The sequence below is a fragment of the Pseudophryne corroboree genome, chromosome 5 (genome assembly GCF_028390025.1).
Source record: "Pseudophryne corroboree isolate aPseCor3 chromosome 5, aPseCor3.hap2, whole genome shotgun sequence".
NCBI lineage: Eukaryota > Metazoa > Chordata > Amphibia > Anura > Myobatrachidae > Pseudophryne > Pseudophryne corroboree.
The window spans coordinates 364968542-365256899 of NC_086448.1; positions in this window are offsets into that span (position 1 = coordinate 364968542).

A 288358-nucleotide genomic window follows, 5' to 3' on the forward strand; every position below is an offset into this window, starting at 1 on the left:
GCATTGCATGGATTGTGATTGCATAATGTTGCATTGCATGGATTGTGATTGCATAATTTTGCATTACATGTTGCATTGCATGGATTGTGATGTCATAATTTTGCATTAAATGGTGCATTGCATGGATTGTGATGTCATAATTTTGCATTACATGTTGCATTACATATATTGTGATGTCATAATTTTGCATTAAATGTTGCATTGCATGGATTGTGATGTCATAATTTTGCATTAAATATTGCATTGCATGGATTGTGATGTCATAATATTGCATTAAATTTTGAATTGCATGGATTGTGATTGCATAATTTTTCATTAAATGTTGCATTGCATGGATTGTGAGGTCATAATTTTGCATTAAATTTTGCATTGCATGTATTGTGATTGCATAATGTTGCATTAAATGTTGCATTGCATGGATTGCAATTGCATAATTTTGTATTAAATGTTGCATTGCATGGATTGTGATGTCATAATTTTGCATTAAATATTGCATTGCATGGATTGTGATGTCATAATTTTGCATTACATGTTGCATTACATGTATTGTGATGTCATAATGTTGCATTAAATGTTGCATTGCATGGATTGTAATTGCATAATGTTGCATTTATTTTTGCATTGCATTTATTGTGATGTCGTAATTTTAAATAAAATTTTGCATTGCATGGATTGTGATATCATAATTTTGCATTAAATGTTGAATTGCAACGATTGTGTTTGCATAATTTTGCATTAAATGTTGCATTGCATGGATTGTGATGTCATAATGTTGCATTAAATGTTGCATTGCATGGATTGTGATGTAATAATTTTACCGTAAATGTTGCATTGCATGGATAGTTTTGTCATAATTTTGCATTAAATGTTGCATTGCATGGATTGTGATGTCATATTTTATCATTACATGTTGCATTGCATGGATTGTGATTGCATAATTATGCATTAATTGTTGCATTGCATGGGTTGTGATGTCATAATTTTGCATTACATGTTGCATTACATGGATTGTGATTGCATAATTTTGCATTACATGTATTGTGATGTCATAATGTTGCATTAAATGTTGCATTGCATGGATTGTGATGTCATAATTTTGAATTAAATGTTGAATTGCATGGATTTTGTTTGCATAATTTTGCATTAAATGTTGCATTGCATGGATTGTGATGTCATAATTTTGCATTACATGTTGAATTACATGTATTGTGATGTCATAATGTTGCATTAAATGTTGCATAGCATGGATTGTGTTGTCATAATTTTGCATTAAATGTTGCATTGCATGGATTGTGATGTCATAATTTTGCATTAAATGTTGCATTGCATGGATTGTGATGTCATATTTTATCATTATATATTGCATTGCATGGATTGTGATGTCATAATTTTGCATTACATGTATTGTGATGTCATAATTTTGCATTAAATGTTGCATTGCATGGATTGTGATGTCATAATTTTGCATTAAATGTTGCATTGCATGGATTGTGATGTCATAATTTTGCATTACATGTTGCATTACATATATTGTGATGTCATAATTTTGCATTAAATGTTGCATTGCATGGATTGTGATTGCATAATTTTGCATTACATGTTGCATTGCATGGATTGTGATGTCATATTTTTTCATTATATGTTGCATTGCATGGATTGTGATTGCATAATTATGCATTAATTGTTGCATTGCATGGATTGTGATGTCTTAATTTTGCATTAAATGTTGCATTGCATGGATTGTGATGTCATAATTTTGCATTACATGTATTGTGATGTCATAATTTTGCATTAAATGTTGCATTGCATGGATTGTGATTGCATAATGTTGCATTGATTTTTGCATTACATTTATTGTGATGTCAATTTTACATTGCATGGATTGTGATGTCATAATTTTGCATTAACTGTTGCATTGCATGTATTGTGATGTCATAATTTTGCATTAAATGTTGCATTGCATGGATTGTGATTGCATAATGTTGCATTGAATTTTGCATTGCATTTATTGTGATGTCATAATTTTGCATTAAATGTTGCATTGCATGGATTGTGATGTCATAATTTTTCATTAAATGTTGAATTGCATGGATTGTGTTTGCATAATTTTGCATTAAATGTTGCATTACATGTATTGTGATGTCATAATGTTGCATTAAATGTTGCATTGCATGGATTGTTATGTAATAATTTTGCATTAAATGTTGCATTGCATGGAATGTGATGTCATAATTTTGCATTAAATGTTGCATTGCATGGATTGTGATGTCATCATTTTGCATTAAATGGTGCATTGCATGGATTGTGGTGTCATAATTTTGCATTACATGTTGCATTACATGTATTGTGATGTCATAATTTTTCATTAAATGTTGCATTGCATGGATTGTGATGTCATAATTTTGCATTAAATGTTGAATTGCATGGATTATGTTTGCATAATGTTGCATTAAATGTTGCATTGCATGGATTGTGATTGCATAATTTTGCATTACATGTTGCATTGCATGGATTGTGATGTCATATTTTTTCATTATATGTTGCATTGCATGGATTGTGATGTCATAATTTTGCATTACATGTATTGTGATGTCATAATTTTGCATTAAATGTTGCATTGCATGGATTGTGATGTCATAATTTTGCATTAAATGTTGAATTGCATGGATTGTGTTTGCATAATTTTGCATTAAATGTTGCATTACATGTATTGTGATGTCATAATGTTGCATTAAATGTTGCATTGCATGGATTGTTATGTAATAATTTTGCATTAAATGTTGCATTGCATGGAATGTGATGTCATAATTTTGCATTAAATGTTGTATTGCATGGATTGTGATGTCATATTTTTTCATTATATGTTGCATTGCATGGATTGTGATTGCATAATTATGCATTAATTGTTGCATTGCATGTATTGTGATGTTATAATTTTGCATTAAATGTTGCATTGCATGGATTGTGATGTCATAATTTTGCATTAAATGTTGAATTGCATGGATTGTGTTTGCATAATTTTGCATTAAATGTTGCATTGCATGGATTGTGATTGCATAATGTTGCATTGAATTTTGCATTGCATTTATTGTGATGTCATAATTTTGCATTAAATGTTGCATTGCATGGATTGTGATGTCATAATTTTGCATTAAATGTTGCATTGCATGGATTGTGATTGCATAATATTGCATTAAATGTTTCATTGCATGGATTGTGATTGCATAATTTTGCATTACATGTTGCATTGCATGGATTGTGATGTCATAATTTTGCATTAAATGGTGCATTGCATGGATTGTGATGTCATAATTTTGCATTACATGTTGCATTACATATATTGTGATGTCATAATTTTGCATTAAATGTTGCATTGCATGGATTGTGATTGCATAATTTTGCATTACATGTTGCATTGCATGGATTGTGATGTCATATTTTTTTCATTATATGTTGCATTGCATGGATTGTGCTTGCATAATTATGCATTAATTGTTGCATTGCATGGATTGTGATGTCATAATTTTGCATTAAATGTTGCATTGCATGGATTGTGATGTCATAATTTTGCATTACATGTATTGTGATGTCATAATTTTGCATTAAATGTTGCATTGCATGGATTGTGATTGCATAATGTTGCATTAAATGTTGCATTGCATGGATTGTGATTGCATAATGTTGCATTGAATTTTGCATTGCATTTATTGTGATGTCATAATTTTGCATTAAATGTTGCATTGCATGGATTGTGATGTCATAATTTTGCATTAAATGTTGAATTGCATGGATTGTGTTTGCATAATTTTGCATTAAATGTTGCATTACATGTATTGTGATGTCATAATGTTGCATTAAATGTTGCATTGCATGGATTGTTATGTAATAATTTTGCATTAAATGTTGCATTGCATGGAATGTGATGTCATAATTTTGCATTAAATGTTGCATTGCATGGATTGTGATGTCATCATTTTGCATTAAATGGTGCATTGCATGGATTGTGGTGTCATAATTTTGCATTACATGTTGCATTACATGTATTGTGATGTCATAATTTTTCATTAAATGTTGCATTGCATGGATTGTGATGTCATAATTTTGCATTAAATGTTGAATTGCATGGATTATGTTTGCATAATGTTGCATTGATTTTTGCATTACATTTATTGTGATGTCAATTTTACATTGCATGGATTGTGATGTCATAATTTTGCATTAACTGTTGCATTGCATGTATTGTGATGTCATAATTTTGCATTAAATGTTGCATTGCATGGATTGTGATTGCATAATGTTGCATTGAATTTTGCATTGCATTTATTGTGATGTCATAATTTTGCATTAAATGTTGCATTGCATGGATTGTGATGTCATAATTTTGCATTAAATGTTGAATTGCATGGATTGTGTTTGCATAATTTTGCATTAAATGTTGCATTACATGTATTGTGATGTCATAATGTTGCATTAAATGTTGCATTGCATGGATTGTTATGTAATAATTTTGCATTAAATGTTGCATTGCATGGAATGTGATGTCATAATTTTGCATTAAATGTTGCATTGCATGGATTGTGATGTCATCATTTTGCATTAAATGGTGCATTGCATGGATTGTGGTGTCATAATTTTGCATTACATGTTGCATTACATGTATTGTGATGTCATAATTTTTCATTAAATGTTGCATTGCATGGATTGTGATGTCATAATTTTGCATTAAATGTTGAATTGCATGGATTATGTTTGCATAATGTTGCATTAAATGTTGCATTGCATGGATTGTGATGTCATAATTTTGCAGTAAATGTTGCATTGCATGGATTGTGATTGCATAATGTTGCATTGCATGGATTGTGATTGCATAATTTTGCATTACATGTTGCATTGCATGGATTGTGATGTCATAATTTTGCATTAAATGGTGCATTGCATGGATTGTGATGTCATAATTTTGCATTAAATGTTGCATTGCATGGATTGTGATTGCATAATGTTGCATTGCATGGATTGTGAATGCATAATTTTGCATTACATGTTGCATTGCATGGATTGTGATGTCATAATTTTGCATTAAATGGTGCATTGCATGGATTGTGATGTCATAATTTTGCATTACATGTTGCATTACATATATTGTGATGTCATAATTTTGCATTAAATGTTGCATTGCATGGATTGTGATGTCATAATTTTGCATTAAATATTGCATTGCATGGATTGTGATGTCATAATATTGCATTAAATTTTGAATTGCATAATTTTTCATTAAATGTTGCATTGCATGGATTGTGTGGTCATAATTTTGCATTACATTTTGCATTGCATGTATTGTGATTGCATAATGTTGCATTAAATGTTGCATTGCATGGATTGCAATTGCATAATTTTGTATTAAATGTTGCATTGCATTGATTTTATGTCATAATTTTGCATTAAATGTTGCATTGCATGGATTGTGATGTCATAATTTTGCATTACATGTATTGTGATGTCATAATGTTGCATTAAATGTTGCATTGCATGGATTGTAATTGCATAATGTTGCATTTATTTTTGAATTGCATTTATTGTGATGTCATAATTTTAAATAAAATTTTGCATTGCATGGATTGTGATGTCATAATTTTGCATTAAATGTTGAATTGCATGGATTGTGTTTGCATAATTTTGCATTAAATGTTGCATTGCATGGATTGTGATTGCATAATGTTGCATTGAATTTTGCATTGCATTTATTGTGATGTCATAATTTTGCATTAAATGTTGCATTGCATGGATTGTGATGTCATAATTTTGCATTAAATGTTGCATTGCATGGATTGTGATTGCATAATGTTGCATTGCATGGATTGTGATTGCATAATTTTGCATTACATGTTGCATTGCATGGATTGTGATGTCATAATTTTGCATTAAATGGTGCATTGCATGGATTGTGATGTCATAATTTTGCATTACATGTTGCATTACATATATTGTGATGTCATAATTTTGCATTAAATGTTGCATTGCATGGATTGTTATGTAATAATTTTGCATTAAATGTTGCATTGCATGGAATGTGATGTCATAATTTTGCATTAAATGTATTGCATGGATTGTGATGTCATATTTTTTCATTATATGTTGCATTGCATGGATTGTGATTGCATAATTATGCATTAATTGTTGCATTGCATGTATTGTGATGTTATAATTTTGCATTAAATGTTGCATTGCATGGATTGTGATGTCATAATTTTGCATTAAATGTTGAATTGCATGGATTGTGTTTGCATAATTTTGCATTAAATGTTGCATTGCATGGATTGTGATTGCATAATGTTGCATTGAATTTTGCATTACATGTATTGTGATGTCATAATTTTGCATTAAATGTTGCATTGCATGGATTGTGATGTCATAATTTTGCATTAAATGTTGAATTGCATGGATTGTGTTTGCATAATTTTGCATTAAATGTTGCATTACATGTATTGTGATGTCATAATGTTGCATTAAATGTTGCATTGCATGGATTGTTATGTAATAATTTTGCATTAAATGTTGCATTGCATGGAATGTGATGTCATAATTTTGCATTAAATGTTGTATTGCATGGATTGTGATGTCATATTTTTTCATTATATGTTGCATTGCATGGATTGTGATTGCATAATTATGCATTAATTGTTGCATTGCATGTATTGTGATGTTATAATTTTGCATTAAATGTTGCATTGCATGGATTGTGATGTCATAATTTTGCATTAAATGTTGAATTGCATGGATTGTGTTTGCATAATTTTGCATTAAATGTTGCATTGCATGGATTGTGATTGCATAATGTTGCATTGAATTTTGCATTGCATTTATTGTGATGTCATAATTTTGCATTAAATGTTGCATTGCATGGATTGTGATGTCATAATTTTGCATTAAATGTTGCATTGCATGGATTGTGATTGCATAATGTTGCATTAAATGTTTCATTGCATGGATTGTGATTGCATAATTTTGCATTACATGTTGCATTGCATGGATTGTGATGTCATAATTTTGCATTAAATGGTGCATTGCATGGATTGTGATGTCATAATTTTGCATTACATGTTGCATTACATATATTGTGATGTCATAATTTTGCATTAAATGTTGCATTGCATGGATTGTGATTGCATAATTTTGCATTACATGTTGCATTGCATGGATTGTGATGTCATATTTTTTTTCATTATATGTTGCATTGCATGGATTGTGCTTGCATAATTATGCATTAATTGTTGCATTGCATGGATTGTGATGTCATAATTTTGCATTAAATGTTGCATTGCATGGATTGTGATGTCATAATTTTGCATTACATGTATTGTGATGTCATAATTTTGCATTAAATGTTGCATTGCATGGATTGTGATTGCATAATGTTGCATTGATTTTTGCATTACATTTATTGTGATGTCAATTTTACATTGCATGGATTGTGATGTCATAATTTTGCATTAACTGTTGCATTGCATGTATTGTGATGTCATAATTTTGCATTAAATGTTGCATTGCATGGATTGTGATTGCATAATGTTGCATTGAATTTTGCATTGCATTTATTGTGATGTCATAATTTTGCATTAAATGTTGCATTGCATGGATTGTGATGTCATAATTTTGCATTAAATGTTGAATTGCATGGATTGTGTTTGCATAATTTTGCATTAAATGTTGCATTACATGTATTGTGATGTCATAATGTTGCATTAAATGTTGCATTGCATGGATTGTTATGTAATAATTTTGCATTAAATGTTGCATTGCATGGAATGTGATGTCATAATTTTGCATTAAATGTTGCATTGCATGGATTGTGATGTCATCATTTTGCATTAAATGGTGCATTGCATGGATTGTGGTGTCATAATTTTGCATTACATGTTGCATTACATGTATTGTGATGTCATAATGTTGCATTAAATGTTGCATTGCATGGATTGTGATGTCATAATTTTGCAGTAAATGTTGCATTGCATGGATTGTGATTGCATAATGTTGCATTGCATGGATTGTGATTGCATAATTTTGCATTACATGTTGCATTGCATGGATTGTGATGTCATAATTTTGCATTAAATGGTGCATTGCATGGATTGTGATGTCATAATTTTGCATTAAATGTTGCATTGCATGGATTGTGATTGCATAATGTTGCATTGCATGGATTGTGATTGCATAATTTTGCATTACATGTTGCATTGCATGGATTGTGATGTCATAATTTTGCATTAAATGGTGCATTGCATGGATTGTGATGTCATAATTTTGCATTACATGTTGCATTACATATATTGTGATGTCATAATTTTGCATTAAATGTTGCATTGCATGGATTGTGATGTCATAATTTTGCATTAAATATTGCATTGCATGGATTGTGATGTCATAATATTGCATTAAATTTTGAATTGCATAATTTTTCATTAAATGTTGCATTGCATGGATTGTGTGGTCATAATTTTGCATTACATTTTGCATTGCATGTATTGTGATTGCATAATGTTGCATTAAATGTTGCATTGCATGGATTGCAATTGCATAATTTTGTATTAAATGTTGCATTGCATTGATTTTATGTCATAATTTTGCATTAAATGTTGCATTGCATGGATTGTGATGTCATAATTTTGCATTACATGTATTGTGATGTCATAATGTTGCATTAAATGTTGCATTGCATGGATTGTAATTGCATAATGTTGCATTTATTTTTGAATTGCATTTATTGTGATGTCATAATTTTAAATAAAATTTTGCATTGCATGGATTGTGATGTCATAATTTTGCATTAAATGTTGAATTGCATGGATTGTGTTTGCATAATTTTGCATTAAATGTTGCATTGCATGGATTGTGATTGCATAATGTTGCATTGAATTTTGCATTGCATTTATTGTGATGTCATAATTTTGCATTAAATGTTGCATTGCATGGATTGTGATGTCATAATTTTGCATTAAATGTTGCATTGCATGGATTGTGATTGCATAATGTTGCATTGCATGGATTGTGATTGCATAATTTTGCATTACATGTTGCATTGCATGGATTGTGATGTCATAATTTTGCATTAAATGGTGCATTGCATGGATTGTGATGTCATAATTTTGCATTACATGTTGCATTACATATATTGTGATGTCATAATTTTGCATTAAATGTTGCATTGCATGGATTGTTATGTAATAATTTTGCATTAAATGTTGCATTGCATGGAATGTGATGTCATAATTTTGCATTAAATGTTGTATTGCATGGATTGTGATGTCATATTTTTTCATTATATGTTGCATTGCATGGATTGTGATTGCATAATTATGCATTAATTGTTGCATTGCATGTATTGTGATGTTATAATTTTGCATTAAATGTTGCATTGCATGGATTGTGATGTCATAATTTTGCATTAAATGTTGAATTGCATGGATTGTGTTTGCATAATTTTGCATTAAATGTTGCATTGCATGGATTGTGATTGCATAATGTTGCATTGAATTTTGCATTGCATTTATTGTGATGTCATAATTTTGCATTAAATGTTGCATTGCATGGATTGTGATGTCATAATTTTGCATTAAATGTTGCATTGCATGGATTGTGATTGCATAATGTTGCATTAAATGTTGCATTGCATGGATTGTGATTGCATAATTTTGCATTAAATGTTGCATTGCATGGATTGTGATGTCATAATTTTGCATTAAATGGTGCATTGCATGGATTGTGATGTCATAATTTTGCATTACATGTTGCATTACATATATTGTGAAGTCATAATTTTGCATTAAATGTTGCATTGCATGGATTGTGATTGCATAATTTTGCATTACATGTTGCATTGCATGGATTGTGATGTCATATTTTTTCATTATATGTTGCATTGCATGGATTGTGATTGCATAATTATGCATTAATTGTTGCATTGCATGGATTGTGATGTCATAATTTTGCATTAAATGTTGCATTGCATGGATTGTGATGTCATAATTTTGCATTACATGTATTGTGATGTCATAATTTTGCATTAAATGTTGCATTGCATGGATTGTGATTGCATAATGTTGCATTGATTTTTGCATTACATTTATTGTGATGTCAATTTTACATTGCATGGATTGTGATGTCATAATTTTGCATTAACTGTTGCATTGCATGTATTGTGATGTCATAATTTTGCATTAAATGTTGCATTGCATGGATTGTGATTGCATAATGTTGCATTGAATTTTGCATTGCATTTATTGTGATGTCATAATTTTGCATTAAATGTTGCATTGCATGGATTGTGATGTCATAATTTTGCATTAAATGTTGAATTGCATGGATTGTGTTTGCATAATTTTGCATTAAATGTTGCATTACATGTATTGTGATGTCATAATGTTGCATTAAATGTTGCATTGCATGGATTGTTATGTAATAATTTTGCATTAAATGTTGCATTGCATGGAATGTGATGTCATAATTTTGCATTAAATGTTGCATTGCATGGATTGTGATGTCATCATTTTGCATTAAATGGTGCATTGCATGGATTGTGGTGTCATAATTTTGCATTACATGTTGCATTACATGTATTGTGATGTCATAATTTTTCATTAAATGTTGCATTGCATGGATTGTGATGTCATAATTTTGCATTAAATGTTGAATTGCATGGATTATGTTTGCATAATGTTGCATTAAATGTTGCATTGCATGGATTGTGATTGCATAATTTTGCATTACATGTTGCATTGCATGGATTGTGATGTCATAATTTTGCATTAAATGGTGCATTGCATGGATTGTGATGTCATAATTTTGCATTAAATGTTGCATTGCATGGATTGTGATTGCATAATGTTGCATTGCATGGATTGTGATTGCATAATTTTGCATTACATGTTGCATTGCATGGATTGTGATGTCATAATTTTGCATTAAATGGTGCATTGCATGGATTGTGATGTCATAATTTTGCATTACATGTTGCATTACATATATTGTGATGTCATAATTTTGCATTAAATGTTGCATTGCATGGATTGTGATGTCATAATTTTGCATTACATGTATTGTGATGTCATAATTTTGCATTAAATGTTGCATTGCATGGATTGTGATTGCATAATGTTGCATTGATTTTTGCATTACATTTATTGTGATGTCAATTTTACATTGCATGGATTGTGATGTCATAATTTTGCATTTACTGTTGCATTGCATGTATTGTGATGTCATAATTTTGCATTAAATGTTGCATTGCATGGATTGTGATTGCATAATGTTGCATTGAATTTTGCATTGCATTTATTGTGATGTCATAATTTTGCATTAAATGTTGCATTGCATGGATTGTGATGTCATAATTTTGCATTAAATGTTGAATTGCATGGATTGTGTTTGCATAATTTTGCATTAAATGTTGCATTACATGTATTGTGATGTCATAATGTTGCATTAAATGTTGCATTGCATGGATTGTTATGTAATAATTTTGCATTAAATGTTGCATTGCATGGAATGTGATGTCATAATTTTGCATTAAATGTTGCATTGCATGGATTGTGATGTCATCATTTTGCATTAAATGGTGCATTGCATGGATTGTGGTGTCATAATTTTGCATTACATGTTGCATTACATGTATTGTGATGTCATAATTTTTCATTAAATGTTGCATTGCATGGATTGTGATGTCATAATTTTGCATTAAATGTTGAATTGCATGGATTATGTTTGCATAATGTTGCATTAAATGTTGCATTGCATGGATTGTGATGTCATAATTTTGCAGTAAATGTTGCATTGCATGGATTGTGATTGCATAATGTTGCATTGCATGGATTGTGATTGCATAATTTTGCATTACATGTTGCATTGCATGGATTGTGATGTCATAATTTTGCATTAAATGGTGCATTGCATGGATTGTGATGTCATAATTTTGCATTAAATGTTGCATTGCATGGATTGTGATTGCATAATGTTGCATTGCATGGATTGTGATTGCATAATTTTGCATTACATGTTGCATTGCATGGATTGTGATGTCATAATTTTGCATTAAATGGTGCATTGCATGGATTGTGATGTCATAATTTTGCATTACATGTTGCATTACATATATTGTGATGTCATAATTTTGCATTAAATGTTGCATTGCATGGATTGTGATGTCATAATTTTGCATTAAATATTGCATTGCATGGATTGTGATGTCATAATATTGCATTAAATTTTGAATTGCATAATTTTTCATTAAATGTTGCATTGCATGGATTGTGTGGTCATAATTTTGCATTACATTTTGCATTGCATGTATTGTGATTGCATAATGTTGCATTAAATGTTGCATTGCATGGATTGCAATTGCATAATTTTGTATTAAATGTTGCATTGCATGGATTTTATGTCATAATGTTGCATTAAATGTTGCATTGCATGGATTGTAATTGCATAATGTTGCATTTATTTTTGAATTGCATTTATTGTGATGTCATAATTTTAAATAAAATTTTGCATTGCATGGATTGTGATGTCATAATTTTGCATTAAATGTTGAATTGCATGGATTGTGTTTGCATAATTTTGCATTAAATGTTGCATTGCATGGATTGTGATTGCATAATGTTGCATTGAATTTTGCATTGCATTTATTGTGATGTCATAATTTTGCATTAAATGTTGCATTGCATGGATTGTGATGTCATAATTTTGCATTAAATGTTGCATTGCATGGATTGTGATTGCATAATGTTGCATTGCATGGATTGTGATTGCATAATTTTGCATTACATGTTGCATTGCATGGATTGTGATGTCATAATTTTGCATTAAATGGTGCATTGCATGGATTGTGATGTCATAATTTTGCATTACATGTTGCATTACATATATTGTGATGTCATAATTTTGCATTAAATGTTGCATTGCATGGATTGTTATGTAATAATTTTGCATTAAATGTTGCATTGCATGGAATGTGATGTCATAATTTTGCATTAAATGTTGTATTGCATGGATTGTGATGTCATATTTTTTCATTATATGTTGCATTGCATGGATTGTGATTGCATAATTATGCATTAATTGTTGCATTGCATGTATTGTGATGTTATAATTTTGCATTAAATGTTGCATTGCATGGATTGTGATGTCATAATTTTGCATTAAATGTTGAATTGCATGGATTGTGTTTGCATAATTTTGCATTAAATGTTGCATTGCATGGATTGTGATTGCATAATGTTGCATTGAATTTTGCATTGCATTTATTGTGATGTCATAATTTTGCATTAAATGTTGCATTGCATGGATTGTGATGTCATAATTTTGCATTAAATGTTGCATTGCATGGATTGTGATTGCATAATGTTGCATTAAATGTTGCATTGCATGGATTGTGATTGCATAATTTTGCATTAAATGTTGCATTGCATGGATTGTGATGTCATAATTTTGCATTAAATGGTGCATTGCATGGATTGTGATGTCATAATTTTGCATTACATGTTGCATTACATATATTGTGAAGTCATAATTTTGCATTAAATGTTGCATTGCATGGATTGTGATTGCATAATTTTGCATTACATGTTGCATTGCATGGATTGTGATGTCATATTTTTTCATTATATGTTGCATTGCATGGATTGTGATTGCATAATTATGCATTAATTGTTGCATTGCATGGATTGTGATGTCATAATTTTGCATTAAATGTTGCATTGCATGGATTGTGATGTCATAATTTTGCATTACATGTATTGTGATGTCATAATTTTGCATTAAATGTTGCATTGCATGGATTGTGATTGCATAATGTTGCATTGATTTTTGCATTACATTTATTGTGATGTCAATTTTACATTGCATGGATTGTGATGTCATAATTTTGCATTAACTGTTGCATTGCATGTATTGTGATGTCATAATTTTGCATTAAATGTTGCATTGCATGGATTGTGATTGCATAATGTTGCATTGAATTTTGCATTGCATTTATTGTGATGTCATAATTTTGCATTAAATGTTGCATTGCATGGATTGTGATGTCATAATTTTGCATTAAATGTTGAATTGCATGGATTGTGTTTGCATAATTTTGCATTAAATGTTGCATTACATGTATTGTGATGTCATAATGTTGCATTAAATGTTGCATTGCATGGATTGTTATGTAATAATTTTGCATTAAATGTTGCATTGCATGGAATGTGATGTCATAATTTTGCATTAAATGTTGCATTGCATGGATTGTGATGTCATCATTTTGCATTAAATGGTGCATTGCATGGATTGTGGTGTCATAATTTTGCATTACATGTTGCATTACATGTATTGTGATGTCATAATTTTTCATTAAATGTTGCATTGCATGGATTGTGATGTCATAATTTTGCATTAAATGTTGAATTGCATGGATTATGTTTGCATAATGTTGCATTAAATGTTGCATTGCATGGATTGTGATTGCATAATTTTGCATTACATGTTGCATTGCATGGATTGTGATGTCATATTTTTTCATTATATGTTGCATTGCATGGATTGTGATGTCATAATTTTGCATTACATGTATTGTGATGTCATAATTTTGCATTAAATGTTGCATTGCATGGATTGTGATGTCATAATTTTGCATTAAATGTTGCATTTCATGGATTCTGGTTGCATTGATTTTTGCATTACATTTATTGTGATGTCATAATTTTACATTGCATGGATTGTGATGTCATAATTTTGCATTAACTGTTGCATTGCATGTATTGTGATGTCATAATTTTGCATTAAATGTTACATTGCATGGATTGTGATTGCATAATGTTGCATTGAATTTTGCATTGCATTTATTGTGATGTCATAATTTTGCATTAAATGTTGCATTGCATGGATTGTGATGTCATAATTTTGCATTAAATGTTGAATTGCATGGATTGTGTTTGCATATTTTTGCATTAAATGTTGCATTACATGTATTGTGATGTCATAATGTTGCATTAAATGTTGCATTGCATGGATTGTTATGTCATATTTTTTCATTATATGTTGCATTGCATGGATTGTGATTGCATAATTATGCATTAATTGTTGCATTGCATGGATTGTGATGTTATAATTTTGCATTAAATGTTGCATTGCATAGATTGTGATGTCATAATTTTGCATTAAATGTTGCATTGCATGGATTGTGATTGCATAATGTTGCATTAAATGTTGCATTGCATGGATTGTGATTGCATATTTTTGCATTACATGTTGCATTGCATGGATTGTGATGTCATAATTTTGCATTAAATGGTGCATTGCATGGATTGTGATGTCATAATTTTGCATTACATGTTGCATTACATATATTGTGATGTCATAATTTTGCATTAAATGTTGCATTGCATGGATTGTGATGTCATAATTTTGCATTAAATATTGCATTGCATGGATTGTGATGTCATAATATTGCATTAAATTTTGAATTGCATGGATTGTGATTGCATAATTTTTCATTAAATGTTGCATTGCATGGATTGTGAGGTCATAATTTTGCATTAAATGTTGCATTGCATGTATTGTGATTGCATAATGTTGCATTACATGTTGCATTACATGGATTGCAATTGCATAATTTTTCATTAAATGTTGCATTGCATGGATTGTGATGTCATAATTTTGCATTAAATATTGCATTGCATGGATTGTGATGTCATAATATTGCATTAAATTTTGAATTGCATGGATTGTGATGTCATAATTTTGCATTACATGTTGCATTACATGTATTGTGATGTCATAATGTTGCATTAAATGTTGCATTGCATGGATTGTAATTGCATAATGTTGCATTTATTTTTGCATTGCATTTATTGTGATGTCATAATTTTAAATAAAATGTTGCATTGCATGGATTGTGATGTCATAATTTTGCATTAAATGTTGAATTGCAAGGATTGTGTTTGCATAATTTTGCATTAAATGTTGCATTGCATGGATTGTGATTGCATAATTTTGCATTACATGTATTGTGATGTCATAATGTTGCATTAAATGTTGCATTGCATGGATTGTGATGTAATAATTTTGCCGTAAATGTTGCATTGCATGGATAGTTTTGTCATGATTTTGCATTAAATGTTGCATTGCATGGATTGTGATGTCATATTTTATCATTATATGTTGCATTGCATGGATTGTGATTGCATAATTATGCATTAATTGTTGCATTGCATGGGTTGTGATGTCATAATTTTGCATTACATGTTGCATTACATGGATTGTGATTGCATAATTTTGCATTACATATATTGTGATGTCATAATGTTGCATTAAATGTTGCATTGCATGGATTGTGACGTCATAATTTTGCATTACATGTATTGTGATGTCATAATTTTGCATTAAATGTTGCATTGCATGGATTGTGTTTGCATATTTTTGCATTAAATGTTGCATTACATGTATTGTGATGTCATAATGTTGCATTAAATGTTGCATTGCATGGATTGTTATGTAACAATTTTGCATTAAATGTTGCATTGCATGGAATGTGATGTCATAATTTTGCATTACATGTTGCATTGCATGGATTGTGATGTCATATTTTTTCATTTTATGTTGCATTGCATGGATTGTGATTGCATAATTATGCATTAATTGTTGCATTGCATGTATTGTGATGTCATAATTTTGCATTAAATGTTGCATTGCATGGATTGTGATGTCATAATTTTGCATTAAATGTTGAATTGCATGGATTGTGTTTGCATAATTTTGCATTAAATGTTGCATTGCATGGATTGTGATTGCATAATGTTGCATTGAATTTTGCATTGCATTTATTGTGATGTCATAATTTTGCATTAAATGTTGCATTGCATGGATTGTGATGTCATAATTTTGCATTAAATGTTGCATTGCATGGATTGTGATTGCATAATGTTGCATTGCATGGATTGTGATTGCATAATTTTGCATTACATGTTGCATTGCATGGATTGTGATGTCATAATTTTGCATTAAATGGTGCATTGCATGGATTGTGATGTCATAATTTTGCATTAAATGTTGCATTGCATGGATTGTGATTGCATAATGTTGCATTGCATGGATTGTGATTGCATAATGTTGCATTACATGTTGCATTGCATGGATTGTGATGTCATAATTTTGCATTAAATGGTGCATTGCATGGATTGTGATGTCATAATTTTGCATTACATGTTGCATTACATATATTGTGATGTCATAATTTTGCATTAAATGTTGCATTGCATGGATTGTGATGTCATAATTTTGCATTAAATATTGCATTGCATGGATTGTGATGTCATAATATTGCATTAAATTTTGAATTGCATAATTTTTCATTAAATGTTGCATTGCATGGATTGTGTGGTCATAATTTTGCATTACATTTTGCATTGCATGTATTGTGATTGCATAATGTTGCATTAAATGTTGCATTGCATGGATTGCAATTGCATAATTTTGTATTAAATGTTGCATTGCATGGATTTTATGTCATAATTTTGCATTAAATGTTGCATTGCATGGATTGTGATGTCATAATTTTGCATTACATGTTGCATTACATGTATTGTGATGTCATAATGTTGCATTAAATGTTGCATTGCATGGATTGTAATTGCATAATGTTGCATTTATTTTTGAATTGCATTTATTGTGATGTCATAATTTTAAATAAAATTTTGCATTGCATGGATTGTGATGTCATAATTTTGCATTAAATGTTGAATTGCAACGATTGTGTTTGCATAATTTTGCATTAAATGTTGCATTGCATGGATTGTGATTGCATAATTTTGCATTACATGTATTGTGATGTCATAATGTTGCATTAAATGTTGCATTGCATGGATTGTGATGTAATAATTTTGCCGTAAATGTTGCATTGCATGGATTGTGATGTCATAATTTTGCATTAAATGTTGCATTTCATGGATTCTGGTTGCATTGATTTTTGCATTACATTTATTGTGATGTCATAATTTTAGATTGCATGGATTGTGATGTCATAATTTTGCATTAACTGTTGCATTGCATGTATTGTGATGTCATAATTTTGCATTAAATGTTACATTGCATGGATTGTGATTGCATAATGTTGCATTGAATTTTGCATTGCATTTATTGTGATGTCATAATTTTACATTGCATGGATTGTGATGTCATAATTTTGCATTAACTGTTGCATTGCATGTATTGTGATGTCATACTTTTGCATTAAATGTTACATTGCATGGATTGTGATTGCATAATGTTGCATTGAATTTTGCATTGCATTTATTGTGATGTCATAATTTTGCATTAAATGTTGCATTGCATGGATTGTGATGTCATAATTTTGCATTAAATGTTGAATTGCATGGATTGTGTTTGCATATTTTTGCATTAAATGTTGCATTATATGTATTGTGATGTCATAATGTTGCATTAAATGTTGCATTGCATGGATTGTTATGTAATAATTTTGCATTAAATGTTGCATTGCATGGAATGTGATGTCATAATTTTGCATTAAATGTTGCATTGCATGGATTGTGATGTCATCATTTTGCATTAAATGGTGCATTGCATGGATTGTGGTGTCATAATTTTGCATTACATGTTGCATTACATGTATTGTGATGTCATAATTTTTCATTAAATGTTGCATTGCATGGATTGTGATGTCATAATTTTGCATTAAATGTTGAATTGCATGGATTATGTTTGCATAATGTTGCATTAAATGTTGCATTGCATGGATTGTGATTGCATAATTTTGCATTACATGTTGCATTGCATGGATTGTGATGTCATATTTTTTCATTATATGTTGCATTGCATGGATTGTGATGTCATAATTTTGCATTACATGTATTGTGATGTCATAATTTTGCATTAAATGTTGCATTGCATGGATTGTGATGTCATAATTTTGCATTAAATGTTGCATTTCATGGATTCTGGTTGCATTGATTTTTGCATTACATTTATTGTGATGTCATAATTTTACATTGCATGGATTGTGATGTCATAATTTTGCATTAACTGTTGCATTGCATGTATTGTGATGTCATAATTTTGCATTAAATGTTACATTGCATGGATTGTGATTGCATAATGTTGCATTGAATTTTGCATTGCATTTATTGTGATGTCATAGTTTTGCATTAAATGTTGCATTGCATGGATTGTGATGTCATAATTTTGCATTAAATGTTGAATTGCATGGATTGTGTTTGCATATTTTTGCATTAAATGTTGCATTACATGTATTGTGATGTCATAATGTTGCATTAAATGTTGCATTGCATGGATTGTTATATCATATTTTTTCATTATATGTTGCATTGCATGGATTGTGATTGCATAATTATGCATTAATTGTTGCATTGCATGGATTGTGATGTTATAATTTTGCATTAAATGTTGCATTGCATGGATTGTGATGTCATAATTTTGCATTAAATGTTGCATTGCATGGATTGTGATTGCATAATGTTGCATTAAATGTTGCATTGCATGGATTGTGATTGCATAATTTTGCATTACATGTTGCATTGCATGGATTGTGATGTCATAATTTTGCATTAAATGGTGCATTGCATGGATTGTGATGTCATAATTTTGCATTACATGTTGCATTACATATATTGTGATGTCATAATATTGCATTAAATTTTGAATTGCATGGATTGTGATTGCATAATTTTTCATTAAATGTTGCATTGCATGGATTGTGATGTCACAATTTTGCATTAAATATTGCATTGCATGGATTGTGATGTCATAATTTTGCATTAAATTTTGAATTGCATGGATTGTGATGTCATAATTTTGCATTACATGTTGCATTACATGTATTGTGATGTCATAATGTTGCATTAAATGTTGCATTGCATGGATTGTAATTGCATAATGTTGCATTTATTTTTGCATTGCATTTATTGTGATGTCATAATTTTAAATAAAATGTTGCATTGCATGGATTGTGATGTCATAATTTTGCATTAAATGTTGAATTGCAAGGATTGTGTTTGCATAATTTTGCATTAAATGTTGCATTGCATGGATTGTGATTGCATAATTTTTGCATTACATGTATTGTGATGTCATAATGTTGCATTAAATGTTGCATTGCATGGATTGTGATGTAATAATTTTGCCGTAAATGTTGCATTGCATGGATAGTTTTGTCATAATTTTGCATTAAATGTTGCATTGCATGGATTGTGATGTCATATTTTATCATTATATGTTGCATTGCATGGATTGTGATTGCATAATTATGCATTAATTGTTGCATTGCATGGGTTGTGATGTCATAATTTTGCATTACATGTTGCATTACATGGATTGTGATTGCATAATTTTGCATTACATGTTGCATTACATGTATTGTGATGTCATAATGTTGCATTAAATGTTGCATTGCATGGATTGTGACATCATAATTTTGCATTACATGTATTGTGATGTCATAATTTTGCATTAAATGTTGCATTGCATGGATTGTGTTTGCATATTTTTGCATTAAATGTTGCATTACATGTATTGTGATGTCATAATGTTGCATTAAATGTTGCATTGCATGGATTGTTATGTAACAATTTTGCATTAAATGTTGCATTGCATGGAATGTGATGTCATAATTTTGCATTACATGTTGCATTGCATGGATTGTGATGTCATATTTTTTCATTATATGTTGCATTGCATGGATTGTGATTGCATAATTATGCATTAATTGTTGCATTGCATGGATTGTGATGTCATAATTTTGCATTAAATGTTGCATTGCATGGATTGTGATGTCATAATTTTGCATTAAATGTTGAATTGCATGGATTGTGTTTGCATAATTTTACATTAAATGTTGCATTGCATGGATTGTGATTGCATAATGTTGCATTGAATTTTGCATTGCATTTATTGTGATGTCATAATTTTGCATTAAATGTTGCATTGCATGGATTGTGATGTCATAATTTTGCATTAAATGTTGCATTGCATGGATTGTGATTGCATAATGTTGCATTGCATGGATTGTGATTGCATAATTTTGCATTACATGTTGCATTGCATGGATTGTGATGTCATAATTTTGCATTAAATGGTGCATTGCATGGATTGTGATGTCATAATTTTGCATTAAATGTTGCATTGCATGGATTGTGATTGCATAATGTTGCATTGCATGGATTGTGATTGCATAATTTTGCATTACATGTTGCATTGCATGGATTGTGATGTCATAATTTTGCATTAAATGGTGCATTGCATGGATTGTGATGTCATAATTTTGCATTACATGTTGCATTACATATATTGTGATGTCATAATTTTGCATTAAATGTTGCATTGCATGGATTGTGATGTCATAATTTTGCATTAAATATTGCATTGCATGGATTGTGATGTCATAATATTGCATTAAATTTTAAATTGCATAATTTTTCATTAAATGTTGCATTGCATGGATTGTGAGGTCATAATTTTGCATTACATTTTGCATTGCATGTATTGTGATTGCATAATGTTGCATTAAATGTTGCATTGCATGGATTGCAATTGCATAATTTTGTATTAAATGTTGCATTGCATGGATTTTATGTCATAATTTTGCATTAAATGTTGCATTGCATGGATTGTGATGTCATAATTTTGCATTACATGTTGCATTACATGTATTGTGATGTCATAATGTTGCATTAAATGTTGCATTGCATGGATTGTAATTGCATAATGTTGCATTTATTTTTGAATTGCATTTATTGTGATGTCATAATTTTAAATAAAATTTTGCATTGCATGGATTGTGATGTCATAATTTTGCATTAAATGTTGAATTGCAACGATTGTGTTTGCATAATTTTGCATTAAATGTTGCATTGCATGGATTGTGATTGCATAATTTTGCATTACATGTATTGTGATGTCATAATGTTGCATTAAATGTTGCATTGCATGTATTGTGATGTAATAATTTTGCCGTAAATGTTGCATTGCATGGATTGTGATGTCATAATTTTGCATTAAATGTTGCATTTCATGGATTCTGGTTGCATTGATTTTTGCATTACATTTATTGTGATGTCATAATTTTACATTGCATGGATTGTGATGTCATAATTTTGCATTAACTGTTGCATTGCATGTATTGTGATGTCATAATTTTGCATTAAATGTTACATTGCATGGATTGTGATTGCATAATGTTGCATTGAATTTTGCATTGCATTTATTGTGATGTCATAATTTTACATTGCATGGATTGTGATGTCATAATTTTGCATTAACTGTTGCATTGCATGTATTGTGATGTCATAATTTTGCATTAAATGTTACATTGCATGGATTGTGATTGCATAATGTTGCATTGAATTTTGCATTGCATTTATTGTGATGTCATAATTTTGCATTAAATGTTGCATTGCATGGATTGTGATGTCATAATTTTGCATTAAATGTTGAATTGCATGGATTGTGTTTGCATATTTTTGCATTAAATGTTGCATTACATGTATTGTGATGTCATAATGTTGCATTAAATGTTGCATTGCATGGATTGTTATGTCATATTTTTTCATTATATGTTGCATTGCATGGATTGTGATTGCATAATTATGCATTAATTGATGCATTGCATGGATTGTGATGTTATAATTTTGCATTAAATGTTGCATTGCATGGATTGTGATGTCATAATTTTGCATTAAATGTTGCATTGCATGGATTGTGATTGCATAATGTTGCATTAAATGTTGCATTGCATGGATTGTGATTGCATAATTTTGCATTACATGTTGCATTGCATGGATTGTGATGTCATAATTTTGCATTAAATGGTGCATTGCGTGGATTGTGATGTCATAATTTTGCATTACATGTTGCATTACATATATTGTGATGTCATAATTTTGCATTAAATGTTGCATTGCATGGATTGTGATGTCATAATTTTGCATTAAATATTGCATTGCATGGATTGTGATGTCATAATATTGCATTAAATTTTGAATTGCATGGATTGTGATTGCATAATTTTTCATTAAATGTTGCATTGCATGGATTGTGAGGTCATCATTTTGCATTAAATGTTGCATTGCATGTATTGTGATTGCATAATGTTGCATTACATGTTGCATTACATGGATTGCAATTGCATAATTTTTCATTAAATGTTGCATTGCATGGATTGTGATGTCATAATTTTGCATTAAATATTGCATTGCATGGATTGTGATGTCATAATATTGCATTAAATTTTGAATTGCATTGATTGTGATGTCATAATTTTGCATTACATGTATTGTGATGTCATAATGTTGCATTAAATGTTGCATTGCATGGATTGTAATTGCATAATGTTGCATTTATTTTTGCATTGCATTTATTGTGATGTCATAATTTTAAATAAAATGTTGCATTGCATGGATTGTGATGTCATAATTTTGCATTAAATGTTGAATTGCAAGGATTGTGTTTGCATAATTTTGCATTAAATGTTGCATTGCATGGATTGTGATTGCATAATTTTGCATTACATGTATTGTGATGTCATAATGTTGCATTAAATGTTGCATTGCATGGATTGTGATGTAATAATTTTGCCGTAAATGTTGCATTGCATGGATAGTTTTGTCATAATTTTGCATTAAATGTTGCATTGCATGGATTGTGATGTCATATTTTATCATTATATGTTGCATTGCATGGATTGTGATTGCATAATTATGCATTAATTGTTGCATTGCATGGGTTGTGATGTCATAATTTTGCATTACATGTTGCATTACATGGATTGTGATTGCATAATTTTGCATTACATGTTGCATTACATGTATTGTGATGTCATAATGTTGCATTAAATGTTGCATTGCATGGATTGTGACGTCATAATTTTGCATTACATGTATTGTGATGTCATAATTTTGCATTAAATGTTGCATTGCATGGATTGTGTTTGCATATTTTTGCATTAAATGTTGCATTACATGTATTGTGTTGTCATAATGTTGCATTAAATGTTGCATTGCATGGATTGTTATGGAACAATTTTGCATTAAATGTTGCATTGCATGGAATGTGATGTCATAATTTTGCATTACATGTTGAATTGCATGGATTGTGTTTGCATAATTTTGCATTAAATGTTGCATTGCATGGATTGTGATTGCATAATGTTGCATTGAATTTTGCATTGCATTTATTGTGATGTCATAATTTTGCATTAAATGTTGCATTGCATGGATTGTGATGTCATAATTTTGCATTAAATGTTGCATTGCATGGATTGTGATTGCATAATGTTGCATTGCATGGATTGTGATTGCATAATTTTGCATTACATGTTGCATTGCATGGATTGTGATGTCATAATTTTGCATTAAATGGTGCATTGCATGGATTGTGATGTCATAATTTTGCATTAAATGTTGCATTGCATGGATTGTGATTGCATAATGTTGCATTGCATGGATTGTGATTGCATAATTTTGCATTACATGTTGCATTGCATGGATTGTGATGTCATAATTTTGCATTAAATGGTGCATCGCATGGATTGTGATGTCATAATTTTGCATTACATGTTGCATTACATATATTGTGATGTCATAATTTTGCATTAAATGTTGCATTGCATGGATTGTGATGTCATAATTTTGCATTAAATATTGCATTGCATGGATTGTGATGTCATAATATTGCATTAAATTTTGAATTGCATAATTTTTCATTAAATGTTGCTTTGCATGGATTGTGTGGTCATAATTTTGCATTACATTTTGCATTGCATGTATTGTGATTGCATAATGTTGCATTAAATGTTGCATTGCATGGATTGCAATTTCATAATTTTGTATTAAATGTTGCATTGCATGGATTTTATGTCATAATTTTGCATTAAATGTTGCATTGCATGGATTGTGATGTCATGATTTTGCATTACATGTTGCATTACATGTATTGTGATGTCATAATGTTGCATTAAATGTTGCATTGCATGGATTGTAATTGCATAATGTTGCATTTATTTTTGAATTGCATTTATTGTGATGTCATAATTTTAAATAAAATTTTGCATTGCATGGATTGTGATGTCATAATTTTGCATTAAATGTTGAATTGCAACGATTGTGTTTGCATAATTTTGCATTAAATGTTGCATTGCATGGATTGTGATTGCATAATTTTGCATTACATGTATTGTGAAGTCATAATGTTGCATTAAATGTTGCATTGCATGGATTGTGATGTAATAATTTTGCCGTAACTGTTGCATTGCATGGATAGTTTTGTCTTAATTTTGCATTAAATGTTGCATTGCATGGATTGTGATGTCATATTTTATCATTATATGTTGCATTGCATGGATTGTGATTGCATAATTATGCATTAATTGTTGCATTGCATGGGTTGTGATGTCATAATTTTGCATTACATGTTGCATTACATGGATTGTGATTGCATAATTTTGCATTACATGTTGCATTACATGTATTGTGATGTCATAATGTTGCATTAAATGTTGCATTGCATGGATTGTGATGTCATAATTTTGAATTAAATGTTGAATTGCATGGATTTTGTTTGCATAATTTTGCATTAAATGTTGCATTGCATGGATTGTGATGTCATAATTTTGCATTACATGTTGAATTACATGTATTGTGATGTCATAATGTTGCATTAAATGTTGCATAGCATGGATTGTGTTGTCATAATTTTGCATTAAATGTTGCATTGCATGGATTGTGATGTCATAATTTTGCATTAAATGTTGCATTGCATGGATTGTGATGTCATATTTTATCATTATATGTTGCATTGCATGGATTGTGATGTCATAATTTTGCATTACATGTATTGTGATGTCATAATTTTGCATTAAATGTTGCATTGCATGGATTGTGATGTCATAATTTTGCATTAAATGTTGCATTGCATGGATTCTGATTGCATAATGTTGCATTGATTTTTGCATTACATTTATTGTGATGTCATAATTTTACATTGCATGGATTGTGATGTCATAATTTTGCATTAACTGTTGCATTGCATGTATTTTGATGTCATAATTTTGCATTAAATGTTGCATTGCATGGATTGTGATTGCATAATGTTGCATTGAATTTTGCATTGCATTTATTGTGATGTCATAATTTTGCATTAAATATTGCATTGCATGGATTGTGATGTCATAATTTTGCATTAAATGTTGAATTGCATGGATTGTGTTTGCATAATTTTGCATTAAATGTTGCATTACATGTATTGTGATGTCATAATGTTGCATTAAATGTTGCATTGCATGGATTGTTATGTAATAATTTTGCATTAAATGTTGCATTGCATGGAATGTGATGTCATAATTTTGCATTAAATGTTGCATTGCATGGATTGTGATTGCATAATTATGCATTAATTGTTGCATTGCATGTATTGTGATGTTATAATTTTGCATTAAATGTTGCATTGCATGGATTGTGATGTCATAATTTTGCATTAAATGTTGAATTGCATGGATTGTGTTTGCATAATTTTGCATTAAATGTTGCATTGCATGGATTGTGATTGCATAATGTTGCATTGAATTTTGCATTGCATTTATTGTGATGTCATAATTTTGCATTAAATGTTGCATTGCATGGATTGTGATGTCATAATTTTGCATTAAATGTTGCATTGCATGGATTGTGATTGCATAATGTTGCATTAAATGTTGCCTAGCATGGATTGTGATTGCATAATTTTGCATTACATGTTGCATTGCATGGATTGTGATGTCATAATTTTGCATTAAATGGTACATTGCATGGATTGTGATGTCATAATTTTGCATTACATGTTGCATTACATATATTGTGATGTCATAATTTTGCATTACATGTTGCATTGCATGGATTGTGATTGCATAATTTTGCATTACATGTTGCATTGCATGGATTGTGATGTCATATTTTTTCATTATATGTTGCATTGCATGGATTGTGATTGCATAATTATGCATTAATTGTTGCATTGCATGGATTGTGATGTCATAATTTTGCATTAAATGTTGTATTGCATGGATTGTGATGTCATAATTTTGCATTACATGTATTGTGATGTCATAATTTTGCATTAAATGTTGCATTGCATGGATTGTGATTGCATAATGTTGCATTGATTTTTGCATTACATTTATTGTGATGTCAATTTTACATTGCATGGATTGTGATGTCATAATTTTGCATTAACTGTTGCATTGCATGTATTGTGATGTCATAATTTTGCATTAAATGTTGCATTGCATGGATTGTGATTGCATAATGTTGCATTGAATTTTGCATTGCATTTATTGTGATGTCATAATTTTGCTTTAAATGTTGCATTGCATGGATTGTGATGTCATAATTTTGCATTAAATGTTGAATTGCATGGATTGTGTTTGCATAATTTTGCATTAAATGTTGCATTACATGTATTGTGATGTCATAATGTTGCATTAAATGTTGCATTGCATGGATTGTTATGTAATAATTTTGCATTAAATGTTGCATTGCATGGAATGTGATGTCATAATTTTGCATTAAATGTTGCATTGCATGGATTGTGATGTCATCATTTTGCATTAAATGGTGCATTGCATGGATTGTGGTGTCATAATTTTGCATTACATGTTGCATTACATGTATTGTGATGTCATAATTTTTCATTAAATGTTGCATTGCATGGATTGTGATGTCATAATTTTGCATTAAATGTTGAATTGCATGGATTATGTTTGCATAATGTTGCATTAAATGTTGCATTGCATGGATTGTGATTGCATAATTTTGCATTACATATTGCATGGATTGTGATGTCATATTTTTTCATTATATGTTGCATTGCATGGATTGTGATGTCATAATTTTGCATTACATGTATTGTGATGTCATAATTTTGCATTAAATGTTGCATTGCATGGATTGTGATGTCATAATTTTGCATTAAATGTTGCATTGCATGGATTGTGATTGCATAATGTTGCATTGAATTTTGCATTGCATTTATTGTGATGTCATAATTTTGCATTAAATGTTGCATTGCATGGATTGTGATGTCATAATTTTGCATTAAATGTTGCATTGCATGGATTGTGATTGCATAATGTTGCATTAAATGTTGCCTAGCATGGATTGTGATTGCATAATTTTGCATTACATGTTGCATTGCATGGATTGTGATGTCATAATTTTGCATTAAATGGTACATTGCATGGATTGTGATGTCATAATTTTGCATTACATGTTGCATTACATATATTGTGATGTCATAATTTTGCATTACATGTTGCATTGCATGGATTGTGATTGCATAATTTTGCATTACATGTTGCATTGCATGGATTGTGATGTCATATTTTTTCATTATATGTTGCATTGCATGGATTGTGATTGCATAATTATGCATTAATTGTTGCATTGCATGGATTGTGATGTCATAATTTTGCATTAAATGTTGTATTGCATGGATTGTGATGTCATAATTTTGCATTACATGTATTGTGATGTCATAATTTTGCATTAAATGTTGCATTGCATGGATTGTGATTGCATAATGTTGCATTGATTTTTGCATTACATTTATTGTGATGTCAATTTTACATTGCATGGATTGTGATGTCATAATTTTGCATTAACTGTTGCATTGCATGTATTGTGATGTCATAATTTTGCATTAAATGTTGCATTGCATGGATTGTGATTGCATAATGTTGCATTGAATTTTGCATTGCATTTATTGTGATGTCATAATTTTGCATTAAATGTTGCATTGCATGGATTGTGATGTCATAATTTTGCATTAAATGTTGAATTGCATGGATTGTGTTTGCATAATTTTGCATTAAATGTTGCATTACATGTATTGTGATGTCATAATGTTGCATTAAATGTTGCATTGCATGGATTGTTATGTAATAATTTTGCATTAAATGTTGCATTGCATGGAATGTGATGTCATATTTTGCATTAAATGTTGCATTGCATGGATTGTGGTGTCATAATTTTGCATTACATGTTGCATTACATGTATTGTGATGTCATAATTTTTCATTAAATGTTGCATTGCATGGATTGTGATGTCATAATTTTGCATTAAATGTTGAATTGCATGGATTGTGTTTGCATAATTTTGCATTAAATGTTGCATTGCATGGATTGTGATTGCATAATGTTGCATTGCATTTTGCATTGCATTTATTGTGATGTCATAATTTTACATTAAATGTTGCATTGCATGGATTGTGATGTCATAATTTTGCATTAAATGTTGCATTGCATGGATTGTGATTGCATAATGTTGCATTAAATGTTGCATTGCATGGATTGTGATTGCATAATTTTGCATTACATGTTGCATTGCATGGATTGTGATGTCATAATGTTGCATTAAATGGTGCATTGCATGGATTGTGATGTCATAATTTTGCATTACATGTTGCATTACATATATTGTGATGTCATAATTTTGCATTAAATGTTGCATTGCATGGATTGTGATTGCATAATGTTGCATTGCATTTTGCATTGCATTTATTGTGATGTCATAATTTTACATTAAATGTTGCATTGCATGGATTGTGATGTCATAATTTTGCATTAAATGTTGCATTGCATGTATTGTGATTGCATAATTTTGCATTAAATGTTGCATTGCATGGATTGTGATTGCATAATGTTGCATTGCATTTTGCATTGCATTTATTGTGATGTCATAATTTTGCATTAAATGTTGCATTGCATGGATTGTGATGTCATAATTTTGCATTAAATGTTGAATTGCATGGATTGTGTTTGCATAATTTTGCATTAAATGTTGCATTACATGTATTGTGATGTCATAATGTTGCATTAAATGTTGCATTGTATGGATTGTTATGTAATAATTTTGCATTAAATGTTGCATTGCATGGATTGTGATTGCATAATGTTGCATTGAATTTTGCATTGCATTTATTGTGATGTCATAATTTTGCATTAAATGTTGCATTGCATGGATTGTGATGTCATAATTTTGCATTAAATATTGCATTGCATGGATTGTGATGTCATAATATTGCATTAAATTTTGAATTGCATGGGTTGTGATTGCATAATTTTTCATTAAATGTTGCATTGCATGGATTGTGAGGTCATAATTTTGCATTAAATGTTGCATTGCATGTATTGTGATTGCATAATGTTGCATTAAATGTTGCATTGCATGGATTGCCATTGCATAATTTTGCATTAAATGTTGCATTGCATGGATTGTGATGTCATAATTTTGCATTAAATGTTGCATTGCATGGATTGTGATGTCATAATTTTGCATTAAATATTGCATTGCATGGATTGTGATGTCATAATATTGCATTAAATTTTGAATTGCATGGGTTGTGATTGCATAATTTTTCATTAAATGTTGCATTGCATGGATTGTGAGGTCATAATTTTGCATTAAATGTTGCATTGCATGTATTGTGATTGCATAATGTTGCATTAAATGTTGCATTGCATGGATTGCAATTGCATAATTTTGCATTAAATGTTGCATTGCATGGATTGTGATGTCATAATTTTGCATTAAATGTTGCATTGCATGGATTGTGATTGCATAATGTTGCATTAAATGTTGCATTGCATGGATTGTGATTGCATAATTTTGCATTACATGTTGCATTGCATGGATTGTGATGTCATAATTTTGCATTAAATGGTGCATTGCATGGATTGTGATGTCATAATTTTGCATTAAATATTGCATTGCATGGATTGTGATGTCATAATATTGCATTAAATTTTGAATTGCATGGATTGTGATTGCATAATTTTTCATTAAATGTTGCATTGCATGGATTGTGAGGTCATAATTTTGCATTAAATGTTGCATTGCATGTATTGTGATTGCATAATTTTGCATTAAATGTTGCATTGCATGGATTGCAATTGCATAATTTTGCATTAAATGTTGCATTGCATGGATTGTGATGTCATAATTTTGCATTAAATGTTGCATTGCATGGATTGTGATGTCATAATTTTGCATTACATGTTGCATTGCATGGATTGTAATTGCATAATGTTGCATTTATTTTTGCATTGCATTTATTGTGATGTCAGAATTTTAAATAAAATGTTGCATTGCATGGATTGTGATGTCATAATTTTGCATTAAATGTTGAATTGCAAGGATTGTGTTTGCATAATTTTGCATTAAATGTTGCATTGCATGGATTGTGATTGCATAATTTTGCATTACATGTATTGTGATGTCATAATGTTGCATTAAATGTTGCATTGCATGGATTGTGATGTAATAATTTTGCCGTAAATGTTGCATTGCATGGATTGTTTTGTCATAATTTTGCATTAAATGTTGCATTGCATGGATTGTGATGTCATATTTTATCATTATATGTTGCATTGTATGGATTTTGATTGCATAATTATGCATTAATTGTTGCATTGCATGGGTTGTGATGTCATAATTTTGCATTAAATGTTGCATTGCATGGATTGTGATGTCATAATTTTGCATTAAATGTTGCATTGCATGGATTGTGATGTCATAATTTTGCATTAAATGTTGCATTGCATGGATTGTGATGTCATATTTTATCATTATATGTTGCATTGCATGGATTGTGATGTCATATTTTATCATTATATGTTGAATTACATGTATTGTGATGTCATAATGTTGCATTAAATGTTGCATAGCATGGATTGTGTTGTCATAATTTTGCATTAAATGTTGCATTGCATGGATTGTGATGTCATAATTTTGCATTAAATGTTGCATTGCATGGATTGTGATGTCATATTTTATCATTATATGTTGCATTGCATGGGTTGTGATGTCATAATTTTGCATTACATGTTGCATTACATGGATTGTGATTGCATAATTTTGCATTACATGTTGCATTACATGTATTGTGATGTCATAATGTTGCATTAAATGTTGCATTGCATGGATTGTGACGTCATAATTTTGCATTACATGTATTGTGATGTCATAATTTTGCATTAAATGTTGCATTGCATGGATTGTGTTTGCATATTTTTGCATTAAATGTTGCATTACATGTATTGTGATGTCATAATGTTGCATTAAATGTTGCATTGCATGGATTGTTATGTAACAATTTTGCATTAAATGTTGCATTGCATGGAATGTGATGTCATAATTTTGCATTACATGTTGAATTGCATGGATTGTGTTTGCATAATTTTGCATTAAATGTTGCATTGCATGGATTGTGATTGCATAATGTTGCATTGAATTTTGCATTGCATTTATTGTGATGTCATAATTTTGCATTAAATGTTGCATTGCATGGATTGTGATGTCATAATTTTGCATTAAATGTTGCATTGCATGGATTGTGATTGCATAATGTTGCATTGCATGGATTGTGATTGCATAATTTTGCATTACATGTTGCATTGCATGGATTGTGATGTCATAATTTTGCATTAAATGGTGCATTGCATGGATTGTGATGTCATAATTTTGCATTAAATGTTGCATTGCATGGATTGTGATTGCATAATGTTGCATTGCATGGATTGTGATTGCATAATTTTGCATTACATGTTGCATTGCATGGATTGTGATGTCATAATTTTGCATTAAATGGTGCATCGCATGGATTGTGATGTCATAATTTTGCATTACATGTTGCATTACATATATTGTGATGTCATAATTTTGCATTAAATGTTGCATTGCATGGATTGTGATGTCATAATTTTGCATTAAATATTGCATTGCATGGATTGTGATGTCATAATATTGCATTAAATTTTGAATTGCATAATTTTTCATTAAATGTTGCTTTGCATGGATTGTGTGGTCATAATTTTGCATTACATTTTGCATTGCATGTATTGTGATTGCATAATGTTGCATTAAATGTTGCATTGCATGGATTGCAATTTCATAATTTTGTATTAAATGTTGCATTGCATGGATTTTATGTCATAATTTTGCATTAAATGTTGCATTGCATGGATTGTGATGTCATGATTTTGCATTACATGTTGCATTACATGTATTGTGATGTCATAATGTTGCATTAAATGTTGCATTGCATGGATTGTAATTGCATAATGTTGCATTTATTTTTGAATTGCATTTATTGTGATGTCATAATTTTAAATAAAATTTTGCATTGCATGGATTGTGATGTCATAATTTTGCATTAAATGTTGAATTGCAACGATTGTGTTTGCATAATTTTGCATTAAATGTTGCATTGCATGGATTGTGATTGCATAATTTTGCATTACATGTATTGTGATGTCATAATGTTGCATTAAATGTTGCATTGCATGGATTGTGATGTAATAATTTTGCCGTAAATGTTGCATTGCATGGATAGTTTTGTCTTAATTTTGCATTAAATGTTGCATTGCATGGATTGTGATGTCATATTTTATCATTATATGTTGCATTGCATGGATTGTGATTGCATAATTATGCATTAATTGTTGCATTGCATGGGTTGTGATGTCATAATTTTGCATTACATGTTGCATTACATGGATTGTGATTGCATAATTTTGCACTACATGTTGCATTACATGTATTGTGATGTCATAATGTTGCATTAAATGTTGCATTGCATGGATTGTGATGTCATAATTTTGAATTAAATGTTGAATTGCATGGATTTTGTTTGCATAATTTTGCATTAAATGTTGCATTGCATGGATTGTGATGTCATAATTTTGCATTACATGTTGAATTACATGTATTGTGATGTCATAATGTTGCATTAAATGTTGCATAGCATGGATTGTGTTGTCATAATTTTGCATTAAATGTTGCATTGCATGGATTGTGATGTCATAATTTTGCATTAAATGTTGCATTGCATGGATTGTGATGTCATATTTTATCATTATATGTTGCATTGCATGGATTGTGATGTCATAATTTTGCATTACATGTATTGTGATGTCATAATTTTGCATTAAATGTTGCATTGCATGGATTGTGATGTCATAATTTTGCATTAAATGTTGCATTGCATGGATTCTGATTGCATAATGTTGCATTGATTTTTGCATTACATTTATTGTGATGTCATAATTTTGCATTAACTGTTGCATTGCATGTATTTTGATGTCATAATTTTGCATTAAATGTTGCATTGCATGGATTGTGATTGCATAATGTTGCATTGAATTTTGCATTGCATTTATTGTGATGTCATAATTTTGCATTAAATATTGCATTGCATGGATTGTGATGTCATAATTTTGCATTAAATGTTGAATTGCATGGATTGTGTTTGCATAATTTTGCATTAAATGTTGCATTACATGTATTGTGATGTCATAATGTTGCATTAAATGTTGCATTGCATGGATTGTTATGTAATAATTTTGCATTAAATGTTGCATTGCATGGAATGTGATGTCATAATTTTGCATTAAATGTTGCATTGCATGGATTGTGATTGCATAATTATGCATTAATTGTTGCATTGCATGTATTGTGATGTTATAATTTTGCATTAAATGTTGCATTGCATGGATTGTGATGTCATAATTTTGCATTAAATGTTGAATTGCATGGATTGTGTTTGCATAATTTTGCATTAAATGTTGCATTGCATGGATTGTGATTGCATAATGTTGCATTGAATTTTGCATTGCATTTATTGTGATGTCATAATTTTGCATTAAATGTTGCATTGCATGGATTGTGATGTCATAATTTTGCATTAAATGTTGCATTGCATGGATTGTGATTGCATAATGTTGCATTAAATGTTGCCTAGCATGGATTGTGATTGCATAATTTTGCATTACATGTTGCATTGCATGGATTGTGATGTCATAATTTTGCATTAAATGGTACATTGCATGGATTGTGATGTCATAATTTTGCATTACATGTTGCATTACATATATTGTGATGTCATAATTTTGCATTACATGTTGCATTGCATGGATTGTGATTGCATAATTTTGCATTACATGTTGCATTGCATGGATTGTGATGTCATATTTTTTCATTATATGTTGCATTGCATGGATTGTGATTGCATAATTATGCATTAATTGTTGCATTGCATGGATTGTGATGTCATAATTTTGCATTAAATGTTGTATTGCATGGATTGTGATGTCATAATTTTGCATTACATGTATTGTGATGTCATAATTTTGCATTAAATGTTGCATTGCATGGATTGTGATTGCATAATGTTGCATTGATTTTTGCATTACATTTATTGTGATGTCAATTTTACATTGCATGGATTGTGATGTCATAATTTTGCATTAACTGTTGCATTGCATGTATTGTGATGTCATAATTTTGCATTAAATGTTGCATTGCATGGATTGTGATTGCATAATGTTGCATTGAATTTTGCATTGCATTTATTGTGATGTCATAATTTTGCATTAAATGTTGCATTGCATGGATTGTGATGTCATAATTTTGCATTAAATGTTGAATTGCATGGATTGTGTTTGCATAATTTTGCATTAAATGTTGCATTACATGTATTGTGATGTCATAATGTTGCATTAAATGTTGCATTGCATGGATTGTTATGTAATAATTTTGCATTAAATGTTGCATTGCATGGAATGTGATGTCATAATTTTGCATTAAATGTTGCATTGCATGGATTGTGATGTCATCATTTTGCATTAAATGGTGCATTGCATGGATTGTGGTGTCATAATTTTGCATTACATGTTGCATTACATGTATTGTGATGTCATAATTTTTCATTAAATGTTGCATTGCATGGATTGTGATGTCATAATTTTGCATTAAATGTTGAATTGCATGGATTATGTTTGCATAATGTTGCATTAAATGTTGCATTGCATGGATTGTGATTGCATAATTTTGCATTACATATTGCATGGATTGTGATGTCATATTTTTTCATTATATGTTGCATTGCATGGATTGTGATGTCATAATTTTGCATTACATGTATTGTGATGTCATAATTTTGCATTAAATGTTGCATTGCATGGATTGTGATGTCATAATTTTGCATTAAATGTTGCATTGCATGGATTGTGATTGCATAATGTTGCATTGAATTTTGCATTGCATTTATTGTGATGTCATAATTTTGCATTAAGTGTTGCATTGCATGGATTGTGATGTCATAATTTTGCATTAAATGTTGCATTGCATGGATTGTGATTGCATAATGTTGCATTAAATGTTGCCTAGCATGGATTGTGATTGCATAATTTTGCATTACATGTTGCATTGCATGGATTGTGATGTCATAATTTTGCATTAAATGGTACATTGCATGGATTGTGATGTCATAATTTTGCATTACATGTTGCATTACATATATTGTGATGTCATAATTTTGCATTACATGTTGCATTGCATGGATTGTGATTGCATAATTTTGCATTACATGTTGCATTGCATGGATTGTGATGTCATATTTTTTCATTATATGTTGCATTGCATGGATTGTGATTGCATAATTATGCATTAATTGTTGCATTGCATGGATTGTGATGTCATAATTTTGCATTAAATGTTGTATTGCATGGATTGTGATGTCATAATTTTGCATTACATGTATTGTGATGTCATAATTTTGCATTAAATGTTGCATTGCATGGATTGTGATTGCATAATGTTGCATTGATTTTTGCATTACATTTATTGTGATGTCAATTTTACATTGCATGGATTGTGATGTCATAATTTTGCATTAACTGTTGCATTGCATGTATTGTGATGTCATAATTTTGCATTAAATGTTGCATTGCATGGATTGTGATTGCATAATGTTGCATTGAATTTTGCATTGCATTTATTGTGATGTCATAATTTTGCATTAAATGTTGCATTGCATGGATTGTGATGTCATAATTTTGCATTAAATGTTGAATTGCATGGATTGTGTTTGCATAATTTTGCATTAAATGTTGCATTACATGTATTGTGATGTCATAATGTTGCATTAAATGTTGCATTGCATGGATTGTTATGTAATAATTTTGCATTAAATGTTGCATTGCATGGAATGTGATGTCATAATTTTGCATTAAATGTTGCATTGCATGGATTGTGATGTCATCATTTTGCATTAAATGGTGCATTGCATGGATTGTGGTGTCATAATTTTGCATTACATGTTGCATTACATGTATTGTGATGTCATAATTTTTCATTAAATGTTGCATTGCATGGATTGTGATGTCATAATTTTGCATTAAATGTTGAATTGCATGGATTGTGTTTGCATAATTTTGCATTAAATGTTGCATTGCATGGATTGTGATTGCATAATGTTGCATTGCATTTTGCATTGCATTTATTGTGATGTCATAATTTTACATTAAATGTTGCATTGCATGGATTGTGATGTCATAATTTTGCATTAAATGTTGCATTGCATGGATTGTGATTGCATAATGTTGCATTAAATGTTGCATTGCATGGATTGTGATTGCATAATTTTGCATTACATGTTGCATTGCATGGATTGTGATGTCATAATGTTGCGTTAAATGGTGCATTGCATGGATTGTGATGTCATAATTTTGCATTACATGTTGCATTACATATATTGTGATGTCATAATTTTGCATTAAATGTTGCATTGCATGGATTGTGATTGCATAATGTTGCATTGCATTTTGCATTGCATTTATTGTGATGTCATAATTTTACATTAAATGTTGCATTGCATGGATTGTGATGTCATAATTTTGCATTAAATGTTGCATTGCATGTATTGTGATTGCATAATTTTGCATTAAATGTTGCATTGCATGGATTGTGATTGCATAATGTTGCATTGCATTTTGCATTGCATTTATTGTGATGTCATAATTTTGCATTAAATGTTGCATTGCATGGATTGTGATGTCATAATTTTGCATTAAATGTTGAATTGCATGGATTGTGTTTGCATAATTTTGCATTAAATGTTGCATTACATGTATTGTGATGTCATAATGTTGCATTAAATGTTGCATTGTATGGATTGTTATGTAATAATTTTGCATTAAATGTTGCATTGCATGGATTGTGATTGCATAATGTTGCATTGAATTTTGCATTGCATTTATTGTGATGTCATAATTTTGCATTAAATGTTGCATTGCATGGATTGTGATGTCATAATTTTGCATTAAATATTGCATTGCATGGATTGTGATGTCATAATATTGCATTAAATTTTGAATTGCATGGGTTGTGATTGCATAATTTTTCATTAAATGTTGCATTGCATGGATTGTGAGGTCATAATTTTGCATTAAATGTTGCATTGCATGTATTGTGATTGCATAATGTTGCATTAAATGTTGCATTGCATGGATTGCAATTGCATAATTTTGCATTAAATGTTGCATTGCATGGATTGTGATGTCATAATTTTGCATTAAATGTTGCATTGCATGGATTGTGATGTCATAATTTTGCATTAAATATTGCATTGCATGGATTGTGATGTCATAATATTGCATTAAATTTTGAATTGCATGGGTTGTGATTGCATAATTTTTCATTAAATGTTGCATTGCATGGATTGTGAGGTCATAATTTTGCATTAAATGTTGCATTGCATGTATTGTGATTGCATAATGTTGCATTAAATGTTGCATTGCATGGATTGCAATTGCATAATTTTGCATTAAATGTTGCATTGCATGGATTGTGATGTCATAATTTTGCATTAAATGTTGCATTGCATGGATTGTGATTGCATAATGTTGCATTAAATGTTGCATTGCATGGATTGTGATTGCATAATTTTGCATTACATGTTGCATTGCATGGATTGTGATGTCATAATTTTGCATTAAATGGTGCATTGCATGGATTGTGATGTCATAATTTTGCATTAAATTTTGAATTGCATGGATTGTGATTGCATAATTTTTCATTAAATGTTGCATTGCATGGATTGTGAGGTCATAATTTTGCATTAAATGTTGCATTGCATGTATTGTGATTGCATAATTTTGCATTAAATGTTGCATTGCATGGATTGCAATTGCATAATTTTGCATTAAATGTTGCATTGCATGGATTGTGATGTCATAATTTTGCATTAAATGTTGCATTGCATGGATTGTGATGTCATAATTTTGCATTACATGTTGCATTGCATGGATTGTAATTGCATAATGTTGCATTTATTTTTGCATTGCATTTATTGTGATGTCAGAATTTTAAATAAAATGTTGCATTGCATGGATTGTGATGTCATAATTTTGCATTAAATGTTGAATTGCAAGGATTGTGTTTGCATAATTTTGCATTAAATGTTGCATTGCATGGATTGTGATTGCATAATTTTGCATTACATGTATTGTGATGTCATAATGTTGCATTAAATGTTGCATTGCATGGATTGTGATGTAATAATTTTGCCGTAAAAGTTGCATTGCATGGATTGTTTTGTCATAATTTTGCATTAAATGTTGCATTGCATGGATTGTGATGTCATATTTTATCATTATATGTTGCATTGTATGGATTTTGATTGCATAATTATGCATTAATTGTTGCATTGCATGGGTTGTGATGTCATAATTTTGCATTAAATGTTGCATTGCATGGATTGTGATGTCATAATTTTGCATTAAATGTTGCATTGCATGGATTGTGATGTCATAATTTTGCATTAAATGTTGCATTGCATGGATTGTGATGTCATATTTTATCATTATATGTTGCATTGCATGGATTGTGATGTCATATTTTATCATTATATGTTGAATTACATGTATTGTGATGTCATAATGTTGCATTAAATGTTGCATAGCATGGATTGTGTTGTCATAATTTTGCATTAAATGTTGCATTGCATGGATTGTGATGTCATAATTTTGCATTAAATGTTGCATTGCATGGATTGTGATGTCATATTTTATCATTATATGTTGCATTGCATGGATTGTGATGTCATAATTTTGCATTACATGTATTGTGATGTCATAATTTTGCATTAAATGTTGCGTTGCATGGATTGTGATGTCATAATTTTGCATAAAATGTTGCATTGCATGGATTCTGATTGCATAATGTTGCATTGATTTTTGCATTACATTTATTGTGATGTCATAATTTTACATTGCATGGATTGTGATGTCATAATTTTGCATTAACTGTTGCATTGCATGTATTGTGATGTCATAATTTTGCATTAAATGTTGCATTGCATGGATTGTGATTGCATAATGTTGCATTGCATTTTGCATTGCATTTATTGTGATGTCATAATTTTGCATTAAATGTTGCATTGCATGGATTGTGATGTCATAATTTTGCATTAAATGTTGAATTGCATGGATTGTGTTTGCATAATTTTGCATTAAATGTTGCATTACATGTATTGTGATGTCATAATGTTGCATTAAATGTTGCATTGTATGGATTGTTATGTAATAATTTTGCATTAAATGTTGCATTGCATGGAATGTGATGTCATAATTTTGCATTAAATGTTGCATTGCATGGATTGTGATGTCATCATTTTGCATTAAATGGTGCATTGCATGGATTGTGGTGTCATAATTTTGCATTACATGTTGCATTACATGTATTGTGATGTCATAATTTTTCATTAAATGTTGTATTGCATGGATTGTGATGTCATAATTTTGCATTAAATGTTGAATTGCATGGATTATGTTTGCATAATGTTGCATTGCATGGATTGTGATTGCATAATTTTGCATTACATGTTGCATTGCATGGATTGTGATGTCATATTTTTTCATTATATGTTGCATTGCATGGATTGTGATGTCATAATTTTGCATTACATGTATTGTGATGTCATAATTTTGCATTAAATGTTGCATTGCATGGATTGTGATGTCATAATTTTGCATTAAATGTTGCATTGCATGGATTCTGATTGCATAATGTTGCATTGATTTTTGCATTACATTTATTGTGATGTCATAATTTTACATTGCATGGATTGTGATGTCATAATTTTGCATTAACTGTTGCATTGCATGTATTGTGATGTCATAATTTTGCATTAAATGTTACAATGCATGGATTGTGATTGCATGATGTTGCATTGAATTTTGCATTACATGTATTGTGATGTCATAATGTTGCATTAAATGTTACATTGCATGGATTGTGATGTAATAATTTTGCCGTAAATGTTGCATTGCATGGATAGTTTTGTCATAATTTTGCATTAAATGTTGCATTGCATGGATTGTGACGTCATAATTTTGCATTACATGTATTGTGATGTCATAATTTTGCATTAAATGTTGCATTGCATGGATTGTGTTTGCATATTTTTGCATTAAATGTTGCATTACATGTATTGTGATGTCATAATGTTGCATTAAATGTTGCATTGCATGGATTGTTATGTAATAATTTTGCATTAAATGTTGCATTGCATGGAATGTGATGTCATAATTTTGCATTAAATGTTGCATTGCATGGATTGTGATGTCATATTTTGTCATTATATGTTGCATTGCATGGATTGTGATTGCATAATTATGCATTAATTGTTGCATTGCATGTATTGTGATGTCATAATTTTGCATTAAATGTTGCATTGCATGGATTGTGATGTCATAATTTTGCATTAAATGTTGAATTGCATGGATTGTGTTTGCATAATTTTGCATTAAATGTTGCATTGCATGGATTGTGATTGCATAATGTTGCATTGAATTTTGCATTGCATTTATTGTGATGTCATAATTTTGCATTAAATGTTGCATTGCATGGATTGTGATGTCATAATTTTGCATTAAATGTTGCATTGCATGGATTGTGATTGCATAATGTTGCATTGCATGGATTGTGATTGCATAATTTTGCATTACATGTTGCATTGCATGGATTGTGATGTCATAATTTTGCATTAAATGGTGCATTGCATGGATTGTGATGTCATAATTTTGCATTAAATGTTGCATTGCATGGATTGTGATTGCATAATGTTGCATTGCATGGATTGTGATTGCATAATTTTGCATTACATGTTGCATTGCATGGATTGTGATGTCATAATTTTGCATTAAATGGTGCATTGCATGGATTGTGATGTCATAATTTTGCATTACATGTTGAATTACATATATTGTGATGTCATAATTTTGCATTAAATGTTGCATTGCATGGATTGTGATGTCATAATTTTGCATTAAATATTGCATTGCATGGATTGTGATGTCATAATATTGCATTAAATTTTGAATTGCATGGATTGTGATTGCATCATTTTTCATTAAATGTTGCATTGCATGGATTGTGATGTCATAATTTTGCATTAAATTTTGCATTGCATGTATTGTGATTGCATAATGTTGCATTAAATGTTGCATTGCATGGATTGCAATTGCATAATTTTGTATTAAATGTTGCATTGCATGGATTTTATGTCATAATTTTGCATTAAATGTTGCATTGCATGGATTGTGATGTCATAATTTTGCATTACATGTTGCATTACATGTATTGTGATGTCATAATGTTGCATTAAATGTTGCATTGCATGGATTGTAATTGCATAATGTTGCATTTATTTTTGAATTGCATTTATTGTGATGTCATAATTTTAAATAAAATTTTGCATTGCATGGATTGTGATGTCATAATTTTGCATTAAATGTTGAATTGCAACGATTGTGTTTGCATAATTTTGCATTAAATGTTGCATTGCATGGATTGTGATTGCATAATTTTGCATTACATGTATTGTGATGTCATAATGTTGCATTAAATGTTGCATTGCATGGATTGTGATGTAATAATTTTGCCGTAAATGTTGCATTGCATGGATAGTTTTGTCATAATTTTGCATTAAATGTTGCATTGCATGGATTGTGATGTCATATTTTATCATTATATGTTGCATTGCATGGATTGTGATTGCATAATTATGCATTAATTGTTGCATTGCATGGGTTGTGATGTCATAATTTTGCATTACATGTTGCATTACATGGATTGTGATTGCATAATTTTGCATTACATGTTGCATTACATGTATTGTGATGTCATAATGTTGCATTAAATGTTGCATTGCATGGATTGTGATGTCATAATTTTGAATTAAATGTTGAATTGCATGGATTTTGTTTGCATAATTTTGCATTAAATGTTGCATTGCATGGATTGTGATGTCATAATTTTGCATTACATGTTGAATTACATGTATTGTGATGTCATAATGTTGCATTAAATGTTGCATAGCATGGATTGTGTTGTCATAATTTTGCATTAACTGTTGCATTGCATGTATTTTGATGTCATAATTTTGCATTAAATGTTGCATTGCATGGATTGTGATTGCATAATGTTGCATTGCATGGATTGCAATTGCATAATTTTGCATTAAATGTTGCATTGCATGGATTGTGATGTCATAATTTTGCATTAAATGTTGCATTGCATGGATTGTGATTGCATAATGTTGCATTAAATGTTGCATTGCATGGATTGTGATTGCATAATTTTGCATTACATGTTGCATTGCATGGATTGTGATGTCATAATTTTGCATTAAATGGTGCATTGCATGGATTGTGATGTCATCATTTTGCATTAAATGGTGCATTGCATGGATTGTGGTGTCATAATTTTGCATTACATGTTGCATTACATGTATTGCGATGTCATAATTTTTCATTAAATGTTGTATTGCATGGATTGTGATGTCATAATTTTGCATTAAATGTTGAATTGCATGGATTATGTTTGCATAATGTTGCATTAAATGTTGCATTGCATGGAATGTGATTGCATAATTTTGCATTACATGTTGCATTGCATGGATTGTGATGTCATATTTTTTCATTATATGTTGCATTGCATGGATTGTGATGTCATAATTTTGCATTACATGTATTGTGATGTCATAATTTTGCATTAAATGCTGCATTGCATGGATTGTGATGTCATAATTTTGCATTAAATGTTGCATTGCATGGATTCTGATTGCATAATGTTGCATTGATTTTTGCATTACATTTATTGTGATGTCATAATTTTACATTGCATGGATTGTGATGTCATAATTTTGCATTAACTGTTGCATTGCATGTATTGTGATGTCATAATTTTGCATTAAATGTTACAATGCATGGATTGTGATTGCATAATGTTGCATTGAATTTTGCATTACATGTATTGTGATGTCATAATGTTGCATTAAATGTTGCATTGCATGGATTGTGATGTAATAATTTTGCCGTAAATGTTGCATTGCATGGATAGTTTTGTCATAATTTTGCATTAAATGTTGCATTGCATGGATTGTGATGTCATATTTTATCATTATATGTTGCATTGCATGGATTGTGATTGCATAATTATGCATTAATTGTTGCATTGCATGGGTTGTGATGTCATAATTTTGCATTACATGTTGCATTACATGGATTGTGATTGCATAATTTTGCATTACATGTTGCATTACATGTATTGTGATGTCATAATGTTGCATTAAATGTTGCATTGCATGGATTGTGACGTCATAATTTTGCATTACATGTATTGTGATGTCATAATTTTGCATTAAATGTTGCATTGCATGGATTGTGTTTGCATATTTTTGCATTAAATGTTGCATTACATGTATTGTGATGTCATAATGTTGCATTAAATGTTGCATTGCATGGATTGTTATGTAATAATTTTGCATTAAATGTTGCATTGCATGTAATGTGATGTCATAATTTTGCATTAAATGTTGCATTGCATGGATTGTGATGTCATATTTTTTCATTATATGTTGCATTGCATGGATTGTGATTGCATAATTATGCATTAATTGTTGCATTGCATGTATTGTGATGTCATAATTTTGCATTAAATGTTGCATTGCATGGATTGTGATGTCATAATTTTGCATTAAATGTTGAATTGCATGGATTGTGTTTGCATAATTTTGCATTAAATGTTGCATTGCATGGATTGTGATGTCATAATTTTGCATTAAATGTTGCATTGCATGGATTGTGATGTCTTAATTTTGCATTAAATGTTGCATTGCATGGATTGTGATGTCATAATTTTGCATTACATGTATTGTGATGTCATAATTTTGCATTAAATGTTGCATTGCATGGATTGTGATTGCATAATGTTGCATTGATTTTTGCATTACATTTATTGTGATGTCAATTTTACATTGCATGGATTGTGATGTCATAATTTTGCATTAACTGTTGCATTGCATGTATTGTGATGTCATAATTTTGCATTAAATGTTGCATTGCATGGATTGTGATTGCATAATGTTGCATTGAATTTTGCATTGCATTTATTGTGATGTCATAATTTTGCATTAAATGTTGCATTGCATGGATTGTGATGTCATAATTTTGCATTAAATGTTGAATTGCATGGATTGTGTTTGCATAATTTTGCATTAAATGTTGCATTACATGTATTGTGATGTCATAATGTTGCATTAAATGTTGCATTGCATGGATTGTTATGTAATAATTTTGCATTAAATGTTGCATTGCATGGAATGTGATGTCATAATTTTGCATTAAATGTTGCATTGCATGGATTGTGATGTCATCATTTTGCATTAAATGGTGCATTGCATGGATTGTGGTGTCATAATTTTGCATTACATGTTGCATTACATGTATTGTGATGTCATAATTTTTCATTAAATGTTGCATTGCATGGATTGTGATGTCATAATTTTGCATTAAATGTTGAATTGCATGGATTATGTTTGCATAATGTTGCATTAAATGTTGCATTGCATGGATTGTGATTGCATAATTTTGCATTACATGTTGCATTGCATGGATTGTGATGTCATATTTTTTCATTATATGTTGCATTGCATGGATTGTGATGTCATAATTTTGCATTACATGTATTGTGATGTCATAATTTTGCATTAAATGTTGCATTGCATGGATTGTGATGTCATAATTTTGCATTAAATGTTGAATTGCATGGATTGTGTTTGCATAATTTTGCATTAAATGTTGCATTACATGTATTGTGATGTCATAATGGTGCATTAAATGTTGCATTGCATGGATTGTTATGTAATAATTTTGCATTAAATGTTGCATTGCATGGAATGTGATGTCATAATTTTGCATTAAATGTTGTATTGCATGGATTGTGATGTCATATTTTTTCATTATATGTTGCATTGCATGGATTGTGATTGCATAATTATGCATTAATTGTTGCATTGCATGTATTGTGATGTTATAATTTTGCATTAAATGTTGCATTGCATGGATTGTGATGTCATAATTTTGCATTAAATGTTGAATTGCATGGATTGTGTTTGCATAATTTTGCATTAAATGTTGAATTGCATGGATTGTGATTGCATAATGTTGCATTGAATTTTGCATTGCATTTATTGTGATGTCATAATTTTGCATTAAATGTTGCATTGCATGGATTGTGATGTCATAATTTTGCATTAAATGTTGCATTGCATGGATTGTGATTGCATAATGTTGCATTAAATGTTTCATTGCATGGATTGTGATTGCATAATTTTGCATTACATGTTGCATTGCATGGATTGTGATGTCATAATTTTGCATTAAATGGTGCATTGCATGGATTGTGATGTCATAATTTTGCATTACATGTTGCATTACATATATTGTGATGTCATAATTTTGCATTAAATGTTGCATTGCATGGATTGTGATTGCATAATTTTGCATTACATGTTGCATTGCATGGATTGTGATGTCATATTTTTTTCATTATATGTTGCATTGCATGGATTGTGCTTGCATAATTATGCATTAATTGTTGCATTGCATGGATTGTGATGTCATAATTTTGCATTAAATGTTGCATTGCATGGATTGTGATGTCATAATTTTGCATTACATGTATTGTGATGTCATAATTTTGCATTAAATGTTGCATTGCATGGATTGTGATTGCATAATGTTGCATTGATTTTTGCATTACATTTATTGTGATGTCAATTTTACATTGCATGGATTGTGATGTCATAATTTTGCATTAACTGTTGCATTGCATGTATTGTGATGTCATAATTTTGCATTAAATGTTGCATTGCATGGATTGTGATTGCATAATGTTGCATTGAATTTTGCATTGCATTTATTGTGATGTCATAATTTTGCATTAAATGTTGCATTGCATGGATTGTGATGTCATAATTTTGCATTAAATGTTGAATTGCATGGATTGTGTTTGCATAATTTTGCATTAAATGTTGCATTACATGTATTGTGATGTCATAATGTTGCATTAAATGTTGCATTGCATGGATTGTTATGTAATAATTTTGCATTAAATGTTGCATTGCATGGAATGTGATGTCATAATTTTGCATTAAATGTTGCATTGCATGGATTGTGATGTCATCATTTTGCATTAAATGGTGCATTGCATGGATTGTGGTGTCATAATTTTGCATTACATGTTGCATTACATGTATTGTGATGTCATAATTTTTCATTAAATGTTGCATTGCATGGATTGTGATGTCATAATTTTGCATTAAATGTTGAATTGCATGGATTATGTTTGCATAATGTTGCATTAAATGTTGCATTGCATGGATTGTGATGTCATAATTTTGCAGTAAATGTTGCATTGCATGGATTGTGATTGCATAATGTTGCATTGCATGGATTGTGATTGCATAATTTTGCATTACATGTTGCATTGCATGGATTGTGATGTCATAATTTTGCATTAAATGGTGCATTGCATGGATTGTGATGTCATAATTTTGCATTAAATGTTGCATTGCATGGATTGTGATTGCATAATGTTGCATTGCATGGATTGTGATTGCATAATTTTGCATTACATGTTGCATTGCATGGATTGTGATGTCATAATTTTGCATTAAATGGTGCATTGCATGGATTGTGATGTCATAATTTTGCATTACATGTTGCATTACATATATTGTGATGTCATAATTTTGCATTAAATGTTGCATTGCATGGATTGTGATGTCATAATGTTGCATTAAATATTGCATTGCATGGATTGTGATGTCATAATATTGCATTAAATTTTGAATTGCATAATTTTTCATTAAATGTTGCATTGCATGGATTGTGTGGTCATAATTTTGCATTACATTTTGCATTGCATGTATTGTGATTGCATAATGTTGCATTAAATGTTGCATTGCATGGATTGCAATTGCATAATTTTGTATTAAATGTTGCATTGCATTGATTTTATGTCATAATTTTGCATTAAATGTTGCATTGCATGGATTGTGATGTCATAATTTTGCATTACATGTATTGTGATGTCATAATGTTGCATTAAATGTTGCATTGCATGGATTGTAATTGCATAATGTTGCATTTATTTTTGAATTGCATTTATTGTGATGTCATAATTTTAAATAAAATTTTGCATTGCATGGATTGTGATGTCATAATTTTGCATTAAATGTTGAATTGCATGGATTGTGTTTGCATAATTTTGCATTAAATGTTGCATTGCATGGATTGTGATTGCATAATGTTGCATTGAATTTTGCATTGCATTTATTGTGATGTCATAATTTTGCATTAAATGTTGCATTGCATGGATTGTGATGTCATAATTTTGCATTAAATGTTGCATTGCATGGATTGTGATTGCATAATGTTGCATTGCATGGATTGTGATTGCATAATTTTGCATTACATGTTGCATTGCATGGATTGTGATGTCATAATTTTGCATTAAATGGTGCATTGCATGGATTGTGATGTCATAATTTTGCATTACATGTTGCATTACATATATTGTGATGTCATAATTTTGCATTAAATGTTGCATTGCATGGATTGTTATGTAATAATTTTGCATTAAATGTTGCATTGCATGGAATGTGATGTCATAATTTTGCATTAAATGTTGTATTGCATGGATTGTGATGTCATATTTTTTCATTATATGTTGCATTGCATGGATTGTGATTGCATAATTATGCATTAATTGTTGCATTGCATGTATTGTGATGTTATAATTTTGCATTAAATGTTGCATTGCATGGATTGTGATGTCATAATTTTGCATTAAATGTTGAATTGCATGGATTGTGTTTGCATAATTTTGCATTAAATGTTGCATTGCATGGATTGTGATTGCATAATGTTGCATTGAATTTTGCATTACATGTATTGTGATGTCATAATTTTGCATTAAATGTTGCATTGCATGGATTGTGATGTCATAATTTTGCATTAAATGTTGAATTGCATGGATTGTGTTTGCATAATTTTGCATTAAATGTTGCATTACATGTATTGTGATGTCATAATGTTGCATTAAATGTTGCATTGCATGGATTGTTATGTAATAATTTTGCATTAAATGTTGCATTGCATGGAATGTGATGTCATAATTTTGCATTAAATGTTGTATTGCATGGATTGTGATGTCATATTTTTTCATTATATGTTGCATTGCATGGATTGTGATTGCATAATTATGCATTAATTGTTGCATTGCATGTATTGTGATGTTATAATTTTGCATTAAATGTTGCATTGCATGGATTGTGATGTCATAATTTTGCATTAAATGTTGAATTGCATGGATTGTGTTTGCATAATTTTGCATTAAATGTTGCATTGCATGGATTGTGATTGCATAATGTTGCATTGAATTTTGCATTGCATTTATTGTGATGTCATAATTTTGCATTAAATGTTGCATTGCATGGATTGTGATGTCATAATTTTGCATTAAATGTTGCATTGCATGGATTGTGATTGCATAATGTTGCATTAAATGTTTCATTGCATGGATTGTGATTGCATAATTTTGCATTACATGTTGCATTGCATGGATTGTGATGTCATAATTTTGCATTAAATGGTGCATTGCATGGATTGTGATGTCATAATTTTGCATTACATGTTGCATTACATATATTGTGATGTCATAATTTTGCATTAAATGTTGCATTGCATGGATTGTGATTGCATAATTTTGCATTACATGTTGCATTGCATGGATTGTGATGTCATATTTTTTTCATTATATGTTGCATTGCATGGATTGTGCTTGCATAATTATGCATTAATTGTTGCATTGCATGGATTGTGATGTCATAATTTTGCATTAAATGTTGCATTGCATGGATTGTGATGTCATAATTTTGCATTACATGTATTGTGATGTCATAATTTTGCATTAAATGTTGCATTGCATGGATTGTGATTGCATAATGTTGCATTGATTTTTGCATTACATTTATTGTGATGTCAATTTTACATTGCATGGATTGTGATGTCATAATTTTGCATTAACTGTTGCATTGCATGTATTGTGATGTCATAATTTTGCATTAAATGTTGCATTGCATGGATTGTGATTGCATAATGTTGCATTGAATTTTGCATTGCATTTATTGTGATGTCATAATTTTGCATTAAATGTTGCATTGCATGGATTGTGATGTCATAATTTTGCATTAAATGTTGAATTGCATGGATTGTGTTTGCATAATTTTGCATTAAATGTTGCATTACATGTATTGTGATGTCATAATGTTGCATTAAATGTTGCATTGCATGGATTGTTATGTAATAATTTTGCATTAAATGTTGCATTGCATGGAATGTGATGTCATAATTTTGCATTAAATGTTGCATTGCATGGATTGTGATGTCATCATTTTGCATTAAATGGTGCATTGCATGGATTGTGGTGTCATAATTTTGCATTACATGTTGCATTACATGTATTGTGATGTCATAATTTTTCATTAAATGTTGCATTGCATGGATTGTGATGTCATAATTTTGCATTAAATGTTGAATTGCATGGATTATGTTTGCATAATGTTGCATTAAATGTTGCATTGCATGGATTGTGATGTCATAATTTTGCAGTAAATGTTGCATTGCATGGATTGTGATTGCATAATGTTGCATTGCATGGATTGTGATTGCATAATTTTGCATTACATGTTGCATTGCATGGATTGTGATGTCATAATTTTGCATTAAATGGTGCATTGCATGGATTGTGATGTCATAATTTTGCATTACATGTTGCATTACATATATTGTGATGTCATAATTTTGCATTAAATGTTGCATTGCATGGATTGTGATGTCATAATTTTGCATTAAATGGTGCATTGCATGGATTGTGATGTCATAATTTTGCATTAAATGTTGCATTGCATGGATTGTGATTGCATAATGTTGCATTGCATGGATTGTGATTGCATAATTTTGCATTACATGTTGCATTGCATGGATTGTGATGTCATAATTTTGCATTAAATGGTGCATTGCATGGATTGTGATGTCATAATTTTGCATTACATGTTGCATTACATATATTGTGATGTCATAATTTTGCATTAAATGTTGCATTGCATGGATTGTGATGTCATAATTTTGCATTAAATATTGCATTGCATGGATTGTGATGTCATAATATTGCATTAAATTTTGAATTGCATAATTTTTCATTAAATGTTGCATTGCATGGATTGTGTGGTCATAATTTTGCATTACATTTTGCATTGCATGTATTGTGATTGCATAATGTTGCATTAAATGTTGCATTGCATGGATTGCAATTGCATAATTTTGTATTAAATGTTGCATTGCATTGATTTTATGTCATAATTTTGCATTAAATGTTGCATTGCATGGATTGTGATGTCATAATTTTGCATTACATGTATTGTGATGTCATAATGTTGCATTAAATGTTGCATTGCATGGATTGTAATTGCATAATGTTGCATTTATTTTTGAATTGCATTTATTGTGATGTCATAATTTTAAATAAAATTTTGCATTGCATGGATTGTGATGTCATAATTTTGCATTAAATGTTGAATTGCATGGATTGTGTTTGCATAATTTTGCATTAAATGTTGCATTGCATGGATTGTGATTGCATAATGTTGCATTGAATTTTGCATTGCATTTATTGTGATGTCATAATTTTGCATTAAATGTTGCATTGCATGGATTGTGATGTCATAATTTTGCATTAAATGTTGCATTGCATGGATTGTGATTGCATAATGTTGCATTGCATGGATTGTGATTGCATAATTTTGCATTACATGTTGCATTGCATGGATTGTGATGTCATAATTTTGCATTAAATGGTGCATTGCATGGATTGTGATGTCATAATTTTGCATTACATGTTGCATTACATATATTGTGATGTCATAATTTTGCATTAAATGTTGCATTGCATGGATTGTTATGTAATAATTTTGCATTAAATGTTGCATTGCATGGAATGTGATGTCATAATTTTGCATTAAATGTTGTATTGCATGGATTGTGATGTCATATTTTTTCATTATATGTTGCATTGCATGGATTGTGATTGCATAATTATGCATTAATTGTTGCATTGCATGTATTGTGATGTTATAATTTTGCATTAAATGTTGCATTGCATGGATTGTGATGTCATAATTTTGCATTAAATGTTGAATTGCATGGATTGTGTTTGCATAATTTTGCATTAAATGTTGCATTGCATGGATTGTGATTGCATAATGTTGCATTGAATTTTGCATTGCATTTATTGTGATGTCATAATTTTGCATTAAATGTTGCATTGCATGGATTGTGATGTCATAATTTTGCATTAAATGTTGCATTGCATGGATTGTGATTGCATAATGTTGCATTAAATGTTGCATTGCATGGATTGTGATTGCATAATTTTGCATTAAATGTTGCATTGCATGGATTGTGATGTCATAATTTTGCATTAAATGGTGCATTGCATGGATTGTGATGTCATAATTTTGCATTACATGTTGCATTACATATATTGTGATGTCATAATTTTGCATTAAATGTTGCATTGCATGGATTGTGATGTCATAATGTTGCATTAAATATTGCATTGCATGGATTGTGATGTCATAATATTGCATTAAATTTTGAATTGCATAATTTTTCATTAAATGTTGCATTGCATGGATTGTGTGGTCATAATTTTGCATTACATTTTGCATTGCATGTATTGTGATTGCATAATGTTGCATTAAATGTTGCATTGCATGGATTGCAATTGCATAATTTTGTATTAAATGTTGCATTGCATTGATTTTATGTCATAATTTTGCATTAAATGTTGCATTGCATGGATTGTGATGTCATAATTTTGCATTACATGTATTGTGATGTCATAATGTTGCATTAAATGTTGCATTGCATGGATTGTAATTGCATAATGTTGCATTTATTTTTGAATTGCATTTATTGTGATGTCATAATTTTAAATAAAATTTTGCATTGCATGGATTGTGATGTCATAATTTTGCATTAAATGTTGAATTGCATGGATTGTGTTTGCATAATTTTGCATTAAATGTTGCATTGCATGGATTGTGATTGCATAATGTTGCATTGAATTTTGCATTGCATTTATTGTGATGTCATAATTTTGCATTAAATGTTGCATTGCATGGATTGTGATGTCATAATTTTGCATTAAATGTTGCATTGCATGGATTGTGATTGCATAATGTTGCATTGCATGGATTGTGATTGCATAATTTTGCATTACATGTTGCATTGCATGGATTGTGATGTCATAATTTTGCATTAAATGGTGCATTGCATGGATTGTGATGTCATAATTTTGCATTACATGTTGCATTACATATATTGTGATGTCATAATTTTGCATTAAATGTTGCATTGCATGGATTGTTATGTAATAATTTTGCATTAAATGTTGCATTGCATGGAATGTGATGTCATAATTTTGCATTAAATGTTGTATTGCATGGATTGTGATGTCATATTTTTTCATTATATGTTGCATTGCATGGATTGTGATTGCATAATTATGCATTAATTGTTGCATTGCATGTATTGTGATGTTATAATTTTGCATTAAATGTTGCATTGCATGGATTGTGATGTCATAATTTTGCATTAAATGTTGAATTGCATGGATTGTGTTTGCATAATTTTGCATTAAATGTTGCATTGCATGGATTGTGATTGCATAATGTTGCATTGAATTTTGCATTACATGTATTGTGATGTCATAATTTTGCATTAAATGTTGCATTGCATGGATTGTGATGTCATAATTTTGCATTAAATGTTGAATTGCATGGATTGTGTTTGCATAATTTTGCATTAAATGTTGCATTACATGTATTGTGATGTCATAATGTTGCATTAAATGTTGCATTGCATGGATTGTTATGTAATAATTTTGCATTAAATGTTGCATTGCATGGAATGTGATGTCATAATTTTGCATTAAATGTTGTATTGCATGGATTGTGATGTCATATTTTTTCATTATATGTTGCATTGCATGGATTGTGATTGCATAATTATGCATTAATTGTTGCATTGCATGTATTGTGATGTTATAATTTTGCATTAAATGTTGCATTGCATGGATTGTGATGTCATAATTTTGCATTAAATGTTGAATTGCATGGATTGTGTTTGCATAATTTTGCATTAAATGTTGCATTGCATGGATTGTGATTGCATAATGTTGCATTGAATTTTGCATTGCATTTATTGTGATGTCATAATTTTGCATTAAATGTTGCATTGCATGGATTGTGATGTCATAATTTTGCATTAAATGTTGCATTGCATGGATTGTGATTGCATAATGTTGCATTAAATGTTTCATTGCATGGATTGTGATTGCATAATTTTGCATTACATGTTGCATTGCATGGATTGTGATGTCATAATTTTGCATTAAATGGTGCATTGCATGGATTGTGATGTCATAATTTTGCATTACATGTTGCATTACATATATTGTGATGTCATAATTTTGCATTAAATGTTGCATTGCATGGATTGTGATTGCATAATTTTGCATTACATGTTGCATTGCATGGATTGTGATGTCATATTTTTTTCATTATATGTTGCATTGCATGGATTGTGCTTGCATAATTATGCATTAATTGTTGCATTGCATGGATTGTGATGTCATAATTTTGCATTAAATGTTGCATTGCATGGATTGTGATGTCATAATTTTGCATTACATGTATTGTGATGTCATAATTTTGCATTAAATGTTGCATTGCATGGATTGTGATTGCATAATGTTGCATTGATTTTTGCATTACATTTATTGTGATGTCAATTTTACATTGCATGGATTGTGATGTCATAATTTTGCATTAACTGTTGCATTGCATGTATTGTGATGTCATAATTTTGCATTAAATGTTGCATTGCATGGATTGTGATTGCATAATGTTGCATTGAATTTTGCATTGCATTTATTGTGATGTCATAATTTTGCATTAAATGTTGCATTACATGGATTGTGATGTCATAATTTTGCATTAAATGTTGAATTGCATGGATTGTGTTTGCATAATTTTGCATTAAATGTTGCATTACATGTATTGTGATGTCATAATGTTGCATTAAATGTTGCATTGCATGGATTGTTATGTAATAATTTTGCATTAAATGTTGCATTGCATGGAATGTGATGTCATAATTTTGCATTAAATGTTGCATTGCATGGATTGTGATGTCATCATTTTGCATTAAATGGTGCATTGCATGGATTGTGGTGTCATAATTTTGCATTACATGTTGCATTACATGTATTGTGATGTCATAATTTTTCATTAAATGTTGCATTGCATGGATTGTGATGTCATAATTTTGCATTAAATGTTGAATTGCATGGATTATGTTTGCATAATGTTGCATTAAATGTTGCATTGCATGGATTGTGATGTCATAATTTTGCAGTAAATGTTGCATTGCATGGATTGTGATTGCATAATGTTGCATTGCATGGATTGTGATTGCATAATTTTGCATTACATGTTGCATTGCATGGATTGTGATGTCATAATTTTGCATTAAATGGTGCATTGCATGGATTGTGATGTCATAATTTTGCATTAAATGTTGCATTGCATGGATTGTGATTGCATAATGTTGCATTGCATGGATTGTGATTGCATAATTTTGCATTACATGTTGCATTGCATGGATTGTGATGTCATAATTTTGCATTAAATGGTGCATTGCATGGATTGTGATGTCATAATTTTGCATTACATGTTGCATTACATATATTGTGATGTCATAATTTTGCATTAAATGTTGCATTGCATGGATTGTGATGTCATAATTTTGCATTAAATATTGCATTGCATGGATTGTGATGTCATAATATTGCATTAAATTTTGAATTGCATAATTTTTCATTAAATGTTGCATTGCATGGATTGTGTGGTCATAATTTTGCATTACATTTTGCATTGCATGTATTGTGATTGCATAATGTTGCATTAAATGTTGCATTGCATGGATTGCAATTGCATAATTTTGTATTAAATGTTGCATTGCATTGATTTTATGTCATAATTTTGCATTAAATGTTGCATTGCATGGATTGTGATGTCATAATTTTGCATTACATGTATTGTGATGTCATAATGTTGCATTAAATGTTGCATTGCATGGATTGTAATTGCATAATGTTGCATTTATTTTTGAATTGCATTTATTGTGATGTCATAATTTTAAATAAAATTTTGCATTGCATGGATTGTGATGTCATAATTTTGCATTAAATGTTGAATTGCATGGATTGTGTTTGCATAATTTTGCATTAAATGTTGCATTGCATGGATTGTGATTGCATAATGTTGCATTGAATTTTGCATTGCATTTATTGTGATGTCATAATTTTGCATTAAATGTTGCATTGCATGGATTGTGATGTCATAATTTTGCATTAAATGTTGCATTGCATGGATTGTGATTGCATAATGTTGCATTGCATGGATTGTGATTGCATAATTTTGCATTACATGTTGCATTGCATGGATTGTGATGTCATAATTTTGCATTAAATGGTGCATTGCATGGATTGTGATGTCATAATTTTGCATTACATGTTGCATTACATATATTGTGATGTCATAATTTTGCATTAAATGTTGCATTGCATGGATTGTTATGTAATAATTTTGCATTAAATGTTGCATTGCATGGAATGTGATGTCATAATTTTGCATTAAATGTTGTATTGCATGGATTGTGATGTCATATTTTTTCATTATATGTTGCATTGCATGGATTGTGATTGCATAATTATGCATTAATTGTTGCATTGCATGTATTGTGATGTTATAATTTTGCATTAAATGTTGCATTGCATGGATTGTGATGTCATAATTTTGCATTAAATGTTGAATTGCATGGATTGTGTTTGCATAATTTTGCATTAAATGTTGCATTGCATGGATTGTGATTGCATAATGTTGCATTGAATTTTGCATTGCATTTATTGTGATGTCATAATTTTGCATTAAATGTTGCATTGCATGGATTGTGATGTCATAATTTTGCATTAAATGTTGCATTGCATGGATTGTGATTGCATAATGTTGCATTAAATGTTGCATTGCATGGATTGTGATTGCATAATTTTGCATTAAATGTTGCATTGCATGGATTGTGATGTCATAATTTTGCATTAAATGGTGCATTGCATGGATTGTGATGTCATAATTTTGCATTACATGTTGCATTACATATATTGTGAAGTCATAATTTTGCATTAAATGTTGCATTGCATGGATTGTGATTGCATAATTTTGCATTACATGTTGCATTGCATGGATTGTGATGTCATATTTTTTCATTATATGTTGCATTGCATGGATTGTGATTGCATAATTATGCATTAATTGTTGCATTGCATGGATTGTGATGTCATAATTTTGCATTAAATGTTGCATTGCATGGATTGTGATGTCATAATTTTGCATTACATGTATTGTGATGTCATAATTTTGCATTAAATGTTGCATTGCATGGATTGTGATTGCATAATGTTGCATTGATTTTTGCATTACATTTATTGTGATGTCAATTTTACATTGCATGGATTGTGATGTCATAATTTTGCATTAACTGTTGCATTGCATGTATTGTGATGTCATAATTTTGCATTAAATGTTGCATTGCATGGATTGTGATTGCATAATGTTGCATTGAATTTTGCATTGCATTTATTGTGATGTCATAATTTTGCATTAAATGTTGCATTGCATGGATTGTGATGTCATAATTTTGCATTAAATGTTGAATTGCATGGATTGTGTTTGCATAATTTTGCATTAAATGTTGCATTACATGTATTGTGATGTCATAATGTTGCATTAAATGTTGCATTGCATGGATTGTTATGTAATAATTTTGCATTAAATGTTGCATTGCATGGAATGTGATGTCATAATTTTGCATTAAATGTTGCATTGCATGGATTGTGATGTCATCATTTTGCATTAAATGGTGCATTGCATGGATTGTGGTGTCATAATTTTGCATTACATGTTGCATTACATGTATTGTGATGTCATAATGTTGCATTAAATGTTGCATTGCATGGATTGTTATGTAATAATTTTGCATTAAATGTTGCATTGCATGGAATGTGATGTCATAATTTTGCATTAAATGTTGTATTGCATGGATTGTGATGTCATATTTTTTCATTATATGTTGCATTGCATGGATTGTGATTGCATAATTATGCATTAATTGTTGCATTGCATGTATTGTGATGTTATAATTTTGCATTAAATGTTGCATTGCATGGATTGTGATGTCATAATTTTGCATTAAATGTTGAATTGCATGGATTGTGTTTGCATAATTTTGCATTAAATGTTGCATTGCATGGATTGTGATTGCATAATGTTGCATTGAATTTTGCATTGCATTTATTGTGATGTCATAATTTTGCATTAAATGTTGCATTGCATGGATTGTGATGTCATAATTTTGCATTAAATGTTGCATTGCATGGATTGTGATTGCATAATGTTGCATTAAATGTTTCATTGCATGGATTGTGATTGCATAATTTTGCATTACATGTTGCATTGCATGGATTGTGATGTCATAATTTTGCATTAAATGGTGCATTGCATGGATTGTGATATCATAATTTTGCATTACATGTTGCATTACATATATTGTGATGTCATAATTTTGCATTAAATGTTGCATTGCATGGATTGTGATTGCATAATTTTGCATTACATGTTGCATTGCATGGATTGTGATGTCATATTTTTTTCATTATATGTTGCATTGCATGGATTGTGCTTGCATAATTATGCATTAATTGTTGCATTGCATGGATTGTGATGTCATAATTTTGCATTAAATGTTCCATTGCATGGATTGTGATGTCATAATTTTGCATTACATGTATTGTGATGTCATAATTTTGCATTAAATGTTGCATTGCATGGATTGTGATTGCATAATGTTGCATTGATTTTTGCATTACATTTATTGTGATGTCAATTTTACATTGCATGGATTGTGATGTCATAATTTTGCATTAACTGTTGCATTGCATGTATTGTGATGTCATAATTTTGCATTAAATGTTGCATTGCATGGATTGTGATTGCATAATGTTGCATTGAATTTTGCATTGCATTTATTGTGATGTCATAATTTTGCATTAAATGTTGCATTGCATGGATTGTGATGTCATAATTTTGCATTAAATGTTGAATTGCATGGATTGTGTTTGCATAATTTTGCATTAAATGTTGCATTACATGTATTGTGATGTCATAATGTTGCATTAAATGTTGCATTGCATGGATTGTTATGTAATAATTTTGCATTAAATGTTGCATTGCATGGAATGTGATGTCATAATTTTGCATTAAATGTTGCATTGCATGGATTGTGATGTCATCATTTTGCATTAAATGGTGCATTGCATGGATTGTGGTGTCATAATTTTGCATTACATGTTGCATTACATGTATTGTGATGTCATAATTTTTCATTAAATGTTGCATTGCATGGATTGTGATGTCATAATTTTGCATTAAATGTTGAATTGCATGGATTATGTTTGCATAATGTTGCATTAAATGTTGCATTGCATGGATTGTGATGTCATAATTTTGCAGTAAATGTTGCATTGCATGGATTGTGATTGCATAATGTTGCATTGCATGGATTGTGATTGCATAATTTTGCATTACATGTTGCATTGCATGGATTGTGATGTCATAATTTTGCATTAAATGGTGCATTGCATGGATTGTGATGTCATAATTTTGCATTAAATGTTGCATTGCATGGATTGTGATTGCATAATGTTGCATTGCATGGATTGTGATTGCATAATTTTGCATTACATGTTGCATTGCATGGATTGTGATGTCATAATTTTGCATTAAATGGTGCATTGCATGGATTGTGATGTCATAATTTTGCATTACATGTTGCATTACATATATTGTGATGTCATAATTTTGCATTAAATGTTGCATTGCATGGATTGTGATGTCATAATTTTGCATTAAATATTGCATTGCATGGATTGTGATGTCATAATATTGCATTAAATTTTGAATTGCATAATTTTTCATTAAATGTTGCATTGCATGGATTGTGTGGTCATAATTTTGCATTACATTTTGCATTGCATGTATTGTGATTGCATAATGTTGCATTAAATGTTGCATTGCATGGATTGCAATTGCATAATTTTGTATTAAATGTTGCATTGCATTGATTTTATGTCATAATTTTGCATTAAATGTTGCATTGCATGGATTGTGATGTCATAATTTTGCATTACATGTATTGTGATGTCATAATGTTGCATTAAATGTTGCATTGCATGGATTGTAATTGCATAATGTTGCATTTATTTTTGAATTGCATTTATTGTGATGTCATAATTTTAAATAAAATTTTGCATTGCATGGATTGTGATGTCATAATTTTGCATTAAATGTTGAATTGCATGGATTGTGTTTGCATAATTTTGCATTAAATGTTGCATTGCATGGATTGTGATTGCATAATGTTGCATTGAATTTTGCATTGCATTTATTGTGATGTCATAATTTTGCATTAAATGTTGCATTGCATGGATTGTGATGTCATAATTTTGCATTAAATGTTGCATTGCATGGATTGTGATTGCATAATGTTGCATTGCATGGATTGTGATTGCATAATTTTGCATTACATGTTGCATTGCATGGATTGTGATGTCATAATTTTGCATTAAATGGTGCATTGCATGGATTGTGATGTCATAATTTTGCATTACATGTTGCATTACATATATTGTGATGTCATAATTTTGCATTAAATGTTGCATTGCATGGATTGTTATGTAATAATTTTGCATTAAATGTTGCATTGCATGGAATGTGATGTCATAATTTTGCATTAAATGTTGTATTGCATGGATTGTGATGTCATATTTTTTCATTATATGTTGCATTGCATGGATTGTGATTGCATAATTATGCATTAATTGTTGCATTGCATGTATTGTGATGTTATAATTTTGCATTAAATGTTGCATTGCATGGATTGTGATGTCATAATTTTGCATTAAATGTTGAATTGCATGGATTGTGTTTGCATAATTTTGCATTAAATGTTGCATTGCATGGATTGTGATTGCATAATGTTGCATTGAATTTTGCATTGCATTTATTGTGATGTCATAATTTTGCATTAAATGTTGCATTGCATGGATTGTGATGTCATAATTTTGCATTAAATGTTGCATTGCATGGATTGTGATTGCATAATGTTGCATTAAATGTTGCATTGCATGGATTGTGATTGCATAATTTTGCATTAAATGTTGCATTGCATGGATTGTGATGTCATAATTTTGCATTAAATGGTGCATTGCATGGATTGTGATGTCATAATTTTGCATTACATGTTGCATTACATATATTGTGAAGTCATAATTTTGCATTAAATGTTGCATTGCATGGATTGTGATTGCATAATTTTGCATTACATGTTGCATTGCATGGATTGTGATGTCATATTTTTTCATTATATGTTGCATTGCATGGATTGTGATTGCATAATTATGCATTAATTGTTGCATTGCATGGATTGTGATGTCATAATTTTGCATTAAATGTTGCATTGCATGGATTGTGATGTCATAATTTTGCATTACATGTATTGTGATGTCATAATTTTGCATTAAATGTTGCATTGCATGGATTGTGATTGCATAATGTTGCATTGATTTTTGCATTACATTTATTGTGATGTCAATTTTACATTGCATGGATTGTGATGTCATAATTTTGCATTTACTGTTGCATTGCATGGATTGTGATTGCATAATGTTGCATTGCATGGATTGTGATTGCATAATTTTGCATTACATGTTGCATTGCATGGATTGTGATGTCATAATTTTGCATTAAATGGTGCATTGCATGGATTGTGATGTCATAATTTTGCATTACATGTTGCATTACATATATTGTGATGTCATAATTTTGCATTAAATGTTGCATTGCATGGATTGTGATGTCATAATTTTGCATTACATGTATTGTGATGTCATAATTTTGCATTAAATGTTGCATTGCATGGATTGTGATTGCATAATGTTGCATTGATTTTTGCATTACATTTATTGTGATGTCAATTTTACATTGCATGGATTGTGATGTCATAATTTTGCATTTACTGTTGCATTGCATGTATTGTGATGTCATAATTTTGCATTAAATGTTGCATTGCATGGATTGTGATTGCATAATGTTGCATTGAATTTTGCATTGCATTTATTGTGATGTCATAATTTTGCATTAAATGTTGCATTGCATGGATTGTGATGTCATAATTTTGCATTAAATGTTGAATTGCATGGATTGTGTTTGCATAATTTTGCATTAAATGTTGCATTACATGTATTGTGATGTCATAATGTTGCATTAAATGTTGCATTGCATGGATTGTTATGTAATAATTTTGCATTAAATGTTGCATTGCATGGAATGTGATGTCATAATTTTGCATTAAATGTTGCATTGCATGGATTGTGATGTCATCATTTTGCATTAAATGGTGCATTGCATGGATTGTGGTGTCATAATTTTGCATTACATGTTGCATTACATGTATTGTGATGTCATAATTTTTCATTAAATGTTGCATTGCATGGATTGTGATGTCATAATTTTGCATTAAATGTTGAATTGCATGGATTATGTTTGCATAATGTTGCATTAAATGTTGCATTGCATGGATTGTGATGTCATAATTTTGCAGTAAATGTTGCATTGCATGGATTGTGATTGCATAATGTTGCATTGCATGGATTGTGATTGCATAATTTTGCATTACATGTTGCATTGCATGGATTGTGATGTCATAATTTTGCATTAAATGGTGCATTGCATGGATTGTGATGTCATAATTTTGCATTAAATGTTGCATTGCATGGATTGTGATTGCATAATGTTGCATTGCATGGATTGTGATTGCATAATTTTTCATTACATGTTGCATTGCATGGATTGTGATGTCATAATTTTGCATTAAATGGTGCATTGCATGGATTGTGATGTCATAATTTTGCATTACATGTTGCATTACATATATTGTGATGTCATAATTTTGCATTAAATGTTGCATTGCATGGATTGTGATGTCATAATTTTGCATTAAATATTGCATTGCATGGATTGTGATGTCATAATATTGCATTAAATTTTGAATTGCATAATTTTTCATTAAATGTTGCATTGCATGGATTGTGTGGTCATAATTTTGCATTACATTTTGCATTGCATGTATTGTGATTGCATAATGTTGCATTAAATGTTGCATTGCATGGATTGCAATTGCATAATTTTGTATTAAATGTTGCATTGCATGGATTTTATGTCATAATGTTGCATTAAATGTTGCATTGCATGGATTGTAATTGCATAATGTTGCATTTATTTTTGAATTGCATTTATTGTGATGTCATAATTTTAAATAAAATTTTGCATTGCATGGATTGTGATGTCATAATTTTGCATTAAATGTTGAATTGCATGGATTGTGATGTCATAATTTTGCATTAAATGTTGCATTGCATGGATTGTGATTGCATAATGTTGCATTGCATGGATTGTGATTGCATAATTTTGCATTACATGTTGCATTGCATGGATTGTGATGTCATAATTTTGCATTAAATGGTGCATTGCATGGATTGTGATGTCATAATTTTGCATTACATGTTGCATTACATATATTGTGATGTCATAATTTTGCATTAAATGTTGCATTGCATGGATTGTTATGTAATAATTTTGCATTAAATGTTGCATTGCATGGAATGTGATGTCATAATTTTGCATTAAATGTTGTATTGCATGGATTGTGATGTCATATTTTTTCATTATATGTTGCATTGCATGGATTGTGATTGCATAATTATGCATTCATTGTTGCATTGCATGTATTGTGATGTTATAATTTTGCATTAAATGTTGCATTGCATGGATTGTGATGTCATAATTTTGCATTAAATGTTGAATTGCATGGATTGTGTTTGCATAATTTTGCATTAAATGTTGCATTGCATGGATTGTGATTGCATAATGTTGCATTGAATTTTGCATTGCATTTATTGTGATGTCATAATTTTGCATTAAATGTTGCATTGCATGGATTGTGATGTCATAATTTTGCATTAAATGTTGCATTGCATGGATTGTGATTGCATAATGTTGCATTAAATGTTGCATTGCATGGATTGTGATTGCATAATTTTGCATTAAATGTTGCATTGCATGGATTGTGATGTCATAATTTTGCATTAAATGGTGCATTGCATGGATTGTGATGTCATAATTTTGCATTACATGTTGCATTACATATATTGTGAAGTCATAATTTTGCATTAAATGTTGCATTGCATGGATTGTGATTGCATAATTTTGCATTACATGTTGCATTGCATGGATTGTGATGTCATATTTTTTCATTATATGTTGCATTGCATGGATTGTGATTGCATAATTATGCATTAATTGTTGCATTGCATGGATTGTGATGTCATAATTTTGCATTAAATGTTGCATTGCATGGATTGTGATGTCATAATTTTGCATTACATGTATTGTGATGTCATAATTTTGCATTAAATGTTGCATTGCATGGATTGTGATTGCATAATGTTGCATTGATTTTTGCATTACATTTATTGTGATGTCAATTTTACATTGCATGGATTGTGATGTCATAATTTTGCATTAACTGTTGCATTGCATGTATTGTGATGTCATAATTTTGCATTAAATGTTGCATTGCATGGATTGTGATTGCATAATGTTGCATTGAATTTTGCATTGCATTTATTGTGATGTAATAATTTTGCATTAAATGTTGCATTGCATGGATTGTGATGTCATAATTTTGCATTAAATGTTGCATTGCATGGATTGTGATTGCATAATGTTGCATTAAATGTTGCATTGCATGGATTGTTATGTAATAATTTTGCATTAAATGTTGCATTGCATGGAATGTGATGTCATAATTTTGCATTAAATGTTGCATTGCATGGATTGTGATGTCATCATTTTGCATTAAATGGTGCATTGCATGGATTGTGGTGTCATAATTTTGCATTACATGTTGCATTACATGTATTGTGATGTCATAATTTTTCATTAAATGTTGCATTGCATGGATTGTGATGTCATAATTTTGCATTAAATGTTGAATTGCATGGATTATGTTTGCATAATGTTGCATTAAATGTTGCATTGCATGGATTGTGATTGCATAATTTTGCATTACATGTTGCATTGCATGGATTGTGATGTCATATTTTTTCATTATATGTTGCATTGCATGGATTGTGATGTCATAATTTTGCATTACATGTATTGTGATGTCATAATTTTGCATTAAATGTTGCATTGCATGGATTGTGATGTCATAATTTTGCATTAAATGTTGCATTTCATGGATTCTGGTTGCATTGATTTTTGCATTACATTTATTGTGATGTCATAATTTTACATTGCATGGATTGTGATGTCATAATTTTGCATTAACTGTTGCATTGCATGTATTGTGATGTCATAATTTTGCATTAAATGTTACATTGCATGGATTGTGATTGCATAATGTTGCATTGAATTTTGCATTGCATTTATTGTGATGTCATAATTTTGCATTAAATGTTGCATTGCATGGATTGTGATGTCATAATTTTGCATTAAATGTTGAATTGCATGGATTGTGTTTGCATATTTTTGCATTAAATGTTGCATTACATGTATTGTGATGTCATAATGTTGCATTAAATGTTGCATTGCATGGATTGTTATGTCATATTTTTTCATTATATGTTGCATTGCATGGATTGTGATTGCATAATTATGCATTAATTGTTGCATTGCATGGATTGTGATGTTATAATTTTGCATTAAATGTTGCATTGCATAGATTGTGATGTCATAATTTTGCATTAAATGTTGCATTGCATGGATTGTGATTGCATAATGTTGCATTAAATGTTGCATTGCATGGATTGTGATTGCATAATTTTGCATTACATGTTGCATTGCATGGATTGTGATGTCATAATTTTGCATTAAATGGTGCATTGCATGGATTGTGATGTCATAATTTTGCATTACATGTTGCATTACATATATTGTGATGTCATAATTTTGCATTAAATGTTGCATTGCATGGATTGTGATGTCATAATTTTGCATTAAATATTGCATTGCATGGATTGTGATGTCATAATATTGCATTAAATTTTGAATTGCATGGATTGTGATTGCATAATTTTTCATTAAATGTTGCATTGCATGGATTGTGAGGTCATAATTTTGCATTAAATGTTGCATTGCATGTATTGTGATTGCATAATGTTGCATTACATGTTGCATTACATGGATTGCAATTGCATAATTTTTCATTAAATGTTGCATTGCATGGATTGTGATGTCATAATTTTGCATTAAATATTGCATTGCATGGATTGTGATGTCATAATATTGCATTAAATTTTGAATTGCATGGATTGTGATGTCATAATTTTGCATTACATGTTGCATTACATGTATTGTGATGTCATAATGTTGCATTAAATGTTGCATTGCATGGATTGTAATTGCATAATGTTGCATTTATTTTTGCATTGCATTTATTGTGATGTCATAATTTTAAATAAAATGTTGCATTGCATGGATTGTGATGTCATAATTTTGCATTAAATGTTGAATTGCAAGGATTGTGTTTGCATAATTTTGCATTAAATGTTGCATTGCATGGATTGTGATTGCATAATTTTGCATTACATGTATTGTGATGTCATAATGTTGCATTAAATGTTGCATTGCATGGATTGTGATGTAATAATTTTGCCGTAAATGTTGCATTGCATGGATAGTTTTGTCATGATTTTGCATTAAATGTTGCATTGCATGGATTGTGATGTCATATTTTATCATTATATGTTGCATTGCATGGATTGTGATTGCATAATTATGCATTAATTGTTGCATTGCATGGGTTGTGATGTCATAATTTTGCATTACATGTTGCATTACATGGATTGTGATTGCATAATTTTGCATTACATGTATTGTGATGTCATAATGTTGCATTAAATGTTGCATTGCATGGATTGTGACGTCATAATTTTGCATTACATGTATTGTGATGTCATAATTTTGCATTAAATGTTGCATTGCATGGATTGTGTTTGCATATTTTTGCATTAAATGTTGCATTACATGTATTGTGATGTCATAATGTTGCATTAAATGTTGCATTGCATGGATTGTTATGTAACAATTTTGCATTAAATGTTGCATTGCATGGAATGTGATGTCATAATTTTGCATTACATGTTGCATTGCATGGATTGTGATGTCATATTTTTTCATTTTATGTTGCATTGCATGGATTGTGATTGCATAATTATGCATTAATTGTTGCATTGCATGTATTGTGATGTCATAATTTTGCATTAAATGTTGCATTGCATGGATTGTGATGTCATAATTTTGCATTAAATGTTGAATTGCATGGATTGTGTTTGCATAATTTTGCATTAAATGTTGCATTGCATGGATTGTGATTGCATAATGTTGCATTGAATTTTGCATTGCATTTATTGTGATGTCATAATTTTGCATTAAATGTTGCATTGCATGGATTGTGATGTCATAATTTTGCATTAAATGTTGCATTGCATGGATTGTGATTGCATAATGTTGCATTGCATGGATTGTGATTGCATAATTTTGCATTACATGTTGCATTGCATGGATTGTGATGTCATAATTTTGCATTAAATGGTGCATTGCATGGATTGTGATGTCATAATTTTGCATTAAATGTTGCATTGCATGGATTGTGATTGCATAATGTTGCATTGCATGGATTGTGATTGCATAATGTTGCATTACATGTTGCATTGCATGGATTGTGATGTCATAATTTTGCATTAAATGGTGCATTGCATGGATTGTGATGTCATAATTTTGCATTACATGTTGCATTACATATATTGTGATGTCATAATTTTGCATTAAATGTTGCATTGCATGGATTGTGATGTCATAATTTTGCATTAAATATTGCATTGCATGGATTGTGATGTCATAATATTGCATTAAATTTTGAATTGCATAATTTTTCATTAAATGTTGCATTGCATGGATTGTGTGGTCATAATTTTGCATTACATTTTGCATTGCATGTATTGTGATTGCATAATGTTGCATTAAATGTTGCATTGCATGGATTGCAATTGCATAATTTTGTATTAAATGTTGCATTGCATGGATTTTATGTCATAATTTTGCATTAAATGTTGCATTGCATGGATTGTGATGTCATAATTTTGCATTACATGTTGCATTACATGTATTGTGATGTCATAATGTTGCATTAAATGTTGCATTGCATGGATTGTAATTGCATAATGTTGCATTTATTTTTGAATTGCATTTATTGTGATGTCATAATTTTAAATAAAATTTTGCATTGCATGGATTGTGATGTCATAATTTTGCATTAAATGTTGAATTGCAACGATTGTGTTTGCATAATTTTGCATTAAATGTTGCATTGCATGGATTGTGATTGCATAATTTTGCATTACATGTATTGTGATGTCATAATGTTGCATTAAATGTTGCATTGCATGGATTGTGATGTAATAATTTTGCCGTAAATGTTGCATTGCATGGATTGTGATGTCATAATTTTGCATTAAATGTTGCATTTCATGGATTCTGGTTGCATTGATTTTTGCATTACATTTATTGTGATGTCATAATTTTAGATTGCATGGATTGTGATGTCATAATTTTGCATTAACTGTTGCATTGCATGTATTGTGATGTCATAATTTTGCATTAAATGTTACATTGCATGGATTGTGATTGCATAATGTTGCATTGAATTTTGCATTGCATTTATTGTGATGTCATAATTTTACATTGCATGGATTGTGATGTCATAATTTTGCATTAACTGTTGCATTGCATGTATTGTGATGTCATACTTTTGCATTAAATGTTACATTGCATGGATTGTGATTGCATAATGTTGCATTGAATTTTGCATTGCATTTATTGTGATGTCATAATTTTGCATTAAATGTTGCATTGCATGGATTGTGATGTCATAATTTTGCATTAAATGTTGAATTGCATGGATTGTGTTTGCATATTTTTGCATTAAATGTTGCATTACATGTATTGTGATGTCATAATGTTGCATTAAATGTTGCATTGCATGGATTGTTATGTAATAATTTTGCATTAAATGTTGCATTGCATGGAATGTGATGTCATAATTTTGCATTAAATGTTGCATTGCATGGATTGTGATGTCATCATTTTGCATTAAATGGTGCATTGCATGGATTGTGGTGTCATAATTTTGCATTACATGTTGCATTACATGTATTGTGATGTCATAATTTTTCATTAAATGTTGCATTGCATGGATTGTGATGTCATAATTTTGCATTAAATGTTGAATTGCATGGATTATGTTTGCATAATGTTGCATTAAATGTTGCATTGCATGGATTGTGATTGCATAATTTTGCATTACATGTTGCATTGCATGGATTGTGATGTCATATTTTTTCATTATATGTTGCATTGCATGGATTGTGATGTCATAATTTTGCATTACATGTATTGTGATGTCATAATTTTGCATTAAATGTTGCATTGCATGGATTGTGATGTCATAATTTTGCATTAAATGTTGCATTTCATGGATTCTGGTTGCATTGATTTTTGCATTACATTTATTGTGATGTCATAATTTTACATTGCATGGATTGTGATGTCATAATTTTGCATTAACTGTTGCATTGCATGTATTGTGATGTCATAATTTTGCATTAAATGTTACATTGCATGGATTGTGATTGCATAATGTTGCATTGAATTTTGCATTGCATTTATTGTGATGTCATAGTTTTGCATTAAATGTTGCATTGCATGGATTGTGATGTCATAATTTTGCGTTGAATTGCATGGATTGTGTTTGCATATTTTTGCATTAAATGTTGCATTACATGTATTGTGATGTCATAATGTTGCATTAAATGTTGCATTGCATGGATTGTTATGTCATATTTTTTCATTATATGTTGCATTGCATGGATTGTGATTGCATAATTATGCATTAATTGTTGCATTGCATGGATTGTGATGTTATAATTTTGCATTAAATGTTGCATTGCATGGATTGTGATGTCATAATTTTGCATTAAATGTTGCATTGCATGGATTGTGATTGCATAATGTTGCATTAAATGTTGCATTGCATGGATTGTGATTGCATAATTTTGCATTACATGTTGCATTGCATGGATTGTGATGTCATAATTTTGCATTAAATGGTGCATTGCATGGATTGTGATGTCATAATTTTGCATTACATGTTGCATTACATATATTGTGATGTCATAATATTGCATTAAATTTTGAATTGCATGGATTGTGATTGCATAATTTTTCATTAAATGTTGCATTGCATGGATTGTGATGTCATAATTTTGCATTAAATATTGCATTGCATGGATTGTGATGTCATAATTTTGCATTAAATTTTGAATTGCATGGATTGTGATGTCATAATTTTGCATTACATGTTGCATTACATGTATTGTGATGTCATAATGTTGCATTAAATGTTGCATTGCATGGATTGTAATTGCATAATGTTGCATTTATTTTTGCATTGCATTTATTGTGATGTCATAATTTTAAATAAAATGTTGCATTGCATGGATTGTGATGTCATAATTTTGCATTAAATGTTGAATTGCAAGGATTGTGTTTGCATAATTTTGCATTAAATGTTGCATTGCATGGATTGTGATTGCATAATTTTTGCATTACATGTATTGTGATGTCATAATGTTGCATTAAATGTTGCATTGCATGGATTGTGATGTAATAATTTTGCCGTAAATGTTGCATTGCATGGATAGTTTTGTCATAATTTTGCATTAAATGTTGCATTGCATGGATTGTGATGTCATATTTTATCATTATATGTTGCATTGCATGGATTGTGATTGCATAATTATGCATTAATTGTTGCATTGCATGGGTTGTGATGTCATAATTTTGCATTACATGTTGCATTACATGGATTGTGATTGCATAATTTTGCATTACATGTTGCATTACATGTATTGTGATGTCATAATGTTGCATTAAATGTTGCATTGCATGGATTGTGACATCATAATTTTGCATTACATGTATTGTGATGTCATAATTTTGCATTAAATGTTGCATTGCATGGATTGTGTTTGCATATTTTTGCATTAAATGTTGCATTACATGTATTGTGATGTCATAATGTTGCATTAAATGTTGCATTGCATGGATTGTTATGTAACAATTTTGCATTAAATGTTGCATTGCATGGAATGTGATGTCATAATTTTGCATTACATGTTGCATTGCATGGATTGTGATGTCATATTTTTTCATTATATGTTGCATTGCATGGATTGTGATTGCATAATTATGCATTAATTGTTGCATTGCATGGATTGTGATGTCATAATTTTGCATTAAATGTTGCATTGCATGGATTGTGATGTCATAATTTTGCATTAAATGTTGAATTGCATGGATTGTGTTTGCATAATTTTACATTAAATGTTGCATTGCATGGATTGTGATTGCATAATGTTGCATTGAATTTTGCATTGCATTTATTGTGATGTCATAATTTTGCATTAAATGTTGCATTGCATGGATTGTGATGTCATAATTTTGCATTAAATGTTGCATTGCATGGATTGTGATTGCATAATGTTGCATTGCATGGATTGTGATTGCATAATTTTGCATTACATGTTGCATTGCATGGATTGTGATGTCATAATTTTGCATTAAATGGTGCATTGCATGGATTGTGATGTCATAATTTTGCATTAAATGTTGCATTGCATGGATTGTGATTGCATAATGTTGCATTGCATGGATTGTGATTGCATAATTTTGCATTACATGTTGCATTGCATGGATTGTGATGTCATAATTTTGCATTAAATGGTGCATTGCATGGATTGTGATGTCATAATTTTGCATTACATGTTGCATTACATATATTGTGATGTCATAATTTTGCATTAAATGTTGCATTGCATGGATTGTGATGTCATAATTTTGCATTAAATATTGCATTGCATGGATTGTGATGTCATAATATTGCATTAAATTTTGAATTGCATAATTTTTCATTAAATGTTGCATTGCATGGATTGTGTGGTCATAATTTTGCATTACATTTTGCATTGCATGTATTGTGATTGCATAATGTTGCATTAAATGTTGCATTGCATGGATTGCAATTGCATAATTTTGTATTAAATGTTGCATTGCATGGATTTTATGTCATAATTTTGCATTAAATGTTGCATTGCATGGATTGTGATGTCATAATTTTGCATTACATGTTGCATTACATGTATTGTGATGTCATAATGTTGCATTAAATGTTGCATTGCATGGATTGTAATTGCATAATGTTGCATTTATTTTTGAATTGCATTTATTGTGATGTCATAATTTTAAATAAAATTTTGCATTGCATGGATTGTGATGTCATAATTTTGCATTAAATGTTGCATTTCATGGATTCTGGTTGCATTGATTTTTGCATTACATTTATTGTGATGTCATAATTTTACATTGCATGGATTGTGATGTCATAATTTTGCATTAACTGTTGCATTGCATGTATTGTGATGTCATAATTTTGCATTAAATGTTACATTGCATGGATTGTGATTGCATAATGTTGCATTGAATTTTGCATTGCATTTATTGTGATGTCATAATTTTACATTGCATGGATTGTGATGTCATAATTTTGCATTAACTGTTGCATTGCATGTATTGTGATGTCATAATTTTGCATTAAATGTTACATTGCATGGATTGTGATTGCATAATGTTGCATTGAATTTTGCATTGCATTTATTGTGATGTCATAATTTTGCATTAAATGTTGCATTGCATGGATTGTGATGTCATAATTTTGCATTAAATGTTGAATTGCATGGATTGTGTTTGCATATTTTTGCATTAAATGTTGCATTACATGTATTGTGATGTCATAATGTTGCATTAAATGTTGCATTGCATGGATTGTTATGTCATATTTTTTCATTATATGTTGCATTGCATGGATTGTGATTGCATAATTTTGCATTACATGTTGCATTGCATGGATTGTGATGTCATAATTTTGCATTAAATGGTGCATTGCATGGATTGTGATGTCATAATTTTGCATTACATGTTGCATTACATATATTGTGATGTCATAATTTTGCATTAAATGTTGCATTGCATGGATTGTGATGTCATAATTTTGCATTAAATATTGCATTGCATGGATTGTGATGTCATAATATTGCATTAAATTTTGAATTGCATAATTTTTCATTAAATGTTGCATTGCATGGATTGTGTGGTCATAATTTTGCATTACATTTTGCATTGCATGTATTGTGATTGCATAATGTTGCATTAAATGTTGCATTGCATGGATTGCAATTGCATAATTTTGTATTAAATGTTGCATTGCATGGATTTTATGTCATAATTTTGCATTAAATGTTGCATTGCATGGATTGTGATGTCATAATTTTGCATTACATGTTGCATTACATGTATTGTGATGTCATAATGTTGCATTAAATGTTGCATTGCATGGATTGTAATTGCATAATGTTGCATTTATTTTTGAATTGCATTTATTGTGATGTCATAATTTTAAATAAAATTTTGCATTGCATGGATTGTGATGTCATAATTTTGCATTAAATGTTGAATTGCAACGATTGTGTTTGCATAATTTTGCATTAAATGTTGCATTGCATGGATTGTGATTGCATAATTTTGCATTACATGTATTGTGATGTCATAATGTTGCATTAAATGTTGCATTGCATGGATTGTGATGTAATAATTTTGCCGTAAATGTTGCATTGCATGGATTGTGATGTCATAATTTTGCATTAAATGTTGCATTTCATGGATTCTGGTTGCATTGATTTTTGCATTACATTTATTGTGATGTCATAATTTTAGATTGCATGGATTGTGATGTCATAATTTTGCATTAACTGTTGCATTGCATGTATTGTGATGTCATAATTTTGCATTAAATGTTACATTGCATGGATTGTGATTGCATAATGTTGCATTGAATTTTGCATTGCATTTATTGTGATGTCATAATTTTACATTGCATGGATTGTGATGTCATAATTTTGCATTAACTGTTGCATTGCAAGTATTGTGATGTCATACTTTTGCATTAAATGTTACATTGCATGGATTGTGATTGCATAATGTTGCATTGAATTTTGCATTGCATTTATTGTGATGTCATAATTTTGCATTAAATGTTGCATTGCATGGATTGTGATGTCATAATTTTGCATTAAATGTTGAATTGCATGGATTGTGTTTGCATATTTTTGCATTAAATGTTGCATTACATGTATTGTGATGTCATAATGTTGCATTAAATGTTGCATTGCATGGATTGTTATGTAATAATTTTGCATTAAATGTTGCATTGCATGGAATGTGATGTCATAATTTTGCATTAAATGTTGCATTGCATGGATTGTGATGTCATCATTTTGCATTAAATGGTGCATTGCATGGATTGTGGTGTCATAATTTTGCATTACATGTTGCATTACATGTATTGTGATGTCATAATTTTTCATTAAATGTTGCATTGCATGGATTGTGATGTCATAATTTTGCATTAAATGTTGAATTGCATGGATTATGTTTGCATAATGTTGCATTAAATGTTGCATTGCATGGATTGTGATTGCATAATTTTGCATTACATGTTGCATTGCATGGATTGTGATGTCATATTTTTTCATTATATGTTGCATTGCATGGATTGTGATGTCATAATTTTGCATTACATGTATTGTGATGTCATAATTTTGCATTAAATGTTGCATTGCATGGATTGTGATGTCATAATTTTGCATTAAATGTTGCATTTCATGGATTCTGGTTGCATTGATTTTTGCATTACATTTATTGTGATGTCATAATTTTACATTGCATGGATTGTGATGTCATAATTTTGCATTAACTGTTGCATTGCATGTATTGTGATGTCATAATTTTGCATTAAATGTTACATTGCATGGATTGTGATTGCATAATGTTGCATTGAATTTTGCATTGCATTTATTGTGATGTCATAGTTTTGCATTAAATGTTGCATTGCATGGATTGTGATGTCATAATTTTGCGTTGAATTGCATGGATTGTGTTTGCATATTTTTGCATTAAATGTTGCATTACATGTATTGTGATGTCATAATGTTGCATTAAATGTTGCATTGCATGGATTGTTATGTCATATTTTTTCATTATATGTTGCATTGCATGGATTGTGATTGCATAATTATGCATTAATTGTTGCATTGCATGGATTGTGATGTTATAATTTTGCATTAAATGTTGCATTGCATGGATTGTGATGTCATAATTTTGCATTAAATGTTGCATTGCATGGATTGTGATTGCATAATGTTGCATTAAATGTTGCATTGCATGGATTGTGATTGCATAATTTTGCATTACATGTTGCATTGCATGGATTGTGATGTCATAATTTTGCATTAAATGGTGCATTGCATGGATTGTGATGTCATAATTTTGCATTACATGTTGCATTACATATATTGTGATGTCATAATATTGCATTAAATTTTGAATTGCATGGATTGTGATTGCATAATTTTTCATTAAATGTTGCATTGCATGGATTGTGATGTCATAATTTTGCATTAAATATTGCATTGCATGGATTGTGATGTCATAATTTTGCATTAAATTTTGAATTGCATGGATTGTGATGTCATAATTTTGCATTACATGTTGCATTACATGTATTGTGATGTCATAATGTTGCATTAAATGTTGCATTGCATGGATTGTAATTGCATAATGTTGCATTTATTTTTGCATTGCATTTATTGTGATGTCATAATTTTAAATAAAATGTTGCATTGCATGGATTGTGATGTCATAATTTTGCATTAAATGTTGAATTGCAAGGATTGTGTTTGCATAATTTTGCATTAAATGTTGCATTGCATGGATTGTGATTGCATAATTTTTGCATTACATGTATTGTGATGTCATAATGTTGCATTAAATGTTGCATTGCATGGATTGTGATGTAATAATTTTGCCGTAAATGTTGCATTGCATGGATAGTTTTGTCATAATTTTGCATTAAATGTTGCATTGCATGGATTGTGATGTCATATTTTATCATTATATGTTGCATTGCATGGATTGTGATTGCATAATTATGCATTAATTGTTGCATTGCATGGGTTGTGATGTCATAATTTTGCATTACATGTTGCATTACATGGATTGTGATTGCATAATTTTGCATTACATGTTGCATTACATGTATTGTGATGTCATAATGTTGCATTAAATGTTGCATTGCATGGATTGTGACATCATAATTTTGCATTACATGTATTGTGATGTCATAATTTTGCATTAAATGTTGCATTGCATGGATTGTGTTTGCATATTTTTGCATTAAATGTTGCATTACATGTATTGTGATGTCATAATGTTGCATTAAATGTTGCATTGCATGGATTGTTATGTAACAATTTTGCATTAAATGTTGCATTGCATGGAATGTGATGTCATAATTTTGCATTACATGTTGCATTGCATGGATTGTGATGTCATATTTTTTCATTATATGTTGCATTGCATGGATTGTGATTGCATAATTATGCATTAATTGTTGCATTGCATGGATTGTGATGTCATAATTTTGCATTAAATGTTGCATTGCATGGATTGTGATGTCATAATTTTGCATTAAATGTTGAATTGCATGGATTGTGTTTGCATAATTTTACATTAAATGTTGCATTGCATGGATTGTGATTGCATAATGTTGCATTGAATTTTGCATTGCATTTATTGTGATGTCATAATTTTGCATTAAATGTTGCATTGCATGGATTGTGATGTCATAATTTTGCATTAAATGTTGCATTGCATGGATTGTGATTGCATAATGTTGCATTGCATGGATTGTGATTGCATAATTTTGCATTACATGTTGCATTGCATGGATTGTGATGTCATAATTTTGCATTAAATGGTGCATTGCATGGATTGTGATGTCATAATTTTGCATTAAATGTTGCATTGCATGGATTGTGATTGCATAATGTTGCATTGCATGGATTGTGATTGCATAATTTTGCATTACATGTTGCATTGCATGGATTGTGATGTCATAATTTTGCATTAAATGGTGCATTGCATGGATTGTGATGTCATAATTTTGCATTACATGTTGCATTACATATATTGTGATGTCATAATTTTGCATTAAATGTTGCATTGCATGGATTGTGATGTCATAATTTTGCATTAAATATTGCATTGCATGGATTGTGATGTCATAATATTGCATTAAATTTTGAATTGCATAATTTTTCATTAAATGTTGCATTGCATGGATTGTGTGGTCATAATTTTGCATTACATTTTGCATTGCATGTATTGTGATTGCATAATGTTGCATTAAATGTTGCATTGCATGGATTGCAATTGCATAATTTTGTATTAAATGTTGCATTGCATGGATTTTATGTCATAATTTTGCATTAAATGTTGCATTGCATGGATTGTGATGTCATAATTTTGCATTACATGTTGCATTACATGTATTGTGATGTCATAATGTTGCATTAAATGTTGCATTGCATGGATTGTAATTGCATAATGTTGCATTTATTTTTGAATTGCATTTATTGTGATGTCATAATTTTAAATAAAATTTTGCATTGCATGGATTGTGATGTCATAATTTTGCATTAAATGTTGCATTTCATGGATTCTGGTTGCATTGATTTTTGCATTACATTTATTGTGATGTCATAATTTTACATTGCATGGATTGTGATGTCATAATTTTGCATTAACTGTTGCATTGCATGTATTGTGATGTCATAATTTTGCATTAAATGTTACATTGCATGGATTGTGATTGCATAATGTTGCATTGAATTTTGCATTGCATTTATTGTGATGTCATAATTTTACATTGCATGGATTGTGATGTCATAATTTTGCATTAACTGTTGCATTGCATGTATTGTGATGTCATAATTTTGCATTAAATGTTACATTGCATGGATTGTGATTGCATAATGTTGCATTGAATTTTGCATTGCATTTATTGTGATGTCATAATTTTGCATTAAATGTTGCATTGCATGGATTGTGATGTCATAATTTTGCATTAAATGTTGAATTGCATGGATTGTGTTTGCATATTTTTGCATTAAATGTTGCATTACATGTATTGTGATGTCATAATGTTGCATTAAATGTTGCATTGCATGGATTGTTATGTCATATTTTTTCATTATATGTTGCATTGCATGGATTGTGATTGCATAATTATGCATTAATTGATGCATTGCATGGATTGTGATGTTATAATTTTGCATTAAATGTTGCATTGCATGGATTGTGATGTCATAATTTTGCATTAAATGTTGCATTGCATGGATTGTGATTGCATAATGTTGCATTAAATGTTGCATTGCATGGATTGTGATTGCATAATTTTGCATTACATGTTGCATTGCATGGATTGTGATGTCATAATTTTGCATTAAATGGTGCATTGCGTGGATTGTGATGTCATAATTTTGCATTACATGTTGCATTACATATATTGTGATGTCATAATTTTGCATTAAATGTTGCATTGCATGGATTGTGATGTCATAATTTTGCATTAAATATTGCATTGCATGGATTGTGATGTCATAATATTGCATTAAATTTTGAATTGCATGGATTGTGATTGCATAATTTTTCATTAAATGTTGCATTGCATGGATTGTGAGGTCATCATTTTGCATTAAATGTTGCATTGCATGTATTGTGATTGCATAATGTTGCATTACATGTTGCATTACATGGATTGCAATTGCATAATTTTTCATTAAATGTTGCATTGCATGGATTGTGATGTCATAATTTTGCATTAAATATTGCATTGCATGGATTGTGATGTCATAATATTGCATTAAATTTTGAATTGCATGGATTGTGATGTCATAATTTTGCATTACATGTATTGTGATGTCATAATGTTGCATTAAATGTTGCATTGCATGGATTGTAATTGCATAATGTTGCATTTATTTTTGCATTGCATTTATTGTGATGTCATAATTTTAAATAAAATGTTGCATTGCATGGATTGTGATGTCATAATTTTGCATTAAATGTTGAATTGCAAGGATTGTGTTTGCATAATTTTGCATTAAATGTTGCATTGCATGGATTGTGATTGCATAATTTTGCATTACATGTATTGTGATGTCATAATGTTGCATTAAATGTTGCATTGCATGGATTGTGATGTAATAATTTTGCCGTAAATGTTGCATTGCATGGATAGTTTTGTCATAATTTTGCATTAAATGTTGCATTGCATGGATTGTGATGTCATATTTTATCATTATATGTTGCATTGCATGGATTGTGATTGCATAATTATGCATTAATTGTTGCATTGCATGGGTTGTGATGTCATAATTTTGCATTACATGTTGCATTACATGGATTGTGATTGCATAATTTTGCATTACATGTTGCATTACATGTATTGTGATGTCATAATGTTGCATTAAATGTTGCATTGCATGGATTGTGTTTGCATATTTTTGCATTAAATGTTGCATTACATGTATTGTGATGTCATAATTTTGCATTAAATGTTGCATTGCATGGATTGTGTTTGCATATTTTTGCATTAAATGTTGCATTACATGTATTGTGATGTCATAATGTTGCATTAAATGTTGCATTGCATGGATTGTTATGTAACAATTTTGCATTAAATGTTGCATTGCATGGAATGTGATGTCATAATTTTGCATTACATGTTGAATTGCATGGATTGTGTTTGCATAATTTTGCATTAAATGTTGCATTGCATGGATTGTGATTGCATAATGTTGCATTGAATTTTGCATTGCATTTATTGTGATGTCATAATTTTGCATTAAATGTTGCATTGCATGGATTGTGATGTCATAATTTTGCATTAAATGTTGCATTGCATGGATTGTGATTGCATAATGTTGCATTGCATGGATTGTGATTGCATAATTTTGCATTACATGTTGCATTGCATGGATTGTGATGTCATAATTTTGCATTAAATGGTGCATTGCATGGATTGTGATGTCATAATTTTGCATTAAATGTTGCATTGCATGGATTGTGATTGCATAATGTTGCATTGCATGGATTGTGATTGCATAATTTTGCATTACATGTTGCATTGCATGGATTGTGATGTCATAATTTTGCATTAAATGGTGCATCGCATGGATTGTGATGTCATAATTTTGCATTACATGTTGCATTACATATATTGTGATGTCATAATTTTGCATTAAATGTTGCATTGCATGGATTGTGATGTCATAATTTTGCATTAAATATTGCATTGCATGGATTGTGATGTCATAATATTGCATTAAATTTTGAATTGCATAATTTTTCATTAAATGTTGCTTTGCATGGATTGTGTGGTCATAATTTTGCATTACATTTTGCATTGCATGTATTGTGATTGCATAATGTTGCATTAAATGTTGCATTGCATGGATTGCAATTTCATAATTTTGTATTAAATGTTGCATTGCATGGATTTTATGTCATAATTTTGCATTAAATGTTGCATTGCATGGATTGTGATGTCATGATTTTGCATTACATGTTGCATTACATGTATTGTGATGTCATAATGTTGCATTAAATGTTGCATTGCATGGATTGTAATTGCATAATGTTGCATTTATTTTTGAATTGCATTTATTGTGATGTCATAATTTTAAATAAAATTTTGCATTGCATGGATTGTGATGTCATAATTTTGCATTAAATGTTGAATTGCAACGATTGTGTTTGCATAATTTTGCATTAAATGTTGCATTGCATGGATTGTGATTGCATAATTTTGCATTACATGTATTGTGATGTCATAATGTTGCATTAAATGTTGCATTGCATGGATTGTGATGTAATAATTTTGCCGTAAATGTTGCATTGCATGGATAGTTTTGTCTTAATTTTGCATTAAATGTTGCATTGCATGGATTGTGATGTCATATTTTATCATTATATGTTGCATTGCATGGATTGTGATTGCATAATTATGCATTAATTGTTGCATTGCATGGGTTGTGATGTCATAATTTTGCATTACATGTTGCATTACATGGATTGTGATTGCATAATTTTGCATTACATGTTGCATTACATGTATTGTGATGTCATAATGTTGCATTAAATGTTGCATTGCATGGATTGTGATGTCATAATTTTGAATTAAATGTTGAATTGCATGGATTTTGTTTGCATAATTTTGCATTAAATGTTGCATTGCATGGATTGTGATGTCATAATTTTGCATTACATGTTGAATTACATGTATTGTGATGTCATAATGTTGCATTAAATGTTGCATAGCATGGATTGTGTTGTCATAATTTTGCATTAAATGTTGCATTGCATGGATTGTGATGTCATAATTTTGCATTAAATGTTGCATTGCATGGATTGTGATGTCATATTTTATCATTATATGTTGCATTGCATGGATTGTGATGTCATAATTTTGCATTACATGTATTGTGATGTCATAATTTTGCATTAAATGTTGCATTGCATGGATTGTGATGTCATAATTTTGCATTAAATGTTGCATTGCATGGATTCTGATTGCATAATGTTGCATTGATTTTTGCATTACATTTATTGTGATGTCATAATTTTACATTGCATGGATTGTGATGTCATAATTTTGCATTAACTGTTGCATTGCATGTATTTTGATGTCATAATTTTGCATTAAATGTTGCATTGCATGGATTGTGATTGCATAATGTTGCATTGAATTTTGCATTGCATTTATTGTGATGTCATAATTTTGCATTAAATATTGCATTGCATGGATTGTGATGTCATAATTTTGCATTAAATGTTGAATTGCATGGATTGTGTTTGCATAATTTTGCATTAAATGTTGCATTACATGTATTGTGATGTCATAATGTTGCATTAAATGTTGCATTGCATGGATTGTTATGTAATAATTTTGCATTAAATGTTGCATTGCATGGAATGTGATGTCATAATTTTGCATTAAATGTTGCATTGCATGGATTGTGATTGCATAATTATGCATTAATTGTTGCATTGCATGTATTGTGATGTTATAATTTTGCATTAAATGTTGCATTGCATGGATTGTGATGTCATAATTTTGCATTAAATGTTGAATTGCATGGATTGTGTTTGCATAATTTTGCATTAAATGTTGCATTGCATGGATTGTGATTGCATAATGTTGCATTGAATTTTGCATTGCATTTATTGTGATGTCATAATTTTGCATTAAATGTTGCATTGCATGGATTGTGATGTCATAATTTTGCATTAAATGTTGCATTGCATGGATTGTGATGTCATATTTTATCATTATATGTTGCATTGCATGGATTGTGATGTCATAATTTTGCATTACATGTATTGTGATGTCATAATTTTGCATTAAATGTTGCATTGCATGGATTGTGATGTCATAATTTTGCATTAAATGTTGCATTGCATGGATTCTGATTGCATAATGTTGCATTGATTTTTGCATTACATTTATTGTGATGTCATAATTTTGCATTAACTGTTGCATTGCATGTATTTTGATGTCATAATTTTGCATTAAATGTTGCATTGCATGGATTGTGATTGCATAATGTTGCATTGAATTTTGCATTGCATTTATTGTGATGTCATAATTTTGCATTAAATATTGCATTGCATGGATTGTGATGTCATAATTTTGCATTAAATGTTGAATTGCATGGATTGTGTTTGCATAATTTTGCATTAAATGTTGCATTACATGTATTGTGATGTCATAATGTTGCATTAAATGTTGCATTGCATGGATTGTTATGTAATAATTTTGCATTAAATGTTGCATTGCATGGAATGTGATGTCATAATTTTGCATTAAATGTTGCATTGCATGGATTGTGATTGCATAATTATGCATTAATTGTTGCATTGCATGTATTGTGATGTTATAATTTTGCATTAAATGTTGCATTGCATGGATTGTGATGTCATAATTTTGCATTAAATGTTGAATTGCATGGATTGTGTTTGCATAATTTTGCATTAAATGTTGCATTGCATGGATTGTGATTGCATAATGTTGCATTGAATTTTGCATTGCATTTATTGTGATGTCATAATTTTGCATTAAATGTTGCATTGCATGGATTGTGATGTCATAATTTTGCATTAAATGTTGCATTGCATGGATTGTGATTGCATAATGTTGCATTAAATGTTGCCTAGCATGGATTGTGATTGCATAATTTTGCATTACATGTTGCATTGCATGGATTGTGATGTCATAATTTTGCATTAAATGGTACATTGCATGGATTGTGATGTCATAATTTTGCATTACATGTTGCATTACATATATTGTGATGTCATAATTTTGCATTACATGTTGCATTGCATGGATTGTGATTGCATAATTTTGCATTACATGTTGCATTGCATGGATTGTGATGTCATATTTTTTCATTATATGTTGCATTGCATGGATTGTGATTGCATAATTATGCATTAATTGTTGCATTGCATGGATTGTGATGTCATAATTTTGCATTAAATGTTGTATTGCATGGATTGTGATGTCATAATTTTGCATTACATGTATTGTGATGTCATAATTTTGCATTAAATGTTGCATTGCATGGATTGTGATTGCATAATGTTGCATTGATTTTTGCATTACATTTATTGTGATGTCAATTTTACATTGCATGGATTGTGATGTCATAATTTTGCATTAACTGTTGCATTGCATGTATTGTGATGTCATAATTTTGCATTAAATGTTGCATTGCATGGATTGTGATTGCATAATGTTGCATTGAATTTTGCATTGCATTTATTGTGATGTCATAATTTTGCATTAAATGTTGCATTGCATGGATTGTGATGTCATAATTTTGCATTAAATGTTGAATTGCATGGATTGTGTTTGCATAATTTTGCATTAAATGTTGCATTACATGTATTGTGATGTCATAATGTTGCATTAAATGTTGCATTGCATGGATTGTTATGTAATAATTTTGCATTAAATGTTGCATTGCATGGAATGTGATGTCATAATTTTGCATTAAATGTTGCATTGCATGGATTGTGATGTCATCATTTTGCATTAAATGGTGCATTGCATGGATTGTGGTGTCATAATTTTGCATTACATGTTGCATTACATGTATTGTGATGTCATAATTTTTCATTAAATGTTGCATTGCATGGATTGTGATGTCATAATTTTGCATTAAATGTTGAATTGCATGGATTGTGTTTGCATAATTTTGCATTAAATGTTGCATTGCATGGATTGTGATTGCATAATGTTGCATTGCATTTTGCATTGCATTTATTGTGATGTCATAATTTTACATTAAATGTTGCATTGCATGGATTGTGATGTCATAATTTTGCATTAAATGTTGCATTGCATGGATTGTGATTGCATAATGTTGCATTAAATGTTGCATTGCATGGATTGTGATTGCATAATTTTGCATTACATGTTGCATTGCATGGATTGTGATGTCATAATGTTGCATTAAATGGTGCATTGCATGGATTGTGATGTCATAATTTTGCATTACATGTTGCATTACATATATTGTGATGTCATAATTTTGCATTAAATGTTGCATTGCATGGATTGTGATTGCATAATGTTGCATTGCATTTTGCATTGCATTTATTGTGATGTCATAATTTTACATTAAATGTTGCATTGCATGGATTGTGATGTCATAATTTTGCATTAAATGTTGCATTGCATGTATTGTGATTGCATAATTTTGCATTAAATGTTGCATTGCATGGATTGTGATTGCATAATGTTGCATTGCATTTTGCATTGCATTTATTGTGATGTCATAATTTTGCATTAAATGTTGCATTGCATGGATTGTGATGTCATAATTTTGCATTAAATGTTGAATTGCATGGATTGTGTTTGCATAATTTTGCATTAAATGTTGCATTACATGTATTGTGATGTCATAATGTTGCATTAAATGTTGCATTGTATGGATTGTTATGTAATAATTTTGCATTAAATGTTGCATTGCATGGATTGTGATTGCATAATGTTGCATTGAATTTTGCATTGCATTTATTGTGATGTCATAATTTTGCATTAAATGTTGCATTGCATGGATTGTGATGTCATAATTTTGCATTAAATATTGCATTGCATGGATTGTGATGTCATAATATTGCATTAAATTTTGAATTGCATGGGTTGTGATTGCATAATTTTTCATTAAATGTTGCATTGCATGGATTGTGAGGTCATAATTTTGCATTAAATGTTGCATTGCATGTATTGTGATTGCATAATGTTGCATTAAATGTTGCATTGCATGGATTGCCATTGCATAATTTTGCATTAAATGTTGCATTGCATGGATTGTGATGTCATAATTTTGCATTAAATGTTGCATTGCATGGATTGTGATTGCATAATGTTGCATTAAATGTTGCATTGCATGGATTGTGATTGCATAATTTTGCATTACATGTTGCATTGCATGGATTGTGATGTCATAATTTTGCATTAAATGGTGCATTGCATGGATTGTGATGTCATAATTTTGCATTAAATATTGCATTGCATGGATTGTGATGTCATAATATTGCATTAAATTTTGAATTGCATGGATTGTGATTGCATAATTTTTCATTAAATGTTGCATTGCATGGATTGTGAGGTCATAATTTTGCATTAAATGTTGCATTGCATGTATTGTGATTGCATAATTTTGCATTAAATGTTGCATTGCATGGATTGCAATTGCATAATTTTGCATTAAATGTTGCATTGCATGGATTGTGATGTCATAATTTTGCATTAAATGTTGCATTGCATGGATTGTGATGTCATAATTTTGCATTACATGTTGCATTGCATGGATTGTAATTGCATAATGTTGCATTTATTTTTGCATTGCATTTATTGTGATGTCAGAATTTTAAATAAAATGTTGCATTGCATGGATTGTGATGTCATAATTTTGCATTAAATGTTGAATTGCAAGGATTGTGTTTGCATAATTTTGCATTAAATGTTGCATTGCATGGATTGTGATTGCATAATTTTGCATTACATGTATTGTGATGTCATAATGTTGCATTAAATGTTGCATTGCATGGATTGTGATGTAATAATTTTGCCGTAAATGTTGCATTGCATGGATTGTTTTGTCATAATTTTGCATTAAATGTTGCATTGCATGGATTGTGATGTCATATTTTATCATTATATGTTGCATTGTATGGATTTTGATTGCATAATTATGCATTAATTGTTGCATTGCATGGGTTGTGATGTCATAATTTTGCATTAAATGTTGCATTGCATGGATTGTGATGTCATAATTTTGCATTAAATGTTGCATTGCATGGATTGTGATGTCATAATTTTGCATTAAATGTTGCATTGCATGGATTGTGATGTCATATTTTATCATTATATGTTGCATTGCATGGATTGTGATGTCATATTTTATCATTATATGTTGTATTACATGTATTGTGATGTCATAATGTTGCATTAAATGTTGCATAGCATGGATTGTGTTGTCATAATTTTGCATTAAATGTTGCATTGCATGGATTGTGATGTCATAATTTTGCATTAAATGTTGCATTGCATGGATTGTGATGTCATATTTTATCATTATATGTTGCATTGCATGGGTTGTGATGTCATAATTTTGCATTACATGTTGCATTACATGGATTGTGATTGCATAATTTTGCATTACATGTTGCATTACATGTATTGTGATGTCATAATGTTGCATTAAATGTTGCATTGCATGGATTGTGACGTCATAATTTTGCATTACATGTATTGTGATGTCATAATTTTGCATTAAATGTTGCATTGCATGGATTGTGTTTGCATATTTTTGCATTAAATGTTGCATTACATGTATTGTGATGTCATAATGTTGCATTAAATGTTGCATTGCATGGATTGTTATGTAACAATTTTGCATTAAATGTTGCATTGCATGGAATGTGATGTCATAATTTTGCATTACATGTTGAATTGCATGGATTGTGTTTGCATAATTTTGCATTAAATGTTGCATTGCATGGATTGTGATTGCATAATGTTGCATTGAATTTTGCATTGCATTTATTGTGATGTCATAATTTTGCATTAAATGTTGCATTGCATGGATTGTGATGTCATAATTTTGCATTAAATGTTGCATTGCATGGATTGTGATTGCATAATGTTGCATTGCATGGATTGTGATTGCATAATTTTGCATTACATGTTGCATTGCATGGATTGTGATGTCATAATTTTGCATTAAATGGTGCATTGCATGGATTGTGATGTCATAATTTTGCATTAAATGTTGCATTGCATGGATTGTGATTGCATAATGTTGCATTGCATGGATTGTGATTGCATAATTTTGCATTACATGTTGCATTGCATGGATTGTGATGTCATAATTTTGCATTAAATGGTGCATCGCATGGATTGTGATGTCATAATTTTGCATTACATGTTGCATTACATATATTGTGATGTCATAATTTTGCATTAAATGTTGCATTGCATGGATTGTGATGTCATAATTTTGCATTAAATATTGCATTGCATGGATTGTGATGTCATAATATTGCATTAAATTTTGAATTGCATAATTTTTCATTAAATGTTGCTTTGCATGGATTGTGTGGTCATAATTTTGCATTACATTTTGCATTGCATGTATTGTGATTGCATAATGTTGCATTAAATGTTGCATTGCATGGATTGCAATTTCATAATTTTGTATTAAATGTTGCATTGCATGGATTTTATGTCATAATTTTGCATTAAATGTTGCATTGCATGGATTGTGATGTCATGATTTTGCATTACATGTTGCATTACATGTATTGTGATGTCATAATGTTGCATTAAATGTTGCATTGCATGGATTGTAATTGCATAATGTTGCATTTATTTTTGAATTGCATTTATTGTGATGTCATAATTTTAAATAAAATTTTGCATTGCATGGATTGTGATGTCATAATTTTGCATTAAATGTTGAATTGCAACGATTGTGTTTGCATAATTTTGCATTAAATGTTGCATTGCATGGATTGTGATTGCATAATTTTGCATTACATGTATTGTGATGTCATAATGTTGCATTAAATGTTGCATTGCATGGATTGTGATGTAATAATTTTGCCGTAAATGTTGCATTGCATGGATAGTTTTGTCTTAATTTTGCATTAAATGTTGCATTGCATGGATTGTGATGTCATATTTTATCATTATATGTTGCATTGCATGGATTGTGATTGCATAATTATGCATTAATTGTTGCATTGCATGGGTTGTGATGTCATAATTTTGCATTACATGTTGCATTACATGGATTGTGATTGCATAATTTTGCATTACATGTTGCATTACATGTATTGTGATGTCATAATGTTGCATTAAATGTTGCATTGCATGGATTGTAATGTCATAATTTTGAATTAAATGTTGAATTGCATGGATTTTGTTTGCATAATTTTGCATTAAATGTTGCATTGCATGGATTGTGATGTCATAATTTTGCATTACATGTTGAATTACATGTATTGTGATGTCATAATGTTGCATTAAATGTTGCATAGCATGGATTGTGTTGTCATAATTTTGCATTAAATGTTGCATTGCATGGATTGTGATGTCATAATTTTGCATTAAATGTTGCATTGCATGGATTGTGATGTCATATTTTATCATTATATGTTGCATTGCATGGATTGTGATGTCATAATTTTGCATTACATGTATTGTGATGTCATAATTTTGCATTAAATGTTGCATTGCATGGATTGTGATGTCATAATTTTGCATTAAATGTTGCATTGCATGGATTCTGATTGCATAATGTTGCATTGATTTTTGCATTACATTTATTGTGATGTCATAATTTTGCATTAACTGTTGCATTGCATGTATTTTGATGTCATAATTTTGCATTAAATGTTGCATTGCATGGATTGTGATTGCATAATGTTGCATTGAATTTTGCATTGCATTTATTGTGATGTCATAATTTTGCATTAAATATTGCATTGCATGGATTGTGATGTCATAATTTTGCATTAAATGTTGAATTGCATGGATTGTGTTTGCATAATTTTGCATTAAATGTTGCATTACATGTATTGTGATGTCATAATGTTGCATTAAATGTTGCATTGCATGGATTGTTATGTAATAATTTTGCATTAAATGTTGCATTGCATGGAATGTGATGTCATAATTTTGCATTAAATGTTGCATTGCATGGATTGTGATTGCATAATTATGCATTAATTGTTGCATTGCATGTATTGTGATGTTATAATTTTGCATTAAATGTTGCATTGCATGGATTGTGATGTCATAATTTTGCATTAAATGTTGAATTGCATGGATTGTGTTTGCATAATTTTGCATTAAATGTTGCATTGCATGGATTGTGATTGCATAATGTTGCATTGAATTTTGCATTGCATTTATTGTGATGTCATAATTTTGCATTAAATGTTGCATTGCATGGATTGTGATGTCATAATTTTGCATTAAATGTTGCATTGCATGGATTGTGATTGCATAATGTTGCATTAAATGTTGCCTAGCATGGATTGTGATTGCATAATTTTGCATTACATGTTGCATTGCATGGATTGTGATGTCATAATTTTGCATTAAATGGTACATTGCATGGATTGTGATGTCATAATTTTGCATTACATGTTGCATTACATATATTGTGATGTCATAATTTTGCATTACATGTTGCATTGCATGGATTGTGATTGCATAATTTTGCATTACATGTTGCATTGCATGGATTGTGATGTCATATTTTTTCATTATATGTTGCATTGCATGGATTGTGATTGCATAATTATGCATTAATTGTTGCATTGCATGGATTGTGATGTCATAATTTTGCATTAAATGTTGTATTGCATGGATTGTGATGTCATAATTTTGCATTACATGTATTGTGATGTCATAATTTTGCATTAAATGTTGCATTGCATGGATTGTGATTGCATAATGTTGCATTGATTTTTGCATTACATTTATTGTGATGTCAATTTTACATTGCATGGATTGTGATGTCATAATTTTGCATTAACTGTTGCATTGCATGTATTGTGATGTCATAATTTTGCATTAAATGTTGCATTGCATGGATTGTGATTGCATAATGTTGCATTGAATTTTGCATTGCATTTATTGTGATGTCATAATTTTGCATTAAATGTTGCATTGCATGGATTGTGATGTCATAATTTTGCATTAAATGTTGAATTGCATGGATTGTGTTTGCATAATTTTGCATTAAATGTTGCATTACATGTATTGTGATGTCATAATGTTGCATTAAATGTTGCATTGCATGGATTGTTATGTAATAATTTTGCATTAAATGTTGCATTGCATGGAATGTGATGTCATAATTTTGCATTAAATGTTGCATTGCATGGATTGTGATGTCATCATTTTGCATTAAATGGTGCATTGCATGGATTGTGGTGTCATAATTTTGCATTACATGTTGCATTACATGTATTGTGATGTCATAATTTTTCATTAAATGTTGCATTGCATGGATTGTGATGTCATAATTTTGCATTAAATGTTGAATTGCATGGATTATGTTTGCATAATGTTGCATTAAATGTTGCATTGCATGGATTGTGATTGCATAATTTTGCATTACATATTGCATGGATTGTGATGTCATATTTTTTCATTATATGTTGCATTGCATGGATTGTGATGTCATAATTTTGCATTACATGTATTGTGATGTCATAATTTTGCATTAAATGTTGCATTGCATGGATTGTGATGTCATAATTTTGCATTAAATGTTGCATTGCATGGATTGTGATTGCATAATGTTGCATTGAATTTTGCATTGCATTTATTGTGATGTCATAATTTTGCATTAAATGTTGCATTGCATGGATTGTGATGTCATAATTTTGCATTAAATGTTGCATTGCATGGATTGTGATTGCATAATGTTGCATTAAATGTTGCCTAGCATGGATTGTGATTGCATAATTTTGCATTACATGTTGCATTGCATGGATTGTGATGTCATAATTTTGCATTAAATGGTACATTGCATGGATTGTGATGTCATAATTTTGCATTACATGTTGCATTACATATATTGTGATGTCATAATTTTGCATTACATGTTGCATTGCATGGATTGTGATTGCATAATTTTGCATTACATGTTGCATTGCATGGATTGTGATGTCATATTTTTTCATTATATGTTGCATTGCATGGATTGTGATTGCATAATTATGCATTAATTGTTGCATTGCATGGATTGTGATGTCATAATTTTGCATTAAATGTTGTATTGCATGGATTGTGATGTCATAATTTTGCATTACATGTATTGTGATGTCATAATTTTGCATTAAATGTTGCATTGCATGGATTGTGATTGCATAATGTTGCATTGATTTTTGCATTACATTTATTGTGATGTCAATTTTACATTGCATGGATTGTGATGTCATAATTTTGCATTAACTGTTGCATTGCATGTATTGTGATGTCATAATTTTGCATTAAATGTTGCATTGCATGGATTGTGATTGCATAATGTTGCATTGAATTTTGCATTGCATTTATTGTGATGTCATAATTTTGCATTAAATGTTGCATTGCATGGATTGTGATGTCATAATTTTGCATTAAATGTTGAATTGCATGGATTGTGTTTGCATAATTTTGCATTAAATGTTGCATTACATGTATTGTGATGTCATAATGTTGCATTAAATGTTGCATTGCATGGATTGTTATGTAATAATTTTGCATTAAATGTTGCATTGCATGGAATGTGATGTCATAATTTTGCATTAAATGTTGCATTGCATGGATTGTGATGTCATCATTTTGCATTAAATGGTGCATTGCATGGATTGTGGTGTCATAATTTTGCATTACATGTTGCATTACATGTATTGTGATGTCATAATGTTTCATTAAATGTTGCATTGCATGGATTGTGATGTCATAATTTTGCATTAAATGTTGAATTGCATGGATTGTGTTTGCATAATTTTGCATTAAATGTTGCATTGCATGGATTGTGATTGCATAATGTTGCATTGCATTTTGCATTGCATTTATTGTGATGTCATAATTTTACATTAAATGTTGCATTGCATGGATTGTGATGTCATAATTTTGCATTAAATGTTGCATTGCATGGATTGTGATTGCATAATGTTGCATTAAATGTTGCATTGCATGGATTGTGATTGCATAATTTTGCATTACATGTTGCATTGCATGGATTGTGATGTCATAATGTTGCATTAAATGGTGCATTGCATGGATTGTGATGTCATAATTTTGCATTACATGTTGCATTACATATATTGTGATGTCATAATTTTGCATTAAATGTTGCATTGCATGGATTGTGATTGCATAATGTTGCATTGCATTTTGCATTGCATTTATTGTGATGTCATAATTTTACATTAAATGTTGCATTGCATGGATTGTGATGTCATAATTTTGCATTAAATGTTGCATTGCATGTATTGTGATTGCATAATTTTGCATTAAATGTTGCATTGCATGGATTGTGATTGCATAATGTTGCATTGCATTTTGCATTGCATTTATTGTGATGTCATAATTTTGCATTAAATGTTGCATTGCATGGATTGTGATGTCATAATTTTGCATTAAATGTTGAATTGCATGGATTGTGTTTGCATAATTTTGCATTAAATGTTGCATTACATGTATTGTGATGTCATAATGTTGCATTAAATGTTGCATTGTATGGATTGTTATGTAATAATTTTGCATTAAATGTTGCATTGCATGGATTGTGATTGCATAATGTTGCATTGAATTTTGCATTGCATTTATTGTGATGTCATAATTTTGCATTAAATGTTGCATTGCATGGATTGTGATGTCATAATTTTGCATTAAATATTGCATTGCATGGATTGTGATGTCATAATATTGCATTAAATTTTGAATTGCATGGGTTGTGATTGCATAATTTTTCATTAAATGTTGCATTGCATGGATTGTGAGGTCATAATTTTGCATTAAATGTTGCATTGCATGTATTGTGATTGCATAATGTTGCATTAAATGTTGCATTGCATGGATTGCAATTGCATAATTTTGCATTAAATGTTGCATTGCATGGATTGTGATGTCATAATTTTGCATTAAATGTTGCATTGCATGGATTGTGATGTCATAATTTTGCATTAAATATTGCATTGCATGGATTGTGATGTCATAATATTGCATTAAATTTTGAATTGCATGGGTTGTGATTGCATAATTTTTCATTAAATGTTGCATTGCATGGATTGTGAGGTCATAATTTTGCATTAAATGTTGCATTGCATGTATTGTGATTGCATAATGTTGCATTAAATGTTGCATTGCATGGATTGCAATTGCATAATTTTGCATTAAATGTTGCATTGCATGGATTGTGATGTCATAATTTTGCATTAAATGTTGCATTGCATGGATTGTGATTGCATAATGTTGCATTAAATGTTGCATTGCATGGATTGTGATTGCATAATTTTGCATTACATGTTGCATTGCATGGATTGTGATGTCATAATTTTGCATTAAATGGTGCATTGCATGGATTGTGATGTCATAATTTTGCATTAAATATTGCATTGCATGGATTGTGATGTCATAATATTGCATTAAATTTTGAATTGCATGGATTGTGATTGCATAATTTTTCATTAAATGTTGCATTGCATGGATTGTGAGGTCATAATTTTGCATTAAATGTTGCATTGCATGTATTGTGATTGCATAATTTTGCATTAAATGTTGCATTGCATGGATTGCAATTGCATAATTTTGCATTAAATGTTGCATTGCATGGATTGTGATGTCATAATTTTGCATTAAATGTTGCATTGCATGGATTGTGATGTCATAATTTTGCATTACATGTTGCATTGCATGGATTGTAATTGCATAATGTTGCATTTATTTTTGCATTGCATTTATTGTGATGTCAGAATTTTAAATAAAATGTTGCATTGCATGGATTGTGATGTCATAATTTTGCATTAAATGTTGAATTGCAAGGATTGTGTTTGCATAATTTTGCATTAAATGTTGCATTGCATGGATTGTGATTGCATAATTTTGCATTACATGTATTGTGATGTCATAATGTTGCATTAAATGTTGCATTGGATGGATTGTGATGTAATAATTTTGCCGTAAATGTTGCATTGCATGGATTGTTTTGTCATAATTTTGCATTAAATGTTGCATTGCATGGATTGTGATGTCATATTTTATCATTATATGTTGCATTGTATGGATTTTGATTGCATAATTATGCATTAATTGTTGCATTGCATGGGTTGTGATGTCATAATTTTGCATTAAATGTTGCATTGCATGGATTGTGATGTCATAATTTTGCATTAAATGTTGCATTGCATGGATTGTGATGTCATAATTTTGCATTAAATGTTGCATTGCATGGATTGTGATGTCATATTTTATCATTATATGTTGCATTGCATGGATTGTGATGTCATATTTTATCATTATATGTTGAATTACATGTATTGTGATGTCATAATGTTGCATTAAATGTTGCATAGCATGGATTGTGTTGTCATAATTTTGCATTAAATGTTGCATTGCATGGATTGTGATGTCATAATTTTGCATTAAATGTTGCATTGCATGGATTGTGATGTCATATTTTATCATTATATGTTGCATTGCATGGATTGTGATGTCATAATTTTGCATTACATGTATTGTGATGTCATAATTTTGCATTAAATGTTGCGTTGCATGGATTGTGATGTCATAATTTTGCATAAAATGTTGCATTGCATGGATTCTGATTGCATAATGTTGCATTGATTTTTGCATTACATTTATTGTGATGTCATAATTTTACATTGCATGGATTGTGATGTCATAATTTTGCATTAACTGTTGCATTGCATGTATTGTGATGTCATAATTTTGCATTAAATGTTGCATTGCATGGATTGTGATTGCATAATGTTGCATTGCATTTTGCATTGCATTTATTGTGATGTCATAATTTTGCATTAAATGTTGCATTGCATGGATTGTGATGTCATAATTTTGCATTAAATGTTGAATTGCATGGATTGTGTTTGCATAATTTTGCATTAAATGTTGCATTACATGTATTGTGATGTCATAATGTTGCATTAAATGTTGCATTGTATGGATTGTTATGTAATAATTTTGCATTAAATGTTGCATTGCATGGAATGTGATGTCATAATTTTGCATTAAATGTTGCATTGCATGGATTGTGATGTCATCATTTTGCATTAAATGGTGCATTGCATGGATTGTGGTGTCATAATTTTGCATTACATGTTGCATTACATGTATTGTGATGTCATAATTTTTCACTAAATGTTGTATTGCATGGATTGTGATGTCATAATTTTGCATTAAATGTTGAATTGCATGGATTATGTTTGCATAATGTTGCATTGCATGGATTGTGATTGCATAATTTTGCATTACATGTTGCATTGCATGGATTGTGATGTCATATTTTTTCATTATATGTTGCATTGCATGGATTGTGATGTCATAATTTTGCATTACATGTATTGTGATGTCATAATTTTGCATTAAATGTTGCATTGCATGGATTGTGATGTCATAATTTTGCATTAAATGTTGCATTGCATGGATTCTGATTGCATAATGTTGCATTGATTTTTGCATTACATTTATTGTGATGTCATAATTTTACATTGCATGGATTGTGATGTCATAATTTTGCATTAACTGTTGCATTGCATGTATTGTGATGTCATAATTTTGCATTAAATGTTACAATGCATGGATTGTGATTGCATGATGTTGCATTGAATTTTGCATTACATGTATTGTGATGTCATAATGTTGCATTAAATGTTACATTGCATGGATTGTGATGTAATAATTTTGCCGTAAATGTTGCATTGCATGGATAGTTTTGTCATAATTTTGCATTAAATGTTGCATTGCATGGATTGTGATGTCATAATTTTGCATTACATGTTGCATTGCATGGATTGTAATTGCATAATGTTGCATTTATTTTTGCATTGCATTTATTGTGATGTCAGAATTTTAAATAAAATGTTGCATTGCATGGATTGTGATGTCATAATTTTGCATTAAATGTTGAATTGCAAGGATTGTGTTTGCATAATTTTGCATTAAATGTTGCATTGCATGGATTGTGATTGCATAATTTTGCATTACATGTATTGTGATGTCATAATGTTGCATTAAATGTTGCATTGGATGGATTGTGATGTAATAATTTTGCCGTAAATGTTGCATTGCATGGATTGTTTTGTCATAATTTTGCATTAAATGTTGCATTGCATGGATTGTGATGTCATATTTTATCATTATATGTTGCATTGTATGGATTTTGATTGCATAATTATGCATTAATTGTTGCATTGCATGGGTTGTGATGTCATAATTTTGCATTAAATGTTGCATTGCATGGATTGTGATGTCATAATTTTGCATTAAATGTTGCATTGCATGGATTGTGATGTCATAATTTTGCATTAAATGTTGCATTGCATGGATTGTGATGTCATATTTTATCATTATATGTTGCATTGCATGGATTGTGATGTCATATTTTATCATTATATGTTGAATTACATGTATTGTGATGTCATAATGTTGCATTAAATGTTGCATAGCATGGATTGTGTTGTCATAATTTTGCATTAAATGTTGCATTGCATGGATTGTGATGTCATAATTTTGCATTAAATGTTGCATTGCATGGATTGTGATGTCATATTTTATCATTATATGTTGCATTGCATGGATTGTGATGTCATAATTTTGCATTACATGTATTGTGATGTCATAATTTTGCATTAAATGTTGCGTTGCATGGATTGTGATGTCATAATTTTGCATAAAATGTTGCATTGCATGGATTCTGATTGCATAATGTTGCATTGATTTTTGCATTACATTTATTGTGATGTCATAATTTTACATTGCATGGATTGTGATGTCATAATTTTGCATTAACTGTTGCATTGCATGTATTGTGATGTCATAATTTTGCATTAAATGTTGCATTGCATGGATTGTGATTGCATAATGTTGCATTGCATTTTGCATTGCATTTATTGTGATGTCATAATTTTGCATTAAATGTTGCATTGCATGGATTGTGATGTCATAATTTTGCATTAAATGTTGAATTGCATGGATTGTGTTTGCATAATTTTGCATTAAATGTTGCATTACATGTATTGTGATGTCATAATGTTGCATTAAATGTTGCATTGTATGGATTGTTATGTAATAATTTTGCATTAAATGTTGCATTGCATGGAATGTGATGTCATAATTTTGCATTAAATGTTGCATTGCATGGATTGTGATGTCATCATTTTGCATTAAATGGTGCATTGCATGGATTGTGGTGTCATAATTTTGCATTACATGTTGCATTACATGTATTGTGATGTCATAATTTTTCACTAAATGTTGTATTGCATGGATTGTGATGTCATAATTTTGCATTAAATGTTGAATTGCATGGATTATGTTTGCATAATGTTGCATTGCATGGATTGTGATTGCATAATTTTGCATTACATGTTGCATTGCATGGATTGTGATGTCATATTTTTTCATTATATGTTGCATTGCATGGATTGTGATGTCATAATTTTGCATTACATGTATTGTGATGTCATAATTTTGCAGTAAATGTTGCATTGCATGGATTGTGATGTCATAATTTTGCATTAAATGTTGCATTGCATGGATTCTGATTGCATAATGTTGCATTGATTTTTGCATTACATTTATTGTGATGTCATAATTTTACATTGCATGGATTGTGATGTCATAATTTTGCATTAACTGTTGCATTGCATGTATTGTGATGTCATAATTTTGCATTAAATGTTACAATGCATGGATTGTGATTGCATGATGTTGCATTGAATTTTGCATTACATGTATTGTGATGTCATAATGTTGCATTAAATGTTACATTGCATGGATTGTGATGTAATAATTTTGCCGTAAATGTTGCATTGCATGGATAGTTTTGTCATAATTTTGCATTAAATGTTGCATTGCATGGATTGTGACGTCATAATTTTGCATTACATGTATTGTGATGTCATAATTTTGCATTAAATGTTGCATTGCATGGATTGTGTTTGCATATTTTTGCATTAAATGTTGCATTACATGTATTGTGATGTCATAATGTTGCATTAAATGTTGCATTGCATGGATTGTTATGTAATAATTTTGCATTAAATGTTGCATTGCATGGAATGTGATGTCATAATTTTGCATTAAATGTTGCATTGCATGGATTGTGATGTCATATTTTGTCATTATATGTTGCATTGCATGGATTGTGATTGCATAATTATGCATTAATTGTTGCATTGCATGTATTGTGATGTCATAATTTTGCATTAAATGTTGCATTGCATGGATTGTGATGTCATAATTTTGCATTAAATGTTGAATTGCATGGATTGTGTTTGCATAATTTTGCATTAAATGTTGCATTGCATGGATTGTGATTGCATAATGTTGCATTGAATTTTGCATTGCATTTATTGTGATGTCATAATTTTGCATTAAATGTTGCATTGCATGGATTGTGATGTCATAATTTTGCATTAAATGTTGCATTGCATGGATTGTGATTGCATAATGTTGCATTGCATGGATTGTGATTGCATAATTTTGCATTACATGTTGCATTGCATGGATTGTGATGTCATAATTTTGCATTAAATGGTGCATTGCATGGATTGTGATGTCATAATTTTGCATTAAATGTTGCATTGCATGGATTGTGATTGCATAATGTTGCATTGCATGGATTGTGATTGCATAATTTTGCATTACATGTTGCATTGCATGGATTGTGATGTCATAATTTTGCATTAAATGGTGCATTGCATGGATTGTGATGTCATAATTTTGCATTACATGTTGAATTACATATATTGTGATGTCATAATTTTGCATTAAATGTTGCATTGCATGGATTGTGATGTCTTAATTTTGCATTAAATATTGCATTGCATGGATTGTGATGTCATAATATTGCATTAAATTTTGAATTGCATGGATTGTGATTGCATCATTTTTCATTAAATGTTGCATTGCATGGATTGTGATGTCATAATTTTGCATTAAATTTTGCATTGCATGTATTGTGATTGCATAATGTTGCATTAAATGTTGCATTGCATGGATTGCAATTGCATAATTTTGTATTAAATGTTGCATTGCATGGATTTTATGTCATAATTTTGCATTAAATGTTGCATTGCATGGATTGTGATGTCATAATTTTGCATTACATGTTGCATTACATGTATTGTGATGTCATAATGTTGCATTAAATGTTGCATTGCATGGATTGTAATTGCATAATGTTGCATTTATTTTTGAATTGCATTTATTGTGATGTCATAATTTTAAATAAAATTTTGCATTGCATGGATTGTGATGTCATAATTTTGCATTAAATGTTGAATTGCAATGATTGTGTTTGCATAATTTTGCATTAAATGTTGCATTGCATGGATTGTGATTGCATAACTTTGCATTACATGTATTGTGATGTCATAATGTTGCATTAAATGTTGCATTGCATGGATTGTGATGTAATAATTTTGCCGTAAATGTTGCATTGCATGGATAGTTTTGTCATAATTTTGCATTAAATGTTGCATTGCACGGATTGTGATGTCATATTTTATCATTATATGTTGCATTGCATGGATTGTGATTGCATAATTATGCATTAATTGTTGCATTGCATGGGTTGTGATGTCATAATTTTGCATTACATGTTGCATTACATGGATTGTGATTGCATAATTTTGCATTACATGTTGCATTACATGTATTGTGATGTCATAATGTTGCATTAAATGTTGCATTGCATGGATTGTGATGTCATAATTTTGAATTAAATGTTGAATTGCATGGATTTTGTTTGCATAATTTTGCATTAAATGTTGCATTGCATGGATTGTGATGTCATAATTTTGCATTACATGTTGAATTACATGTATTGTGATGTCATAATGTTGCATTAAATGTTGCATAGCATGGATTGTGTTGTCATAATTTTGCATTAAATGTTGCATTGCATGGATTGTGATGTCATAATTTTGCATTAAATGTTGCATTGCATGGATTGTGATGTCATATTTTATCATTATATGTTGCATTGCATGGATTGTGATGTCATAATTTTGCATTACATGTATTGTGATGTCATAATTTTGCATTAAATGTTGCATTGCATGGATTGTGATGTCATAATTTTGCATTAAATGTTGCATTGCATGGATTCTGATTGCATAATGTTGCATTGATTTTTGCATTACATTTATTGTGATGTCATAATTTTACATTGCATGGATTGTGATGTCATAATTTTGCATTAACTGTTGCATTGCATGTATTTTGATGTCATAATTTTGCATTAAATGTTGCATTGCATGGATTGTGATTGCATAATGTTGCTTTGAATTTTGCATTGCATTTATTGTGATGTCATAATTTTGCATTAAATATTGCATTGCATGGATTGTGATGTCATAATTTTGCATTAAATGTTAAATTGCATGGATTGTGTTTGCATAATTTTGCATTAAATGTTGCATTACATGTATTGTGATGTCATAATGTTGCATTAAATGTTGCATTGCATGGATTGTTATGTAATAATTTTGCATTAAATGTTGCATTGCATGGAATGTGATGTCATAATTTTGCATTAAATGTTGCATTGCATGGATTGTGATTGCATAATTATGCATTAATTGTTGCATTGCATGTATTGTGATGTTATAATTTTGCATTAAATGTTGCATTGCATGGATTGTGATGTAATAATTTTGCATTATATGTTGAATTGCATGGATTGTGTTTGCATAATTTTGCATTAAATGTTGCATTGCATGGATTGTGATTGCATAATGTTGCATTGAATTTTGCATTGCATTTATTGTGATGTCATAATTTTGCATTAAATGTTGCATTGCATGGATTGTGATGTCATAATTTTGCATTAAATGTTGCATTGCATGGATTGTGATTGCATAATGTTGCATTAAATGTTGCATTGCATGGATTGTGATTGCATAATTTTGCATTACATGTTGCATTGCATGGATTGTGATGTCATAATTTTGCATTAAATGGTGCATTGCATGGATTGTGATGTCATAATTTTGCATTACATGTTGCATTACATATATTGTGATGTCATAATTTTGCATTACATGTTGCATTGCATGGATTGTGATTGCATAATTTTGCATTACATGTTGCATTGCATGGATTGTGATTTCATATTTTTTCATTATATGTTGCATTGCATGGATTGTGATTGCATAATTATGCATTAATTGTTGCATTGCATGGATTGTGATGTCATAATTTTGCATTAAATGTTGCATTGCATGGATTGTGATGTCATAATTTTGCATTACATGTATTGTGATGTCATAATTTTGCATTAAATGTTTCATTGCATGGATTGTGATTGCATAATGTTGCATTGATTTTTGCATTACATTTATTGTGATGTCAGTTTTACATTGCATGGATTGTGATGTCATAATTTTGCATTAACTGTTGCATTGCATGTATTGTGATGTCATAATTTTGCATTAAATATTGCATGGATTGTGATTGCATAATGTTGCATTTATTTTTGCATTGCATTTATTGTGATGTCATAATTTTAAATAAAATGTTGCATTGCATGGATTGTGATGTCATAATTTTGCATTAAATGTTGAATTGCATGGATTGTGTTTGCATAATTTTGCATTAAATGTTGCATTACATGTATTGTGATGTCATAATGTTGCATTAAATGTTGCCTTGCATGTATTGTGATTGCATAATGTTGCATTAAATGTTGCATTGCATGGATTGTGATGTCATAATTTTGCATTAAATGGTGCATTGCATGGATTGTGATGTCATAATTTTGCATTACATGTTGCATTACATATATTGTGATGTCATAATTTTGCATTAAATGTTGCATTGCATGGATTGTGATGTCATAATTTTGCATTAAATATTGCATTGCATGGATTGTGATGTCATAATATTGCATTAAATTTTGAATTGCATGGATTGTGATTGCATAATTTTTCATTAAATGTTGCATTGCATGGATTGTGAGGTCATAATTTTGCATTAAATGTTGCATTGCATGTATTGTGATTGCATAATGTTGCATTAAATGTTGCATTGCATGGATTGCAATTGCATAATTTTGCATTAAATGTTGCATTGCATGGATTGTGATGTCATAATTTTGCATTAAATGTTGCATTGCATGGATTGTGATTGCATAATGTTGCATTAAATGTTGCATTGCATGGATTGTGATTGCATAATTTTGCATTACATGTTGCATTGCATGGATTGTGATGTCATAATTTTGCATTAAATGGTGCATTGCATGGATTGTGATGTCATCATTTTGCATTAAATGGTGCATTGCATGGATTGTGGTGTCATAATTTTGCATTACATGTTGCATTACATGTATTGTGATGTCATAATTTTTCATTAAATGTTGTATTGCATGGATTGTGATGTCATAATTTTGCATTAAATGTTGAATTGCATGGATTATGTTTGCATAATGTTGCATTAAATGTTGCATTGCATGGATTGTGATTGCATAATTTTGCATTACATGTTGCATTGCATGGATTGTGATGTCATATTTTTTCATTATATGTTGCATTGCATGGATTGTGATGTCATAATTTTGCATTACATGTATTGTGATGTCATAATTTTGCATTAAATGCTGCATTGCATGGATTGTGATGTCATAATTTTGCATTAAATGTTGCATTGCATGGATTCTGATTGCATAATGTTGCATTGATTTTTGCATTACATTTATTGCGATGTCATAATTTTACATTGCATGGATTGTGATGTCATAATTTTGCATTAACTGTTGCATTGCATGTATTGTGATGTCATAATTTTGCATTAAATGTTACAATGCATGGATTGTGATTGCATAATGTTGCATTGAATTTTGCATTACATGTATTGTGATGTCATAATGTTGCATTAAATGTTGCATTGCATGGATTGTGATGTAATAATTTTGCCGTAAATGTTGCATTGCATGGATAGTTTTGTCATAATTTTGCATTAAATGTTGCATTGCATGGATTGTGATGTCATATTTTATCATTATATGTTGCATTGCATGGATTGTGATTGCATAATTATGCATTAATTGTTGCATTGCATGGGTTGTGATGTCATAATTTTGCATTACATGTTGCATTACATGGATTGTGATTGCATAATTTTGCATTACATGTTGCATTACATGTATTGTGATGTCATAATGTTGCATTAAATGTTGCATTGCATGGATTGTGATGTCATAATTTTGAATTAAATGTTGAATTGCATGGATTTTGTTTGCATAATTTTGCATTAAATGTTGCATTGCATGGATTGTGATGTCATAATTTTGCATTACATGTTGAATTACATGTATTGTGATGTCATAATGTTGCATTAAATGTTGCATAGCATGGATTGTGTTGTCATAATTTTGCATTAAATGTTGCATTGCATGGATTGTGATGTCATAATTTTGCATTAAATGTTGCATTGCATGGATTGTGATGTCATATTTTATCATTATATGTTGCATTGCATGGATTGTGATGTCATAATTTTGCATTACATGTATTGTGATGTCATAATTTTGCATTAAATGTTGCATTGCATGGATTGTGATGTCATAATTTTGCATTAAATGTTGCATTGCATGGATTCTGATTGCATAATGTTGCATTGATTTTTGCATTACATTTATTGTGATGTCATAATTTTACATTGCATGGATTGTGATGTCATAATTTTGCATTAACTGTTGCATTGCATGTATTTTGATGTCATAATTTTGCATTAAATGTTGCATTGCATGGATTGTGATTGCATAATGTTGCTTTGAATTTTGCATTGCATTTATTGTGATGTCATAATTTTGCATTAAATATTGCATTGCATGGATTGTGATGTCATAATTTTGCATTAAATGTTAAATTGCATGGATTGTGTTTGCATAATTTTGCATTAAATGTTGCATTACATGTATTGTGATGTCATAATGTTGCATTAAATGTTGCATTGCATGGATTGTTATGTAATAATTTTGCATTAAATGTTGCATTGCATGGAATGTGATGTCATAATTTTGCATTAAATGTTGCATTGCATGGATTGTGATTGCATAATTATGCATTAATTGTTGCATTGCATGTATTGTGATGTTATAATTTTGCATTAAATGTTGCATTGCATGGATTGTGATGTAATAATTTTGCATTATATGTTGAATTGCATGGATTGTGTTTGCATAATTTTGCATTAAATGTTGCATTGCATGGATTGTGATTGCATAATGTTGCATTGAATTTTGCATTGCATTTATTGTGATGTCATAATTTTGCATTAAATGTTGCATTGCATGGATTGTGATGTCATAATTTTGCATTAAATGTTGCATTGCATGGATTGTGATTGCATAATGTTGCATTAAATGTTGCATTGCATGGATTGTGATTGCATAATTTTGCATTACATGTTGCATTGCATGGATTGTGATGTCATAATTTTGCATTAAATGGTGCATTGCATGGATTGTGATGTCATAATTTTGCATTACATGTTGCATTACATATATTGTGATGTCATAATTTTGCATTACATGTTGCATTGCATGGATTGTGATTGCATAATTTTGCATTACATGTTGCATTGCATGGATTGTGATTTCATATTTTTTCATTATATGTTGCATTGCATGGATTGTGATTGCATAATTATGCATTAATTGTTGCATTGCATGGATTGTGATGTCATAATTTTGCATTAAATGTTGCATTGCATGGATTGTGATGTCATAATTTTGCATTACATGTATTGTGATGTCATAATTTTGCATTAAATGTTTCATTGCATGGATTGTGATTGCATAATGTTGCATTGATTTTTGCATTACATTTATTGTGATGTCAGTTTTACATTGCATGGATTGTGATGTCATAATTTTGCATTAACTGTTGCATTGCATGTATTGTGATGTCATAATTTTGCATTAAATATTGCATGGATTGTGATTGCATAATGTTGCATTTATTTTTGCATTGCATTTATTGTGATGTCATAATTTTAAATAAAATGTTGCATTGCATGGATTGTGATGTCATAATTTTGCATTAAATGTTGAATTGCATGGATTGTGTTTGCATAATTTTGCATTAAATGTTGCATTACATGTATTGTGATGTCATAATGTTGCATTAAATGTTGCCTTGCATGTATTGTGATTGCATAATGTTGCATTAAATGTTGCATTGCATGGATTGTGATGTCATAATTTTGCATTAAATGGTGCATTGCATGGATTGTGATGTCATAATTTTGCATTACATGTTGCATTACATATATTGTGATGTCATAATTTTGCATTAAATGTTGCATTGCATGGATTGTGATGTCATAATTTTGCATTAAATATTGCATTGCATGGATTGTGATGTCATAATATTGCATTAAATTTTGAATTGCATGGATTGTGATTGCATAATTTTTCATTAAATGTTGCATTGCATGGATTGTGAGGTCATAATTTTGCATTAAATGTTGCATTGCATGTATTGTGATTGCATAATGTTGCATTAAATGTTGCATTGCATGGATTGCAATTGCATAATTTTGCATTAAATGTTGCATTGCATGGATTGTGATGTCATAATTTTGCATTAAATGTTGCATTGCATGGATTGTGATTGCATAATGTTGCATTAAATGTTGCATTGCATGGATTGTGATTGCATAATTTTGCATTACATGTTGCATTGCATGGATTGTGATGTCATAATTTTGCATTAAATGGTGCATTGCATGGATTGTGATGTCATCATTTTGCATTAAATGGTGCATTGCATGGATTGTGGTGTCATAATTTTGCATTACATGTTGCATTACATGTATTGTGATGTCATAATTTTTCATTAAATGTTGTATTGCATGGATTGTGATGTCATAATTTTGCATTAAATGTTGAATTGCATGGATTATGTTTGCATAATGTTGCATTAAATGTTGCATTGCATGGATTGTGATTGCATAATTTTGCATTACATGTTGCATTGCATGGATTGTGATGTCATATTTTTTCATTATATGTTGCATTGCATGGATTGTGATGTCATAATTTTGCATTACATGTATTGTGATGTCATAATTTTGCATTAAATGCTGCATTGCATGGATTGTGATGTCATAATTTTGCATTAAATGTTGCATTGCATGGATTCTGATTGCATAATGTTGCATTGATTTTTGCATTACATTTATTGCGATGTCATAATTTTACATTGCATGGATTGTGATGTCATAATTTTGCATTAACTGTTGCATTGCATGTATTGTGATGTCATAATTTTGCATTAAATGTTACAATGCATGGATTGTGATTGCATAATGTTGCATTGAATTTTGCATTACATGTATTGTGATGTCATAATGTTGCATTAAATGTTGCATTGCATGGATTGTGATGTAATAATTTTGCCGTAAATGTTGCATTGCATGGATAGTTTTGTCATAATTTTGCATTAAATGTTGCATTGCATGGATTGTGATGTCATATTTTATCATTATATGTTGCATTGCATGGATTGTGATTGCATAATTATGCATTAATTGTTGCATTGCATGGGTTGTGATGTCATAATTTTGCATTACATGTTGCATTACATGGATTGTGATTGCATAATTTTGCATTACATGTTGCATTACATGTATTGTGATGTCATAATGTTGCATTAAATGTTGCATTGCATGGATTGTGATGTCATAATTTTGCATTAAATGTTGCATTGCATGGATTGTGTTTGCATATTTTTGCATTAAATGTTGCATTACATGTATTGTGATGTCATAATGTTGCATTAAATGTTGCATTGCATGGATTGTTATGTAATAATTTTGCATTAAATGTTGCATTGCATGTAATGTGATGTCTTAATTTTGCATTAAATGTTGCATTGCATGGATTGTGATGTCATATTTTTTCATTATATGTTGCATTGCATGGATTGTGATTGCATAATTATGCATTAATTGTTGCATTGCATGTATTGTGATGTCATAATTTTGCATTAAATGTTGCATTGCATGGATTGTGATGTCATAATTTTGCATTAAATGTTGAATTGCATGGATTGTGTTTGCATAATTTTGCATTAAATGTTGCATTGCATGGATTGTGATTGCATAATGTTGCATTGAATTTTGCATTGCATTTATTGTGATGTCATAATTTTGCATTAAATGTTGCATTGCATGGATTGTGATGTCATAATTTTGCATTAAATGTTGCATTGCATGGATTGTGATTGCATAATGTTGCATTGCATGGATTGTGATTGCATAATTTTGCATTACATGTTGCATTGCATGGATTGTGATGTCATAATTTTGCATTAAATGGTGCATTGCATGGATTGTGATGTCATAATTTTGCATTAAATGTTGCATTGCATGGATTGTGATTGCATAATGTTGCATTGCATGGATTGTGATTGCATAATTTTGCATTACATGTTGCATTGCATGGATTGTGATGTCATAATTTTGCATTAAATGGTGCATTGCATGGATTGTGATGTCATAATTTTGCATTACATGTTGCATTACATATATTGTGATGTCATAATTTTGCATTAAATGTTGCATTGCATGGATTGTGATGTCATAATTTTGCATTAAATATTGCATTGCATAAATTGTGATGTCATAATATTGCATTAAATTTTGAATTGCATGGATTGTGATTGCATAATTTTTCATTAAATGTTGCATTGCATGGATTGTGTGGTCATAATTTTGCATTAAATTTTGCATTGCATGTATTGTGATTGCATAATGTTGCATTACATGTTGCATTGCATGGATTGCAATTGCATAATTTTGTATTAAATGTTGCATTGCATGGATTTTATGTAATAATTTTGCATTAAATGTTGCATTGCATGGATTGTGATGTCATAATTTTGCATTACATGTTGCATTACATGTATTGTGATGTCATAATTTTGCATTAAATGTTGCATTGCATGGATTGTGATGTCATAATTTTGCATTACATGTTGCATTACATGTATTGTGATGTCATAATGTTGCATTAAATTTTGCATTGCATGGATTGTGATGTCATAATTTTGCATTAAATGTTGAATTGCAACGATTGTGTTTGCATAATTTTGCATTAAATGTTGCATTGCATGGATTGTGATTGCATAATTTTGCATTACATGTATTGTGATGTCATAATGTTGCATTAAATGTTGCATTGCATGGATTGTGATGTAATAATTTTGCAGTAAATGTTGCATTGCATGGATAGTTTTGTCATAATTTTGCATTAAATGTTGCATTGCTTGGATTGTGATGTCATATTTTATCATTATATGTTGCATTGCATGGATTGTGATTGCATAATTATGCATTAATTGTTGCATTGCATGGGTTGTGATGTCATAATTTTGCATTACATGTTGCATTACATGGATTGTGATTGCATAATTTTGCATTACATGTTGCATTACATGTATTGTGATGTCATAATGTTGCATTAAATGTTGCATTGCATGGATTGTGATGTCATAATTTTGAATTAAATGTTGAATTGCATGGATTTTGTTTGCATAATTTTGCATTAAATGTTGCATTGCATGGATTGTGATGTCATAATTTTGCATTACATGTTGAATTACATGTATTGTGATGTCATAATGTTGCATTAAATGTTGCATTGCATGGATTGTGATGTCATAATTTTGCATTAAATGTTGCATTGCATGGATTGTGATGTCATATTTTATCATTATATGTTGCATTGCATGGATTGTGATGTCATAATTTTGCATTACATGTATTGTGATGTCATAATTTTGCATTAAATGTTGCATTGCATGGATTGTGATGTCATAATTTTGCATTAAATGTTGCATTGCATGGATTCTGATTGCATAATGTTGCATTGATTTTTGCATTACATTTATTGTGATGTCATAATTTTACATTGCATGGATTGTGATGTCATAATTTTGCATTAACTGTTGCATTGCATGTATTTTGATGTCATAATTTTGCATTAAATGTTGCATTGCATGGATTGTGATTGCATAATGTTGCATTGAATTTTGCATTGCATTTATTGTGATGTCATAATTTTGCATTAAATATTGCATTGCATGGATTGTGATGTCATAATTTTGCATTAAATGTTGAATTGCATGGATTGTGTTTGCATAATTTTGCATTAAATGTTGCATTACATGTATTGTGATGTCATAATGTTGCATTAAATGTTGCATTGCATGGATTGTTATGTAATAATTTTGCATTAAATGTTGCATTGCATGGAATGTGATGTCATAATTTTGCATTAAATGTTGCATTGCATGGATTGTGATTGCATAATTATGCATTAATTGTTGCATTGCATGTATTGTGATGTTATAATTTTGCATTAAATGTTGCATTGCATGGATTGTGATGTCAGAATTTTGCATTAAATGTTGAATTGCATGGATTGTGTTTGCATAATTTTGCATTAAATGTTGCATTGCATGGATTGTGATTGCATAATGTTGCATTGAATTTTGCATTGCATTTATTGTGATGTCATAATTTTGCATTAAATGTTGCATTGCATGGATTGTGATGTCATAATTTTGCATTAAATGTTGCATTGCATGGATTGTGATTGCATAATGTTGCATTAAATGTTGCATTGCATGGATTGTGATTGCATAATTTTGCATTACATGTTGCATTGCATGGATTGTGATGTCATAATTTTGCATTAAATGGTGCATTGCATGGATTGTGATGTCATAATTTTGCATTACATGTTGCATTACATATATTGTGATGTCATAATTTTGCATTACATGTTGCATTGCATGGATTGTGATTGCATAATTTTGCATTACATGTTGCATTGCATGGATTGTGATGTCATATTTTTTCATTATATGTTGCATTGCATGGATTGTGATTGCATAATTATGCATTAATTGTTGCATTGCATGGATTGTGATGTCATAATTTTGCATTAAATGTTGCATTGCATGGATTGTGATTGCATAATGTTGCATTGATTTTTGCATTACATTTATTGTGATGTCAATTTTACATTGCATGGATTGTGATGTCATAATTTTGCATTAACTGTTGCATTGCATGTATTGTGATGTCATAATTTTGCATTAAATGTTGCATTGCATGGATTGTGATTGCATAATGTTGCATTGAATTTTGCATTGTATTTATTGTGATGTCATAATTTTGCATTAAATGTTGCATTGCATGGATTGTGATGTCATAATTTTGCATTAAATGTTGAATTGCATGGATTGTGTTTGCATAATTTTGCATTAAATGTTGCATTACATGTATTGTGATGTCATAATGTTGCATTAAATGTTGCATTGCATGGATTGTTATGTAATAATGTTGCATTAAATGTTGCATTGCATGGAATGTGATGTCATAATTTTGCATTGCATGGATTGTGATGTCATAATTTTGCATTAAATGTTGCATTGCATGGATTGTGATTGCATAATTTTGCATTACATGTTGCATTGCATGGATTGTGATGTCATATTTTTTCATTATATGTTGCATTGCATGGATTGTGATGTCATAATTTTGCATTACATGTATTGTGATGTCATAATTTTGCATTAAATGTTGCATTGCATGGATTGTGATGTCATAATTTTGCATTAAATGTTGCATTGCATGGATTCTGATTGCATAATGTTGCATTGATTTTTGCATTACATTTATTGTGATGTCATAATTTTACATTGCATGGATTGTGATGTCATAATTTTGCATTAACTGTTGCATTGCATGTACTGTGATGTCATAATTTTGCATTAAATGTTGAATTGCATGGATTGTGTTTGCATATTTTTGCATTAAATGTTGCATTACATGTATTGTGATGTCATAATGTTGCATTAAATGTTGCATTGCATGGATTGTTATGTCATATTTTTTCATTATATGTTGCATTGCATGGATTGTGATTGCATAATTATGCATTAATTGTTGCATTGCATGTATTGTGATGTTATAATTTTGCATTAAATGTTGCATTGCATGGATTGTGATGTCATAATTTTGCATTAAATGTTGAATTGCATGGAATGTGTTTGCATAATTTTGCATTAAATGTTGCATTGCATGGATTGTGGTTGCATTGCATTTTGCATTGCATTTATTGTGATGTCATAATTTTACATTAAATGTTGCATTGCATGGATTGTGATGTCATAATTTTGCATTAAATGTTGCATTGCATGGATTGTGATTGCATAATGTTGCATTAAATGTTGCATTGCATGGATTGTGATTGCATAATTTTGCATTACATGTTGCATTGCATGGATTGTGATGTCATAATTTTGCATTAAATGGTGCATTGCATGGATTGTGATGGCATAATTTTGCATTACATGTTGCATTACATATATTGTGATGTCATAATTTTGCATTAAATGTTGCATTGCATGGATTGTGATGTCATAATATTGCATTAAATTATGAAGTGCATGGATTGTGATTGCATAATTTTTCATTAAATGTTGCATTGCATGGATTGTGAGGTCATAATTTTGCATTAAATGTTGCATTGCATGTATTGTGATTGCATAATGTTGCATTAAATGTTGCATTGCATGGATTGCAATTGCATAATTTTGCATTAAATGTTGCATTGCATGGATTGTGATGTCATAATTTTGCATTAAATGTTGCATTGCATGGATTGTGATTGCATAATGTTGCATTAAATGTTGCATTGCATGGATTGTGATGTCATAATTTTGCATTAAATGTTGCATTGCATGGATTGTGATTGCATAATGTTGCATTAAATGTTGCATTGCATGGATTGTGATTGCATAATTTTGCATTACATGTTGCATTGCATGGATTGTGATGTCATAATTTTGCATTAAATGGTGCATTGCATGGATTGTGATGTCATAATTTTGCATTACATGTTGCATTACATATATTGTGATGTCATAATTTTGCATTAAATGTTGCATTGCATGGATTGTGATGTCATAATTTTGCATTAAATATTGCATTGCATGGATTGTGATGTCATAATATTGCATTAAATTTTGAATTGCATGGATTGTGATTGCATAATTTTTCATTAAATGTTGCATTGCATGGATTGTGAGGTCATAATTTTGCATTAAATGTTGCATTGCATGTATTGTGATTGCATAATGTTGCATTAAATGTTGCATTGCATGGATTGCAATTGCATAATTTTGCATTAAATGTTGCATTGCATGGATTGTGATGTCATAATTTTGCATTAAATGTTGCATTGCATGGATTGTGATTGCATAATGTTGCATTAAATGTTGCATTGCATGGATTGTGATGTCATAATTTTGCATTAAATGTTGCATTGCATGGATTGTGATTGCATAATGTTGCATTAAATGTTGCATTGCATGGATTGTGATTGCATAATTTTGCATTACATGTTGCATTGCATGGATTGTGATGTCATAATTTTGCATTAAATGGTGCATTGCATGGATTGTGATGTCATAATTTTGCATTACATGTTGCATTACATATATTGTGATGTCATAATTTTGCATTAAATGTTGCATTGCATGGATTGTGATGTCATAATTTTGCATTAAATATTGCATTGCATGGATTGTGATGTCATAATATTGCATTAAATTTTGAATTGCATGGATAGTGATTGCATAATTTTTCATTAAATGTTGCATAGCATGGATTGTGAGGTCATAATTTTGCATTAAATGTTGCATTGCATGTATTGTGATTGCATAATGTTGCATTAAATGTTGCATTGCATGGATTGCAATTGCATAATTTTGCATTAAATGTTGCATTGCATGGATTGTGATGTCATAATTTTGCATTAAATGTTGCATTGCATGGATTGTGATGTCATAATTTTGCATTACATGTTGCATTGCATGGATTGTAATTGCATAATGTTGCATTTATTTTTGCATTGCATTTATTGTGATGTCATAATTTTAAATAAAATGTTGCATTGCATGGATTGTGATGTCATAATTTTGCATTAAATGTTGAATTGCAAGGATTGTGTTTGCATAATTTTGCATTAAATGTTGCATTGCATGGATTGTGATTGCATAATTTTGCATTACATGTATTGTGATGTCATAATGTTGCATTAATTGTTGCATTGCATGGATTGTGATGTAATAATTTTGCCGTATATGTTGCATTGCATGGATTGTTTTGTCATAATTTTGCATTAAATGTTGCATTGCATGGATTGTGATGTCATATTTTATCATTATATGTTGCATTGTATGGATTTTGATTGCATAATTATGCATTAATTGTTGCATTGCATGGGTTGTGATGTCATAATTTTGCATTAAATGTTGCATTGCATGGATTGTGATGTCATAATTTTGCATTAAATGTTGCATTGCATGGATTGTGATGTCATATTTTATCATTATATGTTGCATTGCATGGATTGTGATTGCATAATTATGCATTCATTGTTGCATTGCATGGGTTGTGATGTCATAATTTTGCATTACATGTTGCATTACATGGATTTTGATTGCATAATTTTGCATTACATGTTGCATTACATGTATTGTGATGTCATAATGTTGCATTAAATGTTGCATTGCATGGATTGTGATGTCATAATTTTGAATTAAATGTTGAATTGCATGGATTTTGTTTGCATAATTTTGCATTAAATGTTGCATTGCATGGATTGTGATGTCATAATTTTGCATTACATGTTGAATTACATGTATTGTGATGTCATAATGTTGCATTAAATGTTGCATAGCATGGATTGTGTTGTCATAATTTTGCATTAAATGTTGCATTGCATGGATTGTGATGTCATAATTTTGCATTACATGTTGCATTGCATGGATTGTGATGTCATAATTTTGCATTAAATGGTGCATTGCATGGATTGTGATGTCATAATTTTGCATTACATGTTGCATTACATATATTGTGATGTCATAATTTTGCATTAAATGTTGCATTGCATGGATTGTGATGTCATAATTTTGCATTAAATATTGCATTGCATGGATTGTGATGTCATAATATTGCATTAAATTTTGAATTGCATGGATTGTGATTGCATAATTTTTCATTAAATGTTGCATTGCATGGATTGTGAGGTCATAATTTTGCATTAAATGTTGCATTGCATGTATTGTGATTGCATAATGTTGCATTAAATGTTGCATTGCATGGATTGCAATTGCATAATTTTGCATTAAATGTTGCATTGCATGGATTGTGATGTCATAATTTTGCATTAAATGTTGCATTGCATGGATTGTGATTGCATAATGTTGCATTAAATGTTGCATTGCATGGATTGTGATTGCATAATTTTGCATTACATGTTGCATTGCATGGATTGTGATGTCATAATTTTGCATTAAATGTTGCATTGCATGGATTGTGATGTCATAATTTTGCATTACATGTTGCATTACATATATTGTGATGTCATAATTTTGCATTAAATATTGCATTGCATGGATTGTGATGTCATAATTTTGCATTAAATATTGCATTGCATGGATTGTGATGTCATAATATTGCATTAAATTTTGAATTGCATGGATTGTGATTGCATAATTTTTCATTAAATGTTGCATTGCATGGATTGTGAGGTCATAATTTTGCATTAAATGTTGCATTGCATGTATTGTGATTGCATAATGTTGCATTAAATGTTGCATTGCATGGATTGCAATTGCATAATTTTGCATTAAATGTTGCATTGCATGGATTGTGATGTCATAATTTTGCATTAAATGTTGCATTGCATGGATTGTGATGTCATAATTTTGCATTACATGTTGCATTGCATGGATTGTAATTGCATAATGTTGCATTTATTTTTGCATTGCATTTATTGTGATGTCATAATTTTAAATAAAATGTTGCATTGCATGGATTGTGATGTCATAATTTTGCATTAAATGTTGAATTGCAAGGATTGTGTTTGCATAATTTTGCATTAAATGTTGCATTGCATGGATTGTGATTGCATAATTTTGCATTACATGTATTGTGATGTCATAATGTTGCATTAAATGTTGCATTGCATGGATTGTGATGTAATAATTTTGCCGTAAATGTTGCATTGCATGGATTGTTTTGTCATAATGTTGCATTAAATGTTGCATTGCATGGATTGTGATGTCATATTTTATCATTATATGTTGCATTGTATGGATTTTGATTGCATAATTATGCATTAATTGTTGCATTGCATGGGTTGTGATGTCATAATTTTGCATTAAATGTTGCATTGCATGGATTGTGATGTCATAATTTTGCATTAAATGTTGCATTGCATGGATTGTGATGTCATAATTTTGCATTAAATGTTGCATTGCATGGATTGTGATGTCATATTTTATCATTATATGTTGCATTGCATGGATTGTGATTGCATAATTATGCATTCATTGTTGCATTGCATGGGTTGTGATGTCATAATTTTGCATTACATGTTGCATTACATGGATTGTGATTGCATAATTTTGCATTACATGTTGCATTACATGTATTGTGATGTCATAATGTTGCATTAAATGTTGCATTGCATGGATTGTGATGTCATAATGTTGAATTAAATGTTGAATTGCATGGATTTTGTTTGCATAATTTTGCATTAAATGTTGCATTGCATGGATTGTGGTGTCATAATTTTGCATTACATGTTGCATTACATGTATTGTGATGTCATAATTTTTCATTAAATGTTGCATTGCATGGATTGTGATGTCATAATTTTGCATTAAATATTGAATTGCATGGATTATGTTTGCATAATGTTGCATTAAATGTTGCATTGCATGGATTGTGATTGCATAATTTTGCATTACATGTTGCATTGCATGGATTGTGATGTCATATTTTTTCATTATATGTTGCATTGCATGGATTGTGTTGTCATAATTTTGCATTACATGTATTGTGATGTCATAATTTTGCATTAAATGTTGCATTGCATGGATTGTGATGTCATAATTTTGCATTAAATGTTGCATTGCATGGATTCTGATTGCATAATGTTGCATTGATTTTTGCATTACATTTATTGTGATGTCATAATTTTACATTGCATGGATTGTGATGTCATAATTTTGCATTAACTGTTGCATTGCATGTATTGTGATGTCATAATTTTGCATTAAATGTTACAATGCATGGATTGTGATTGCATAATGTTGCATTGAATTTTGCATTGCATTTATTGTGATGTCATCATTTTGCTTTAAATGTTGCATTGCATGGATTGTGATGTCATAATTTTGCATTAAATGTTGAATTGCATGGATTGTGTTTGCATATTTTTGCATTAAATGTTGCATTACATGTATTGTGATGTCATAATGTTGCATTAAATGTTGCATTGCATGGATTGTTATGTCATATTTTTTCATTAAATGTTGCATTGCATGTATTGTGATTGCATAATGTTGCATTAAATGTTGCATTGCATGGATTGCAATTGCATAATTTTGCATTAAATGTTGCATTGCATGGATTGTGATGTCATAATTTTGCATTAAAAGTTGCATTGCATGAATTGTGATTGCATAATGTTGCATTAAATGTTGCATTGCATGGATTGTGATTGCATAATGTTGCATTAAATGTTGCATTGCATGGATTGTGATTGCATAATGTTGCATTAAATGTTGCATTGCATGGATTGTGATGTCATAATTTTGCATTAAATATTGCATTGCATGGATTGTGATGTCATAATATTGCATTAAATTTTGAATTGCATGGATTGTGATTGCATAATTTTTCATTAAATGTTGCATTGCATGGATTGTGAGGTCATAATTTTGCATTAAATGTTGCATTGCATGTATTGTGATTGCATAATGTTGCATTAAATGTTGCATTGCATGGATTGCAATTGCATAATTTTGCATTAAATGTTGCATTGCATGGATTGTGATGTCATAATTTTGCATTAAATGTTGCATTGCATGGATTGTGATGTCATAATTTTGCATTACATGTTGCATTGCATGGATTGTAATTGCATAATGTTGCATTTATTTTTGCATTGCATTTATTGTGATGTCATAATTTTAAATAAAATGTTGCATTGCATGGATTGTGATGTCATAATTTTGCATTAAATGTTGAATTGCAAGGATTGTGTTTGCATAATTTTGCATTAAATGTTGCATTGCATGGATTGTGATTGCATAATTTTGCATTACATGTATTGTGATGTCATAATGTTGCATTAAATGTTGCATTGCATGGATTGTGATGTAATAATTTTGCCGTAAATGTTGCATTGCATGGATTGTTTTGTCATAATTTTGCATTAAATGTTGCATTGCATGGATTGTGATGTCATATTTTATCATTATATGTTGCATTGTATGGATTTTGATTGCATAATTATGCATTAATTGTTGCATTGCATGTATTGTGATGTTATAATTTTGCATTAAATGTTGCATTGCATGGATTGTGATGTCATAATTTTGCATTAAATGTTGAATTGCATGGATTGTGTTTGCATAATTTTGCATTAAATGTTGCATTGCATGGATTGTGATTGCATAATGTTGCATTAAATGTTGCATTGCATGGATTGTGATTGCATAATTTTGCATTACATGTTGCATTGCATGGATTGTGATGTCATAATTTTGCATTAAATGGTGCATTGCATGGATTGTGATGTCATAATTTTGCATTACATGTTGCATTACATATATTGTGATGTCATAATTTTGCATTAAATGTTGCATTGCATGGATTGTGATGTCATAATTTTGCATTAAATATTGCATTGCATGGATTGTGATGTCATAATATTGCATTAAATTTTGAATTGCATGGATTGTGATTGCATAATTTTTCATTAAATGTTGCATTGCATGGATTGTGAGGTCATAATTTTGCATTAAATGTTGCATTGCATGTATTGTGATTGCATAATGTTGCATTAAATGTTGCATTGCATGGATTGCAATTGCATAATTTTGCATTAAATGTTGCATTGCATGGATTGTGATGTCATAATTTTGCATTAAATGTTGCATTGCATGGATTGTGATGTCATAATTTTGCATTACATGTTGCATTGCATGGATTGTAATTGCATAATGTTGCATTTATTTTTGCATTACATGTATTGTGATGTCATAATGTTGCATTAAATGTTGCATTGCATGGTTTGTGATGTAATAATTTTGCCGTAAATGTTGCATTGCATGGATTGTTTTGTCATAATTTTGCATTAAATGTTGCATTGCATGGATTGTGATGTCATATTTTATCATTATATGTTGCATTGTATGGATTTTGATTGCATAATTATGCATTAATTGTTGCATTGCATGGGTTGTGATGTCATAATTTTGCATTAAATGTTGCATTGCATGGATTGTGATGTCATAATTTTGCATTAAATGTTGCATTGCATGGATTGTGATTGCATAATTTTGCATTACATGTTGCATTACATGTATTGTGATGTCATAATTTTGAATTAAATGTTGAATTACATGGATTTTGTTTGCATAATTTTGCATTAAATGTTGCATTGCATGGATTGTGATGTCATAATTTTGCATTACATGTTGAATTACATGTATTGTGATGTCATAATGTTGCATTAAATGTTGCATAGCATGGATTGTGTTGTCATAATTTTGCATTAAATGTTGCATTGCATGGATTGTGATGTCATAATTTTGCATTAAATGTTGCATTGCATGGATTGTGATGTCATATTTTATCATTATATGTTGCATTGCATGGATTGTGATGTCATAATTTTGCATTACATGTATTGTAATGTCATTATTTTGCATTAAATGTTGCATTGCATGGATTGTGATGTCATAATTTTGCATAAAATGTTGCATTGCATGGATTCTGATTGCATAATGTTGCATTGATTTTTGCATTACATTTATTGTGATGTCATAATTTTACATTGCATGGATTGTGATGTCATAATTTTGCATTAACTGTTGCATTGCATGTATTGTGATGTCATAATTTTGCATTAAATGTTGCATTGCATGGATTGTGATTGCATAATGTTGCATTGCATTTTGCATTGCATTTATTGTGATGTCATAATGTTGCATTAAATGTTGCATTGCATGGATTGTGATGTCATAATTTTGCATTAAATGTTGAATTGCATGGATTCTGTTTGCATAATTTTGCATTAAATGTTGCATTACATGTATTGTGATGTCATAATGTTGCATTAAATGTTGCATTGCATGGATTGTTATGTAATAATTTTGCATTAAATGTTGAATTGCATGGATTGTGTTTGCATAATTTTGCATTAAATGTTGCATTGCATGGATTGTGATTGCATAATGTTGCATTGGATTTTGCATTGCATTTATTGTGATGTCATAATTTTGCATTAAATGTTGCATTGCATGGATTGTGATGTCATAATTTTGCATTAAATGTTGCATTGCATTGATTGTGATTGCATAATGTTGCATTAAATGTTGCATTGCATGAATTGTGATTGCATAATTTTGCATTACATGTTGCATTGCATGGATTGTGATGTCATAATTTTGCATTACATGTTGCATTACATATATTGTGATGTCATAATTTTGCATTAAATGTTGCATTGCATGGATTGTGATGTCATAATTTTGAATTAAATATTGCATTGCATGGATTGTGATGTCATAATATTGCATTAAATTTTGAATTGCATGGATTGTGATTGCATAATTTTTCATTAAATGTTGCATTGCATGGATTGTGATGTCATAATGTTGCATTAAATGTTGCATTGCATGTATTGGGATTGCATAATGTTGCATTAAATGTTGCATTGCATGGATTGCAATTGCATAATTTTGCATTAAATGTTGCATTGCATGGATTGTGATGTCATAATTTTGCATTAAATGTTGCATTGCATGGATTGTGATGTCATAATTTTGCATTACATGTTGCATTACATGTATTGTGATGTCATAATGTTGCATTAAATGTTGCATTGCATGGATTGTAATTGCATAATGTTGCATTTATTTTTGCATTGCATTTATTGTGATGTCATAATTTTAAATAAAATGTTGCATTGCATGGATTGTGATGTCATAATTTTGCATTAAATGGTGCATTGCATGGATTGTGATGTCATAATTTTGCATTACATGTTGCATTACATATATTGTGATGTCATAATTTTGCATTAAATGTTGCATTGCATGGATTGTGATGTCATAATTTTGCATTAAATATTGCATTGCATGGATTGTGATGTCATAATATTGCATTAAATTTTGAATTGCATGGATTGTGATTGCATAATTTTTCATTAAATGTTGCATTGCATGGATTGTGATGTCATAATTTTGCATTAAATGTTGCATTGCATGTATTGTGATTGCATAATGTTGCATTAAATGTTGCATTGCATGGATTGCAATTGCATAATTTTGCATTAAATGTTGCATTGCATGGATTGTGATGTCATAATTTTGCATTAAATGTTGCATTGCATGGATTGTGATGTCATAATTTTGCATTAAATGTTGCATTGCATGGATTGTAAATGCATAATGTTGCATTTATTTTTGCATTGCATTTATTGTGATGTCATAATTTTAAATAAAATGTTGCATTGCATGGATTGTGATGTCATAATTTTGCATTAAATGTTGAATTGCAAGGATTGTGTTTGCATAATTTTGCATTAAATGTTGCATTGCATGGATTGTGATTGCATAATTTTGCATTACATGTATTGTGATGTCATAATGTTGCATTAAATGTTGCATTGCATGGATTGTGATGTAATAATTTTGCCGTAAATGTTGCATTGCATGGATTGTTTTGTCATAATTTTGCATTAAATGTTGCATTGCATGGATTGTGATGTCATATTTTATCATTATATGTTGCATTGCATGGATTGTGATTGCATAATTATGCATTAATTGTTGCATTGCATGGGTTGTGATGTCATAATTTTGCATTAAATGTTGCATTGCATGGATTGTGATGTCATAATTTTGCATTAAATGTTGCATTGCATGGATTGTGATGTCATAATTTTGCATTAAATGTTGCATTGCATGGATTGTGATGTCATATTTTATCATTATATGTTGCATTGCATGGATTGTGATTGCATAATTATGCATTAATTGTTGCATTGCATGGGTTGAGATGTCATAATTTTGCATTACATGTTGCATTACATGGATTGTGATTGCATAATTTTGCATTACATGTTGCATTACATGTATTGTGATGTCATAATGTTGCATTAAATGTTGCATTGCATGGATTGTGATGTCATCATTTTGATTTAAATGTTGAATTGCATGGATTTTGTTTGCATAATTTTGCATTAAATGTTGCATTGCATGGATTGTGATGTCATAATTTTGCATTACATGTTGAATTACATGTATTGTGATGTCATAATGTTGCATTAAATGTTGCATAGCATGGATTGTGTTGTCATAATTTTGCATTAAATGTTGCATTGCATGGATTGTGATGTCATAATTTTGCATTAAATGTTGCATTGCATGGATTGTGATGTCATATTTTATCATTATATGTTGCATTGCATGGATTGTGATTGCATAATTATGCATTAATTGTTGCATTGCATGGGTTGTGATGTCATAATTTTGCATTAAATGTTGCATTGCATGGATTGTGTTGTCATAATTTTGCTTTAAATGTTGCATTGCATGGATTGTGATGTCATCATTTTGCATTAAATGTTGCATTGCATGGATTGTGATGTCATATTTTATCATTATATGTTGCATTGCATGGATTGTGATTGCATAATTATGCATTAATTGTTGCATTGCATGGGTTGTGATGTCATAATTTTGCATTAAATGTTGCATTTCATGGATTGTGATTGCATAATGTTGCATTGATTTTTGCATTGCATGTATTGTGATGTCATAATTTTGCATTAAATGTTGCATTGCATGGATTGTGATTGCATAATTTTGCATTACATGTTGCATTACATGTATTGTGATGTCATAATGTTGCATTAAATGTTGCATTGCATGGTTTGTGATGTCATAATTTTGCATTACATGTATTGTGATGTCATAATTTTGCATTAAATGTTGCATTGCATGGATTGTGATTGCATAATTTTGCATTACATGTTGCATTACATGTATTGTGATGTCATAATGTTGCATTAAATGTTGCATTGCATGGATTGTGATGTCATAATTTTGAATTAAATGTTGAATTGCATGGATTTTGTTTGCATAATTTTGCATTAAATGTTGCATTGCATGGATTGTGATGTCATAATTTTATCATTATATGTTGCATTGCATGGATTTTGATTGCATAATTATGCATTAATTGTTGCATTGCATGGGTTGTGATGTCATAATTTTGCATTAAATGTTGCATTGCATGGATTGTGATGTCATAATTTTGCATTAAATGTTGCATTGCATGGATTGTGATGTCATAATTTTGCATTAAATGTTGCATTGCATGGATTGTGATGTCATATTTTATCATTATATGTTGCATTGCATGGATTGTGATTGCATAATTATGCATTCATTGTTGCATTGCATGGGTTGTGATGTCATAATTTTGCATTACATGTTGCATTACATGGATTGTGATTGCATAATTTTGCATTACATGTTGCATTACATGTATTGTGATGTCATAATGTTGCATTAAATGTTGCATTGCATGGATTGTTATGTAATAATTTTGCATTAAATGTTGCATTGCATGGAATGTGATGTCATAATTTTGCATTAAATGTTGCATTGCATGGATTGTGATGTCATCATTTTGCATTAAATGGTGCATTGCATGGATTGTGGTGTCATAATTTTGCATTACATGTTGCATTACATGTATTGTGATGTCATAATTTTTCATTAAATGTTGCATTGCATGGATTGTGATGTCATAATTTTGCATTAAATGTTGAATTGCATGGATTATGTTTGCATAATCTTGCATTAAATGTTGCATTGCATGGATTGTGATTGCATAATTTTGCATTACATGTTGCATTGCATGGATTGTGATGTCATATTTTTTCATTATATGTTGCATTGCATGGATTGTGATGTCATAATTTTGCATTACATGTATTGTGATGTCATAATTTTGCATTAAATGTTGCATTGCATGGATTGTGATGTCATAATTTTGCATTAAATGTTGCATTGCATGGATTCTGATTGCATAATGTTGCATTGATTTTTGCATTACATTTATTGTGATGTCATAATTTTACATTGCATGGATTGCAATGTAAAATTATGTCATAATTTTGCATTAACTGTTGCATTGCATGTATTGTGATGTCATAATTTTGCATTAAATGTTGCATTGCATGGATTGTGATGTCATAATTTTGCATTAAATGTTGCATTGCATGGATTGTGATTGCATAATTTTGCATTAAATGTTGCATTGCATGGATTGTGATTGCATAATTTTGCATTACATGTATTGTGATGTCATAATGTTGCATTAAATGTTGCATTGCATGGATTGTTTTGTCATAATTTTGCATTAAATGTTGCATTGCATGGATTGTGATGTCATATTTTATCATTATATGTTGCATTGTATGGATTTTGATTGCATAATTATGCATTAATTGTTGCATTGCATGTATTGTGATGTTATAATTTTGCATTAAATGTTGCATTGCATGGATTGTGATGTCATAATTTTGCATTAAATGTTGAATTGCATGGATTGTGTTTGCATAATTTTGCATTAAATGTTGCATTGCATGGATTGTGATTGCATAATGTTGCATTAAATGTTGCATTGCATGGATTGTGATTGCATAATTTTGCATTACATGTTGCATTGCATGGATTGTGATGTCATAATTTTGCATTAAATGGTGCATTGCATGGATTGTGATGTCATAATTTTGCATTACATGTTGCATTACATATATTGTGATGTCATAATTTTGCATTAAATGTTGCATTGCATGGATTGTGATGTCATAATTTTGCATTAAATATTGCATTGCATGGATTGTGATGTCATAATATTGCATTAAATTTTGAATTGCATGGATTGTGATTGCATAATTTTTCATTAAATGTTGCATTGCATGGATTGTGAGGTCATAATTTTGCATTAAATGTTGCATTGCATGTATTGTGATTGCATAATGTTGCATTAAATGTTGCATTGCATGGATTGCAATTGCATAATTTTGCATTAAATGTTGCATTGCATGGATTGTGATGTCATAATTTTGCATTAAATGTTGCATTGCATGGATTGTGATGTCATAATTTTGCATTACATGTTGCATTGCATGGATTGTAATTGCATAATGTTGCATTTATTTTTGCATTACATGTATTGTGATGTCATAATGTTGCATTAAATGTTGCATTGCATGGTTTGTGATGTAATAATTTTGCCGTAAATGTTGCATTGCATGGATTGTTTTGTCATAATTTTGCATTAAATGTTGCATTGCATGGATTGTGATGTCATATTTTATCATTATATGTTGCATTGTATGGATTTTGATTGCATAATTATGCATTAATTGTTGCATTGCATGGGTTGTGATGTCATAATTTTGCATTAAATGTTGCATTGCATGGATTGTGATGTCATAATTTTGCATTAAATGTTGCATTGCATGGATTGTGATGTCATAATTTTGCATTAAATGTTGCATTGCATGGATTGTGATGTCATATTTTATCATTATATGTTGCATTGCATGGATTGTGATTGCATAATTATGCATTCATTGTTGCATTGCATGGGTTGTGATGTCATAATTTTGCATTACATGTTGCATTACATGGATTGTGATTGCATAATTTTGCATTACATGTTGCATTACATGTATTGTGATGTCATAATTTTGAATTAAATGTTGAATTGCATGGATTTTGTTTGCATAATTTTGCATTAAATGTTGCATTGCATGGATTGTGATGTCATAATTTTGCATTACATGTTGAATTACATGTATTGTGATGTCATAATGTTGCATTAAATGTTGCATAGCATGGATTGTGTTGTCATAATTTTGCATTAAATGTTGCATTGCATGGATTGTGATGTCATAATTTTGCATTAAATGTTGCATTGCATGGATTGTGATGTCAGATTTTATCATTATATGTTGCATTGCATGGATTGTGATGTCATAATTTTGCATTACATGTATTGTGATGTCATAATTTTGCATTAAATGTTGCATTGCATGGATTGTGATGTCATAATTTTGCATAAAATGTTGCATTGCATGGATTGTGATGTCATAATGTTGCATTAAATGTTGCATTGCATGGATTGTTATGTAATAATTTTGCATTAAATGTTGCATTGCATGGATTGTGATGTCATAATTTTGCATTAAATGTTGCATTGCATGGATTGTGATGTCATAATGTTGCATTAAATGTTGCATTGCATGGATTGTTATGTAATAATTTTGCATTAAATGTTGCATTGCATGGAATGTGATGTCATAATTTTGCATTAAATGTTGCATTGCATGGATTGTGATGTCATCATTTTGCATTAAATGGTGCATTGCATGGATTGTGGTGTCATAATTTTGCATTACATGTTGCATTACATGTATTGTGATGTCATAATTTTTCATTAAATGTTGCATTGCATGGATTGTGATGTCATCATTTTGCATTAAATGTTGAATTGCATGGATTATGTTTGCATAATGTTGCATTAAATGTTGCATTGCATGGATTGTGATTGCATAATTTTGCATTACATGTTGCATTGCATGGATTGTGATGTCATATTTTTTCATTATATGTTGCATTGCATGGATTGTGTTGTCATAATTTTGCATTACATGTATTGTGATGTCATAATTTTGCATTAAATGTTGCATTGCATGGATTGTGATGTCATAATTTTGCATTAAATGTTGCATTGCATGGATTCTGATTGCATAATGTTGCATTGATTTTTGCATTACATTTATTGTGATGTCATAATTTTACATTGCATGGATTGTGATGTCATAATTTTGCATTAACTGTTGCATTGCATGTATTGTGATGTCATAATTTTGCATTAAATGTTACAATGCATGGATTGTGATTGCATAATGTTGCATTGAATTTTGCATTGCATTTATTGTGATGTCATCATTTTGCTTTAAATGTTGCATTGCATGGATTGTGATGTCATAATTTTGCATTAAATGTTGAATTGCATGGATTGTGTTTGCATATTTTTGCATTAAATGTTGCATTACATGTATTGTGATGTCATAATGTTGCATTAAATGTTGCATTGCATGGATTGTTATGTCATATTTTTTCATTAAATGTTGCATTGCATGTATTGTGATTGCATAATGTTGCATTAAATGTTGCATTGCATGGATTGCAATTGCATAATTTTGCATTAAATGTTGCATTGCATGGATTGTGATGTCATAATTTTGCATTAAATGTTGCATTGCATGGATTGTGATTGCATAATGTTGCATTAAATGTTGCATTGCATGGATTGTGATTGCATAATGTTGCATTAAATGTTGCATTGCATGGATTGTGATTGCATAATGTTGCATTAAATGTTGCATTGCATGGATTGTGATGTCATAATTTTGCATTAAATATTGCATTGCATGGATTGTGATGTCATAATATTGCATTAAATTTTGAATTGCATGGATTGTGATTGCATAATTTTTCATTAAATGTTGCATTGCATGGATTGTGAGGTCATAATTTTGCATTAAATGTTGCATTGCATGTATTGTGATTGCATAATGTTGCATTAAATGTTGCATTGCATGGATTGCAATTGCATAATTTTGCATTAAATGTTGCATTGCATGGATTGTGATGTCATAATTTTGCATTAAATGTTGCATTGCATGGATTGTGATGTCATAATTTTGCATTACATGTTGCATTGCATGGATTGTAATTGCATAATGTTGCATTTATTTTTGCATTACATGTATTGTGATGTCATAATGTTGCATTAAATGTTGCATTGCATGGTTTGTGATGTAATAATTTTGCCGTAAATGTTGCATTGCATGGATTGTTTTGTCATAATTTTGCATTAAATGTTGCATTGCATGGATTGTGATGTCATATTTTATCATTATATGTTGCATTGTATGGATTTTGATTGCATAATTATGCATTAATTGTTGCATTGCATGTGTTGTGATGTCATAATTTTGCATTAAATGTTGCATTGCATGGATTGTGATGTCATAATTTTGCATTAAATGTTGCATTGCATGGATTGTGATGTCATAATTTTGCATTAAATGTTGCATTGCATGGATTGTGATGTCATATTTTATCATTATATGTTGCATTGTATGGATTTTGATTGCATAATTATGCATTAATTGTTGCATTGCATGGGTTGTGATGTCATAATTTTGCATTAAATGTTGCATTGCATGGATTGTGATGTCATAATTTTGCATTAAATGTTGCATTGCATGGATTGTGATTGCATAATTTTGCATTACATGTTGCATTACATGTATTGTGATGTCATAATTTTGAATTAAATGTTGAATTGCATGGATTTTGTTTGCATAATTTTGCATTAAATGTTGCATTGCATGGATTGTGATGTCATAATTTTGCATTACATGTTGAATTACATGTATTGTGATGTCATAATGTTGCATTAAATGTTGCATAGCATGGATTGTGTTGTCATAATTTTGCATTAAATGTTGCATTGCATGGATTGTGATGTCATAATTTTGCATTAAATGTTGCATTGCATGGATTGTGATGTCATATTTTATCATTATATGTTGCATTGCATGGATTGTGATGTCATAATTTTGCATTACATGTATTGTGATGTCATAATTTTGCATTAAATGTTGCATTGCATGGATTGTGATGTCATAATTTTGCATAAAATGTTGCATTGCATGGATTCTGATTGCATAATGTTGCATTGATTTTTGCATTACATATATTGTGATGTCATAATTTTACATTGCATGGATTGTGATGTCATAATTTTGCATTAACTGTTGCATTGCATGTATTGTGATGTCATAATTTTGCATTAAATGTTGCATTGCATGGATTGTGATTGCATAATGTTGCATTGCATTTTGCATTGCATTTATTGTGATGTCATAATGTTGCATTAAATGTTGCATTGCATGGATTGTGATGTCATAATTTTGCATTAAATGTTGAATTGCATGGATTCTGTTTGCATAATTTTGCATTAAATGTTGCATTACATGTATTGTGATGTCATAATGTTGCATTAAATGTTGCATTGCATGGATTGTTATGTAATAATTTTGCATTAAATGTTGCATTGCATGGAATGTGATGTCATAATTTTGCATTAAATGTTGAATTGCATGGATTGTGTTTGCATAATTTTGCATTAAATGTTGCATTGCATGGATTGTGATTGCATAATGTTGCATTGGATTTTGCATTGCATTTATTGTGATGTCATAATTTTGCATTAAATGTTGCATTGCATGGATTGTGATGTCATAATTTTGCATTAAATGTTGCATTGCATTGATTGTGATTGCATAATGTTGCATTAAATGTTGCATTGCATGAATTGTGATTGCATAATTTTGTATTACATGTTGCATTGCATGGATTGTGATGTCATAATTTTGCATTACATGTTGCATTACATATATTGTGATGTCATAATTTTGCATTAAATGTTGCATTGCATGGATTGTGATGTCATAATTTTGAATTAAATATTGCATTGCATGGATTGTGATGTCATAATATTGCATTAAATTTTGAATTGCATGGATTGTGATTGCATAATTTTTCATTAAATGTTGCATTGCATGGATTGTGATGTCATAATGTTGCATTAAATGTTGCATTGCATGTATTGGGATTGCATAATGTTGCATTAAATGTTGCATTGCATGGATTGCAATTGCATAATTTTGCATTAAATGTTGCATTGCATGGATTGTGATGTCATAATTTTGCATTAAATGTTGCATTGCATGGATTGTGATGTCATAATTTTGCATTACATGTTGCATTACATGTATTGTGATGTCATAATGTTGCATTAAATGTTGCATTGCATGGATTGTAATTGCATAATGTTGCATTTATTTTTGCATTGCATTTATTGTGATGTCATAATTTTAAATAAAATGTTGCATTGCATGGATTGTGATGTCATAATTTTGCATTAAATGGTGCATTGCATGGATTGTGATGTCATAATTTTGCATTACATGTTGCATTACATATATTGTGATGTCATAATTTTGCATTAAATGTTGCATTGCATGGATTGTGATGTCATAATTTTGCATTAAATATTGCATTGCATGGATTGTGATGTCATAATATTGCATTAAATTTTGAATTGCATGGATTGTGATTGCATAATTTTTCATTAAATGTTGCATTGCATGGATTGTGATGTCATAATTTTGCATTAAATGTTGCATTGCATGTATTGTGATTGCATAATGTTGCATTAAATGTTGCATTGCATGGATTGCAATTGCATAATTTTGCATTAAATGTTGCATTGCATGGATTGTGATGTCATAATTTTGCATTAAATGTTGCATTGCATGGATTGTGATGTCATAATTTTGCATTAAATGTTGCATTGCATGGATTGTAAATGCATAATGTTGCATTTATTTTTGCATTGCATTTATTGTGATGTCATAATTTTAAATAAAATGTTGCATTGCATGGATTGTGATGTCATAATTTTGCATTAAATGTTGAATTGCAAGGATTGTGTTTGCATAATTTTGCATTAAATGTTGCATTGCATGGATTGTGATTGCATAATTTTGCATTACATGTATTGTGATGTCATAATGTTGCATTAAATGTTGCATTGCATGGATTGTGATGTAATAATTTTGCCGTAAATGTTGCATTGCATGGATTGTTTTGTCATAATTTTGCATTAAATGTTGCATTGCATGGATTGTGATGTCATATTTTATCATTATATGTTGCATTGCATGGATTGTGATTGCATAATTATGCATTAATTGTTGCATTGCATGGGTTGTGATGTCATAATTTTGCATTAAATGTTGCATTGCATGGATTGTGATGTCATAATTTTGCATTAAATGTTGCATTGCATGGATTGTGATGTCATAATTTTGCATTAAATGTTGCATTGCATGGATTGTGATGTCATATTTTATCATTATATGTTGCATTGCATGGATTGTGATTGCATAATTATGCATTAATTGTTGCATTGCATGGGTTGAGATGTCATAATTTTGCATTACATGTTGCATTACATGGATTGTGATTGCATAATTTTGCATTACATGTTGCATTACATGTATTGTGATGTCATAATGTTGCATTAAATGTTGCATTGCATGGATTGCGATGTCATTATTTTGATTTAAATGTTGAATTGCATGGATTTTTTTTGCATAATTTTGCATTAAATGTTGCATTGCATGGATTGTGATGTCATAATTTTGCATTACATGTTGAATTACATGTATTGTGATGTCATAATGTTGCATTAAATGTTGCATAGCATGGATTGTGTTGTCATAATTTTGCATTAAATGTTGCATTGCATGGATTGTGATGTCATAATTTTGCATTAAATGTTGCATTGCATGGATTGTGATGTCATATTTTATCATTATATGTTGCATTGCATGGATTGTGATTGCATAATTATGCATTAATTGTTGCATTGCATGGGTTGTGATGTCATAATTTTGCATTAAATGTTGCATTGCATGGATTGTGTTGTCATAATTTTGCTTTAAATGTTGCATTGCATGGATTGTGATGTCATCATTTTGCATTAAATGTTGCATTGCATGGATTGTGATGTCATATTTTATCATTATATGTTGCATTGCATGGATTGTGATTGCATAATTATGCATTAATTGTTGCATTGCATGGGTTGTGATGTCATAATTTTGCATTAAATGTTGCATTTCATGGATTGTGATTGCATAATGTTGCATTGATTTTTGCATTGCATGTATTGTGATGTCATAATTTTGCATTAAATGTTGCATTGCATGGATTGTGATTGCATAATTTTGCATTACATGTTGCATTACATGTATTGTGATGTCATAATGTTGCATTAAATGTTGCATTGCATGGTTTGTGATGTCATAATTTTGCATTACATGTATTGTGATGTCATAATTTTGCATTAAATGTTGCATTGCATGGATTGTGATTGCATAATTTTGCATTACATGTTGCATTACATGTATTGTGATGTCATAATGTTGCATTAAATGTTGCATTGCATGGATTGTGATGTCATAATTTTGAATTAAATGTTGAATTGCATGGATTTTGTTTGCATAATTTTGCATTAAATGTTGCATTGCATGGATTGTGATGTCATAATTTTATCATTATATGTTGCATTGCATGGATTTTGATTGCATAATTATGCATTAATTGTTGCATTGCATGGGTTGTGATGTCATAATTTTGCATTAAATGTTGCATTGCATGGATTGTGATGTCATAATTTTGCATTAAATGTTGCATTGCATGGATTGTGATGTCATAATTTTGCATTAAATGTTGCATTGCATGGATTGTGATGTCATATTTTATCATTATATGTTGCATTGCATGGATTGTGATTGCATAATTATGCATTCATTGTTGCATTGCATGGGTTGTGATGTCATAATTTTGCATTACATGTTGCATTACATGGATTGTGATTGCATAATTTTGCATTACATGTTGCATTACATGTATTGTGATGTCATAATGTTGCATTAAATGTTGCATTGCATGGATTGTGATGTCATAATTTTGAATTAAATGTTGAATTGCATGGATTTTGTTTGCATAATTTTGCATTAAATGTTGCATTGCATGGATTGTGATGTCATAATTTTGCATTACATGTTGAATTACATGTATTGTGATGTCATAATGTTGCATTAAATGTTGCATAGCATGGATTGTGTTGTCATAATTTTGCATTAAATGTTGCATTGCATGGATTGTGATGTCATAATTTTGCATTGCATTTTGCATTGCATTTATTGTGATGTCATAATTTTGCATTATATGTTGCATTGCATGGATTCTGATTGCATAATGTTGCATTGATTTTTGCATTACATTTATTGTGATGTCATAATTGTACATTGCATGGATTGTTATGTCATAATTTTGCATTAACTGTTGCATTGCATGTATTGTGATGTCATAATTTTGCATTAAATGTTGCATTGCATGGATTGTGATTGCATAATGTTGCATTGATTTTTGCATTACATTTATTGTGATGTCATAATTTTACATTGCATGGATTGTGATGTCATAATTTTGCATTAACTGTTGCATTGCATGTATTGTGATGTCATAATTTTGCATTAAATGTTGCATTGCATGGATTGTGATTGCATAATGTTGCATTGAATTTTGCATTGCATTTATTGTGATGTCATAATTTTGCATTAAATGTTGCATTGCATGGATTGTGATGTCATAATTTTGCATTAAATGTTGAATTGCATGGATTGTGTTTGCATAATTTTGCATTAAATGTTGCATTACATGTATTGTGATGTCATAATGTTGCATTAAATGTTGCATTGCATGGATTGTTATGTAATAATTTTGCATTAAATGTTGCATTGCATGGAATGTGATGTCATAATTTTGCATTAAATGTTGCATTGCATGGATTGTGATGTCATCATTTTGCATTAAATGGTGCATTGCATGGATTGTGGTGTCATAATTTTGCATTACATGTTGCATTACATGTATTGTGATGTCATAATTTTTCATTAAATGTTGCATTGCATGGATTGTGATGTCATAATTTTGCATTAAATGTTGAATTGCATGGATTATGTTTGCATAATCTTGCATTAAATGTTGCATTGCATGGATTGTGATTGCATAATTTTGCATTACATGTGGCATTGCATGGATTGTGATGTCATATTTTTTCATTATATGTTGCATTGCATGGATTGTGATGTCATAATTTTGCATTACATGTATTGTGATGTCATAATTTTGCATTAAATGTTGCATTGCATGGATTGTGATGTCATAATTTTGCATTAAATGTTGCATTGCATGGATTCTGATTGCATAATGTTGCATTGATTTTTGCATTACATTTATTGTGATGTCATAATTTTACATTGCATGGATTGCAATGTAAAATTATGTCATAATTTTGCATTAACTGTTGCATTGCATGTATTGTGATGTCATAATTTTGCATTAAATGTTGCATTGCATGGATTGTGATGTCATAATTTTGCATTAAATGTTGAATTGCATGGATTGTGTTTGCATAATTTTGCATTAAATGTTGCATTACATGTATTGTGATGTCATAATGTTGCATTAAATGTTGCATTGCATGGATTGTTATGTAATAATTTTGCATTAAATGTTGCATTGCATGGAATGTGATGTCATAATTTTGCATTAAATGTTGCATTGCATGGATTGTGATGTCATCATTTTGCATTAAATGGTGCATTGCATGGATTGTGGTGTCATAATTTTGCATTACATGTTGCATTACATGTATTGTGATGTCATCATTTTTCATTAAATGTTGCATTGCATGGATTGTGATGTCATAATTTTGCATTAAATGTTGAATTGCATGGATTATGTTTGCATAATGTTGCATTAAATGTTGCATTGCATGGATTGTGATTGCATAATTTTGCATTACATGTTGCATTGCATGGATTGTGATGTCATATTTTTTCATTATATGTTGCATTGCATGGATTGTGATGTCATAATTTTGCATTACATGTATTGTGATGTCATAATTTTGCATTAAATGTTGCATTGCATGGATTGTGATGTCATAATTTTGCATTAAATGTTGCATTGCATGGATTCTGATTGCATAATGTTGCATTGATTTTTGCATTACATTTATTGTGATGTCATAATTTTACATTGCATGGATTGTGATGTCATAATTTTGCATTAACTGTTGCATTGCATGTATTGTGATGTCATAATTTTGCATTAAATGTTGCATTGCATGGATTGTGATTGCATAATGTTGCATTGAATTTTGCATTGCATTTTATTGTGATGTCATAATTTTGCATTAAATGTTGCATTGCATGGATTGTGATGTCATAATTTTGCATTAAATGTTGAATTGCATGGATTGTGTTTGCATAATTTTGCATTAAATGTTGCATTACATGTATTGTGATGTCATAATGTTGCATTAAATGTTGCATTGCATGGATTGTTATGTAATAATTTTGCATTAAATGTTGCATTGCATGGAATGTGATGTCATAATTTTGCATTAAATGTTGCATTGCATGGATTGTGATGTCATCATTTTGCATTAAATGGTGCATTGCATGGATTGTGGTGTCATAATTTTGCATTACATGTTGCATTACATGTATTGTGATGTCGTAATTTTTCATTAAATGTTGCATTGCATGGATTGTGATGTCATAATTTTGCATTAAATGTTGAATTGCATGGATTATGTTTGCATAATGTTGCATTAAATGTTGCATTGCATGGATTGTGATTGCATAATTTTGCATTACATGTTGCATTGCATGGATTGTGATGTCATATTTTTTCATTATATGTTGCATTGCATGGATTGTGATGTCATAATTTTGCATTACATGTATTGTGATGTCATAATTTTGCATTAAATGTTGCATTGCATGGATTGTGATGTCATAATTTTGCATTAAATGTTGCATTGCATGGATTGTGATTGCATAATGTTGCATTGATTTTTGCATTACATTTATTGTGATGTCATAATTTTACATTGCATGGATTGTGATGTCATAATTTTGCATTAACTGTTGCATTGCATGTATTGTGATGTCATAATTTTGCATTAAATGTTGCATTGCATGGATTGTGATTGCATAATGTTGCATTGAATTTTGCATTGCATTTATTGTGATGTCATAATTTTGCATTAAATGTTGCATTGCATGGATTGTGATGTCATAATTTTGCATTAAATGTTGAATTGCATGGATTGTGTTTGCATAATTTTGCATTAAATGTTGCATTACATGTATTGTGATGTCATAATGTTGCATTAAATGTTGCATTGCATGGATTGTTATGTAATAATTTTGCATTAAATGTTGCATTGCATGGAATGTGATGTCATAATTTTGCATTAAATGTTGCATTGCATGGATTGTGATGTCATCATTTTGCATTAAATGGTGCATTGCATGGATTGTGGTGTCATAATTTTGCATTACATGTTGCATTACATGTATTGTGATGTCATAATTTTTCATTAAATGTTGCATTGCATGGATTGTGATGTCATAATTTTGCATTAAATGTTGAATTGCATGGATTATGTTTGCATAATCTTGCATTAAATGTTGCATTGCATGGATTGTGATTGCATAATTTTGCATTACATGTGGCATTGCATGGATTGTGATGTCATATTTTTTCATTATATGTTGCATTGCATGGATTGTGATGTCATAATTTTGCATTACATGTATTGTGATGTCATAATTTTGCATTAAATGTTGCATTGCATGGATTGTGATGTCATAATTTTGCATTAAATGTTGCATTGCATGGATTCTGATTGCATAATGTTGCATTGATTTTTGCATTACATTTATTGTGATGTCATAATTTTACATTGCATGGATTGCAATGTAAAATTATGTCATAATTTTGCATTAACTGTTGCATTGCATGTATTGTGATGTCATAATTTTGCATTAAATGTTGCATTGCATGGATTGTGATGTCATAATTTTGCATTAAATGTTGAATTGCATGGATTGTGTTTGCATAATTTTGCATTAAATGTTGCATTACATGTATTGTGATGTCATAATGTTGCATTAAATGTTGCATTGCATGGATTGTTATGTAATAATTTTGCATTAAATGTTGCATTGCATGGAATGTGATGTCATAATTTTGCATTAAATGTTGCATTGCATGGATTGTGATGTCATCATTTTGCATTAAATGGTGCATTGCATGGATTGTGGTGTCATAATTTTGCATTACATGTTGCATTACATGTATTGTGATGTCATCATTTTTCATTAAATGTTGCATTGCATGGATTGTGATGTCATAATTTTGCATTAAATGTTGAATTGCATGGATTATGTTTGCATAATGTTGCATTAAATGTTGCATTGCATGGATTGTGATTGCATAATTTTGCATTACATGTTGCATTGCATGGATTGTGATGTCATATTTTTTCATTATATGTTGCATTGCATGGATTGTGATGTCATAATTTTGCATTACATGTATTGTGATGTCATAATTTTGCATTAAATGTTGCATTGCATGGATTGTGATGTCATAATTTTGCATTAAATGTTGCATTGCATGGATTCTGATTGCATAATGTTGCATTGATTTTTGCATTACATTTATTGTGATGTCATAATTTTACATTGCATGGATTGTGATGTCATAATTTTGCATTAACTGTTGCATTGCATGTATTGTGATGTCATAATTTTGCATTAAATGTTGCATTGCATGGATTGTGATTGCATAATGTTGCATTGAATTTTGCATTGCATTTTATTGTGATGTCATAATTTTGCATTAAATGTTGCATTGCATGGATTGTGATGTCATAATTTTGCATTAAATGTTGAATTGCATGGATTGTGTTTGCATAATTTTGCATTAAATGTTGCATTACATGTATTGTGATGTCATAATGTTGCATTAAATGTTGCATTGCATGGATTGTTATGTAATAATTTTGCATTAAATGTTGCATTGCATGGAATGTGATGTCATAATTTTGCATTAAATGTTGCATTGCATGGATTGTGATGTCATCATTTTGCATTAAATGGTGCATTGCATGGATTGTGGTGTCATAATTTTGCATTACATGTTGCATTACATGTATTGTGATGTCGTAATTTTTCATTAAATGTTGCATTGCATGGATTGTGATGTCATAATTTTGCATTAAATGTTGAATTGCATGGATTATGTTTGCATAATGTTGCATTAAATGTTGCATTGCATGGATTGTGATTGCATAATTTTGCATTACATGTTGCATTGCATGGATTGTGATGTCATATTTTTTCATTATATGTTGCATTGCATGGATTGTGATGTCATAATTTTGCATTACATGTATTGTGATGTCATAATTTTGCATTAAATGTTGCATTGCATGGATTGTGATGTCATAATTTTGCATTAAATGTTGCATTGCATGGATTCTGATTGCATAATGTTGCATTGATTTTTGCATTACATTTATTGTGATGTCATAATTTTACATTGCATGGATTGTGATGTCATAATTTTGCATTAACTGTTGCATTGCATGTATTGTGATGTCATAATTTTGCATTAAATGTTGCATTGCATGGATTGTGATTGCATAATGTTGCATTGAATTTTGCATTGCATTTATTGTGATGTCATAATTTTGCATTAAATGTTGCATTGCATGGATTGTGATGTCATAATTTTGCATTAAATGTTGAATTGCATGGATTGTGTTTGCATAATTTTGCATTAAATGTTGCATTACATGTATTGTGATGTCATAATGGTGCATTAAATGTTGCATTGCATGGATTGTTATGTAATAATTTTGCATTAAATGTTGCATTGCATGGAATGTGATGTCATAATTTTGCATTAAATGTTGCATTGCATGGATTGTGATGTCATAATTTTTGCATTAAATGTTGAATTGCATGGATTGTGTTTGCATAATTTTGCATTAAATGTTGCATTACATGTATTGTGATGTCATAATGTTGCATTAAATGTTGCATTGCATGGAATGTGATGTAATAATTTTGCATTAAATGTTGCATTGCATGGATTGTGATGTCATCATTTTGCATTAAATGTTGAATTGCATGGATTCTGTTTGCATAATTTTGCATTAAATGTTGCATTACATGTATTGTGATGTCATAATGTTGCATTAAATGTTGCATTGCATGGATTGTTATGTAATAATTTTGCATTAAATGTTGCATTGCATGGAATGTGATGTCATAATTTTGCATTAAATGTTGAATTGCATGGATTGTGTTTGCATAATTTTGCATTAAATGTTGCATTGCATGGATTGTGATTGCATAATGTTGCATTGGATTTTGCATTGCATTTATTGTGATGTCATAATTTTGCATTAAATGTTGCATTGCATGGATTGTGATGTCATAATGTTGCATTAAATGTTGCATTGCATGGATTGTGATGTCATAATTTTGAATTAAATGTTGAATTGCATGGATTTTGTTTGCATAATTTTGCATTAAATGTTGAATTGCATGGATTGTGTTTGCATAATTTTGCATTAAATGTTGCATTGCATGGATTGTGATTGCATAATGTTGCATTGGATTTTGCATTGCATTTATTGTGATGTCATAATTTTGCATTAAATGTTGCATTGCATGGATTGTGATGTCATAATGTTGCATTAAATGTTGCATTGCATGGATTGTGATGTCATAATTTTGCATTACATGTTGAATTACATGTATTGTGATGTCATAATGTTGCATTAAATGTTGCATAGCATGGATTGTGTTGTCATAATTTTGCATTAAATGTTGCATTGCATGGATTGTGATGTCATAATTTTGCATTAAATGTTGCATTGCATGGATTGTGATGTCATATTTTATCATTATATGTTGCATTGCATGGATTGTGATTGCATAATTATGCATTAATTGTTGCATTGCATGGGTTGTGATGTCATAATTTTGCATTACATGTTGCATTACATGGATTGTGATTGCATAATTTTGCATTACATGTTGCATTACATGTATTGTGATGTCATAATTTTGAATTAAATGTTGAATTGCATGGATTTTGTTTGCATAATTTTGCATTAAATGTTGCATTGCATGGATTGTGATGTCATAATTTTGCATTACATGTTGAATTACATGTATTGTGATGTCATAATGTTGCATTAAATGTTGCATAGCATGGATTGTGTTGTCATAATTTTGCATTAAATGTTGCATTGCATGGATTGTGATGTCATAATTTTGCATTAAATGTTGCATTGCATGGATTGTGATGTCATATTTTATCATTATATGTTGCATTGCATGGATTGTGATGTCATAATTTTGCATTACATGTATTGTGATGTCATAATTTTGCATTAAATGTTGCATTGCATGGATTGTGATGTCATAATTTTGCATTAAATGTTGCATTGCATGGATTCTGATTGCATAATGTTGCATTGATTTTTGCATTACATTTATTGTGATGTCATAATTTTACATTGCATGGATTGTGATGTCATAATTTTGCATTAACTGTTGCATTTCATGTATTTTGATGTCATAATTTTGCATTAAATGTTGCATTGCATGGATTGTGATTGCATAATGTTGCATTGAATTTTGCATTGCATTTATTGTGATGTCATAATTTTGCATTAAATATTGCATTGCATGGATTGTGATGTCATAATTTTGCATTAAATGTTGAATTGCATGGATTGTGTTTGCATAATTTTGCATTAAATGTTGCATTACATGTATTGTGATGTCATAATGTTGCATTAAATGTTGCATTGCATGGAATGTGATGTCATAATTTTGCATTAAATGTTGTATTGCATGGATTGTGATGTCATATTTTTTCATTATATGTTGCATTGCATGGATTGTGATTGCATAATTATGCATTAATTGTTGCATTGCATGTATTGTGATGTTATAATTTTGCATTAAATGTTGCATTGCATGGATTGTGATGTCATAATTTTGCATTAAATGTTGAATTGCATGGATTGTGTTTGCATAATTTTGCATTAAATGTTGCATTGCATGGATTGTGATTGCATAATGTTGCATTGAATTTTGCATTGCATTTATTGTGATGTCATAATTTTGCATTAAATGTTGCATTGCATGGATTGTGATGTTATAATTTTGCATTAAATGTTGCATTGCATGGATTGTGATTGCATAATGTTGCATTAAATGTTGCATTGCATGGATTGTGATGTCATAATTTTGCATTAAATGTTGAATTGCATGGATTGTGTTTGCATAATTTTGCATTAAATGTTGCATTACATGTATTGTGATGTCATAATGTTGCATTAAATGTTGCATTGCATGGATTGTTATGTAATAATTTTGCATTAAATGTTGCATTGCATGGAATGTGATGTCATAATTTTGCATTAAATGTTGCATTGCATGGATTGTGATGTCATCATTTTGCATTAAATGGTGCATTGCATGGATTGTGGTGTCATAATTTTGCATTACATGTTGCATTACATGTATTGTGATGTCATAATTTTTCATTAAATGTTGCATTGCATGGATTGTGATGTCATAATTTTGCATTAAATGTTGAATTGCATGGATTATGTTTGCATAATGTTGCATTAAATGTTGCATTGCATGGATTGTGATTGCATAATTTTGCATTACATGTTGCATTGCATGGATTGTGATGTCATATTTTTTCATTATATGTTGCATTGCATGGATTGTGATGTCATAATATTGCATTAAATTTTGAATTGCATGGATTGTGAGGTCATAATTTTGCATTAAATGTTGCATTGCATGTATTGTGATTGCATAATGTTGCATTAAATGTTGCATTGCATGGATTGCAATTGCATAATTTTGCATTAAATGTTGCATTGCATGGATTGTGATGTCATAATTTTGCATTAAATGTTGCATTGCATGGATTGTGATGTCATAATTTTGCATTACATGTTGCATTACATGTATTGTGATGTCATAATGTTGCATTAAATGTTGCATTGCATGGATTGTAATTGCATAATGTTGCATTTATTTTTGCATTGCATTTATTGTGATGTCATAATTTTAAATAAAATGTTGCATTGCATGGATTGTGATGTCATAATTTTGCATTAAATGTTGAATTGCAAGGATTGTGTTTGCATAATTTTGCATTAAATGTTGCATTGCATGGATTGTGATTGCATAATTTTGCATTACATGTATTGTGATGTCATAATGTTGCATTAAATGTTGCATTGCATGGATTGTGATGTAATAATTTTGCCGTAAATGTTGCATTGCATGGATAGTTTTGTCATAATTTTGCATTAAATGTTGCATTGCATGGATTGTGATGTCATATTTTATCATTATATGTTGCATTGCATGGATTGTGATTGCATAATTATGCATTAATTGTTGCATTGCATGGGTTGTGATGTCATAATTTTGCATTACATGTTGCATTACATGGATTGTGATTGCATAATTTTGCATTAAATGTTGCATTGCATGGATTGTGATGTCATATTTTATCATTATATGTTGCATTGCATGGATTGTGTTGTCATAATTTTGCATTAAATGTTGCATTGCATGGATTGTGATGTCATAATTTTGCATTAAATGTTGCATTGCATGGATTGTGATGTCATATTTTATCATTATATGTTGCATTGCATGGATTGTGATTGCATAATTATGCATTAATTGTTGCATTGCATGGGTTGTGATGTCATAATTTTGCATTACATGTTGCATTACATGGATTGTGATTGCATAATTTTGCATTACATGTTGCATTACATGTATTGTGATGTCATAATGTTGCATTAAATGTTGCATTGCATGGATTGTGATGTCATAATTTTGAATTAAATGTTGAATTGCATGGATTTTGTTTGCATAATTTTGCATTAAATGTTGCATTGCATGGATTGTGATGTCATAATTTTGCATTACATGTTGAATTACATGTATTGTGATGTCATAATGTTGCATTAAATGTTGCATAGCATGGATTGTGTTGTCATAATTTTGCATTAAATGTTGCATTGCATGGATTGTGATGTCATAATTTTGCATTAAATGTTGCATTGCATGGATTGTGATGTCATATTTTATCATTATATGTTGCATTGCATGGATTGTGATGTCATAATTTTGCATTACATGTATTGTGATGTCATAATTTTGCATTAAATGTTGCATTGCATGGATTGTGATGTCATAATTTTGCATTAAATGTTGCATTGCATGGATTCTGATTGCATAATGTTGCATTGATTTTTGCATTACATTTATTGTGATGTCATAATTTTACATTGCATGGATTGTGATGTCATAATTTTGCATTAACTGTTGCATTGCATGTATTTTGATGTCATAATTTTGCATTAAATGTTGCATTGCATGGATTGTGATTGCATAATGTTGCATTGAATTTTGCATTGCATTTATTGTGATGTCATAATTTTGCATTAAATATTGCATTGCATGGATTGTGATGTCATAATTTTGCATTAAATGTTGAATTGCATGGATTGTGTTTGCATAATTTTGCATTAAATGTTGCATTACATGTATTGTGATGTCATAATGTTGCATTAAATGTTGCATTGCATGGATTGTTATGTAATAATTTTGCATTAAATGTTGAATTGCATGGATTGTGTTTGCATAATTTTGCATTAAATGTTGCATTACATGTATTGTGATTGCATAATGTTGCATTAAATGTTGCATTGCATGGATTGTGATGTCATAATTTTGCATTAAATGTTGAATTGCATGGATTGTGTTTGCATAATTTTGCATTAAATGTTGCATTACATGTATTGTGATGTCATAATGTTGCATTAAATGTTGCATTGCATGGATTGTTATGTAATAATTTTGCATTAAATGTTGCATTGCATGGAATGTGATGTCATAATTTTGCATTAAATGTTGCATTGCATGGATTGTGATGTCATCATTTTGCATTAAATGGTGCATTGCATGGATTGTGGTGTCATAATTTTGCATTACATGTTGCATTACATGTATTGTGATGTCATAATTTTTCATTAAATGTTGCATTGCATGGATTGTGATGTCATAATTTTGCATTAAATGTTGAATTGCATGGATTATGTTTGCATAATGTTGCATTAAATGTTGCATTGCATGGATTGTGATTGCATAATTTTGCATTACATGTTGCATTGCATGGATTGTGATGTCATATTTTTTCATTATATGTTGCATTGCATGGATTGTGATGTCATAATATTGCATTAAATTTTGAATTGCATGGGTTGTGATTGCATAATTTTCATTAAATGTTGCATTGCATGGATTGTGAGGTCATAATTTTGCATTAAATGTTGCATTGCATGTATTGTGATTGCATAATGTTGCATTAAATGTTGCATTGCATGGATTGCAATTGCATAATTTTGCATTAAATGTTGCATTGCATGGATTGTGATGTCATAATTTTGCATTAAATGTTGCATTGCATGGATTGTGATGTCATAATTTTGCATTACATGTTGCATTACATGTATTGTGATGTCATAATGTTGCATTAAATGTTGCATTGCATGGATTGTAATTGCATAATGTTGCATTTATTTTTGCATTGCATTTATTGTGAAGTCATAATTTTAAATAAAATGTTGCATTGCATGGATTGTGATGTCATAATTTTGCATTAAATGTTGAATTGCAAGGATTGTGTTTGCATAATGTTGCATTAAATGTTGCATTGCATGGATTGTGATTGCATAATTTTGCATTACATGTATTGTGATGTCATAATGTTGCATTAAATGTTGCATTGCATGGATTGTGATGTAATAATTTTGCCGTAAATGTTGCATTGCATGGATAGTTTTGTCATAATTTTGCATTAAATGTTGCATTGCATGGATTGTGATGTCATATTTTATCATTATATGTTGCATTGCATGGATTGTGATTGCATAATTATGCATTAATTGTTGCATTGCATGGGTTGTGATGTCATAATTTTGCATTACATGTTGCATTACATGGATTGTGATTGCATAATTTTGCATTACATGTTGCATTACATGTATTGTGATGTCATAATGTTGCATTAAATGTTGCATTGCATGGATTGTGATGTCATAATTTTGAATTAAATGTTGAATTGCATGGATTTTGTTTGCATAATTTTGCATTAAATGTTGCATTACATGTATTGTGATGTCATAATGTTGCATTAAATGTTGCATTGCATGGATTGTGACGTCATAATTTTGCATTACATGTATTGTGATGTCATAATTTTGCATTAAATGTTGCATTGCATGGATTGTGTTTGCATATGTTTGCATTAAATGTTGCATTACATGTATTGTGATGTCATAATGTTGCATTAAATGTTGCATTGCATGGATTGTTATGTAATAATTTTGCATTAAATGTTGCATTGCATGGAATGTGATGTTATAATTTTGCATTAAATGTTGCATTGCATGGATTGTGATGTCATATTTTTTCATTATATGTTGCATTGCATGGATTGTGATTGCATAATTATGCATTAATTGTTGCATTGCATGTATTGTGATGTCACAATTTTGCATTAAATGTTGCATTGCATGGATTGTGATGTCATAATTTTGCATTAAATGTTGAATTGCATGGATTGTGTTTGCATAATTTTGCATTAAATGTTGCATTGCATGGATTCTGATTGCATAATGTTGCATTGATTTTTGCATTACATTTATTGTGATGTCATAATTTTACATTGCATGGATTGTGATGTCATAATTTTGCATTAACTGTTGCATTGCATGTATTGTGATGTCATAATTTTGCATTAAATGTTGCATTGCATGGATTGTGATTGCATAATGTTGCATTGCATTTTGCATTGCATTTATTGTGATGTCATAATTTTGCATTACATGTTGCATTGCATGGATTGTGATGTCATAATTTTGCATTAAATGTTGAATTGCATGGATTCTGTTTGCATAATTTTGCATTAAATGTTGCATTACATGTATTGTGATGTCATAATGTTGCATTAAATGTTGCATTGCATGGATTGTTATGTAATAATTTTGCATTAAATGTTGCATTGCATGGAATGTGATGTCATAATTTTGCATTAAATGTTGAATTGCATGGATTGTGTTTGCATAATTTTGCATTAAATGTTGCATTGCATGGATTGTGATTGCATAATGTTGCATTGGATTTTGCATTGCATTTATTGTGATGTCATAATTTTGCATTAAATGTTGCATTGCATGGATTGTGATGTCATAATTTTGCATTAAATGTTGCATTGCATTGATTGTGATTGCATAATGTTGCATTAAATGTTGCATTGCATGAATTGTGATTGCATAATTTTGCATTACATGTTGCATTGCATGGATTGTGATGTCATAATTTTGCATTACATATATTGTGATGTCATAATTTTGCATTAAATGTTGCATTGCATGGATTGTGATGTCATAATTTTGAATTAAATATTGCATTGCATGGATTGTGATGTCATAATATTGCATTACATTTTGAATTGCATGGATTGTGATTGCATAATTTTTCATTAAATGTTGCATTGCATGGATTGTGATGTCATAATTTTGCATTAAATGTTGCATTGCATGTATTGGGATTGCATAATGTTGCATTAAATGTTGCATTGCATGGATTGCAATTGCATAATTTTGCATTAAATGTTGCATTGCATGGATTGTGATGTCATAATTTTGCATTAAATGTTGCATTGCATGGATTGTGATGTCATTATTTTGCATTACATGTTGCATTACATGTATTGTGATGTCATAATGTTGCATTAAATGTTGCATTGCATGGATTGTAATTGCATAATGTTGCATTTATTTTTGCATTGCATTTATTGTGATGTCATAATTTTAAATAAAATGTTGCATTGCATGGATTGTGATGTCATAATTTTGCATTAAATGGTGCATTGCATGGATTGTGATGTCATAATTTTGCATTACATGTTGCATTACATATATTGTGATGTCATAATTTTGCATTAAATGTTGCATTGCATGGATTGTGATGTCATAATTTTGCATTAAATATTGCATTGCATGGATTGTGATGTCATAATATTGCATTAAATTTTGAATTGCATGGATTGTGATTGCATAATTTTTCATTAAATGTTGCATTGCATGGATTGTGATGTCATAATTTTGCATTAAATGTTGCATTGCATGTATTGTGATTGCATAATGTTGCATTAAATGTTGCATTGCATGGATTGCAATTGCATAATTTTGCATTAAATGTTGCATTGCATGGATTGTGATGTCATAATTTTGCATTAAATGTTGCATTGCATGGATTGTGATGTCATAATTTTGCATTAAATGTTGCATTGCATGGATTGTAAATGCATAATGTTGCATTTATTTTTGCATTGCATTTATTGTGATGTCATAATTTTAAATAAAATGTTGCATTGCATGGATTGTGATGTCATAATTTTGCATTAAATGTTGAATTGCAAGGATTGTGTTTGCATAATTTTGCATTAAATGTTGCATTGCATGGATTGTGATTGCATAATTTTGCATTACATGTATTGTGATGTCATAATGTTGCATTAAATGTTGCATTGCATGGATTGTGATGTCATATTTTATCATCATATGTTGCATTGCATGGATTGTGATTGCATAATTATGCATTAATTGTTGCATTGCATGGGTTGAGATGTCATAATTTTGCATTACATGTTGCATTACATGGATTGTGATTGCATAATTTTGCATTACATGTTGCATTACATGTATTGTGATGTCATAATGTTGCATTAAATGTTGCATTGCATGGATTGTGATGTCATCATTTTGATTTAAATGTTGAATTGCATGGATTTTGTGTGCATAATTTTGCATTAAATGTTGCATTGCATGGATTGTGATGTCATAATTTTGCATTACATGTTGAATTACATGTATTGTGATGTCATAATGTTGCATTAAATGTTGCATAGCATGGATTGTGTTGTCATAATTTTGCATTAAATGTTGCATTGCATGGATTGTGATGTCATAATTTTGCATTAAATGTTGCATTGCATGGATTGTGATGTCATATTTTATCATTATATGTTGCATTGCATGGATTGTGATTGCATAATTATGCATTAATTGTTGCATTGCAAGGGTTGTGATGTCATAATTTTGCATTAAATGTTGCATTTCATGGATTGTGATTGCATAATGTTGCATTGATTTTTGCATTGCATGTATTGTGATGTCATAATTTTGCATTAAATGTTGCATTGCATGGATTGTGATTGCATAATTTTGCATTACATGTTGCATTACATGTATTGTGATGTCATAATGTTGCATTAAATGTTGCATTGCATGGATTGTGATGTCATAATTTTGCATTACATGTATTGTGATGTCATAATTTTGCATTAAATGTTGCATTGCATGGATTGTGATTGCATAATTTTGCATTACATGTTGCATTACATGTATTGTGATGTCATAATGTTGCATTAAATGTTGCATTGCATGGATTGTGATGTCATAATTTTGAATTAAATGTTGAATTGCATGGATTTTGTTTGCATAATTTTGCATTAAATGTTGCATTGCATGGATTGTGATGTCATAATTTTATCATTATATGTTGCATTGCATGGATTTTGATTGCATAATTATGCATTAATTGTTGCATTGCATGGGTTGTGATGTCATAATTTTGCATTAAATGTTGCATTGCATGGATTGTGATGTCATAATTTTGCATTAAATGTTGCATTGCATGGATTGTGATGTCATAATTTTGCATTAAATGTTGCATTGCATGGATTGTGATGTCATATTTTATCATTATATGTTGCATTGCATGGATTGTGATTGCATAATTATGCATTCATTGTTGCATTGCATGGGTTGTGATGTCATAATTTTGCATTACATGTTGCATTACATGGATTGTGATTGCATAATTTTGCATTACATGTTGCATTACATGTATTGTGATGTCATAATGTTGCATTAAATGTTGCATTGCATGGATTGTGATGTCATAATTTTGAATTAAATGTTGAATTGCATGGATTTTGTTTGCATAGTTTTGCATTAAATGTTGCATTGCATGGATTGTGATGTCATAATTTTGCATTACATGTTGAATTACATGTATTGTGATGTCATAATGTTGCATTAAATGTTGCATAGCATGGATTGTGTTGTCATAATTTTGCATTAAATGTTGCATTGCATGGATTGTGATGTCATAATTTTGCATTGCATTTTGCATTGCATTTATTGTGATGTCATAATTTTGCATTATATGTTGCATTGCATGGATTCTGATTGCATAATGTTGCATTGATTTTTGCATTACATTTATTGTGATGTCATAATTTTACATTGCATGGATTGTTATGTCATAATTTTGCATTAACTGTTGCATTGCATGTATTGTGATGTCATAATTTTGCATTAAATGTTGCATTGCATGGATTGTGATTGCATAATGTTGCATTGATTTTTGCATTACATTTATTGTGATGTCATAATTTTACATTGCATGGATTGTGATGTCATAATTTTGCATTAACTGTTGCATTGCATGTATTGTGATGTCATAATTTTGCATTAAATGTTGCATTGCATGGATTGTGATTGCATAATGTTGCATTGAATTTTGCATTGCATTTATTGTGATGTCATAATTTTTCATTAAATGTTGCATTGCATGGATTGTGATGTCATAATTTTGCATTAAATGTTGAATTGCATGGATTGTGTTTGCATAATTTTGCATTAAATGTTGCATTACATGTATTGTGATGTCATAATGTTGCATTAAATGTTGCATTGCATGGATTGTTATGTAATAATTTTGCATTAAATGTTGCATTGCATGGAATGTGATGTCATAATTTTGCATTAAATGTTGCATTGCATGGATTGTGATGTCATCATTTTGCATTAAATGGTGCATTGCATGGATTGTGGTGTCATAATTTTGCATTACATGTTGCATTACATGTATTGTGATGTCATAATTTTTCATTAAATGTTGCATTGCATGGATTGTGATGTCATAATTTTGCATTAAATGTTGAATTGCATGGATTATGTTTGCATAATGTTGCATTAAATGTTGCATTGCATGGATTGTGATTGCATAATTTTGCATTACATGTTGCATTGCATGGATTGTGATGTCATATTTTTTCATTATATGTTGCATTGCATGGATTGTGATGTCATAATTTTGCATTACATGTATTGTGATGTCATAATTTTGCATTAAATGTTGCATTGCATGGATTGTGATGTCATAATTTTGCATTAAATGTTGCATTGCATGGATTCTGATTGCATAATGTTGCATTGATTTTTGCATTACATTTATTGTGATGTCATAATTTTACATTGCATGTATTGTGATGTCATAATTTTGCATTAACTGTTGCATTGCATGTATTGTGATGTCATAATTTTGCATTAAATGTTGCATTGCATGGATTGTGATTGCATAATGTTGCATTGAATTTTGCATTGCATTTATTGTGATGTCATAATTTTGCATTAAATGTTGCATTGCATGGATTGTGATGTCATAATTTTGCATTAAATGTTGAATTGCATGGATTGTGTTTGCATAATTTTGCATTAAATGTTGCATTACATGTATTGTGATATCATAATGGTGCATTAAATGTTGCATTGCATGGATTGTTATGTAATAATTTTGCATTAAATGTTGCATTGCATGGAATGTGATGTCATAATTTTGCATTAAATGTTGCATTGCATGGATTGTGATGTCATCATTTTGCATTAAATGGTGCATTGCACGGATTCTGTTTGCATAATTTTGCATTAAATGTTGCATTACATGTATTGTGATGTCATAATGTTGCATTAAATGTTGCATTGCATGGAATGTGATGTAATAATTTTGCATTAAATGTTGCATTGCATGGATTGTGATGTCATCATTTTGCATTAAATGTTGAATTGCATGGATTCTGTTTGCATAATTTTGCATTAAATGTTGCATTACATGTATTGTGATGTCATAATGTTGCATTAAATGTTGCATTGCATGGATTGTTATGTAATAATTTTGCATTAAATGTTGCATTGCATGGAATGTGATGTCATAATTTTGCATTAAATGTTGAATTGCATGGATTGTGTTTGCATAATTTTGCATTAAATGTTGCATTGCATGGATTGTGATTGCATAATGTTGCATTGGATTTTGCATTGCATTTATTGTGATGTCATAATTTTGCATTAAATGTTGCATTGCATGGATTGTGATGTCATAATGTTGCATTAAATGTTGCATTGCATGGATTGTGATGTCATAATTTTGAATTAAATGTTGAATTGCATGGATTTTGTTTGCATAATTTTGCATTAAATGTTGCATTGCATGGATTGTGATGTCATAATTTTGCATTACATGTTGAATTACATGTATTGTGATGTCATAATGTTGCATTAAATGTTGCATAGCATGGATTGTGTTGTCATAATTTTGCATTAAATGTTGCATTGCATGGATTGTGATGTCATAATTTTGCATTAAATGTTGCATTGCATGGATTGTGATGTCATATTTTATCATTATATGTTGCATTGCATGGATTGTGATTGCATAATTATGCATTAATTGTTGCATTGCATGGGTTGTGATGTCATAATTTTGGATTACATGTTGCATTACATGGATTGTGATTGCATAATTTTGCATTACATGTTGCATTACATGTATTGTGATGTCATAATGTTGCATTAAATGTTGCATTGCATGGATTGTGATGTCATAATTTTGAATTAAATGTTGAATTGCATGGATTTTGTTTGCATAATTTTGCATTAAATGTTGCATTGCATGGATTGTGATGTCATAATTTTGCATTACATGTTGAATTACATGTATTGTGATGTCATAATGTTGCATTAAATGTTGCATAGCATGGATTGTGTTGTCATAATTTTGCATTAAATGTTGCATTGCATGGATTGTGATGTCATAATTTTGCATTAAATGTTGCATTGCATGGATTGTGATGTCATATTTTATCATTATATGTTGCATTGCATGGATTGTGATGTCATAATTTTGCATTACATGTATTGTGATGTCATAATTTTGCATTAAATGTTGCATTGCATGGATTGTGATGTCATAATTTTGCATTAAATGTTGCATTGCATGGATTCTGATTGCATAATGTTGCATTGATTTTTGCATTACATTTATTGTGATGTCATAATTTTACATTGCATGGATTGTGATGTCATAATTTTGCATTAACTGTTGCATTTCATGTATTTTGATGTCATAATTTTGCATTAAATGTTGCATTGCATGGATTGTGATTGCATAATGTTGCATTGAATTTTGCATTGCATTTATTGTGATGTCATAATTTTGCATTAAATATTGCATTGCATGGATTGTGATGTCATAATTTTGCATTAAATGTTGAATTGCATGGATTGTGTTTGCATAATTTTGCATTAAATGTTGCATTACATGTATTGTGATGTCATAATGTTGCATTAAATGTTGCATTGCATGGATTGTTATGTAATAATTTTGCATTAAATGTTGCATTGCATGGAATGTGATGTCATAATTTTGCATTAAATGTATTGCATGGATTGTGATGTCATATTTTTTCATTATATGTTGCATTGCATGGATTGTGATTGCATAATTATGCATTAATTGTTGCATTGCATGGATTGTGATGTTATAATTTTGCATTAAATGTTGCATTGCATGGAATGTGATGTCATAATTTTGCATTAAATGTATTGCATGGATTGTGATGTCATATTTTTTCATTATATGTTGCATTGCATGGATTGTGATTGCATAATTATGCATTAATTGTTGCATTGCATGGATTGTGATGTTATAATTTTGCATTAAATGTTGCATTGCATGGATTGTGATGTCATAATTTTGCATTAAATGTTGAATTGCATGGATTGTGTTTGCATAATTTTGCATTAAATGTTGCATTGCATGGATTGTGATTGCATAATGTTGCATTGAATTTTGCATTGCATTTATTGTGATGTCATAATTTTGCATTAAATGTTGCATTGCATGGATTGTGATGTCATAATTTTGCATTAAATGTTGCATTGCATGGATTGTGATTGCATAATGTTGCATTAAATGTTGCATTGCATGGATTGTGATGTCATAATTTTGCATTAAATGTTGAATTGCATGGATTGTGTTTGCATAATTTTGCATTAAATGTTGCATTACATGTCTTGTGATGTCATAATGTTGCATTAAATGTTGCATTGCATGGATTGTTATGTAATAATTTTGCATTAAATGTTGCATTGCATGGAATGTGATGTCATAATTTTGCATTAAATGTTGCATTGCATGGATTGTGATGTCATCATTTTGCATTAAATGGTGCATTGCATGGATTGTGGTGTCATAATTTATCATTACATGTTGCATTACATGTATTGTGATGTCATAATTTTTCATTAAATGTTGCATTGCATGGATTGTGATGTCATAATTTTGCATTAAATGTTGAATTGCATGGATTATGTTTGCATAATGTTGCATTAAATGTTGCATTGCATGGATTGTGATTGCATAATTTTGCATTACATGTTGCATTGCATGGATTGTGATGTCATATTTTTTCATTATATGTTGCATTGCATGGATTGTGATGTCATAATATTGCATTAAATTTTGAATTGCATGGGTTGTGATTGCATAATTTTTCATTAAATGTTGCATTGCATGGATTGTGAGGTCATAATTTTGCATTAAATGTTGCATTGCATGTATTGTGATTGCATAATGTTGCATTAAATGTTGCATTGCATGGATTGCAATTGCATAATTTTGCATTAAATGTTGCATTGCATGGATTGTGATGTCATAATTTTGCATTAAATGTTGCATTGCATGGATTGTGATGTCATAATTTTGCATTACATGTTGCATTACATGTATTGTGATGTCATAATGTTGCATTAAATGTTGCATTGCATGGATTGTAATTGCATAATGTTGCATTTATTTTTGCATTGCATTTATTGTGATGTCATAATTTTAAATAAAATGTTGCATTGCATGGATTGTGATGTCATAATTTTGCATTAAATGTTGAATTGCAAGGATTGTGTTTGCATAATTTTGCATTAAATGTTGCATTGCATGGATTGTGATTGCATAATTTTGCATTACATGTATTGTGATGTCATAATGTTGCATTAAATGTTGCATTGCATGGATTGTGATGTAATAATTTTGCCGTAAATGTTGCATTGCATGGATAGTTTTGTCATAATTTTGCATTAAATGTTGCATTGCATGGATTGTGATGTCATATTTTATCATTATATGTTGCATTGCATGGATTGTGATTGCATAATTATGCATTAATTGTTGCATTGCATGGGTTGTGATGTCATAATTTTGCATTACATGTTGCATTACATGGATTGTGATTGCATAATTTTGCATTACATGTTGCATTACATGTATTGTGATGTCATAATGTTGCATTAAATGTTGCATTGCATGGATTGTGATGTCATAATTTTGAATTAAATGTTGAATTGCATGGATTTTGTTTGCATAATTTTGCATTAAATGTTGCATTACATGTATTGTGATGTCATAATGTTGCATTAAATGTTGCATTGCATGGATTGTGACGTCATAATTTTGCATTACATGTATTGTGATGTCATAATTTTGCATTAAATGTTGCATTGCATGGATTGTGTTTGCATATGTTTGCATTAAATGTTGCATTACATGTATTGTGATGTCATAATGTTGCATTAAATGTTGCATTGCATGGAATGTGATGTTATAATTTTGCATTAAATGTTGCATTCCATGGATTGTGATGTCATATTTTTTCATTATATGTTGCATTGCATGGATTGTGATTGCATAATTATGCATTAATTGTTGCATTGCATGTATTGTGATGTCACAATTTTGCATTAAATGTTGCATTGCATGGATTGTGATGTCATAATTTTGCATTAAATGTTGAATTGCATGGATTGTGTTTGCATAATTTTTCATTAAATGTTGCATTGCATGGATTGTGAGGTCATAATTTTGCATTAAATTTTGCATTGCATGTATTGTGATTGCATAATGTTGTATTAAATGTTGCATTGCATGGATTGTGATGTCATAATTTTGCATTAAATGTTGCATTGCATGGATTGCATTTATTTTTGCATTGCATTTATTGTGATGTCGTAATTTTAAATAAAATTTTGCATTGCATGGATTGTGATGTCATAATTTTGCATTAAATGTTGAATTGCAACGATTGTGTTTGCATAATTTTGCATTACATGTATTGTGATGTCATAATGTTGCATTAAATGTTGCATTGCATGGATTGTGATGTAATAATTTTGCCGTAAATGTTGCATTGCATGGATAGTTTTGTCATAATTTTGCATTAAATGTTGCATTGCATGGATTGTGATGTCATATTTTATCATTATATGTTGCATTGCATGGATTGTGATTGCATAATTATGCATTAATTGTTGCATTGCATGGGTTGTGATGTCATAATTTTGCATTACATGTTGCATTACATGGATTGTGATTGCATAATTTTGCATTACATGTTGCATTACATGTATTGTGATGTCATAATGTTGCATTAAATGTTGCATTGCATGGATTGTGATGTCATAATTTTGAATTAAATGTTGAATTGCATGGATTTTGTTTGCATAATTTTGCATTAACTGTTGCATTGCATGTATTGTGATGTCATAATTTTGCATTAAATGTTACATTGCATGGATTGTGATGTCATAATTTTGCATTAAATGTTGAATTGCATGGATTGTGTTTGCATAATTTTGCATTAAATGTTGCATTGCATGGATTGTGATGTCATAATTTTGCATTAAATGGTGCATTGCATGGATTGTGATGTCATAATTTTGCATTACATGTTGCATTACATATATTGTGATGTCATAATTTTGCATTAAATGTTGCATTGCATGGATTGTGATGTCATAATGTTGCATTAAATATTGCATTGCATGGATTGTGATGTCATAATATTGCATTAAATTTTGAATTGCATGGATTGTGATTGCATAATTTTTCATTAAATGTTGCATTGCATGGATTGTGAGGTCATAATTTTGCATTAAATGTTGCATTGCATGTATTGTGATTGCATAATGTTGCATTACATGTTGCATTGCATGGATTGCAATTGCTTAATTTTGCATTAAATGTTGCATTGCATGGATTGTGATGTCATAATTTTGCATTAAATGTTGCATTGCATGGATTGTGATGTCATAATTTTGCATTACATGTATTGTGATGTCATAATGTTGCATTAAATGTTGCATTGCATGGATTGTAATTGCATAATGTTGCATTTATTTTTGCATTGCATTTATTGTGATGTCATAATTTTAAATAAAATGTTGCATTGCATGGATTGTGATGTCATAATTTTGCATTAAATGTTGAATTGCAAGGATTGTGTTTGCATAATTTTGCATTAAATGTTGCATTGCATGGATTGTGATTGCATAATTTTGCATTACATGTATTGTGATGTCATAATGTTGCATTAAATGTTGCATTGCATGGATTGTGATGTAATAATTTTGCCGTAAATGTTGCATTGCATGGATTGTTTTGTCATAATTTTGCATTAAATGTTGCATTGCATGGATTGTGATGTCATATTTTATCATTATATGTTGCATTGCATGGATTTTGATTGCATAATTATGCATTAATTGTTGCATTGCATGGGTTGTGATGGCATAATTTTGCATTAAATGTTGCATTGCATGGATTGTGATGTCATAATTTTGCATTACATGTATTGTGATGTCATAATTTTGCATTAAATGTTGCATTGCATGGATTGTGATTGCATAATGTTGCATTGATTTTTGCATTACATTTATTGTGATGTCAATTTTACATTGCATGGATTGTGATGTCATAATTTTGCATTAACTGTTGCATTGCATGTATTGAGATGTCATAATTTTGCATTAAATGTTGCATTGCATGGATTGTGATTGCATAATGTTGCATTGAATTTTGCATTGCATTTATTGTGATGTCATAATTTTGCATTAAATGTTGCATTGCATGGATTGTGATGTCATAATTTTGCATTAAATGTTGAATTGCATGGATTGTGTTTGCATAATTTTGCATTAAATGTTGCATTACATGTATTGTGATGTCATAATGTTGCATTAAATGTTGCATTGCATGTATTGTTATGTAATAATTTTGCATTAAATGTTGCATTGCATGGAATGTGATGTCATAATTTTGCATTAAATGTTGCATTGCATGGATTGTGATGTCATAATTTTGCATTAAATGGTGCATTGCATGGATTGTGGTGTCATAATTTTGCATTACAAGTTGCATTACATGTATTGTGATGTCATAATTTTTCATTAAATGTTGCATTGCATGGATAGTGATGTCATAATTTTGCATTAAATGTTGAATTGCATGGATTATGTTTGCATAATGTTGCATTAAATGTTGCATTGCATGGATTGTGATTGCATAATTTTGCATTACATGTTGCATTGCATGGATTGTGATGTCATATTTTTTCATTATATGTTGCATTGCATGGATTGTGATGTCATAATTTTGCATTACATGTATTGTGATGTCATAATTTTGCATTAAATGTCGCATTGCATGGATTGTGATGTCATAATTTTGCATTAAATGTTGCATTGCATGGATTCTGATTGCATAATGTTGCATTGATTTTTGCATTACATTTATTGTGATGTCATAATTTTACATTGCATGGATTGTGATGTCATAATTTTGCATTAACTGTTGCATTGCATGTATTGTGATGTCATAATGTTGATTTAAATGTTGCATTGCATGGATTGTTATGTCATATTTTTTCATTAAATGTTGCATTGCATGTATTGTGATTGCATAATGTTGCATTAAATGTTGCATTGCATGGATTGCAATTGCATAATTTTGCATTAAATGTTGCATTGCATGGATTGTGATGTCATAATTTTGCATTAAATGTTGCATTGCATGGATTGTGATGTCATAATTTTGCATTAAATGTTGCATTGCATGGATTGTGATGTCATATTTTATCATTATATGTTGCATTGCATGGATTGTGATTGCATAATTATGCATTCATTGTTGCATTGCATGGGTTGTGATGTCATAATTTTGCATTACATGTTGCATTACATGGATTGTGATTGCATAATTTTGCATTACATGTTGCATTACATGTATTGTGATGTCATAATGTTGCATTAAATGTTGCATTGCATGGATTGTGATGTCATAATTTTGAATTAAATGTTGAATTGCATGGATTTTGTTTGCATAGTTTTGCATTAAATGTTGCATTGCATGGATTGTGATGTCATAATTTTGCATTACATGTTGAATTACATGTATTGTGATGTCATAATGTTGCATTAAATGTTGCATAGCATGGATTGTGTTGTCATAATTTTGCATTAAATGTTGCATTGCATGGATTGTGATGTCATAATTTTGCATTGCATTTTGCATTGCATTTATTGTGATGTCATAATTTTGCATTATATGTTGCATTGCATGGATTCTGATTGCATAATGTTGCATTGATTTTTGCATTACATTTATTGTGATGTCATAATTTTACATTGCATGGATTGTTATGTCATAATTTTGCATTAACTGTTGCATTGCATGTATTGTGATGTCATAATTTTGCATTAAATGTTGCATTGCATGGATTGTGATTGCATAATGTTGCATTGATTTTTGCATTACATTTATTGTGATGTCATAATTTTACATTGCATGGATTGTGATGTCATAATTTTGCATTAACTGTTGCATTGCATGTATTGTGATGTCATAATTTTGCATTAAATGTTGCATTGCATGGATTGTGATTGCATAATGTTGCATTGAATTTTGCATTGCATTTATTGTGATGTCATAATTTTTCATTAAATGTTGCATTGCATGGATTGTGATGTCATAATTTTGCATTAAATGTTGAATTGCATGGATTGTGTTTGCATAATTTTGCATTAAATGTTGCATTACATGTATTGTGATGTCATAATGTTGCATTAAATGTTGCATTGCATGGATTGTTATGTAATAATTTTGCATTAAATGTTGCATTGCATGGAATGTGATGTCATAATTTTGCATTAAATGTTGCATTGCATGGATTGTGATGTCATCATTTTGCATTAAATGGTGCATTGCATGGATTGTGGTGTCATAATTTTGCATTACATGTTGCATTACATGTATTGTGATGTCATAATTTTTCATTAAATGTTGCATTGCATGGATTGTGATGTCATAATTTTGCATTAAATGTTGAATTGCATGGATTATGTTTGCATAATGTTGCATTAAATGTTGCATTGCATGGATTGTGATTGCATAATTTTGCATTACATGTTGCATTGCATGGATTGTGATGTCATATTTTTTCATTATATGTTGCATTGCATGGATTGTGATGTCATAATTTTGCATTACATGTATTGTGATGTCATAATTTTGCATTAAATGTTGCATTGCATGGATTGTGATGTCATAATTTTGCATTAAATGTTGCATTGCATGGATTCTGATTGCATAATGTTGCATTGATTTTTGCATTACATTTATTGTGATGTCATAATTTTACATTGCATGTATTGTGATGTCATAATTTTGCATTAACTGTTGCATTGCATGTATTGTGATGTCATAATTTTGCATTAAATGTTGCATTGCATGGATTGTGATTGCATAATGTTGCATTGAATTTTGCATTGCATTTATTGTGATGTCATAATGTTGCATTAAATGTTGCATTGCATGGATTGTGATGTAATAATTTTGCCGTAAATGTTGCATTGCATGGATTGTTTTGTCATAATTTTGCATTAAATGTTGCATTGCATGGATTGTGATGTCATATTTTATCATTATATGTTGCATTGCATGGATTTTGATTGCATAATTATGCATTAATTGTTGCATTGCATGGGTTGTGATGGCATAATTTTGCATTAAATGTTGCATTGCATGGATTGTGATGTCATAATTTTGCATTACATGTATTGTGATGTCATAATTTTGCATTAAATGTTGCATTGCATGGATTGTGATTGCATAATGTTGCATTGATTTTTGCATTACATTTATTGTGATGTCAATTTTACATTGCATGGATTGTGATGTCATAATTTTGCATTAACTGTTGCATTGCATGTATTGAGATGTCATAATTTTGCATTAAATGTTGCATTGCATGGATTGTGATTGCATAATGTTGCATTGAATTTTGCATTGCATTTATTGTGATGTCATAATTTTGCATTAAATGTTGCATTGCATGGATTGTGATGTCATAATTTTGCATTAAATGTTGAATTGCATGGATTGTGTTTGCATAATTTTGCATTAAATGTTGCATTACATGTATTGTGATGTCATAATGTTGCATTAAATGTTGCATTGCATGTATTGTTATGTAATAATTTTGCATTAAATGTTGCATTGCATGGAATGTGATGTCATAATTTTGCATTAAATGTTGCATTGCATGGATTGTGATGTCATAATTTTGCATTAAATGGTGCATTGCATGGATTGTGGTGTCATAATTTTGCATTACAAGTTGCATTACATGTATTGTGATGTCATAATTTTTCATTAAATGTTGCATTGCATGGATAGTGATGTCATAATTTTGCATTAAATGTTGAATTGCATGGATTATGTTTGCATAATGTTGCATTAAATGTTGCATTGCATGGATTGTGATTGCATAATTTTGCATTACATGTTGCATTGCATGGATTGTGATGTCATATTTTTTCATTATATGTTGCATTGCATGGATTGTGATGTCATAATTTTGCATTACATGTATTGTGATGTCATAATTTTGCATTAAATGTCGCATTGCATGGATTGTGATGTCATAATTTTGCATTAAATGTTGCATTGCATGGATTCTGATTGCATAATGTTGCATTGATTTTTGCATTACATTTATTGTGATGTCATAATTTTACATTGCATGGATTGTGATGTCATAATTTTGCATTAACTGTTGCATTGCATGTATTGTGATGTCATAATGTTGATTTAAATGTTGCATTGCATGGATTGTTATGTCATATTTTTTCATTAAATGTTGCATTGCATGTATTGTGATTGCATAATGTTGCATTAAATGTTGCATTGCATGGATTGCAATTGCATAATTTTGCATTAAATGTTGCATTGCATGGATTGTGATGTCATAATTTTGCATTAAATGTTGCATTGCATGTATTGTGATGTCACAATTTTGCATTAAATGTTGCATTGCATGGATTGTGATGTCATAATTTTGCATTAAATGTTGAATTGCATGGATTGTGTTTGCATAATTTTTCATTAAATGTTGCATTGCATGGATTGTGAGGTCATAATTTTGCATTAAATTTTGCATTGCATGTATTGTGATTGCATAATGTTGTATTAAATGTTGCATTGCATGGATTGTGATGTCATAATTTTGCATTAAATGTTGCATTGCATGGATTGCATTTATTTTTGCATTGCATTTATTGTGATGTCGTAATTTTAAATAAAATTTTGCATTGCATGGATTGTGATGTCATAATTTTGCATTAAATGTTGAATTGCAACGATTGTGTTTGCATAATTTTGCATTACATGTATTGTGATGTCATAATGTTGCATTAAATGTTGCATTGCATGGATTGTGATGTAATAATTTTGCCGTAAATGTTGCATTGCATGGATAGTTTTGTCATAATTTTGCATTAAATGTTGCATTGCATGGATTGTGATGTCATATTTTATCATTATATGTTGCATTGCATGGATTGTGATTGCATAATTATGCATTAATTGTTGCATTGCATGGGTTGTGATGTCATAATTTTGCATTACATGTTGCATTACATGGATTGTGATTGCATAATTTTGCATTACATGTTGCATTACATGTATTGTGATGTCATAATGTTGCATTAAATGTTGCATTGCATGGATTGTGATGTCATAATTTTGAATTAAATGTTGAATTGCATGGATTTTGTTTGCATAATTTTGCATTAACTGTTGCATTGCATGTATTGTGATGTCATAATTTTGCATTAAATGTTACATTGCATGGATTGTGATGTCATAATTTTGCATTAAATGTTGAATTGCATGGATTGTGTTTGCATAATTTTGCATTAAATGTTGCATTGCATGGATTGTGATGTCATAATTTTGCATTAAATGGTGCATTGCATGGATTGTGATGTCATAATTTTGCATTACATGTTGCATTACATATATTGTGATGTCATAATTTTGCATTAAATGTTGCATTGCATGGATTGTGATGTCATAATGTTGCATTAAATATTGCATTGCATGGATTGTGATGTCATAATATTGCATTAAATTTTGAATTGCATGGATTGTGATTGCATAATTTTTCATTAAATGTTGCATTGCATGGATTGTGAGGTCATAATTTTGCATTAAATGTTGCATTGCATGTATTGTGATTGCATAATGTTGCATTAAATGTTGCATTGCATGGATTGTGATGTCATAATTTTGCATTAAATGTTGCATTGCATGGATTGCATTTATTTTTGCATTGCATTTATTGTGATGTCGTAATTTTAAATAAAATTTTGCATTGCATGGATTGTGATGTCATAATTTTGCATTAAATGTTGAATTGCAACGATTGTGTTTGCATAATTTTGCATTACATGTATTGTGATGTCATAATGTTGCATTAAATGTTGCATTGCATGGATTGTGATGTAATAATTTTGCCGTAAATGTTGCATTGCATGGATAGTTTTGTCATAATTTTGCATTAAATGTTGCATTGCATGGATTGTGATGTCATATTTTATCATTATATGTTGCATTGCATGGATTGTGATTGCATAATTATGCATTAATTGTTGCATTGCATGGGTTGTGATGTCATAATTTTGCATTACATGTTGCATTACATGGATTGTGATTGCATAATTTTGCATTACATGTTGCATTACATGTATTGTGATGTCATAATGTTGCATTAAATGTTGCATTGCATGGATTGTGATGTCATAATTTTGAATTAAATGTTGAATTGCATGGATTTTGTTTGCATAATTTTGCATTAACTGTTGCATTGCATGTATTGTGATGTCATAATTTTGCATTAAATGTTACATTGCATGGATTGTGATGTCATAATTTTGCATTAAATGTTGAATTGCATGGATTGTGTTTGCATAATTTTGCATTAAATGTTGCATTGCATGGATTGTGATGTCATAATTTTGCATTAAATGGTGCATTGCATGGATTGTGATGTCATAATTTTGCATTACATGTTGCATTACATATATTGTGATGTCATAATTTTGCATTAAATGTTGCATTGCATGGATTGTGATGTCATAATGTTGCATTAAATATTGCATTGCATGGATTGTGATGTCATAATATTGCATTAAATTTTGAATTGCATGGATTGTGATTGCATAATTTTTCATTAAATGTTGCATTGCATGGATTGTGAGGTCATAATTTTGCATTAAATGTTGCATTGCATGTATTGTGATTGCATAATGTTGCATTACATGTTGCATTGCATGGATTGCAATTGCTTAATTTTGCATTAAATGTTGCATTGCATGGATTGTGATGTCATAATTTTGCATTAAATGTTGCATTGCATGGATTGTGATGTCATAATTTTGCATTACATGTATTGTGATGTCATAATGTTGCATTAAATGTTGCATTGCATGGATTGTAATTGCATAATGTTGCATTTATTTTTGCATTGCATTTATTGTGATGTCATAATTTTAAATAAAATGTTGCATTGCATGGATTGTGATGTCATAATTTTGCATTAAATGTTGAATTGCAAGGATTGTGTTTGCATAATTTTGCATTAAATGTTGCATTGCATGGATTGTGATTGCATAATTTTGCATTACATGTATTGTGATGTCATAATGTTGCATTAAATGTTGCATTGCATGGATTGTGATGTAATAATTTTGCCGTAAATGTTGCATTGCATGGATTGTTTTGTCATAATTTTGCATTAAATGTTGCATTGCATGGATTGTGATGTCATATTTTATCATTATATGTTGCATTGCATGGATTTTGATTGCATAATTATGCATTAATTGTTGCATTGCATGGGTTGTGATGGCATAATTTTGCATTAAATGTTGCATTGCATGGATTGTGATGTCATAATTTTGCATTACATGTATTGTGATGTCATAATTTTGCATTAAATGTTGCATTGCATGGATTGTGATTGCATAATGTTGCATTGATTTTTGCATTACATTTATTGTGATGTCAATTTTACATTGCATGGATTGTGATGTCATAATTTTGCATTAACTGTTGCATTGCATGTATTGAGATGTCATAATTTTGCATTAAATGTTGCATTGCATGGATTGTGATTGCATAATGTTGCATTGAATTTTGCATTGCATTTATTGTGATGTCATAATTTTGCATTAAATGTTGCATTGCATGGATTGTGATGTCATAATTTTGCATTAAATGTTGAATTGCATGGATTGTGTTTGCATAATTTTGCATTAAATGTTGCATTACATGTATTGTGATGTCATAATGTTGCATTAAATGTTGCATTGCATGTATTGTTATGTAATAATTTTGCATTAAATGTTGCATTGCATGGAATGTGATGTCATAATTTTGCATTAAATGTTGCATTGCATGGATTGTGATGTCATAATTTTGCATTAAATGGTGCATTGCATGGATTGTGGTGTCATAATTTTGCATTACAAGTTGCATTACATGTATTGTGATGTCATAATTTTTCATTAAATGTTGCATTGCATGGATAGTGATGTCATAATTTTGCATTAAATGTTGAATTGCATGGATTATGTTTGCATAATGTTGCATTAAATGTTGCATTGCATGGATTGTGATTGCATAATTTTGCATTACATGTTGCATTGCATGGATTGTGATGTCATATTTTTTCATTATATGTTGCATTGCATGGATTGTGATGTCATAATTTTGCATTACATGTATTGTGATGTCATAATTTTGCATTAAATGTCGCATTGCATGGATTGTGATGTCATAATTTTGCATTAAATGTTGCATTGCATGGATTCTGATTGCATAATGTTGCATTGATTTTTGCATTACATTTATTGTGATGTCATAATTTTACATTGCATGGATTGTGATGTCATAATTTTGCATTAACTGTTGCATTGCATGTATTGTGATGTCATAATGTTGATTTAAATGTTGCATTGCATGGATTGTTATGTCATATTTTTTCATTAAATGTTGCATTGCATGTATTGTGATTGCATAATGTTGCATTAAATGTTGCATTGCATGGATTGCAATTGCATAATTTTGCATTAAATGTTGCATTGCATGGATTGTGATGTCATAATTTTGCATTAAATGTTGCATTGCATGGATTGTGATTGCATAATGTTGCATTAAATGTTGCATTGCATGGATTGTTACTGCATAATTTTGCATTACATGTTGCATTGCATGGATTGTGATGTCATAATTTTGCATTAAATGGTGCATTGCATGGATTGTGATGTCATAATTTTGCATTACATGTTGCATTACATATATTGTGATGTCATAAGTTTGCATTAAATGTTGCATTGCATGGATTGTGATGTCATAATTTTGCATTAAATATTGCATTGCATGGATTGTGATGTCATAATATTGCATTAAATTTTGAATTGCATGGGTTGTGATTGCATAATTTTTCATTAAATGTTGCATTGCATGGGTTGTGATGTCATAATTTTGCATTAAATGTTGAATTGCAACGATTGTGTTTGCATAATTTTGCATTAAATGTTGCATTGCATGGATTGTGATTGCATAATTTTGCATTACATGTATTGTGATGTCATAATGTTGCATTAAATGTTGCATTGCATGGATTGTGATGTAATAATTTTGCCGTAAATGTTGCATTGCATGGATATTTTTGTCATAATTTTGCATTAAATGTTGCATTGCATGGATTGTGATGTCATATTTTATCATTATATGTTGCATTGCATGGATTGTGATTGCATAATTATGCATTAATTGTTGCATTGCATGGGTTGTGATGTCATAATTTTGCATTACATGTTGCATTACATGGATTGTGATTGCATAATTTTGCATTACATGTTGCATTACATGTATTGTGATGTCATAATGTTGCATTAAATGTTGCATTGCATGGATTGTGACGTCATAATTTTGCATTACATGTATTGTGATGTCATAATTTTGCATTAAATGTTGCATTGCATGGATTGTGTTTGCATATTTTTGCATTAAATGTTGCATTACATGTATTGTGATGTCATAATGTTGCATTAAATGTTGCATTGCATGGATTGTTATGTAATAATTTTGCATTAAATGTTGCATTGCATGGAATGTGATGTCATAATTTTGCATTAAATGTTGCATTGCATAGATTGTGATGTCATATTTTTTCATTATATGTTGCATTGCATGGATTGTGATTGCATAATTATGCATTAATTGTTGCATTGCATGTATTGTGATGTCATAATTTTGCATTAAATGTTGCATTGCATGGATTGTGATGTCATAATTTTGCATTAAATGTTGAATTGCATGGATTGTGTTTGCATAATTTTGCATTAAATGTTGCATTGCATGGATTGTGATTGCATAATGTTGCATTGAATTTTGCATTGCATTTATTGTGATGTCATAAGTTTGCATTAAATGTTGCATTGCATGGATTGTGATGTCATAATTTTGCATTAAATGTTGCATTGCATGGATTGTGATTGCATAATGTTGCATTGCATGGATTGTGATGTCATAATTTTGCATTAAATGTTGCATTGCATGGATTGTGATTGCATAATGTTGCATTGCATGGATTGTGATTGCATAATTTTGCATTACATGTTGCATTGCATGGATTGTGATGTCATAATTTTGCATTAAATGGTGCATTGCATGGATTGTGATGTCATAATTTTGCATTACATGTTGCATTACATATATTGTGATGTCATAATTTTGCATTAAATGTTGCATTGCATGGATTGTGATGTCATAATTTTGCATTAAATGTTGCATTGCATGGATTGTTATGTAATAATTTTGCATTAAATGTTGCATTGCATGGAATGTGATGTCATAATTTTGCATTAAATGTTGCATTGCATAGATTGTGATGTCATATTTTTTCATTATATGTTGCATTGCATGGATTGTGATTGCATAATTATGCATTAATTGTTGCATTGCATGTATTGTGATGTCATAATTTTGCATTAAATGTTGCATTGCATGGATTGTGATGTCATAATTTTGCATTAAATGTTGAATTGCATGGATTGTGTTTGCATAATTTTGCATTAAATGTTGCATTGCATGGATTGTGATTGCATAATGTTGCATTGAATTTTGCATTGCATTTATTGTGATGTCATAATTTTGCATTAAATGTTGCATTGCATGGATTGTGACGTCATAATTTTGCATTACATGTATTGTGATGTCATAATTTTGCATTAAATGTTGCATTGCATGGATTGTGTTTGCATATTTTTGCATTAAATGTTGCATTACATGTATTGTGATGTCATAATGTTGCATTAAATGTTGCATTGCATGGATTGTTATGTAATAATTTTGCATTAAATGTTGCATTGCATGGAATGTGATGTCATAATTTTGCATTAAATGTTGCATTGCATAGATTGTGATGTCATATTTTTTCATTATATGTTGCATCGCATGGATTGTGATTGCATAATTATGCATTAATTGTTGCATTGCATGTATTGTGATGTCATAATTTTGCATTAAATGTTGCATTGCATGGATTGTGATGTCATAATTTTGCATTAAATGTTGAATTGCATGGATTGTGTTTGCATAATTTTGCATTAAATGTTGCATTGCATGGATTGTGAGGTCATAATTTTGCATTAAATGTTGAATTGCATGGATTGTGTTTGCATAATTTTGCATTAAATGTTGCATTGCATGGATTGTGATTGCATAATGTTGCATTGAATTTTGCATTGCATTTATTGTGATGTCATAATTTTGCATTAAATGTTGCATTGCATGGATTGTGATGTCATAATTTTGCATTAAATGTTGCATTGCATGGATTGTGATTGCATAATGTTGCATTGCATGGATTGTGATTGCATAATTTTGCATTACATGTTGCATTGCATGGATTGTGATGTCATAATTTTGCATTAAATGGTGCATTGCATGGATTGTGATGTCATAATTTTGCATTAAATGTTGCATTGCATGGATTGTAATTGCATAATGTTGCATTGCATGGATTGTGATTGCATAATGTTGCATTACATGTTGCATTGCATGGATTGTGATGTCATAATTTTGCATTAAATGTTGCATTGCATGGATTGTGATGTCATAATTTTGCATTAAATGTTGCATTGCATGGATTGTGATTGCATAATGTTGCATTGCATGGATTGTGATTGCATAATTTTGCATTACATGTTGCATTGCATGGATTGTGATGTCATAATTTTGCATTAAATGGTGCATTGCATGGATTGTGATGTCATAATTTTGCATTAAATGTTGCATTGCATGGATTGTGATTGCATAATGTTGCATTGCATGGATTGTGATTGCATAATTTTGCATTACATGTTGCATTGCATGGATTGTGATGTCATAATTTTGCATTAAATGGTGCATTGCATGGATTGTGATGTCATAATTTTGCATTACATGTTGCATTACATATATTGTGATGTCATAATTTTGCATTAAATGTTGCATTGCATGGATTGTGATGTCATAATTTTGCATTAAATGTTGCATTGCATGGATTGTTATGTAATAATTTTGCATTAAATGTTGCATTGCATGGAATGTGATGTCATAATTTTGCATTAAATGTTGCATTGCATAGATTGTGATGTCATATTTTTTCATTATATGTTGCATTGCATGGATTGTGATTGCATAATTATGCATTAATTGTTGCATTGCATGTATTGTGATGTCATAATTTTGCATTAAATGTTGCATTGCATGGATTGTGATGTCATAATTTTGCATTAAATGTTGAATTGCATGGATTGTGTTTGCATAATTTTGCATTAAATGTTGCATTGCATGGATTGTGATTGCATAATGTTGCATTGAATTTTGCATTGCATTTATTGTGATGTCATAATTTTGCATTAAATGTTGCATTGCATGGATTGTGACGTCATAATTTTGCATTACATGTATTGTGATGTCATAATTTTGCATTAAATGTTGCATTGCATGGATTGTGTTTGCATATTTTTGCATTAAATGTTGCATTACATGTATTGTGATGTCATAATGTTGCATTGCATGGATTGTTATGTAATAATTTTGCATTAAATGTTGCATTGCATGGAATGTGATGTCATAATTTTGCATTAAATGTTGCATTGCATAGATTGTGATGTCATATTTTTTCATTATATGTTGCATTGCATGGATTGTGATTGCATAATTATGCATTAATTGTTGCATTGCATGTATTGTGATGTCATAATTTTGCATTAAATGTTGCATTGCATGGATTGTGATGTCATAATTTTGCATTAAATGTTGAATTGCATGGATTGTGTTTGCATAATTTTGCATTAAATGTTGCATTGCATGGATTGTGATGTCATAATTTTGCATTAAATGTTGAATTGCATGGATTGTGTTTGCATAATTTTGCATTAAATGTTGCATTGCATGGATTGTGATTGCATAATGTTGCATTGAATTTTGCATTGCATTTATTGTGATGTCATAATTTTGCATTAAATGTTGCATTGCATGGATTGTGATGTCATAATTTTGCATTAAATGTTGCATTGCATGGATTGTGATTGCATAATGTTGCATTGCATGGATTGTGATTGCATAATTTTGCATTACATGTTGCATTGCATGGATTGTGATGTCATAATTTTGCATTAAATGGTGCATTGCATGGATTGTGATGTCATAATTTTGCATTAAATGTTGCATTGCATGGATTGTGATTGCATAATGTTGCATTGCATGGATTGTGATTGCATACTTTTGCATTACATGTTGCATTGCATGGATTGTGATGTCATAATTTTGCATTAAATGGTGCATTGCATGGATTGTGATGTCATAATTTTGCATTACATGTTGCATTACATATATTGTGATGTCATAATTTTGCATTAAATGTTGCATTGCATGGATTGTGATGTCATAATTTTGCATTAAATGTTGCATTGCATGGATTGTTATGTAATAATTTTGCATTAAATGTTGCATTGCATGGAATGTGATGTCATAATTTTGCATTAAATGTTGCATTGCATAGATTGTGATGTCATATTTTTTCATTATATGTTGCATTGCATGGATTGTGATTGCATAATTATGCATTAATTGTTGCATTGCATGTATTGTGATGTCATAATTTTGCATTAAATGTTGCATTGCATGGATTGTGATGTCATAATTTTGCATTAAATGTTGAATTGCATGGATTGTGTTTGCATAATTTTGCATTAAATGTTGCATTGCATGGATTGTGATTGCATAATGTTGCATTGAATTTTGCATTGCTTTTATTGTGATGTCATAATTTTGCATTAAATGTTGCATTGCATGGATTGTGACGTCATAATTTTGCATTACATGTATTGTGATGTCATAATTTTGCATTAAATGTTGCATTGCATGGATTGTGTTTGCATATTTTTGCATTCAATGTTGCATTACATGTATTGTGATGTCATAATGTTGCATTAAATGTTGCATTGCATGGATTGTTATGTAATAATTTTGCATTAAATGTTGCATTGCATGGAATGTGATGTCATAATTTTGCATTAAATGTTGCATTGCATAGATTGTGATGTCATATTTTTTCATTATATGTTGCATTGCATGGATTGTGATTGCATAATTATGCATTAATTGTTGCATTGCATGTATTGTGATGTCATAATTTTGCATTAAATGTTGCATTGCATGGATTGTGATGTCATAATTTTGCATTAAATGTTGAATTGCATGGATTGTGTTTGCATAATTTTGCATTAAATGTTGCATTGCATGGATTGTGATGTCATAATTTTGCATTAAATGTTGAATTGCATGGATTGTGTTTGCATAATTTTGCATTAAATGTTGCATTGCATGGATTGTGATTGCATAATGTTGCATTGAATTTTGCATTGCATTTATTGTGATGTCATAATTTTGCATTAAATGTTGCATTGCATGGATTGTGATGTCATAATTTTGCATTAAATGTTGCATTGCATGGATTGTGATTGCATAATGTTGCATTGCATGGATTGTGATTGCATAATTTTGCATTACATGTTGCATTGCATGGATTGTGATGTCATAATTTTGCATTAAATGGTGCATTGCATGGATTGTGATGTCATAATTTTGCATTAAATGTTGCATTGCATGGATTGTGATTGCATAATGTTGCATTGCATGGATTGTGATTGCATAATTTTGCATTACATGTTGCATTGCATGGATTGTGATGTCATAATTTTGCATTAAATGGTGCATTGCATGGATTGTGATGTCATAATTTTGCATTACATGTTGCATTACATATATTGTGATGTCATAATTTTGCATTAAATGTTGCATTGCATGGATTGTGATGTCATAATTTTGCATTAAATGTTGCATTGCATGGATTGTTATGTAATAATTTTGCATTAAATGTTGCATTGCATGGAATGTGATGTCATAATTTTGCATTAAATGTTGCATTGCATAGATTGTGATGTCATATTTTTTCATTATATGTTGCATTGCATGGATTGTGATTGCATAATTATGCATTAATTGTTGCATTGCATGTATTGTGATGTCATAATTTTGCATTAAATGTTGCATTGCATGGATTGTGATGTCATAATTTTGCATTAAATGTTGAATTGCATGGATTGTGTTTGCATAATTTTGCATTAAATGTTGCATTGCATGGATTGTGATTGCATAATGTTGCATTGAATTTTGCATTGCATTTATTGTGATGTCATAATTTTGCATTAAATGTTGCATTGCATGGATTGTGACATCATAATTTTGCATTACATGTATTGTGATGTCATAATTTTGCATTAAATGTTGCATTGCATGGATTGTGTTTGCATATTTTTGCATTAAATGTTGCATTACATGTATTGTGATGTCATAATGTTGCATTAAATGTTGCATTGCATGGATTGTTATGTAATAATTTTGCATTAAATGTTGCATTGCATGGAATGTGATGTCATAATTTTGCATTAAATGTTGCATTGCATAGATTGTGATGTCATATTTTTTCATTATATGTTGCATTGCATGGATTGTGATTGCATAATTATGCATTAATTGTTGCATTGCATGTATTGTGATGTCATAATTTTGCATTAAATGTTGCATTGCATGGATTGTGATGTCATAATTTTGCATTAAATGTTGAATTGCATGGATTGTGTTTGCATAATTTTGCATTAAATGTTGCATTGCATGGATTGTGATGTCATAATTTTGCATTACATGTTGAATTGCATGGATTGTGTTTGCATAATTTTGCATTAAATGTTGCATTGCATGGATTGTGATTGCATAATGTTGCATTGAATTTTGCATTGCATTTATTGTGATGTCATAATTTTGCATTAAATGTTGCATTGCATGTATTGTGATGTCATAATTTTGCATTAAATGTTGCATTGCATGGATTGTGATTGCATAATGTTGCATTGCATGGATTGTGATTGCATAATTTTGCTTTACATGTTGCATTGCATGGATTGTGATGTCATAATTTTGCATTAAATGGTGCATTGCATGGATTGTGATGTCATAATTTTGCATTAAATGTTGCATTGCATGGATTGTGATTGCATAATGTTGCATTGCATGGATTGTGATTGCATAATTTTGCATTACATGTTGCATTGCATGGATTGTGATGTCATAATTTTGCATTAAATGTTGCATTGCATGGATTGTGATGTCATAATTTTGCATTAAATGTTGCATTGCATGGATTGTGATTGCATAATGTTGCATTGCATGGATTGTGATTGCATAATTTTGCATTACATGTTGCATTGCATGGATTGTGATGTCATAATTTTGCATTAAATGGTGCATTGCATGGATTGTGATGTCATAATTTTGCATTAAATGTTGCATTGCATGGATTGTGATTGCATAATGTTGCATTGCATGGATTGTGATTGCATAATTTTGCATTACATGTTGCATTGCATGGATTGTGATGTCATAATTTTGCATTAAATGGTGCATTGCATGGATTGTGATGTCATAATTTTGCATTACATGTTGCATTACATATATTGTGATGTCATAATTTTGCATTAATTGTTGCATTGCATGTATTGTGATGTCATAATTTTGCATTAAATGTTGCATTGCATGGATTGTGATGTCATAATTTTGCATTAAATGTTGAATTGCATGGATTGTGTTTGCATAATTTTGCATTAAATGTTGCATTGCATGGATTGTGATTGCATAATGTTGCATTGAATTTTGCATTGCATTTATTGTGATGTCATAATTTTGCATTAAATGTTGCATTGCATGGATTGTGACATCATAATTTTGCATTACATGTATTGTGATGTCATAATTTTGCATTAAATGTTGCATTGCATGGATTGTGTTTGCATATTTTTGCATTAAATGTTGCATTACATGTATTGTGATGTCATAATGTTGCATTAAATGTTGCATTGCATGGATTGTTATGTAATAATTTTGCATTAAATGTTGCATTGCATGGAATGTGATGTCATAATTTTGCATTAAATGTTGCATTGCATAGATTGTGATGTCATATTTTTTCATTATATGTTGCATTGCATGGATTGTGATTGCATAATTATGCATTAATTGTTGCATTGCATGTATTGTGATGTCATAATTTTGCATTAAATGTTGCATTGCATGGATTGTGATGTCATAATTTTGCATTAAATGTTGAATTGCATGGATTGTGTTTGCATAATTTTGCATTAAATGTTGCATTGCATGGATTGTGATGTCATAATTTTGCATTAAATGTTGAATTGCATGGATTGTGTTTGCATAATTTTGCATTAAATGTTGCATTGCATGGATTGTGATTGCATAATGTTGCATTGAATTTTGCATTGCATTTATTGTGATGTCATAATTTTGCATTAAATGTTGCATTGCATGGATTGTGATGTCATAATTTTGCATTAAATGTTGCATTGCATGGATTGTGATTGCATAATGTTGCATTGCATGGATTGTGATTGCATAATTTTGCTTTACATGTTGCATTGCATGGATTGTGATGTCATAATTTTGCATTAAATGGTGCATTGCATGGATTGTGATGTCATAATTTTGCATTAAATGTTGCATTGCATGGATTGTGATTGCATAATGTTGCATTGCATGGATTGTGATTGCATAATTTTGCATTACATGTTGCATTGCATGGATTGTGATGTCATAATTTTGCATTAAATGTTGCATTGCATGGAATGTGATGTCATAATTTTGCATTAAATGTTGCATTGCATGGATTGTGATTGCATAATGTTGCATTGCATGGATTGTGATTGCATAATTTTGCATTACATGTTGCATTGCATGGATTGTGATGTCATAATTTTGCATTAAATGGTGCATTGCATGGATTGTGATGTCATAATTTTGCATTAAATGTTGCATTGCATGGATTGTGATTGCATAATGTTGCATTGCATGGATTGTGATTGCATAATTTTGCATTACATGTTGCATTGCATGGATTGTGATGTCATAATTTTGCATTAAATGGTGCATTGCATGGATTGTGATGTCATAATTTTGCATTACATGTTGCATTACATATATTGTGATGTCATAATTTTGCATTAATTGTTGCATTGCATGTATTGTGATGTCATAATTTTGCATTAAATGTTGCATTGCATGGATTGTGATGTCATAATTTTGCATTAAATGTTGAATTGCATGGATTGTGTTTGCATAATTTTGCATTAAATGTTGCATTGCATGGATTGTGATTGCATAATGTTGCATTGAATTTTGCATTGCATTTATTGTGATGTCATAATTTTGCATTAAATGTTGCATTGCATGGATTGTGACGTCATAATTTTGCATTACATGTATTGTGATGTCATAATTTTGCATTAAATGTTGCATTGCATGGATTGTGTTTGCATATTTTTGCATTAAATGTTGCATCACATGTATTGTGATGTCATAATGTTGCATTAAATGTTGCATTGCATGGATTGTTATGTAATAATTTTGCATTAAATGTTGCATTGCATGGAATGTGATGTCATAATTTTGCATTAAATGTTGCATTGCATAGATTGTGATGTCATATGTTTTCATTATATGTTGCATTGCATGGATTGTGATTGCATAATTATGCATTAATTGTTGCATTGCATGTATTGTGATGTCATAATTTTGCATTAAATGTTGCATTGCATGGATTGTGATGTCATAATTTTGCATTAAATGTTGAATTGCATGGATTGTGTTTGCATAATTTTGCATTAAATGTTGCATTGCATGGATTGTGATGTCATAATTTTGCATTAAATGTTGAATTGCATGGATTGTGTTTGCATAATTTTGCATTAAATGTTGCATTGCATGGATTGTGATGTCATAATTTTGCATTAAATGTTGCATTGCATGGATTGTGATTGCATAATGTTGCATTGAATTTTGCATTGCATTTATTGTGATGTCATAATTTTGCATTAAATGTTGCATTGCATGGATTGTGATTGCATAATTATGCATTAATTGTTGCATTGCATGGGTTGTGATGTCATAATTTTGCATTACATGTTGCATTACATGGATTGTGTTTGCATAATTTTGCATTAAATGTTGCATTGCATGGATTGTGATGTCATAATTTTGCATTAAATGTTGCATTGCATGGATTGTGATTGCATAATGTTGCATTGAATTTTGCATTGCATTTATTGTGATGTCATAATTTTGCATTAAATGTTGCATTGCATGGATTGTGATTGCATAATTATGCATTAATTGTTGCATTGCATGGATTGTGATGTCATAATTTTGCATTAAATGGTGCATTGCATGGATTGTGATGTCATAATTTTGCATTAAATGTTGCATTACATGGATTGTGATTGCATAATGTTGCATTGCATGGATTGTGATTGCATAATTTTGCATTACATGTTGCATTGCATGGATTGTGATGTCATAATTTTGCATGAAATGGTGCATTGCATGGATTGTGATTGCATAATTATGCATTAATTGTTGCATTGCATGTATTGTGATGTCATAATTTTGCATTAAATGTTGCATTGCATGGATTGTGATTGCATAATGTTGCATTGAATTTTGCATTGCATTTATTGTGATGTCATAATTTTGCATTAAATGTTGCATTGCATGGATTGTGATGTCATAATTTTGCATTAAATGTTGAATTGCGTGGATTGTGATTGCATAATGTTGCATTGCATGGATTGTGATTGCATAATTTTGCATTACATGTTGCATTGCATGGATTGTGATGTCATAATTTTGCATTAAATGTTGAATTGCATGGATTGTGATGTCATAATTTTGCATTAAATGTTGCATTGCATGGATTGTGATTGCATAATGTTGCATTGAATTTTGCATTGCATTTATTGTGATGTCATAATTTTGCATTAAATGTTGCATTGCATGGATTGTGACGTCATAATTTTGCATTACATGTATTGTGATGTCATAATTTTGCATTAAATGTTGCATTGCATGGATTGTGTTTGCATATTTTTGCATTAAATGTTGCATTACATGTATTGTGATGTCATAATGTTGCATTAAATGTTGCATTGCATGGATTGTTATGTAATAATTTTGCATTAAATGTTGCATTGCATGGAATGTGATGTCATAATTTTGCATTAAATGTTGCATTGCATGGATTGTGATGTCATAATTTTGCATTAAATGTTGAATTGCATGGATTGTGTTTGCATAATTTTGCATTAAATGTTGCATTGCATGGATTGTGATTGCATAATGTTGCATTGAATTTTGCATTGCATTTATTGTGATGTCATAATTTTGCATTAAATGTTGCATTGCATGGATTGTGATGTCATAATTTTGCATTAAATGTTGCATTGCATGGATTGTGATGTCATAATTTTGCATTAAATGTTGCATTGCATGGATTGTGATTGCATAATGTTGCATTGCATGGATTGTGATTGCATAATTTTGCATTACATGTTGCATTGCATGTATTGTGATGTCATAATTTTGCATTAAATGTTGCATTGCATGGATTGTGATGTCATAATTTTGCATTAAATGTTGAATTGCATGGATTGTGTTTGCATAATTTTGCATTAAATGTTGCATTGCATGGATTGTGATTGCATAATGTTGCATTGAATTTTGCATTGCATTTATTGTGATGTCATAATTTTGCATTAAATGTTGCATTGCATGGATTGTGACGTCATAATTTTGCATTACATGTATTGTGATGTCATAATTTTGCATTAAATGTTGCATTGCATGGATTGTGTTTGCATATTTTTGCATTAAATGTTGCATTACATGTATTGTGATGTCATAATGTTGCATTAAATGTTGCATTGCATGGATTGTTATGTAATAATTTTGCATTAAATGTTGCATTGCATGGAATGTGATGTCATAATTTTGCATTAAATGTTGCATTGCATAGATTGTGATGTCATATTTTTTCATTATATGTTGCATTGCATGGATTGTGATTGCATAATTATGCATTAATTGTTGCATTGCATGTATTGTGATGTCATAATTTTGCATTAAATGTTGCATTGCATGGATTGTGATGTCATAATTTTGCATTAAATGTTGAATTGCATGGATTGTGTTTGCATAATTTTGCATTAAATGTTGCATTGCATGGATTGTGATGTCATAATTTTGCATTAAATGTTGAATTGCATGGATTGTGTTTGCATAATTTTGCATTAAATGTTGCATTGCATGGATTGTGATTGCATAATGTTGCATTGAATTTTGCATTGCATTTATTGTGATGTCATAATTTTGCATTAAATGTTGCATTGCATGGATTGTGACGTCATAATTTTGCATTACATGTATTGTGATGTCATAATTTTGCATTAAATGTTGCATTGCATGGATTGTGTTTGCATATTTTTGCATTAAATGTTGCATTCCATGTATTGTGATGTCATAAGGTTGCATTAAATGTTGCATTGCATGGATTGTTATGTAATAATTTTGCATTAAATGTTGCATTGCATGGAATGTGATGTCATAATTTTGCATTAAATGTTGCATTGCATAGATTGTGATGTCATATTTTTTCATTATATGTTGCATTGCATGGATTGTGATTGCATAATTATGCATTAATTGTTGCATTGCATGTATTGTGATGTCATAATTTTGCATTAAATGTTGCATTGCATGGATTGTGATGTCATAATTTTGCATTAAATGTTGAATTGCATGGATTGTGTTTGCATAATTTTGCATTAAATGTTGCATTGCATGGATTGTGATGTCATAATTTTGCATTAAATGTTGAATTGCATGGATTGTGTTTGCATAATTTTGCATTAAATGTTGCATTGCATGGATTGTGATTGCATAATGTTGCATTGAATTTTGCATTGCATTTATTGTGATGTCATAATTTTGCATTAAATGTTGCATTGCATGGATTGTGATTGCATAATTTTGCATTAAATGTTGCATTGCATGGATTGTGATTGCATAATGTTGCATTGCATGGATTGTGATTGCATAATTTTGCATTACATGTTGCATTGCATGGATTGTGATTGCATAATTATGCATTAATTGTTGCATTGCATGGGTTGTGATGTCATAATTTTGCATTACATGTTGCATTACATGGATTGTGATTGCATAATTTTGCATTACATGTTGCATTACATGTATTGTGATGTCATAATGTTGCATTAAATGTTGCATTGCATGGATTGTGACGTCATAATTTTGCATTACATGTATTGTGATGTCATAATTTTGCATTAAATGTTGCATTGCATGGATTGTGTTTGCATATTTTTGCATTAAATGTTGCATTACATGTATTGTGATGTCATAATGTTGCATTAAATGTTGCATTGCATGGATTGTTATGTAATAATTTTGCATTAAATGTTGCATTGCATGGAATGTGATGTCATAATTTTGCATTAAATGTTGCATTGCATAGATTGTGATGTCATATTTTTTCATTATATGTTGCATTGCATGGATTGTGATTGCATAATTATGCATTAATTGTTGCATTGCATGTATTGTGATGTCATAATTTTGCATTAAATGTTGCATTGCATGGATTGTGATGTCATAATTTTGCATTAAATGTTGAATTGCATGGATTGTGTTTGCATAATTTTGCATTAAATGTTGCATTGCATGGATTGTGATTGCATAATGTTGCATTGAATTTTGCATTGCATTTATTGTGATGTCATAATTTTGCATTAAATGTTGCATTGCATGGATTGTGATGTCATAATTTTGCATTAAATGTTGAATTGCATGGATTGTGATTGCATAATGTTGCATTGCATGGATTGTGATTGCATAATTTTGCATTACATGTTGCATTGCATGGATTGTGATGTCATAATTTTGCATTAAATGGTGCATTGCATGGATTGTGATGTCATAATTTTGCATTAAATGTTGCATTGCATGGATTGTGATTGCATAATGTTGCATTGCATGGATTGTGATTGCATAATTTTGCATTACATGTTGCATTGCATGGATTGTGATGTCATAATTTTGCATTAAATGGTGCATTGCATGGATTGTGATGTCATAATTTTGCATTACATGTTGCATTACATATATTGTGATGTCATAATTTTGCATTAAATGTTGCATTGCATGGATTGTGATGTAATAATTTTGCATTAAATGTTGCATTGCATGTAATGTGATGTCATAATGTTGCATTAAATGTTGCATTGCATGGATTGTGATGTCATATTTTTTCATTATATGTTGCATTGCATGGATTGTGATTGCATAATTATGCATTAATTGTTGCATTGCATGTATTGTGATGTCATAATTTTGCATTAAATGTTGCATTGCATGGATTGTGATGTCATAATTTTGCATTAAATGTTGAATTGCATGGATTGTGTTTGCATAATTTTGCATTAAATGTTGCATTGCATGGATTGTGATTGCATAATGTTGCATTGAATTTTGCATTGCATTTATTGTGATGTCATAATTTTGCATTAAATGTTGCATTGCATGGATTGTGATGTCATAATTTTGCATTAAATGTTGAATTGCATGGATTGTGTTTGCATAATTTTGCATTAAATGTTGCATTGCATGGATTGTGATTGCATAATGTTGCATTGAATTTTGCATTGCATTTATTGTGATGTCATAATTTTGCATTAAATGTTGCATTGCATGGATTGTGATGTCATAATTTTGCATTAAATGTTGCATTGCATGGATTGTGATTGCATAATGTTGCATTGCATGGATTGTGATTGCATAATTTTGCATTACATGTTGCATTGCATGGATTGTGATGTCATAATTTTGCATTAAATGGTGCATTGCATGGATTGTGATGTCATAATTTTGCATTAAATGTTGCATTGCATGGATTGTGATGTCATATTTTATCATTATATGTTGCATTGCATGGATTGTGATTGCATAATTATGCATTAATTGTTGCATTGCATGGGTTGTGATGTCATAATTTTGCATTACATGTTGCATTACATGGATTGTGATTGCATAATTTTGCATTACATGTTGCATTACATGTATTGTGATGTCATAATGTTGCATTAAATGTTGCATTGCATGGATTGTGACGTCATAATTTTGCATTACATGTATTGTGATGTCATAATTTTGCATTAAATGTTGCATTGCATGGATTGTGTTTGCATATTTTTGCATTAAATGTTGCATTACATGTATTGTGATGTCATAATGTTGCATTAAATGTTGCATTGCATGGATTGTTATGTAATAATTTTGCATTAAATGTTGCATTGCATGGAATGTGATGTCATAATTTTGCATTAAATGTTGCATTGCATAGATTGTGATGTCATATTTTTTCATTATATGTTGCATTGCATGGATTGTGATTGCATAATTATGCATTAATTGTTGCATTGCATGTATTGTGATGTCATAATTTTGCATTAAATGTTGCATTGCATGGATTGTGATGTCATAATTTTGCATTAAATGTTGAATTGCATGGATTGTGTTTGCATAATTTTGCATTAAATGTTGCATTGCATGGATTGTGATTGCATAATGTTGCATTGAATTTTGCATTGCATTTATTGTGATGTCATAATTTTGCATTAAATGTTGCATTGCATGGATTGTGATGTCATAATTTTGCATTAAATGTTGCATTGCATGGATTGTGATTGCATAATGTTGCATTGCATGGATTGTGATTGCATAATTTTGCATTACATGTTGCATTGCATGGATTGTGATGTCATAATTTTGCATTAAATGGTGCATTGCATGGATTGTGATGTCATAATTTTGCATTAAATGTTGCATTGCATGGATTGTGATTGCATAATGTTGCATTGCATGGATTGTGATTGCATAATTTTGCATTACATGTTGCATTGCATGGATTGTGATGTCATAATTTTGCATTAAATGGTGCATTGCATGGATTGTGATGTCATAATTTTGCATTACATGTTGCATTACATATATTGTGATGTCATAATTTTGCATTAAATGTTGCATTGCATGGATTGTGATGTCATAATTTTGCATTAAATGTTGCATTGCATGGATTGTTATGTAATAATTTTGCATTAAATGTTGCATTGCATGGAATGTGATGTCATAATTTTGCATTAAATGTTGCATTGCATAGATTGTGATGTCATATTTTTTCATTATATGTTGCATTGCATGTATTGTGATTGCATAATTATGCATTAATTGTTGCATTGCATGTATTGTGATGTCATAATTTTGCATTAAATGTTGCATTGCATGGATTGTGATGTCATAATTTTGCATTAAATGTTGAATTGCATGGATTGTGTTTGCATAATTTTGCATTAAATGTTGCATTGCATGGATTGTGATTGCATAATGTTGCATTGAATTTTGCATTGCATTTATTGTGATGTCATAATTTTGCATTAAATGTTGCATTGCATGGATTGTGACGTCATAATTTTGCATTACATGTATTGTGATGTCATAATTTTGCATTAAATGTTGCATTGCATGGATTGTGTTTGCATATTTTTGCATTAAATGTTGCATTACATGTATTGTGATGTCATAATGTTGCATTAAATGTTGCATTGCATGGATTGTTATGTAATAATTTTGCATTAAATGTTGCATTGCATGGAATGTGATGTCATAATTTTGCATTAAATGTTGCATTGCATAGATTGTGATGTCATATTTTTTCATTATATGTTGCATTGTATGGATTGTGATTGCATAATTATGCATTAATTGTTGCATTGCATGTATTGTGATGTCATAATTTTGCATTAAATGTTGCATTGCATGGATTGTGATGTCATAATTTTGCATTAAATGTTGAATTGCATGGATTGTGTTTGCATAATTTTGCATTAAATGTTGCATTGCATGGATTGTGATGTCATAATTTTGCATTAAATGTTGAATTGCATGGATTGTGTTTGCATAATTTTGCATTAAATGTTGCATTGCATGGATTGTGATTGCATAATGTTGCATTGAATTTTGCATTGCATTTATTGTGATGTCATAATTTTGCATTAAATGTTGCATTGCATGGATTGTGATGTCATAATTTTGCATTAAATGTTGCATTGCATGGATTGTGATTGCATAATGTTGCATTGCATGGATTGTGATTGCATAATTTTGCATTACATGTTGCATTGCATGGATTGTGATGTCATAATTTTGCATTAAATGGTGCATTGCATGGATTGTGATGTCATAATTTTGCATTAAATGTTGCATTGCATGGATTGTGATTGCATAATGTTGCATTGCATGGATTGTGATTGCATAATTTTGCATTACATGTTGCATTGCATGGATTGTGATGTCATAATTTTGCATTAAATGTTGCATTGCATGGATTGTGATGTCATAATTTTGCATTAAATGTTGCATTGCATGGATTGTTATGTAATAATTTTGCATTAAATGTTGCATTGCATGGAATGTGATGTCATAATTTTGCATTAAATGTTGCATTGCATAGATTGTGATGTCATATTTTTTCATTATATGTTGCATTGCATGGATTGTGATTGCATAATTATGCATTAATTGTTGCATTGCATGTATTGTGATGTCATAATTTTGCATTAAATGTTGCATTGCATGGATTGTGATGTCATAATTTTGCATTAAATGTTGAATTGCATGGATTGTGTTTGCATAATTTTGCATTAAATGTTGCATTGCATGGATTGTGATTGCATAATGTTGCATTGAATTTTGCATTGCATTTATTGTGATGTCATAATTTTGCATTAAATGTTGCATTGCATGGATTGTGACATCATAATTTTGCATTACATGTATTGTGATGTCATAATTTTGCATTAAATGTTGCATTGCATGGATTGTGTTTGCATATTTTTGCATTAAATGTTGCATTACATGTATTGTGATGTCATAATGTTGCATTAAATGTTGCATTGCATGGATTGTTATGTAATAATGTTGCATTAAATGTTGCATTGCATGGAATGTGATGTCATAATTTTGCATTAAATGTTGCATTGCATAGATTGTGATGTCATATTTTTTCATTATATGTTGCATTGCATGGATTGTGATTGCATAATTATGCATTAATTGTTGCATTGCATGTATTGTGATGTCATAATTTTGCATTAAATGTTGCATTGCATGGATTGTGATGTCATAATTTTGCATTAAATGTTGAATTGCATGGATTGTGTTTGCATAATTTTGCATTAAATGTTGCATTGCATGGATTGTGATGTCATAATTTTGCATTAAATGTTGAATTGCATGGATTGTGTTTGCATAATTTTGCATTAAATGTTGCATTGCATGGATTGTGATTGCATAATGTTGCATTGAATTTTGCATTGCATTTATTGTGATGTCATAATTTTGCATTAAATGTTGCATTGCATGGATTGTGATGTCATAATTTTGCATTAAATGTTGAATTGCATGGATTGTGTTTGCATAATTTTGCATTAAATGTTGCATTGCATGGATTGTGATTGCATAATGTTGCATTGAATTTTGCATTGCATTTATTGTGATGTCATAATTTTGCATTAAATGTTGCATTGCATGGATTGTGATGTCATAATTTTGCATTAAATGTTGCATTGCATGGATTGTGATTGCATAATGTTGCATTGCATGGATTGTGATTGCATAATTTTGCATTACATGTTGCATTGCATGGATTGTGATGTCATAATTTTGCATTAAATGGTGCATTGCATGGATTGTGATGTCATAATTTTGCATTAAATGTTGCATTGCATGGATTGTGATTGCATAATGTTGCATTGCATGGATTGTGATTGCATAATTTTGCATTACATGTTGCATTGCATGGATTGTGATGTAATAATTTTGCATTAAATGTTGCATTGCATGGAATGTGATGTCATAATTTTGCATTAAATGTTGCATTGCATAGATTGTGATGTCATATTTTTCATTATATGTTGCATTGCATGGATTGTGATTGCATAATTATGCATTAATTGTTGCATTGCATGTATTGTGATGTCATAATTTTGCATTAAATGTTGCATTGCATGGATTGTGATGTCATAATTTTGCATTAAATGTTGAATTGCATGGATTGTGTTTGCATAATTTTGCATTAAATGTTGCATTGCATGGATTGTGATTGCATAATGTTGCATTGAATTTTGCATTGCATTTATTGTGATGTCATAATTTTGCATTAAATGTTGCATTGCATGGATTGTGATGTCATAATTTTGCATTACATGTATTGTGATGTCATAATTTTGCATTAAATGTTGCATTGCATGGATTGTGTTTGCATATTTTTGCATTAAATGTTGCATTACATGTATTGTGATGTCATAATGTTGCATTAAATGTTGCATTGCATGGATTGTTATGTAATAATTTTGCATTAAATGTTGCATTGCATGGAATGTGATGTCATAATTTTGCATTAAATGTTGCATTGCATAGATTGTGATGTCATATTTTTTCATTATATGTTGCATTGCATGGATTGTGATTGCATAATTATGCATTAATTGTTGCATTGCATGTATTGTGATGTCATAATTTTGCATTAAATGTTGCATTGCATGGATTGTGTTTGCATAATTTTGCATTAAATGTTGCATTGCATGGATTGTGATGTCATAATTTTGCATTAAATGTTGAATTGCATGGATTGTGTTTGCATAATTTTGCATTAAATGTTGCATTGCATGGATTGTGATTGCATAATGTTGCATTGAATTTTGCATTGCATTTATTGTGATGTCATAATTTTGCATTAAATGTTGCATTGCATGGATTGTGATGTCATAATTTTGCATTAAATGTTGAATTGCATGGATTGTGTTTGCATAATTTTGCATTAAATGTTGCATTGCATGGATTGTGATTGCATAATGTTGCATTGAATTTTGCATTGCATTTATTGTGATGTCATAATTTTGCATTAAATGTTGCATTGCATGGATTGTGATGTCATAATTTTGCATTAAATGTTGCATTGCATGGATTGTGATTGCATAATGTTGCATTGCATGGATTGTGATTGCATAATTTTGCATTACATGTTGCATTGCATGGATTGTGATGTCATAATTTTGCATTAAATGGTGCATTGCATGGATTGTGATGTCATAATTTTGCATTAAATGTTGCATTGCATGGATTGTGATGTCATATTTTATCATTATATGTTGCATTGCATGGATTGTGATTGCATAATTATGCATTAATTGTTGCATTGCATGGGTTGTGATGTCATAATTTTGCATTACATGTTGCATTACATGGATTGTGATTGCATAATTTTGCATTACATGTTGCATTACATGTATTGTGATGTCATAATGTTGCATTAAATGTTGCATTGCATGGATTGTGACGTCATAATTTTGCATTACATGTATTGTGATGTCATAATTTTGCATTAAATGTTGCATTGCATGGATTGTGTTTGCATATTTTTGAATTAAATGTTGCATTACATGTATTGTGATGTCATAATGTTGCATTAAATGTTGCATTGCATGGATTGTTATGTAATAATTTTGCATTAAATGTTGCATTGCATGGAATGTGATGTCATAATTTTGCATTAAATGTTGCATTGCATGGATTGTGATTGCATAATGTTGCATTGCATGGATTGTGATTGCATAATTTTGCATTACATGTTGCATTGCATGGATTGTGATGTCATAATTTTGCATTAAATGGTGCATTGCATGGATTGTGATGTCATAATTTTGCATTACATGTTGCATTACATATATTGTGATGTCATAATTTTGCATTAAATGTTGCATTGCATGGATTGTGATGTCATAATTTTGCATTAAATGTTGCATTGCATGGATTGTTATGTAATAATTTTGCATTAAATGTTGCATTGCATGGAATGTGATGTCATAATTTTGCATTAAATGTTGCATTGCATAGATTGTGATGTCATATTTTGTCATTATATGTTGCATTGCATGGATTGTGATTGCATAATTATGCATTAATTGTTGCATTGCATGTATTGTGATGTCATAATTTTGCATTAAATGTTGCATTGCATGGATTGTGATGTCATAATTTTGCATTAAATGTTGAATTGCATGGATTGTGTTTGCATAATTTTGCATTAAATGTTGCATTGCATGGATTGTGATTGCATAATGTTGCATTGAATTTTGCATTGCATTTATTGTGATGTCATAATTTTGCATTAAATGTTGCATTGCATGGATTGTGATGTCATAATTTTGCATTAAATGTTGCATTGCATGGATTGTGATTGCATAATGTTGCATTGCATGGATTGTGATTGCATAATTTTGCATTACATGTTGCATTGCATGGATTGTGATGTCATAATTTTGCATTAAATGGTGCATTGCATGGATTGTGATGTCATAATTTTGCATTAAATGTTGCATTGCATGGATTGTGATTGCATAATGTTGCATTGCATGGATTGTGATTGCATAATTTTGCATTACATGTTGCATTGCATGGATTGTGATGTCATAATTTTGCATTAAATGGTGCATTGCATGGATTGTGATGTCATAATTTTGCATTACATGTTGCATTACATATATTGTGATGTCATAATTTTGCATTAAATGTTGCATTGCATGGATTGTGATGTCATAATTTTGCATTAAATGTTGCATTGCATGGATTGTTATGTAATAATTTTGCATTAAATGTTGCATTGCATGGAATGTGATGTCATAATTTTGCATTAAATGTTGCATTGCATAGATTGTGATGTCATATTTTTTCATTATATGTTGCATTGCATGGATTGTGATTGCATAATTATGCATTAATTGTTGCATTGCATGTATTGTGATGTCATAATTTTGCATTAAATGTTGCATTGCATGGATTGTGATGTCATAATTTTGCATTAAATGTTGAATTGCATGGATTGTGTTTGCATAATTTTGCATTAAATGTTGCATTGCATGGATTGTGATTGCATAATGTTGCATTGAATTTTGCATTGCATTTATTGTGATGTCATAATTTTGCATTAAATGTTGCATTGCATGGATTGTGACGTCATAATTTTGCATTACATGTATTGTGATGTCATAATTTTGCATTAAATGTTGCATTGCATGGATTGTGTTTGCATATTTTTGCATTAAATGTTGCATTACATGTATTGTGATGTCATAATGTTGCATTAAATGTTGCATTGCATGGATTGTTATGTAATAATTCTGCATTAAATGTTGCATTGCATGGAATGTGATGTCATAATTTTGCATTAAATGTTGCATTGCATAGATTGTGATGTCATATTTTTTCATTATATGTTGCATTGCATGGGTTGTGATTGCATAATTATGCATTAATTGTTGCATTGCATGTATTGTGATGTCATAATTTTGCATTAAATGTTGCATTGCATGGATTGTGATGTCATAATTTTGCATTAAATGTTGAATTGCATGGATTGTGTTTGCATAATTTTGCATTAAATGTTGCATTGCATGGATTGTGATGTCATGATTTTGCATTAAATGTTGAATTGCATGGATTGTGTTTGCATAATTTTGCATTAAATGTTGCATTGCATGGATTGTGATTGCATAATGTTGCATTGAATTTTGCATTGCATTTATTGTGATGTCATAATTTTGCATTAAATGTTGCATTGCATGGATTGTGATGTCATAATTTTGCATTAAATGTTGCATTGCATGGATTGTGATTGCATAATGTTGCATTGCATGTATTGTGATTGCATAATTTTGCAATACATGTTGCATTGCATGGATTGTGATGTCATAATTTTGCATTAAATGGTGCATTGCATGGATTGTGATGTCATAATTTTGCATTAAATGTTGCATTGCATGGATTGTGATTGCATAATGTTGCATTGCATGGATTGTGATTGCATAATTTTGCATTACATGTTGCATTGCATGGATTGTGATGTCATAATTTTGCATTAAATGGTGCATTGCATGGATTGTGATGTCATAATTTTGCATTACATGTTGCATTACATATATTGTGATGTCATAATTTTGCATTAAATGTTGCATTGCATGGATTGTGATGTCATAATTTTGCATTAAATGTTGCATTGCATGGATTGTTATGTAATAATTTTGCATTAAATGTTGCATTGCATGGAATGTGATGTCATAATTTTGCATTAAATGTTGCATTGCATAGATTGTGATGTCATATTTTTTCATTATATGTTGCATTGCATGGATTGTGATTGCATAATTATGCATTAATTGTTGCATTGCATGTATTGTGATGTCATAATTTTGCATTAAATGTTGCATTGCATGGATTGTGATGTCATAATTTTGCATTAAATGTTGAATTGCATGGATTGTGTTTGCATAATTTTGCATTAAATGTTGCATTGCATGGATTGTGATTGCATAATGTTGCATTGAATTTTGCATTGCATTTATTGTGATGTCATAATTTTGCATTAAATGTTGCATTGCATGGATTGTGACGTCATAATTTTGCATTACATGTATTGTGATGTCATAATTTTGCATTAAATGTTGCATTGCATGGATTGTGTTTGCATATTTGTGCATTAAATGTTGCATTACATGTATTGTGATGTCATAATGTTGCATTAAATGTTGCATTGCATGGATTGTTATGTAATAATTCTGCATTAAATGTTGCATTGCATGGAATGTGATGTCATAATTTTGCATTAAATGTTGCATTGCATAGATTGTGATGTCATATTTTTTCATTATATGTTGCATTGCATGGATTGTGATTGCATAATTATGCATTAATTGTTGCATTGCATGTATTGTGATGTCATAATTTTGCATTAAATGTTGAATTGCATGGATTGTGTTTGCATAATTTTGCATTAAATGTTGCATTGCATGGATTGTGATTGCATAATGTTGCATTGAATTTTGCATTGCATTTATTGTGATGTCATAATTTTGCATTAAATGTTGCATTGCATGGATTGTGATGTCATAATTTTGCATTAAATGTTGCATTGCATGGATTGTGATTGCATAATGTTGCATTGCATGGATTGTGATTGCATAATTTTGCATTACATGTTGCATTGCATGGATTGTGATGTCATAATTTTGCATTAAATGGTGCATTGCATGGATTGTGATGTCATAATTTTGCATTAAATGTTGCATTGCATGGATTGTGATGTCATATTTTATCATTATATGTTGCATTGCATGGATTGTGATTGCATAATTATGCATTAATTGTTGCATTGCATGGGTTGTGATGTCATAATTTTGCATTACATGTTGCATTACATGGATTGTGATTGCATAATTTTGCATTACATGTTGCATTACATGTATTGTGATGTCATAATGTTGCATTAAATGTTGCATTGCATGGATTGTGACGTCATAATTTTGCATTACATGTATTGTGATGTCATAATTTTGCATTAAATGTTGCATTGCATGGATTGTGTTTGCATATTTTTGCATTAAATGTTGCATTACATGTATTGTGATGTCATAATGTTGCATTAAATGTTGCATTGCATGGATTGTTATGTAATAATTTTGCATTAAATGTTGCATTGCATGGAATGTGATGTCATAATTTTGCATTAAATGTTGCATTGCATAGATTGTGATGTCATATTTTTTCATTATATGTTGCATTGCATGGATTGTGATTGCATAATTATGCATTAATTGTTGCATTGCATGTATTGTGATGTCATAATTTTGCATTAAATGTTGCATTGCATGGATTGTGATGTCATAATTTTGCATTAAATGTTGAATTGCATGGATTGTGTTTGCATAATTTTGCATTAAATGTTGCATTGCATGGATTGTGATTGCATAATGTTGCATTGAATTTTGCATTGCATTTATTGTGATGTCATAATTTTGCATTAAATGTTGCATTGCATGGATTGTGATGTCATAATTTTGCATTAAATGTTGCATTGCATGGATTGTGATTGCATAATGTTGCATTGCATGGATTGTGATTGCATAATTTTGCATTACATGTTGCATTGCATGGATTGTGATGTCATAATTTTGCATTAAATGGTGCATTGCATGGATTGTGATGTCATAATTTTGCATTACATGTTGCATTACATATATTGTGATGTCATAATTTTGCATTAAATGTTGCATTGCATGGATTGTGATGTCATAATTTTGCATTAAATGTTGCATTGCATGGATTGTTATGTAATAATTTTGCATTAAATGTTGCATTGCATGGAATGTGATGTCATAATTTTGCATTAAATGTTGCATTGCATAGATTGTGATGTCATATTTTTTCATTATATGTTGCATTGCATGGATTGTGATTGCATAATTATGCATTAATTGTTGCATTGCATGTATTGTGATGTCATAATTTTGCATTAAATGTTGCATTGCATGGATTGTGATGTCATAATTTTGCATTAAATGTTGAATTGCATGGATTGTGTTTGCATAATTTTGCATTAAATGTTGCATTGCATGGATTGTGACGTCATAATTTTGCATTACATGTATTGTGATGTCATAATTTTGCATTAAATGTTGCATTGCATGGATTGTGTTTGTATATTTTTGCATTAATTGTTGCATTACATGTATTGTGATGTCATAATGTTGCATTAAATGTTGCATTGCATGGATTGTTATGTAATAATTTTGCATTAAATGTTGCATTGCATGGAATGTGATGTCATAATTTTGCATTAAATGTTGCATTGCATAGATTGTGATGTCATATTTTTTCATTATATGTTGCATTGCATGGATTGTGATTGCATAATTATGCATTAATTGTTGCATTGCATGTATTGTGATGTCATAATTTTGCATTAAATGTTGCATTGCATGGATTGTGATGTCATAATTTTGCATTAAATGTTGAATTGCATGGATTGTGTTTGCATAATTTTGCATTAAATGTTGCATTGCATGGATTGTGATGTCATAATTTTGCATTAAATGTTGAATTGCATGGATTGTGTTTGCATAATTTTGCATTAAATGTTGCATTGCATGGATTGTGATTGCATAATGTTGCATTGAATTTTGCATTGCATTTATTGTGATGTCATCATTTTGCATTAAATGTTGCATTGCATGGATTGTGATGTCATAATTTTGCATTAAATGTTGAATTGCATGGATTGTGTTTGCATAATTTTGCATTAAATGTTGCATTGCATGGATTGTGATTGCATAATGTTGCATTGAATTTTGCATTGCATTTATTGTGATGTCATAATTTTGCATTAAATGTTGCATTGCATGGATTGTGATGTCATAATTTTGCATTAAATGTTGCATTGCATGGATTGTGATTGCATAATGTTGCATTGCATGGATTGTGATTGCATAATTTTGCATTACATGTTGCATTGCATGGATTGTGATGTCATAATTTTGCATTAAATGGTGCATTGCATGGATTGTGATGTCATAATTTTGCATTAAATGTTGCATTGCATGGATTGTGATTGCATAATGTTGCATTGCATGGATTGTGATTGCATAATTTTGCATTACATGTTGCATTGCATGGATTGTGATGTAATAATTTTGCATTAAATGTTGCATTGCATGGAATGTGATGTCAAAATTTTGCATTAAATGTTGCATTGCATAGATTGTGATGTCATATTTTTTCATTATATGTTGCATTGCATGGATTGTGATTGCATAATTATGCATTAATTGTTGCATTGCATGTATTGTGATGTCATAATTTTGCATTAAATGTTGCATTGCATGGATTGTGATGTCATAATTTTGCATTAAATGTTGAATTGCATGGATTGTGTTTGCATAATTTTGCATTAAATGTTGCATTGCATGGATTGTGATGTCATAATTTTGCATTACATGTATTGTGATGTCATAATTTTGCATTAAATGTTGCATTGCATGGATTGTGTTTGCAAATTTTTGCATTAAATGTTGCATTACATGTATTGTGATGTCATAATGTTGCATTAAATGTTGCATTGCATGGATTGTTATGTAATAATTTTGCATTAAATGTTGCATTGCATGGAATGTGATGTCATAATTTTGCATTAAATGTTGCATTGCATAGATTGTGATGTCATTTTTTTTTCATTATATGTTGCATTGCATGGATTGTGATTGCATAATTATGCATTAATTGTTGCATTGCATGGATTGTGATTGCATAATGTTGCATTGAATTTTGCATTGCATTTATTGTGATGTCATAATTTTGCATTAAATGTTGCATTGCATGGATTGTGATGTCATAATTTTGCATTAAATGTTGAATTGCATGGATTGTGTTTGCATAATTTTGCATTAAATGTTGCATTGCATGGATTGTGATTGCATAATGTTGCATTGAATTTTGCATTGCATTTATTGTGATGTCATAATTTTGCATTAAATGTTGCATTGCATGGATTGTGATGTCATAATTTTGCATTAAATGTTGCATTGCATGGATTGTGATTGCATAATGTTGCATTGCATGGATTGTGATTGCATAATTTTGCATTACATGTTGCATTGCATGGATTGTGATGTCATAATTTTGCATTAAATGGTGCATTGCATGGATTGTGATGTCATAATTTTGCATTAAATGTTGCATTGCATGGATTGTGATGTCATATTTTATCATTATATGTTGCATTGCATGGATTGTGATTGCATAATTATGCATTAATTGTTGCATTGCATGGGTTGTGATGTCATAATTTTGCATTACATGTTGCATTACATGGATTGTGATTGCATAATTTTGCATTACATGTTGCATTACATGTATTGTGATGTCATAATGTTGCATTAAATGTTGCATTGCATGGATTGTGACGTCATAATTTTGCATTACATGTATTGTGATGTCATAATTTTGCATTAAATGTTGCATTGCATGGATGGTGTTTGCATATTTTTGCATTAAATGTTGCATTACATGTATTGTGATGTCATAATGTTGCATTAAATGTTGCATTGCATGGATTGTTATGTAATAATTTTGCATTAAATGTTGCATTGCATGGAATGTGATGTCATAATTTTGCATTAAATGTTGCATTGCATAGATTGTGATGTCATATTTTTTCATTATATGTTGCATTGCATGGATTGTGATTGCATAATTATGCATTAATTGTTGCATTGCATGTATTGTGATGTCATAATTTTGCATTAAATGTTGCATTGCATGGATTGTGATGTCATAATTTTGCATTAAATGTTGAATTGCATGGATTGTGTTTGCATAATTTTGCATTAAATGTTGCATTGCATGGATTGTGATTGCATAATGTTGCATTGAATTTTGCATTGCATTTATTGTGATGTCATAATTTTGCATTAAATGTTGCATTGCATGGATTGTGATGTCATAATTTTGCATTAAATGTTGCATTGCATGGATTGTGATTGCATAATGTTGCATTGCATGGATTGTGATTGCATAATTTTGCATTACATGTTGCATTGCATGGATTGTGATGTCATAATTTTGCATTAAATGGTGCATTGCATGGATTGTGATGTCATAATTTTGCATTACATGTTGCATTACATATATTGTGATGTCATAATTTTGCATTAAATGTTGCATTGCATGGATTGTGATGTCATAATTTTGCATTAAATGTTGCATTGCATGGATTGTTATGTAATAATTTTGCATTAAATGTTGCATTGCATGGAATGTGATGTCATAATTTTGCATTAAATGTTGCATTGCATAGATTGTGATGTCATATTTTTTCATTATATGTTGCATTGCATGGATTGTGATTGCATAATTATGCATTAATTGTTGCATTGCATGTATTGTGATGTCATAATTTTGCATTAAATGTTGCATTGCATGGATTGTGATGTCATAATTTTGCATTAAATGTTGAATTGCATGGATTGTGTTTGCATAATTTTGCATTAAATGTTGCATTGCATGGATTGTGATTGCATAATGTTGCATTGAATTTTGCATTGCATTTATTGTGATGTCATAATTTTGCATTAAATGTTGCATTGCATGGATTGTGACGTCATAATTTTGCATTACATGTATTGTGATGTCATAATTTTGCATTAAATGTTGCATTGCATGGATTGTGTTTGCATAATTTTGCATTAAATGTTGCATTGCATGGATTGTGATTGCATAATGTTGCATTGAATTTTGCATTGCATTTATTGTGATGTCATAATTTTGCATTAAATGTTGCATTGCATGGATTGTGATGTCATAATTTTGCATTAAATGTTGCATTGCATGGATTGTGATTGCATAATGTTGCATTGCATGGATTGTGATTGCATAATTTTGCATTACATGTTGCATTGCATGGATTGTGATGTCATAATTTTGTATTAAATGGTGCATTGCATGGATTGTGATGTCATAATTTTGCATTAAATGTTGCATTGCATGGATTGTGATTGCATAATGTTGCATTGCATGGATTGTGATTGCATAATTTTGCATTACATGTTGCATTGCATGGATTGTGATGTCATAATTTTGCATTAAATGGTGCATTGCATGGATTGTGATGTCATAATTTTGCATTACATGTTGCATTACATATATTGTGATGTCATAATTTTGCATTAAATGTTGCATTGCATGGATTGTGATGTCATAATTTTGCATTAAATGTTGCATTGCATGGATTGTTATGTAATAATTTTGCATTAAATGTTGCATTGCATGGAATGTGATGTCATAATTTTGCATTAAATGTTGCATTGCATAGATTGTGATGTCATATTTTTTCATTATATGTTGCATTGCATGGATTGTGATTGCATAATTATGCATTAATTGTTGCATTGCATGTATTGTGATGTCATAATTTTGCATTAAATGTTGCATTGCATGGATTGTGATGTCATAATTTTGCATTAAATGTTGAATTGCATGGATTGTGATTGCATAATTTTGCATTACATGTTGCATTGCATGGATTGTGATGTCATAATTTTGCATTAAATGGTGCATTGCATGGATTGTGATGTCATAATTTTGCATTAAATGTTGCATTGCATGGATTGTGATGTCATATTTTATCATTATATGTTGCATTGCATGGATTGTGATTGCATAATTATGCATTAATTGTTGCATTGCATGGGTTGTGATGTCATAATTTTGCATTACATGTTGCATTACATGGATTGTGATTGCATAATTTTGCATTACATGTTGCATTACATGTATTGTGATGTCATAATGTTGCATTAAATGTTGCATTGCATGGATTGTGACGTCATAATTTTGCATTACATGTATTGTGATGTCATAATTTTGCATTAAATGTTGCATTGCATGGATTGTGTTTGCATATTTTTACATTAAATGTTGCATTACATGTATTGTGATGTCATAATGTTGCATTAAATGTTGCATTGCATGGATTGTTATGTAATAATTTTGCATTAAATGTTGCATTGCATGGAATGTGATGTCATAATTTTGCATTAAATGTTGCATTGCATAGATTGTGATGTCATATTTTTTCATTATATGTTGCATTGCATGGATTGTGATTGCATAATTATGCATTAATTGTTGCATTGCATGTATTGTGATGTCATAATTTTGCATTAAATGTTGCATTGCATGGATTGTGATGTCATAATTTTGCATTAAATGTTGAATTGCATGGATTGTGTTTGCATAATTTTGCATTAAATGTTGCATTGCATGGATTGTGATTGCATAATGTTGCATTGAATTTTGCATTGCATTTATTGTGATGTCATAATTTTGCATTAAATGTTGCATTGCATGGATTGTGATGTCATAATTTTGCATTAAATGTTGCATTGCATGGATTGTGATTGCATAATGTTGCATTGCATGGATTGTGATTGCATAATTTTGCATTACATGTTGCATTGCATGGATTGTGATGTCATAATTTTGCATTAAATGTTGCATTGCATGGATTGTGATTGCATAATGTTGCATTGCATGGATTGTGATTGCATAATTTTGCATTACATGTTGCATTGCATGGATTGTGATGTCATAATTTTGCATTAAATGGTGCATTGCATGGATTGTGATGTCATAATTTTGCATTACATGTTGCATTACATATATTGTGATGTCATAATTTTGCATTAAATGTTGCATTGCATGGATTGTGACGTCATAATTTTGCATTACATGTATTGTGATGTCATAATTTTGCATTAAATGTTGCATTGCATGGATTGTGTTTGCATAATTTTGCATTAAATGTTGCATTGCATGGATTGTGATTGCATAATGTTGCATTGAATTTTGCATTGCATTTATTGTGATGTCATAATTTTGCATTAAATGTTGCATTGCATGGATTGTGATGTCATAATTTTGCATTAAATGTTGCATTGCATGGATTGTGATTGCATAATGTTGCATTGCATGGATTGTGATTGCATAATTTTGCATTACATGTTGCATTGCATGGATTGTGATGTCATAATTTTGTATTAAATGGTGCATTGCATGGATTGTGATGTCATAATTTTGCATTAAATGTTGCATTGCATGGATTGTGATTGCATAATGTTGCATTGCATGGATTGTGATTGCATAATTTTGCATTACATGTTGCATTGCATGGATTGTGATGTCATAATTTTGCATTAAATGGTGCATTGCATGGATTGTGATGTCATAATTTTGCATTACATGTTGCATTACATATATTGTGATGTCATAATTTTGCATTAAATGTTGCATTGCATGGATTGTGATGTCATAATTTTGCATTAAATGTTGCATTGCATGGATTGTTATGTAATAATTTTGCATTAAATGTTGCATTGCATGGAATGTGATGTCATAATTTTGCATTAAATGTTGCATTGCATAGATTGTGATGTCATATTTTTTCATTATATGTTGCATTGCATGGATTGTGATTGCATAATTATGCATTAATTGTTGCATTGCATGTATTGTGATGTCATAATTTTGCATTAAATGTTGCATTGCATGGATTGTGATGTCATAATTTTGCATTAAATGTTGAATTGCATGGATTGTGTTTGCATAATTTTGCATTAAATGTTGCATTGCATGGATTGTGATTGCATAATGTTGCATTGAATTTTGCATTGCATTTATTGTGATGTCATAATTTTGCATTAAATGTTGCATTGCATGGATTGTGACGTCATAATTTTGCATTACATGTATTGTGATGTCATAATTTTGCATTAAATGTTGCATTGCATGGATTGTGATGTCATAATTTTGCATTAAATGTTGAATTGCATGGATTGTGTTTGCATAATTTTGCATTAAATGTTGCATTGCATGGATTGTGATTGCATAATGTTGCATTGAATTTTGCATTGCATTTATTGTGATGTCATAATTTTGCATTAAATGTTGCATTGCATGGATTGTGATGTCATAATTTTGCATTAAATGTTGCATTGCATGGATTGTGATTGCATAATGTTGCATTGCATGGATTGTGATTGCATAATTTTGCATTACATGTTGCATTGCATGGATTGTGATGTCATAATTTTGCATTAAATGGTGCATTGCATGGATTGTGATGTCATAATTTTGCATTAAATGTTGCATTGCATGGATTGTGATGTCATATTTTATCATTATATGTTGCATTGCATGGATTGTGATTGCATAATTATGCATTAATTGTTGCATTGCATGGGTTGTGATGTCATAATTTTGCATTACATGTTGCATTACATGGATTGTGATTGCATAATTTTGCATTACATGTTGCATTACATGTATTGTGATGTCATAATGTTGCATTAAATGTTGCATTGCATGGATTGTGACGTCATAATTTTGCATTACATGTATTGTGATGTCATAATTTTGCATTAAATGTTGCATTGCATGGATTGTGTTTGCATATTTTTACATTAAATGTTGCATTACATGTATTGTGATGTCATAATGTTGCATTAAATGTTGCATTGCATGGATTGTTATGTAATAATTTTGCATTAAATGTTGCATTGCATGGAATGTGATGTCATAATTTTGCATTAAATGTTGCATTGCATAGATTGTGATGTCATATTTTTTCATTATATGTTGCATTGCATGGATTGTGATTGCATAATTATGCATTAATTGTTGCATTGCATGTATTGTGATGTCATAATTTTGCATTAAATGTTGCATTGCATGGATTGTGATGTCATAATTTTGCATTAAATGTTGAATTGCATGGATTGTGTTTGCATAATTTTGCATTAAATGTTGCATTGCATGGATTGTGATTGCATAATGTTGCATTGAATTTTGCATTGCATTTATTGTGATGTCATAATTTTGCATTAAATGTTGCATTGCATGGATTGTGATGTCATAATTTTGCATTAAATGTTGCATTGCATGGATTGTGATTGCATAATGTTGCATTGCATGGATTGTGATTGCATAATTTTGCATTACATGTTGCATTGCATGGATTGTGATGTCATAATTTTGCATTAAATGTTGCATTGCATGGATTGTGATTGCATAATGTTGCATTGCATGGATTGTGATTGCATAATTTTGCATTACATGTTGCATTGCATGGATTGTGATGTCATAATTTTGCATTAAATGGTGCATTGCATGGATTGTGATGTCATAATTTTGCATTACATGTTGCATTACATATATTGTGATGTCATAATTTTGCATTAAATGTTGCATTGCATGGATTGTGATGTCATAATTTTGCATTAAATGTTGCATTGCATGGATTGTTATGTAATAATTTTGCATTAAATGTTGCATTGCATGGAATGTGATGTCATAATTTTGCATTAAATGTTGCATTGCATAGATTGTGATGTCATATTTTTTCATTATATGTTGCATTGCATGGATTGTGATTGCATAATTATGCATTAATTGTTGCATTGCATGTATTGTGATGTCATAATTTTGCATTAAATGTTGCATTGCATGGATTGTGATGTCATAATTTTGCATTAAATGTTGAATTGCATGGATTGTGTTTGCATAATTTTGCATTAAATGTTGCATTGCATGGATTGTGATTGCATAATGTTGCATTGAATTTTGCATTGCATTTATTGTGATGTCATAATTTTGCATTAAATGTTGCATTGCATGGATTGTGACGTCATAATTTTGCATTACATGTATTGTGATGTCATAATTTTGCATTAAATGTTGCATTGCATGGATTGTGTTTGCATATTTTTGCATTAAATGTTGCATTACATGTATTGTGATGTCATAATGTTGCATTAAATGTTGCATTGCATGGATTGTTATGTAATAATTCTGCATTAAATGTTGCATTGCATGGAATGTGATGTCATAATTTTGCATTAAATGTTGCATTGCATAGATTGTGATGTCATATTTTTTCATTATATGTTGCATTGCATGGGTTGTGATTGCATAATTATGCATTAATTGTTGCATTGCATGTATTGTGATGTCATAATTTTGCATTAAATGTTGCATTGCATGGATTGTGATGTCATAATTTTGCATTAAATGTTGAATTGCATGGATTGTGTTTGCATAATTTTGCATTAAATGTTGCATTGCATGGATTGTGATGTCATAATTTTGCATTAAATGTTGAATTGCATGGATTGTGTTTGCATAATTTTGCATTAAATGTTGCATTGCATGGATTGTGATTGCATAATGTTGCATTGAATTTTGCATTGCATTTATTGTGATGTCATAATTTTGCATTAAATGTTGCATTGCATGGATTGTGATGTCATAATTTTGCATTAAATGTTGCATTGCATGGATTGTGATTGCATAATGTTGCATTGCATGGATTGTGATTGCATAATTTTGCAATACATGTTGCATTGCATGGATTGTGATGTCATAATTTTGCATTAAATGGTGCATTGCATGGATTGTGATGTCATAATTTTGCATTAAATGTTGCATTGCATGGATTGTGATTGCATAATGTTGCATTGCATGGATTGTGATTGCATAATTTTGCATTACATGTTGCATTGCATGGATTGTGATGTCATAATTTTGCATTAAATGGTGCATTGCATGGATTGTGATGTCATAATTTTGCATTACATGTTGCATTACATATATTGTGATGTCATAATTTTGCATTAAATGTTGCATTGCATGGATTGTGATGTCATAATTTTGCATTAAATGTTGCATTGCATGGATTGTTATGTAATAATTTTGCATTAAATGTTGCATTGCATGGAATGTGATGTCATAATTTTGCATTAAATGTTGCATTGCATAGATTGTGATGTCATATTTTTTCATTATATGTTGCATTGCATGGATTGTGATTGCATAATTATGCATTAATTGTTGCATTGCATGTATTGTGATGTCATAATTTTGCATTAAATGTTGCATTGCATGGATTGTGATGTCATAATTTTGCATTAAATGTTGAATTGCATGGATTGTGTTTGCATAATTTTGCATTAAATGTTGCATTGCATGGATTGTGATTGCATAATGTTGCATTGAATTTTGCATTGCATTTATTGTGATGTCATAATTTTGCATTAAATGTTGCATTGCATGGATTGTGACGTCATAATTTTGCATTACATGTATTGTGATGTCATAATTTTGCATTAAATGTTGCATTGCATGGATTGTGTTTGCATATTTGTGCATTAAATGTTGCATTACATGTATTGTGATGTCATAATGTTGCATTAAATGTTGCATTGCATGGATTGTTATGTAATAATTCTGCATTAAATGTTGCATTGCATGGAATGTGATGTCATAATTTTGCATTAAATGTTGCATTGCATAGATTGTGATGTCATATTTTTTCATTATATGTTGCATTGCATGGATTGTGATTGCATAATTATGCATTAATTGTTGCATTGCATGTATTGTGATGTCATAATTTTGCATTAAATGTTGAATTGCATGGATTGTGTTTGCATAATTTTGCATTAAATGTTGCATTGCATGGATTGTGATTGCATAATGTTGCATTGCATGGATTGTGATTGCATAATTTTGCATTACATGTTGCATTGCATGGATTGTGATGTCATAATTTTGCATTAAATGGTGCATTGCATGGATTGTGATGTCATAATTTTGCATTACATGTTGCATTACATATATTGTGATGTCATAATTTTGCATTAAATGTTGCATTGCATGGATTGTGATGTCATAATTTTGCATTAAATGTTGCATTGCATGGATTGTTATGTAATAATTTTGCATTAAATGTTGCATTGCATGGAATGTGATGTCATAATTTTGCATTAAATGTTGCATTGCATAGATTGTGATGTCATATTTTTTCATTATATGTTGCATTGCATGGATTGTGATTGCATAATTATGCATTAATTGTTGCATTGCATGTATTGTGATGTCATAATTTTGCATTAAATGTTGCATTGCATGGATTGTGATGTCATAATTTTGCATTAAATGTTGAATTGCATGGATTGTGTTTGCATAATTTTGCATTAAATGTTGCATTGCATGGATTGTGATTGCATAATGTTGCATTGAATTTTGCATTGCATTTATTGTGATGTCATAATTTTGCATTAAATGTTGCATTGCATGGATTGTGACGTCATAATTTTGCATTACATGTATTGTGATGTCATAATTTTGCATTAAATGTTGCATTGCATGGATTGTGTTTGCATATTTTTGCATTAAATGTTGCATTACATGTATTGTGATGTCATAATGTTGCATTAAATGTTGCATTGCATGGATTGTTATGTAATAATTCTGCATTAAATGTTGCATTGCATGGAATGTGATGTCATAATTTTGCATTAAATGTTGCATTGCATAGATTGTGATGTCATATTTTTTCATTATATGTTGCATTGCATGGGTTGTGATTGCATAATTATGCATTAATTGTTGCATTGCATGTATTGTGATGTCATAATTTTGCATTAAATGTTGCATTGCATGGATTGTGATGTCATAATTTTGCATTAAATGTTGAATTGCATGGATTGTGTTTGCATAATTTTGCATTAAATGTTGCATTGCATGGATTGTGATGTCATAATTTTGCATTAAATGTTGAATTGCATGGATTGTGTTTGCATAATTTTGCATTAAATGTTGCATTGCATGGATTGTGATTGCATAATGTTGCATTGAATTTTGCATTGCATTTATTGTGATGTCATAATTTTGCATTAAATGTTGCATTGCATGGATTGTGATGTCATAATTTTGCATTAAATGTTGCATTGCATGGATTGTGATTGCATAATGTTGCATTGCATGGATTGTGATTGCATAATTTTGCAATACATGTTGCATTGCATGGATTGTGATGTCATAATTTTGCATTAAATGGTGCATTGCATGGATTGTGATGTCATAATTTTGCATTAAATGTTGCATTGCATGGATTGTGATTGCATAATGTTGCATTGCATGGATTGTGATTGCATAATTTTGCATTACATGTTGCATTGCATGGATTGTGATGTCATAATTTTGCATTAAATGGTGCATTGCATGGATTGTGATGTCATAATTTTGCATTACATGTTGCATTACATATATTGTGATGTCATAATTTTGCATTAAATGTTGCATTGCATGGATTGTGATGTCATAATTTTGCATTAAATGTTGCATTGCATGGATTGTTATGTAATAATTTTGCATTAAATGTTGCATTGCATGGAATGTGATGTCATAATTTTGCATTAAATGTTGCATTGCATAGATTGTGATGTCATATTTTTTCATTATATGTTGCATTGCATGGATTGTGATTGCATAATTATGCATTAATTGTTGCATTGCATGTATTGTGATGTCATAATTTTGCATTAAATGTTGCATTGCATGGATTGTGATGTCATAATTTTGCATTAAATGTTGAATTGCATGGATTGTGTTTGCATAATTTTGCATTAAATGTTGCATTGCATGGATTGTGATTGCATAATGTTGCATTGAATTTTGCATTGCATTTATTGTGATGTCATAATTTTGCATTAAATGTTGCATTGCATGGATTGTGACGTCATAATTTTGCATTACATGTATTGTGATGTCATAATTTTGCATTAAATGTTGCATTGCATGGATTGTGTTTGCATATTTGTGCATTAAATGTTGCATTACATGTATTGTGATGTCATAATGTTGCATTAAATGTTGCATTGCATGGATTGTTATGTAATAATTCTGCATTAAATGTTGCATTGCATGGAATGTGATGTCATAATTTTGCATTAAATGTTGCATTGCATAGATTGTGATGTCATATTTTTTCATTATATGTTGCATTGCATGGATTGTGATTGCATAATTATGCATTAATTGTTGCATTGCATGTATTGTGATGTCATAATTTTGCATTAAATGTTGAATTGCATGGATTGTGTTTGCATAATTTTGCATTAAATGTTGCATTGCATGGATTGTGATTGCATAATGTTGCATTGAATTTTGCATTGCATTTATTGTGATGTCATAATTTTGCATTAAATGTTGCATTGCATGGATTGTGATGTCATAATTTTGCATTAAATGTTGCATTGCATGGATTGTGATTGCATAATGTTGCATTGCATGGATTGTGATTGCATAATTTTGCATTACATGTTGCATTGCATGGATTGTGATGTCATAATTTTGCATTAAATGGTGCATTGCATGGATTGTGATGTCATAATTTTGCATTAAATGTTGCATTGCATGGATTGTGATGTCATATTTTATCATTATATGTTGCATTGCATGGATTGTGATTGCATAATTATGCATTAATTGTTGCATTGCATGGGTTGTGATGTCATAATTTTGCATTACATGTTGCATTACATGGATTGTGATTGCATAATTTTGCATTACATGTTGCATTACATGTATTGTGATGTCATAATGTTGCATTAAATGTTGCATTGCATGGATTGTGACGTCATAATTTTGCATTACATGTATTGTGATGTCATAATTTTGCATTAAATGTTGCATTGCATGGATTGGGTTTGCATATTTTTGCATTAAATGTTGCATTACATGTATTGTGATGTCATAATGTTGCATTAAATGTTGCATTGCATGGATTGTTATGTAATAATTTTGCATTAAATGTTGCATTGCATGGAATGTGATGTCATAATTTTGCATTAAATGTTGCATTGCATAGATTGTGATGTCATATTTTTTCATTATATGTTGCATTGCATGGATTGTGATTGCATAATTATGCATTAATTGTTGCATTGCATGTATTGTGATGTCATAATTTTGCATTAAATGTTGCATTGCATGGATTGTGATGTCATAATTTTGCATTAAATGTTGAATTGCATGGATTGTGATTGCATAATTTTGCATTACATGTTGCATTACATGTATTGTGATGTCATAATGTTGCATTAAATGTTGCATTGCATGGATTGTGACGTCATAATTTTGCATTACATGTATTGTGATGTCATAATTTTGCATTAAATGTTGCATTGCATGGATTGTGTTTGCATATTTTTACATTAAATGTTGCATTACATGTATTGTGATGTCATAATGTTGCATTAAATGTTGCATTGCATGGATTGTTATGTAATAATTTTGCATTAAATGTTGCATTGCATGGAATGTGATGTCATAATTTTGCATTAAATGTTGCATTGCATAGATTGTGATGTCATATTTTTTCATTATATGTTGCATTGCATGGATTGTGATTGCATAATTATGCATTAATTGTTGCATTGCATGTATTGTGATGTCATAATTTTGCATTAAATGTTGCATTGCATGGATTGTGATGTCATAATTTTGCATTAAATGTTGAATTGCATGGATTGTGTTTGCATAATTTTGCATTAAATGTTGCATTGCATGGATTGTGATTGCATAATGTTGCATTGAATTTTGCATTGCATTTATTGTGATGTCATAATTTTGCATTAAATGTTGCATTGCATGGATTGTGATGTCATAATTTTGCATTAAATGTTGCATTGCATGGATTGTGATTGCATAATGTTGCATTGCATGGATTGTGATTGCATAATTTTGCATTACATGTTGCATTGCATGGATTGTGATGTCATAATTTTGCATTAAATGGTGCATTGCATGGATTGTGATGTCATAATTTTGCATTACATGTTGCATTACATATATTGTGATGTCATAATTTTGCATTAAATGTTGCATTGCATGGATTGTGACGTCATAATTTTGCATTACATGTATTGTGATGTCATAATTTTGCATTAAATGTTGCATTGCATGGATTGTGTTTGCATAATTTTGCATTAAATGTTGCATTGCATGGATTGTGATTGCATAATGTTGCATTGAATTTTGCATTGCATTTATTGTGATGTCATAATTTTGCATTAAATGTTGCATTGCATGGATTGTGATGTCATAATTTTGCATTAAATGTTGCATTGCATGGATTGTGATTGCATAATGTTGCATTGCATGGATTGTGATTGCATAATTTTGCATTACATGTTGCATTGCATGGATTGTGATGTCATAATTTTGTATTAAATGGTGCATTGCATGGATTGTGATGTCATAATTTTGCATTAAATGTTGCATTGCATGGATTGTGATTGCATAATGTTGCATTGCATGGATTGTGATTGCATAATTTTGCATTACATGTTGCATTGCATGGATTGTGATGTCATAATTTTGCATTAAATGGTGCATTGCATGGATTGTGATGTCATAATTTTGCATTACATGTTGCATTACATATATTGTGATGTCATAATTTTGCATTAAATGTTGCATTGCATGGATTGTGATGTCATAATTTTGCATTAAATGTTGCATTGCATGGATTGTTATGTAATAATTTTGCATTAAATGTTGCATTGCATGGAATGTGATGTCATAATTTTGCATTAAATGTTGCATTGCATAGATTGTGATGTCATATTTTTTCATTATATGTTGCATTGCATGGATTGTGATTGCATAATTATGCATTAATTGTTGCATTGCATGTATTGTGATGTCATAATTTTGCATTAAATGTTGCATTGCATGGATTGTGATGTCATAATTTTGCATTAAATGTTGAATTGCATGGATTGTGTTTGCATAATTTTGCATTAAATGTTGCATTGCATGGATTGTGATTGCATAATGTTGCATTGAATTTTGCATTGCATTTATTGTGATGTCATAATTTTGCATTAAATGTTGCATTGCATGGATTGTGACGTCATAATTTTGCATTACATGTATTGTGATGTCATAATTTTGCATTAAATGTTGCATTGCATGGATTGTGATGTCATAATTTTGCATTAAATGTTGAATTGCATGGATTGTGTTTGCATAATTTTGCATTAAATGTTGCATTGCATGGATTGTGATTGCATAATGTTGCATTGAATTTTGCATTGCATTTATTGTGATGTCATAATTTTGCATTAAATGTTGCATTGCATGGATTGTGATGTCATAATTTTGCATTAAATGTTGCATTGCATGGATTGTGATTGCATAATGTTGCATTGCATGGATTGTGATTGCATAATTTTGCATTACATGTTGCATTGCATGGATTGTGATGTCATAATTTTGCATTAAATGGTGCATTGCATGGATTGTGATGTCATAATTTTGCATTAAATGTTGCATTGCATGGATTGTGATGTCATATTTTATCATTATATGTTGCATTGCATGGATTGTGATTGCATAATTATGCATTAATTGTTGCATTGCATGGGTTGTGATGTCATAATTTTGCATTACATGTTGCATTACATGGATTGTGATTGCATAATTTTGCATTACATGTTGCATTACATGTATTGTGATGTCATAATGTTGCATTAAATGTTGCATTGCATGGATTGTGACGTCATAATTTTGCATTACATGTATTGTGATGTCATAATTTTGCATTAAATGTTGCATTGCATGGATTGTGTTTGCATATTTTTACATTAAATGTTGCATTACATGTATTGTGATGTCATAATGTTGCATTAAATGTTGCATTGCATGGATTGTTATGTAATAATTTTGCATTAAATGTTGCATTGCATGGAATGTGATGTCATAATTTTGCATTAAATGTTGCATTGCATAGATTGTGATGTCATATTTTTTCATTATATGTTGCATTGCATGGATTGTGATTGCATAATTATGCATTAATTGTTGCATTGCATGTATTGTGATGTCATAATTTTGCATTAAATGTTGCATTGCATGGATTGTGATGTCATAATTTTGCATTAAATGTTGAATTGCATGGATTGTGTTTGCATAATTTTGCATTAAATGTTGCATTGCATGGATTGTGATTGCATAATGTTGCATTGAATTTTGCATTGCATTTATTGTGATGTCATAATTTTGCATTAAATGTTGCATTGCATGGATTGTGATGTCATAATTTTGCATTAAATGTTGCATTGCATGGATTGTGATTGCATAATGTTGCATTGCATGGATTGTGATTGCATAATTTTGCATTACATGTTGCATTGCATGGATTGTGATGTCATAATTTTGCATTAAATGTTGCATTGCATGGATTGTGATTGCATAATGTTGCATTGCATGGATTGTGATTGCATAATTTTGCATTACATGTTGCATTGCATGGATTGTGATGTCATAATTTTGCATTAAATGGTGCATTGCATGGATTGTGATGTCATAATTTTGCATTACATGTTGCATTACATATATTGTGATGTCATAATTTTGCATTAAATGTTGCATTGCATGGATTGTGATGTCATAATTTTGCATTAAATGTTGCATTGCATGGATTGTTATGTAATAATTTTGCATTAAATGTTGCATTGCATGGAATGTGATGTCATAATTTTGCATTAAATGTTGCATTGCATAGATTGTGATGTCATATTTTTTCATTATATGTTGCATTGCATGGATTGTGATTGCATAATTATGCATTAATTGTTGCATTGCATGTATTGTGATGTCATAATTTTGCATTAAATGTTGCATTGCATGGATTGTGATGTCATAATTTTGCATTAAATGTTGAATTGCATGGATTGTGTTTGCATAATTTTGCATTAAATGTTGCATTGCATGGATTGTGATTGCATAATGTTGCATTGAATTTTGCATTGCATTTATTGTGATGTCATAATTTTGCATTAAATGTTGCATTGCATGGATTGTGACGTCATAATTTTGCATTACATGTATTGTGATGTCATAATTTTGCATTAAATGTTGCATTGCATGGATTGTGTTTGCATATTTTTGCATTAAATGTTGCATTACATGTATTGTGATGTCATAATGTTGCATTAAATGTTGCATTGCATGGATTGTTATGTAATAATTCTGCATTAAATGTTGCATTGCATGGAATGTGATGTCATAATTTTGCATTAAATGTTGCATTGCATAGATTGTGATGTCATATTTTTTCATTATATGTTGCATTGCATGGGTTGTGATTGCATAATTATGCATTAATTGTTGCATTGCATGTATTGTGATGTCATAATTTTGCATTAAATGTTGCATTGCATGGATTGTGATGTCATAATTTTGCATTAAATGTTGAATTGCATGGATTGTGTTTGCATAATTTTGCATTAAATGTTGCATTGCATGGATTGTGATGTCATAATTTTGCATTAAATGTTGAATTGCATGGATTGTGTTTGCATAATTTTGCATTAAATGTTGCATTGCATGGATTGTGATTGCATAATGTTGCATTGAATTTTGCATTGCATTTATTGTGATGTCATAATTTTGCATTAAATGTTGCATTGCATGGATTGTGATGTCATAATTTTGCATTAAATGTTGCATTGCATGGATTGTGATTGCATAATGTTGCATTGCATGGATTGTGATTGCATAATTTTGCAATACATGTTGCATTGCATGGATTGTGATGTCATAATTTTGCATTAAATGGTGCATTGCATGGATTGTGATGTCATAATTTTGCATTAAATGTTGCATTGCATGGATTGTGATTGCATAATGTTGCATTGCATGGATTGTGATTGCATAATTTTGCATTACATGTTGCATTGCATGGATTGTGATGTCATAATTTTGCATTAAATGGTGCATTGCATGGATTGTGATGTCATAATTTTGCATTACATGTTGCATTACATATATTGTGATGTCATAATTTTGCATTAAATGTTGCATTGCATGGATTGTGATGTCATAATTTTGCATTAAATGTTGCATTGCATGGATTGTTATGTAATAATTTTGCATTAAATGTTGCATTGCATGGAATGTGATGTCATAATTTTGCATTAAATGTTGCATTGCATAGATTGTGATGTCATATTTTTTCATTATATGTTGCATTGCATGGATTGTGATTGCATAATTATGCATTAATTGTTGCATTGCATGTATTGTGATGTCATAATTTTGCATTAAATGTTGCATTGCATGGATTGTGATGTCATAATTTTGCATTAAATGTTGAATTGCATGGATTGTGTTTGCATAATTTTGCATTAAATGTTGCATTGCATGGATTGTGATTGCATAATGTTGCATTGAATTTTGCATTGCATTTATTGTGATGTCATAATTTTGCATTAAATGTTGCATTGCATGGATTGTGACGTCATAATTTTGCATTACATGTATTGTGATGTCATAATTTTGCATTAAATGTTGCATTGCATGGATTGTGTTTGCATATTTGTGCATTAAATGTTGCATTACATGTATTGTGATGTCATAATGTTGCATTAAATGTTGCATTGCATGGATTGTTATGTAATAATTCTGCATTAAATGTTGCATTGCATGGAATGTGATGTCATAATTTTGCATTAAATGTTGCATTGCATAGATTGTGATGTCATATTTTTTCATTATATGTTGCATTGCATGGATTGTGATTGCATAATTATGCATTAATTGTTGCATTGCATGTATTGTGATGTCATAATTTTGCATTAAATGTTGAATTGCATGGATTGTGTTTGCATAATTTTGCATTAAATGTTGCATTGCATGGATTGTGATTGCATAATGTTGCATTGAATTTTGCATTGCATTTATTGTGATGTCATAATTTTGCATTAAATGTTGCATTGCATGGATTGTGATGTCATAATTTTGCATTAAATGTTGCATTGCATGGATTGTGATTGCATAATGTTGCATTGCATGGATTGTGATTGCATAATTTTGCATTACATGTTGCATTGCATGGATTGTGATGTCATAATTTTGCATTAAATGGTGCATTGCATGGATTGTGATGTCATAATTTTGCATTAAATGTTGCATTGCATGGATTGTGATGTCATATTTTATCATTATATGTTGCATTGCATGGATTGTGATTGCATAATTATGCATTAATTGTTGCATTGCATGGGTTGTGATGTCATAATTTTGCATTACATGTTGCATTACATGGATTGTGATTGCATAATTTTGCATTACATGTTGCATTACATGTATTGTGATGTCATAATGTTGCATTAAATGTTGCATTGCATGGATTGTGACGTCATAATTTTGCATTACATGTATTGTGATGTCATAATTTTGCATTAAATGTTGCATTGCATGGATTGGGTTTGCATATTTTTGCATTAAATGTTGCATTACATGTATTGTGATGTCATAATGTTGCATTAAATGTTGCATTGCATGGATTGTTATGTAATAATTTTGCATTAAATGTTGCATTGCATGGAATGTGATGTCATAATTTTGCATTAAATGTTGCATTGCATAGATTGTGATGTCATATTTTTTCATTATATGTTGCATTGCATGGATTGTGATTGCATAATTATGCATTAATTGTTGCATTGCATGTATTGTGATGTCATAATTTTGCATTAAATGTTGCATTGCATGGATTGTGATGTCATAATTTTGCATTAAATGTTGAATTGCATGGATTGTGTTTGCATAATTTTGCATTAAATGTTGCATTGCATGGATTGTGATTGCATAATGTTGCATTGAATTTTGCATTGCATTTATTGTGATGTCATAATTTTGCATTAAATGTTGCATTGCATGGATTGTGATGTCATAATTTTGCATTAAATGTTGCATTGCATGGATTGTGATTGCATAATGTTGCATTGCATGGATTGTGATTGCATAATTTTGCATTACATGTTGCATTGCATGGATTGTGATGTCATAATTTTGCATTAAATGGTGCATTGCATGGATTGTGATGTCATAATTTTGCATTACATGTTGCATTACATATATTGTGATGTCATAATTTTGCATTAAATGTTGCATTGCATGGATTGTGATGTCATAATTTTGCATTAAATGTTGCATTGCATGGATTGTTATGTAATAATTTTGCATTAAATGTTGCATTGCATGGAATGTGATGTCATAATTTTGCATTAAATGTTGCATTGCATAGATTGTGATGTCATATTTTTTCATTATATGTTGCATTGCATGGATTGTGATTGCATAATTATGCATTAATTGTTGCATTGCATGTATTGTGATGTCATAATTTTGCATTAAATGTTGCATTGCATGGATTGTGATGTCATAATTTTGCATTAAATGTTGAATTGCATGGATTGTGTTTGCATAATTTTGCATTAAATGTTGCATTGCATGGATTGTGACGTCATAATTTTGCATTACATGTATTGTGATGTCATAATTTTGCATTAAATGTTGCATTGCATGGATTGTGTTTGTATATTTTTGCATTAATTGTTGCATTACATGTATTGTGATGTCATAATGTTGCATTAAATGTTGCATTGCATGGATTGTTATGTAATAATTTTGCATTAAATGTTGCATTGCATGGAATGTGATGTCATAATTTTGCATTAAATGTTGCATTGCATAGATTGTGATGTCATATTTTTTCATTATATGTTGCATTGCATGGATTGTGATTGCATAATTATGCATTAATTGTTGCATTGCATGTATTGTGATGTCATAATTTTGCATTAAATGTTGCATTGCATGGATTGTGATGTCATAATTTTGCATTAAATGTTGAATTGCATGGATTGTGTTTGCATAATTTTGCATTAAATGTTGCATTGCATGGATTGTGATGTCATAATTTTGCATTAAATGTTGAATTGCATGGATTGTGTTTGCATAATTTTGCATTAAATGTTGCATTGCATGGATTGTGATTGCATAATGTTGCATTGAATTTTGCATTGCATTTATTGTGATGTCATCATTTTGCATTAAATGTTGCATTGCATGGATTGTGATGTCATAATTTTGCATTAAATGTTGAATTGCATGGATTGTGTTTGCATAATTTTGCATTAAATGTTGCATTGCATGGATTGTGATTGCATAATGTTGCATTGAATTTTGCATTGCATTTATTGTGATGTCATAATTTTGCATTAAATGTTGCATTGCATGGATTGTGATGTCATAATTTTGCATTAAATGTTGCATTGCATGGATTGTGATTGCATAATGTTGCATTGCATGGATTGTGATTGCATAATTTTGCATTACATGTTGCATTGCATGGATTGTGATGTCATAATTTTGCATTAAATGGTGCATTGCATGGATTGTGATGTCATAATTTTGCATTAAATGTTGCATTGCATGGATTGTGATTGCATAATGTTGCATTGCATGGATTGTGATTGCATAATTTTGCATTACATGTTGCATTGCATGGATTGTGATGTAATAATTTTGCATTAAATGTTGCATTGCATGGAATGTGATGTCATAATTTTGCATTAAATGTTGCATTGCATAGATTGTGATGTCATATTTTTTCATTATATGTTGCATTGCATGGATTGTGATTGCATAATTATGCATTAATTGTTGCATTGCATGTATTGTGATGTCATAATTTTGCATTAAATGTTGCATTGCATGGATTGTGATGTCATAATTTTGCATTAAATGTTGAATTGCATGGATTGTGTTTGCATAATTTTGCATTAAATGTTGCATTGCATGGATTGTGATGTCATAATTTTGCATTACATGTATTGTGATGTCATAATTTTGCATTAAATGTTGCATTGCATGGATTGTGTTTGCATATTTTTGCATTAAATGTTGCATTACATGTATTGTGATGTCATAATGTTGCATTAAATGTTGCATTGCATGGATTGTTATGTAATAATTTTGCATTAAATGTTGCATTGCATGGAATGTGATGTCATAATTTTGCATTAAATGTTGCATTGCATAGATTGTGATGTCATATTTTTTCATTATATGTTGCATTGCATGGATTGTGATTGCATAATTATGCATTAATTGTTGCATTGCATGGATTGTGATTGCATAATGTTGCATTGAATTTTGCATTGCATTTATTGTGATGTCATAATGTTGCATTGAATTTTGCATTGCATTTATTGTGATGTCATAATTTTGCATTAAATGTTGCATTGCATGGATTGTGATGTCATAATTTTGCATTAAATGTTGCATTGCATGGATTGTGATTGCATAATGTTGCATTGCATGGATTGTGATTGCATAATTTTGCATTACATGTTGCATTGCATGGATTGTGATGTCATAATTTTGCATTAAATGGTGCATTGCATGGATTGTGATGTCATAATTTTGCATTAAATGTTGCATTGCATGGATTGTGATGTCATATTTTATCATTATATGTTGCATTGCATGGATTGTGATTGCATAATTATGCATTAATTGTTGCATTGCATGGGTTGTGATGTCATAATTTTGCATTACATGTTGCATTACATGGATTGTGATTGCATAATTTTGCATTACATGTTGCATTACATGTATTGTGATGTCATAATGTTGCATTAAATGTTGCATTGCATGGATTGTGACGTCATAATTTTGCATTACATGTATTGTGATGTCATAATTTTGCATTAAATGTTGCATTGCATGGATTGTGACGTCATAATTTTGCATTAAATGTTGCATTACATGTATTGTGATGTCATAATGTTGCATTAAATGTTGCATTGCATGGATTGTTATGTAATAATTTTGCATTAAATGTTGCATTGCATGGAATGTGATGTCATAATTTTGCATTAAATGTTGCATTGCATAGATTGTGATGTCATATTTTTTCATTATATGTTGCATTGCATGGATTGTGATTGCATAATTATGCATTAATTGTTGCATTGCATGTATTGTGATGTCATAATTTTGCATTAAATGTTGCATTGCATGGATTGTGATGTCATAATTTTGCATTAAATGTTGAATTGCATGGATTGTGTTTGCATAATTTTGCATTAAATGTTGCATTGCATGGATTGTGATTGCATAATGTTGCATTGAATTTTGCATTGCATTTATTGTGATGTCATAATTTTGCATTAAATGTTGCATTGCATGGATTGTGATGTCATAATTTTGCATTAAATGTTGCATTGCATGGATTGTGATTACATAATGTTGCATTGCATGGATTGTGATTGCATAATTTTGCATTACATGTTGCATTGCATGGATTGTGATGTCATAATTTTGCATTAAATGGTGCATTGCATGGATTGTGATGTCATAATTTTGCATTAAATGTTGCATTGCATGGATTGTGATTGCATAATGTTGCATTGCATGGATTGTGATTGCATAATTTTGCATTACATGTTGCATTGCATGGATTGTGATGTCATAATTTTGCATTAAATGGTGCATTGCATGGATTGTGATGTCATAATTTTGCATTACATGTTGCATTACATATATTGTGATGTCATAATTTTGCATTAAATGTTGCATTGCATGGATTGTGATGTCATAATTTTGCATTAAATGTTGCATTGCATGGATTGTTATGTAATAATTTTGCATTAAATGTTGCATTGCATGGAATGTGATGTCATAATTTTGCATTAAATGTTGCATTGCATAGATTGTGATGTCATATTTTTTCATTATATGTTGCATTGCATGGATTGTGATTGCATAATTATGCATTAATTGTTGCATTGCATGGATTGTGATGTCATAATTTTGCATTAAATGTTGCATTGCATGGATTGTGATGTCATAATTTTGCATTAAATGTTGAATTGCATGGATTGTGTTTGCATAATTTTGCATTAAATGTTGCATTGCATGGATTGTGATTGCATAATGTTGCATTGAATTTTGCATTGCATTTATTGTGATGTCATAATTTTGCATTAAATGTTGCATTGCATGGATTGTGACGTCATAATTTTGCATTACATGTATTGTGATGTCATAATTTTGCATTAAATGTTGCATTGCATGGATTGTGTTTGCATATTTTTGCATTAAATGTTGCATTACATGTATTGTGATGTCATAATGTTGCATTAAATGTTGCATTGCATGGATTGTTATGTAATAATTCTGCATTAAATGTTGCATTGCATGGAATGTGATGTCATAATTTTGCATTAAATGTTGCATTGCATAGATTGTGATGTCATATTTTTTCATTATATGTTGCATTGCATGGATTGTGATTGCATAATTATGCATTAATTGTTGCATTGCATGTATTGTGATGTCATAATTTTGCATTAAATGTTGCATTGCATGGATTGTGATGTCATAATTTTGCATTAAATGTTGAATTGCATGGATTGTGTTTGCATACTTTTGCATTAAATGTTGCATTGCATGGATTGTGATGTCATAATTTTGCATTAAATGTTGAATTGCATGGATTGTGTTTGCATAATTTTGCATTAAATGTTGCATTGCATGGATTGTGATTGCATAATGTTGCATTGAATTTTGCATTGCATTTATTGTGATGTCATAATTTTGCATTAAATGTTGCATTGCATGGATTGTGATGTCATAATTTTGCATTAAATGTTGCATTGCATGGATTGTGATTGCATAATGTTGCATTGCATGGATTGTGATTGCATAATTTTGCATTACATGTTGCATTGCATGGATTGTGATGTCATAATTTTGTATTAAATGGTGCATTGCATGGATTGTGATGTCATAATTTTGCATTAAATGTTGCATTGCATGGATTGTGATTGCATAATGTTGCATTGCATGGATTGTGATTGCATAATTTTGCATTACATGTTGCATTGCATGGATTGTGATGTCATAATTTTGCATTAAATGGTGCATTGCATGGATTGTGATGTCATAATTTTGCATTACATGTTGCATTACATATATTGTGATGTCATAATTTTGCATTAAATGTTGCATTGCATGGATTGTGATGTCATAATTTTGCATTAAATGTTGCATTGCATGGATTGTTATGTAATAATTTTGCATTAAATGTTGCATTGCATGGAATGTGATGTCATAATTTTGCATTAAATGTTGCATTGCATAGATTGTGATGTCATATTTTTTCATTATATGTTGCATTGCATGGATTGTGATTGCATAATTATGCATTAATTGTTGCATTGCATGTATTGTGATGTCATAATTTTGCATTAAATGTTGCATTGCATGGATTGTGATGTCATAATTTTGCATTAAATGTTGAATTGCATGGATTGTGTTTGCATAATTTTGCATTAAATGTTGCATTGCATGGATTGTGATTGCATAATGTTGCATTGAATTTTGCATTGCATTTATTGTGATGTCATAATTTTGCATTAAATGTTGCATTGCATGGATTGTGACGTCATAATTTTGCATTACATGTATTGTGATGTCATAATTTTGCATTAAATGTTGCATTGCATGGATTGTGTTTGCATATTTTTGCATTAAATGTTGCATTACATGTATTGTGATGTCATAATGTTGCATTAAATGTTGCATTGCATGGATTGTTATGTAATAATTTTGCATTAAATGTTGCATTGCATGGAATGTGATGTCATAATTTTGCATTAAATGTTGCATTGCATAGATTGTGATGTCATATTTTTTCATTATATGTTGCATTGCATGGATTGTGATTGCATAATTATGCATTAATTGTTGCATTGCATGTATTGTGATGTCATAATTTTGCATTAAATGTTGCATTGCATGGATTGTGATGTCATAATTTTGCATTAAATGTTGAATTGCATGGATTGTGTTTGCATAATTTTGCATTAAATGTTGCATTGCATGGATTGTGATGTCATAATTTTGCATTAAATGTTGAATTGCATGGATTGTGTTTGCATAATTTTGCATTAAATGTTGCATTGCATGGATTGTGATTGCATAATGTTGCATTGAATTTTGCATTGCATTTATTGTGATGTCATAATTTTGCATTAAATGTTGCATTGCATGGATTGTGATGTCATAATTTTGCATTAAATGATGCATTGCATGGATTGTGATTGCATAATGTTGCATTGCATGGATTGTGATTGCATAATTTTGCATTACATGTTGCATTGCATGGATTGTGATGTCATAATTTTGCATTAAATGGTGCATTGCATGGATTGTGATGTCATAATTTTGCATTAAATGTTGCATTGCATGGATTGTGATTGCATAATGTTGCATTGCATGGATTGTGATGTCATAATTTTGCATTACATGTTGCATTGCATGGATTGTGATGTCATAATTTTGCATTAAATGTTGCATTGCATGGATTGTGATGTCATAATTTTGCATTAAATGTTGCATTGCATGGATTGTGATTGCATAATGTTGCATTGCATGGATTGTGATTGCATAATTTTGCATTACATGTTGCATTGCATGGATTGTGATGTCATAATTTTGCATTAAATGGTGCATTGCATGGATTGTGATGTCATAATTTTGCATTAAATGTTGCATTGCATGGATTGTGATTGCATAATGTTGCATTGCATGGATTGTGATTGCATAATTTTGCATTACATGTTGCATTGCATGGATTGTGATGTCATAATTTTGCATTAAATGGTGCATTGCATGGATTGTGATGTCATAATTTTGCATTACATGTTGCATTACATATATTGTGATGTCATAATTTTGCATTAAATGTTGCATTGCATGGATTGTGATTGCATAATGTTGCATTGCATGGATTGTGATTGCATAATTTTGCATTACATGTTGCATTGCATGGATTGTGATGTCATAATTTTGCATTAAATGTTGCATTGCATGGATTGTGATGTCATAATTTTGCATTAAATGTTGCATTGCATGGATTGTGATTGCATAATGTTGCATTGCATGGATTGTGATTGCATAATTTTGCATTACATGTTGCATTGCATGGATTGTGATGTCATAAGTTTGCATTAAATGTTGCATTGCATGGATTGTGATGTCATAATTTTGCATTAAATGTTGCATTGCATGGATTGTGATTGCATAATGTTGCATTGCATGGATTGTGATTGCATAATTTTGCATTAAATGGTGCATTGCATGGATTGTGATGTCATAATTTTGCATTACATGTTGCATTACATATATTGTGATGTCATAATTTTGCATTAAATGTTGCATTGCATGGATTGTGATGTCATAATTTTGCATTAAATGTTGCATTGCATGGATTGTTATGTAATAATTTTGCATTAAATGTTGCATTGCATGGAATGTGATGTCATAATTTTGCATTAAATGTTGCATTGCATAGATTGTGATGTCATATTTTTTCATTATATGTTGCATTGCATGGATTGTGATTGCATAATTATGCATTAATTGTTGCATTGCATGTATTGTGATGTCATAATTTTGCATTAAATGTTGCATTGCATGGATTGTGATGTCATAATTTTGCATTAAATGTTGAATTGCATGGATTGTGTTTGCATAATTTTGCATTAAATGTTGCATTGCATGGATTGTGATTGCATAATGTTGCATTGAATTTTGCATTGCATTTATTGTGATGTCATAATTTTGCATTAAATGTTGCATTGCATGGATTGTGATGTCATAATTTTGCATTAAATGTTGCATTGCATGGATTGTGATTGCATAATGTTGCATTGCATGGATTGTGATTGCATAATTTTGCATTACATGTTGCATTGCATGGATTGTGATGTCATAATTTTGCATTAAATGGTGCATTGCATGGATTGTGATGTCATAATTTTGCATTACATGTTGCATTACATATATTGTGATGTCATAATTTTGCATTAAATGTTGCATTGCATGGATTGTGATGTCATAATTTTGCATTAAATGTTGCATTGCATGGATTGTTATGTAATAATTTTGCATTAAATGTTGCATTGCATGGAATGTGATGTCATAATTTTGCATTAAATGTTGCATTGCATAGATTGTGATGTCATATTTTTTCATTATATGTTGCATTGCATGGATTGTGATTGCATAATTATGCATTAATTGTTGCATTGCATGTATTGTGATGTCATAATTTTGCATTAAATGTTGCATTGCATGGATTGTGATGTCATAATTTTGCATTAAATGTTGAATTGCATGGATTGTGTTTGCATAATTTTGCATTAAATGTTGCATTGCATGGATTGTGATTGCATAATGTTGCATTGAATTTTGCATTGCATTTATTGTGATGTCATAATTTTGCATTAAATGTTGCATTGCATGGATTGTGACGTCATAATTTTGCATTACATGTATTGTGATGTCATAATTTTGCATTAAATGTTGCATTGCATGGATTGTGTTTGTATATTTTTGCATTAAATGATGCATTACATGTATTGTGATGTCATAATGTTGCATTAAATGTTGCATTGCATGGATTGTTATGTAATAATTTAGCATTAAATGTTGCATTGCATGGAATGTGATGTCATAATTTTGCATTAAATGTTGCATTGCATAGATTGTGATGTCATATTTTTTCATTATATGTTGCATTGCATGGATTGTGATTGCATAATTATGCATTAATTGTTGCATTGCATGGATTGTGATGTCATAATTTTGCATTAAATGTTGAATTGCATGGATTGTGTTTGCATAATTTTGCATTAAATGTTGCATTGCATGGATTGTGATGTCATAATTTTGCATTAAATGTTGAATTGCATGGATTGTGTTTGCATAATTTTGCATTAAATGTTGCATTGCATGGATTGTGATGTCATATTTTTTCATTATATGTTGCATTGCATGGATTGTGATTGCATAATTATGCATTAATTGTTGCATTGCAATGGATTGTGATGTCATAATTTTGCATTAAATGTTGAATTGCATGGATTGTGTTTGCATAATTTTGCATTAAATGTTGCATTGCATGGATTGTGTTTGCATAATTTTGCATTAAATGTTGCATTGCATGGATTGTGATTGCATAATGTTGCATTGAATTTTGCATTGCATTTATTGTGATGTCATAATTTTGCATTAAATGTTGCATTGCATGGATTGTGATGTCATAATTTTGCATTAAATGTTGAATTGCATGGATTGTGTTTGCATAATTTTGCATTAAATGTTGCATTGCATGGATTGTGATTGCATAATGTTGCATTGAATTTTCCATTGCATTTATTGTGATGTCATAATTTTGCATTAAATGTTGCATTGCATGGATTGTGATGTCATAATTTTGCATTAAATGTTGCATTGCATGGATTGTGATTGCATAATGTTGCATTGCATGGATTGTGATTGCATAATTTTGCATTACATGTTGCATTGCATGGATTGTGATGTCATAATTTTGCATTAAATGGTGCATTGCATGGATTGTGATGTCATAATTTTGCATTAAATGTTGCATTGCATGGATTGTGATTGCATAATGTTGCATTGCATGGATTGTGATTGCATAATTTTGCATTACATGTTGCATTGCATGGATTGTGATGTAATAATGTTGCATTAAATGTTGCATTGCATGGAATGTGATGTCATAATTTTGCATTAAATGTTGCATTGCATAGATTGTGATGTCATATTTTTTCATTATATGTTGCATTGCATGGATTGTGATTGCATAATTATGCATTAATTGTTGCATTGCATGTATTGTGATGTCATAATTTTGCATTAAATGTTGCATTGCATGGATTGTGATGTCATAATTTTGCATTAAATGTTGAATTGCATGGATTGTGTTTGCATAATTTTGCATTAAATGTTGCATTGCATGGATTGTGATTGCATAATGTTGCATTGAATTTTGCATTGCATTTATTGTGATGTCATAATTTTGCATTAAATGTTGCATTGCATGGATTGTGATGTCATAATTTTGCATTACATGTATTGTGATGTCATAATTTTGCATTAAATGTTGCATTGCATGGATTGTGTTTGCATATTTTTGCATTAAATGTTGCATTACATGTATTGTGATGTCATAATGTTGCATTAAATGTTGCATTGCATGGATTGTTATGTAATAATTTTGCATTAAATGTTGCATTGCATGGAATGTGATGTCATAATTTTGCATTAAATGTTGCATTGCATAGATTGTGATGTCATATTTTTTCATTATATGTTGCATTGCATGGATTGTGTTTGCATAATTTTGCATTAAATGTTGCATTGCATGGATTGTGATGTCATAATTTTGCATTAAATGTTGAATTGCATGGATTGTGTTTGCATAATTTTGCATTAAATGTTGCATTGCATGGATTGTGATTGCATAATGTTGCATTGAATTTTGCATTGCATTTATTGTGATGTCATAATTTTGCATTAAATGTTGCATTGCATGGATTGTGATGTCATAATTTTGCATTAAATGTTGAATTGCATGGATTGTGTTTGCATAATTTTGCATTAAATGTTGCATTGCATGGATTGTGATTGCATAATGTTGCATTGAATTTTGCATTGCATTTATTGTGATGTCATAATTTTGCATTAAATGTTGCATTGCATGGATTGTGATGTCATAATTTTGCATTAAATGTTGCATTGCATGGATTGTGATTGCATAATGTTGCATTGCATGGATTGTGATTGCATAATTTTGCATTACATGTTGCATTGCATGGATTGTGATGTCATAATTTTGCATTAAATGGTGCATTGCATGGATTGTGATGTCATAATTTTGCATTAAATGTTGCATTGCATGGATTGTGATGTCATATTTTATCATTATATGTTGCATTGCATGGATTGTGATTGCATAATTATGCATTAATTGTTGCATTGCATGGGTTGTGATGTCATAATTTTGCATTACATGTTGCATTACATGGATTGTGATTGCATAATTTTGCATTACATGTTGCATTACATGTATTGTGATGTCATAATGTTGCATTAAATGTTGCATTGCATGGATTGTGACGTCATAATTTTGCATTACATGTATTGTGATGTCATAATTTTGCATTAAATGTTGCATTGCATGGATTGTGTTTGCATATTTTTGCATTAAATGTTGCATTACATGTATTGTGATGTCATAATGTTGCATTAAATGTTGCATTGCATGGATTGTTATGTAATAATGTTGCATTAAATGTTGCATTGCATGGAATGTGATGTCATAATTTTGCATTAAATGTTGCATTGCATAGATTGTGATGTCATATTTTTTCATTATATGTTGCATTGCATGGATTGTGATTGCATAATTATGCATTAATTGTTGCATTGCATGTATTGTGATGTCATAATTTTGCATTAAATGTTGCATTGCATGGATTGTGATGTCATAATTTTGCATTAAATGTTGAATTGCATGGATTGTGTTTGCATAATTTTGCATTAAATGTTGCATTGCATGGATTGTGATTGCATAATGTTGCATTGAATTTTGCATTGCATTTATTGTGATGTCATAATTTTGCATTACATGTTGCATTGCATGGATTGTGATGTCATAATTTTGCATTAAATGGTGCATTGCATGGATTGTGATGTCATAATTTTGCATTAAATGTTGCATTGCATGGATTGTGATTGCATAATGTTGCATTGCATGGATTGTGATGTCATAATTTTGCATTACATGTTGCATTGCATGGATTGTGATGTCATAATTTTGCATTAAATGGTGCATTGCATGGATTGTGATGTCATAATTTTGCATTACATGTTGCATTACATATATTGTGATGTCATAATTTTGCATTAAATGTTGCATTGCATGGATTGTGATGTCATAATTTTGCATTAAATGTTGCATTGCATGGATTGTTATGTAATAATTTTGCATTAAATGTTGCATTGCATGGAATGTGATGTCATAATTTTGCTTTAAATGTTGCATTGCATAGATTGTGATGTCATATTTTTTCATTATATGTTGCATTGCATGGATTGTGATTGCATAATTATGCATTAATTGTTGCATTGCATGTATTGTGATGTCATAATTTTGCATTAAATGTTGCATTGCATGGATTGTGATGTCATAATTTTGCATTAAATGTTGAATTGCATGGATTGTGTTTGCATAATTTTGCATTAAATGTTGCATTGCATGGATTGTGATTGCATAATGTTGCATTGAATTTTGCATTGCATTTATTGTGATGTCATAATTTTGCATTAAATGTTGCATTGCATGGATTGTGACGTCATAATTTTGCATTACATGTATTGTGATGTCATAATTTTGCATTAAATGTTGCATTGCATGGATTGTGTTTGCATATTTTTGCATTAAATGTTGCATTACATGTATTGTGATGTCATAATGTTGCATTAAATGTTGCATTGCATGGATTGTTATGTAATAATTTTGCATTAAATGTTGCATTGCATGGAATGTGATGTCATAATTTTGCATTAAATGTTGCATTGCATAGATTGTGATGTCATATTTTTTCATTATATGTTGCATTGCATGGATTGTGATTGCATAATTATGCATTAATTGTTGCATTGCATGTATTGTGATGTCATAATTTTGCATTAAATGTTGCATTGCATGGATTGTGATGTCATAATTTTGCATTAAATGTTGAATTGCATGGATTGTGTTTGCATAATTTTGCATTAAATGTTGCATTGCATGGATTGTGATGTCATAATTTTGCATTAAATGTTGAATTGCATGGATTGTGTTTGCATAATTTTGCATTAAATGTTGCATTGCATGGATTGTGATTGCATAATGTTGCATTGAATTTTGCATTGCATTTATTGTGATGTCATAATTTTGCATTAAATGTTGCATTGCATGGATTGTGATGTCATAATTTTGCATTAAATGTTGCATTGCATGGATTGTGATTGCATAATGTTGCATTGCATGGATTGTGATTGCATAATTTTGCATTACATGTTGCATTGCATGGATTGTGATGTCATAATTTTGCATTAAATGGTGCATTGCATGGATTGTGATGTCATAATTTTGCATTAAATGTTGCATTGCATGGATTGTGATTGCATAATGTTGCATTGCATGGATTGTGATGTCATAATTTTGCATTACATGTTGCATTGCATGGATTGTGATGTCATAATTTTGCATTAAATGTTGCATTGCATGGATTGTGATGTCATAATTTTGCATTAAATGTTGCATTGCATGGATTGTGATTGCATAATGTTGCATTGCATGGATTGTGATTGCATAATTTTGCATTACATGTTGCATTGCATGGATTGTGATGTCATAATTTTGCATTAAATGGTGCATTGCATGGATTGTGATGTCATAATTTTGCATTAAATGTTGCATTGCATGGATTGTGATTGCATAATGTTGCATTGCATGGATTGTGATTGCATAATTTTGCATTACATGTTGCATTGCATGGATTGTGATGTCATAATTTTGCATTAAATGGTGCATTGCATGGATTGTGATGTCATAATTTTGCATTACATGTTGCATTACATATATTGTGATGTCATAATTTTGCATTAAATGTTGCATTGCATGGATTGTGATTGCATAATGTTGCATTGCATGGATTGTGATTGCATAATTTTGCATTACATGTTGCATTGCATGGATTGTGATGTCATAATTTTGCATTAAATGTTGCATTGCATGGATTGTGATGTCATAATTTTGCATTAAATGTTGCATTGCATGGATTGTGATTGCATAATGTTGCATTGCATGGATTGTGATTGCATAATTTTGCATTACATGTTGCATTGCATGGATTGTGATGTCATAATTTTGCATTAAATGGTGCATTGCATGGATTGTGATGTCATAATTTTGCATTACATGTTGCATTACATATATTGTGATGTCATAATTTTGCATTAAATGTTGCATTGCATGGATTGTGATGTCATAATTTTGCATTAAATGTTGCATTGCATAGATTGTGATGTCATATTTTTTCATTATATGTTGCATTGCATGGATTGTGATTGCATAATTTTGCATTAAATGTTGCATTGCATGGATTGTGATGTCATAATTTTGCATTAAATGTTGCATTGCATAGATTGTGATGTCATAATTTTGCATTAAATGTTGCATTGCATGGATTGTGATGTCATAATTTTGCATTAAATGTTGAATTGCATGGATTGTGTTTGCATAATTTTGCATTAAATGTTGCATTGCATGGATTGTGATTGCATAATGTTGCATTGAATTTTGCATTGCATTTATTGTGATGTCATAATTTTGCATTAAATGTTGCATTGCATGGATTGTGACGTCATAATTTTGCATTACATGTATTGTGATGTCATAATTTTGCATTAAATGTTGCATTGCATGGATTGTGTTTGCATATTTTTGCATTAAATGTTGCATTACATGTATTGTGATGTCATAATGTTGCATTAAATGTTACATTGCATGGATTGTTATGTAATAATTTTGCATTAAATGTTGCATTGCATGGAATGTGATGTCATAATTTTGCATTAAATGTTGCATTGCATAGATTGTGATGTCATATTTTTTCATTATATGTTGCATTGCATGGATTGTGATTGCATAATTATGCATTAATTGTTGCATTGCATGTATTGTGATGTCATAATTTTGCATTAAATGTTGCATTGCATGGATTGTGATGTCATAATTTTGCATTAAATGTTGAATTGCATGGATTGTGTTTGCATAATTTTGCATTAAATGTTGCATTGCATGGATTGTGATGTCATAATTTTGCATTAAATGTTGAATTGCATGGATTGTGTTTGCATAATTTTGCATTAAATGTTGCATTGCATGGATTGTGATTGCATAATGTTGCATTGAATTTTGCATTGCATTTATTGTGATGTCATAATTTTGCATTAAATGTTGCATTGCATGGATTGTGATGTCATAATTTTGCATTAAATGTTGCATTGCATGGATTGTGATTGCATAATGTTGCATTGCATGGATTGTGATTGCATAATTTTGCATTACATGTTGCATTGCATGGATTGTGATGTCATAATTTTGCATTAAATGGTGCATTGCATGGATTGTGATGTCATAATTTTGCATTAAATGTTGCATTGCATGGATTGTGATTGCATAATGTTGCATTGCATGGATTGTGATGTCATAATTTTGCATTACATGTTGCATTGCATGGATTGTGATGTCATAATTTTGCATTAAATGTTGCATTGCATGGATTGTGATGTCATAATTTTGCATTAAATGTTGCATTGCATGGATTGTGATTGCATAATGTTGCATTGCATGGATTGTGATTGCATAATTTTGCATTACATGTTGCATTGCATGGATTGTGATGTCATAATTTTGCATTAAATGGTGCATTGCATGGATTGTGATGTCATAATTTTGCATTAAATGTTGCATTGCATGGATTGTGATTGCATAATGTTGCATTGCATGGATTGTGATTGCATAATTTTGCATTACATGTTGCATTGCATGGATTGTGATGTCATAATTTTGCATTAAATGGTGCATTGCATGGATTGTGATGTCATAATTTTGCATTACATGTTGCATTACATATATTGTGATGTCATAATTTTGCATTAAATGTTGCATTGCATGGATTGTGATTGCATAATGTTGCATTGCATGGATTGTGATTGCATAATTTTGCATTACATGTTGCATTGCATGGATTGTGATGTCATAATTTTGCATTAAATGTTGCATTGCATGGATTGTGATGTCATAATTTTGCATTAAATGTTGCATTGCATGGATTGTGATTGCATAATGTTGCATTGCATGGATTGTGATTGCATAATTTTGCATTACATGTTGCATTGCATGGATTGTGATGTCATAATTTTGCATTAAATGGTGCATTGCATGGATTGTGATGTCATAATTTTGCATTACATGTTGCATTACATATATTGTGATGTCATAATTTTGCATTAAATGTTGCATTGCATGGATTGTGATGTCATAATTTTGCATTAAATGTTGCATTGCATAGATTGTGATGTCATATTTTTTCATTATATGTTGCATTGCATGGATTGTGATTGCATAATTATGCATTAATTGTTGCATTGCATGTATTGTGATGTCATAATTTTGCATTAAATGTTGCATTGCATGGATTGTGATGTCATAATTTTGCATTAAATGTTGAATTGCATGGATTGTGTTTGCATAATTTTGCATTAAATGTTGCATTGCATGGATTGTGATTGCATAATGTTGCATTGAATTTTGCATTGCATTTATTGTGATGTCATAATTTTGCATTAAATGTTGCATTGCATGGATTGTGACGTCATAATTTTGCATTACATGTATTGTGATGTCATAATTTTGCATTAAATGTTGCATTGCATGGATTGTGTTTGCATATTTTTGCATTAAATGTTGCATTACATGTATTGTGATGTCATAATGTTGCATTAAATGTTACATTGCATGGATTGTTATGTAATAATTTTGCATTAAATGTTGCATTGCATGGAATGTGATGTCATAATTTTGCATTAAATGTTGCATTGCATAGATTGTGATGTCATATTTTTTCATTATATGTTGCATTGCATGGATTGTGATTGCATAATTATGCATTAATTGTTGCATTGCATGTATTGTGATGTCATAATTTTGCATTAAATGTTGCATTGCATGGATTGTGATGTCATAATTTTGCATTAAATGTTGAATTGCATGGATTGTGTTTGCATAATTTTGCATTAAATGTTGCATTGCATGGATTGTGATGTCATAATTTTGCATTAAATGTTGAATTGCATGGATTGTGTTTGCATAATTTTGCATTAAATGTTGCATTGCATGGATTGTGATTGCATAATGTTGCATTGAATTTTGCATTGCATTTATTGTGATGTCATAATTTTGCATTAAATGATGCATTGCATGGATTGTGATGTCATAATTTTGCATTAAATGTTGCATTGCATGGATTGTGATTGCATAATGTTGCATTGCATGGATTGTGATTGCATAATTTTGCATTACATGTTGCATTGCATGGATTGTGATGTCATAATTTTGCATTAAATGGTGCATTGCATGGATTGTGATGTCATAATTTTGCATTAAATGTTGCATTGCATGGATTGTGATGTCATATTTTATCATTATATGTTGCATTGCATGGATTGTGATTGCATAATTATGCATTAATTGTTGCATTGCATGGGTTGTGATGTCATAATTTTGCATTACATGTTGCATTACATGGATTGTGATTGCATAATTTTGCATTACATGTTGCATTACATGTATTGTGATGTCATAATGTTGCATTAAATGTTGCATTGCATGGATTGTGATTGCATAATTTTGCATTACATGTTGCATTGCATGGATTGTGATTGCATAATTATGCATTAATTGTTGCATTGCATGTATTGTGATGTCATAATTTTGCATTAAATGTTGCATTGCATGGATTGTGATGTCATAATTTTGCATTAAATGTTGAATTGCATGGATTGTGTTTGCATAATTTTGCATTAAATGTTGCATTGCATGGATTGTGATGTCATAATTTTGCATTAAATGTTGAATTGCATGGATTGTTATGTAATAATTTTGCATTAAATGTTGCATTGCATGGAATGTGATGTCATAATTTTGCATTAAATGTTGCATTGCATAGATTGTGATGTCATATTTTTTCATTATATGTTGCATTGCATGGATTGTGATGTCATAATTTTGCATTAAATGTTGCATTGCATGGATTGTTATGTAATAATTTTGCATTAAATGTTGCATTGCATGGAATGTGATGTCATAATTTTGCATTAAATGTTGCATTGCATAGATTGTGATGTCATATTTTTTCATTATATGTTGCATTGCATGGATTGTGATTGCATAATTATGCATTAATTGTTGCATTGCATGTATTGTGATGTCATAATTTTGCATTAAATGTTGCATTGCATGGATTGTGATGTCATAATTTTGCATTAAATGTTGAATTGCATGGATTGTGTTTGCATAATTTTGCATTAAATGTTGCATTGCATGGATTGTGATTGCATAATGTTGCATTGAATTTTGCATTGCATTTATTGTGATGTCATAATTTTGCATTAAATGTTGCATTGCATGGATTGTGACGTCATAATTTTGCATTACATGTATTGTGATGTCATAATTTTGCATTAAATGTTGCATTGCATGGATTGTGTTTGCATATTTTTGCATTAAATGTTGCATTACATGTATTGTGATGTCATAATGTTGCATTAAATGTTGCATTGCATGGATTGTTATGTAATAATTTTGCATTAAATGTTGCATTGCATGGAATGTGATGTCATAATTTTGCATTAAATGTTGCATTGCATAGATTGTGATGTCATATTTTTTCATTATATGTTGCATTGCATGGATTGTGATTGCATAATTTTGCATTAATTGTTGCATTGCATGTATTGTGATGTCATAATTTTGCATTAAATGTTGCATTGCATGGATTGTGATGTCATAATTTTGCATTAAATGTTGAATTGCATGGATTGTGTTTGCATAATTTTGCATTAAATGTTGCATTGCATGGATTGTGATGTCATAATTTTGCATTAAATGTTGCATTGCATGGATTGTGATTGCATAATGTTGCATTGAATTTTGCATTGCATTTATTGTGATGTCATAATTTTGCATTAAATGTTGCATTGCATGGATTGTGATGTCATAATTTTGCATTAAATGTTGCATTGCATGGATTGTGATTGCATAATGTTGCATTGCATGGATTGTGATTGCATAATTTTGCATTACATGTTGCATTGCATGGATTGTGATGTCATAATTTTGCATTAAATGGTGCATTGCATGGATTGTGATGTCATAATTTTGCATTAAATGTTGCATTGCATGGATTGTGATGTCATATTTTATCATTATATGTTGCATTGCATGGATTGTGATTGCATAATTATGCATTAATTGTTGCATTGCATGGGTTGTGATGTCATAATTTTGCATTACATGTTGCATTACATGGATTGTGATTGCATAATTTTGCATTACATGTTGCATTACATGTATTGTGATGTCATAATGTTGCATTAAATGTTGCATTGCATGGATTGTGACGTCATAATTTTGCATTAAATGTTGCATTGCATGGAATGTGATGTCATAATTTTGCATTAAATGTTGCATTGCATAGATTGTGATGTCATATTTTTTCATTATATGTTGCATTGCATGGATTGTGATTGCATAATTATGCATTAATTGTTGCATTGCATGTATTGTGATGTCATAATTTTGCATTAAATGTTGCATTGCATGGATTGTGATGTCATAATTTTGCATTAAATGTTGAATTGCATGGATTGTGTTTGCATAATTTTGCATTAAATGTTGCATTGCATGGATTGTGATGTCATAATTTTGCATTAAATGTTGAATTGCATGGATTGTGTTTGCATAATTTTGCATTAAATGTTGCATTGCATGGATTGTGATTGCATAATGTTGCATTGAATTTTGCATTGCATTTATTGTGATGTCATAATTTTGCATTAAATGTTGCATTGCATGGATTGTGATGTCATAATTTTGCATTAAATGTTGAATTGCATGGATTGTGTTTGCATAATTTTGCATTAAATGTTGCATTGCATGGATTGTGATTGCATAATGTTGCATTGAATTTTGCATTGCATTTATTGTGATGTCATAATTTTGCATTAAATGTTGCATTGCATGGATTGTGATGTCATAATTTTGCATTAAATGTTGCATTGCATGGATTGTGATTGCATAATGTTGCATTGCATGGATTGTGATTGCATAATTTTGCATTACATGTTGCATTGCATGGATTGTGATGTCATAATTTTGCATTAAATGGTGCATTGCATAAATTGTGATGTCATAATTTTGCATTAAATGTTGCATTGCATGGATTGTGATGTCATATTTTATCATTATATGTTGCATTGCATGGATTGTGATTGCATAATTATGCATTAATTGTTGCATTGCATGGGTTGTGATGTCATAATTTTGCATTACATGTTGCATTACATGGATTGTGATTGCATAATTTTGCATTACATGTTGCATTACATGTATTGTGATGTCATAATGTTGCATTAAATGTTGCATTGCATGGATTGTGACGTCATAATTTTGCATTACATGTATTGTGATGTCATAATTTTGCATTAAATGTTGCATTGCATGGATTGTGTTTGCATATTTTTGCATTAAATGTTGCATTACATGTATTGTGATGTCATAATGTTGCATTAAATGTTGCATTGCATGGATTGTTATGTAATAATTTTGCATTAAATGTTGCATTGCATGGGATGTGATGTCATAATTTTGCATTAAATGTTGCATTGCATAGATTGTGATGTCATATTTTTTCATTATATGTTGCATTGCATGGATTGTGATTGCATAATTATGCATTAATTGTTGCATTGCATGTATTGTGATGTCATAATTTTGCATTAAATGTTGCATTGCATGGATTGTGATGTCATAATTTTGCATTAAATGTTGAATTGCATGGATTGTGTTTGCATAATTTTGCATTAAATGTTGCATTGCATGGATTGTGATTGCATAATGTTGCATTGAATTTTGCATTGCATTTATTGTGATGTCATAATTTTGCATTAAATGTTGCATTGCATGGATTGTGATGTCATAATTTTGCATTAAATGTTGCATTGCATGGATTGTTATGTAATAATTTTGCATTAAATGTTGCATTGCATGGAATGTGATGTCATAATTTTGCATTAAATGTTGCATTGCATAGATTGTGATGTCATATTTTTTCATTATATGTTGCATTGCATGGATTGTGATTGCATAATTATGCATTAATTGTTGCATTGCATGTATTGTGATGTCATAATTTTGCATTAAATGTTGCATTGCGATGTCATAATTTTGCATTAAATGTTGAATTGCATGGATTGTGTTTGCATAATTTTGCATTAAATGTTGCATTGCATGGATTGTGATTGCATAATGTTGCATTGAATTTTGCATTGCATTTATTGTGATGTCATAATTTTGCATTAAATGTTGCATTGCATGGATTGTGACGTCATAATTTTGCATTACATGTATTGTGATGTCATAATTTTGCATTAAATGTTGCATTGCATGGATTGTGTTTGCATATTTTTGCATTAAATGTTGCATTACATGTATTGTGATGTCATAATGTTGCATTAAATGTTGCATTGCATGGATTGTTATGTAATAATTTTGCATTAAATGTTGCATTGCATGGAATGTGATGTCATAATTTTGCATTAAATGTTGCATTGCATAGATTGTGATGTCATATTTTTTCATTATATGTTGCATTGCATGGATTGTGATTGCATAATTATGCATTAATTGTTGCATTGCATGTATTGTGATGTCATAATTTTGCATTAAATGTTGCATTGCATGGATTGTGATGTCATAATTTTGCATTAAATGTTGAATTGCATGGATTGTGTTTGCATAATTTTGCATTAAATGTTGCATTGCATGGATTGTGATGTCATAATTTTGCATTAAATGTTGAATTGCATGGATTGTGTTTGCATAATTTTGCATTAAATGTTGCATTGCATGGATTGTGATTGCATAATGTTGCATTGAATTTTGCATTGCATTTATTGTGATGTCATAATTTTGCATTAAATGTTGCATTGCATGGATTGTGATGTCATAATTTTGCATTAAATGTTGCATTGCATGGATTGTGATTGCATAATGTTGCATTGCATGGATTGTGATTGCATAATTTTGCATTACATGTTGCATTGCATGGATTGTGATGTCATAATTTTGCATTAAATGGTGCATTGCATGGATTGTGATGTCATAATTTTGCATTAAATGTTGCATTGCATGGATTGTGATTGCATAATGTTGCATTGCATGGATTGTGATTGCATAATTTTGCATTACATGTTGCATTGCATGGATTGTGATGTCATAATTTTGCATTAAATGTTGCATTGCATGGATTGTGATGTCATAATTTTGCATTAAATGTTGCATTGCATGGATTGTGATTGCATAATGTTGCATTGCATGGATTGTGATTGCATAATTTTGCATTACATGTTGCATTGCATGGATTGTGATGTCATAATTTTGCATTAAATGGTGCATTGCATGGATTGTTATGTCATAATTTTGCATTAAATGTTGCATTGCATGGATTGTGATTGCATAATGTTGCATTGCATGGATTGTGATTGCATAATTTTGCATTACATGTTGCATTGCATGGATTGTGATGTCATAATTTTGCATTAAATGGTGCATTGCATGGATTGTGATGTCATAATTTTGCATTACATGTTGCATTACATATATTGTGATGTCATAATTTTGCATTAAATGTTGCATTGCATGGATTGTGATGTCATAATTTTGCATTAAATGTTGCATTGCATAGATTGTGATGTCATATTTTTTCATTATATGTTGCATTGCATGGATTGTGATTGCATAATTATGCATTAATTGTTGCATTGCATGTATTGTGATGTCATAATTTTGCATTAAATGTTGCATTGCATGGATTGTGATGTCATAATTTTGCATTAAATGTTGAATTGCATGGATTGTGTTTGCATAATTTTGCATTAAATGTTGCATTGCATGGATTGTGATTGCATAATGTTGCATTGAATTTTGCATTGCATTTATTGTGATGTCATAATTTTGCATTAAATGTTGCATTGCATGGATTGTGACGTCATAATTTTGCATTACATGTATTGTGATGTCATAATTTTGCATTAAATGTTGCATTGCATGGATTGTGTTTGCATATTTTTGCATTAAATGTTGCATTGCATGGATTGTGATGTCATAATTTTGCATTAAATGTTGAATTGCATGGATTGTGTTTGCATAATTTTGCATTAAATGTTGCATTGCATGGATTGTGATTGCATAATGTTGCATTGAATTTTGCATTGCATTTATTGTGATGTCATAATTTTGCATTAAATGTTGCATTGCATGGATTGTGATGTCATAATTTTGCATTAAATGTTGCATTGCATGGATTGTGATTGCATAATGTTGCATTGCATGGATTGTGATTGCATAATTTTGCATTACATGTTGCATTGCATGGATTGTGATGTCATAATTTTGCATTAAATGGTGCATTGCATGGATTGTGATGTCATAATTTTGCATTAAATGTTGCATTGCATGGATTGTGATGTCATATTTTATCATTATATGTTGCATTGCATGGATTGTGATTGCATAATTATGCATTAATTGTTGCATTGCATGGGTTGTGATGTCATAATTTTGCATTACATGTTGCATTACATGGATTGTGATTGCATAATTTTGCATTACATGTTGCATTACATGTATTGTGATGTCATAATGTTGCATTAATTGTTGCATTGCATGGATTGTGACGTCATAATTTTGCATTAAATGTTGCATTGCATGGAATGTGATGTCATAATTTTGCATTAAATGTTGCATTGCATAGATTGTGATGTCATATTTTTTCATTATATGTTGAATTGCATGGATTGTGTTTGCATAATTTTGCATTAAATGTTGCATTGCAAGGATTGTGATTGCATAATGTTGCATTGAATTTTGCATTGCATTTATTGTGATGTCATAATTTTGCATTAAATGTTGCATTGCATGGATTGTGACGTCATAATTTTGCATTACATGTATTGTGATGTCATAATTTTGCATTAAATGTTGCATTGCATGGATTGTGTTTGCATATTTTTGCATTAAATGTTGCATTACATGTATTGTGATGTCATAATGTTGCATTAAATGTTGCATTGCATGGATTGTTATGTAATAATTTTGCATTAAATGTTGCATTGCATGGAATGTGATGTCATAATTTTGCATTAAATGTTGCATTGCATAGATTGTGATGTCATATTTTTTCATTATATGTTGCATTGCATGGATTGTGATTGCATAATTATGCATTAATTGTTGCATTGCATGTATTGTGATGTCATAATTTTGCATTAAATGTTGCATTGCATGGATTGTGATGTCATAATTTTGCATTAAATGTTGAATTGCATGGATTGTGTTTGCATAATTTTGCATTAAATGTTGCATTGCATGGATTGTGATGTCATAATTTTGCATTAAATGTTGAATTGCATGGATTGTGTTTGCATAATTTTGCATTAAATGTTGCATTGCATGGATTGTGATGTCATAATTTTGCATTAAATGTTGAATTGCATGGATTGTGTTTGCATAATTTTGCATTAAATGTTGCATTGCATGGATTGTGATTGCATAATTTTGCATTACATGTTGCATTGCATGGATTGTGATGTCATAATTTTGCATTAAATGGTGCATTGCATGGATTGTGATGTCATAATTTTGCATTAAATGTTGCATTGCATGGATTGTGATTGCATAATGTTGCATTGCATGGATTGTGATTGCATAATTTTGCATTACATGTTGCATTGCATGGATTGTGATGTCATAATTTTGCATTAAATGTTGCATTGCATGGATTGTGATGTCATAATTTTGCATTAAATGTTGCATTGCATGGATTGTGATTGCATAATGTTGCATTGCATGGATTGTGATAGCATAATTTTGCATTACATGTTGCATTGCATGGATTGTGATGTCATAATTTTGCATTAAATGGTGCATTGCATGGATTGTGATGTCATAATTTTGCATTAAATGTTGCATTGCATGGATTGTGATTGCATAATGTTGCATTGCATGGATTGTGATTGCATAATTTTGCATTACATGTTGCATTGCATGGATTGTGATGTCATAATTTTGCATTAAATGGTGCATTGCATGGATTGTGATGTCATAATTTTGCATTACATGTTGCATTACATATATAGTGATGTCATAATTTTGCATTAAATGTTGCATTGCATGGATTGTGATGTCATAATTTTGCATTAAATGTTGCATTGCATGGATTGTTATGTAATAATTTTGCATTAAATGTTGCATTGCATGGAATGTGATGTCATAATTTTGCATTAAATGTTGCATTGCATAGATTGTGATGTCATATTTTTTCATTATATGTTGCATTGCATGGATTGTGATTGCATAATTATGCATTAATTGTTGCATTACATGTATTGTGATGTCATAATTTTGCATTAAATGTTGCATTGCATGGATTGTGATGTCATAATTTTGCATTAAATGTTGAATTGCATGGATTGTGTTTGCATAATTTTGCATTAAATGTTGCATTGCATGGATTGTGATTGCATAATGTTGCATTGAATTTTGCATTGCATTTATTGTGATGTCATAATTTTGCATTAAATGTTGCATTGCATGGATTGTGACGTCATAATTTTGCATTACATGTATTGTGATGTCATAAATTTGCATTAAATGTTGCATTGCATGGATTGTGTTTGCATATTTTTGCATTAAATGTTGCATTACATGTATTGTGATGTCATAATGTTGCATTAAATGTTGCATTGCATGGATTGTTATGTAATAATTTTGCATTAAATGTTGCATTGCATGGAATGTGATGTCATAATTTTGCATTAAATGTTGCATTGCATAGATTGTGATGTCATATTTTTTCATTATATGTTGCATTGCATGGATTGTGATTGCATAATTATGCATTAATTGTTGCATTGCATGTATTGTGATGTCATAATTTTGCATTAAATGTTGCATTGCATGGATTGTGATGTCATAATTTTGCATTAAATGTTGAATTGCATGGATTGTGTTTGCATAATTTTGCATTAAATGTTGCATTGCATGGATTGTGATGTCATAATTTTGCATTAAATGTTGAATTGCATGGATTGTGTTTGCATAATTTTGCATTAAATGTTGCATTGCATGGATTGTGATGTCATAATTTTGCATTAAATGTTGCATTGCATGGATTGTGATTGCATAATGTTGCATTGAATTTTGCATTGCATTTATTGTGATGTCATAATTTTGCATTAAATGTTGCATTGCATGGATTGTGATTGCATAATTATGCATTAATTGTTGCATTGCATGGGTTGTGATGTCATAATTTTGCATTACATGTTGCATTACATGGATTGTGTTTGCATAATTTTGCATTAAATGTTGCATTGCATGGATTGTGATGTCATAATTTTGCATTAAATGTTGCATTGCATGGATTGTGATTGCATAATGTTGCATTGAATTTTGCATTGCATTTATTGTGATGTCATAATTTTGCATTAAATGTTGCATTGCATGGATTGTGATTGCATAATTATGCATTAATTGTTGCATTGCATGGGTTGTGATGTCATAATTTTGCATTACATGTTGCATTGCATGGGTTGTGATGTCATAATTTTGCATTACATGTTGCATTACATGGATTGTGATTGCATAATGTTGCATTGCATGGATTGTGATTGCATAATTTTGCATTACATGTTGCATTGCATGGATTGTGATGTCATAATTTTGCATTAAATGGTGCATTGCATGGATTGTGATGTCATAATTTTGCATTAAATGTTGCATTGCATGGATTGTGATGTCATATTTTATCATTATATGTTGCATTGCATGGATTGTGATTGCATAATTATGCATTAATTGTTGCATTGCATGGGTTGTGATGTCATAATTTTGCATTACATGTTGCATTACATGGATTGTGATTGCATAATTTTGCATTACATGTTGCATTACATGTATTGTGATGTCATAATGTTGCATTAAATGTTGCATTGCATGGATTGTGAAGTCATAATTTTGCATTACATGTATTGTGATGTCATAATTTTGCATTAAATGTTGCATTGCATGGATTGTGTTTGCATATTTTTGCATTAAATGTTGCATTACATGTATTGTGATGTCATAATGTTGCATTAAATGTTGCATTGCATGGATTATTATGTAATAATTTTGCATTAAATGTTGCATTGCATGGAATGTGATGTCATAATTTTGCATTAAATGTTGCATTGCATAGATTGTGATGTCATATTTTTTCATTATATGTTGCATTGCATGGATTGTGATTGCATAATTATGCATTAATTGTTGCATTGCATGTATTGTGATGTCATAATTTTGCATTAAATGTTGCATTGCATGGATTGTGATGTCATAATTTTGCATTAAATGTTGAATTGCATGGATTGTGTTTGCATAATTTTGCATTAAATGTTGCATTGCATGGATTGTGATTGCATAATGTTGCATTGAATTTTGCATTGCATTTATTGTGATGTCTTAATTTTGCATTAAATGTTGCATTGCATGGATTGTGATGTCATAATTTTGCATTAAATGTTGAATTGCGTGGATTGTGATTGCATAATGTTGCATTGCATGCATTGTGATTGCATAATTTTGCATTACATGTTGCATTGCATGGATTGTGATGTCATAATTTTGCATTAAATGGTGCATTGCATGGATTGTGATGTCATAATTTTGCATTAAATGTTGCATTGCATGGATTGTGATTGCATAATGTTGCATTGCATGGATTGTGATTGCATAATTTTGCATTACATGTTGCATTGCATGGATTGTGATGTCATAATTTTGCATTAAATGGTGCATTGCATGGATTGTGATGTCATAATTTTGCATTACATGTTGCATTACATATATTGTGATGTCATAATTTTGCATTAAATGTTGCATTGCATGGATTGTGATGTCATAATTTTGCATTAAATGTTGCATTGCATGGATTGTTATGTAATAATTTTGCATTAAATGTTGCATTGCATGGAATGTGATGTCATAATTTTGCATTAAATGTTGCATTGCATAGATTGTGATGTCATATTTTTTCATTATATGTTGCATTGCATGGATTGTGATTGCATAATTATGCATTAATTGTTGCATTGCATGTATTGTGATGTCATAATTTTGCATTAAATGTTGCATTGCATGGATTGTGATGTCATAATTTTGCATTAAATGTTGAATTGCATGGATTGTGTTTGCATAATTTTGCATTAAATGTTGCATTGCATGGATTGTGATTGCATAATGTTGCATTGAATTTTGCATTGCATTTATTGTGATGTCATAATTTTGCATTAAATGTTGCATTGCATGGATTGTGACGTCATAATTTTGCATTGCATGTATTGTGATGTCATAATTTTGCATTAAATGTTGCATTGCATGGATTGTGTTTGCATATTTTTGCATTAAATGTTGCATTACATGTATTGTGATGTCATAATGTTGCATTAAATGTTGCATTGCATGGATTGTGATGTCATATTTTTTCATTATATGTTGCATTGCATGGATTGTGATTGCATAATTATGCATTAATTGTTGCATTGCATGTATTGTGATGTCATAATTTTGCATTAAATGTTGCATTGCATGGATTGTGATGTCATAATTTTGCATTAAATGTTGAATTGCATGGATTGTGTTTGCATAATTTTGCATTAAATGTTGCATTGCATGGATTGTGATTGCATAATGTTGCATTGAATTTTGCATTGCATTTATTGTGATGTCATAATTTTGCATTAAATGTTGCATTGCATGGATTGTGATGTCATAATTTTGCATTACATGTATTGTGATGTCATAATTTTGCATTAAATGTTGCATTGCATGGATTGTGTTTGCATATTTTTGCATTAAATGTTGCATTACATGTATTGTGATGTCATAATGTTGCATTAAATGTTGCATTGCATGGATTGTTATGTAATAATTTTGCATTAAATGTTGCATTGCATGGAATGTGATGTCATAATTTTGCATTAAATGTTGCATTGCATAGATTGTGATGTCATATTTTTTCATTATATGTTGCATTGCATGGATTGTGATTGCATAATTATGCATTAATTGTTGCATTGCATGTATTGTGATGTCATAATTTTGCATTAAATGTTGCATTGCATGGATTGTGATGTCATAATTTTGCATTAAATGTTGAATTGCATGGATTGTGTTTGCATAATTTTGCATTAAATGTTGCATTGCATGGATTGTGATGTCATAATTTTGCATTAAATGTTGAATTGCATGGATTGTGTTTGCATAATTTTGCATTAAATGTTGCATTGCATGGATTGTGATTGCATAATGTTGCATTGAATTTTGCATTGCATTTATTGTGATGTCATAATTTTGCATTAAATGTTGCATTGCATGGATTGTGATGTCATAATTTTGCATTAAATGTTGCATTGCATGGATTGTGATTGCATAATGTTGCATTGCATGGATTGTGATTGCATAATTTTGCATTACATGTTGCATTGCATGGATTGTGATGTCATAATTTTGCATTAAATGGTGCATTGCATGGATTGTGATGTCATAATTTTGCATTAAATGTTGCATTGCATGGATTGTGATGTCATATTTTATCATTATATGTTGCATTGCATGGATTGTGATTGCATAATTATGCATTAATTGTTGCATTGCATGGGTTGTGATGTCATAATTTTGCATTACATGTTGCATTACATGGATTGTGATTGCATAATTTTGCATTACATGTTGCATTACATGTATTGTGATGTCATAATGTTGCATTAAATGTTGCATTGCATGGATTGTGACGTCATAATTTTGCATTAAATGTTGCATTGCATGGAATGTGATGTCATAATTTTGCATTAAATGTTGCATTGCATAGATTGTGATGTCATATTTTTTCATTATATGTTGAATTGCATGGATTGTGTTTGCATAATTTTGCATTAAATGTTGCATTGCATGGATTGTGATTGCATAATGTTGCATTGAATTTTGCATTGCATTTATTGTGATGTCATAATTTTGCATTAAATGTTGCATTGCATGGATTGTGACGTCATAATTTTGCATTACATGTATTGTGATGTCATAATTTTGCATTAAATGTTGCATTGCATGGATTGTGTTTGCATATTTTTGCATTAAATGTTGCATTACATGTATTGTGATGTCATAATGTTGCATTAAATGTTGCATTGCATGGATTGTTATGTAATAATTTTGCATTAAATGTTGCATTGCATGGAATGTGATGTCATAATTTTGCATTAAATGTTGCATTGCATAGATTGTGATGTCATATTTTTTCATTATATGTTGCATTGCATGGATTGTGATTGCATAATTATGCATTAATTGTTGCATTGCATGTATTGTGATGTCATAATTTTGCATTAAATGTTGCATTGCATGGATTGTGATATCATAATTTTGCATTAAATGTTGAATTGCATGGATTGTGTTTGCATAATTTTGCCTTAAATGTTGCATTGCATGGATTGTGATGTCATAATTTTGCATTAAATGTTGAATTGCATGGATTGTGTTTGCATAATTTTGCATTAAATGTTGCATTGCATGGATTGTGATTGCATAATGTTGCATTGAATTTTGCATTGCATTTATTGTGATGTCATAATTTTGCATTAAATGTTGCATTGCATGGATTGTGATGTCATAATTTTGCATTAAATGTTGCATTGCATGGATTGTGATTGCATAATGTTGCATTGCATGGATTGTGATTGCATAATTTTGCATTACATGTTGCATTGCATGGATTGTGATGTCATAATTTTGCATTAAATGGTGCATTGCATGGATTGTGATGTCATAATTTTGCATTAAATGTTGCATTGCATGGATTGTGATTGCATAATGTTGCATTGCATGGATTGTGATTGCATAATTTTGCATTACATGTTGCATTGCATGGATTGTGATGTCATAATTTTGCATTAAATGTTGCATTGCATGGATTGTGATGTCATAATTTTGCATTAAATGTTGCATTGCATGGATTGTGATTGCATAATGTTGCATTGCATGGATTGTGATTGCATAATTTTGCATTACATGTTGCATTGCATGGATTGTGATGTCATAATTTTGCATTAAATGGTGCATTGCATGGATTGTGATGTCATAGTTTTGCATTAAATGTTGCATTGCATGGATTGTGATTGCATAATGTTGCATTGCATGGATTGTGATTGCATAATTTTGCATTACATGTTGCATTGCATGGATTGTGATGTCATAATTTTGCATTAAATGGTGCATTGCATGGATTGTGATGTCATAATTTTGCATTACATGTTGCATTACATATATTGTGATGTCATAATTTTGCATTAAATGTTGCATTGCATGGATTGTGATGTCATAATTTTGCATTAAATGTTGCATTGCATGGATTGTTATGTAATAATTTTGCATTAAATGTTGCATTGCATGGAATGTGATGTCATAATTTTGCATTAAATGTTGCATTGCATAGATTGTGATGTCATATTTTTTCATTATATGTTGCATTGCATGGATTGTGATTGCATAATTATGCATTAATTGTTGCATTGCATGTATTGTGATGTCATAATTTTGCATTAAATGTTGCATTGCATGGATTGTGATGTCATAATTTTGCATTAAATGTTGAATTGCACGGATTGTGTTTGCATAATTTTGCATTAAATGTTGCATTGCATGGATTGTGATTGCATAATGTTGCATTGAATTTTGCATTGCATTTATTGTGATGTCATAATTTTGCATTAAATGTTGCATTGCATGGATTGTGACGTCATAATTTTGCATTACATGTATTGTGATGTCATAATTTTGCATTAAATGTTGCATTGCATGGATTGTGTTTGCATATTTTTGCATTAAATGTTGCATTACATGTATTGTAATGTCATAATGTTGCATTAAATGTTGCATTGCATGGATTGTTATGTAATAATTTTGCATTAAATGTTGCATTGCATGGAATGTGATGTCATAATTTTGCATTAAATGTTGCATTGCATAGATTGTGATGTCATATTTTTTCATTATATGTTGCATTGCATGGATTGTGATTGCATAATTATGCATTAATTGTTGCATTGCATGTATTGTGATGTCATAATTTTGCATTAAATGTTGCATTGCATGGATTGTGATGTCATAATTTTGCATTAAATGTTGAATTGCATGGATTGTGTTTGCATAATTTTGCATTAAATGTTGCATTGCATGGATTGTGATGTCATAATTTTGCATTAAATGTTGAATTGCATGGATTGTGTTTGCATAATTTTGCATTAAATGTTGCATTGCATGGATTGTGATTGCATAATGTTGCATTGAATTTTGCATTGCATTTATTGTGATGTCATAATTTTGCATTAAATGTTGCATTGCATGGATTGTGATGTCATAATTTTGCATTAAATGTTGCATTGCATGGATTGTGATTGCATAATGTTGCATTGCATGGATTGTGATTGCATAATTTTGCATTACATGTTGCATTGCATGGTTTGTGATGTCATAATTTTGCATTAAATGGTGCATTGCATGGATTGTGATGTCATAATTTTGCATTAAATGTTGCATTGCATGGAATGTGATGTCATAATTTTGCATTAAATGTTGCATTGCATGGATTGTGATGTCATATTTTATCATTATATGTTGCATTGCATGGATTGTGATTGCATAATTATGCATTAATTGTTGCATTGCATGGGTTGTGATGTCATAATTTTGCATTACATGTTGCATTACATGGATTGTGATTGCATAATTTTGCATTACATGTTGCATTACATGTATTGTGATGTCATAATGTTGCATTAAATGTTGCATTGCATGGATTGTGACGTCATAATTTTGCATTAAATGTTGCATTGCATGGAATGTGATGTCATAATTTTGCATTAAATGTTGCATTGCATAGATTGTGATGTCATATTTTTTCATTATATGTTGAATTGCATGGATTGTGTTTGCATAATTTTGCATTAAATGTTGCATTGCATGGATTGTGATTGCATAATGTTGCATTGAATTTTGCATTGCATTTATTGTGATGTCATAATTTTGCATTAAATGTTGCATTGCATGGATTGTGACGTCATAATTTTGCATTACATGTATTGTGATGTCATAATTTTGCATTAAATGTTGCATTGCATGGATTGTGTTTGCATATTTTTGCATTAAATGTTGCATTACATGTATTGTGATGTCATAATGTTGCATTAAATGTTGCATTGCATGGATTGTTATGTAATAATTTTGCATTAAATGTTGCATTGCATGGAATGTGATGTCATAATTTTGCATTAAATGTTGCATTGCATAGATTGTGATGTCATATTTTTTCATTATATGTTGCATTGCATGGATTGTGATTGCATAATTATGCATTAATTGTTGCATTGCATGTATTGTGATGTCATAATTTTGCATTAAATGTTGCATTGCATGGATTGTGATATAATTTTGCATTAAATGTTGAATTGCATGGATTGTGTTTGCTTAATTTTGCATTAAATGTTGCATTGCATGGATTGTGATGTCATAATTTTGCATTAAATGTTGAATTGCATGGATTGTGTTTGCATAATTTTGCATTAAATGTTGCATTGCATGGATTGTGATTGCATAATGTTGCATTGAATTTTGCATTGCATTTATTGTGATGTCATAATTTTGCATTAAATGTTGCATTGCATGGATTGTGATGTCATAATTTTGCATTAAATGTTGCATTGCATGGATTGTGATTGCATAATGTTGCATTGCGTGGATTGTGATTGCATAATTTTGCATTACATGTTGCATTGCATGGATTGTGATGTCATAATTTTGCATTAAATGGTGCATTGCATGGATTGTGATGTCATAATTTTGCATTAAATGTTGCATTGCATGGATTGTGATTGCATAATGTTGCATTGCATGGATTGTGATTGCATAATTTTGCATTACATGTTGCATTGCATGGATTGTGATGTCATAATTTTGCATTAAATGTTGCATTGCATGGATTGTGATGTCATAATTTTGCATTAAATGTTGCATTGCATGGATTGTGATTGCATAATGTTGCATTGCATGGATTGTGATTGCATAATTTTGCATTACATGTTGCATTGCATGGATTGTGATGTCATAATTTTGCATTAAATGGTGCATTGCATGGATTGTGATGTCATAATTTTGCATTAAATGTTGCATTGCATGGATTGTGATTGCATAATGTTGCATTGCATGGATTGTGATTGCATAATTTTGCATTACATGTTGCATTGCATGGATTGTGATGTCATAATTTTGCATTAAATGGTGCATTGCATGGATTGTGATGTCATAATTTTGCATTACATGTTGCATTACATATATTGTGATGTCATAATTTTGCATTAAATGTTGCACTGCATGGATTGTGATGTCATTATTTTGCATTAAATGTTGCATTGCATGGATTGTTATGTAATAATTTTGCATTAAATGTTGCATTGCATGGAATGTGATGTCATAATTTTGCATTAAATGTTGCATTGCATAGATTGTGATGTCATATTTTTTCATTATATGTTGCATTGCATGGATTGTGATTGCATAATTATGCATTAATTGTTGCATTGCATGTATTGTGATGTCATAATTTTGCATTAAATGTTGCATTGCATGGATTGTGATGTCATAATTTTGCATTAAATGTTGAATTGCATGGATTGTGTTTGCATAATTTTGCATTAAATGTTGCATTGCATGGATTGTGATTGCATAATGTTGCATTGAATTTTGCATTGCATTTATTGTGATGTCATAATTTTGCATTAAATGTTGCATTGCATGGATTGTGACGTCATAATTTTGCATTACATGTATTGTGATGTCATAATTTTGCATTAAATGTTGCATTGCATGGATTGTGTTTGCATATTTTTGCATTAAATGTTGCATTACATGTATTGTGATGTCATAATGTTGCATTAAATGTTGCATTGCATGGATTGTTATGTAATAACTTTGCATTAAATGTTGCATTGCATGGAATGTGATGTCATAATTTTGCATTAAATGTTGCATTGCATAGATTGTGATGTCATATTTTTTCATTATATGTTGCATTGCATGGATTGTGATTGCATAATTATGCATTAATTGTTGCATTGCATGTATTGTGATGTCATAATTTTGCATTAAATGTTGCATTGCATGGATTGTGATGTCATAATTTTGCATTAAATGTTGAATTGCATGGATTGTGTTTGCATAATTTTGCATTAAATGTTGCATTGCATGGATTGTGATGTCATAATTTTGCATTAAATGTTGCATTGCATGGATTGTGATTGCATAATTATGCATTAATTGTTGCATTGCATGGATTGTGATGTCATATTTTATCATTATATGTTGCATTGCATGGATTGTGATTGCATAATTATGCATTAATTGTTGCATTGCATGGGTTGTGATGTCATAATTTTGCATTACATGTTGCATTACATGGATTGTGATTGCATAATTTTGCATTAAATGTTGCATTGCATGGATTGTGATGTCATAATTTTGCATTAAATGTTGCATTGCATGGATTGTGATTGCATAATTATGCATTAATTGTTGCATTGCATGGATTGTGATGTCATATTTTATCATTATATGTTGCATTGCATGGATTGTGATTGCATAATTATGCATTAATTGTTGCATTGCATGGGTTGTGATGTCATAATTTTGCATTACATGTTGCATTACATGGATTGTGATTGCATAATTTTGCATTACATGTTGCATTACATGTATTGTGATGTCATAATGTTGCATTAAATGTTGCATTGCATGGATTGTGACGTCATAATTTTGCATTACATGTATTGTGATGTCATAATTTTGCATTAAATGTTGCATTGCATGGATTGTGTTTGCATATTTTTGCATTAAATGTTGCATTACATGTATTGTGATGTCATAATGTTGCATTAAATGTTGTATTGCATGGATTGTTATGTAATAATTTTGCATTAAATGTTGCATTGCATGGAATGTGATGTCATAATTTTGCATTAAATGTTGCATTGCATAGATTGTGATGTCATATTTTTTCATTATATGTTGCATTGCATGGATTGTGATTGCATAATTATGCATTAATTGTTGCATTGCATGTATTGTGATGTCATAATTTTGCATTAAATGTTGCATTGCATGGATTGTGATGTCATAATTTTGCATTAAATGTTGAATTGCATGGATTGTGTTTGCATAATTTTGCATTAAATGTTGCATTGCATGGATTGTGATTGCATAATGTTGCATTGAATTTTGCATTGCATTTATTGTGATGTCATAATTTTGCATTAAATGTTGCATTGCATGGATTGTGATGTCATAATTTTGCATTAAATGTTGAATTGCGTGGATTGTGATTGCATAATGTTGCATTGCATGGATTGTGATTGCATAATTTTGCATTACATGTTGCATTGCGATGTCATAATTTTGCATTAAATGGTGCATTGCATGGATTGTGATGTCATAATTTTGCATTAAATGTTGCATTGCATGGATTGTGATTGCATAATGTTGCATTGCATGGATTGTGATTGCATAATTTTGCATTACATGTTGCATTGCATGGATTGTGATGTCATAATTTTGCATTAAATGGTGCATTGCATGGATTGTGATGTCATAATTTTGCATTACATGTTGCATTACATATATTGTGATGTCATAATTTTGCATTAAATGTTGCATTGCATGGATTGTGATGTCATAATTTTGCATTAAATGTTGCATTGCATGGATTGTGATGTCATATTTTATCATTATATGTTGCATTGCATGGATTGTGATTGCATAATTATGCATTAATTGTTGCATTGCATGGGTTGTGATGTCATAATTTTGCATTACATGTTGCATTACATGGATTGTGATTGCATAATTTTGCATTACATGTTGCATTACATGTATTGTGATGTCATAATGTTGCATTAAATGTTGCATTGCATGGATTGTGGCGTCATAATTTTGCATTACATGTATTGTGATGTCATAATTTTGCATTAAATGTTGCATTGCATGGATTGTGTTTGCATATTTTTGCATTAAATGTTGCATTACATGTATTGTGATGTCATAATGTTGCATTAAATGTTGCATTGCATGGATTGTTATGTAATAATTTTGCATTAAATGTTGCATTGCATGGAATGTGATGTCATAATTTTGCATTAAATGTTGCATTGCATAGATTGTGATGTCATATTTTTTCATTATATGTTGCATTGCATGGATTGTGATTGCATAATTATGCATTAATTGTTGCATTGCATGTATTGTGATGTCATAATTTTGCATTAAATGTTGCATTGCATGGATTGTGATGTCATAATTTTGCATTAAATGTCGAATTGCATGGATTGTGTTTGCATAATTTTGCATTAAATGTTGCATTGCATGGATTGTGATTGCATAATGTTGCATTGAATTTTGCATTGCATTTATTGTGATGTCATAATTTTGCATTAAATGTTGCATTGCATGGATTGTGATGTCATAATTTTGCATTAAATGTTGAATTGCGTGGATTGTGATTGCATAATGTTGCATTGCATGGATTGTGATTGCATAATTTTGCATTACATGTTGCATTGCATGGATTGTGATGTCATAATTTTGCATTAAATGGTGCATTGCATGGATTGTGATGTCATAATTTTGCATTAAATGTTGCATTGCATGGATTGTGATTGCATAATGTTGCATTGCATGGATTGTGATTGCATAATTTTGCATTACATGTTGCATTGCATGGATTGTGATGTCATAATTTTGCATTAAATGGTGCATTGCATGGATTGTGATGTCATAATTTTGCATTACATGTTGCATTGCATGGATTGTTATGTAATAATTTTGCATTGAATTTTGCATTGCATTTATTGTGATGTCATAATTTTGCATTAAATGTTGCATTGCATGGATTGTGATGTCATAATTTTGCATTAAATGTTGAATTGCGTGGATTGTGATTGCATAATGTTGCATTGCATGGATTGTGATTGCATAATTTTGCATTACATGTTGCATTGCATGGATTGTGATGTCATAATTTTGCTTTAAATGGTGCATTGCATGGATTGTGATGTCATAATTTTGCATTAAATGTTGCATTGCATGGATTGTGATTGCATAATGTTGCATTGCATGGATTGTGATGTCATAATTTTGCATTAAATGTTGCATTGCATGGATTGTTATGTAATAATTTTGCATTAAATGTTGCATTGCATGGAATGTGATGTCATAATTTTGCATTAAATGTTGCATTGCATAGATTGTGATGTCATATTTTTTCATTATATGTTGCATTGCATGGATTGTGATTGCATAATTATGCATTAATTGTTGAATTGCATGGATTGTGTTTGCATAATTTTGCATTAAATGTTGCATTGCATGGATTGTGATTGCATAATGTTGCATTGAATTTTGCATTGCATTTATTGTGATGTCATAATTTTGCATTAAATGTTGCATTGCATGGATTGTGACGTCATAATTTTGCATTACATGTATTGTGATGTCATAATTTTGCATTAAATGTTGCATTGCATGGATTGTGTTTGCATATTTTTGCATTAAATGTTGCATTACATGTATTGTGATGTCATAATGTTGCATTAAATGTTGCATTGCATGGATTGTGATGTCATATTTTTTCATTATATGTTGCATTGCATGGATTGTGATTGCATAATTATGCATTAATTGTTGCATTGCATGTATTGTGATGTCATAATTTTGCATTAAATGTTGCATTGCATGGATTGTGATGTCATAATTTTGCATTAAATGTTGAATTGCATGGATTGTGTGTGCATAATTTTGCATTAAATGTTGCATTGCATGGATTGTGATTGCATAATGTTGCATTGAATTTTGCATTGCATTTATTGTGATGTCATAATTTTGCATTAAATGTTGCATTGCATGGATTGTGATGTCATAATTTTGCATTAAATGTTGAATTGCATGGATTGTGTTTGCATAATTTTGCATTAAATGTTGCATTGCATGGATTGTGATTGCATAATGTTGCATTGAATTTTGCATTGCATTTATTGTGATGTCATAATTTTGCATTAAATGTTGCATTGCATGGATTGTGATGTCATAATTTTGCATTAAATGTTGCATTGCATGGATTGTGATTGCATAATGTTGCATTGCATGGATTGTGATTGCATAATTTTGCATTACATGTTGCATTGCATGGATTGTGATGTCATAATTTTGCATTAAATGGTGCATTGCATGGATTGTGATGTCATAATTTTGCATTAAATGTTGCATTGCATGGATTGTGATGTCATATTTTATCATTATATGTTGCATTGCATGGATTGTGATTGCATAATTATGCATTAATTGTTGCATTGCATGGGTTGTGATGTCATAATTTTGCATTACATGTTGCATTACATGGATTGTGATTGCATAATTTTGCATTACATGTTGCATTACATGTATTGTGATGTCATAATGTTGCATTAAATGTTGCATTGCATGGATTGTGACGTCATAATTTTGCATTACATGTATTGTGATGTCATAATTTTGCATTAAATGTTGCATTGCATGGATTGTGTTTGCATATTTTTGCATTAAATGTTGCATTACATGTATTGTGATGTCATAATGTTGCATTAAATGTTGCATTGCATGGATTGTTATGTAATAATTTTGCATTAAATGTTGCATTGCATGGAATGTGATGTCATAATTTTGCATTAAATGTTGCATTGCATAGATTGTGATGTCATATTTTTTCATTATATGTTGCATTGCATGGATTGTGATTGCATAATTATGCATTAATTGTTGCATTGCATGTATTGTGATGTCATAATTTTGCATTAAATGTTGCATTGCATGGATTGTGATGTCATAATTTTGCATTAAATGTTGAATTGCATGGATTGTGTTTGCATAATTTTGCATTAAATGTTGCATTGCATGGATTGTGATTGCATAATGTTGCATTGAATTTTGCATTGCATTTATTGTGATGTCATAATTTTGCATTAAATGTTGCATTGCATGGATTGTGATGTCATAATTTTGCATTAAATGTTGCATTGCATGGATTGTGATTGCATAATGTTGCATTGCATGGATTGTGATTGCATAATTTTGCATTACATGTTGCATTGCATGGATTGTGATGTCATAATTTTGCATTAAATGGTGCATTGCATGGATTGTGATGTCATAATTTTGCATTAAATGTTGCATTGCATGGATTGTGATTGCATAATGTTGCATTGCATGGATTGTGATTGCATAATTTTGCATTACATGTTGCATTGCATGGATTGTGATGTCATAATTTTGCATTAAATGGTGCATTGCATGGATTGTGATGTCATAATTTTGCATTACATGTTGCATTACATATATTGTGATGTCATAATTTTGCATTAAATGTTGCATTGCATGGATTGTGATGTCATAATTTTGCATTAAATGTTGCATTGCATGGATTGTTATGTAATAATTTTGCATTAAATGTTGCATTGCATGGAATGTGATGTCATAATTTTGCATTAAATGTTGCATTGCATAGATTGTGATGTCATATTTTTTCATTATATGTTGCATTGCATGGATTGTGATTGCATAATTATGCATTAATTGTTGCATTGCATGTATTGTGATGTCATAATTTTGCATTAAATGTTGCATTGCATGGATTGTGATGTCATAATTTTGCATTAAATGTTGAATTGCATGGATTGTGTTTGCATAATTTTGCATTAAATGTTGCATTGCATGGATTGTGATTGCATAATGTTGCATTGAATTTTGCATTGCATTTATTGTGATGTCATAATTTTGCATTAAATGTTGCATTGCATGGATTGTGACGTCATAATTTTGCATTACATGTATTGTGATGTCATAATTTTGCATTAAATGTTGCATTGCATGGATTGTGTTTGCATATTTTTGCATTAAATGTTGCATTACATGTATTGTGATGTCATAATGTTGCATTAAATGTTGCATTGCATGGATTGTGATGTCATATTTTTTCATTATATGTTGCATTGCATGGATTGTGATTGCATAATTATGCATTAATTGTTGCATTGCATGTATTGTGATGTCATAATTTTGCATTAAATGTTGCATTGCATGGATTGTGATGTCATAATTTTGCATTAAATGTTGAATTGCATGGATTGTGTTTGCATAATTTTGCATTAAATGTTGCATTGCATGGATTGTGATTGCATAATGTTGCATTGAATTTTGCATTGCATTTATTGTGATGTCATAATTTTGCATTAAATGTTGCATTGCATGGATTGTGATGTCATAATTTTGCATTAAATGTTGAATTGCATGGATTGTGTTTGCATAATTTTGCATTAAATGTTGCATTGCATGGATTGTGATTGCATAATGTTGCATTGAATTTTGCATTGCATTTATTGTGATGTCATAATTTTGCATTAAATGTTGCATTGCATGGATTGTGATGTCATAATTTTGCATTAAATGTTGCATTGCATGGATTGTGATTGCATAATGTTGCATTGCATGGATTGTGATTGCATAATTTTGCATTACATGTTGCATTGCATGGATTGTGATGTCATAATTTTGCATTAAATGGTGCATTGCATGGATTGTGATGTCATAATTTTGCATTAAATGTTGCATTGCATGGATTGTGATGTCATATTTTATCATTATACGTTGCATTGCATGGATTGTGATTGCATAATTATGCATTAATTGTTGCATTGCATGGGTTGTGATGTCATAATTTTGCATTACATGTTGCATTACATGGATTGTGATTGCATAATTTTGCATTACATGTTGCATTACATGTATTGTGATGTCATAATGTTGCATTAAATGTTGCATTGCATGGATTGTGACGTCATAATTTTGCATTACATGTATTGTGATGTCATAATTTTGCATTAAATGTTGCATTGCATGGATTGTGTTTGCATATTTTTGCATTAAATGTTGCATTACATGTATTGTGATGTCATAATGTTGCATTAAATGTTGCATTGCATGGATTGTTATGTAATAATTTTGCATTAAATGTTGCATTACATGTATTGTGATGTCATAATTTTGCATTAAATGTTGCATTGCATAGATTGTGATGTCATATTTTTTCATTATATGTTGCATTGCATGGATTGTGATTGCATAATTATGCATTAATTGTTGCATTGCATGTATTGTGATGTCATAATTTTGCATTAAATGTTGCATTGCATGGATTGTGATGTCATAATTTTGCATTAAATGTTGAATTGCATGGATTGTGTTTGCATAATTTTGCATTAAATGTTGCATTGCATGGATTGTGATTGCATAATGTTGCATTGAATTTTGCATTGCATTTATTGTGATGTCATAATTTTGCATTAAATGTTGCATTGCATGGATTGTGATGTCATAATTTTGCATTAAATGTTGCATTGCATGGATTGTGATTGCATAATGTTGCATTGCATGGATTGTGATTGCATAATTTTGCATTACATGTTGCATTGCATGGATTGTGATGTCATAATTTTGCATTAAATGGTGCATTGCATGGATTGTGATGTCATAATTTTGCATTAAATGTTGCATTGCATGGATTGTGATTGCATAATGTTGCATTGCATGGATTGTGATTGCATAATTTTGCATTACATGTTGCATTGCATGGATTGTGATGTCATAATTTTGCATTAAATGGTGCATTGCATGGATTGTGATGTCATAATTTTGCATTACATGTTGCATTACATATATTGTGATGTCATAATTTTGCATTAAATGTTGCATTGCATGGATTGTGATGTCATAATTTTGCATTAAATGTTGCATTGCATGGATTGTTATGTAATAATTTTGTATTAAATGTTGCATTGCATGGAATGTGATGTCATAATTTTGCATTAAATGTTGCATTGCATAGATTGTGATGTCATATTTTTTCATTATATGTTGCATTGCATGGATTGTGATTGCATAATTATGCATTAATTGTTGCATTGCATGTATTGTGATGTCATAATTTTGCATTAAATGTTGCATTGCATGGATTGTGATGTCATAATTTTGCATTAAATGTTGAATTGCATGGATTGTGTTTGCATAATTTTGCATTAAATGTTGCATTGCATGGATTGTGATTGCATAATGTTGCATTGAATTTTGCATTGCATTTATTGTGATGTCATAATTTTGCATTAAATGTTGCATTGCATGGATTGTGACGTCATAATTTTGCATTACATGTATTGTGATGTCATAATTTTGCATTAAATGTTGCATTGCATGGATTGTGTTTGCATATTTTTGCATTAAATGTTGCATTACATGTATTGTGATGTCATAATGTTGCATTAAATGTTGCATTGCATGGATTGTTATGTAATAATTTTGCATTAAATGTTGCATTGCATGGAATGTGATGTCATAATTTTGCATTAAATGTTGCATTGCATAGATTGTGATGTCATATTTTTTCATTATATGTTGCATTGCATGGATTGTGATTGCATAATTATGCATTAATTGTTGCATTGCATGTATTGTGATGTCATAATTTTGCATTAAATGTTGCATTGCATGGATTGTGATGTCATAATTTTGCATTAAATGTTGAATTGCATGGATTGTGTTTGCATAATTTTGCATTAAATGTTGCATTGCATGGATTGTGATGTCATAATTTTGCATTAAATGTTGAATTGCATGGATTGTGTTTGCATAATTTTGCATTAAATGTTGCATTGCATGGATTGTGATTGCATAATGTTGCATTGAATTTTGCATTGCATTTATTGTGATGTCATAATTTTGCATTAAATGTTGCATTGCATGGATTGTGATGTCATAATTTTGCATTAAATGTTGCATTGCATGGATTGTGATTGCATAATGTTGCATTGCATGGATTGTGATTGCATAATTTTGCATTACATGTTGCATTGCATGGATTGTGATGTCATAATTTTGCATTAAATGGTGCATTGCATGGATTGTGATGTCATAATTTTGCATTAAATGTTGTATTGCATGGATTGTGATTGCATAATGGTGCATTGCATGGATTGTGATTGCATAATTTTGCATTACATGTTGCATTGCATGGATTGTGATGTCATAATTTTGCATTAAATGGTGCATTGCATGGATTGTGATGTCATAATTTTGCATTACATGTTGCATTACATATATTGTGATGTCATAATTTTGCATTAAATGTTGCATTGCATGGATTGTGATGTCATAATTTTGCATTAAATGTTGCATTGCATGGATTGTTATGTAATAATTTTGCATTAAATGTTGCATTGCATGGAATGTGATGTCATAATTTTGCATTAAATGTTGCATTGCATAGATTGTGATGTCATATTTTTTCATTATATGTTGCATTGCATGGATTGTGATTGCATAATTATGCATTAATTGTTGCATTGCATGTATTGTGATGTCATAATTTTGCATTAAATGTTGCATTGCATGGATTGTGATGTCATAATTTTGCATTAAATGTTGAATTGCATGGATTGTGTTTGCATAATTTTGCATTAAATGTTGCATTGCATGGATTGTGATTGCATAATGTTGCATTGAATTTTGCATTGCATTTATTGTGATGTCATAATTTTGCATTAAATGTTGCATTGCATGGATTGTGACGTCATAATTTTGCATTACATGTATTGTGATGTCATAATTTTGCATTAAATGTTGCATTGCATGGATTGTGTTTGCATATTTTTGCATTAAATGTTGCATTACATGTATTGTGATGTCATAATGTTGCATTAAATGTTGCATTGCATGGATTGTTATGTAATAATTTTGCATTAAATGTTGCATTGCATGGAATGTGATGTCATAATTTTGCATTAAATGTTGCATTGCATAGATTGTGATGTCATATTTTTTCATTATTTGTTGCATTGCATGGATTGTGATTGCATAATTATGCATTAATTGTTGCATTGCATGTATTGTGATGTCATAATTTTGCATTAAATGTTGCATTGCATGGATTGTGATGTCATAATTTTGCATTAAATGTTGAATTGCATGGATTGTGTTTGCATAATTTTGCATTAAATGTTGCATTGCATGGATTGTGATGTCATAATTTTGCATTAAATGTTGAATTGCATGGATTGTGTTTGCATAATTTTGCATTAAATGTTGCATTGCATGGATTGTGATTGCATAATGTTGCATTGAATTTTGCATTGCATTTATTGTGATGTCATAATTTTGCATTAAATGTTGCATTGCATGGATTGTGATGTCATAATTTTGCATTAAATGTTGCATTGCATGGATTGTGATTGCATAATGTTGCATTGCATGGATTGTGATTGCATAATTTTGCATTACATGTTGCATTGCATGGATTGTGATGTCATAATTTTGCATTAAATGGTGCATTGCATGGATTGTGATGTCATAATTTTGCATTAAATGTTGCATTGCATGGATTGTGATGTCATATTTTATCATTATATGTTGCATTGCATGGATTGTGATTGCATAATTATGCATTAATTGTTGCATTGCATGGGTTGTGATGTCATAATTTTGCATTACATGTTGCATTACATGGATTGTGATTGCATAATTTTGCATTACATGTTGCATTACATGTATTGTGATGTCATAATGTTGCATTAAATGTTGCATTGCATGGATTGTGACGTCATAATTTTGCATTACATGTATTGTGATGTCATAATTTTGCATTAAATGTTGCATTGCATGGATTGTGTTTGCATATTTTTGCATTAAATGTTGCATTACATGTATTGTGATGTCATAATGTTGCATTAAATGTTGCATTGCATGGATTGTTATGTAATAATTTTGCATTAAATGTTGCATTGCATGGAATGTGATGTCATAATTTTGCATTAAATGTTGCATTGCATAGATTGTGATGTCATATTTTTTCATTATATGTTGCATTGCATGGATTGTGATTGCATAATTATGCATTAATTGTTGCATTGCATGTATTGTGATGTCATAATTTTGCATTAAATGTTGCATTGCATGGATTGTGATGTCATAATTTTGCATTAAATGTTGAATTGCATGGATTGTGTTTGCATAATTTTGCATTAAATGTTGCATTGCATGGATTGTGATTGCATAATGTTGCATTGAATTTTGCATTGCATTTATTGTGATGTCATAATTTTGCATTAAATGTTGCATTGCATGGATTGTGATGTCATAATTTTGCATTAAATGTTGCATTGCATGGATTGTGATTGCATAATGTTGCATTGCATGGATTGTGATTGCATAATTTTGCATTACATGTTGCATTGCATGGATTGTGATGTCATAATTTTGCATTAAATGGTGCATTGCATGGATTGTGATGTCATAATTTTGCATTACATGTTGCATTACATATATTGTGATGTCATAATTTTGCATTAAATGTTGCATTGCATGGATTGTGATGTCATAATTTTGCATTAAATGTTGCATTGCATGGATTGTTATGTAATAATTTTGCATTAAATGTTGCATTGCATGGAATGTGATGTCATAATTTTGCATTAAATGTTGCATTGCATAGATTGTGATGTCATATTTTTTCATTATATGTTGCATTGCATGGATTGTGATTGCATAATTATGCATTAATTGTTGCATTGCATGTATTGTGATGTCATAATTTTGCATTAAATGTTGCATTGCATGGATTGTGATGTCATAATTTTGCATTAAATGTTGAATTGCATGGATTGTGTTTGCATAATTTTGCATTAAATGTTGCATTGCATGGATTGTGATTGCATAATGTTGCATTGAATTTTGCATTGCATTTATTGTGATGTCATAATTTTGCATTAAATGTTGCATTGCATGGATTGTGACGTCATAATTTTGCATTACATGTATTGTGATGTCATAATTTTGCATTAAATGTTGCATTGCATGGATTGTGTTTGCATATTTTTGCATTAAATGTTGCATTACATGTATTGTGATGTCATAATGTTGCATTAAATGTTGCATTGCATGGATTGTTATGTAATAATTTTGCATTAAATGTTGCATTGCATGGAATGTGATGTCATAATTTTGCATTAAATGTTGCATTGCATAGATTGTGATGTCATATTTTTTCATTATATGTTGCATTGCATGGATTGTGATTGCATAATTATGCATTAATTGTTGCATTGCATGTATTGTGATGTCATAATTTTGCATTAAATGTTGCATTGCATGGATTGTGATGTCATAATTTTGCATTAAATGTTGAATTGCATGGATTGTGTTTGCATAATTTTGCATTAAATGTTGCATTGCATGGATTGTGATGTCATAATTTTGCATTAAATGTTGAATTGCATGGATTGTGTTTGCATAATTTTGCATTAAATGTTGCATTGCATGGATTGTGATTGCATAATGTTGCATTGAATTTTGCATTGCATTTATTGTGATGTCATAATTTTGCATTAAATGTTGCATTGCATGGATTGTGATGTCATAATTTTGCATTAAATGTTGAATTGCATGGATTGTGTTTGCATAATTTTGCATTAAATGTTGCATTGCATGGATTGTGATTGCATAATGTTGCATTGAATTTTGCATTGCATTTATTGTGATGTCATAATTTTGCATTAAATGTTGCATTGCATGGATTGTGATGTCTTAATTTTGCATTAAATGTTGCATTGCATGGATTGTGATTGCATAATGTTGCATTGCATGGATTGTGATTGCATAATTTTGCATTACATGTTGCATTGCATGGATTGTGATGTCATAATTTTGCATTAAATGGTGCATTGCATGGATTGTGATGTCATAATTTTGCATTAAATGTTGCATTGCATGGATTGTGATTGCATAATGTTGCATTGCATGGATTGTGATTGCATAATTTTGCATTACATGTTGCATTGCATGGATTGTGATGTAATAATTTTGCATTAAATGTTGCATTGCATGGAATGTGATGTCATAATTTTGCATTAAATGTTGCATTGCATAGATTGTGATGTCATATTTTTTCATTATATGTTGCATTGCATGGATTGTGATTGCATAATTATGCATTAATTGTTGCATTGCATGTATTGTGATGTCATAATTTTGCATTAAATGTTGCATTGCATGGATTGTGATGTCATAATTTTGCATTAAATGTTGAATTGCATGGATTGTGTTTGCATAATTTTGCATTAAATGTTGCATTGCATGGATTGTGATTGCATAATGTTGCATTGAATTTTGCATTGCATTTATTGTGATGTCATAATTTTGCATTAAATGTTGCATTGCATGGATTGTGATGTCATAATTTTGCATTACATGTATTGTGATGTCATAATTTTGCATTAAATGTTGCATTGCATGGATTGTGTTTGCATATTTTTGCATTAAATGTTGCATTACATGTATTGTGATGTCATAATGTTGCATTAAATGTTGCATTGCATGGATTGTTATGTAATAATTTTGCATTAAATGTTGCATTTCATGGAATGTGATGTCATAATTTTGCATTAAATGTTGCATTGCATAGATTGTGATGTCATATTTTTTCATTATATGTTGCATTGCATGGATTGTGATTGCATAATTATGCATTAATTGTTGCATTGCATGTATTGTGATGTCATAATTTTGCATTAAATGTTGCATTGCATGGATTGTGATGTCATAATTTTGCATTAAATGTTGAATTGCATGGATTGTGTTTGCATAATTTTGCATTAAATGTTGCATTGCATGGATTGTGATTGCATAATGTTGCATTGAATTTTGCCTTGCATTTATTGTGATGTCATAATTTTGCATTAAATGTTGCATTGCATGGATTGTGATGTCATAATTTTGCATTAAATGTTGAATTGCATGGATTGTGTTTGCATAATTTTGCATTAAATGTTGCATTGCATGGATTGTGATTGCATAATGTTGCATTGAATTTTGCATTGCATTTATTGTGATGTCATAATTTTGCATTAAATGTTGCATTGCATGGATTGTGATGTCATAATTTTGCATTAAATGTTGCATTGCATGGATTGTGATTGCATAATGTTGCATTGCATGGATTGTGATTGCATAATTTTGCATTACATGTTGCATTGCATGGATTGTGATGTCATAATTTTGCATTAAATGGTGCATTGCATGGATTGTGATGTCATAATTTTGCATTAAATGTTGCATTGCATGGATTGTGATGTCATATTTTATCATTATATGTTGCATTGCATGGATTGTGATTGCATAATTATGCATTAATTGTTGCATTGCATGGGTTGTGATGTCATAATTTTGCATTACATGTTGCATTACATGGATTGTGATTGCATAATTTTGCATTACATGTTGCATTACATGTATTGTGATGTCATAATGTTGCATTAAATGTTGCATTGCATGGATTGTGACGTCATAATTTTGCATTACATGTATTGTGATGTCATACTTTTGCATTAAATGTTGCATTGCATGGATTGTGTTTGCATATTTTTGCATTAAATGTTGCATTACATGTATTGTGATGTCATAATGTTGCATTAAATGTTGCATTGCATGGATTGTTATGTAATAATTTTGCATTAAATGTTGCATTGCATGGAATGTGATGTCATAATTTTGCATTAAATGTTGCATTGCATAGATTGTGATGTCATATTTTTTCATTATATGTTGCATTGCATGGATTGTGATTGCATAATTATGCATTAATTGTTGCATTGCATGTATTGTGATGTCATAATTTTGCATTAAATGTTGCATTGCATGGATTGTGATGTCATAATTTTGCATTAAATGTTGAATTGCATGGATTGTGTTTGCATAATTTTGCATTAAATGTTGCATTGCATGGATTGTGATTGCATAATGTTGCATTGAATTTTGCATTGCATTTATTGTGATGTCATAATTTTGCATTAAATGTTGCATTGCATGGATTGTGATGTCATAATTTTGCATTAAATGTTGCATTGCATGGATTGTGATTGCATAATGTTGCATTGCATGGATTGTGATTGCATAATTTTGCATTACATGTTGCATTGCATGGATTGTGATGTCATAATTTTGCATTAAATGGTGCATTGCATGGATTGTGATGTCATAATTTTGCATTAAATGTTGCATTGCATGGATTGTGATTGCATAATGTTGCATTGCATGGATTGTGATTGCATAATTTTGCATTACATGTTGCATTGCATGGATTGTGATGTCATAATTTTGCATTAAATGTTGAATTGCATGGATTGTGTTTGCATAATTTTGCATTAAATGTTGCATTGCATGGATTGTGATTGCATAATGTTGCATTGAATTTTGCATTGCATTTATTGTGATGTCATAATTTTGCATTAAATGTTGCATTGCATGGATTGTGATGTCTTAATTTTGCATTAAATGTTGCATTGCATGGATTGTGATTGCATAATGTTGCATTGCATGGATTGTGATTGCATAATTTTGCATTATATGTTGCATTGCATGGATTGTGATGTCATAATTTTGCATTAAATGGTGCATTGCATGGATTGTGATGTCATAATTTTGCATTAAATGTTGCATTGCATGGATTGTGATTGCATAATGTTGCATTGCATGGATTGTGATTGCATAATTTTGCATTACATGTTGCATTGCATGGATTGTGATGTAATAATTTTGCATTAAATGTTGCATTGCATGGAATGTGATGTCATAATTTTGCATTAAATGTTGCATTGCATAGATTGTGATGTCATATTTTTTCATTATATGTTGCATTGCATGGATTGTGATTGCATAATTATGCATTAATTGTTGCATTGCATGTATTGTGATGTCATAATTTTGCATTAAATGTTGCATTGCATGGATTGTGATGTCATAATTTTGCATTAAATGTTGAATTGCATGGATTGTGTTTGCATAATTTTGCATTAAATGTTGCATTGCATGGATTGTGATTGCATAATGTTGCATTGAATTTTGCATTGCATTTATTGTGATGTCATAATTTTGCATTAAATGTTGCATTGCATGGATTGTGATGTCATAATTTTGCATTACATGTATTGTGATGTCATAATTTTGCATTAAATGTTGCATTGCATGGATTGTGTTTGCATATTTTTGCATTAAATGTTGCATTACATGTATTGTGATGTCATAATGTTGCATTAAATGTTGCATTGCATGGATTGTTATGTAATAATTTTGCATTAAATGTTGCATTGCATGGAATGTGATGTCATAATTTTGCATTAAATGTTGCATTGCATAGATTGTGATGTCATATTTTTTCATTATACGTTGCATTGCATGGATTGTGATTGCATAATTATGCATTAATTGTTGCATTGCATGTATTGTGATGTCATAATTTTGCATTAAATGTTGCATTGCATGGATTGTGATGTCATAATTTTGCATTAAATGTTGAATTGCATGGATTGTGTTTGCATAATTTTGCATTAAATGTTGCATTGCATGGATTGTGATGTCATAATTTTGCATTAAATGTTGAATTGCATGGATTGTGTTTGCATAATTTTGCATTAAATGTTGCATTGCATGGATTGTGATTGCATAATGTTGCATTGAATTTTGCCTTGCATTTATTGTGATGTCATAATTTTGCATTAAATGTTGCATTGCATGGATTGTGATGTCATAATTTTGCATTAAATGTTGAATTGCATGGATTGTGTTTGCATAATTTTGCATTAAATGTTGCATTGCATGGATTGTGATTGCATAATGTTGCATTGAATTTTGCATTGCATTTATTGTGATGTCATAATTTTGCATTAAATGTTGCATTGCATGGATTGTGATGTCATAATTTTGCATTAAATGTTGCATTGCATGGATTGTGATTGCATAATGTTGCATTGCATGGATTGTGATTGCATAATTTTGCATTACATGTTGCATTGCATGGATTGTGATGTCATAATTTTGCATTAAATGGTGCATTGCATGGATTGTGATGTCATAATTTTGCATTAAATGTTGCATTGCATGGATTGTGATGTCATATTTTATCATTATATGTTGCATTGCATGGATTGTGATTGCATAATTATGCATTAATTGTTGCATTGCATGGGTTGTGATGTCATAATTTTGCATTACATGTTGCATTACATGGATTGTGATTGCATAATTTTGCATTACATGTTGCATTACATGTATTGTGATGTCATAATGTTGCATTAAATGTTGCATTGCATGGATTGTGACGTCATAATTTTGCATTACATGTATTGTGATGTCATAATTTTGCATTAAATGTTGCATTGCATGGATTGTGTTTGCATATTTTTGCATTAAATGTTGCATTACATGTATTGTGATGTCATAATGTTGCATTAAATGTTGCATTGCATGGATTGTTATGTAATAATTTTGCATTAAATGTTGCATTGCATGGAATGTGATGTCATAATTTTGCATTAAATGTTGCATTGCATAGATTGTGATGTCATATTTTTTCATTATATGTTGCATTGCATGGATTGTGATTGCATAATTATGCATTAATTGTTGCATTGCATGTATTGTGATGTCATAATTTTGCATTAAATGTTGCATTGCATGGATTGTGATGTCATAATTTTGCATTAAATGTTGAATTGCATGGATTGTGTTTGCATAATTTTGCATTAAATGTTGCATTGCATGGATTGTGATTGCATAATGTTGCATTGAATTTTGCATTGCATTTATTGTGATGTCATAATTTTGCATTAAATGTTGCATTGCATGGATTGTGATGTCATAATTTTGCATTAAATGTTGCATTGCATGGATTGTGATTGCATAATGTTGCATTGCATGGATTGTGATTGCATAATTTTGCATTACATGTTACATTGCATGGATTGTGATGTCATAATTTTGCATTAAATGGTGCATTGCATGGATTGTGATGTCATAATTTTGCATTAAATGTTGCATTGCATGGATTGTGATTGCATAATGTTGCATTGCATGGATTGTGATTGCATAATTTTGCATTACATGTTGCATTGCATGGATTGTGATGTCATAATTTTGCATTAAATGGTGCATTGCATGGATTGTGATGTCATAATTTTGCATTACATGTTGCATTACATATATTGTGATGTCATAATTTTGCATTAAATGTTGCATTGCATGGATTGTGATGTCATAATTTTGCATTAAATGTTGCATTGCATGGATTGTTATGTAATAATTTTGCATTAAATGTTGCATTGCATGGAATGTGATGTCATAATTTTGCATTAAATGTTGCATTGCATAGATTGTGATGTCATATTTTTTCATTATATGTTGCATTGCATGGATTGTGATTGCATAATTATGCATTAATTGTTGCATTGCATGTATTGTGATGTCATAATTTTGCATTAAATGTTGCATTGCATGGATTGTGATGTCATAATTTTGCATTAAATGTTGAATTGCATGGATTGTGTTTGCATAATTTTGCATTAAATGTTGCATTGCATGGATTGTGATTGCATAATGTTGCATTGAATTTTGCATTGCATTTATTGTGATGTAATAATTTTGCATTAAATGTTGCATTGCATGGATTGTGACGTCATAATTTTGCATTACATGTATTGTGATGTCATAATTTTGCATTAAATGTTGCATTGCATGGATTGTGTTTGCATATTTTTGCATTAAATGTTGCATTACATGTATTGTGATGTCATAATGTTGCATTAAATGTTGCATTGCATGGATTGTTATGTAATAATTCTGCATTAAATGTTGCATTGCATGGAATGTGATGTCATAATTTTGCATTAAATGTTGCATTGCATAGATTGTGATGTCATATTTTTTCATTATATGTTGCATTGCATGGATTGTGATTGCATAATTATGCATTAATTGTTGCATTGCATGTATTGTGATGTCATAATTTTGCATTAAATGTTGCATTGCATGGATTGTGATGTCATAATTTTGCATTAAATGTTGAATTGCATGGATTGTGTTTGCATAATTTTGCATTAAATGTTGCATTGCATGGATTGTGATGTCATAATTTTGCATTACATGTTGAATTGCATGGATTGTGTTTGCATAATTTTGCATTAAATGTTGCATTGCATGGATTGTGATTGCATAATGTTGCATTGAATTTTGCATTGCATTTATTGTGATGTCATAATTTTGCATTAAATGTTGCATTGCATGGATTGTGATGTCATAATTTTGCATTAAATGTTGCATTGCATGGATTGTGATTGCATAATGTTGCATTGCATGGATTGTGATTGCATAATTTTGCATTACATGTTGCATTGCATGGATTGTGATGTCATAATTTTGCATTAAATGGTGCATTGCATGGATTGTGATGTCATAATTTTGCATTAAATGTTGCATTGCATGGATTGTGATTGCATAATGTTGCATTGCATGGATTGTGATTGCATAATTTTGCATTACATGTTGCATTGCATGGATTGTGATGTCATAATTTTGCATTAAATGGTGCATTGCATGGATTGTGATGTCATAATTTTGCATTACATGTTGCATTACATATATTGTGATGTCATAATTTTGCATTAAATGTTGCATTGCATGGATTGTGATGTCATAATTTTGCATTAAATGTTGCATTGCATGGATTGTTATGTAATAATTTTGCATTAAATGTTGCATTGCATGGCATGTGATGTCATAATTTTGCATTAAATGTTGCATTGCATAGATTGTGATGTCATATTTTTTCATTATATGTTGCATTGCATGGATTGTGATTGCATAATTATGCATTAATTGTTGCATTGCATGTATTGTGATGTCATAATTTTGCATTAAATGTTGCATTGCATGGATTGTGATGTCATAATTTTGCATTAAATGTTGAATTGCATGGATTGTGTTTGCATAATTTTGCATTAAATGTTGCATTGCATGGATTGTGATTGCATAATGTTGCATTGAATTTTGCATTGCATTTATTGTGATGTCATAATTTTGCATTAAATGTTGCATTGCATGGATTGTGACATCATAATTTTGCATTACATGTATTGTGATGTCATAATTTTGCATTAAATGTTGCATTGCATGGATTGTGTTTGCATATTTTTGCATTAAATGTTGCATTACATGTATTGTGATGTCATAATGTTGCATTAAATGTTGCATTGCATGGATTGTTATGTAATAATTTTGCATTAAATGTTGCATTGCATGGAATGTGATGTCATAATTTTGCATTAAATGTTGCATTGCATAGATTGTGATGTCATATTTTTTCATTATATGTTGCATTGCATGGATTGTGATTGCATAATTATGCATTAATTGTTGCATTGCATGTATTGTGATGTCATAATTTTGCATTAAATGTTGCATTGCATGGATTGTGATGTCATAATTTTGCATTAAATGTTGAATTGCATGGATTGTGTTTGCATAATTTTGCATTAAATGTTGCATTGCATGGATTGTGATTGCATAATGTTGCATTGAATTTTGCATTGCATTTATTGTGATGTCATAATTTTGCATTAAATGTTGCATTGCATGGATTGTGATGTCTTAATTTTGCATTAAATGTTGCATTGCATGGATTGTGATTGCATAATGTTGCATTGCATGGATTGTGATTGCATAATTTTGCATTACATGTTGCATTGCATGGATTGTGATGTCATAATTTTGCATTAAATGGTGCATTGCATGGATTGTGATGTCATAATTTTGCATTAAATGTTGCATTGCATGGATTGTGATTGCATAATGTTGCATTGCATGGATTGTGATTGCATAATTTTGCATTACATGTTGCATTGCATGGATTGTGATGTAATAATTTTGCATTAAATGTTGCATTGCATGGAATGTGATGTCATAATTTTGCATTAAATGTTGCATTGCATAGATTGTGATGTCATATTTTTTCATTATATGTTGCATTGCATGGATTGTGATTGCATAATTATGCATTAATTGTTGCATTGCATGTATTGTGATGTCATAATTTTGCATTAAATGTTGCATTGCATGGATTGTGATGTCATAATTTTGCATTAAATGTTGAATTGCATGGATTGTGTTTGCATAATTTTGCATTAAATGTTGCATTGCATGGATTGTGATTGCATAATGTTGCATTGAATTTTGCATTGCATTTATTGTGATGTCATAATTTTGCATTAAATGTTGCATTGCATGGATTGTGATGTCATAATTTTGCATTACATGTATTGTGATGTCATAATTTTGCATTAAATGTTGCATTGCATGGATTGTGTTTGCATATTTTTGCATTAAATGTTGCATTACATGTATTGTGATGTCATAATGTTGCATTAAATGTTGCATTGCATGGATTGTTATGTAATAATTTTGCATTAAATGTTGCATTGAATGGAATGTGATGTCATAATTTTGCATTAAATGTTGCATTGCATAGATTGTGATGTCATATTTTTTCATTATATGTTGCATTGCATGGATTGTGATTGCATAATTATGCATTAATTGTTGCATTGCATGTATTGTGATGTCATAATTTTGCATTAAATGTTGCATTGCATGGATTGTGATGTCATAATTTTGCATTAAATGTTGAATTGCATGGATTGTGTTTGCATAATTTTGCATTAAATGTTGCATTGCATGGATTGTGATGTCATAATTTTGCATTAAATGTTGAATTGCATGGATTGTGTTTGCATAATTTTGCATTAAATGTTGCATTGCATGGATTGTGATTGCATAATGTTGCATTGAATTTTGCCTTGCATTTATTGTGATGTCATAATTTTGCATTAAATGTTGCATTGCATGGATTGTGATGTCATAATTTTGCATTAAATGTTGAATTGCATGGATTGTGTTTGCATAATTTTGCATTAAATGTTGCATTGCATGGATTGTGATTGCATAATGTTGCATTGAATTTTGCATTGCATTTATTGTGATGTCATAATTTTGCATTAAATGTTGCATTGCATGGATTGTGATGTCATAATTTTGCATTAAATGTTGCATTGCATGGATTGTGATTGCATAATGTTGCATTGCATGGATTGTGATTGCATAATTTTGCATTACATGTTGCATTGCATGGATTGTGATGTCATAATTTTGCATTAAATGGTGCATTGCATGGATTGTGATGTCATAATTTTGCATTAAATGTTGCATTGCATGGATTGTGATGTCATATTTTATCATTATATGTTGCATTGCATGGATTGTGATTGCATAATTATGCATTAATTGTTGCATTGCATGGGTTGTGATGTCATAATTTTGCATTACATGTTGCATTACATGGATTGTGATTGCATAATTTTGCATTACATGTTGCATTACATGTATTGTGATGTCATAATGTTGCATTAAATGTTGCATTGCATGGATTGTGACGTCATAATTTTGCATTACATGTATTGTGATGTCATAATTTTGCATTAAATGTTGCATTGCATGGATTGTGTTTGCATATTTTTGCATTAAATGTTGCATTACATGTATTGTGATGTCATAATGTTGCATTAAATGTTGCATTGCATGGATTGTTATGTAATAATTTTGCATTAAATGTTGCATTGCATGGAATGTGATGTCATAATTTTGCATTAAATGTTGCATTGCATAGATTGTGATGTCATATTTTTTCATTATATGTTGCATTGCATGGATTGTGATTGCATAATTATGCATTAATTGTTGCATTGCATGTATTGTGATGTCATAATTTTGCATTAAATGTTGCATTGCATGGATTGTGATGTCATAATTTTGCATTAAATGTTGAATTGCATGGATTGTGTTTGCATAATTTTGCATTAAATGTTGCATTGCATGGATTGTGATTGCATAATGTTGCATTGAATTTTGCATTGCATTTATTGTGATGTCATAATTTTGCATTAAATGTTGCATTGCATGGATTGTGATGTCATAATTTTGCATTAAATGTTGCATTGCATGGATTGTGATTGCATAATGTTGCATTGCATGGATTGTGATTGCATAATTTTGCATTACATGTTGCATTGCATGGATTGTGATGTCATAATTTTGCATTAAATGGTGCATTGCATGGATTGTGATGTCATAATTTTGCATTAAATGTTGCATTGCATGGATTGTGATTGCATAATGTTGCATTGCATGGATTGTGATTGCATAATTTTGCATTACATGTTGCATTGCATGGATTGTGATGTCATAATTTTGCATTAAATGGTGCATTGCATGGATTGTGATGTCATACTTTTGCATTAAATGTTGCATTGCATGGATTGTGATTGCATAATGTTGCATTGCATGGATTGTGATTGCATAATTTTGCATTACATGTTGCATTGCATGGATTGTGATGTAATAATTTTGCATTAAATGTTGCATTGCATGGATTGTTATGTAATAATTTTGCATTAAATGTTGCATTGCATGGAATGTGATGTCATAATTTTGCATTAAATGTTGCATTGCATAGATTGTGATGTCATATTTTTTCATTATATGTTGCATTGCATGGATTGTGATTGCATAATTATGCATTAATTGTTGCATTGCATGTATTGTGATGTCATAATTTTGCATTAAATGTTGCATTGCATGGATTGTGATGTCATAATTTTGCATTAAATGTTGAATTGCATGGATTGTGTTTGCATAATTTTGCATTAAATGTTGCATTGCATGGATTGTGATTGCATAATGTTGCATTGAATTTTGCATTGCATTTATTGTGATGTAATAATTTTGCATTAAATGTTGCATTGCATGGATTGTGACGTCATAATTTTGCATTACATGTATTGTGATGTCATAATTTTGCATTAAATGTTGCATTGCATGGATTGTGTTTGCATATTTTTGCATTAAATGTTGCATTACATGTATTGTGATGTCATAATGTTGCATTAAATGTTGCATTGCATGGATTGTTATGTAATAATTCTGCATTAAATGTTGCATTGCATGGAATGTGATGTCATAATTTTGCATTAAATGTTGCATTGCATAGATTGTGATGTCATATTTTTTCATTATATGTTGCATTGCATGGATTGTGATTGCATAATTATGCATTAATTGTTGCATTGCATGTATTGTGATGTCATAATTTTGCATTAAATGTTGCATTGCATGGATTGTGATGTCATAATTTTGCATTAAATGTTGAATTGCATGGATTGTGTTTGCATAATTTTGCATTAAATGTTGCATTGCATGGATTGTGATGTCATAATTTTGCATTAAATGTTGAATTGCATGGATTGTGTTTGCATAATTTTGCATTAAATGTTGCATTGCATGGATTGTGATTGCATAATGTTGCATTGAATTTTGCATTGCATTTATTGTGATGTCATAATTTTGCATTAAATGTTGCATTGCATGGATTGTGATGTCATAATTTTGCATTAAATGTTGCATTGCATGGATTGTGATTGCATAATGTTGCATTGCATGGATTGTGATTGCATAATTTTGCATTACATGTTGCATTGCATGGATTGTGATGTCATAATTTTGCATTAAATGGTGCATTGCATGGATTGTGATGTCATAATTTTGCATTAAATGTTGCATTGCACGGATTGTGATTGCATAATGTTGCATTGCATGGATTGTGATTGCATAATTTTGCATTACATGTTGCATTGCATGGATTGTGATGTCATAATTTTGCATTAAATGGTGCATTGCATGGATTGTGATGTCATAATGTTGCATTAAATGTTGCATTGCATGGATTGTTATGTAATAATTTTGCATTAAATGTTGCATTGCATGGCATGTGATGTCATAATTTTGCATTAAATGTTGCATTTCATAGATTGTGATGTCATATTTTTTCATTATATGTTGCATTGCATGGATTGTGATTGCATAATTATGCATTAATTGTTGCATTGCATGTATTGTGATGTCATAATTTTGCATTAAATGTTGCATTGCATGGATTGTGATGTCATAATTTTGCATTAAATGTTGAATTGCATGGATTGTGTTTGCATAATTTTGCATTAAATGTTGCATTGCATGGATTGTGATTGCATAATGTTGCATTGAATTTTGCATTGCATTTATTGTGATGTCATAATTTTGCATTAAATGTTGCATTGCATGGATTGTGACGTCATAATTTTGCATTACATGTATTGTGATGTCATAATTTTGCATTAAATGTTGCATTGCATGGATTGTGTTTGCATATTTTTGCATTAAATGTTGCATTACATGTATTGTGATGTCATAATGTTGCATTAAATGTTGCATTGCATGGATTGTTATGTAATAATTTTGCATTAAATGTTGCATTGCATGGAATGTGATGTCATAATTTTGCATTAAATGTTGCATTGCATAGATTGTGATGTCATATTTTTTCATTATATGTTGCATTGCATGGATTGTGATTGCATAATTATGCATTAATTGTTGCATTGCATGTATTGTGATGTCATAATTTTGCATTAAATGTTGCATTGCATGGATTGTGATGTCATAATTTTGCATTAAATGTTGAATTGCATGGATTGTGTTTGCATAATTTTGCATTAAATGTTGCATTGCATGGATTGTGATGTCATAATTTTGCATTAAATGTTGAATTGCATGGATTGTGTTTGCATAATTTTGCATTAAATGTTGCATTGCATGGATTGTGATTGCATAATTTTGCATTAAATGTTGCATTGCATGGATTGTGATGTCATAATTTTGCATTAAATGTTGAATTGCATGGATTGTGTTTGCATAATTTTGCATTAAATGTTGCATTGCATGGATTGTGATTGCATAATGTTGCATTGAATTTTGCATTGCATTTATTGTGATGTCATAATTTTGCATTAAATGTTGCATTGCATGGATTGTGATGTCTTAATTTTGCATTAAATGTTGCATTGCATGGATTGTGATTGCATAATGTTGCATTGCATGGATTGTGATTGCATAATTTTGCATTACATGTTGCATTGCATGGATTGTGATGTCATAATTTTGCATTAAATGGTGCATTGCATGGATTGTGATGTCATGATTTTGCATTAAATGTTGCATTGCATGGATTGTGATTGCATAATGTTGCATTGCATGGATTGTGATTGCATAATTTTGCATTACATGTTGCATTGCATGGATTGTGATGTAATAATTTTGCATTAAATGTTGCATTGCATGGAATGTGATGTCATAATTTTGCATTAAATGTTGCATTGCATAGATTGTGATGTCATATTTTTTCATTATATGTTGCATTGCATGGATTGTGATTGCATAATTATGCATTAATTGTTGCATTGCATGTATTGTGATGTCATAATTTTGCATTAAATGTTGCATTGCATGGATTGTGATGTCATAATTTTGCATTAAATGTTGAATTGCATGGATTGTGTTTGCATAATTTTGCATTAAATGTTGCATTGCATGGATTGTGATTGCATAATGTTGCATTGAATTTTGCATTGCATTTATTGTGATGTCATAATTTTGCATTAAATGTTGCATTGCATGGATTGTGATGTCATAATTTTGCATTACATGTATTGTGATGTCATAATTTTGCATTAAATGTTGCATTGCATGGATTGTGTTTGCATATTTTTGCATTAAATGTTGCATTACATGTATTGTGATGTCATAATGTTGCATTAAATGTTGCATTGCATGGATTGTTATGTAATAATTTTGCATTAAATGTTGCATTGCATGGAATGTGATGTCATAATTTTGCATTAAATGTTGCATTGCATAGATTGTGATGTCATATTTTTTCATTATATGTTGCATTGCATGGATTGTGATTGCATAATTATGCATTAATTGTTGCATTGCATGTATTGTGATGTCATAATTTTGCATTAAATGTTGCATTGCATGGATTGTGATGTCATAATTTTGCATTAAATGTTGAATTGCATGGATTGTGTTTGCATAATTTTGCATTAAATGTTGCATTGCATGGATTGTGATGTCATAATTTTGCATTAAATGTTGAATTGCATGGATTGTGTTTGCATAATTTTGCATTAAATGTTGCATTGCATGGATTGTGATTGCATAATGTTGCATTGAATTTTGCCTTGCATTTATTGTGATGTCATAATTTTGCATTAAATGTTGCATTGCATGGATTGTGATGTCATAATTTTGCATTAAATGTTGAATTGCATGGATTGTGTTTGCATAATTTTGCATTAAATGTTGCATTGCATGGATTGTGATTGCATAATGTTGCATTGAATTTTGCATTGCATTTATTGTGATGTCATAATTTTGCATTAAATGTTGCATTGCATGGATTGTGATGTCATAATTTTGCATTAAATGTTGCATTGCATGGATTGTGATTGCATAATGTTGCATTGCATGGATTGTGATTGCATAATTTTGCATTACATGTTGCATTGCATGGATTGTGATGTCATAATTTTGCATTAAATGGTGCATTGCATGGATTGTGATGTCATAATTTTGCATTAAATGTTGCATTGCATGGATTGTGATGTCATATTTTATCATTATATGTTGCATTGCATGGATTGTGATTGCATAATTATGCATTAATTGTTGCATTGCATGGGTTGTGATGTCATAATTTTGCATTACATGTTGCATTACATGGATTGTGATTGCATAATTTTGCATTACATGTTGCATTACATGTATTGTGATGTCATAATGTTGCATTAAATGTTGCATTGCATGGATTGTGACGTCATAATTTTGCATTACATGTATTGTGATGTCATAATTTTGCATTAAATGTTGCATTGCATGGATTGTGTTTGCATATTTTTGCATTAAATGTTGCATTACATGTATTGTGATGTCATAATGTTGCATTAAATGTTGCATTGCATGGATTGTTATGTAATAATTTTGCATTAAATGTTGCATTGCATGGAATGTGATGTCATAATTTTGCATTAAATGTTGCATTGCATAGATTGTGATGTCATATTTTTTCATTATATGTTGCATTGCATGGATTGTGATTGCATAATTATGCATTAATTGTTGCATTGCATGTATTGTGATGTCATAATTTTGCATTAAATGTTGCATTGCATGGATTGTGATGTCATAATTTTGCATTAAATGTTGAATTGCATGGATTGTGTTTGCATAATTTTGCATTACATGTTGCATTGCATGGATTGTGATTGCATAATGTTGCATTGAATTTTGCATTGCATTTATTGTGATGTCATAATTTTGCATTAAATGTTGCATTGCATGGATTGTGATGTCATAATTTTGCATTAAATGTTGCATTGCATGGATTGTGATTGCATAATGTTGCATTGCATGGATTGTGATTGCATAATTTTGCATTACATGTTGCATTGCATGGATTGTGATGTCATAATTTTGCATTAAATGGTGCATTGCATGGATTGTGATGTCATAATTTTGCATTAAATGTTGCATTGCATGGATTGTGATTGCATAATGTTGCATTGCATGGATTGTGATTGCATAATTTTGCATTACATGTTGCATTGCATGGAATGTGATGTCATAATTTTGCATTAAATGTTGCATTGCATAGATTGTGATGTCATATTTTTTCATTATATGTTGCATTGCATGGATTGTGATTGCATAATTATGCATTAATTGTTGCATTGCATGTATTGTGATGTCATAATTTTGCATTAAATGTTGCATTGCATGGATTGTGATGTCATAATTTTGCATTAAATGTTGAATTGCATGGATTGTGTTTGCATAATTTTGCATTAAATGTTGCATTGCATGGATTGTGATTGCATAATGTTGCATTGAATTTTGCATTGCATTTATTGTGATGTCATAATTTTGCATTAAATGTTGCATTGCATGGATTGTGATGTCATAATTTTGCATTAAATGTTGCATTGCATGGATTGTGATTGCATAATGTTGCATTGCATGGATTGTGATTGCATAATTTTGCATTACATGTTGCATTGCATGGATTGTGATGTCATAATTTTGCATTAAATGGTGCATTGCATGGATTGTGATGTCATAATTTTGCATTAAATGTTGCATTGCATGGATTGTGATTGCATAATGTTGCATTGCATGGATTGTGATTGCATAATTTTGCATTACATGTTGCATTGCATGGATTGTGATGTCATAATTTTGCATTAAATGGTGCATTGCATGGATTGTGATGTCATAATTTTGCATTAAATGTTGCATTGCATGGATTGTGATTGCATAATGTTGCATTGCATGGATTGTGATTGCATAATTTTGCATTACATGTTGCATTGCATGGATTGTGATGTAATAATTTTGCATTAAATGTTGCATTGCATGGATTGTTATGTAATAATTTTGCATTAAATGTTGCATTGCATGGAATGTGATGTCATAATTTTGCATTAAATGTTGCATTGCATAGATTGTGATGTCATATTTTTTCATTATATGTTGCATTGCATGGATTGTGATTGCATAATTATGCATTAATTGTTGCATTGCATGTATTGTGATGTCATAATTTTGCATTAAATGTTGCATTGCATGGATTGTGATGTCATAATTTTGCATTAAATGTTGAATTGCATGGATTGTGTTTGCATAATTTTGCATTAAATGTTGCATTGCATGGATTGTGATTGCATAATGTTGCATTGAATTTTGCATTGCATTTATTGTGATGTAATAATTTTGCATTAAATGTTGCATTGCATGGATTGTGACGTCATAATTTTGCATTACATGTATTGTGATGTCATAATTTTGCATTAAATGTTGCATTGCATGGATTGTGTTTGCATATTTTTGCATTAAATGTTGCATTACATGTATTGTGATGTCATAATGTTGCATTAAATGTTGCATTGCATGGATTGTTATGTAATAATTCTGCATTAAATGTTGCATTGCATGGAATGTGATGTCATAATTTTGCATTAAATGTTGCATTGCATAGATTGTGATGTCATATTTTTTCATTATATGTTGCATTGCATGGATTGTGATTGCATAATTATGCATTAATTGTTGCATTGCATGGATTGTGATGTCATAATTTTGCATTAAATGTTGCATTGCATGGATTGTGATTGCATAATGTTGTATTGAATTTTGCATTGCATTTATTGTGATGTCATAATTTTGCATTAAATGTTGCATTGCATGGATTGTGACGTCATAATTTTGCATTACATGTATTGTGATGTCATAATTTTGCATTAAATGTTGCATTGCATGGATTGTGTTTGCATATTTTTGCATTAAATGTTGCATTACATGTATTGTGATGTCATAATGTTGCATTAAATGTTGCATTGCATGGATTGTTATGTAATAATTTTGCATTAAATGTTGCATTGCATGGAATGTGATGTCATAATTTTGCATTAAATGTTGCATTGCATAGATTGTGATGTCATATTTTTTCATTATATGTTGCATTGCATGGATTGTGATTGCATAATTATGCATTAATTGTTGCATTGCATGTATTGTGATGTCATAATTTTGCATTAAATGTTGCATTGCATGGATTGTGATGTCATAATTTTGCATTAAATGTTGAATTGCATGGATTGTGTTTGCATAATTTTGCATTAAATGTTGCATTGCATGGATTGTGATGTCATAATTTTGCATTAAATGTTGAATTGCATGGATTGTGTTTGCATAATTTTGCATTAAATGTTGCATTGCATGGATTGTGATTGCATAATGTTGCATTGAATTTTGCATTGCATTTATTGTGATGTCATAATTTTGCATTAAATGTTGCATTGCATGGATTGTGATGTCATAATTTTGCATTAAATGTTGCATTGCATGGATTGTGATTGCATAATGTTGCATTGCATGGATTGTGATTGCATAATTTTGCATTACATGTTGCATTGCATGGATTGTGATGTCATAATTTTGCATTAAATGGTGCATTGCATGGATTGTGATGTCATAATTTTGCATTAAATGTTGCATTGCATGGATTGTGATTGCATAATGTTGCATTGCATGGATTGTGATTGCATAATTTTGCATTACATGTTGCATTGCATGGATTGTGATGTCATAATTTTGCATTAAATGTTGCATTGCATGGATTGTGATGTCATAATTTTGCATTAAATGTTGCATTGCATGGATTGTGATTGCATAATGTTGCATTGCATGGATTGTGATTGCATAATTTTGCATTACATGTTGCATTGCATGGATTGTGATGTCATAATTTTGCATTAAATGGTGCATTGCATGGATTGTGATGTCATAATTTTGCATTAAATGTTGCATTGCATGGATTGTGATTGCATAATGTTGCATTGCATGGATTGTGATTGCATAATTTTGCATTACATGTTGCATTGCATGGATTGTGATGTCATAATTTTGCATTAAATGGTGCATTGCATGGATTGTGATGTCATAATTTTGCATTACATGTTGCATTACATATATTGTGATGTCATAATTTTGCATTAAATGTTGCATTGCATGGATTGTGATTGCATAATGTTGCATTGCATGGATTGTGATTGCATAATTTTGCATTACATGTTGCATTGCATGGATTGTGATGTCATAATTTTGCATTAAATGGTGCATTGCATGGATTGTGATGTCATAATTTTGCATTAAATGTTGCATTGCATGGATTGTGATTGCATAATGTTGCATTGCATGGATTGTGATTGCATAATTTTGCATTACATGTTGCATTGCATGGATTGTGATGTCATAATTTTGCATTAAATGGTGCATTGCATGGATTGTGATGTCATAATTTTGCATTACATGTTGCATTACATATATTGTGATGTCATAATTTTGCCATAAATGTTGCATTGCATGGATTGTGATGTCATAATTTTGCATTAAATGTTGCATTGCATGGATTGTTATGTAATAATTTTGCATTAAATGTTGCATTGCATGGAATGTGATGTCATAATTTTGCATTAAATGTTGCATTGCATAGATTGTGATGTCATATTTTTTCATTATATGTTGCATTGCATGGATTGTGATTGCATAATTATGCATTAATTGTTGCATTGCATGTATTGTGATGTCATAATTTTGCATTAAATGTTGCATTGCATGGATTGTGATGTCATAATTTTGCATTAAATGTTGAATTGCATGGATTGTGTTTGCATAATTTTGCATTAAATGTTGCATTGCATGGATTGTGATTGCATAATGTTGCATTGAATTTTGCATTGCATTTATTGTGATGTCATAATTTTGCATTAAATGTTGCATTGCATGGATTGTGATGTCATAATTTTGCATTACATGTATTGTGATGTCATAATTTTGCATTAAATGTTGCATTGCATGGATTGTGTTTGCATATTTTTGCATTAAATGTTGCATTACATGTATTGTGATGTCATAATGTTGCATTAAATGTTGCATTGCATGGATTGTTATGTAATAATTTTGCATTAAATGTTGCATTGCATGGAATGTGATGTCATAATTTTGCATTAAATGTTGCATTGCATAGATTGTGATGTCATATTTTTTCATTATATGTTGCATTGCATGGATTGTGATTGCATAATTATGCATTAATTGTTGCATTGCATGTATTGTGATGTCATAATTTTGCATTAAATGTTGCATTGCATGGATTGTGATGTCATAATTTTGCATTAAATGTTGAATTGCATGGATTGTGTTTGCATAATTTTGCATTAAATGTTGCATTGCATGGATTGTGATGTCATAATTTTGCATTAAATGTTGAATTGCATGGATTGTGTTTGCATAATTTTGCATTAAATGTTGCATTGCATGGATTGTGATTGCATAATGTTGCATTGAATTTTGCCTTGCATTTATTGTGATGTCATAATTTTGCATTAAATGTTGCATTGCATGGATTGTGATGTCATAATTTTGCATTAAATGTTGAATTGCATGGATTGTGTTTGCATAATTTTGCATTAAATGTTGCATTGCATGGATTGTGATTGCATAATGTTGCATTGAATTTTGCATTGCATTTATTGTGATGTCATAATTTTGCATTAAATGTTGCATTGCATGGATTGTGATGTCATAATTTTGCATTAAATGTTGCATTGCATGGATTGTGATTGCATAATGTTGCATTGCATGGATTGTGATTGCATAATTTTGCATTACATGTTGCATTGCATGGATTGTGATGTCATAATTTTGCATTAAATGGTGCATTGCATGGATTGTGATGTCATAATTTTGCATTAAATGTTGCATTGCATGGATTGTGATGTCATATTTTATCATTATATGTTGCATTGCATGGATTGTGATTGCATAATTATGCATTAATTGTTGCATTGCATGGGTTGTGATGTCATAATTTTGCATTACATGTTGCATTACATGGATTGTGATTGCATAATTTTGCATTACATGTTGCATTACATGTATTGTGATGTCATAATGTTGCATTAAATGTTGCATTGCATGGATTGTGACGTCATAATTTTGCATTACATGTATTGTGATGTCATAATTTTGCATTAAATGTTGCATTGCATGGATTGTGTTTGCATATTTTTGCATTAAATGTTGCATTACATGTATTGTGATGTCATAATGTTGCATTAAATGTTGCATTGCATGGATTGTTATGTAATAATTTTGCATTAAATGTTGCATTGCATGGAATGTGATGTCATAATTTTGCATTAAATGTTGCATTGCATAGATTGTGATGTCATATTTTTTCATTATATGTTGCATTGCATGGATTGTGATTGCATAATTATGCATTAATTGTTGCATTGCATGTATTGTGATGTCATAATTTTGCATTAAATGTTGCATTGCATGGATTGTGATGTCATAATTTTGCATTAAATGTTGAATTGCATGGATTGTGTTTGCATAATTTTGCATTACATGTTGCATTGCATGGATTGTGATTGCATAATGTTGCATTGAATTTTGCATTGCATTTATTGTGATGTCATAATTTTGCATTAAATGTTGCATTGCATGGATTGTGATGTCATAATTTTGCATTAAATGTTGCATTGCATGGATTGTGATTGCATAATGTTGCATTGCATGGATTGTGATTGCATAATTTTGCATTACATGTTGCATTGCATGGATTGTGATGTCATAATTTTGCATTAAATGGTGCATTGCATGGATTGTGATGTCATAATTTTGCATTAAATGTTGCATTGCATGGATTGTGATTGCATAATGTTGCATTGCATGGATTGTGATTGCATAATTTTGCATTACATGTTGCATTGCATGGAATGTGATGTCATAATTTTGCATTAACTGTTGCATTGCATAGATTGTGATGTCATATTTTTTCATTATATGTTGCATTGCATGGATTGTGATTGCATAATTATGCATTAATTGTTGCATTGCATGTATTGTGATGTCATAATTTTGCATTAAATGTTGCATTGCATGGATTGTGATGTCATAATTTTGCATTAAATGTTGAATTGCATGGATTGTGTTTGCATAATTTTGCATTAAATGTTGCATTGCATGGATTGTGATTGCATAATGTTGCATTGAATTTTGCATTGCATTTATTGTGATGTCATAATTTTGCATTAAATGTTGCATTGCATGGATTGTGATGTCATAATTTTGCATTAAATGTTGCATTGCATGGATTGTGATTGCATAATGTTGCATTGCATGGATTGTGATTGCATAATTTTGCATTACATGTTGCATTGCATGGATTGTGATGTCATAATTTTGCATTAAATGGTGCATTGCATGGATTGTGATGTCATAATTTTGCATTAAATGTTGCATTGCATGGATTGTGATTGCATAATGTTGCATTGCATGGATTGTGATTGCATAATTTTGCATTACATGTTGCATTGCATGGATTGTGATGTCATAATTTTGCATTAAATGGTGCATTGCATGGATTGTGATGTCATAATTTTGCATTAAATGTTGCATTGCATGGATTGTGATTGCATAATGTTGCATTGCATGGATTGTGATTGCATAATTTTGCATTACATGTTGCATTGCATGGATTGTGATGTAATAATTTTGCATTAAATGTTGCATTGCATGGATTGTTATGTAATAATTTTGCATTAAATGTTGCATTGCATGGAATGTGATGTCATAATTTTGCATTAAATGTTGCATTGCATAGATTGTGATGTCATATTTTTTCATTATATGTTGCATTGCATGGATTGTGATTGCATAATTATGCATTAATTGTTGCATTGCATGTATTGTGATGTCATAATTTTGCATTAAATGTTGCATTGCATGGATTGTGATGTCATAATTTTGCATTAAATGTTGAATTGCATGGATTGTGTTTGCATAATTTTGCATTAAATGTTGCATTGCATGGATTGTGATTGCATAATGTTGCATTGAATTTTGCATTGCATTTATTGTGATGTAATAATTTTGCATTAAATGTTGCATTGCATGGATTGTGACGTCATAATTTTGCATTACATGTATTGTGATGTCATAATTTTGCATTAAATGTTGCATTGCATGGATTGTGTTTGCATATTTTTGCATTAAATGTTGCATTACATGTATTGTGATGTCATAATGTTGCATTAAATGTTGCATTGCATGGATTGTTATGTAATAATTCTGCATTAAATGTTGCATTGCATGGAATGTGATGTCATAATTTTGCATTAAATGTTGCATTGCATAGATTGTGATGTCATATTTTTTCATTATATGTTGCATTGCATGGATTGTGATTGCATAATTATGCATTAATTGTTGCATTGCATGGATTGTGATGTCATAATTTTGCATTAAATGTTGAATTGCATGGATTGTGTTTGCATAATTTTGCATTAAATGTTGCATTGCATGGATTGTGATTGCATAATGTTGTATTGAATTTTGCATTGCATTTATTGTGATGTCATAATTTTGCATTAAATGTTGCATTGCATGGATTGTGACGTCATAATTTTGCATTACATGTATTGTGATGTCATAATTTTGCATTAAATGTTGCATTGCATGGATTGTGTTTGCATATTTTTGCATTAAATGTTGCATTACATGTATTGTGATGTCATAATGTTGCATTAAATGTTGCATTGCATGGATTGTTATGTAATAATTTTGCATTAAATGTTGCATTGCATGGAATGTGATGTCATAATTTTGCATTAAATGTTGCATTGCATAGATTGTGATGTCATATTTTTTCATTATATGTTGCATTGCATGGATTGTGATTGCATAATTATGCATTAATTGTTGCATTGCATGTATTGTGATGTCATAATTTTGCATTAAATGTTGCATTGCATGGATTGTGATGTCATAATTTTGCATTAAATGTTGAATTGCATGGATTGTGTTTGCATAATTTTGCATTAAATGTTGCATTGCATGGATTGTGATGTCATAATTTTGCATTAAATGTTGAATTGCATGGATTGTGTTTGCATAATTTTGCATTAAATGTTGCATTGCATGGATTGTGATTGCATAATGTTGCATTGAATTTTGCATTGCATTTATTGTGATGTCATAATTTTGCATTAAATGTTGCATTGCATGGATTGTGATGTCATAATTTTGCATTAAATGTTGCATTGCATGGATTGTGATTGCATAATGTTGCATTGCATGGATTGTGATTGCATAATTTTGCATTACATGTTGCATTGCATGGATTGTGATGTCATAATTTTGCATTAAATGGTGCATTGCATGGATTGTGATGTCATAATTTTGCATTAAATGTTGCATTGCATGGATTGTGATTGCATAATGTTGCATTGCATGGATTGTGATTGCATAATTTTGCATTACATGTTGCATTGCATGGATTGTGATGTCATAATTTTGCATTAAATGTTGCATTGCATGGATTGTGATGTCATAATTTTGCATTAAATGTTGCATTGCATGGATTGTGATTGCATAATGTTGCATTGCATGGATTGTGATTGCATAATTTTGCATTACATGTTGCATTGCATGGATTGTGATGTCATAATTTTGCATTAAATGGTGCATTGCATGGATTGTGATGTCATAATTTTGCATTAAATGTTGCATTGCATGGATTGTGATTGCATAATGTTGCATTGCATGGATTGTGATTGCATAATTTTGCATTACATGTTGCATTGCATGGATTGTGATGTCATAATTTTGCATTAAATGGTGCATTGCATGGATTGTGATGTCATAATTTTGCATTACATGTTGCATTACATATATTGTGATGTCATAATTTTGCATTAAATGTTGCATTGCATGGATTGTGATTGCATAATGTTGCATTGCATGGATTGTGATTGCATAATTTTGCATTACATGTTGCATTGCATGGATTGTGATGTCATAATTTTGCATTAAATGGTGCATTGCATGGATTGTGATGTCATAATTTTGCATTAAATGTTGCATTGCATGGATTGTGATTGCATAATGTTGCATTGCATGGATTGTGATTGCATAATTTTGCATTACATGTTGCATTGCATGGATTGTGATGTCATAATTTTGCATTAAATGGTGCATTGCATGGATTGTGATGTCATAATTTTGCATTACATGTTGCATTACATATATTGTGATGTCATAATTTTGCCATAAATGTTGCATTGCATGGATTGTGATGTCATAATTTTGCATTAAATGTTGCATTGCATGGATTGTTATGTAATAATTTTGCATTAAATGTTGCATTGCATGGAATGTGATGTCATAATTTTGCATTAAATGTTGCATTGCATAGATTGTGATGTCATATTTTTTCATTATATGTTGCATTGCATGGATTGTGATTGCATAATTATGCATTAATTGTTGCATTGCATGTATTGTGATGTCATAATTTTGCATTAAATGTTGCATTGCATGGATTGTGATGTCATAATTTTGCATTAAATGTTGAATTGTATGGATTGTGTTTGCATAATTTTGCATTAAATGTTGCATTGCATGGATTGTGATTGCATAATGTTGCATTGAATTTTGCATTGCATTTATTGTGATGTCATAATTTTGCATTAAATGTTGCATTGCATGGATTGTGACGTCATAATTTTGCATTACATGTATTGTGATGTCATAATTTTGCATTAAATGTTGCATTGCATGGATTGTGTTTGCATATTTTTGCATTAAATGTTGCATTACATGTATTGTGATGTCATAATGTTGCATTAAATGTTGCATTGCATGGATTGTTATGTAATAATTTTGCATTAAATGTTGCATTGCATGGAATGTGATGTCATAATTTTGCATTAAATGTTGCATTGCATAGATTGTGATGTCATATTTTTTCATTATATGTTGCATTGCATGGATTGTGATTGCATAATTATGCATTAATTGTTGCATTGCATGTATTGTGATGTCATAATTTTGCATTAAATGTTGCATTGCATGGATTGTGATGTCATAATTTTGCATTAAATGTTGAATTGCATGGATTGTGTTTGCATAATTTTGCATTAAATGTTGCATTGCATGGATTGTGATGTCATAATTTTGCATTAAATGTTGAATTGCATGGATTGTGTTTGCATAATTTTGCATTAAATGTTGCATTGCATGGATTGTGATTGCATAATGTTGCATTGAATTTTGCATTGCATTTATTGTGATGTCATAATTTTGCATTAAATGTTGCATTGCATGGATTGTGATGTCATAATTTTGCATTGAATGTTGCATTGCATGGATTGTGATTGCATAATGTTGCATTGCATGGATTGTGATTGCATAATTTTGCATTACATGTTGCATTGCATGGATTGTGATGTCATAATTTTGCATTAAATGGTGCATTGCATGGATTGTGATGTCATAATTTTGCATTAAATGTTGCATTGCATGGATTGTGATGTCATATTTTATCATTATATGTTGCATTGCATGGATTGTGATTGCATAATTATGCATTAATTGTTGCATTGCATGGGTTGTGATGTCATAATTTTGCATTACATGTTGCATTACATGGATTGTGATTGCATAATTTTGCATTACATGTTGCATTACATGTATTGTGATGTCATATTGTTGCATTAAATGTTGCATTGCATGGATTGTGATTGCATAATTTTGCATTACATGTTGCATTGCATGGATTGTGATTGCATAATTATGCATTAATTGTTGCATTGCATGTATTGTGATGTCATAATTTTGCATTAAATGTTGCATTGCATGGATTGTGATGTCATAATTTTGCATTAAATGTTGAATTGCATGGATTGTGTTTGCATAATTTTGCATTAAATGTTGCATTGCATGGATTGTGATGTCATAATTTTGCATTAAATGTTGAATTGCATGGATTGTGTTTGCATAATTTTGCATTAAATGTTGCATTGCATGGATTGTGATGTCATAATTTTGCATTAAATGTTGCATTGCATGGATTGTTATGTAATAATTTTGCATTAAATGTTGCATTGCATGGAATGTGATGTCATAATTTTGCATTAAATGTTGCATTGCATAGATTGTGATGTCATATTTTTTCATTATATGTTGCATTGCATGGATTGTGATTGCATAATTATGCATTAATTGTTGCATTGCATGTATTGTGATGTCATAATTTTGCATTACATGTTGCATTGCATGGATTGTGATGTCATAATTTTGCATTAAATGTTGAATTGCATGGATTGTGTTTGCATAATTTTGCATTAAATGTTGCATTGCATGGATTGTGATTGCATAATGTTGCATTGAATTTTGCATTGCATTTATTGTGATGTCATAATTTTGCATTAAATGTTGCATTGCATGGATTGTGACGTCATAATTTTGCATTACATGTATTGTGATGTCATAATTTTGCATTGAATGTTGCATTGCATGGATTGTGTTTGCATATTTTTGCATTAAATGTTGCATTACATGTATTGTGATGTCATAATGTTGCATTAAATGTTGCATTGCATGGATTGTTATGTAATAATTTTGCATTAAATGTTGCATTGCATGGAATGTGATGTCATAATTTTGCATTAAATGTTGCATTGCATAGATTGTGATGTCATATTTTTTCATTATATGTTGCATTGCATGGATTGTGATTGCATAATTATGCATTAATTGTTGCATTGCATGTATTGTGATGTCATAATTTTGCATTAAATGTTGCATTGCATGGATTGTGATGTCATAATTTTGCATTAAATGTTGAATTGCATGGATTGTGTTTGCATAATTTTGCATTAAATGTTGCATTGCATGGATTGTGATGTCATAATTTTGCATTAAATGTTGAATTGCATGGATTGTGTTTGCATAATTTTGCATTAAATGTTGCATTGCATGGATTGTGATTGCATAATGTTGCATTGAATTTTGCATTGCATTTATTGTGATGTCATAATTTTGCATTAAATGTTGCATTGCATGGATTGTGATGTCATAATTTTGCATTAAATGTTGCATTGCATGGATTGTGATTGCATAATGTTGCATTGCATGGATTGTGATTGCATAATTTTGCATTACATGTTGCATTGCATGGATTGTGATGTCATAATTTTGCATTAAATGGTGCATTGCATGGATTGTGATGTCATAATTTTGCATTAAATGTTGCATTGCATGGATTGTGATGTCATATTTTATCATTATATGTTGCATTGCATGGATTGTGATTGCATAATTATGCATTAATTGTTGCATTGCATGGGTTGTGATGTCATAATTTTGCATTACATGTTGCATTACATGGATTGTGATTGCATAATTTTGCATTACATGTTGCATTACATGTATTGTGATGTCATAATGTTGCATTAAATGTTGCATTGCATGGATTGTGACGTCATAATGTTGCATTAAATGTTGCATTGCATGGAATGTGATGTCATAATTTTGCATTAAATGTTGCATTGCATAGATTGTGATGTCATATTTTTTCATTATATGTTGCATTGCATGGATTGTGATTGCATAATTATGCATTAATTGTTGCATTGCATGTATTGTGATGTCATAATTTTGCATTAAATGTTGCATTGCATGGATTGTGATGTCATAATTTTGCATTAAATGTTGAATTGCATGGATTGTGTTTGCATAATTTTGCATTAAATGTTGCATTGCATGGATTGTGATGTCATAATTTTGCATTAAATGTTGAATTGCATGGATTGTGTTTGCATAATTTTGCATTAAATGTTGCATTGCATGGATTGTGATTGCATAATGTTGCATTGAATTTTGCATTGCATTTATTGTGATGTCATAATTTTGCATTAAATGTCGCATTGCATGGATTGTGATGTCATAATTTTGCATTAAATGTTGAATTGCATGGATTGTGTTTGCATAATTTTGCATTAAATGTTGCATTGAATGGATTGTGATTGCATAATGTTGCATTGAATTTTGCATTGCATTTATTGTGATGTCATAATTTTGCATTAAATGTTGCATTGCATGGATTGTGATGTCATAATTTTGCATTAAATGTTGCATTGCATGGATTGTGATTGCATAATGTTGCATTGCATGGATTGTGATTGCATAATTTTGCATTACATGTTGCATTGCATGGATTGTGATGTCATAATTTTGCATTAAATGGTG